The 240,111-nt window shown below is 45.5% G+C and overlaps 8 protein-coding genes, 2 long non-coding RNA genes and 1 other non-coding gene across 19 annotated transcripts; 5 read left to right on the forward strand and 6 right to left on the reverse strand.

The window, feature by feature from the left end:
* The first annotated feature begins 6,417 nt into the window (after positions 1 to 6,417).
* Positions 6,418 to 13,288, forward strand: LOC125428768 (putative nuclease HARBI1). The gene is made up of 4 exons (XM_048489396.1): positions 6,418 to 7,179; positions 8,618 to 9,329; positions 11,064 to 11,161; positions 12,674 to 13,288. Exons 1-2 carry the CDS (start codon positions 6,526 to 6,528, stop codon positions 9,320 to 9,322), a joined length of 1,359 nt encoding a protein of 452 aa, XP_048345353.1. The 5' UTR covers positions 6,418 to 6,525; the 3' UTR covers positions 9,323 to 9,329; positions 11,064 to 11,161; positions 12,674 to 13,288.
* On the reverse strand, positions 12,641 to 62,328 carry LOC125428545 (zinc finger protein 260-like). 5 transcript variants are annotated; one of them, XM_048488838.1, is made up of 6 exons: positions 62,212 to 62,328; positions 61,651 to 61,780; positions 61,206 to 61,387; positions 60,020 to 60,149; positions 48,237 to 50,206; positions 12,641 to 16,040 (listed from the first exon to the last, which is right to left on the reverse strand). In XM_048488838.1, exons 1-6 carry the CDS (start codon positions 62,248 to 62,250, stop codon positions 13,845 to 13,847), a joined length of 4,647 nt encoding a protein of 1,548 aa, XP_048344795.1. In that variant the 5' UTR covers positions 62,251 to 62,328; the 3' UTR covers positions 12,641 to 13,844. The 5 variants fall into 5 exon arrangements, with proteins under 5 accessions (XP_048344795.1, XP_048344793.1, XP_048344792.1 ...); XM_048488836.1 differs by lacking the exons at positions 48,237 to 50,206; positions 60,020 to 60,149; positions 61,206 to 61,387; positions 61,651 to 61,780; positions 62,212 to 62,328 and adding exons at positions 16,125 to 16,495; positions 25,322 to 25,451; positions 27,985 to 28,175; positions 28,442 to 28,571; positions 29,257 to 29,396 and having other exon boundaries at positions 12,641 to 15,872; XM_048488835.1 differs by lacking the exons at positions 48,237 to 50,206; positions 60,020 to 60,149; positions 61,206 to 61,387; positions 61,651 to 61,780; positions 62,212 to 62,328 and adding exons at positions 16,113 to 16,495; positions 25,322 to 25,451; positions 27,985 to 28,175; positions 28,442 to 28,571; positions 29,257 to 29,396 and having other exon boundaries at positions 12,641 to 16,028.
* An 8,923-nt stretch (positions 62,329 to 71,251) lies between these two features.
* LOC125428584 (zinc finger protein 345-like) lies at positions 71,252 to 85,406 on the reverse strand. Of its 2 annotated transcripts, XM_048488944.1 has the most exons (5): positions 85,276 to 85,406; positions 84,391 to 84,520; positions 82,869 to 83,017; positions 81,642 to 81,771; positions 71,252 to 75,227 (listed from the first exon to the last, which is right to left on the reverse strand). In XM_048488944.1, exons 1-5 carry the CDS (start codon positions 85,288 to 85,290, stop codon positions 73,153 to 73,155), a joined length of 2,499 nt encoding a protein of 832 aa, XP_048344901.1. In that variant the 5' UTR covers positions 85,291 to 85,406; the 3' UTR covers positions 71,252 to 73,152. The 2 variants fall into 2 exon arrangements, with proteins under 2 accessions (XP_048344901.1, XP_048344902.1); XM_048488945.1 differs by lacking the exons at positions 81,642 to 81,771; positions 82,869 to 83,017; positions 84,391 to 84,520; positions 85,276 to 85,406 and adding an exon at positions 76,014 to 76,613.
* Positions 85,407 to 90,740: 5,334 nt separating this feature from the next.
* LOC125428625 lies at positions 90,741 to 103,501 on the forward strand. Of its 2 annotated transcripts, XM_048489064.1 has the most exons (7): positions 90,741 to 91,012; positions 91,613 to 91,742; positions 92,013 to 92,161; positions 93,440 to 93,584; positions 99,007 to 99,189; positions 101,402 to 102,039; positions 102,641 to 103,501. In XM_048489064.1, the coding sequence occupies exons 1-7, from the start codon at positions 90,854 to 90,856 to the stop codon at positions 103,382 to 103,384; spliced, it is 2,148 nt and encodes a 715-aa protein (XP_048345021.1). In that variant the 5' UTR covers positions 90,741 to 90,853; the 3' UTR covers positions 103,385 to 103,501. The 2 variants fall into 2 exon arrangements, with proteins under 2 accessions (XP_048345021.1, XP_048345022.1); XM_048489065.1 differs by lacking the exon at positions 99,007 to 99,189 and having other exon boundaries at positions 90,742 to 91,012.
* A 7,358-nt stretch (positions 103,502 to 110,859) lies between these two features.
* LOC125428549 (zinc finger protein 420-like) lies at positions 110,860 to 145,649 on the forward strand. Of its 3 annotated transcripts, none has more exons than XM_048488847.1 (6): positions 110,860 to 111,037; positions 111,824 to 111,953; positions 112,142 to 112,290; positions 113,847 to 113,976; positions 120,226 to 121,881; positions 143,335 to 145,649. In XM_048488847.1, the coding sequence occupies exons 1-6, from the start codon at positions 110,999 to 111,001 to the stop codon at positions 145,026 to 145,028; spliced, it is 3,798 nt and encodes a 1,265-aa protein (XP_048344804.1). In that variant the 5' UTR covers positions 110,860 to 110,998; the 3' UTR covers positions 145,029 to 145,649. The 3 variants fall into 3 exon arrangements, with proteins under 3 accessions (XP_048344804.1, XP_048344802.1, XP_048344803.1); XM_048488845.1 differs by having other exon boundaries at positions 120,226 to 121,331; positions 143,541 to 145,649; XM_048488846.1 differs by lacking the exons at positions 110,860 to 111,037; positions 111,824 to 111,953; positions 112,142 to 112,290; positions 113,847 to 113,976; positions 120,226 to 121,881 and adding exons at positions 134,870 to 135,102; positions 136,416 to 136,545; positions 136,773 to 136,921; positions 139,009 to 139,138 and having other exon boundaries at positions 142,948 to 145,649.
* LOC125428935 lies at positions 125,027 to 134,651 on the reverse strand. The gene is made up of 2 exons (XR_007243904.1): positions 134,431 to 134,651; positions 125,027 to 125,382 (listed from the first exon to the last, which is right to left on the reverse strand). It is a non-coding gene; the product is annotated as an uncharacterized LOC125428935 (long non-coding RNA).
* An 11,691-nt stretch (positions 145,650 to 157,340) lies between the features above and the next one.
* Positions 157,341 to 172,521, reverse strand: SDHB (succinate dehydrogenase complex iron sulfur subunit B). Its single transcript, XM_048489492.1, has 8 exons — positions 172,431 to 172,521; positions 168,253 to 168,398; positions 167,729 to 167,814; positions 166,713 to 166,849; positions 165,936 to 166,052; positions 162,224 to 162,325; positions 161,012 to 161,134; positions 157,341 to 158,085 (listed from the first exon to the last, which is right to left on the reverse strand). The coding sequence occupies exons 1-8, from the start codon at positions 172,497 to 172,499 to the stop codon at positions 158,008 to 158,010; spliced, it is 858 nt and encodes a 285-aa protein (XP_048345449.1). The 5' UTR covers positions 172,500 to 172,521; the 3' UTR covers positions 157,341 to 158,007.
* Positions 172,522 to 177,248: 4,727 nt separating this feature from the next.
* On the forward strand, positions 177,249 to 190,807 carry LOC125429866 (zinc finger protein 394-like). Its single transcript, XM_048491401.1, is given in 7 exon segments — positions 177,249 to 177,492; positions 180,350 to 181,245; positions 181,247 to 181,469; positions 181,907 to 182,030; positions 184,357 to 184,797; positions 186,260 to 186,496; positions 190,184 to 190,807. Coding segments are annotated over 6 exon segments (1,956 nt in total). The 5' UTR covers positions 177,249 to 177,492; positions 180,350 to 180,721; the 3' UTR covers positions 190,591 to 190,807.
* Positions 190,808 to 194,845: 4,038 nt separating this feature from the next.
* Positions 194,846 to 230,002, reverse strand: LOC125429873 (zinc finger protein 84-like). The gene is made up of 11 exons (XM_048491414.1): positions 229,835 to 230,002; positions 227,871 to 228,478; positions 226,657 to 227,366; positions 218,375 to 218,480; positions 210,286 to 211,092; positions 207,821 to 207,953; positions 206,831 to 206,901; positions 204,674 to 204,800; positions 203,604 to 203,696; positions 202,066 to 202,230; positions 194,846 to 200,069 (listed from the first exon to the last, which is right to left on the reverse strand). Exons 1-11 carry the CDS (start codon positions 229,932 to 229,934, stop codon positions 198,973 to 198,975), a joined length of 4,017 nt encoding a protein of 1,338 aa, XP_048347371.1. The 5' UTR covers positions 229,935 to 230,002; the 3' UTR covers positions 194,846 to 198,972.
* Positions 217,605 to 217,715, forward strand: LOC125430373. The gene has a single exon (XR_007244156.1). It is a non-coding gene; the product is annotated as a U5 spliceosomal RNA (small nuclear RNA).
* Positions 230,003 to 231,988: 1,986 nt separating the features above from the next.
* LOC125428923 lies at positions 231,989 to 239,195 on the reverse strand. The gene is made up of 3 exons (XR_007243888.1): positions 239,101 to 239,195; positions 235,556 to 235,640; positions 231,989 to 232,246 (listed from the first exon to the last, which is right to left on the reverse strand). It is a non-coding gene; the product is annotated as an uncharacterized LOC125428923 (long non-coding RNA).
* Between the last annotated feature and the right edge of the window lie 916 nt (positions 239,196 to 240,111).

The following is a 240,111-nucleotide window of genomic DNA, read 5'->3' on the forward strand; positions in this document are numbered from 1 at the left end:
AAATACTAAGAAATACACACGTTGCGCTCTGGCTGTATCCAATCTTATATATTGATCTTACATATAATTAATCAACTTAACACTTCTATTTGTATTTACATTTCTTCCATACAAATACAAATAAATACAAATAGAAGTGTTAAGTTGATTAATTATATGTAAGATCAATATATAAGATTGGATACAGCCAGAGTGCAACGTGTGTATTTCTTAGTATTTAGGCGAGTGATGACATTGCACTCTTAGAGATAGTGGTGATTGTCAAGCAGGCTAACAACCAAGAACTTAGAAAGTAGGCTGGAAAAAAGTTTTAATATCGGATTGATAGAAAGGTCTTAGAGGAATGTTCTGTGCATGTACCAATACTACTCACTGCTTTGTGTAAAAGATCTGGTCCCCAGAGACTGGGTGAGCCCCTGCCCTTTTGCTTTCTGGATCTCTCTTTATTCGAATAAATACCTTTTTTTGACCTTCCTCCTGACTGGCGTCCTTTGTTTGGCTGAACACACACCACGAAACAGTCAAGTTTAGCTTTCAGGAGAGACGGTATCATTCCTAAAATGTTGCCTGTTGAGCCTCTGGAAAGACAATGGATAGCAATTATAAAATGGCAGCCAAGAGAAGTGGGACCAGTCACAAAATGGCTGCCCTGCCAAAGGAGGTGGGACTGATTAGAAAATGGCTGCCATGGGCAAGGTGATCAAGAGATCCTGGAAAGTCCCAAGTTCCTGGAAAGTCCCAAGTTCCTTCTATGATGGAGGCAGCAGTTTCTAAATAAGCCCTCATTTGGCGGTCCAAATCTCATACCTCCTAGAGACTATTGTGAAGCTCCAATGAGGTGGACGAAAACCACGATTATCTCTTCTCTTGAAGAAGGAGGTAAGTGCCAACAAACACAGCAAGCATCATGCCAGCCCTTGAAAAGTGTGCAAAGCAGCTTCCAAGTATTGCAACTAATAGAGCAGAAGGACTGGCTGAGCAAGTGGTAAGGAACTGGTACTGGAGGAGCTGTGTCCAAATGATAACTCTTCTGGGAACTCCTTAGTTGGGTGTATGGAAGTTGCTCTGTCAAGGCTTCACCCCTAGGGTTTCCAACCTCCAGGCAGGGCCTGAAGATCTCCAAGGATTACACTTGATCTCCAGACTGTAGAAATCAATTCCCCTGTAGAAAATGACTTATTTGGAGGGCAGAGGCATATCTAGGGAGGGCAGAGGCATATCTAGAGGCATATCTAGGGAGCCTGGGGTAAAATCTGAGTTTTCCGCCCACACCCCGTATGGACGGCTTTCCTCCCCCACCATGACTAAACAATGTTTCAGTGTTTTCAAAGCATGGTATCAGATGAGTGAAGACTTTTCTCTTAATGCACTGTCCTGAATCCAGGTCCCATGTGGTTGTAATGTGGTTTTGAAAAGTTTTGGGAAGATCAAAATAAAACAGATGTCCCAGGGGACCTTGAAGATTTACAAAAGTTATCCCAGTACCAGCTCTCAGGAGTCAGAGCTCACTTCATCACATACTCTGGAGTACCCATATCAATAGATCTGTACTAACAAAAACAGTCCACTCAACGGGACCATATCCAATTGTTGATTGACAGGCAATGCAGAACTAACAAAAAACATAGAAAAGTGCAGGGGTGGGGGAACAGATAAGCAGTTCAAGTTTAAAAAATTACAAAAAGTATAGATGAACTAATTAACATCTGTAAGGGGTGGTACTATATTAACAGCAGATTGAATGAGAAATCCTAAGTCCTTGCTCAGACCAGATGGGTGGAGGAGATAACATTGAATTTCTCAATGAATCCTAGTTCAGCAATTTCATGTTGGATTCTTCCTTGTGAAGTTTGCAAGAGGATCATGGGAAAATGCCGTGATGCATTTTGACAGTACTGTCCTAGTTTGATGAGAGCTCCTTTTAAATATCTTTGAAGCTGCCTTGTGATTTACACCTTGGCCAACCATTCATTCTCCTCAATGCTGTTTACACATGCACACACACAGATGAATCTGCCTTATCCAGAATCAGACATCTTGGTGCATCAAGGGCAGTACTGTCTATCTGATTGAAAGTGGCTCTTCAGGGCCTCAGGCTGAAGTCTTTCACATCATTAGTGCCTGGAGATGCTGGGAATTGAACCTGGGACCTTTTGCATGCCAAGCATGGTCGCACCTCTCCAGCCACAGCTCTTCAACATCTGAGGCCTTTCCCAATTCCTGCCAACTGAGAGCATTTTTCTGAATGGAGATGCCAGGGTTTGAATTTGGGACATTCCACACAGAGAGCAAGTTTGTCAGGTTGTGAAATGTGTAGAGATTTGGGAAGGGTAGAGTTTGGGCAGAGAAGGAGCTGAGCTCAGAGGGGACGAAATGCCCCAGAGTCTGTCCTCTATTATCATTTTCCTTCCGGCAATCAGCAGTGATTCCAGAATAGCTCCAGGTCCTACCCACCACTAAATCAGGGTCTCTGACCTCCTGGTGGTTCCTAGAGAACCCCTTCTTCTCCTTTCTGTTAAAAGACCATGAAAAGCAGCTATTTCCTCTTGACTTCATCAGGATGGGCTTATAGAAAATAAGGATGTTAGCCTCCAGATGGGGCCCGGGGATCTCCTGGAATTATAGTTTATCCCCACAATACAGAGATCAGTTCTCCTGGGAAAATTGATGTTTTGGAAGGTGAACTCTATGGCATTGTAGCTCACTGGGGTACCGGTTCTCTTCCCCCTCCCCCCCTTCTCAAATACTCCTTCTCAAAAAACCTGGTTCTCAAATACTCCTTCTCAAAAAACCTGGTTCTCAAATACCTTCTCAAAAAACCTGGTTCTTAATACTAACAAGACAAAGGAGCTTATAGTGGACTATAGAAGGAATAGCTCAGAAATTCAGCCCTTGACTATAAATGGAGATCAAGTAGAGCGGGTGGCTAGTTTTAAATTTCTGGGCATCATGATTAAAGAGGACCTGACCTGGGGTGTACAGACTGCCGCGGTGGTTAAGAAGGCCCAGCAAAGACTGTACTATCTTAGACTGTTAAGGAAACAACAACTGAATGGAAAACTCCTGGTGTCCTTTTACCACTGTGCTATAGAGAGTGTCTTAACCTACTGCATCTGTGTATGGTTCTCCAGTTGCACAGTGGCAGATAGGAAGGCGCTCCAAAGGGTGATCACTACTGCACAGAGGATTATCGGCTGCCCTCTCCCCTCCTTGGAAGAACTCTATAATTCCCGAAGCCTAAAGAAAGCCCAAAATATTCTGAGAGACCCCGCCTCATCCAGTTAACACTCTCTCTTTTGAACTGTTACCATCTGGCAGATGCCATGCTACAGGTCTATAAAAAACTACAGGGGACAAAGAGGCTTAGGAGACAGCTTCTCACTCTAGGAGCTTCGTGGGTGATGCTGAACTCCGTGGTTTCCGTGGTTGATGTGTTTGGGGCTGTGTAGGGATGGGTGGAGGAAGGGGAAAGTGAGGATGGGGTATGAGTCTGAAATTGTGTGCATCGGGGAATGCTGCTGTAAATTTTCATTGTGCGTGCACAATGACAATAAATGCTTATGCTTATGCTTAAATCTCCAGGGGTTTCCCAACACAGAGCTAGCAACCATATGTCTTTGCCCCCTAAGAACATAAGAACATAAGAACTAGCCTGCTGGATCAGACCAGAGTCCATCTAGTCCAGCATTCTGCTACTCGCAGTGGCCCACCAGGTGCCTTTGGGAGCTCACATGCAGGATGTGAAAGCAATGGCCTTCTGCTGCTAAGGCATTAGCAATCTGAGATCAAGGAGGATCAAGATTGGTAGCCATAGATTGACTTCTCCTCCATAAATTTGTCCAAGCCCTTTTTAAAGCTATCCAGGTTAGTGGCCATCACCACCTCCTGTGGCAGCATATTCCAAACACCAATCACACGTTGCGTGAAGAAGTGTTTCCTTTTATTAGTCCTAATTCTTCCCCCCTGATGGTGACCAGGCGACCCTACTATAACACAAACAAAACCATGGTGTATAACTTGCACTGTTTTATTCTAAAACTGAGCTTCTGAATTAAGAGTGTTTATAAAAATAAAAATTAAAAGCATCTAACTGGCAAGTTGAAGTTCATTTGATGGCTATTCCAAATCACACTGCACTGATTAACTAATAACCCATGAGACAGTGGCTTTGATTAAACTTTACAGCGCAGTTTGAGGATTTCTATCCAGCATAGAATCTCTTAAAGGCTGGGTGTCTGGTCAGGGAGAAAAATTATCCATCAATCCCAGGCATTTTATAACAGCCATCTTATTACAAGTTCCAGTGAATATACTGGGCTTACTTCTCAGTAAAAAGGCATAGGTGCAGGCTGAGAGAGCCAGCGTGGTGTAGTGGTTAAGAGCAGGTGCACTCTAATATGGAGAACCGGCTTTGATTCCCCGCTCTGCCACTTGAGCTGTGGAGGCTTATCTGGTGTACCAGATTAGTTTGTAACAGATGCCAGCTGGGTGACCTTGGGCTAGTCACAGTTCTTTGGAGCTCTCTCTGCCCCACATACTCACAGGGTGTTTGTTGTGAGGGGGGAAGGGAAAGGAGTTTGTAAGCCCCTTTGAGTCTCCTTAAAGGAGAGAAAGGGGGGATATAAATCCAACTCTTCTTCTTCTTCATCCCTTACTAGGGAATGAAATGCCAGATTTGGCCAAACATGCGGTGAAACTTATTTTTCTGGACAAGATCCATAAGGGCATCTCTGATATTCTGGCTGTGCAACTCTGAGCCTCTCTCTCTGTTTCTTAGCCTCGCTCACCTCGCAAGGTTGTTGTGAGACGAGAACCATCCTATGTCCTTTTCTGAGTCGCTTGAAGGAAAGACTAGAGGAAAAAACATTGGTCAGAAGTAATTCTACCCAAAGGAAGAAAACCGGGTTCTTCCTTTTTTTTTAAAGCAACGATTTCGCCGGTGCATTGCAGCAGCCGGGAGCTTCTTAGAGAGAAAAAGGATGAAAGGGGGGGGGGGGAGGGGGGGAACACAGGAAGTTCGTTCATTATTGGTTTCCCCATCTCCCACCCCTTATGTTATAGGCTCTCTAGGAACCCGATCTCTCTAGCCAGTGTAGGGTCGCGGATAGGAATTTGCACAGCTCCAAGGTTATCCGCTGCCCCATCTTTTCCTGTGCAGTTTCTTCTTTGCTCGCCCGCTTTTGCGCATTTGGGTTGGACGCATCTGCTGCTTTTCCGGATGTCTCTGCATGCAGAAGGGGATCAATGCACGGCTGCGTTTTTTAATAAGGATAAGTCAGAGAGCTGGGGGCTTGTTTTGAGAGAGGGGGAAAGGCGACTTTAAGAAATGGTAGGAGAAGAGGGGCGGGGTGGAGCAAGCTGCTGGAGAGAGTCCCTTTTCCACCTTTCCACCTATGGATCGCCCTGTCTACAGGAGTCAGAGATTTCCGTAGCGCAAACTACGGCAACGGCACTCACTGCCACAAGGTTTAGTCATTAGCAGACACGGGTCTCCGAGGCGACGAGGAAGATTAGTAGAGCGGCAGCTGGATAAGCTGGATGAAATGGAACCTCTGGGTTCAGGGGCAGTCTACCTGTGAACGCTAGTGGCGGCGTGGAGATAAAGTTAGCGGGGGAAAGGGTTGGTTTTTGGCCGTATGATGAGTTCATAGAGAATGCTCCGTGCTGCTTTCATTGCCACTGTGAATGCAAAGACGCACATCTCAGAAACAGAGGTTCTGCACAGAGGTATCTTGTGCACTTTTTCTAACACCCCCCGCCCCCCCGGCGATTCTGCCAACTCTTATTGGCCCTTGGAGGTGTGGCTCATGTGAAGGAATCAAACCTGGTTCTCCAGAGTCCACTTCTGTCAACCACTACACCACTCTGGCTTCCAAGTCCCAGGTCCAATCCCTAGCATTGCCAGTTGAAAGGATTGGTTAAGAGGTATTATGAAGAACCTCAGCTTAGACCAGTGGTGGCGAACCTTTTTGAGACCGAGTGCCCAAATTGCAACCCAAAACCCACTTATTTATCGCTAAGTGCCAACCCGGCAATTTAACCTGCGTTACTTGGGAGTAAGCTTGGTGGTAGTTGGTGGCTTGGCTTTGAAGCAACCGTGCAACTCTTCCAACGGTGAATCACGGCCCTAGGAGGGTTTACTCAGAAGCAAGCCCCATTGCCAGCAACTGAGCTTACTCCCAGGTAAAGGATTGCACGTTAGTTCTTTGCATGAAAATCAGTGGGGTTTAGCAGCGCTTAACAGGGTTACCTACACTGCTTCCCCAAAACTAGGTCTTAGGTTTAATGCTAATAATCGAGCCCAGCGGCCCAGGCCAGCCTAGATGTATGTGCGACAAACTGTTTGCACGTGCCCACAGAGAGGGCTCTGAGTGCCACCTCTGGCACCCGTGCCATAGGTTCGCCACCACTGGCTTAGACCATGGAAAGCAGCTGCCATTCAGAGTAGACAACACTGACCTTGATGAACTGGTGGACTGATTCAGTATAAAGCAGCTTCTTGTGTGTTCATGTGACCTTTAAAGCATGGTTGGGGAAAGTGCGTGGTCAGAGACCAGGGGCCAAACCAAGATGTCCCCTCTCCTCAGTTTCTACCACTTGTTGCTGGACATCATGCTCTGTGCTTTGAGGAGCAGTTTGGACCTTTGTCTAGTGCTTCTGAGACACCAACATGACAGAAGGAAAAGATCTCGGGAATGGATCGCATCTCGCCACAAGGTTCTCCGCTGTGAAGGGAAAAGACGCTCCCGTTACTCGGCCAGGTTTGGACGGAAATGCCTGATCAGGTCACATTGGTATGCCCTAGCTGAAGTGGGGTTTCCCCGTCGTTGGTGGGTGTACCCCTGCCGCGAGGACTGGTGGGAGAAGTTTGTGGCGGAAGTTTGGGATGCCGAAAGATGGATTGAGAACTTTTGCATGAGCCGAGGCACACTCTTTGGCATTGTGGAAGTCCTGAGGCCACGGATTGAGCGGCAACACACGGTCATGAGGGCACCGATAGCGACAGAGAAGAGGGTTGCTATCACAGTATGGTGGCTCGCCAACAGGGAATGCTATCGCCTTGTGGGCCAGCAGTTTGGGGTAGCCCGTTCCACTGTGGCAGAGATAGTCTTGGAGGTGTGCTTCGCTATGGAGCTAGACCTGCTTCGTGCAACAGTGTGCCTCAGGGAGGTGGATAAGGTAAGGCTGCCCTCACTTCCTGGGGTCTTTTTCTGAATTCTAAGTCCCTTCCTTCCTAGTTTTTTCTTCTATTAATTGCTGTAACAATACATCAAGCTAAAATGGCTGCACTGTATTACCTGTGGGCAGTGGTGGGATTCAAATAATTTAAAAACCGGTTCCGGTGGTGGGATTCAAATAATTTAACAACTGGTTGCACTCAAACACCATGTTAACAACCGGTTCTGCCGAAGTGGTGCGAACCTACTGAATCCCACCACTGCCTGTGGGTGGTGACTAAAGACAGGGCCTTTCAGTGGTAGCACCTTCTCTGGGGAGGTCCCACCCCCTTGCTGCTTCTTTGGCACCTACCCTGGTGTCTTTTTGGTGTCATGCCACAACGTAGACTTTTAACTTAGGGGGGTTAATCTTTTACATTGTTTTCAAAGTCTTCTCTATGTTGAAGACTGAAATGGAGAATCATTTTAGACTAGTACACGTTTTGCGCTCTGGGTTTTTAAATGTACGTTTATGTTCTTCAGTTTTACTGGCTGGGTTTCAATGGGTAGTTAATGTGAGTGATTTGTGACTTTTGTGTTTGATGATATTGAACGATAATTTGATCATCTGATGATACTGAACTATCCCTTTTTCAGCATAAAGATGATAGGAGATTTGAGAATTCAGTCGGCATTTCCTGGATCATCGTTGTTCTAAAATTCTCCGCTTGGGTTCTGTGCCTACCTAGTTCCGTCCCCAAGACACTAGGACCCAAGCAGAGCCTTCTTGAACAATGACGGTCCAGGAAATGGGGGATGTATCCTCAAATCTCCTGTCGTTTCCGTGCTGCAAAAGGTATAGTGTGGACCATCCAAGTCAGGGCAGCCTCCCATTCAAGTTCCACCCAGAGCCAACCCTGCGTAGCTTCTGAGATCTAACAGGGCTGTTATCTCTGTATTTTGTATAGAGGCACTGAGGCTTGAGAAAGATGTTCCTCTGCAAATTTTATTTTGGTTTCCTCATCTGTCCTATGTGCCCAACTTCATTGGTGATGTTCCTATGTTTGGAATATGCTGCCACAGGAGGTGGTGATGGCCACTAACCTGGATAGCTTTAAAAGGAGCTTGGACAGATTTATGAAGGAGAAGTCGATTTATGGCTACCAATCTTGATCCTTTTTTATCTGAGATTGCAAATGCCTTAACAGTCCAGGTGCTCGGGAGCAACAGCCGCAGAAGGCCATTGCTTTCACATCCTGCTTGTGAGCTCCCAAAGGCACCTGGTGGGCCACTGCGAGTAGCAGAGAGCTGGACTAGATGGACTCTGGTCTGATCCAGCTGGCTTGTTCTTATGTTCTTAACATCAAGGAAGTGGCATGCTCTTTCCCCTCTTCTGCAGGGATGTCCCCTTTGCCAGCTTCTTCTTCCTTTTCAGCCTGGCTTTTTCCCTTCTCCCACAGATTATGGATGGCTTTGGACACCTTGGTTTTCCACACTGCATTGGGGCGCTTGGTGAGACCCATATCCCCGTCCGAGCGCCAGTTCGACAGGTTGAGGAGTACAGGAAGCAGTTTTACTCCATACTCCTCCAGGGGATAACGGACCACACCGGTCGTTTCATCAGCATGGAGGTTGGATGGAGCAGCCATAATCGTAATGCCCACATCTTCAGGAGCTCTGCTGTTTGCGTGGCTATGGATGCTGGAGTTTTTGTGCCTGGGAATCCAACTATCACCATTGGGGATGTGCAAATTCCACCCTTGATTGTGGCCAGCGGAGGCTACCCAATACGGCGTTGGCTTATGAAGCCCTATGGGGGTCATGGCAACAGTAATCGGTCCCTCTTTGACCACAGACTCAGCAAGGCCCAGAGTGTGGTTGAGTGCGCTTTCTGGCGACTCAAGGCCCGCTGGCAGTGTCTGACAGTGCTCCCTGTGGCTGAGGAGAATGCCACAGCGGTGGTAACAGCCTGTGTGATTCTGCACAACATCTGCGAAGAGAGAGGACATGCTGTCCTGGGAGACTTGTGTAAGCCACAGACTGTATTTTGCCCAGCAAATGAAGAAACATATGAATGCAACGAAGATGCCTGTCATTCTTCAGCAGGGAACACTGTGCGAGATGTCATCTCCACATTTATGCAGACATCCCAGACCGGGCCGTGAACTCAAGGTTTGCATCAGCTTTAATTTCTCATATTTTTATTATGTATGTATGTATTTATTTATTTATACATACATACATACTTTAGGCTTTTATACCGCCCTATCCCCGAAGGGCTCCGGGCGGTGTACAACATATAACAAAATACAGTCATAAAACCATCATAAATTAGTTAAAACCTATAAAAGCAGCGGAAGACTAACTATAATACTGAAAATTATAAATGTAAGTATAAGTGGCGCCCGACTACCTATTATTAAATCCTTTCCCAAAGGGAGGAACGGCAAGTCCCATCAGATAGTATAAGGCCCAGATGTAAGAGCCAAGAAAAGATGTAAGAGCCAAAGAAAATTATGTTATTTTATTTAGATTATTTATAGTCTGCCTTTCTTGCTGAGATTTTGTACCTGCCTTTTTAAAGGTGATTCCCCCCCCCCGCCCCTGATACCTACTTATGGATCTCTAAATATAGGGAAGGGCAAGTAAGGAATGCCCCTCCCCCACCATCCTACTCCAAAGCTGGTTGGCTACTTGGTTCTTCTCTGCTTATGGAACAGGTTAGTAGCCTGGATTCAGTTAGACATTTCCATAAATGGAAGGATCTCCATGTGCAGAGTCCCTCCCTTCCCCTGGTCAGCAGCAGCCCAAGATGCCTCCCCCCCTCTCATGCTGGTCCTCCTTCCCCAGGAGCAACTTCAGGGGAGCATTTTGGGCAGCAGCACAATGTAGGAGGAGGTGAGAAAGTCACACTCCACAGGCAAGAGTCCTTCCACTCATGGAAACATTCAGCCGCATCTAAGTCAATATATGGTTGTCTTTTTTGTCAGGTTTCTTGAATCCAGGCCTGCATTAACTGGTGCCTGCATTAACTCTAAGGGCTGCATTAGCTGGTGAAGTGACTGAGTGTTCATTCATTGCCTCCTATCTTTTCCCCAATTCAAACAGGATGCTTTATATCAGTGGTTCTCAACCTGGGGGTGGGGACCCCCTTGGGGGTCGAACGACCCTTTCACAGGGGCCGCCTAAGACTCTCTGCATCAGTGTTCTCCACCTGTAAAATGGATAAATGTTAGGGTAGGGGGTCACCACAACATGAGGAACTGTATTAAAGGGTCACGGCATTAGGAAGGTTGAGAACCACTGCTTTATATATTGTGGTCCACATATGCTTTCCTGGGTTTGCATTTGGAGAGAGCCTGTCCTTATTTTGCACATCATACTCTGCAACACAATTGATGCAGGCTGTGGTTCCAGCCCTGTATAAGTTAGTTTCGGCCACACAAGGTGACCAGATATTATTGATAATATCTGTCTTTAATAGTTGGGTAGGACTTTGTTCGGTTGATGGCTTGTTTGATCCTCCATTAATTCTCTTGACACCAGTTATTTTTTCCTGGTAGGTTTCTGTGCCTTTTAACTCCTGGTAGTCAGGTAGAAATTAACTAGGTCAGATTTTTGTGGCATGAAGGTATAACAACAGGGGAGGGGGAGAAAGAAATGAATATATGCTGCCCTACCCTAGTTAAAATCCCATGGGACCTATCGTGAAAACAAATAAGTGGTAAACCTATAATAGTAGACCAGATGATAGTATTTATTCCAGTCTAAAACTTTCAGAGGGTGAGGCTGTTTGTTGGAAATTTTAAATATCTGAAGTGACTGGGAAAGATATATGTGCTTTCATACATGTTCTAAAAGCATTGTTCTTCAGAATCACCTATTTTCTTTCTTTTTCCTTATTAGATGTTCCTTTGTAGGATAACATAGCCTGAGTAAGCCAGCACTGGAGGCCAAGATGGAGAAGACCTGCACAGCTACTGTGTATTTCCCTTTGTCCTGAGGTAGGTGGGCACAAAGGACACCCAAACACTACAGAAGACTAGCATGCTGACGGTGATCAGCTTGGCTTCACTGAAGAATCTAGGCAAGGAAAGCCATCACGAAACATGTAGCAGCCCATGCATCCCAGGGCTGTATAAAACATGTCAACAGACCCTTTGTTGCAGTGCAGTGTGATCTGTCCAGGCTGGTTGGGGTCCAGGAAGGAGAGACAGATGGCTAGCCAGATTGCACAAACGGCAACGTGAAAACCAGAATAAGATGTGATGCTAGAGTTTGCTGAGCTCTTCTTCGTGTTCCCTGGCTTGGTGGTCATGAAGGCCATCATGACTGTCATGGTTTTGCCAACATGGAAGAGTTGGCAATGGAGGGATTGACTAATGGTCTTCAGGCACAAGAGTCTTGTGAAATATATGCTTGAGATCTATGAATCATATGTCTATCTCTGTAATGTTGAGGGAGTAGAAAATAACTTCAGAAGTTACTTTGCTTATGAAAATTCAGGATGTAAGAATAATTGGTCGTGATCCACAAAACCACTTCACTGCCCAGTTCTTCCCACCAACACGCTTAATAGTATGCATGTGATTCAGGGGCCAGGTGAGTCACACTAACCTTTTGAAAGAAGAACTGTTGGAGTACCTGGTTCCCCTTCACTGTATTTTATCCTGCCAACAACCTTGTGAAGTAGGTTAGGGCAGAACTAGATGTGACAGCATCCTTGGGTATCAGGGGATTTTTAAAAATGCCATGATGATCTGATCCGGCCTACAGCATGCCAGGATGGGGTACCCTTCTTCACAGTGACACTCCCTTCAAGTGCCAAAATGCCCCCACCTATGGGCAAGGGATGACCACAGCTGCAGGTACACTCTGCTTTAGGCTTCAAAATGGTGGTGGCATCCCTGAGTCAGACCCAGGAATATTATGATGTCCCTCTTGTGCCTTGAAAAGGAGTGACAGCCCCAAAGACACCCAGTAAACTTCAGAGCAGAGTAGGGATTTGAACCCAGATCTGCCAAGTCACAGAATCACAACAAAACAAAGCAAAACAAAAACCATAAAACAAAAAATCAAGCAGGGGGAATTTTTCCTAGCCCAGATGAACAACATGCAATGTACAGGTGCCCGCCACAATTCATTCTGGCACTGAAAGCCCAATAGAACATTGTTAAACTGCAAAATGCAAACGTTTAAAATATTTTTTCTTTTTTCACAATTGGGCAAAAAGCCTTTAATAGCAATCTTAAGCACGCACAGAGGGGGCACTTTTGCAAGCGTAGAAGAATCATAGAAGCACCTCAGAACCAAAGCCCACTCAGGCAGAAACTATGTCAAACCGGAGACTCTGGAGTGGTGACTAAAGGTGGGGGCACCTTACCTAACCCAGACAAATGAAATGCAACATGCAAGTGCCACCAAAACTCAGGCCCACCCTGAAAGCCCAAAAGAACCATTGTGAAACCACACAATGCTAGCAATTTTAACTTTTTTGTTGTTGTTTATTGTTTCAGAGCCCTTGGGAGGAAACTTAATTTAGAAGAAGCAGATAGATGAATTCCAGATGGATACTACTTTACAAGACTTCCCATCAGAATAATCAATTATCTCCACCAGAGTCTACACTGCAAGTTTTGAAAAGTGTATACTATCTTAGACTGAAGATTTTAAAAAGTTTTTTAAAATTATTTTAATAAATAGGGAAAGAATACATTCATGCAAAATTAACTAAAATGGATCTTAACTTTTATAATATTCTATATTTTAAGAGATCCTTTGAAGTTTTACCAATACTTTCCACAAAATCCTTAAATATTTGACTAATTCTATAATTTTAAAACACATTATACATGCAGCCCATGACTTAGTGCAAGATATGGATGGACTGATGGGTGACAGTGACCACAATGGTAACAAGCGTATTCTATATTTACATAGAAAACTTGCACCAAAAACATGCAAGTGCACCACTGGAGAAGCAAACCAAGGATTTTGAGGAATAAATTGCTAAAAGAATCAAGACCAACAAGAAAAATGTGTTTTAAAACATGTGTTTTAAAGCAGGAAACCAGCTAGAAAGCAATGGGACCAAGTGATGAATAGGGCATTAAAGAAATATTAAAGTTGGATTACTGAGACTCTGTATGAACTCTCACGTGCCACTACTGCTGGAGATAAGGGGCAGACACTGGTATCTGAACAGATATGTTGAGGAAAGTAGAAGAAGGAGCTGGGGTTGGTAAGGCAGCAAAGTCCCTCACTAATGTCTCCTGAGCAAATTTTAAACTCATGGGATAACAGTCCTCGTCTAGATTGGAAAATGGCTTTAAAAAACAGAAAGAAGAGAATGGAATGAATGGTCAGTTCTCACAATGGAGGGATATGAGCAGTGGTTTCCCTCAGGAATCCGTACGAGGGCCAATGTTTTTCAACTTGCTCATAATGACCTGAAGATAAGGGTGCTCAAGTCAGGCAGCCAAGTTTGCAGATGACATCACACTTTCTTCACCCATCAACATTGGCTTCTCCTGTGTAAACCTTTTCATGTTTACTTAGCTGGCCATTCTGACTCTTTCGATACTTGAAGCATTTATATAGCTTCTCCCATGTAAAAATCTTTTGATCTTTACTTAGGTAGCTTTCTCAGAGAACCGTTTTCCACATTCAAAGCATCTATATGACTTCTCATGTGTGAACCTTCTGATGTGCAGTTAGGTTGCCTTTCTGAGAGTAGAACTTTCCACACTGCAAGCATTTATATGGCTTCTCTCCTGTGTGAACCCTCTGATGTGCAGTCAGGGCTGCATTCCAGGAGAATCTCTTTCCACACTGCAAGCATTCATATGGCTTCTCCCCTGTGTGAACCTTTTGATGTGCAGTTAGGTAGCTTTTCTGAGAGAATCTCTTTCTACACACCAAGCATTCATATGGCCTCTCCCCTGTGTGAACCCTTTTATGAATGTTTAGGGAGCCCTTCCCAGAGAATCTCTTTCCACACTCCAGGCATTTATATAGACTCTCCCCTGTATGCATCCTTTCATGTTTTTTTAGGGAGCCGTAGTTAGAGAATCTCTTTTCACATTCCAAGCATTTATATGGCTTCTCCCCTAAGTGAAGCTTTTGATGCTCAGTTAGGAGGTTTTTACGAGAGAAGCACTTTCCACACTTCAAGCATTTATGTGGTTTCTCTCCTGTGTGAACCCTTTGATGTACAGTTAGGGCTACATTCCAGGAGAATCTCTTTCCACACTGCAAACATTCAAATGGTTTCTCCCCTGTGTGAACCTTTTGATGTGCAGTTAGGTAGCTATTCTGAGCAAAGCTCTTTCTACACACCAAGCATTCATATGGCCTCTCCCCTTTATGAACTCTTTCATGCTTTCTTAGGGAGCCAATGTCACAGAATCTCTTTCCACATTCCAAGCATTTATACGGCTTCTCCCCTGAGTGAACCCGCTGATGAATAGCTAGGGCATCATTCACAGAGAATCTCTTTCCACACTGCAGACATTTATATGGCTTCTCCCCTGTGTGAATCCTCTGATGTTTTGTTAGGTGGGAATTCCGAGAGAAGCTCTTTCCGCACTCCAAGCATTTATAAGGTTTCTCCCCTGTGTGAATCTTTTGATGTATAGTTAGGGAGCTATTTGTAGAGAAGCTCTTTCCACACTCCAAGCATTTATATGGCTTCTCCCCTGTGTGAATTTTTTGATGTCGATTTAGGTTGCCCATCTCAGAGAAGCTCTTTCCACACTCCAAGCATTTATACGGCTTCTCCTTTGTGTGAACCTTCTGATGTACAGTTAGTGCTGTACGCCAAGAGAATCTTTTTCCACACTCCAAGCATTTAAATGGTTTCTCCCCTGTGTGAACCCTTTGATGTACAGTTAGTGCTGTTCGCCAAGAGAATCTCTTTCCACACTCCCAGCATTTAAATGGCTTCTCCCCTGAGTGAACCCTCTGATGTGCGGTTAGGTAGACCTTTCGAGAGAAGCACTTTCCACACAGCAAACATTCATATGGTTTCTCCCCTGTGTGAAGATTCTGATGTGCAGTTAGGGCATCATTCCGAGAGAATCTCTTTCCACACTGCAAGCATTCATATGGCCTCTCCTGTGTGTGAACCTTCTGATGTACAGTCACAGCACTTTTTTGTGAGAAGCTCTTCCCACAATCCAAGCATTTATATGGCTTCTCCCCTGTGTGAATTTTTTGATGTCGATTTAGGTTGCCCATCTCAGAGAAGCTCTTTCCACACTCCAAGCATTTATACGGCTTCTCCTTTGTGTGAACCTTCTGATGTACAGTTAGTGCTGTACGCCAAGAGAATCTTTTTCCACACTCCAAGCATTTAAATGGTTTCTCCCCTGTGTGAACCCTTTGATGTACAGTTAGTGCTGTTCGCCAAGAGAATCTCTTTCCACACTCCCAGCATTTAAATGGCTTCTCCCCTGAGTGAACCCTCTGATGTGCGGTTAGGTAGACCTTTCGAGAGAAGCACTTTCCACACAGCAAACATTCATATGGTTTCTCCCCTGTGTGAAGATTCTGATGTGCAGTTAGGGCATCATTCCGAGAGAATCTCTTTCCACACTGCAAGCATTCATATGGCCTCTCCTGTGTGTGAACCTTTTGATGTACAGTCACAGCACTTTTTTGTGAGAAGCTCTTCCCACAATCCAAGCATTTATATGGCTTCTCCCCTGTGTGAACCTTCTGATGTGTAGTTAGGTTGCCTTTATGAGAGAAGATCTTTCCACATTGCAAGCATTCATATGGCTTCTCTCCTGTGTGAACCCTTTGATGTACAGTTAGGGCCCCTTTCTGTGAGAAGCTCTTCCCACAATCCAAGCATTTATATGGCTTCTCTCCTGAGTGAACCTTCTGATGAGTAGTTAGGGTTGCATTTGAACAGAATCTCTTTCCACACTCCAAGCATTTATACCGCTTCTCCCCTGTGTGAACCTTTTGATGTACAGTTAGTTGGCTATTCTTGGAGAAGCACTTTCCACAGTCCAAGCATTTAAACATTTTCCAATACATTGTAATACTCCAATATTTTTTAGTACTCAATTTGCAGCTGAACCCTTTTGCATAAAGAGGACGATCACATCTTCTTTTTCTTATCTCTAATTTATCTTGTGCTGGGACCTCGGGCATCTTCCTCCTCTGATGGGCAATCAATTCATTCCTCTCCTTCTGTTTTGCTTTCCTCTTCCTTCTCTGCTCTCCCTTTAGTGCTTCCTGATCCCCAGAGCTCGTTTTCACATTGAGATCTTGATTCCTGTGCACTCTTCTTGGTTCCATCTCATCCACTATTTCCCTCATGTCTGCAACTGGAAAACAGAGACAGAAATCAAAGAATGAAAAGGAACAAATACCGCTCAGCAGGTATAGCTGGTACTGACTGGAATTTTCTATCAGAGCTGGGGGGCATGGAAAAAAACAATGTAAAATGCAACAATATTACTGAATGGATATCTAACAAATTCTTTCTAAATAAAGGTATGAGACAAGGTTGTTCCCTATCCTCTTTGTTATTTATATTTAGAAATACTGAATAGAAACTAATAGAGAATTGTATTGTCGAAGGCTTTCAATGCTTCATCATTGAAGTGCTGTAGAGCTCGAAACAGGAAGTCGGGTATTGTTCTAGTAGCATGCTCTTCTGACGTTAAGCCAGCATCGGTTTATTCAGAGGATCTGATGTTGGAAAAGCAAGTGGAGTATATATCTGTTGGAGTATCCAGGGTGGGTGGGGAAACCTTGCCTGTGAGCAAAGGCAACCAGGTCAATAGTTGAGGGCATCTGAATAGAAGTATGAGTAACAATGAAGACTATAGCCTGGGAGTAACCCTGACCTTGTTTTCTATTCAGATGCCCTCAACTATTGACCTGGTTGCCGCCTTTGTTACTCACAGGCAAGGTTTCCCCACCCACCCTGGATACTCCAACAGATATATACTCCACTTGCTTTTCCAACATCAGATCCTCTGAAGATGCCAGCCACAGATGCAGGCGAAACGTCAGGAGAGAATGCTGCTAGAACACGGCCATACAGCCCGGAAACCACACAGCACCCAACTAATAGAGAATTGCCAGGTGTTGAAATAACAAATCATACTTTCAAGTATAAAGCTTCTGCAGATGATTTAGTTCTTTTTGTGGAAAACCCAATAGAGAATATTCAGATTATACAAAAGCAAATTAGAGAATTTAGGAATGTATCAGAATTGAAAATAAATAATAAGAAAACTAACATTTTAATAAAAAATATGTCAGAAAAAGAATCAATTTGACAAAGTTTTCAGGATATAAAGTGAAAAAGAGGGTCAATTGCCTGGGTATAATATTAGAACAAAAAATTAAATTATTTGAAAATAATTATTTAAAAATTTGGAAAAAAGTTAAGGGTGACCTGGATAGTTGGGAAAGGTCACATATTTCCTTCCTAGGAAGGATAGTGGTGATCAAAAACAATGTCTTACCTATGATGATACCGAAAAATATCTTTGATCAATGGAAAAAGGACATAACCAAATTTATTTGGAAAAATAACAAACCCAGAATAAATTATAATGATTGATGAGAAAATGAAGGAAGGATTAGGTCTGCCAGACCTACAAATTCACACACACTTTCTCCCCTGTAAAGAGACTCAACGGGACTTACAAACTCCTTTCCCTTTCTGTCCCCACAACAGAAACCTTGTGAGGCAGGTGGGGCTGAAACAGTTCTGAAGAACTGTGACTGGCCCAAGGTCACCCAGCAGGAATGTAAGAGTGCGGAAGTAAATCTGCTTCACCAGATAAGGCTCCGCCATTCATGTGGAAGAGTACAAATCAAACCTGGATCTCCAGATTAAAGTCCACCTGCTCCTAACTACAACATCATGCTGGCTCCTCAGCGCGGCTGTTGCTAGGCAGCCAGATACTATTACCAGTAAAAGGCAAGGGGGAGGGTTCTTTGAAAAGCTTTTTTTGTCTTTGAGGGTGGACCAATCACAGTCTGGTTAGGCAGCGAAAACCAAGCACCTTGTTACCTTGTAACTGGCTTCATTTACACAGCCCAAACTCTTGTTAATATTCAACATCAGTCACACTGCAAAAGCCAGTGTAGTTGGTAGCGTTTCAGATTAAGATCCGTTTCAGATTAAGATCTGTGAGATTTAGGTTCAAATCCACACTCCACCATGAAAGTTTGCTGTGTGACTTTGGGCCACTTGACAGTAAAAGAGAAAGAAGGAGGGAATGGTGACTTTCCTTGCCTGCAAACTCCTGTAGACGAAGGATTTCCTGGAAGGAACCTAGTAATGGCTGCTACCAGTCAGGGGACTGCTTCAGAACATCTAAATTGACCCACTAAGAAGGGTACCTTCTAGTTCAGTACTATATCAATGTGAATTAAAAGAATATAACCCCTGGAGAATGTCTCATGGGAAACTATGTAGCATCCCTGTTGTGTAATATGCCAAAAGTCCTTGAGACCCATATACTATAATAAAACAAACCCCTCCAAAAGTCATTAAAAAAAGAAAGGCAGAGGGTGGTTGAATTCAAACAAAAGTGTGAGGGAAAAGGCAAAACAAAATACAGGAAAATGCACACTGTAACACAGTAACACAGTTTCAAGTAAAAGCCATAAAAGTCAGTCTAATGCTGTGGCGGCGAACCTTTGGCACTCCAGATGTTATGGACTACAATTCCCATCAGCCCCTGCCAGCAATTGGCCATGCTGGCAGGGGCTGATGGGAATTGTAGTCCATAACATCTGGAGTGCCAAAGGTTCGCCGCCACTGGTCTAACGTGTGTATGCCCTCAAGTCACAGCTGACTCCTGGTGAACCCATAAGGTTTTCAAGGCAAGAGACTTTCAGAGGTGATTTACCATTTCCTGAGTCTGTGTGGGCTGAGAGAGGTCTGAGAGAACTATCAGTGTAATCCAAATGAGATGCTCCACAGCAGCCAGAGACAGCTAGCTGCCTTCAATGGAGCTCTGAGTGGCATAGCAAGCAGCAGGGCAAAAAAGCTCAGTTGCCACCCAAAACACTCAACAGGAAATAATGACTTACACCATATATTATTGTGGCATAAGTCATTGGCCTGCACTGGGGACATTCCTGGGCCCAAAGCTTGGTAGAAGCTCACTAAGGTTGGCTACCCACCCCCAGCTGCACTGGCAAAACTCTGTAGGTAGCAGGCTTGTCTGGTTTGGGGGCTGTGGAGCTCCACAGTGCCTTCCTGACTCCCTGTTCGCCCTCCCCACCAGCATGTCACTCCAGAGGTAGGATCCAACCAGTTCTCACCACTTCTCTAGAAGAGGTTACTAATTTTTTTCTGAGTGCCGAGAAGGGGTTACTAAAGGGACTGGAGGTGCGCCACTGTTTGAATCCCACCACCATCGGAACCTGTTATTAAAATTTTTGGATCCCACCACTGTGTCACTCACACTGGCAAGATGGGCAAACATGTAAGCCCAGCCTTGCGCCACTTCCAAGAGCCGCTCCCCCGCCCCAATCTGAATTGGATTGCCCAACTGGCCCAGCAGTCTTCATGTGAAGGAGTGGGAAACTGAACCACTCTTGATAATGGTCTCTGAAGACAAAAGAAAATCCCAGATACCCAAATATTTATGGTTAATGGAAATAGACCTAAACCAGTCTCTTCTCTAAGAGTAACTAGATCAGTGGTGGCGAACCTTTGGCACTCCAGATGTTATGGACTACAATTCCCATCAGGACTGATGGGAATTGTAGTCCATAACATCTGGAGTGCCAAAGGTTCGCCACCACGGAACTAGATGATTCAGCCTATACTATGCAAAGCCTCATCTTTGATGCCAGATGTTAAGATTGCCAATCAGCAAATCACTAAAACAATTGTCCCTCTAGCTCTAGCCAATCTAACTGTTTCAAAATGGGCAACATGTGTTTCCCGTTGCAAGCCCCTGACAATAGCTGGGCTACTGCATTCAGATCCAGTTGCAGTTGCTGAGCTGACTTCAAGGGCAGCCCAACGTAGAGCATATTGTAATAATACAACCTTGGAGTTACAAGAGCATAGGGCAGCATGGCCAGATTGGAGGCAGCTGACGAATCAGATGCATCTGATAGAAGGCTCTACTGCCCTCCAAGCTGATCTGCTTTTCAAAGAGGAAGGCCGGATCTATGAGCATCCCCAAGCTCTCCCCATGCAAATTGCTTGACTTACCCAAACCAAGCTGCTTGCTAGTGTTCAACAGCAGCCACACCACAAAAGCCAGTGTGGTGTAGTGGAGTAAGTTCCAGATTAGAATCGGGGAGACCCACATGGAAGTCTGTCATGGTAGCTCACTGGGTGACTTTGAGCCAGTCACACTGTGAGGGAAAGAAGGGGGTAATGGTATTGGGGTATTTGGTTAGTATAGCAGAATTTGCCAGTCATGGAAACCTGATATTGAATACAGAAAATCAAGCCTCCCAAGAAGTAACTTACAGACTGATTTTAAAATCCTTATTTGGCACTTGACCAGAAGTTGCAAGCTAGTCTGTTAAATTTAATATCATTTCTATGTGGGTTTTCTGTATTTCCATTTTCCTATAGCCTGACTGAGAACATTTCTCTAAACAATGAAGCTTGCTATCCTGGTTTCCCTCAGCAAAGATTTTCCTTAAGGCTTCTGTGACAGTAAAAGATAGCCTAAAAGTGCAGGTCTGTCTGGTGACATGATGTTTACATAGCAGAGTGGGAAATAAATTCCCCTATGAACAGGGAAGCACTTGGTTTAGGTATGCTAACGTGCACTCTGATTCATGTTGTAGCAACTGGATGACTCAGAGGAAAAAGGTTGTCAGATGGCTTTCCCCACTGACAGAGTTGAACTGGTTTCTACCTAGGTTCGCCTCAGTGAATCCCCACTGCCACCGAGCTCAACATTGTTTTGTCTCAGTTCCCCCCCCCCCTCAGAACTGCGACATCCTTGTCGCAGTTATGAACTACACTTTTCTGCCAGAACAAGGTTGATACCTCTTCGAAGCTTCGAAGTGGGGAAGCATCGAAACAACACCTCATCCATTCAACCAATCACAAGCCACTTTTGTGGCATGCGCAGAACGGGAGAGTTGTGGCGGGCAGAAAGCGCATGTAATGTAAACTGTAAAAACTCTAAAAAAAAAAAGAACGCTCCCGTTTCCCGCCATAACACAAGCACCAATCACGATCGAGGAGCGAAACAGGCACCAAGATGATCCCGCCCACTTAGCTCGGTTCCAGGGGCCAACTCAGTTGCTGTGGGGACAGCCTGGAATCGCCCTCCACTGAAGGGAACCGAGTCGACCTTAGCTCCCTTCTGTAGTGGGGAAAGCCCCAGAAAGAGTTTTAGTATGCTTTTGGATTTTCATTCATGGGAATGAACATCTACTGTCTTAAACTGAGTGTTAAAACATATCTCCTCTGAGCTGAGGAAGCAAAAAAATATTCCGAGAACAGGTTGTTTTATTTAGTAGTCAAGGCTGAGGTGGAAGAGCAGTCACTTTCCACAAGTGACCATAAATATAAACTGGGAAGGGAATAGATATTCTGGGGTAGAAGAAGAATTCCTGAACCAGTGTGGGATTATACATATTGTGTGGATCTTGTCTGATGTATTACGGTTTTGCTTTACCTCAGAAGTGAGATTTATATTTAAGTTGGGCAGCACAGCAACTACCAAAGTCAAGGCTGTGTGTATACTGTGAAAGGTACCTGTGTTAATTAATTAGACAGTACATCAGTAACATCGAGCTGTACCAACATCTAAGCAACAGAAACTTTCTTTCTTTTATTCTCTCAATGCCTAATAAAGGTTATTGTTATTATTATTAAATCCACCCCCTTTGGCATGGATTTAAAGGGAGAATCTGAGGTCCCCAGTTTTAACATTGCTGTTTCAGGGTGGGGGAGAATCCACCCCAAAATAGCATCACTTTCAATGTTGTTTAAACTGGGGACCCCATATTCTCCCTTTAAGGTGGATTTAAAAGGAGAATCTGGGCTCCCTAGTTTAAACACCATTGAAAATGATGCTGTTTGGAGTTGGATTCCAGCATCACTTGTTTAAACTAGGGAGCCCAGATTCTCCTTTTAAATCTACCTTAAAGGGAGAATCTGGGGTCCCCAGTTTAAATAACATTGAAAGTGATGCTGTTTTCCCCAATTGGGGGGACTGGATACAACACCATAAAATGTTTTCATAGCAGTAATAAAACGTTTTGAAAGCATTTTGAAAATGTTTTCAAAAAAAATATTTCTGCTGTGGCATGGCCTATTGCTATGTTCAGATTTGTGAGTTGGAGCACGTTCTATAATGTGATGGTGACTTTGAAACGACCTGGTGGAGAAAATCATTGTTTGGTCACGGTGGGGGAGGGTGGCTTCCCCTTCGGGGGGAATCAAACTCAGGTTTTGCACAGGGCTCCAGTTTGCCTAGGTACGCCTCTGGTTCTGAGAAAATCCAGAATCAGCAGTGTGAGTGAGCCGCTATGCTGTTGAAATCAGCCTCCCCCTTTTCTTTGCTTTTTCCCTCAGTCCTTTTTTCTTATCTTTTCCTTTTTTAATCTCTTTTCCTTTTAAATAATAAGTGGTTCTGCATTACATGAGGAAAAAGACTTTAGGGTACTGGATAAAAGAAAACTAAAGACTTCTAACTCAAAAAAACCAAGAAGAACAAAGGAAACAACAGATAGTTAAGAACAGTAATAAACAATGAGCTATCTATACATACTGACGAATAAAGGTATGTGGACGGTTGGCAACCCGGGTGAATATTGAGCTGGTGTGATTTGGGTTTCTGGAATAAACAAGTACCAGCTTGAACTGTTTGCTGGAATGGAGACAGAGGATGGAAACTGAAACTGAATAAAAACGGAAATGAATCTGTTCATGGCAGTTCTGCTGTGACCAGTTCCCCAGTTACAACTAACAGGTGTTATTAAAAGTTGTGATTTTCCATCGGGAGCCAGGTGTCCTGTGTGAGTGGAAATGAAGTTGCTTCATTTTGAAGTTTCAGAGTCTCTGCTGCATTCCAGTATCATTATATATGCCATTCTTGGACACTGAACTACTGAACAACAAAACTGTAGAACTAAATCAATACTTTGCTGCTATTCAATGGTGATTTTAAGCAACCGTGCTTTGAATTTTTGAAACTAATGCTGGTTTATGGTGAGTAACTTGATCATCTTCTCCTCACCCAATCTCCTCAGTGCTTCCAAAGCCTCATTTCTAACATTTGGTATATCAATAGAAGAGAAAGACAAATTAAAATGTATCCTCATAGACCTGCAAATAGGTTGTATGATATGCTTCATCTGATTCATTCCAAGTCTCCTATCAATGACGTCCCCACCCCTAGAAGACAGGGTATGCCCATGCTGTCCAACCCAAGTTGAAACATTAGAACACACTGTATGTTTTTGTCCGAAATATAATCTTTCGAGAGAAGCCTTGTTATCACAGATCACGGGTAACATTCCCCCCCCCCCCCGCAAGCTTGTATTAAAAAATTACTTAAGAGCAACGACTCTGAGATTCTAGGGCAGTGATAGCATGTAATCCTATGGTGCCTTAATGAGTGCCAGAGGTGGTGCACTCCCCAGAGCTCCTCCCACAAGACAGAGGCTTCATCATGTGGGGTGGAAAATCACCCCCACACACACACATATCTAGGCTGGCCTGGGCCGCTGGGCACAATGCCCTACGGCGAGCAGGGAGGACTCGGCTGGCAGGCCCTCGGGTGCCTGTGCGCTTGGGTGGCTGGATGTCCTGGGGGCAAAGGAGGAGGGTGGAGATGCTAGGGAGAGGCTTAGAGGTGCGTGGGACTTGCTGGAGGCTAGAGCAGGCTGGCCCCTGCTTGAGCGGGTGGGGTGGAGGCACTGGAGCAGCGCAGGACTAAAACCTCCATATTCAGGTTAAATTGCCATGTTGGCACTTTGCGATAAATAAGTGGGTTTTGGGTTGCAATTTGGGCACTCGGTTTCGAAAAGGTTCACCATCACTATTCTAGGGAATACAGCCCAATACCTGTTGCTGGGGCTGTCACTTAGAGAATCCTAATTTGTGTTCTTAATTGTGACTTTGTTATGTTATTACTTGATATTTATGCCTAATAAAGGTTGAACTTGAACTTTAGTTTACCATAGCTGGAGTTCTTGAGCCACTTCTGGGGACCATTACCGCCCCTAACACTGGGAAAATCTCCTGCCACGTCATCTGTAATGGAACAATCTTGTTCCCAAGTTCAATTTCCTCTGAAAAGGGCTTTTCCAGCAAAAACGATCTAATACAGCTGACCTTAGCTAGTTACAGTCCTCTCAGAACTTTCTCAATTCCACCTGCCTCACAAGGAGTCTGCTGTGGGGAGAGGAAGGAGCTTGTAAACCACTTTGAGACTCCTTACAGGAGAGAAAGGCAGTGTATAAATCTCTTCTTCTTTGGCCTCTATGCCTTGTTGGGGTTTTTTCCAGGGGAAGTAAGATAAGGGGTTTCCTTTCTGGGGGCAGGGCAAAAAAAGACCAACGTTCACCTCTTCATTCCCCAAAACTACCAGATAGATATTCCCTGAACTCTGCAATAAGATATCCCTGAACTCTGCAATAAGAGAGGAAACACTGTCCCCTTCACCAAGGCTTTGACTGAAAATTTCCATCAGGCCCAACAGATTCCACTCCAAGAGATGGTGCTTCCAGAGGGCCCCAGGAAGGGCTTCTCCCAGCCCTGCAACCAAGATCCTCCTGTCTAAACCCCCTTTCAATGGCCACAGACTGAACCAAGGACTTTCCACATGCAAAACAGGGCCTCTGCCTCTAAGCACAGGACCTTCCTCTGTTCTTATCTAATGAAAAGGCCATTTCTCCTCCCTCAGGTACATCAGCAAAGATCTGTAGGAGAATCACTCCCTGCCAACACAGAAAGGCTGAAGAAGAAAGCAGAGGCTCCAACAGATCTGGTAGCGGGAACCCAAAGGGAGGTTCTTCATCTCTCCCAATCAGAGCTATCTCTATCAACAAATCCCTTTTACAGTAGGAAAGAATTTAATGCTTTATTTTTCCCGGAACTGTTCTTTGTGGCATATGAAAGTGTGTTGAAGGAAGACAGCACCCCCCCCCCTTCTCTTCCATGGTCATGTTAAAAGGGAAAAGATCCTTACCAAGAGAGGCCACGGTCTCGTAATTTGCCTCAGTAACTTCCCAATAGAGTTGTCTTTGGCCTGTATCCAGCACAGCCCATTCCTCTGCAGTGAAGGACATGGCTACCTCCTCAAAGGACAGGGGGGATCCCTGAAAGAGAAAAATACTGCCTAGTTGATTCCTGTCCCTGAATATTCATAGAAGACAGAAGAATCCTATGGGCCAGACATTTGATTAGAATAAATCTAGATTGATTAGAATGCAATAAATCTAACCATTTACAAGGTAAATTGCTTTAGTTGTTTTAAGCCTGTGACAGGCATAATACATAAATACAGACTCAGAAAATTGCATACAACTGGGCTTCTGTTGGTCATATTCACTTCAAACAACATATCCCTCATCAACTGTACCAGATTCAAATATATTATCTTGCACATTCCAGAAATACATGGAAATTGTATCGCTACAGAAAATTTCTGCGGAAAACATTTCTGTCTGCTGACGCCTTCTGTATTATGTTAAAGCTTGCATCTAAAGCTGGTATGGTTAAGGTCACCATATCTTTGTTGTTGCATTTTTCCTTAAAAAAAAACCCCAAAGCCTATTTGCTCCTGGTTGCGATCCTTGGGAATGTGCTGGTCAGTGATGCAGATCACAGAATGCCCAGCACAAACCTTCTGCCTCAGAGACAGTTCCAGATATCTGGGCACCGCAGTTCGAACTAGAAGTAAATTACTGCATCAGTGGCTTCAACTTCAGGGCGATTGTGGAAATTGCTATACTACAGTGGTGGCGAACCTATGGCACGGGTGCCAGAGGTGGCACTCAGAGTCCTCTCCGTGGGCACGCGCAAACAGAGTGCCGCCGCCCCCCCCACATCTAGGCTGGCCTGGGCCGCTGGGCTCAATTATTAGCATTAAACCTAAGACCTAGTTTTGGGGAAGCAGTGTAGGCAACCTTGTTAAGCGCTGTTAAACCCCACTGATTTTCATGTGAAGAACGAAAGCGCGATCTTTACCTGGGAGTAAGTTCGCTTGCTGGCAATGGGGCTTGCTTCTGCGTAAACTCTTCTAGGGTCGTGATTCACCCGTTGGAAGAGTCGCACGGTTGCTTCAAAGCAAAGTCACCGACTACCCCCAAGCTTACTCCTGAGTAACGCACACCTCGGAGCCAACCATTTTTTCTAAACTGAAACCTCAGTGTTCAGGTTAAAGTGCCGTGTTGGCACTTTGCAACAAATAAGTGGGTTTGGGGTTGCAGTTTGGGCCCTCGGCCTCAAAAAGGTTCGCCATCGCTGCTATAGTAGAATGGAGGAAAATGAAACAATCTGGCACGAGTTGTGTTATCCCTAAACATCCATCTGCTAGTTTGCTATGAAAGACTGACACCCTAAAAGCCAGGGAGGTGGAAGCAGAACAGACAGGGAAGAGCAAAATATTATCTTTTCAAGGGTGGGGGGTTATTGCATAGAGTGTAGAGCTAGCAGTGGGGGTCAACTGTTAAGAGAACATGAAACAAAAAGAATTTCAACAGAGATAAATGTAAGATACTACATTTAGGCAGAAAAAAATGAAATGGATAGGTATAGGATGGGTGACACCTGGCTTGACAATAGTACATGTTAAAGGGATCTGGGAGTCTTAGTAGTCTACAAACTGAACATGAGTCAGCAGTGTGATGTGGTATCCAAGAAAGCCAATGCAATTCTGGATTGCATCAATAGAAGTAAAATGTCTAGAACAAGGGATGTAAGAGTACCTTTGTATTCTGCATTGGTCAGACCTCACCTGGAGTACTTCAGTACTATGTCTGGTTCTGGGTGCTGCAATTCAAGAAGGATATTGACGAGCCTAAACAGGTCCAGGGGAGGGTGACCAAAATGGTAAAAGGTTTGGATTCCATGCTGTAGGAGGAGCGGCTTAGGGAGCTAGGTATGTTTCGTCTGGAGAAAAGAAGTTTGCAGGGTGACATGATATCCATGTTTAAATATTTGAAGGGATGCTATGTTGAAGAAGGAACAAGCTTGTTTTCTTCTACTCCAGGGACTAAGACAAGGAGTAATGGGTTTAAGGTGCAGGAAACGAGTTTCCTCCTAAACATTGAGAAGAACTTTTTGACAGTAAGGGCTGTTCAGCAGTGAAATGCACTGCCTCAGAGGGTGGTGGAGTCCCCTTCTTGGAGGTTTTTAAACAGAGGCAGGATGGCTATCTGTCAAGGTGCTTTGATTATGTATTCCTGCATTGCCTCTTCCCTTGTGGTCTCTTCCAGCTCTATGATTCCATCCCTGCTGGATGACATCTAGGTGTTCAGAATAAAACGAACACAGGAAGGGAATACATTCAAGTGTGTGCGCTCCCCACCTTTTCTGTAGAGATCTTGCCTGAGAAGCTGCTCTCTTACTGCTCCCTCTAGCCCAGAGGTCTGCAACCTGTGGCTCTCCAGATGTTCATGGACTACAATTCCCATCAGCCCCTGCCACAATGGCCAATTGACCGTGGTGGCAGGGGCTGATGGGAATTGTAGTCCATGAACATCTGGAGAGCCACAGGTTGCAGACCCCTGCTCTAGCCCATTCCTTCCTTTCCCGCCATTCCTTTCTCTTCCTTTCATTCCATCCCATCATCACTTCTTTCCCCTCCCTTGTTCTTGCCCAAGGTCTGCTTATCAATCAAAAACTCACCTTTACTGCAGACAAGGAAAAGCCACATTCTCCCACCACCTGGGGGAAACAAGGAAGAAGAGATCCCCTTGTGAATTCCATGTTCTCCAAATTTTCTTCTCTGTCTCCAGCTGAAGCCACCCAATCAACGCTTAGGAAAGATAGGGTAGACCACTCTGCTGCTCTCAAGTCTTTCTGGGAATTGTAGGTCCCTGCAACAACAAGAATCAAGCAAAATAACAAAGGCAAAGTATTTGAGAAGGTGTGTTTGCTTTTCTGGTGCTGTGTAGGGCAGCTTCTATGATGGATCACAAATGAGCCATCAGATGCAGAAATCCTGGACTTTCTTCACCTCTATTTTCTCACTTGAGAAGAGGAGCCAATACTGTCATGGACAACTTGTGAAATCGAAGAACACTGAAGGAACACACCCCTCCCTTCTCTTCAATGCTCATGGCAAAAGGGAGAAGATCCTTACCAAGAGATGCTATGGTCTCGCAGTTTTCCCGCATCACCTCCCAGTAGAGTTTTCGATGGCCTGGATCCAGCAGAGCCCATTCTTCCATGCTGAAAGACACGGCTACTTCCATAAAGGAAACCGAGGAGGTCTGAAAGAGGAAAATATTGCCCAGTTCTTCATCTATTCCTGCCCTAAGGGAATAACCCTACAGGTCATAAACTTTAAGAATGCAGTATATGAAATCATTAGCAAGTAAAACTGCAGGAGTTTCTGACAGGTATGATATACTGCAAGTCACCAAACCATACAGACTGAGAAAACAGCACAGAACTGGGCTTCTCTTGGTCAAATCTACTTAAAATCTAGGACAGGGGTCTTCAAACGATGGCCCTCCAGATGTTCATAGACTACAATTCCCATGAGCCCTACCACTTGGCCATGCTGGCAGGGGCTGATGGGAATTGTAGTCAATGAAGATCTGGAGGGCCATAATTTGAAGACCCCTGATCTAGGATCTGTAGCAAAAGGAATGGTTTAAGAGAAACATAACCATAACCCCGTTGCAGAAGAATTCTTAACTGCAGATGTGTGGTTGGATTTCATGTTTAACGAGATAAAGAAGGAGGATAATATAAACTCGGGCTGGTTGCAGGAAAAACATTCAGGCGTGTGAAAACACAAGATGTATGTGAAGCAAGGAAAACAGCTCTCTCTTCCTCCTCCGAGTGCTGACTCCGGACAGCTCTTTGTCTCTCCACCTTTCATTCCACCTCTCCGCTGTGCGCATTTTCCGTCCCCCTCCCCGGTTATTTTTTTGGAAATCATAAACTCACCTTTCCTGCAGACATGCAACAGCCAGATCCTTCCTCCATCCCGGGAAAAGGACGAAGAGGCCAATTCCCGGGAAATTCCGTGTTTCCAAAATCTCCTTTTCTGTCTCTCTCTCTCTCTGGTCTGAAAAAGAGCAGCGCTGATTTGGGGCCGCCTACAAAAGGCGGTCTCGAGCAGTCTGGCTCTCGCAAGGCCTTCTGGGAATTGGAGTTCCCCCGCAAAAGCCGCCTCCCATCAGGCTGGTATGAAACTGAGGGATTTGGGAAGGGGCGTTTCTTCACTGCCCTGTCGATTGTGGGGGCAGCTTCCTACGAGGGGCCCTTGTATGAGAGACCTGCTGAAGCCATCCTGAATAGTATCAACATCTGTCCTGTGCGGCCCTTAGAAACAAAGTTACATCTATTGCCGCCATCTGGTCACGTGGGGGGCACAAAATCAGCCCCCCACGTGACCAGAGAGTCATCCTCCCCATGAAGGCACAGAACAAAGCAACTTTGTTGTAGGCATAGATTTATATTTTCAAGTCTCCTGGTGCCCCCGAGAGCTTTGCCCCGCCCCGCCTCACCTACACAGCAGGCAATGTGCAGAGCTCTTGTCCAATGTCCTTCACCCCCCTGGCCAGTCTGGAGATCCAGGACACAGCCTTATCTTGTTACTTTTTTTTAGAATAGAATTGACCCGATAATATGGATTGGACACACAGGAATCGACCCTTTGGGGGTCAGAGGTGGATGAACAGGACCGGTCTGGAGGAACCGAGATGAAACCACAACCGAAGAAAGAGCCGACCAACCCCGGACTGAACGGTAAACCGCCGAAACACGATAACTTAACCCAACCGGACCCAGCACGATCCTCCATGGACCGACCCAACGGGATGACCGGACCCAGGAACCCAGCCACGAACCGGAACCATACCATGAAGGAACGTGGTGAGCGGAGGCGGAGCGATGGCAGGTGCGGAATGGATCGAAATGGCATGGCATGGCATGGTGAGAATACGGACACGAAAATAACTGAATGCGGCGTGGTATGGAATATGGTAACGGAAGGCGGTGGTAAATATGCGGAAATATGGTATGGCACGAATATGGTATGGTGAGCGTGGAGGCATGGTGGAGTGGAAAGCGTGGCATGGTGGAAGGTGGCAGGAAGGAAGGAATTGAAAATGGTGGAAAATGGCGGAAAAGAGCGGAAGGTGAGCGGCGGCGGAAATGCGGCGGACGGCGGCGGAATGCGGCGGCGGAAAATAGCCATGGACGTGGGGCGGAAGGTGAAAAGGTGAGCGGCAGGCATGGTGAAATGGCAGGCACAGTGGAAATGGAAGGTGGTGGAAATAAGGCAGGTGGAATGGACGGGTGGTGGAAAGGGAAGGTGAAAAGGATGGTGGAAGGGGTGGAAAAGGTGGCATGGATGGTGGTGGAAGGAAAATGGGCAGTGGAAGGGTGGAAGGAAGGAATGGAATGGCTGGTGGAGATAAACAGTGGAAATGGAATGGAGCCCCAGGAAAGCCAGTTTGAGCAATCAATGGAGAGTAACACAGACAAGTGGGTGGATCATGGCCGGCCAATGGATGGGCGGTGGATCGTCGGCTGACCACCGGGCGCCCGCCTGGGCAGCGGGCTGGCAGGAGGTAAAGCTTCCACGCACGATTCGGCCGGGCCGCTGGCGATGCTCGGGCCTGCTTCCCCTGCAGGGCGGTGAAGATGGGACGCAGCGGCTCGCCTGGCCGCCGCCGGGAGAGCACCCGCCTCGGCAAGCACCAGGGATGGGCAGGAGGTAAGCCACGGGCACCGCCCGGCCGCCTTGGGCGAGGGCGCTCGGGCCCCTGCTTCCTGCAGTGGGCGGCTAAGATGGGACGGCGGCCCGAGCCCGGCCGGGCTCGGGACTGGCACCCACCCCGCAAGCAGTGGGCGGGTAAGGTAAGCTCACGGCCTGGCCGCCGCTGGCAGGATGCGCTCGCCTGGGATTCCTGCAGTATGGAAGGGCACATGCTGGCGGGTGGACGCCTGGCTGGCCGGGCTTCCTGCAGGGCGGGCAAGATTGGTCTGGCGGCTCGGCCCTGGCCGGGTTGCCAGCCCGCCTCGCAAGCAGCGGGCGGGTAGGGAGGTAAAGCTCACTGCACAGCCTCCGGCCATGATGCACCCGGCCTCTGCCTCTGCAGGGCGGGCGAGATGGGCCCGGGCGGCTCCCTGGGCCATGGACAAGGTCAGAACAGTGGCGGAAGAGCCGCAGCTGCTCTCGCGAGCCACGGGGTCTCCCCTACCCCTGCCTTGGACTCCTAGGGATGCAGGAACATTTCCACGAAATACCTCCAGCCTGTTCCTCCTGGCTATTAAAGTAAGTAACTCCTTTGTTAAACGCTCTTACCCTTGTGGCATGGGGATGGGGAGGGCAGAATTTGGCCAGTGTTTGGTTTCCTGTGGGCAAATCTTTCATCCTGGTGGCATGGGATGGGGAGGGCAGAATGCCCAGGTTTGCTTTCTCTGTGGGCAACTTTCTCCTGGTGGCATGGGGATGGGGGAGTGCAGAATTTGGCTAGTGCTGGGCAAATCTTTTCTACCCTGGTGGAATGGAGGCGTGAATTTAACAAGTGCTTGGTTTCTGTGGCAAATCTTTCTACCCTGGGTGGTATTGGGATGGGAGAGGAGTTTTGCTCAGTGCTTGGTCTGTTTGCAACCATTGTCTACCCAGGTGGCATTGGGGTGAGTGGGGAGATTTTGCCTAGTGCCCTGCTGCAGACCACTGCTCTGGGAAATCCCTTCCCCAGAACGCCCAGACCATGCCCTTGCCATGTTGTTCCCACCCCTGTCTGCTTTGGCACCACGCTGACTGTTTGAATCCCACCAATTCCATCGATAACCTGTTGTTAAACTATTTTTGATATCCCACCCACTGCTCTCAGTGTATACATAAAAGAAAATACATTTGTTTTCAAGAATCATATAATAAAGCTCCTCCCACTTAATGATTGTATGCCTATAGGTCAGTAAGCAATCAGGAAACAATCAACAGTAATAAAACATAAATGTGAAACCTATAAAATCAGAAATGTAAAATGTAAATGTAAAATCGTGAAATGTAAAATCATCTTTATTAGGAAGCCTACTGGATCCTGTTTCTGAATCCGGGTCATTTTTTACAAGACCTATATGGGTGAGCATCGTTCAAGTGCAATAACTTGAAAGGATAGTCTTGACAGCATGAAGTGGGTCTGGTTATGAAAGCAGGGAGATAATAATGCTGACTTATGATCAGTGTCTGACTATGTTTTTCCAAGACACTTTGGCCATAAACAACATACTGCAGCCTTTACAATGGTGCAAATCTAATACACTCCCTTTGAGTGTCAAGGACAAAATTGGTAAATAAATAACAAAGTACAAATAAATAATAAAGAAAACAGATAATGATGGGGTGACCACTGCTGTACTTATTTCCACCCCCCCACCCCCCTTGAACATTTTCTGGCTACTGGCCTGCTTCCACACTGGAGATGTAAAGAAGCATCCATGCTGGCCACCAGCTGCAAGTACTCCTGGAAAATCACTTCCGTGAAGAGCTCCAGGAAGGCAGCCACACCATGCTTCTGAGGGGCTCAGGGAAAAGGTGACCAAAAGCATGGGGTTGAAAGCCATTGCACCTCTAAATGTGTGCTGGACCAGTTCAGTCATCTCTTTCAGACTGATTTCAACAGGATCCTGATGGCTGTGAAGCCTACTACTTGTCCCTTAGACCCATGCCCATCTTGGCTTGTTAAAGTTAGTGAGAGACATAATCAATCAGTCCCAGTTCTTAGGAGTCTTTTTGGGGAGGCCTGAAGAGGCAGTGGTAGGGTCATCTTGTAGTCATCTTGTGAGTGAGTCATCTTGGGACCCTCTTGTGAGTGAGTCATCTTGGTCCAACACAGCTGAGTTAGTTTTTGTGATGGAATAGTACTGTAAAACTAGCAAAGTCACATATGACTGTGAAAAGCATCTTTGCCTTTGACTCTGGAGAGGACAGGAAACTATGCAGAGGTGCTAGGATGAAACTTCAAAGGCCTAAGTTACCTCATGGCCTGAACAGAGTTCCACAAAAGCTGCCACCATATCATGAAAGCAAGCCTGGGAGAGCCAATGCTTGTTTCATTAAAACCTGGGTTCTCCAATAACTCCAACCAGCTGAGGTCTCAATCCATTTTTATTGAAAACAGAAAACAAAGAAATAAACTAGATGCAGTTAAGGGATTGCTTAGGTGGTCACATCCCTGCCCTTTGTCCTCATTCTGGGAACCCATGGCCCAGAGATCCCTTCTCTGACCACGCCTCAAGATGGAATTCCAAAACCTTTTGTTTTCCCCTTCTAGGAAAACTCTGTTCAGGCCATGAGAGGTAACTTAGGCCTTTGAAGTTTCATCCTAGCACCTCTGCATAGTTTCCTGTCCCTCCCTCCAGGAGAGATCAAAAGGCAAGATGTTTTCACAGTCATATGACTTTTACAGTTTTAGCAGTAATGATTCCATCACAGTTTTTAAGAAAACCTAAAGTTAAAAAATGAAAGGCACAAGGCACTGAAATCATACACCACAGATAGTTTTACTTTGGCAGAATTTTGATAAAGACATAGTATGTAAACTCTCCCTAGGGAGAGAGCTCTCTAATTCAAAGACACATGGGAATTTAGAACTACAGAATACAGATAAGTTACAAAAGGCATCCTTCCCCAACCCCCCGTGGAAAGGGCACAAACTTTAGAACCAGGAGGTGACCTCTCCCTCAAGGAGAGGCACCTGGTGCTCTCAAGCTGAGACACTCTCGGGTGGCTCTCAAGAGTCACGCCCAGTATAGGAAGACCTGAGTTTTGTAGATGCAAAGATCGCCATCTAACCATCCCTTTACTTCTTACTGTGACATGGTTCACTCTTTGCTAATCTCATTGGTCAGATCTGTCTTTGTCACAATGAAATAAACTCCTTATTCTACGTCACACTTTCTGTAATTCAAACCAGAATGCCAGAGTTTATGGCCATCCTTTGTCCATACATGCATATACAAAGGACTACCATAAAAGCTAGCTCACTGTCTCAAGAAAACCCATATTCTTGGTTGGCCCCTGAGAAAGCCAATGTCCCTCAGGCCATGCAGCTATGCCTTGGCTATGCAAGCTTGACATTCTTCTGGATCATAAAACGTCTCCCAACAGTTTGAAATGATTCTAACAATTCCCCAGTTTGAAATGTTAAAACATAATTCTAATACAATGATTCTAACACAATAGAATTATAGTGAAATACAAATACATGTGAATATGAATCACTCTTATTATTTCTATGTTCATTTAACTATATAGAAAAAACTCTTATTTATCATTTGACTAATCACATTGATTTAGCTAGTTCTAACACAATGTCATAAAATGCACCTTTCTGCTGTCACGTAGACAAGATCCCAAAGATGTTATCTGTAGCCTGCCTGCATAGTGGTAACATTCCTTTGACCTTTGAAACATGCAGGCTTCTGCTGGTCACTATACAGAGACATTCCATTTTGATTCTTAAATCCTTGTTTCATTTGAATTAATCCTCCTTGATTAAATACATAAATTTATACACATTCTGATCCATCTCCACAGGACCCTCTTGATCCATTCAACTACTGCCCAGTCCCCCATCTTCCTTTCCTTGGTAAGGTAGTTGAGAGAGCAGCTACAGAACAGATCCAGGGTTTCCTGGAGGACACATCAGTAATAAACATATTTCAATCCAGCTTTCATGTTGGCCATGAGACAGAGACAGCTTTGGGGGCTCTCATGATCTTTGGAGGCAACTGGATCAAGGGGGGTTGGTACTGCTGTTACAGCTTGACTTGCAAGCAGTATTCAACCCAGTTGGTTATTATCTTCTAAATCACTGCCTTGTCTGGAGGGTGTGGTGATATGGTTGAAGCAGAGCCACCTGAAACTAGACCTATCCAAGATGCGAGGTCCTGTGTCTGAGCTGAAGGAATGTAGGGAAAGGTGGCCGCCTCCCAACTCTCGACAGGGTGCAGCTAACAGATGCAACCACCATCAGGGGTGTAGGTGTGACTTTTAACAACTCCTTATCTAGGGAGGATCAAGCTGGCTTTTTTCATCTTTGCCAGACCAAGTTTGCCCTCCTTGCCCAGTTCCGACCTTGATACAGTGATCCATACAATGGTCACCTCCAAACTGTAACTTGCTGTACACTGGGCTACCCTTGATCCGGAAACTCCCAACTAGTGCAAAATGTGGTTGAACAGACCTTCCAGGGACACCACGGTGTCAGTTCTCTATCAGCTGCATTGGCTTCCAGTGGAATACTGAATCAGATTCAAGGTTTTGGTTTTAACCTTTAAAGCCCCCAAATGGGCTCTGGTATCATTGGGACAACCTCTCCTCATACACTCCCCAGAGAGCACTGAGCTCTGCAAATAATAGTTTGTTGGTGCTCCCTGGCCCAAAGTTATCCAGCTGCGCTTAGTCAGGGCTAGAGCTTTTTCAGCTCTGGCCCCAGCCTTGTGGACCACACTGTTGAATGAGATCCAAGCCCTGAAGGATTTATCACGGTTCTGCAAGGCCTGTGAGGTGGAACTGATTAGCCAGGCCTTTGGTTGAGGGCAGAAAAGGCCTCCCATTCTTCTTCCCTTCTCTTTTTTTCTTGTTACTATTGAGATTTCCTGTTTATTTTAGAAATCCCATCTTCAATTGAGATAGGCATAGGGGGCCATAGTTATTGTCATTGAACTGATTGGGCATTACCATAAGGCACTCTAAGAACTGAAGGGGAAGGATGGACAAGAACTTTGGCACTACAAGCCAAAGTAGCACAGCCTAACAAAAGCAACGTCAAGCCACAGAATCACAGCACACTCTGGCACTGAAAGCGCAACACAATCATGACCAAACTTCCAAATGAAAGCAATTTTAACTTTTTTTGGGGGGGTGAGGGGTGGGTTAATGTTTCAGGGTTTTTTTGGGGGGGGGTTACTGTTTTTGGGAGGAAACATAATTTAGAAGAAGTAGAAAGATGAATTCCAGATGGATGATACAACTTTGGAGGACTTTCCATCAGAATAATCTATTAGCTCCCCCAGATTCTACATCGCCAGTTTTGAAGTGTATACTACCTTAAACCGAAGATCTTTCTGTAGGGATGAGCCGCTGACCCAGCAGAACCGTAGACAGAGCGCTAGCATGCTGGCCCAACTACGACCTTCTGGTCGCACCGCTCTCCCATCCTCCACCCCCTGATGAGTCACAGGTCATGAACTACCTGGCTCGCACCACCGGGTGTCCTAGACAAAGGGACAATAGAGCCCTTGCCCCCAGGTGAGGATTAGACCCAGACGCAGACACCTCTCCCCGCACGTAGCAGCCAGATGAGATCATACGTCACATGATGATCTCCCGGGGTCTTCCCCGGCCTCCCCCGCTCTCCTCCGTCTTCCTCACCGATCCACACCCCCCCCTTTGCACTTCCCCATTAGAACTTCTAATAAAAGGTGCCATGGAACTAGGCACGCCGGGTAGAGTCGCCAGGATCACGGACCCCCTCAGTGCGGCTCCCAGCTGCTGGCGCTCTCCACCAGATGATATCTCCTGCTCTCGCCTTCGCTCGTTTTACCGGGCTGACTCAAGGCACGACTCACAAGCTGGTGCCGAAAACCCAGGGAATCCTCGGGGAATCCTCCACCCTGCTTACCGCCGCCTGGGAAAGGGGTCAAAGGTACTTGATCGTCCGGCTGGATCGGCGAGATCCAGGGGACTCCACCTTTCGGGTACCGGTCAGTCGCACGGGATCAAGGCGATCCAGGGGACCTCGAAGTTCTAGGACACTCTCTCGTCCGGACGTTTTAAAAACACCGGTAGTATGGGAGCTTGCAAAAGCAGGGCTTATGACAAAGCACAAGCTATGGCGAATTGAAAGCCGCTTAGTGAAAAGCGGCAGGGTCTCCGTGTAGAAGAGAGGGGAGCTGCGCTAAATTGGTTGAGGAGATTGAAGCTCAATGTCCATGGTACCCAGAAAGGGGACATTGAATCTAAAGCAGATTGGGAAAACATCGGGCGCCGCCACACAGAGCCTCAAGGCCGATGTCACTGGGTTACTGACGTGTGGAGGCAATCGTTATGTCGCTGGCATCAGCCTGCAGGTCTATGGTGGTTGGCTCCCCTTGCCGTAGATCGCCTCCTTCAATCTCCTTCTTCAGCTTCAGTTTCACCCCTCGAACTTTCTCTATCCACTCAAATTGACGCCTGTCTCTCCTTCTGCCTCCTCGCCCCCCCGCCCCTCACTTGTTCAGTCTCTTTTCCTGCTCGGCCGCCCTCCCTCTCGCCTGCCTTCATTTTCTGAAGCCATCGCGAGACCTCCGCCAGCGCCATACCGCAATGTGGCGCTGGTTTTCAGAAACTCTCGAGAACGTGTAGATAACCACGATCTGCAAAGGAAAACCCTGACGGAAGACGCATGCCGATCTCCTTGCCGTGGTGGCCCCATCCACTACACCGGATCATGAGGGGGAAGATGGCATAGTCTTCGGAGAGTTGTCGAAGTACCGCCCCTAGGTTACAATATTTCCTCACCGAAGCTCCGCAAGGCGCACATGCGGACGAGGGAATCACTCAGCCCCCCTATGTGAGAGGCATGCTAGAAGCAGTCGCTGTAGGGAATCACCTAATGGTTCCCCGCGAGGGACTGCGAAGACCACACTTCGTGATGCTTTTAAACCCTCGCGACAGTATGTGGTTTGGGGAAAGCTGCAGTACCGCCAGCAGTGTGTGAACAGAGGGAGCAGCCTCTGGCGGAGTTCATACACCGCCGCTAAGCAGTTTTACCGGCTGGGCGCAGGCTTTTAAGCCAACCCTTCTAACGATCAGATCGTCCTGCCCGAGGCCACCCTTTGCAGTCAGCCTTCTGAGTGTGCTCTACTGCCAAGGCATGCCTTCGCGGAAGGTCCCCAGTGCCGGGCAGCTTCAATCTAAAGTTTCTCCCGCCAGGGCCATCCGCCAGAAAACCCCAAGAGCCTTTTATGCGTTGAGTTCAGAAACAGGTTCCTCGAGGCTCTCAAGAGACAGGTAGATAGCGTAGGGAGGCCCAAAACGAAGCTTCTTTGGCGCCTCTCGCCAAGGAGAACGCCTCCCACTGAGTGCCGCGAGGGCAATCACCGGGCGTTTAGGGAGTGAAACCCTGAGCTGGCCGACATGCTCTTCAAGGCTTGCCAGGACGCCGGGTCCCTCCCCACCCACCAAGCCAGCTCTCCTAGCCACGGGCGCTCTCCACTGCCACAGGGGACAGCCCTCAGGATGAGTGCTTCAACTGCGTGCAAACCAGGACACTTCCGGCGAGTGAGTAGGGCTGCACCCGGCGGGGGAGCCTACAATCCCGGATGCTGAGGAGGATCCTCCTCCCCCAGGAGGCTTAAGACCCCCAAGGCCGCCCAAAACCCGATGCCCCCAGTGCCAGAGAGAGAGAGGTTTCCATTGAGAAGCTTTAATGCCCGCCGGGAAACTTCCGCAAGCACGGGCTGCCTCCCCCAGCCCAAGCACTCAAGGAGGAGAGTACTTCGTGAACAGCCCAAACCACCACCCTCTCATGGCAGGCATTTTCTCGGGCCGGGCCTCGCACCTCCAGCCCATATCCTTAAGTTCCCCTTAACGTAGGTCCTTCGCGAAGCTCCCAACCCACATACATGCGACCCCATCCCAACGGGGACCATTGGGCTGGTGTTGCCAAAGGCTTCCGCCGCTGAGCAGGGATTGTTCATCATCCCGTGAGTCATCGACTCCATGCACCAGGGGTCCATCCACCTCCAGGTATGTGGACAAACATCCCGCAGGGAAATCCTCGCTCTAGCGGGACCTCAGCGGCAATGCGACAACTGGATCCCTCCTGCCCTACGCGATGCCCGGCCATTAGCTCAGTAGAGGTCAGGGCGAGCCCAAGCTAACCTTCAGGGATGCAGCGCCAGCACCACCATCGCGAGCGCGTGGAGACGCCTATCGGAAGCTCCTCAGCCCGTACTCTGGAGCCTCTCCATACCATAGAAGGGGTGTCTTCGTTCAAAGCGGACTGGTAGACACCGGCGCCGCACGTGAACCGGCTATCAGAGCAGGTTTCCGAAAGTGGCCTGGATCAGTGGCCTAATCCGAGGCTTTGCCTGCGGCATCTGGGGGGTGGGAGGAAACAAACCGCGAGACGAAGCGATCTGCCCGGCCACGGTCCACAGCCCAGAAGGCTCGAAAGGCAGCCTTCACAGATCCGCTTCCCCATCGCTTTCTTTGGACATCCATGTTAATCTCTGGGGAAGGGATCTCATGAGCCAGGTCAAAACGACCTTAGTCTGGGATGGATAAGTCCATCGCACAGATCATTCATCCTGAGTACGCTTCCCGAATCTATCTCCTGAAATCCTGCCCAAAAGCTGTCTCCCTCTTGTTCCCTTTCCCCTTCTGTTTTTCAACCAGCAAAGGCGGGAGGGCCAATTGGCTGACTGGCCCCCCCTGGATTAAAATCTGGGCCCATCCTGGTACCGCAGCACTGCCAGGACAGGCCCCAGGTTAAAAAGAGGCTACTGCCACTATGCCCATAACAAATCTGTTTGGCTTGTGGCTACCATCGCCAGGGCGTTTAGCTGAAACCGCCCCTTAAGGAGTGGTCTCGGCGGCCAGGGCAGGCCTCTAGTCAAGGGGATGCTGCCGCACCAAATTCACACATAAACCTGTGTGGGTTGTGGTTGCCCAGCGCCTGGCAGCTGTATGAATACAGTGTGCAAGGCCAGGCGCCTAACCGAAGCCGCCCCTTAAGGAGCGGTTTCGGCGGGCGGCAATTCCCCAAGATAAATTAATCACAACATTGCACCCTTCCAACCTTCTGCGCCAACCACCAAGGTCACGGTAAGTACATTCCCCGCTGCAAAGGAAAAACCCCTCCCCCTTTTGTGTTTAGATTTCTACCCCCAATCACCCGATTGCTTTGTCTCCCTGATACACCCATTACCTCCAAAGCGCCCTCCAAGCCCCCTTTTTGTATTGCAAATTAAGTATGCATACCCACAATTCCCTAATGGTCCGCTTGCCCCCCCTCCCCTGGGGCTCGGACCCTTGCCTTGACGCGCCCTGATGACGTTTTGAAGCCAGTTCTCCCTCAGGATCGCCTACCCTCTGCCCTTCCTGTCAAACAACTTAAAGAAAGAGGAGTAGGCGGCCCCCAGCAGGCTGCAAAATAAGCCTAATCATATCAACAAACCATTTAAACTCGAACTTGACCTCCCGCCACCGACTCTAGGACGGAGCCTGGTGGGACCTGACCCCTCCCATAACCTGGGGAAAGGGGTGTGTTTCAGTCCCTCTTCCTACAGGCCCCCTGCGGATTCCAACTCGCCACGACCGGCCAGCCCATGGAATGGCATCAGGAGGAAACCAACCCCATCCCGGAGATGGAGCGGATCTCTCTGGAAGACCCCGCCCCGCGGCCTCGACGAAACCGCCGCCAGCGCCCAGACGGTCTGAAGACCCGAATGACCTGGGGGGATGTCAAGGCGACCACCAGCCAGGCTCAGGAGCTATGGCTGCACAGGCAAGGCCTCCCCGAGACACCCGAGGATCTCTGTGCTGCCTGCCTGCGGATCATCACAGCCAACCTCGGCAGTCACTCATCCTCTGCCTGCTCTTGCTAAGCTTCCTGCCGGTGGCCGCCGGTCACCCCTTCCTGACAAGCCTTGGATCAAACCAACATCTGGGAACGGCTCGCCGCTCACGCCAACGCCTCTTCCAACCTCTTTCTGCCTGGGCCAGTACCTAGGAGTCGGGAGTTTGCTAAGCTCCTGCCTGCTCCCCGCTTGCAAAGCTCCCCCGGGACTTCTCCTAGCTGGAATCTGGCCTAAGCCCCTTTTATGAATGCCTCGTCCCATCAAATACTCTTATGAGCTGCGCATTGGGGACCCATCGCCCAAACTCCTCCCGGCCGGCGCTCTTTCCTCTTATCACTAAGACTGTCGCTAACCACAAGTCCAACACCTGCGCTCAAGCATTGCCGGGCGGGGCAGGACGAGACCAGCCCAGGCCCATTCCACCGCCCTCGGCAAACTGGAACTGCACGCACATTACGGAGGGACATTCCCCGTGTTCGGGAACATCCTGCTCCCCAAGGGCTGGTTCTGGACTTGCGGGGAAAGAACCTTTAACTACCTCCTGCCCGGCCAGCCGGGAACTCTTTGCTGTCTCAGTCGCCTCACCATCGCCTCTCTACCTCAGGCTCACTGGGAGTCTCGAGCGGGCCGCCGCCGCTCCACTGTACCCCACCGACCCTCTTCTTGCCGGAGAGCTGACGCTGTCAGCCGCCTCTCCTCGGGCAGAGTTCGCCTCCCTCAGCGACTTCCCTAGTGGGGAGAGTCCCCTCGACTTGCTTCTTACAAACGCTTAAGACAATTGGCCGGGCTGGCCTGTGCTCCGCCAAGTCCATCAATTTCTACCTCCATCGCCTGGGATGCCCTGGCACCCTCCGAAAGCAACAAGAACTTCACCAAGCTTTAATTCTTTAGATAACCGCGTAGTCAGCTATTGATTATTTGTTGTTACTGCATCACCAAGGTTGTGAGAATGTACATAATATGTGTTGTTTTAATCTCTCTGATAACTCTCATTTGATTCATATGAAAGTGCGTGAATTGCAAGATGTTGTGTCCAATCTGAAGTATGACGTATTGCCCCACTGGTGGTCAGCCCTCTGGAGCTGGCTGCCAGGGGGATGGTTAAGTTTTATTGTACAGCTCTGCATTGGTTTGATTGTATGCCTCCTCGTCGGATCTTGCCTTGTTCAATGTATCTCTAATATTGCCTGTAACGTGTGTAAAAGACCCCTTGACTTTCCCTTACATCGCAACCAAGTCCTTATGTTGCACAAGCAGCTCGACCAGCTTGGCAAACAGCCGGAGGAGTGTAAGCCGGCCCCCTTTAAATCTGCCCCACCATTTCGGCCCTCCTTCTAAAATGTAAAAAAGGAGGAGATGTAGGGATGAGCCGCTGACCCAGCAGAACCGTAGACAGAGCGCTAGCATGCTGGCCCAACTACGACCTTCTGGTCGCACTGCTCTCCCATCCTCCAGCCCCCCTGATGAGTCACAGGTCATGAACTACCTGGCTCGCACTTTCACCGGGTGTCCTAGACAAAGGGGACAATAGAGCCTCTTTGCCCCCCAGGTGTGAGTGATTTCTTCAGGACCCAGACACAGACACCTCTCCCCGCACGTAGCAGCCAGATGAGATCATACGTCACATGATGATCTCCTGGTCTCCCGCCCTCCCGGTCTCCTACCGATTCACCCCCTTTGCACGCCCCCATTAGAACTCTAATAAAAGGTGCCAGGAACTAGCACGCGGCAGAGTCGCCAGGATCACGGACCCCCGCGCTCCCGCTGCTGGCGCTCTCCACCAGATGATATTTCCGCGTCTCGTCTCGTTCTTACGCTGACTCCGCGGGCACAACTACATCTTTCTTTGACAAATTTTTATTATTTTTCTTAATTAACAAATAGAGAAAGAATACATTCATGCATTACTAACCAAAATGGATCTCAACTTCAGCAATTTCCCACAAACTCGTATAATATTTAATTAAACCTGTCATTTAAAAAGTCAATTATAACATATAAGACATTGTAATTAAAAGGAATATTGGTAGAACAATTTTGGTATTATTTCTAAACTTCAACATCCTGCATATAGATCCTGCTATCTATTAAAGTTATTTTTTAAAATAATAGTATCCTTTAAACTTCTATTTTTTTAACGTATTGGTCAGTCTCTATCAATATACAAAAATCTATTCTTGTTTTCAACGGAAGTATGCAAAACAAAACTTCAATTTCTCTTGGAACACTCAATTTGTTCACAAAATTCTTTAATTTTGCCATTGTAGCACATTGTCTCAATTTATGTTTCCAATTCTCTAGATAGGACCCACACCAAAGATCTTTATAGGGGGCCATACATTCCTCCTTGGGGGGCATTTTGGGATTTCAAGTTGCTCCTCCTCTGCAGTCACAAAGACTTCTGACCCCTTTGGAGATGTTTTATCCATTGCGTGGAGGATGAAATTAAGGATGGATAGAAATTGACCTCACAGGGAAGTCTCTTGGTTGGCTGCCAACTTTATGTCCATTGGCAACAGCTGCATTGGAAGGTTTTGTTTTGGTGCACTTCCTATCAATGCTTTCAACAATCTTCTCCAGGCTAATTATGAACAGTTCTGTTTAACAAAGTGATAAACTGGTTATCTCTTCCTCTAATTTAGCAAACTACCTTCCTGTTATGTTCTCCTATACCAATTACATTTACACACATCATGAAAACAATTTCAGGAGGGCAGCTTGGTTGGTCTGAACTAGAACAACAAAATTTCAGTCCAGAAGCACTACAAAAATTGGTTGGAGTCAGAATGCAGAGCTACAGTGCAAAACTGGACACGGAGAACGTCAACAGGAGATTTATTTTATTTATTTTTTATTTATTAATCAAGTTTAGTAATCACCTCGATCCTCGGCACTGTTCAAGGTGAACAGCAAGAATTCAGAGACAACAGGAGCAAAACACATATACAATATAAAGACATAAGCTCCATCTCATGTCAGCACTAAAATAACCTAAAACCAGCGAAAACAAATTAATACATAAAAGCATAAAAGCAGGCGTCCAACCTCAAATTTAAAACCTACCCCCAGAAAAAAGGGATGAGACACATCAGCTTCAGGCAGATTTGCCCAAAGGAATGAAGGGGAAATTGCTTCTAATTTGCCAAATGAGAATGGGACAGATACAGAAAGTGAAGATAAAGAATAGCAGGACAGTCAAAGAGACCAAAGGGACAGAGTGGGAAAAAAAATACATGCCAGAGATTTAAAGGGACAGATATCACATGGAGGTGTTTCTACCCAAATGCCAGAAGGCTCTGAGCTAAAATGAAAAAGCTTATGTGCTTGGTTTAAAGGGAAAACAGAAACAAAACAGAGTGGAAGGGAGAGAACCAATGGGATACGGTAATCAATGGATACACACCCTAAAAGAACAAGAGAAAGGCATACTACAGGGGCTTTCCTATATGTATCAAGCAGGACATAGTGGCTGATTATGTTCAGAGAGCTTCCTGCAACTTCAAAGAGAATTGGTCAGGAAGTCTTTGTTTCAGGGCATGTTTGTCATTATTACCCACCATCCTTTTTTGCAGCAAGGCAGGCATTACCCATCAGCTGGCTTTTTGCTTGCTGCATAGAGAGTGGAATGTGAAAGTGGGGTTGGAGGAAATACATCCATACAAGAAATCTTGCTGCAACAAACATTTGCCTCCACCATGCAGAAAACACATTGTGCTACATAAGAACAAGCCTGCTGGATCAGACCAGAGTCCATCTAGTCCAGCACCCTGCTACTCGCAGTGGCCCACCAGGTGCCTTTGGGAGCTCACATGCAGGATGTGAAAGCAATGGCCTGCTGCTGCTGCTGCTCCTGAGCACCTGGTCCGCTAAGGCATTTGCAATCTCAGATCAAAGAGGATCAAGATTGGTAGCCATAGATCGACTTCTCCTCCATAAATCTGTCCAAGCCCCTTTTAAAGCTATCCAGGTTAGTGGCCATCACCACCTCCTGTGGCAGCATATTCTAAACACCAATCACACGTTGCATGAAGAAATGTTTCCTTTTATTAGTCCTAATTCTTCCCCCCAGCATTTTCAATGCATGCCCCCTGGTTCTAGTATTGTGAGAAAGAGAGAAAAACATTTTCTACCCCATGCGTAATTTTATAGAATTTAATCATATCCCCCCTCAGACGTCTCCTCTCCAAACTAAGGAGTCCCAAACGCTGCAGCCTCTCCTCATAAGGAAGGTGCTCCAATCCTTCAATCATCCTCATTGCCCTTCTCTGCAATTTTTCTATCTCTTCGATATCCTTTTTGAGATGTGGCGACCAGAACTGAACACAGTACTCCCAAGTGCAGTTGTACCACTGCTTTATATAAGGGCATGACAATCTTTGCAGTTTTATTATCAATTTCTTTCGTAATTGGCCAGTGGCTAACAACACTATGCTTTTCAACATTAGTTGTATGCTTTTCAACATTTTTAGAGGTAATCTGGAGATCTGGGCTGAGTTGCCACTAATATGCAGATGATTCTCAGCTGTATCTCACACTATCAGCAGATGTCAGGGAGGCTGAGGAAACTATAAACAGGTACCTAGAGGTAGTTTTTGGAATGGATGAGGGCTGACCAATTAAGACTAAATCCTGACAAAAGAGAGGTACTACAAAACAGATCTCCCCCACAACATGGTTTATTCCAGTTAGGCTAAGTTCCTCCTAAAAGAAGTTAGCAGCTTAGGGGTGTTTCTGGACCTGAGCCTTCTGTTGGATGAACAGGTGAAAATGGTGGTCAGGGTGCCCTTCTCCAGCTTCCACTGCTGAGCCAACTGCACTACTTCTTGGGCAGAAAACATCTTGCCCTTTGGTGCATACCCTGGTAATGTCTACATTGGATTGCTGCAATTCACTTTCCGTGGGCCTGCCTTTGAAGGCTGTTCAGAAGCTTTATCAGCACACAGTACTGTGGTCAGAATGTTGACTACAGTGGGTCACAGGGGGTGGAGGGGGTGGGGATATCATTCCAGTTTTCTTCCATCTATACTTTGCTTCTGGCCTCAATTCAAGGTACGGTTACTGTTCATTAAAGCCCTGCATGGCCTGGTACCAACATACCTTAAGGATCACCAACATATGAACCTGCCCTCTCACTCTACTTATCTTCTGGGGTCCTGCTGTGGCTGCCCCAATACCTGAAGCTAAATAGGTGGCAACTTAAAGATAGTCTTTCTTGGTCATGGCACCAGAACTCTGAAACTTTCCTTAGGGACATTCAGCTGTCTCTCTTTATTGATGACTTCCACCAGTGGGTAACAGCTTTTTTGTTTTGTTTGGCATGCCCGCAATAACGGTTATTGAGCTTCCTCACTGATTCTGGTGCTATTTGTTAGGTGCTGTATTGAATTATTTTATAATTTTAACGCTTTTAATTATTCTAATGTTTAAAGGTTTCATATACCTCACTTTGCGGACACTGATCAGGTGAAAGGTGGCATAGAAATGTTTTAAATAAATAAATGAATAACCAAGCTAGAAACCTTTCAAAGGGTGGATCTTCTATAAAATTGCTCTGGTTGACAATAACAGTCTCCAAAGTTAATTCAGTACTGGGAATGTTCTATCAGCACCCTGACCTAAATACTCAGTGATGTTGACATGGAGAATAAAATCTCTCAGGCACCCAAGGGAGAGGGAGTTGAAACAATAGCAACCTTAACTATGATCCTGTCAACAGAAAAATTGCATGATCAAGTCATGCTAAGGAGGAAAATTTCTAGATACCCTAAATGACTGTGCTCTGGAAAAGTGGATTCCATGACCAACTCAAGGAGAGGCGATCCTGGACATAATCCTCAGTAATGCAGTCCAGTGTCGGGATGGGCCCCCTGGCTCATCCCCCCTCCCCCTTCCAGCCTTCCAGGAAAGAAAAGCTAAAATGCAGCCACAGCTCTCCAAGCTGTGGCCAGGCCCCTGTCTTTTGTAATGTTAACTCTGTATTTGAATGTTGGTATTCTTCCCTTTATTATCTTACTGTAACTGCAGCTCTTGGGCCCGGCAAGGGCAGGCCAAGGGCAGAAGGGATTTAAGGTTTGGTTCTTTCTATATTCCTCAGAAATCGTCTATCTCTCGCATGCTTCAGTTCTCAATAAAGTCTTACATTTTTTAAAGAAAAACTACAGTTCGCTTTATTTTGGGACTGTGGTCTCACATCCAGGACCTGGTGCAAGATATTGGAAGAACTGATGGGTGACAGTGACCACAATGGTAACAAATGTATTCTATATTTACGTAGAAAATTGCCAAGGAACTCTATCACGTTACATATGAGAAGAGGTAACTTTAGATGATCAATTAGAATGAATACTATAGGTCGGGAAAAGTACTGTAAAGTCCAAGAAGTCACCAGCATGGCTAACGAGCAGGGTGAACGAAGCTATTAGAGAGAAAAAGACTTCTTTTGGAAACTGGAAGCCTTGCCCAAACCAGGCAAATAAAACATAAACTTGCACAAAAGGCTGGTAAGTGCACCACTAGAGATGCAAACCAAGGATTTTGAGGAACAAATTCCTAAAAGAATAAAAACCAGCAATATGTATTTTAAAATGCCAGGAGCCAGGAACTAGGGAAGCAATGGGACCATTTGATGAACAGGGAGTTATAGAAATACTAGTGTTTGATTACTGAGATGCTGTATGAATTCTTCTCATCTGTCATCACTGCTGGAGACATGGTGCAAACACTGGTATCTGAACAGCTATGTTGAGTAAACTAGAATGAGAAACTGGGGTAAAGACAGGTGGAAAGCTGGCAAAGTCCCTCTCTAATGCCTCCTCAGCAAATTTTAAATTTATGAAATAAAAGTACAAGTTTTTGTCTAGATTGGAAAATGGCTAAAAAAAACAAAGAGTGGGAACAAATGGTCACAGCTCACAATAGATGGATATGAGCAGTGGGATCCCTCAGGAATCCATACCAGGGCTGGTGTTTTTCAATTTTTGCTCATAAATGACCTGGAGGTAGGAGTATTCAGTCAGATGGCCAAGTATGCACATGACACCACACTTTCTCCATCCTCCAACACTGAAATGGTTTCTCCTGTGTGAGCCTTTTCATTTTAAGTTAGGTGGCAATTCTGACAGAAGGTGACTGCACATTCCAAAAATTTATATAGCTTCTCCCATGTGAATCTTTTGATGTGCTATTAGGGTGTCATTCCGAGAGAAGCTCTTTCCACACTCCAAGCATTTGTATGGCTTCTCTCCTGTGTGAATCCTCTGATGTACAGTTAGGGCTACATTCCAGGAGAATCTCTTTCCACACTGCAAACATTCAAATGGCTTCTCCCCTGTGTGAACCTTTTGATGTGCAGTTAGGTAGCTATTCTGAGCAAAGCTCTTTCTACATACCAAGCATTCATATGGCCTTTCCCCTGTGTGAACTCTTTGATGCTTTCTTAGGGAGCCAATGTCGCAGAATCTCTTTCCACATTCCAAGCATTTATACGGCTTCTCTCCTGTGTGAACCCTCTGATGTATAGTTAATGCTCCATTCACAGAGAATCTCTTTCCACACTGCAGACATTTATATGGCTTCTCGCCTGTGTGAATCCTCTGATGCTCAGTTAGGTGGGTATTCCGAGAGAAGCTCTTTCCACAGGCCAAGCATTTATAAGGCTTCTCTCCTGTGTGAACCTTTTGATGTTTACTTAGGTGGCTATTTGTAGAAAAACTCTTTCCACACTCCAAGCATTTACATGGCTTCTCTCCTGTGTGAACCTTATGATGACCAGTTAGGTAGAATTTGCTAGAGAAGCTCTTTCCACACTCCAAGCATTGATACGGCTTCTCCCCTGTGTGAACCTTTTGATGTGCAGTTAGGTGGCTATTCGTAGAGAAGCACTTTCCACACACCAAACATTTATATGGCTTCTCCCCTGTGTGAACCTTATGATGTACCATTAGCGCTGCACTCCAAGAGAATCTCTTTCCACACTCCAAACATTGATATGGCTTTTCCCCTGTGTGAACTTTCTGATGTGCAGTTACATAGACCTTTCGGGAGAAGCACTTTCCACACTCCAAGCATTTATATGGTTTCTCTCCTGTGTGAACCTTTTGATGGGCAATTAGGGTGTCATTCCGAGAGAAGCTCTTTCCACACTCCAAGCATTTGTATGGCGTCTCTTGTGAGTGAACCTTTTGATGTATAGTTACTGCGCCTTTCTGAGAGAAGCTCCTCCCACAATCCAAGCATTTATACGGCTTCTCCCCTGTGTGAACCTTCTGATGTGTAGTTAGGTTGCCTTTATGAGAGAATCTCTTTCCACACTGCAGGCATTCATATGGCTTCTCTCCTGTGTGAACCCTACGATGTGCAGTTAGGGAGCCCTTCTGTGAGAAGCTCTTTCCACAATCCAAGCATTCATATGGCTTCTCCCCTGTGTGAACCTTCTGATGTGTAATTAGGGTTGCATTCCAAAAGAATCTCTTTCCACACTGCAAGCATTCATGTGGCGCCTGTCCTGTGTGAACCTTTTGATGTCCAGTTAGGTAGCCTTTCCGTGAGAAGCTCTTCCCACACTCCAAACATTTATATGGCTTCTCGCCTGTGTGAAGCTTCTGATGTGCAGTCAGGCTAGCACTCCAAGAGAATCTCTTCCCACACTGCAAGCATTCGTATGGCGTCTCCCGTGTGTGAACCTTTTGATGTGCTTTTAGGGTGCCTTTCAGTGAAAAGCTCTTTCCACAAACCAAGCATTCATATGGCTTCTCCCCTGTGTGAACCTTGTGATGTTTAGTTAGGGTTGCATTCCATAAGAATCTCTTCCCACATTGCAAGCATTCATATGCTGCTTCCCCTCTGTGAACCTTTTGATGCGCAGTTAGGTAACCTTTCCAAGAGAAGCTTTTCCCACACTCCAGGCATTTAAATGGCTTCTCCATTGTATGAACCTTTTGATGTTCAGTTAGTTGGCTATTCTTTGAGAAAGTCTTTCCACACTCCAAGCATTTAAACGGTTTCCAGTACATTTTAATACTCTGATATTTTTTACTACTGAATTTGCAGCGGAACCTTTTTGCATAGAGAAGATGCTTACGTCTTTTTCCCATCTGCAGTTTATCTTGGGCTGGGACCTCAGCCATCTTCCTCTTTTGATGGGCAATCAGTTCCTTCCTCTTTTTCTTTTTTGCTTCCTTCTTCCTTCCCTGCTCCCTCTTTAGGACATCCTGATCCGCAGTGTTTGCTTCCACATTGAGATCTTGATTCTTTTGCATGATGTCTCTTCCTGGTCCCTTCTCACCTATCATTTCACTAACATCTGCAACTGGAAAACAGAGACAGAAATCAAAGAACGAAAAGGAACAAATGCCACTTAGCAGGTACAGCCAATATTGAATGGGATTTTCTACAATGATTGCTGGGGACATGGAAAGAAAACAACAATGTAAAATCACCTGCCAGAAAGTTTAGGAAAGGGAGAAAGTGTTTTTTAAAATAATTTTTATCTACTCACACACAAAACCCCCCCACTGAGTTACAAAAAAGAAAGAAAAAGAAACACAATCCAAGCATAAAGTGACTTCCAGCTATCTCATCTTTGATAACAGTTAATTCTAGATTCATGCATATAATGAAATCATTAATTCAATCGATTTTTAAAAAATGACTTTTGGTAATTACACTACCATTTTTTAAAGTCTCAAACCCTGCTACTACTTCTCCAGCTGAATAGTTTTTCAAAAGGTATTCTATAAAGGATTTCCAGTTTTCTTTTTTTAAAAAGTTGAGACAATTGGTTAATGTGTCCAAAAATATACATTTCTGCATATTCCATAATTTTCAGAATCAGTCTTCTTTTGTAGGTGTCTTATTGTCTCTCAGTTTTCTGCATAAAGAGACCTTGCATATACATAAACAGTGTTCTAAATTGTTTAGGAAATTCCTTTTCCATAATTCTCAACAAAAAGGCCACAAGTATTTTCAATATTGTTATTTTCAAAATCTTTTGCATTTTAAGTATCATATCCCAAAACGTCTTGACCTCTTTACACATCTACCACATATGTAAAAGACCCCTCTTGCTGCTGACACTATCAGCATCTAATTGACACACCTTTATACATCTTTGCCCGTTTTTTTTGGTTTTAAATACCATCTATACATCATTTTAAAACAATTTTCTTTCAAATTATAACATGCTGTAAATTTTAAATCATTCTTTCACCATGGTTCCTATTGTTCCATCAGAATGTCGTGGCCAACGTTTCTAGACTATTTAATCATTACACCTCATTTAACCACCTCATCTTCTGTACCCCATTTTAATAACATTTTATACTTTTTGGTGATCAATTTGTCAACATTTGTACATGGATTGCATTCAAAATTTGTCATTTGTGGGCTAAAACCAGCACTTTTATAGTCATCTTTAAATGCTTCAAACAGCTGATAACGGAACCAATTTGTGGTTATATCTTTCAATAATTCATAGGATTAAGTTCACATTTATCATTTTGAAAATTTAAAAACTCTCCCTATGACAGCCAATTTTCTGGAATATTCAATTCTAACAAACACTTCAATTGGAGACACTTCAACTGGAGACAAATGCAACAAATCTCTTGCATTTCAACCATATCCATAATAGGATCCTTCTTACAGAGTAATTCAAAAATTCTTTGTGTATTTTCCCCTTCTGTTCACCAGAGCAGGAGGAAGGGAATGCCTTTCCTATTTAGCCCAAACACACTTGCTTCTTTTGCAGAGGAAGAACTGACACTTGGCTAAGCATTAAGGTCACACTGTTCTCTAATGTTATTTTAGGGCAGTGGTGGCAAACCTGTGGCACTCCAGACGTTCATGGACTACAATTCCCATCAGCCCCTGCCAGCATGGCCAGAAAAATTTGACACACACAAAAACACACACAGAAAAAAAAAAATATTGGGGAGTAATCTCAGTAATGGGGTCAGCTCACTCCTCAGGAGTAGATTACAGGACATGAGTCACTGAGACTGCAGCCACAGAAAGAAAAAAGTGCATCCCAGTGATGCGATTAACAGGGCAGGGGGCCCCTGCAAAGCACATGCCTGGGGCTTTGCAGGGCCCCCCTGCCCTGTTGGCGCTACGCCACTGGGATGCATTTCTTTCTGTGGCACAGTGTGGAGTGATTGTCTGGTGTGGTGTATATTTTGTCCACCTCACAGGGGTGAGGCACATTTGCATGAGTCTGAGTGGAGTTCATTTACAGTTGCATTTGCATGCACAACTGCATCTGCATTTGCAGTCACATTAACAACTGCACTAGCAATTGCATTTGCAATTGCACTAGCATGTGTCTGGATGAGGTTCATTTGCACTTTGAATGTCTCTGGATTTTGGTTTTGGTGTATTTTACTACTGGTAACCAGGTTATGTTAATTTTCAGACTCTTTACGTCAGGGGTGATTGCACTTGTGAGCAGGTCCATGACTTAAATCCTGGGAGCCAGGTTGAGAGCCGCTGGGTAAAAATTAAGGGTGAGAAAAACAAGTTATCTCATTTTGGGGGTCTATTACAAACCCCCAAGTCAGACTGAAGAGTTGGATGATTGCCTTCCTGGAGCAGATGAGCAAACTTTCACAAAGAAGAGAAATAACAGTAATTGGAGATTTGAATTATCCAGATATTTGCTGGGAGTCAAACTCTCCCAAGACAACCAGGTCCAACAATTTCCTCATTTGTCTTGCAGACAATTTCATGGTCCAGAAAGTGGACGAGGAAACAAGGGATTGGCTATTTTAGTTCTGCTCGTAACCAACAATGACAACCTGATTAATGGGGTGGACGTGGTAGGGGCCTTAGGTAGGAGTGACCATGTTCTCCTGGAATTCGTTATACAATGGAAAGGGGATGCCAAGTCCAGTCTGACACATGTTCTATACTTTAAGAAAGCTTATTTCAGTAAGAAACTGCTGTGTGTGATCCCATGGTTAAGAATACTAAAAGAGAAGGGAGTAAAAGATGGATGGGAATTTCTTAAAAGTGAGATCTTGAAGGCACAATTTCAAACAATTCCAATGAGGAGAAAAAATGGGAAGTGTCTAAAGAAACCAGGATGGATGTCTAAAGAACTCTCAAGTGAGCTAAAAGGAACATGTACAAGAAATGGAAAATGGGGGAAATTACTAAAGAGAAATTCAAACGAATAACCAAGACATATAGGGAGAAAGTCAGAAAAGCTCAGGGCAGCATAGCAAGCAGCAGGGCAAACACCCACCCACCCACTGCTGCCCAGAACACTCCATAGGAAATAATAACTTTCATCGAGTAGTATCATGCCGTAAGTCATCGGCCTGGAGCATTCCTAGGCCGAAATCCCAGTGAAAATCGACTAAGGTTGGTTCCCCCCTTGGGAATGCCCTTAGCCCACTCCCAGTTGTACCGGCGTCCAGTTTTAGACTGGCAAAGCTCTGCAAGCAGCAGGCTTCTCCAGTTCAGGTGCTGTGGAGCTCTGCGATGCCTGCCTGACTCCCTGTTTACCTTCCCACAAGTGTCACTTACACCAGTGTGGTGGGCAAAAGTGTCAGCCCAGCTGGAAAAGGAGAGACACTACGGAGGGTTTCAGGAAAGAGGAAGTAGCAGGGAAGAAGAAATGAATAAATCCCGGCAAGCCCTTCTCGGTTTTCTGCTGGTTATTAACATTATTATTAATTTATTAGGCTTGCTATCCTGCCCTTTTCCCAGTCAAATCATAAATCTGGCAGTTAATGAAACAGGAATGCTGCAAAGAAAGAGCCACTTTCATTTGAAAAGAACCTATGATGGTAAACATGCACCTCAATAAACCTCTACTCACCCACCCACAAGAGCATAGTTGGCAAATTATTTATCTACTAGCAGCAAAAGCCCTTTGGCTCTAGAAGCATCCCCTCAGCCCCACCCCGCAATGCTCTGAAGTGTTGGTGCCCTGTTGGGCAGCAGCAGCAGCAGCAGGGGCCTTGTGAGGCTGGAATTTTGGAGTGGGTTGGGCAGGAGGGGGTGCCAGGCGGTGGAGCAACTGGCGATGCTCAGCCTCAGATCTTTGGACAATTTCATTTGGCGGCTGTATATTAAAGAACATGGGTGAGAGAACAGAACCCTGTGGAGCCCCACAAAGTAAATTCCACTCCGTTCATTCTGTACCTCCAGTGCAGACTCTTTGTATCTGGTTAGACAGAAAACAGTTGAACCACCAAAGGGTCATGCCAACTCCATTGTCAAGCTAGCGGATAAGAATGAAGTGGTCCGCTGTGCCAAAACTGCTAACAAGTCCAATACTCTCCAAGGGAAGACTGTCCATCAGTGCAACTAACACTGTCTGAGTACCAAGCCCGGGCAAGAACGCCATTTGAAATGGTTCAAGGGCAGACATGTCAATCAGAAAATCCTGGAGCTGCTCTGCCACCACACCTTTCCCAGAATTAGTAAATGGGAGACTGTACTGTCATTGGCCATCTCATCCCTAGCCACTGAGGAATTTAGCGTCCGTAGGCAGGACTAATTTGAAACTACCCATTAACAGTGATAGGTGAGACTTTATATCTTCCAAGAGTGGATTGGACTATACTTTCATCATTGGTTCCCCTGCCAGCATGACCAATTGGCCATGCTGGCAGGGGCTGATGGGAATTGTAGTCCATAACATCTGGAGTGCCAAAGGTTCGCCACCACTGATCTACAACAAAATGACAAGCAGACACTTCTGAAACCTTCAGGTTGGACTGGGGGTGGGGAAAGAGATTTTATCAGCAAAGAGCTTTGTAAAAACATCACAACTGGGAGTCAATTTTCATCACCCGCAGAGTCAATCTTAGCTTCTATCAAGTAACAAACCATTTTGAACAATTGAGCAGGAGGAGAGTCTGCTGACAAAATGATAGAAGAAGACAGCCTTCTTCAGTGCCTTCAATGTCTCCTCATAGGTCTGCAAATAGGCTCCATGATGCGCTTTGGATGATTCATTCCTAGTCTCCTACCAATGTCTCCCTAGTCATTTTTATCTCCATTTCAAATCACCCAGCCCCTTGGTCAACCAAGGAGGTGGGGGCCTCCAGGAGCAAGAAAGAAGATGCCCAGGAGAAACACTAGCTTAAGTCCCACTAAGCTCATCCTTCCGTGCAGGCGTAAGGGCCTCCCTAAAAAAATACTGCAAGTGAAGCTACCTAAGAGGTTGACAAGTGCCGTAACTGGGTTGGGGTCTATATTGAGAGAGGGATATTCCTGTTTGATTTTTGGTGGGAGGCATACCTCATCAGGAAACAACGTTAGCGCTTGAGAATTGGCCACCAGCTTTAGGATGATCACGGCAGCAGTGGTACCAAAAACGAAGGGAATTGCATCATCCTGGCCTCAAAATCCCTGTGATTTTTCCAAAAAAAAGCAAAGGTTTAGTTGAGAGGCCAGGAGGCAACACACGGGAGCGGGGGGTGGGAAATGTTCAAAACAAAGGATGTGCCTAAGCTATCAGAGACACTCAGGCATAAGGGTGAAAGCAGGGGTGTTGCACTCATTTGTGGCTGCTGTGGCTTGTGAGCTTACAGAGGGGTTGCTGGACTAGGATGGCACTGGAGGAGGCGGATGGCACTGGGAATGGGCCCAGATTAGCACCGGGGGTTGGGGAGGGGATACATGGCTGCCTCAGCATGCTGAGTCTGCATTAAGAGTGCGGTGGCACCTTCATCTAGGCCAGTGGTGGCGAACCTATGGCACGGGTGCCAGAGGTGGCACTCAGAGCACTCTCTGTGGGCACGCGCAGAGTGCCCCCCCACCACACACATCTAGGCTGGCCTGGGTCGCTGGGCTTGATTATTAGCATTAAACCTACAACGTAGTTTTGGGGAAGCAGTGTAGGTAACCCTGTTAAGCGCTGCTAAACCCCACTGATTTTCATGCGAAGAACTAAACCATGATCCTTTACCTGGGAGTAAGCTCGGTTGCTGGCAATGGGGCTTGCTTCTGAGTAAACCCTCCTAGGGTCATGATTCACCCGTTGGAAGAGTTGCACGGTTGCTTCAAAGCCAAGCCACCGACTACCACCAAGCTTACTCCCGAGTAACACACGCCTCGGAGCCAACGGTTTTTCTAAACTAAAACCTCAGTATTCAGGTTAAAGTGCCGTGTCGGGACCTTGCGATAAATAAGTGGGTTTTGGGTTGCAGTTTGGGCACTCGGTCTCAAAAAGGTTCGCCATCACTGATCTAGGCAGTGGGCTCACAGCCCAGAACGGCACTGGGGTAGATGGTCAGTTCTGGGGAGGGGGGGTGGCTGCTTTAGCTGACTAGTTGGCAGCAGCCTCAATATTTGGGGAGGTGATCAGCTCGGGGATGTGGCTGCCTCACTTGGCGAGCTCACAGCCGTTTTGCCAGCCCGTATGGGGAGGTGGGGGTAAATGCCACATCTGCCAAGCCTGCAGCCGGCTTACCAGCCCAGATTTACACTGGGGAAATATCCAGAACTCTCCCATGGAAGCTTCCTCAGTGACTTTAGGGCAGCCTCTCAGCCTGACCCAGCTCCACAGGGCTGTTGTGAGGGTAAGGTACAGAAGAGAACAACACAAACCAGTTTGAATCCCCACTGGGGAGGAATATAGGCCATGAGGGCTTCTTGATTCTGAAACAGAGTGCCTGCCTGCCCCAAAGCACCGTGGCAAAACATATAAACAACCACCAAACTAACACTTAATCCAGGAAGATGTTTAACACAAGCCTGTGTAATTCTGAGCTGAAAATCATATGAACAGCAAAGGATAAAGGCAATATATTTATATTTAGCTATTACAAACGAATAAAAGTAACAGCTAAATACAAAAGGAAGGAAAGTTCCCGTTACTACTCTAACATAGGGGGAGAGTCTCTAGGGGTAGCCAATAGCTGTACAGTGACCTGAAAGTTTGGTAAGTGGTACAGCATTTACTCTAATATAGAAAAAAGTTGACAGAAAATTCAGAGTCAGAAAAGTAAAATACTTCAGCAAAACAGGAGAAAAGTTTCGAGAAGCCCCTTTCAAAGGGGGAACAACATCTCCTAGCATCTAACTTGATAACCTCCTGATGCAATTACTTCAGGTCTTCCAATGCCTACTTTCTAAAATTTGGTATATCACTAGAAGAGAAGGATAAATTAAACACTAAACCCAATAGCTGATTCTCCATTAACTTATCCCAAGATGATCTATGGGAGTCACACTGAGTCTCTCTTAGGAACTCTGATAGAGACTCACAAACTAACAAAAACGTTTACATTTCATTGCAGCTACCTGAGCCATAGTGCAATCTCCAAAGCCTCCATCCGAGCTTGGTAAGGAGATTGTGTAAATACAAATTTTAAAAATCTGGGGCCAAAATACAGCCCTGTCAAATTCCTGTCGTTACTGGAATTAGATTAGAATAGTTTCCAGTGATGGGCTATCTAACTTTAACAAAAGATGTAATGTACAAACACTGAATTCGAATAGTAGTCTTGGCCGTACGTATAGCTGTTCCAATTTGCCCCACGGACACAAACAAGAAATTGCAGCAAGCCTTTATTGGCATAGATAGACAAACAAGAAATTGAATGGAATGGAGCAAGTAAATCAATAAAAGCGTCATAACGCTTCCTTCTAATATGCTTACTGCCTCCCCGCAAAGTGTATATGCATGATGGAGCATAGAGCAACCTTCCTGAAAATTAATTTGTTCTGGGCCAATTATAGACATTTTCCCATCCACTGACGTAGCCTTAACTTGAGACACGCAGCATGTAACTACCCAGAAATTGAAAGTAAACCAATGGGATACTAATTAGACAGCAGGTTAAACGATTCCCTTTTATGGACAGAAATGATTATGGGTTGAAACAATGTATTTTTTCCTGAATTATTAATGGCAGAGAATATAGCTGGTTAAATAGCGGCCCACCAATTGGTACCTAACTTTAAAAATTCAGAAGGACCCTAGTTAGAGCCAGGGGCCTCCTTTACTGTCAATTCTGCCAGATGGGTAGAGATATCCTCAAAAGCAACAGAACCCCATATTTCCAAATGTTCTGAATTTAGAACCAGAGGAGAGGGACCATTGGGCCTTTTACCATTACAGATTGTATTAAAATATTTTGATTTGAATTGTTCCACTGTTCGGCTGTCTTCTCCCACTCTGTGAGTGTTGCTGAGTGTCATGAGCCAGTCTATGGATACTTAGGACTCTGATCCAGAGCCTGAAGACACTGTGGAACCAGAGCCGGCTCCTTGCGAGGAGAGGCAGGCAGCAGAGCCAGCTCCAAGCCCTTCCTTGAAAGCCAAGGGAGAGCCTGATGCCTTGCAGATGGGAGAGTCATCAGGAATCTCCAAAGAGTCAAGTAAACAGCCAGCTGCTCAAAAGGGGGCAAAGGCTATAGGAGCAGAAAAGTTGCATTGCTGCTACGTGTGGCAGAAGGCTCTGTGAGATGAAGGCATCTGTATCTGAGAAGAACCGAGCTCTTGCAGGATCCCAGCCACATTAGCCGGACTTCCTATATAACCCTTGCCTTGGGCTTGGCTCTGCCTGGGTGCAATGAGTGTACTTCCTGGAAAGCTCCATGTGCTTCGTCTCCCTCTGCCCTCCAGCTCTCAGCATGCCTGCCAGCCAGATCTCCTGCCTGTGCCTTGACTTTGGACTGCTTTGACCGTGCCTTTGATCGCCGCCTGCCCTGACTCTGGATTGTTTGACCGTGCCTCGCTTGTTGCCTGCCTTGACTCTGGTCGGCCTGGCCAGCACCTGCCAGCAGCACACTCAGCAAGTAGAAGAGAAGAAGAAGAGTTTGGATTTATATCCCCCCTTTCTCTCCTGCAGGAGACTCAAAGGGGCTTACAATCTCCTTGCCCTTCCCCCCCTCACAACAAACACCCTGTGAGGTAGGTGGGGCTGAGAGAGCTCCGAGAAGCTGTGACTAGCCCAAGGTCACCCAGCTGGCGTGTGTGGGAGTGCACAGGCTAATCTGAATTCCACAGATAAGCCTCCACAGCTCAGGCGGCAGAGCTGGGAATCAAACCCGGTTCCTCCAGACTAGATACACAAGCTCCTAACCTCCTACGCCACTGCTGCTCCAGTAGAGGGAATAACATGTCCTGTACTACCTAAACTTATCAAACACCAGAATTTACTGTGAGTCCCGCAGGATAAGAAGACTGGTGCAATTTCTATGAACAACATTTCTGATAAGCCCTTTTTCTTAAGCAGCTATATTAAGTTGACATTCAGCCTGTAAAAATCTCAAAAGCACAGAACGAGAATTCCTTCTCCAAAAGCTAGAGAATAGTTGAAATTTCATCCTCTGCAAAACATTACAAAACCTAACATACCAAGGTGGTCCACTATCCCTTTTTACAGATGATCTTGAAATTTGAATTAAAGGTTGTTAATCTCCCTTTAATAAAGAAATCCTGGAAAATACTGCTGCCATACAGTTTTGCATAGGCAAACCTTTTTAATTTGTTTACACAAAGTCCTCTAACTGGACATTAGAGGAATGTCTCATTACAGCCTGCCTTTACCCCCCCCCCATACCATCTTCCTCCTCCTCTTTTCAGATAGCAGAAAGCTATCCCACTGTCCTCTTTACCAGAACTTTGACTGAAAGTTTCTATTTGGCTCAACAGATTCCACTACAAGGGGTGGTGCCTCCAGGAGACCCCTGCAGGGTCTTTCCCAGCCACGTAACCTGTTGAAACCCCCATCCAATGGCCACAGATTGAACCAAGGACTTTCCACAGGCAAAACAGGAGTTCTGCTTCTCAGCCAAGACCTATCATCTGCTCTTGTCTAATGAAAAAGGCCACTACTTTTTCCTCAGGCACACAAGCAAAGTACTATGGGAGAATCGCTCCCTGTCAACACAGAAAGACCAAGAAGAAAACCAGGGCTGCAACAGATTCACTGGCAGGAACCTAATGGGAGATCATCTACCTCTTCTAATCAGAGCCCTCTACATCAACAGATTTCTCTTTACAGTATGAAAAAAAATAATTCTTTGTTTTTTTCTGGTAGTGTAAGATCTCTAGTGTAGGAGATTTGTTTTGTTTTGTCCTCTGAAGCACAGGAAGGTGTGTTGAGAGAAGCCCCCCCCCCCCCAGATGGTTATGATAAAAGGAAAAAGATCCTTACCAAGAGAGGCCACGGTCTCATAATTTGCCTCTGTAACTTCCCAGTAGAGTTTTCTTTGGCCTGGATCCATCACAGTCCATTCCTCTGCAGTGAAGGATACAACTACCTCCTCAAAGGACTGTGGGGCTCCCTGAAAAAAGAAAATATTTCCCAGTTGTTCATCTATTCCTGTTCCTGAGCACTGGCCACTCTTTTGATTAGGCAAATGCAATCTAGCCAATGACAAATCAAATTGCTTCAGTTGTTTTAAGCCTCTGAGAGGTATAATGTACTGAAAGTCTCCAAGAACACCAAGAACATAAGAAAAATAGAGTCAGAAAATAGCAGACAACTGGAATTCTGTTGGTCAAATTCACTTAAACCAACATACCTTTAATCAACTGAACCAGTTTCAAATACACTCTCTTGCACATTCCATCCCAGAAATACACGGACATTGTATCAGTGTAGAACATTTCTGCTTAAAACGCTTCTTTCTGCCAATGTGTTCTGTGTTATTTTAAAGATCGCATCTAAAGCTGGTAGGGTTAAGCTCACCAATTTTTTGTTATTACATTTTTTCTAACAATCCAAAAACCTATCCACTTCTGGCCATGATCCTTAGGGGTTTGCCAGTGAGTGATGCAGAACACAGAACATCCAGAACAAGCCTGCTGCCTCAGAAATAGTTCCAGATATTTGGGCACTGGGGTTGGAACTAGAATTAAATTACTGCATCATCTCCACGGCTTCAGCTTCAGGGTGTCTGTGAGAATTATTACAACAAAAAGAAGAGAATTGAAACAATCTGGCATGAGATAATATCTTTCTCCAGAATATCCCTCTGCTAGTTTGCAATGGAAGGTTGGCTCCCTAGAAGCCAGGAAGGTGGATGTAGGGAAGGGCGTTTGGAGGGAGGTGTTAGTAAGTGAAGTGTAGAGCAAGCAACAGGGTCCAACTAGGAAGAGAATATGAACCCTACAGGATCAGCAGTGGGTCATCAGAATAAAATGAACTCAGGCTGCCTGCATGAAATAGTCAAATGTGATGGAACTCCCCACTCCTTCTTGCCCAGGAAGCCACTCTCTCACTGCTCCCTCGAGCAAACCCATTCTTTCTTCTCCAGCTATTCTCTCATTCCATTCCCATATCTCTTCTTTCCCTCCCCTGTTCTTGTCCAAGGTCTGCTTATGAATCAAAAACTCACCTCTCCTGCAGACAAGGAAAAGTCACATTCTCCCACCGCCTGGGGAAAATGAGGAAGAAGACAGTCCCCAATGAATTCCAAATTTCCTTCTCTCTTTCCAGGAGAAACTATCCTGTCAAAGCCTAGGAAAGACAGGGTGGACCACTCTGCTGCGCTGAAGTACTTCTGGGAATTGTGGGTCCCTGCAACAATGAGAAACAATCAAAATAACAGACCCATTTGAGAAGGTTTCTTCACTCTTCTGGTGCTGTGTAAGGCAGTTTTCTATGCTGGTCAACTGAATGAGACATCAGGTATAGAAATTGTGGATTTCCTTCACCTCTACTTGTCATTTCAGAAGAGGAGCCAAAACTTTCAGACCACATCGGATATCAAAGAGGGTCGACAGAAGATGACACTGCTCCCTTCTCTTCCAAGATCACGATAAAAGAGAAAAGACCCTTACCAAGAGAGGCCACGGTCTCATAGTTTTCCTGCATCACCTCCCAGTAGAGTTTTCTTTGGCCTAGATCCAGCAGAGCCCATTCTTCCACCCTGAAAGACACGGCTACTTCCTCAAAGGACATCAGGCATCTCTGAAAGAGGAAAATATTGCCCAGTTCTTCATCTATTCCTGCCCTAAGGGAATAATCCTACAGGCCACAGACTTTATTAAAAGAAGGCAACACATGATATCATTAGCAAGAAAAACTGCAGGAGTTTCTGTCAGTTTCTGACAGGTATGATATACTGCAGGTCACCAAACCATACAGACTGAGAAAACAGCACAGAACTGGGTTTCTCTTAGTTAAATCTACTTAAAATCTAGGATCTGTAACAAAAGGAATGGTTTAAGAGAAACATAACCATAAACAAAATGCAGAAGAATTCTTGACTGCAAATAAGTGGTTGGATTTCATGTTTATCCTGCCCAAGTGCCAACTCCAGACAGCTCTTTGTCTCTCCGCCTTTCATTCCATTCACGTGCATTTTCCTTCCCCAGGATGTCTTTTGGAAATAAACTCACCTTTCCTGCAGACATGCAATAGCCAAATCCTTCCTCCATCCAAGGAAAACGGCGAAAGCGCCAATTCCAGAGAAATTCCGTGTTTCCAAAATCTCCTTTCTCTCTCTCTCTGGTCTGAAAAAGAGCAGCGCTGATTTGGGGCCGCCTACAAAAGGCGGTCTCGAGCATTCTGGCTCTCGCAAGGCCTTCTGGGAATTGGAGTTCCCCGCAAAAGCCGCCTCCCATCAGGCTGGTACGAAACTGAGGGATTTGGGAAGAGGCGTTTCTTCGCTGCTCTGTTGATTGTGGTGGCAGCTTCCTACGAGGGACCCCTGTATGAGAGACCAGCTGAAGCCATCCTGGAGAGAGAGAGAGAAGCACCGGGGGGGGGGGGGGGGTCGTTCTTGCCCAAATCTGCACCTGTTGTTCCCCTTTGTTCTCCATCTGGGAACTACACTTCCCAGTTGCCCTTGCGAGTCCCAAAGAGGTCCGATTGTCTCGGAAGGGGGGCTGAGTATTTTTCCTGGAGGGGCAAAACACTCAGATAGGTGGGTTGACCTGCACAGGCTTCAAACAAATCCAGCTCACCAGATAAGACTCTGCTGCTCATGTGTAGAAGCGGAGAAATTAATCCACTTTCCCAAGTCAGAGTCCTCCACTCATGTTGAGAAGTGGGGAATAAAACCCAGATCTCCAGAGTACAGTCCACCTGCTCTTAACCACTACACCATGCTGGCTCTCAGCTGCATTGCTGCCTAGCAGTTGAAGAGCACACGGCCCGGATTACAGTTGTTACAAAACTCAGAAATGTTTTGAAACATCTGGGAGGAAGCACGTTTGTGGTACCTGTTGGGATTTGGCAAGTGTCTGTCAAAACTCAGTTATAAAAGGGTTAACTGTTTGTATGTAAACAAGTTGCTGAAGTCACTGTTTATGACCTGATCTATTGATTAGGTATTGGCTAGTCAGATAGGCATTGCTTACATGCAGGGCCGGAGCGAGGGGGAACTGCGCCTGGGGCACGCTTGCACCCCGCGCCCCTGCCATGCCCTTGGCCGCCGCGGCCGCCCCTGGAAAGCTCTGCCACGCCCATTCCACGCCCCCACCACGCCCCCACACTGGCGCTTGCCTGGTGCATCGTGCCCCTTACGCCACTGCTTACACGTTAGTGAGCATGTTTCCTTGTTTGAGCAGACATGACATGAGCACCACCACAACCATGAGCATGAGACAACAGATACCCTGTTTCTCCGAAAATAAGACATCCCCTGAGAATAAGACATAGTAGAGCTTTTGCTGAAGTGCTAAATATAAAACATTCCCCGAAAGTAAGACATAGCAAAGTTTTTGTTTGGAAGCATGCCCGTCAAACAGAACACCAGAGCAGGCAGCTGTGGAGCGGAAAAATAAGACATCCCCTGAAAATAAGACATGGTGCATCTTTGGGAGCAAAAGTTAATATAAGATACTGTCTTATTTTCAGAGAAACACGGTAGGTACCTACAGACAGACAGACAGACAGACAGACAGACAGACAGACAGACAGACAGACAGACAGACAGACTTATAGTTGCTGAACAGCATTCAGGCTTCAGGACTGCACAGAACCCCTCTTCAGACAAAGACTTTTGAAGGATGCAGGATTATGTGAAAATACCACCTCTCTGTATTTCTAGAGTGAGCCTGAAAAAGGTCTGAATAAGTGTCCAATGTTTATTGGTCTTAGTGTAACCTCAGCTTGTGGGTTCTGTGGGGCAGTACTTGGAAGGAGTTGCAAAGAACCAATTTTTAAACAACAATATGGTTTACTTCTCTTTACAATTAACATTAAACATCAACATTTAACGTTACAATTCAAGGTCCTGTTCAGGTTGCATTTCAAGTCCCTCTATTTACAGTCCACTGACACTGCCAAGTCCAATTTCTTCTTGCAAGTTGGCTGGCTCCTGAAGACTCCAAGGGCTTGATGAACAGGTTGCAACATGATGAAGGTTTCCAGGAGAACTCTCACCCATTACAACCACAAAAGAAAACCCTGAAACAATAAACTCCAACATTTACAACACAGCAAAACAACAACTACCTTCCCAGTAGTTCCCAACAATATTGCAATTACCTTAACAAGGTGTTAAGGGCTTATAGAAATCAAGGTCCGAGTCTGGTAGCCTTGTCCTCTGCAAAAGAGCTCTTGCAACCTCTCTGCTGCTCCGAGTCTCCACCCCCTTACTGGGTCAACCCATTCTGGGCCAACCCATTCTGGGCATGGGGGTTACATTAGCATGTTCCATTTTTGTAAAATTTGTGGCTTGTTGTAGGATTTGAATCTTCTTCTTTTTAATGCTTAGAGATGTAAGGACATGATCAAAACGGAAATATTTTTCTTTTCAAGGGGCTGCCAATGTCTCTTTCCTCACAGACGAGGAAAGGGCACTGGGGGGTGCGGAATCTTTTCCTTTTTATCAGGAACTAGCGGGCCCGGCCACGCGTTGCTGTGGCAATTGTCCTTCTCATCACAGTTCGCAACCCACACAGATGTCCATGCAGGTCCAATGATCCCCAGCATAGCCTTTTGGGGTGGTCAAATGGAATCCCTCTTTCCCTTTTCAATGCACATCGTTATATGGTGGTGTCTTGGTTTTTTAGTATAAGGTAACCCTTTCCATTCCATAACGGAACTGTCCAGAGTACGAATCCTGCTGTCCATGAGGCTGGTTGACACGCACAGTCCTGGCTTGGGTAAGGCAGAACTGGGGCAAGCAGGCTATCCAGTCAGGCAGCAGAGGCAGGGTGGCGAGGCGCTCAGATCGAGGCCAGCTCCCTGGGCTCTTAAAGGGCCATGTGCAAAAGAAGCAGAGTCGGTAGTGTTGGTTCGCCCCCACCCCATGGACTTTCTTAGAAGAAAAAGGCAAACTCCAGCTCGCTTTTAGTAAAAGAGAGCTGTGGCGAATGTGGGTGAGGAAGTGGGTAAGTGGTGGCTGGATGTGAGGGAGGGAAGAGTGAGGTGTGTGAGGATGAGCTGGATGTGTATGAGAGTATGTGTGTTGTGTGGTAGCAGTGGGTGAGGCACAGAGAGTGAAAGTTACCTGCATATGAGGGAGGGGGGGAACCCGACCTGACGTCTCACACAGCAAAGTGTGTATGTGTTTCACTTCCACTTATATGACTTACCAGTATTACCTATTTACTGTTTTCACTGCTCATCTCTGGCCATCTGAGCAAACATTCTAAGGGCATCCCAAGCCCTCAGGCCACAGACATGCTGCACGAACATTCTAAGGGTGACAGTTAAACACAGCCAGCTTCGTGGCCTGATGCGCCAGGAAAAAGACGTTCTACCTGGCTCAGGTATGGACTTTCGGTGATGTGAAGGTCTGATTACCTGCCTGCAACAGGGAGGGACGTCCTGTGAAAATTTGGGGGTGATCCGTCCAGCAGCTTCTGAGGGAGACCATCAGGGACAAACACACGTTTAGATTTTTATATAGATAAAGAAGAGAAAGGAAGGGAATTGTCTTCCAGGGCTCCTCTTTGATTTCTTGTTCACCTTTCACCTGCTTCAAAGGAAGGCGTAATCCATCAATGGAGAAGGCTGTGATCAAAAGGGATGGATCTGGTCCTAACTGAATCCTTGCCAGCAGATTCTTGCAGCTGCTTTCTTGTTCTCTAGCCTACCCGCTTTGATACAGAACAGCTTTTCTATTATTCTTTGCTTGTACAACTAAGAGTGATGGGAGGACAGAAATGGCTCTGGAGTTTCCAGCCGCATGGGAAGAGGAACTCTTGTTCCGTGGCAGAGTACCTTGTGTTATCCGCCAGTGGTCCCTGACAATTGAAAAGAGTTTCCTTCAGGAGGATCTTTGGAATCCAGACTGGGCAAGTCCCCAAAGGTGACAGTACAAGCAAGCAGGAGGAAAGAAAAGTTGAACAGGAGAGACTGTACTGCAATCCCACGTGGCTGGGTGAGGATTTGCCACCTTTGTGGCCCAGATGGTTAAATGCAGGAAAGTATGGTATAAATGTTAATATCCCCCCCCCCCCGCCGCCATTGAAGGACTTTGGAATCCAAACCACAGTTCTGAACAGCATGAAAGGAAAATGCTCTTCCTCTGGAGTGCTGCAGAATGAGGAATGTGTAAAGATGTTCTCTTGTCAGGGGGAGAAAGTAAGGTGATAAATATAATGTTCTGTTGGATTTTCCAGGATTTTTTCTTTCAGATTTTGATCTGTTGTGTCATGGACATAGCCCATGTGAACTGTGCCCTGATTGCATAGTGGTCCTACTCATGGGACCTTCTCATGGCATCATCCTGCAAAAGACTGGCCATATCAAGGAGGTGGACGTGTCACTCCAGAATGAATTACCAAGAAATTCTGATGAATCTGGTATTACACAACAGGCAACTGATAATAATAGCAAGGCAAAAAGGAGTAGAAGAGTTTGGATTTATATTTGCATGGCCCAGGTTACAGTATGGGATCAGCATAAAAGGAAAATGAAACTAGAAAGGTTTCCATAAATGCCATTACTACATCAGAATGAGTTTGCAGATGTCCTTCAAACTAGTGGTTTCAGATTCTGGGAGAGATTAGGAATTACAAGGATATCCAATTAAATCAGAGGGTCATTCCACCCCCACCCCCCACCCCCTATGTTTGATGATATTTTGAAATATACATTTCCACACTCTGATTAGTGCCAACTATCTATAGTCTGTATGCAGAAGTGGAAGGTAGGAGTACAATTCAGAGGAATAGATGGGAAAGAGATCTGTAATATAATTTATCTCAGAAGATGTTTTCCAGGAATTACATGAGGATGTTGCAAAAGTAGCATCTAATAAGAGAAAATGTGCTATAAAATGTATAGATGGTGCCTCACTTTCAAAATGTATTCACAATGTAACAAAGAGGTGGGCATCTTCCCTCATGTTTGGTGGTATTGCTCATTAGCTCAAGAATTCTGAACCAACATATTTGAGGGGACAAACAATTTCCTAAATTGCAACTTATGCATACCCAAGATGGCTCTGCTAAGCATGTTTCCAAGAGATTTTCCAAATGAAAGAAAATATGCACTTAAAACATTGGGTGTAGCCAGAGGCGGAGCTTCAACAGGGCCCTCTGGGGGCAAATGCCCTGGGCGGCTGCCAGTTAAGTCATGTGGGCCCCCCCCCCAGAAAATCGCCCCCGTAGCCCTACTCCTTCCCCCCTTGGCCTGCCCTACCAGGCTGCTTCTTCAGCAGGGCCGAGGGGTGCCCTTGGAGGCTCTGCCGGCTGAAGGAGCAGCCTGGCGAGTCTGCCGCAGGCCTAGCCCATCCAGCCAGGCTGCCGAAGTAGCGTCCTGGCCAGGCAGCCGTCGGGTGCCCCTTGGCCCGCCCACCAAAGGAGTGGCCTGGGTGTGTAGCCAGAGCAGATGTTGCCCCAGGTGCCATTTCCCCCCACCCCATGCCTCTGGTTGTAGCATAACAATCGCTTGCACAGGCCTGCAATCAGCCATATTTGTTGGGCAGAGATGAATGGATAGGTGAAGTATAGCACGTGGTATTACTGGACAAAATTAACTATAAAATCAGCAAAGGTAAAGCCATTAGGAGTGATCAGTTGAGAGAAGGCTTCCATTTATTAGCAGCATCCCTGAATAATCTGGGACCGATGCTTTTCAACTTAATTACTTAGGATGCTTAAAGCAAACAAAAATGAAGAGCTCCAAAAGCATCTCTTCAAATGAGTTTTCTAATGGCAAACCACATTAAAATGGCTAATGAGATTCACTGTGAGCAAATGTAAAATGATGTTTATTGGTACAAAAAAATCACACTTCACATACATGCTGGTGGAATCTGATCTGGCAACAGCAGACCAAAAAGGGACATTGGGGTAGTACTGGACAGCTTAATGAAACTGTTGACCCAGAGAAGAGTTATGGAATACCTTTCCTCTTATCTTCAATTTTGACAGATTGGCCTCTTTTTTGAGTCTTTTCATTTTGGGGCAATGCTGGGCCTTGTAGGGGTGGTGTGGCTGATTGGGCTGTGGCTATTTTTGGAAGCTGCCCCAGTGTTTGAATGTGCCGCTGTTTGTGCATTGACACAAAAACCCAAGTTCTAAATAAAATAAAATGTAAAAAAAAAAAGGTTTTTTGTTTTTCCAGTCCTCTGGCTGGGGGAATGCATTGGTTTGAAGGAGGTGTCATTTGTGGTATGGCACAAATACAGTGTGGTCTTTCTCTGTGCCTCCCATATAACCAGAATTTGCGAGGATACAGGGTGTTTTGTGCTGTGGCCGTTATAGCTTCTTCCCCATGGAGAGTGTGCTTTCTGTCCCTGGGACCTGTTATGGAAGAAACTAAAATTACTGATGCTTAAATCTAAAATCTAAATCTAAAATTGGTACTGAAAGGTTTAATGAAAACTCAGCTGAAACAAAAAAACAGAGGGACCGGAAATTAAACAAAAAACCCCTTTTAGAGGACATTGCTTGTTTTGTCACAAGCATCGAATTAGATTTGCAAATGTTGGGATTTGCAAAGAATATGGATTGGGAAATTCCTGGACATTTTGTGTGAAGCCTGAGGAAGGCACGTTTTGGGGAGGAAAGACACCTCAGTGGATTATAATGCTATGTAGTTCGTCCTCTGAAGTGCCCAGGAGAACTAAATTCTGTAGTCTGGAGAACAGAGATAATTCCAATTTCCTAATTATAATTTCCTTCCCCTTATTCTTTGAATCCTCAGCTGTTTTCGTGTGAGAGTACTGTAATTCAGAGGCGTAGCTACAATGGGGACATCCGTGGACAAGTGCCCCGGGCGCCACCTTGTGGTGGGCGCAAAAATTGCAGGTTCGTTAGTGGCTTTTTCTATTTTTCAGGTTTTTTTTCCATTTTTGCCCTGCAGGGGGCGCAGTTTTTAGGCTAGCAGCACCAAAATTTCAGACTATTGTCAAGTGACTCTCACAGTGATGGAAGTACCAGCCAAGATTTGGGTGCAGTTTGGTTCAGGGGGTCCAAAGCTGCGACCCCCAAAATGGGTGACCCCATACTCCATTGTTTCCAATGGGAGCTAATAGTAAATGGGGCTACCTTTTTGCAGGGGTCCATGGCTTTGGGATCCCCTGAGATTGCAAACTTCCACTAAACCTAGGGTGGTATCATGGGATAGTCTCCTACTGATACCACCAGGTTTGGTGAAGAGTTGGTTCAGGGGGTCCCAAAGTTATGGACCCCTAGCTGGGTGCTCCCATCCCCCCATTATTTCCAATGGGAGTTAATGGTAGATGGGGCTACCAGCTTTGAGGGTCCATAACTTTGAACCCCCTAGAACCAAACTCCTGGAAACCTCAAACCTGGGTAATTAAATCAGAGAGGAAGTCTTACTGAAGATAGCCTAAAAAGTTTAGTACTGTTAGCTTAAACATTTGCTCCCCTGACAGGCACTCCCTACAAATTTTCCCCAGGTTCTCTCTTTAAATCCACCTCCTTTGGAATGGATTTGGTAAAGGGAGAATCCTTGGGCTCCCCTAGATTTAAAAAAAAAAAATTAGGAAAGTATTGTTGAAGGCTTTCAAAACCAAGATTCAACTGAGTAGTTGTGAGTTTTACAGGCTGTGTAGCCGTAGCTCCGAGTAGATCTTGTTCCTGATCAACGTTTTGCCTGCATCTGTGGCTTTCGGCATCTTCAGAGGTGCATCATCAGAGAGGAAGTCTGTTATAAGAGAAGGCTGGACCACAGTGTATAATTAGAGCTTCTCTCTGAGATACAACGCTGGAAATACCAGCCACAGGATGCAGGTGAAAAACATTAGGAACAAGGATACACGGCCACACAGCCCAGAAAACTCATTGGTCAATAGCAACATTGAGAAATGATGTTGTTTGGGGTGGGAGTCTACCTTTGAAACTGAAAAGCATCACTTTCAATGTTGTTTAAACTAGGGAGCCCAGAGTATCCCCTTTAAGGTTGGGATTTTAAAAGGAGAATCTGGGCTCTTGTAGTTTTAAAACAATATTAAAGTGATGCTGTTTCAGGGTGGATTTCCCAGCGTTCAAAAAATGGCATCACTTTCCAATGTTGTTTAAACTTAGGGAGCCCTGGGTGTGTTTCCAGATTTGGTGTGTTTGGGGGCATTATTCTCTATAATGCTGATTAGGTAACTTTGCAGGATGACCTGAATTTGCAAAAATATGCTTGTTTGGGTCGCATTGGGTGGGGGAGGGATGCTGCCCAAATGGGGGGGTGGGGGCGCAAAACTCAGATTTTGCCCTGGGCTCCATTTACTCTAGCTACACCCCTGCTGTAATTCACTGTGCTTTGTCAGAAAGAATATGGTGGGCACAACTTTACAAAAAGATGAGTTTTTCTAATAGCTGTCTGGATCGATATAAAGGCTATTTTTTCCAAGTCCTGTGTATCCAAGTGCAGGGCGTACTGCTTTTTTTTCACTTTTATACAAAAGTTTTATACAAGGGTCTCTGACAGCAATGGAGAATCTGCACCTATCCCCTCAACACTGCAGTATGGAACAGACTTCCCTCTGTGGTACACCTCTGAAGATGCCAGCCACACATGCAGGAGAAATGTTAGGAACAAGATCCACCAGACCACGGCCACACAGCCCGGAAAACCCACCAGAACCAATCTGCACTATTGTTAAAGATCTTCTTTGAAATAATGGTAGAATTTAACTGTGTTGTGTGCTCCTATTGTAGCAGAGCTCTGACCTTTTAAAACTGATAAGGAACCAGGTGCTGGGAGTAAAATATGGTCTCAAGGTTGACTCCCTAAGTTATCAAGGCCGCAGAACTGCAGTGTCACATTCCAGCTAAAAGCTGATGAAATTATTGTTGTGTCATTGTGGGAAGGGAAGGTTCATGGCTGCAGAATAAATCCTACCTTGTTGCCTCACCTTTAAGGTCACTGTATTATCTAAAATGGTTGGAGTCTGTCCCTTTTAGAGTGGGGAATTAGCGAGAGCAGACTCTTGGCTTAGCAAAAGGTCAAGCAAGCTCAGGGTCTTTATTGCCTATGTATGAGAAAGTCAGCTTTTGCAAGAAATCCACAGGGCAGTAAGTTTAACAATTTAATTATGGTAAATGTACTTAATAATAAATATACAAGCACACAATAATCAAAGCAGCAGAACACACATACAAACTTAGGATATATGCAGTGTTGAGGGGATAGGTTGGGAATAGTGAAGGGACTGAGAAAATTATTGGGGGCAAAGCTGTACTAGATCCTGAAGTGGCTTTGGGTCCATGAAGCAGAGTCCCATGACCTACACTGGGCTTCAAGGAAATAGGATGAAAAGCAGATGATACGCAGTAGCAACTGAACCCAAAGGCAGACTCAGAAGTATTGGGCTGTGAGCATTTGGGAAAGTGGCTATTTTATAGGGAAGGTTGGGCCCTCTGACCATGCTTAGAGAGTTTAATCTTCCTGGATAAAGGAGAGTTTTGCCCTTCCATGGAGAGACATAGAGAGAGACATAAAGCTTAAGTATGGGACATTAGTCTAATGGGTTGAGCACTTGATTTAAGTGGCTAAGAAGGAAGTGCCCAAAAGGGGGAAATTACAGCTGTAAAACAATTACAATGTAAATAAGGTAGTCTTTAGAGAGAAATTAGTCAGAGGAAGAAGTTTTAAGTTACTACATCACTGGCATGAAGACTTGGGGCAAATACATCAGCAAGTCTTAGCAGGGCAGGTTGTGCAGGGCTGGAGATGGGAACGCTCTGCAGGTCAGGGAGTTAGTTTAAAACCCTTTAGGAAGGGTGTGAGTTGGTTATTTGCAAGATTGGGAGAGGGAAAGTTCAGACAAGATTTTACTGTCCTTGTGGGTACACTAGCCAGTGCAGAGAACATCATTTTGGCATGGCACTGCTAGGCATCCCAAGGATTGAAAAAGGATGGGTAGAGACACCATTGTCTTAAAACAGAGCCCCACTACCACCACGGGCAGTCTAGTAACAACTAGGTCAGCAACAGAGTTGTGTGATTTTTTTTGATCCCCAAGCATGGATCTGATTGGTCATTGGGCTTTGATCACCTCAAATCTTTGGCCCGTAAAGTTGTCTATTCAGCCTAGCAAAAAGCACATTGAAGGTTGTGAGTTAGTCCCTGAACCATGGAAGGAGCTGTTTAAGGAGAAACCCAGCTCTGGCAGAAATCCAGCACAATGAATCTAAAGAGCAGGAGGATGTTTTGATGGAAGATCTCCAGCCTTAAAGGCCATTCCTTAATTCCAACCAGGCAGCAGTTGAGGGAAGCAGGCCCTTACTTCACCAGACTCAACTGAAGAAATGCTGGCATTGTCTGAGTGTTGAATTGCAGGTTAAAAAGATGCAGCACCTGTTTAATGTATAGATGCCATTTGCTTGAAAGCAAGGATGAAAGCTAAGATCTGCCCAGCCAGTTACAAAGAGGGGCTGGGTCAGCCAGCAATCACAAATGCAATCATGTGAATTCCTGACAACTGTGCTGACACCTCTCTGCTTCATCTCAGGACAAACTGAACTGAGTTCCTTCAGTAGCAATCATTTAGCACATTCATCTTCTTGGATTCAGTATCCTGGACTTCATGCCCATGGTTGAGCTACAATGGATTTTCCCTTATTTTTCAATGAGTGGAAACAATGAACACACTTAAATTGGTTGTGGTGGGTTTTCCGGGCTGTGTGGCCATGGTCTGGTGGATCTTGTTCCTGACGTTTTGCCTGCATCTGTGGCTGGCATCTTCAGAGCTGTATCACAGAGGGAAGTCTGTTACACACTGTGTCCAGTGAGAAGGGAATGTTTTAGTGGGGTATAAATTGTCATATTCCCCAGATGGGGAACACTTAAATTGGTTTCCCATTGGTTTCACACTTAAATTGGTTTCCCATGTAATGAGATTAGATGGCTATTTCCCTTGCATGGCTTTTGTGGTGTAAGCTAAAGCTTGTGCCCCGATTGAATCTTTTTCCATACTACCAACATTTATATGGCTTCTCCTCTGTGTGAACCCTTTGATGCTTAGTTAGGGTGCTCTTCGCAGAGAATCTCTTTCCACACTCCAAGCATTTATGTGGCTTTTCCCCTGTGTGAACCCTTTGATGCTTAGTTAGGGTGCTCTTCGCAGAGAATCTCTTTCCACACTCCAAGCATTTATGTGGCTTCTCCTCCATGTGAACCCTTTGATGCTTTCTTAAGTTGTCCTTCGCAAAGAATCTTTTTCTACACTCCAAGCATTCATATGGCTTCTCCCCTGTGTGAACCTTCTGATGTTCAGTTGCGCTGTCCTTTCTAAAGAAGCCCTTTCCACACTCCAAGCATTTATATGGTTTCTCACCTGTGTGAATCTTTTTATGTACATTTAGGCTTGCAATCAAAGAGAATCTCTTTCCACACTCCAAGCATTTATATGGCTTCTCCCCTGTGTGAACACTTTGATGCTTAGTTAGGGTGCCCTTCTCAGAGAATCTCTTTCCACACTCCAAGCATTCATATGGCTTCTCTCCTGTGTGAACCCTTTGATGCTTAGTTACGGTGCGCTTCTCAGTGAATCTCTTTCCACATACTAAGCATTTATATGGCTTCTCTCCTGTGTGAACTCTTTGATGATTACTTAGTTTGGCCTTTGTAAAGAATCTCTTTCCACACTCCAAGCATTCATATGGCTTCTCCTCTGTGTGAACCTTCTGATGTTCAGTTGCGCTGTTCTTCCTAAAGAAGCCCTTTCCACATTCCAAGCATTTATATGGTTTCTCACCTGTATGAATCCTTTGATGTTGAATTAGCTCACCACTCCAAGAGAAACTCTTTCCGCACTCCAAGCATTTATATGGTTTCTTCCCTGCATGAACCTGTTGGTGCCTTCTTAGATTGCCCTTCTCAGAGAATGTCTTTTCACACTCTAAGCATTTATATGCCTTTTCACCTGTGTGAATCTTTTTATGTCTAGTTAAGTGGTTATTTGTACAGAAGCTCTTTCCACACTCCAAGCATTTATATGGTTTTTCCCCTGTGTGAATCTTCTGATGTTGAGTTAGGTTTCCATTACAAGAGAAGCTTTTTCCACACTGCAAGCATTTATATGGCTTCTCCCCTATGTGAGCTGCTCGATGTGCACTTAGTGTGTTACTCCAAGAGAAGCACTTTCCACACTCCAAGCACTTATATGGCTTCTTCCCTGTGTGAACCACTTGATGTACAGTTAGGTGGACATACTGAGAGAAGAACTTTCCACACTCCAAGCATTTATATGGCTTCTCCCCTTTGTGAACCCTTTCATGCGCAGTTAGGGTTTCATTCCGAGAGAAACTCTTTCCACACCTCAAGCATGTATATGGCTTCTTCCCTGAGTGAACCTTTTGATGTGCAGTTAGGTTGCTATTCCCAGAGAAACACATTCCACACTTCAAGCATTTATATGGCTTCTCCCCTGAGTGAACCTTTTGGTGTGTAGTTAGGTTGCTATTCTGAGAGAAGCACTTTCCACAATCCTTGCATTCATATGGCTTCTCCCCTGTGTGAATCCTTCGATGTATAGTTAGTGTGCTATTCTGAGAGAAGCACTTCCCACAATCCTTGCATTTATGTGGCTTCTCCCCTGTGTGAATCCTTTGATGTTTAGCTAGGTTGCCATTCTCAGAGAAGCACTTCCCACACTCTAAGCAATTATATAGTTTCTCCCCTGAATGACGTGCTTGATGTTTAGATAGTTCGCTATTCCAGTAGACCCTCTTTTCATAATCCAACGATTTATACTTTTTCTGATGGTTTTCATGGGTTGATTTGCAACTGAATGCAGGTGCCTTGCTGGGACTGTGATGCTTTCTCCTTCTTAGCTGTGTTATATTCTGGACTGGGATCTCAGGCATCTTCCTGCTTTGATGGGCAATCAATTCCTTCCTCTGCTTTTGTCTTGCTTCTCTTTTTCTTCGCTGCTGCTGGTTTGGCACCACTTGATCTCCATATTTTGCCCTTTCTTCAAGATCTTTATGTCTTTCCATAATTCCTCTTCCTGCTTCCTTGTCACCCACCATGTCCTTGACATCTGCAACTGGAAAAGAGAGACAGAAATCAAAGAAGGAGGAAAAGTAAGAAATACGTATCAGGTACAGTTGGTACTGAATTGTATTTTCCACAGTAAGAACAGGGTCCAAGGTAAAAATGCCTCAGCAATGTATAACAGAGAGTGACCCCCTCCTGAGGGAAATACATAAGCTACGAACAACAGGTAAAACTGTAACAAATGAAATGTTTAACTCTTTATCTTAAAATAAGTAAGCTGTTCTACATTGCAAAATTTATGACCTAACAGAATATTTATGTACTAATGTTTATGACCTATTAGAATGTTTCATGTTCTTATGTTTATGTACTACACCACAGTAGGCTCAAGGTTAGCCAGAGGTACTAACATTGTTCCTTATAAATATTTTGTTCTGTACTTTGTAAGCACAGGGGTCAATTGCTGGCATCAGAGGGAATCAAGAATGACATAACGTATATTATGCCAGGACAAATTGAATATTTCTCCTGGGCAAACCAGAACCCTAGGCAGGAGATCTGGAGTAAGGGCCAGGAGAATCACCTGGGTCAAAGCAAGCAGACAGCTGGTCCCTGAAAAAATATATAAATGAATCCAACCCTGTGCAAATTGCACAAGGTTTGGAACAATCCCCTTGTGTCTATTTTGCTTTGCTGTGCAGAAAAAACCATCCGGTTTTCCACCACTTTGTGTGATTTTTGGTGGAGCACAACAGGTGAACACACCCCAGGGGCAGTGGTGGGATTCTAAAAATTTAGTAACCAGTTTGCCCGCCCCCTGCTGCGCCCCATTTACCTTAGCCAGCGAAGGAGGGTGGCAGCAGTCTCGGGCCGCTTCCTGCTCTTCCCAGGACCTGAATAAAGGCAGAGGGGATGGGGCTTGGGCAAGCACTGCGCTCCCCGGCCTTGGTTCAGGCTGCCTCCTGCCCTCCCCAGAGCCCAGGGAGCACAGGAGGTAGCCTGAATGAAGGCTGGGGGGACGGGGCACAAGCAAGTGCCACAGCGGCAGCCCCCCCGTCAGTGGTGGGATTACAACCATTTCTACTGAACCGGTGCAAATTGGCTGAATCCCACCACTGCCCAGGGGCCTGTGGAGCCAACATAACCCACCAAGTACTATGAAGTATCAATGAAGAACCATGACAAACACTTCGTCTTATCCAACCATGTCCTTTGTCAAAAAAGGATTAACTTTGCCAAGGTGGTCTAATGTAGATTGAGAATGGGTTATTGCAATGGAAAGCCTGGGGTCCATGATCCCACTCTCTCTAGGTAGCGCTGTTGAATGAAACAATTAAAAGATAGGTTGGTTGAAAAGGGGAGGACATTCTTTTGCATTTTGTTCTGATAACTTAGGCCCCTTCCGCACAGGCAAAATAATGCATTTTCAAACCACTTTCACAACTTTGCAAGTGGATTTTACTATTCTGCACTGCTTCAAAGAGCACTGAAAGCAGTTTGAAAGTGCATTATTCTGCATGTGCGGAATGAGCCTTAATTTGAGATTTCTTTTTTAAGTCTTGAGCTTCTTTTCTTGTATCTTGGATTTGTTTTTTTAATTCTTCATTGGTGCTCCTAACTTTGTTTAGTATTTCATTAAGAGTATCGGCTGAAACTAAAGTTTCTTCTTCTTCTTCTGGTGGTACTTTCTTGCCAACTTTTCTGGTCTGAGCCATTATTTATAGCTGTTTTCCTTGTGCTTTGCTGTAATATTACACAATTTTGCCATACATCAACATCAATATTACACTATTAGCTCAATTACATTTTAGATTTGAAACATTAAATTAGTTTTCCCCACCCCCCTCCAGCAATTAATATTTCTTAACAACTCAGACAAGTCTTAGTAATCATATAATATATAGTGATGTAATGATAAAATATAACTTGATATAATAAAAATTTATTACTTTAAATATATAATAAACCAAACCGGGAGAAAACACACCAAGAGTCGTTTGGGTAAAGGGAAATATAATCCAAGGGGGTATAAGGATAATCACCAGGTAAATATAGAAAAGGACTAAAATATAACCAAAAATATTAATATTTATTAATATTTATTAGTGCACTACGGTGACAAACTGAGTTAAAAATTATTTAAGGTTAACATCTACCAATTTGATGTTTAGTTGACTACTTATTTGGAAATAAAAGAGAGAGGGGGGAAAGGAAAAAGAAACACCCTTTTAAAATCCAGATATCACAAAAGGAAAAAAAATTCAGTCAGGAGCAAAAATTAAAAATCAGAAGCTCCTAAATCAAAAAAAGAAAAAAAAAGGTGGAATATATGATGCAACCCAATTACCTAACACAAATAGTCTGTTAAAAACCAAATTCAGGTCTGAATCGAGATCCACCGAAAATCCAAATATCAAAAAATAAGATCCAGATATCTGGAAACAAGATATTAGCAACACAAAACAGAAAAAAATCCACCAGAAAGGCAAAAAAGAAAAACAGAACAGCCAAATTAGCCCAAAATCTTAAATTTGCTGATGATCCTTGAACATTGTAATATTTCTGAAGCCACTATATAGTTTTTATCTTATCCACCAGATGGTGGCCTTCTGCTATATTTCAATTCAGTGTTTCGGTTCAGAGAGCAGACAGTGTAGTTCCCACCAGGCCGTTTTCATCTTGAAGGGAACAAGCCACTTCTCCAGCCTGCCCTGTTTCACAAAGGTAAGTGTGTGTGTGTGTGTGGGGGGGGTGCCGTGGGGCTATCCCCCCCAATCGGTGCCCAGTGCAACGCTCACATCCTGACCCCCTGGTAGCTCCACCTCTGGATACGAGACTACTTAAAAGGTAGTAAAGAACCCTCAGAGATTGAGCAAATATATTGAATCAATTCAAGATTTGCATATAAGTTCCAAGTGACATTCTGATGAAATTCACGCATAAACAAATGTGTGAGATAAGATTTTTGGAAACACTGAGAAGAGACTGTAGTAATAGACAACAGAGAAATATTTTTCAAGATCCACCAAATACATTACTGAGGAAAAGAAGTGAATTCAACTCTTTACAGCAGCTCTTAATAAAGAGAAAAATAAAAATATTATTAGAGAATACCTGTTGCCATAGAAATTATCTTAGCCACTTGAAAGAAAATAATTTCAATACTAAAGCAAGCACAAAATTTAACAGAACATCTTACAGGTGAGAAAGACCCACAAGGTTCATCAGAAAGTACCACCTTGGACAGCCGTTTATCACGGTTAAGAGATAAAGAAGAAGATAAACTGGATCAAACAGTAGCTTTAGGGCATAAAAAGTGAAATGAAGATCTTTTCAGTTAATTTAAATGGATCAAACTCCCCTTCAAAGAGAACAACATTTTTCAACTGAATTCAAAAACAGGATGTATACAAGAAATGATTGTAAAAGAGAAGCACCAACACTTATTAACAAAAAATTAGGAAATGCATATTCTGCTTCAACTCATACCAAAAAAAAGTAGTCATTTATTTAAGGAACAAACAGATAACAGTTCTTGACAAAATTAAAGATTCTGATTGCAGATTCATTCTATTGAAAATCAAACTGCCTGATGACACAACATACACCAATGGAAATGTCTACACACCTAATAATTCTAAACAACTTTTGTTTTTAAAAAAATCAACTAATATTGGACTTTCAGGAAGGTAAAGTAATCACCTAGGAGAAGTGAATGCAGTCATAGATTCAAAAAAGGACAGATAATCCCCGCCCCCAATAAAAGATCAATCCAGAGCTGAGGTGGACAGTGATGCTGCGGCTTGAGTGTTGCTCCACCAGCTCCACGAGGCTTTCCCGTGGCACAGGAAGCCTGATTTTTAAAAAAAAAAACCCAACAACCATATAGAGATACACTGTGAAAATCTCTGCCAGCACCTCTGCTGGCTTATAGGAGCCATGAAAGGTCTGGAGGCTGACCAGAGACGTAGCTGGGCCAAACTGCGTCTGGTGCATACTCTGTTTTTTCCACCCCCATGCCCCCCCCCCCCCCACACTTACCTTAGTTCAGCCTGAAAAAGTTCAGGCTGGAAAAGCAGCCTGTTTGCTTCTGGCTGAAAAACAGCCTGGGGGGAACTACACTTCCCAGGAGACCTTGAGAATAATCTGGCTCGCACATACAAAAAATTATCTAGCTCCAAAGCAAGACATCACCTACACGCATACAAGCATCTTAGAAAGTCAGTTACTAGATAACTAGATTTTTTTTGTATGTGTGAGCCAGATTATTTTGGTTCCTAAATATACAAATATATTTGTATATTTATATTTAATGATTGTGCCTAAAGTGGCTGAGGAAGACCTAACAGTCGAAAGTATTGTTTTTTCCCCACGTCAATACTCCCACCTTCTATTGACCACCAACCAAGGATTTCTCCATCAACATCCTGATGTTTTGTATGTTCATCTATAAGTACATGAAGCTCATCCACGGAAGTTGAGTATTTACAGGCATCAGACACTTGGTATCCTTCACATCTACACCATTGGTATCCTACACATCCTACACATCTACATGGATCTCTTTCAAAGTGATACCTTTATTATAAAGACTTGATATTATTGTATTTGGGATCCCCTGTGTGTGTATTATTCATTGTTTTGTTGTTGTTACTTATAATATGTATACTTTGTTGTTGATTTAGAGTTGTGGTTCTGTTATATAAATGTTTTAATTATCTTCATTAAAAATAGAGTTTTAAAGTTCGCGCTAGAGCCAGACGGGTTCTTTTCCCTTCTATAAATTGTATACTGTCTCTGGTTCATTACATATATTTTTCCTGATGAACTACATCCCAGGGAATTGAAAGAACTGGCAGAAGTAATCTCAGAACTGCTTGCTATAATCTTTGAGCACTCCTGGAGGACAAAAGACATCCCAGCGGACTGGAGGAGGGCTAATGTTGTCCCCATCTTCAAAAAGTGGAAAAAAGAGGACCCAAACAACTACAGCCCAGTCAGCCTGACACCAATACCAGGAAAGATTCTACAGCAGATCATTAAAGAGACAGTCTGTAAGCACTTGGAAGAGAATAATGTGGTCACTGAAAATCAACCTGGGTTTCTTAAAAACAAGTCATGCCAGACTAATCTTATATCTTTTTTTTTATAGTGACAAACTTGGTAGATGGAAGGAATGCTGTGGAAGTAGCATACTTTGATTTTAGTAAGGCCTTTGACAAGGTGCCCCATGATATTCTTGCAACTAAGCAGGAAATATGTGGACTAGACAATGCAACTGTTAGATGGGTTTGTAATTGGTTGACTGGTTGAACACAAAGAGTCCTCATCAGTGGCTCATTTTCATCCTGGAGAGAAGTGAGTAGTGGAGTACCACAAAGTTCTGTCCTGGGCTCAGTGCTATTCAATATTTTTATCAATGACTTGGATAATGAAACAGAAGGCATGTTAATCAAATTTGCAGATGACACCAAATTAGGAGGGGTAGTTAATACCTTGGAGGGCAGGGGCAGGATTCCAGAATGATCTGGACAGATTAGAGAGCTGGGCCAAAACTAACAAAATAGATTTCAACAGAGATGAATGTAAGATTCTATGCAATGCACAGATATAGGATAGGTGACACCAGGCTTGACAACAGTACATGTGAAAGGGATCTCGGAGTCTTAGTAGACTGCAAACTGAACATGAGTCAGCAGAGTGATATGACAGCCAAGAAAGCCAATGCAATTTTGGGATGCATCAATAAGAGTATATTGTCTAGATCAGGGGTAGGGAACCTGCGGCTCTCCAGATGTTCAGGAACTACAATTCCCATCAGCCCCTACCAGCATGGCCAATTGGCCATGCTGATAGAGGCTGATGGGAATTGTAGTTCCTGAACATCTGGAGAGCCGCAGGTTCCCTACCCCTGGTCTAGATCGAGGGAAGTAATTGTACCACTGTACTCTACATTGGTCAGACCTCACCTAGGGTGCTGTGTTCAGTTCTGGGCACTGCAATTTAAGATGAATATTGACAAGCTGGAATGCAGAGGCGTATGGGGGGGAATGGCACCCGGAGACAACTCCTTCTTCGGGCGCCCCCCCGCCCCGGCTCTCTGCAGCCCAGCTTCTGCCCTCCCTAGAGCCTGAGTCATAAAGGTCATAACCACCTGAAAACTCAGACACACACAGGTAACCAATGGCAACATATTTGCCAAAAGCTAGCCCGACAGCAGTTGGGCTGCCACATTCTGGGCCGCTGGTAGTTTCTGACTTATGTTCAGTGGCAGCCCCATAAAGAGCCCATTGCAATAATCCAACCATTAGGTCAAAGCATGGGTCAGCATGGCCAGATCAGTTCAGTCTAGGTAATAAGAAATTTGGAAAATCAGAAACAGCTGAAGGCACTTCAGGCCACCATGCCAATGTGCTTTTCAAACATCCACACAGAGTCCATTACAACCCCCCAAGAGCCTTACCAAGAGAAGCCACGGTCTCATAATTTGCCTCTGTAACTTCCCAGTAGAGTTTTCTTTTGCCTGGATCCAGCAGAGCCCATTCCTCTGCCATGAAAGACACGACTACCTCTTCAAAGGATAGTGGAGATCCCTGAAGGAGGAAAAGGTTACCCAGTCAATCTCCTATCCCTGAGCATTCAACAACAACAAAAAGAAGAATCCAGTCGGCCAATCACTTGATTAAAAGAATGCAATACATCAAAGCAATGGTATTTCAAATGATGATACTTATTTTAAGCCCATGACAGATAGACTCGCATAGAGTATGTTACGCTTGAGCTCAGCCAAAAGGCCGAGAAGAACTAGAAGTCTCCAGCAAACACAGACTCTAAATAATTGCACAGAATTGGGCTTCTCTTAATCAAATTTACTGAAAACAAGAATATGAAAATAATCCTAATCAACTGCACCAGAATCAAATATACTGTCTTGTACATTCCAACCCAGAAAACATTTGTCGCCACAGGTGTTCTATCTTATTTAAAAGCTGGAATTTAAAACTGGCATGGTTCAGGCCAAGGTGTTTGTTTTTATATTTTCTCTAACAAACGCAAGGCCTATCCACTCCCAGCTATGACCTTGGGGGTTCGCAGGAGATGGATGCAGGCTGCACAAACCTGCTTCCTCAGCAACTTTTCCAGACACTTGGGCACCGTGGGCTGACTTTGAACTAGAAGTAAACTACTGCATTTGAACTAGAACTAAACTACTGCATCATCTCAGTGGCTTCAACTTCAGGGGACTTTCAATATTAAAAAGAACAGAATTGAAACAATCTGGCCCGGGTTACTTTGCAATGAAAGGTTGACTCCCTAGAAGTCAGACAAGAAGGAGCAAAATATGATCTTTTGGAAGGGTGGCTACTGCATTGAGTGTGCAACAAGCAATGGGAGCCAACGTGGAGCGTGAATGTGAACCCTGCTGGAGGATGCCAATGGGTTGTTTAACCATGTACGATAAAATAAATCCACACTGGTTGCGTAGAATACAGTCAAGTGTGTGGAAAAACAAATGTTCCCCTTTGCAGAGATCTTGCCTGGGAAGACACTCTCCTGGTGTTCCATCCTGCCAAAGTTTTCATGCCTCTCCAGCTTTTCATCACACACACACCCCCACACACACACACTTTCATTCCATTCAAATGTCTCCTATTCTTGCCCAAGGCCTTCTTATGAATCAAAAACCCACCTTTTCTGCAGACAAGGCAAACTCCCCAATGAATTCCACGTTCCCCAAATTGCCCTCTCTGTCTCCAGGTAAAGCCACCCAGTCAATGCTTCCGAAAGACAGGCGGGACCATTCTGGTGCTCTCAAGTCCATCTGGAAATTGTGGGTCCCTGCAACATTGAGAATCAAACAAAACAAAAGGATCTCTGCCCGGAGACCTACTAAAGTACCTGAGAAGGTTTCTTCACTTTCTTCACTGTTTAAGCAGAGGCGTTCCTCCCATTGGGCAAAGTGGGCAATTGCCCAGGGCGCCACCTTGTGGTCGGCGACAGAAATGCAGGTTCGTGGGGTTCTTTTGTATTTTCAGTGTTTTTTCCATTTTTGGCCTGCAGGGGCGCAATTTTTAGGCTAGCAGCACTAGCATTTCAGGGATTTTTCGGGAGACTCTCCTGATGATATCACCCAGATTTGGTGAGGTTTGGTTTAGGGAGTCCAAAGTTATGGACTCCCAAAGGGAGTGCCCCCATCCCCCATTGTTTCCAATGGGAGCTAGTAGGAGATGGGGGCTACACCTTTGAGGGTGCATAACTTTGGACCCCCTGAAGCAAACTTCACCAAACCTAGTTGGTATCATCAGTAGGGTTTCACAAAGATACTCTGAAATTTTGGTGCTGCTATCTTAATAATTGCACTCCTGACAGCAGGCACCCTCTAAATTTCCCCAGATTCTCCATTTAAATCCACCCCCTTCCTGCCAATACTTGTTTTCTTTCTTTCTTTTATTCTCTCAATGCCTAATAAAGGTTGTTGTTGTTGTTTCCACCCCCTTTAGCATGGATTTAAACAGAGAATCTGAGGTCCCCAGTTTAAACATTGAAAGTGATGCTGTTTCAGGGTGGGGGAGAAATCACCCCAAAATAGCATCACTTTCAATGTTGTTTAAACTGGGGACCCCAGATTCTCCCTTTAAAGTGGATTTAAAAGCAGTATCTGGTCTCCCTAGTTTAAACACCATTGAAAATGATGCTCTTTGGGGGTGGATTCCAGCATCATTTGTTTAAACTAGGGAGCCCAATTGGGGGGACTGGATACAACACCATAAAATGTTTTCATAGCAGTAATAAAACATTTCGAAAGCATTTTGAAAATGTTTTCAAAAAAATTATCTCTGCTGTGTGGCATGGCCCATTGCTGAGTTCAGATTTGTGAGTTGGGGCATGTTCTATAATGTGATGGTGACTTTGAAAAGACCTGGAGAAAAAAATCATTGTTTGGTCACGGTGGGGGAGGGTGGCCGCCCATGGGGCGGGGGCATCAAACTCAGGTTTTGCCCAGGGCTCCAGTTTGCCTAGGTACGCCACTGTGTTTAAGGCAGATTCCTTTGATGGCCCACTGAATGAGACATCAGATGTCGAAATCCTGTACTTTCTTCATCTTAGGAGCCAAACCTTTCAGACGACTTCAAAAATCAAAGAGGACAAAAGGAAGATGCCACCCCCTCCCTTCTCTTACATGCTCATGATAAAAGGGAAAAGGTCCTTACCAAGAGAGGCCACCATCTCATAGTTTTCCTGCATCACCTCCCAGTAGATTTTTTTTTGGCTGGGATCCAGCAGAGGCCATTCCTCCACCCTGAAGGACACCGTTACTTCCTGAAAGGACACCGGGGATCTCTGAAAGAAGAAAATATTGCCCAGTTCTTCATCTATTCCAATGGTTCTCAACCTTCCTAATGCCGCGACCCTTCAATACAGTTCCTCATGTTGTGGTGACCCCCAACCCTATTATTTATCCATTTTACAGATGGAACAGAGAGTCTTAGGCGACCCCTGTGAAAGGGTTGTTCGACCCCCAAAGGGGTCCCGACCCACAGGTTGAGAACCACTGATCTATTCCTACCCTTAGCATTCACCAAAAAGAAAAAAAAAAGGAAAAATCCTATGGGACATCAACTTTATTAAAAGAATGCAATACATTTTTTGTCTGTATTGCATTCTTTTAATAAAGTTGATGTCCCATAGGTCTGATTACAGGGAAAACATTCAAGCATGTGAAACCACAAGGACTCTGTGAGGAAAGACCTGGCCAAGGAAAGCAGCTCTCTCTTCCTGCCCCAAGGGCTGCCTCCCGACTCGGGTTGCCAACTCTGGGCTGAGGGATGGAGATTTGGGGAAACGAGCCTGGAAAGGGGGGGACCTTAGCTGAGTATGACCCCCCCAGAGTGTGTGTGTCCCCCCCCCCCCAGCAGCCCTTTTCTCCAAGGGATCTGATCGGAATCGCTTGGAAATGAGCGGCACTAACGGGAGATCTCCAGGTGCCCCCGAGAAGTTGGCAAGCCCACCCCAGGCAGCGCTTTCCCTCCCGGCCTCTCGCTCCATCCACGCGCATTTCCCTTTCCCAGGATCTCTTTCGGAAACCTAAAACTCACCTGTCCTGCAGACATGCAAAAGCCAGATCTCTCCTCCGTCCAAGGAAAAAGGGCGAAGAGGCCAGTTCACCCGAAACTCCGAGTTTCCAAAATGTGTCTCTCCCTCCCTCGCTCGCATTCTCTGTCTGGAAAAAAAAAAGCGCACACTGATTTGGGCACGCCCACAAAGGCGATCTCGGCCACACTGACCGCTCCGCAACTGGGAACTACACTTCCCAGCTGCCCGTGCGAGCCAAAAGGGCTCCACCCACTGGCCATTCTCTAGGCAGGGGATCTTCCCCAGAGGGCCATAAAAAATAGGTGGGTTTCAAACTCACGGCGATAGGTGAGAAGTGGCGAAAGGGGAGTTTTATTTTCGGTGGCGGGAGGCGGAACCTGACTGTGGCGGGTCTGGTTTGCAAGTGGGGAAAGGAGAGCTAGAGGCCCCTAAGTTTTCACACATGCAGAATAATGCACTTTCAATCCACTTTCACAATGGTTTGCAGGTGGATTTTGCTATTCCGTACAGCTGCAAAGTGCATTGAAAGGGCATCACTCTGCATGTGTGGAAGGGGCCAGAGAAATGTTTCCAGTTGGCTTGTTCTTTGAACTTACCTGAAGAAGTTTATTCCTATTACTTACAATACTAGGAGCATTTTATCCCCTCTTTTTCTGTCTTCGCTTGAAAATCTGACCCCTCCTTATAGAGCAGCTTATCAGCCACGTGTTTCTGAGGTTCACTTTCCCATTTCTGAATTTCAGTTGAGATGCAGAAGCCTCCCTGTGGGCGAAGGACACGCAGTCCAGGCTGTAGCTCTTACAAAATTCAGAAATGTTTTGAAACATCTGGGAGGAAGCACGTTCATGATACTAAGTATGGGCACAGAATCGCCATCCCTACCTGCCAGGACCAATGTGTGGTCTGCAGGAGCCTTAAGGATAGATAGACAAAAAGCTATGATGGTGGTGATTAGGCCAACTTAAAAGTTGCCGGTTAGGATTAAGACTTCGAGGTAGCACAGATCTCCTCTTCAGACCCAGACATTTGAAGGATGCAGCATTACATGAAAATGCCATCTCTGTGCATTTCTAGAGTGAGGCACAGGTCATATTTTTGAGGTATTAAAAATGTTCATCCTTGATTGCTGTTGGTTGGTTTGTTCCATCTTTGTCAAATTAGCAGCCTGTAGGATTTGTGTCTTTTTAAAAAAGGCTTACGAATAGAAAGACATGATCAAATGGGGAAAATTTCCCCTTTCGGGAGCCACCAACATCCTTTCTTCCCAGAGGAGGAAAAGGCATTAGGGGATGTAAGATCTTTTCCCGCCTATCAGGGATAAAGATAAGAGAGAGGGATCATCTTCCAGGGCCCTTATTTGATTTCGTGACCCACCTTTCCTCAGCCCCAGAGGAAGGAGGAATCCATCAATGGCAAAGGCTGTGATCAAGAGGGGTGGATCTGGCCCTAATTGAATGCTTACTAGCAGATCCCTGTAGCTGCTTTCTTATTCTCTAGCCTTTCTGCTTTGGTATGGAGCAGCTTGCCTGTCATCCTTGGCTTGTATGACTAATGCGAGGAGGACTAAAATGGCAGTGAAATTTCCACCAGAGTGAGAGGACAAGTTATGGTTCAGTGGCAGAGTATTCTGTTGCCAGTAACAGTCCTTGGCAATTGAAAAGGGTTTCCTTTGGGAGGATGTTTGGTTCAGAAACTGGTGTCTGCCCCATATCTCCAGCAATGATGACAAATGAGAAGAATTCATGCAGCATCTCAGCAATCCAACTTCAGTGCTTCATTAATTCCATGTTCATCTAATGGTCCAACCTCTTTCCTAACTGGTTTCCTGCTACTGATGCTTTTAAATTAATCTTTCTTGTTAGTCTTGATGCTTTTAGCAATGTGATCCTCAAAACCCTTTATTTACATCCATAGTTGTCTATTTGTGTGTGTATGTGCAAGTTCATATTTGTTTGTTTCATTTGGTCGAGCCTTTGAGTTCCTAAAGGAACGCCTCTCCTTGTTACTACTGCTGCTCGGGTAACATTAAGTGATTTCAGCTCAGGCAACGTAGTGAGGCGCAGGAAGCCGGTGTTCTTAAAAAGCAAAGTATTTTATTCGGAAGTGTTTGCTACAGCTCGGGCAGGGGAATCACGACTTTGTAGGCAAGCGCTAGAACTTTTATACACACAGATAAAAAGGGGTAAGGGGGCAGGTCCCTTACCATACAACAGTACAGAAACATCAATACATAAAAGAAAAGATACAATTACAACTTTGTGAATGGGACCCAGAGGTGGGATCCAGCAGGTTCTCACTGGTTCCCGAGAGTAGGTTACTAATTATTTGTGTGTGCCGAGAGGGGATTACTAATTGGTGATTTTGCCACGTGATTTTTGCCTTAGTTACGCCACTCCTCTCAGCAGTAGCATGCAGAACTTGAAGCAGTCTAGCAGGAGGTGCACCGGCGTGCATGGCAGCCTGCACCTGCGTGCATTCGTTTCCCGCCCAAGGACCGGCGCAGCGGCTGCGTCCTTGCCACAGCCCGCCCAGGAATGCCCCACCCCTGGAATGCCCGGCCATGCCCCCATCCTGCCCTGCCCAGCCCCATTGGCACTATGCCACAGTTTGAATCCCACCACCATGGGAACCTGTTACTAAAATTTTTCGATCCCACCACCGATGGGACCATGAAATCTCGCTGTCTGGCGTCTTCCTGCGGGACTTTACACTAGTGCTGAAATGGATAGCAGAGAGAGTCCATTCATAAAACTGGGTGAGACTGTTTAACGCACCAGGAATCTGGTTATCAGATGGGCTGCTTCCTTGAGTTATGACCTGAGGCTCCCGCGCCTCAGTCCTGCAACAAAAGAAAGTTCAAATGGTCCAATGGTGATCTTGGCATGTTCTTCAACGGCCGGGGTATCCGGGGTGCCGTCATCAGATTCAATTTGTAAATCCAAAGGAGTCTTTGTTTCCGCTAAAGAGATCTACCCGGTGTTGGCCCAAGCTGAATTCCAAGGCTAGCTTCCTTGACTCTTAATATCAGCTGTTAAAAGCTATTGCTTCCCCCCCCCCCATAGATACAAATATTTAAAATAACATTTCTAAACTTAAACATTAGAGGAGACCTTAAAGAACCTTCAATACAGTACAAGCACATATACCGATAAGCAAGAGTACCCTAAATTAACAGTAACAAAACCTTAATTTAACTAAAGTATAATCTTAAATATTGGGCAGCTAATAAATTCAACATTGAGGGGGATTACATTAAACCTTAAAAGGGTCAAAGGCAAGAAAGAAACCATGTGAAATATCAGCACATTTATATATACACGTTCTTTCCAAGCCTTGTGGAGGCTTTTGGACAACACTGGTCTCTTTGTTCTGATCCTTAGCCAGTGTAGTTCAGGTAACTCGACTCAGGAAAATATTTTGGCTATTTTCCTGGCGGTAACATCCTCTCTAATAGCTTTCTTCGCCCTTCTTGCTGGCCATGATGGTGATTTCTTGAACCTTGTCCTACTTTTCCCAATCTATGGCATATATTCTAACTGAGCCTCTAATGTTAAGTTTTTTAGTAAGCTGCAAAACATTTTGAGAGATTGAACCCTCTTGACTATTCTTTTCAACTTTAATTTTTCCACATTCCTGATATTCAAGAAGTTACCTCTTTTGAAATAGACTATGACTGAATTCCCAAGCAGTTTCCTACTTTAAATATAAAATTGTCACTGTCTCCAATCAGGGCATTAAGCTTTCCCCTTTAAGTATTTGAAAAGCAGTCATTTAGAGGAGCGCAAAGCAGAAGTCAGGATGTAACCAGAGGGACAGATAATAATTATTTTGTTTTAATATAATTTTTGATAGGTATATAGTGTTAGTAGAATTTAGGTTTATTTTGATTTTTGTAAGGTTTTCTTTCCCGCTGTAAAATGCATTACTAAATCACAAGCTTACTGAAACAAAAGGACTAGATTATGCTAAAGGAGAAACAGGATGCAGCAAATGAATCAGGCAAACCCCTTCTGCATTTTTACATAGCCCCGAGTAATTGTCACACACACCCTGGACAACTATCCTGAGGTGTTTCCTCACCAAAGATACAACCTGGGTGTCTCAGAAGAATGGACCTTGATGGCCCTGTATTGTCATTGTATAATTCAATCTATGATGTATCCTCTACAATTTACCATAAGAACCGCCATCCAGGTCAGGGCAATACATGCATTGCCATTATACTGACAGACAACTAACGAAAGCTAAAACCCAGGAATAAAAGAATTCATTTTAAAAAAACTGTAACATGTAGTTTGGGCCTTGGTGGGTGACCCTACGTCTTCCTTACTTTACTTGGCCTTTCTTACCTCATAAATTACCTTGTCGTGAGGAGAATTATTCTCTTTTCATTGATACATTTTCAAGCTCCTTAGAGGAAAGAGATAGAGATAATGAGTGCTGCCTTCTGAGGGGTGATGAGACTTAAGTAGTGGAACATTATGGTTTGCCTGTACTCTTTGTGCAATAGAAGAGGGCTAACATAAAAAAAGAAAAATTTAAGAATAGCATCCATGCTTTTCTCATAGAATCATAGAAATACGTTTCCTGTTTAGCTGTTTTGCTTCACAGGGAAAAGTGAAGCAACAGGAAAAGCCATGTTTGCCAGCATTTGGAAACAGTACAGCCTCTCTTCAGATTAGCCTGTACACTCCCACACACGCCAGCTGGGTGACCTTGGGCTAGTCACAGCTTCTCCGAGCTCTCAGCCCCACCTACCTCACAGGGTGTTTGTTGTGGGGGGGGGGGGAAGGGCAAGGAGATTGTAAACCCCTTTGAGTCTCCTGTAGGAGAGAAAGGGGGGATATAAATCCAAACTCTTCTTCTTCTGCTCTACCCTATGGTAGCTTAAAAGAAATAATGCATAAAAGAAAGTCCACAGTGAAGGAAATGTAATCTCACTGTGAGGCAGAACACAAGTGTGTAAATGGCTTGAGTCTCTTCCCTTAACAACTGGACAGAGTCACTGTTAGCTGCAACTTGACAGCACTTTACATGCACATAACGCATGTGTCTATTTTACAGCGAAATCCTAAACAGGGTTACACTTTATTGGACTTTGAAGGGTATCAATCTCCTTAAATCTGCATGGCTATTGAAATCATCTCAACAGATTGTTTCCAGAAATGCTTACTAGGGAACCTACAGACAATCACAGGGCTGACAAACTGATTCTTGACAAATGTATTTTTCTTTTATGTACACTGAGAGCATATGCACCGGAGACAAATTCCTTGTGTGTCCAATCACACTTGGCCAATAAAGATTCTATTCTATTCTATTCTATTCTATTCTCTCTCTCCTTCCCCACTTGCTCGTCACAGGCAGCTCCTCTGTTCAGTTCAAGCATATTCCCCCCACCCCCAAATCCCGGAAATGCCTGAACTCCCCTTTCTCAATGCTGCAAAAAGGCCAAATCGTCCCCACCCCACCCCATCCCTTTCACGCGCATTTAGGTAAGCTGTTCAGTCCCCCCCGCCCCCCGTTCATGGACTCGCAAGGGCCGCTGGGAGGTGTAGTTCCCAGCTGGGGAAGACTGAGATGGGCGGAGGCCGCCTTTGGGGGTGCCCACAATTCAGTGCGACTTTTTTGCAAGACGAAGAGGAAGATTTTGGGCACTCGGAGTTCCAGGGGAACCTGCATCTTCGCCCTTTTCCTTGGATGGAGGAGAGATCTGGCTTTTGCATGTCTGCAGGAAAGGTGAGTTTTAGATCTCCAAAAGACCTCCCGAGGGAGGGAGATGCACGTGGATGGGAAGGAAGGACAAGAGGTAAAGCGCTGCCAACTTTTCGAGGGCACGTGGAAATGTCTCGCTGTGAGAATCCCGATCAGATCCCCTGGAGAAAAGGGCTGCTTTAGGGGGGAAACTCTGTGGGGTCATACCCGGCTTAGGTATATTTTATTGAGTTTATTTTTAATTGCTGATGATGGAAATAATGCTCCTCCCCCTTTAATTCTTTTCAGATGAAGTCCAATAACTCATCTGAAGTTAAGAATTCTAATACTACATGTTTGTGGCTAGCTTTCACTTAAACTGTTTATTTAGTTTCAAATTCCAGCTGAGTAAATTTGACCAAGAGAAGCCCATTTGTGTGCAGTTTTCTGAGTATATTGTGTGGTGACTTGCAGGATATTACACCTGTCCAAGACTGAGGAAAGCTAATACAATTTTTCTTGCTAATGGTTTGATGATGTATTGCATTCTTTTAATAAAGTTGGTGTCCTATAGGATTTTTCCTTCCTTTGTGAATGCTAAGGGCAGGACTAGATGAAGAACTGGGCAATATTTTCTTCTTTCAGAGATCCCCGGTGTCCTTTCAGGAAGTAGCCGTGTCCTTCACAGTGGAGGAATGGGCTCTGCTGGATCCCAACCAAAAAAAGCTCTACTGGGAGGTGATGCAGGAAAACTATGAGATGGCGGCCTCTCTTGGTAAGGATCTTTCCCCTTTTATCATGAGAATGGAAGAGAAGAGAGTAGGTGGCATTTTCCATTAGTTCTCTTTGATTTCCAAAGTGGCTGGAAAGTTTTGGCTCCTCATCTCAAGTGAGAAAACAGAGATGAACAAAGTCCAGGATCTCTACATCTGATGTCTCATTCAGTGGGCCATCATTGGAAGCCGCCCTACACAGCACTAGAAGAGTGAAGAAATATTCTCAAATATGTTGGCTTTGTTATTTTGCTTGGTTCTCTTTGTTGCAGGGCCTGACAGTTCCCAGCAGGACTTGAGAGCACCAGAGTGGTCCACCCTGTCGTTCCTGGGTGTTGACACTGTGGCTGCTACTGAAGAGAGAGAAGAACATTTGGAGAACTTGGAATTCATCAGGGAGGTTTGCTTGTCTCCAGAAACAGTGAGTTTTTCATTCATAAGCTGAACTTGTGCAAAGATAGGGGAGAAAATGGAAGAGGAAGAGCTGGAGAGGTAGGAAAGGGTTGGCTGGAGGGAGCACCAAGAGAATGCCTTCCTAGGCAAGATCTCCAGAGGGGGTGGAGAACACTTGGTTCCCACACACTTGACTGAATTTATGCAACCAGTGTGGATTTATTTAATTCTAAATGGCTAGGTGACCCACTGGTTCATGTTTTGCTCCTACTTGGCTCCCAATGCTTGTTGCACACTCCACGCACTAACCACCCATCCAAAAGGTCTTGTTTTGCTCCTCCCTATGTGTGCTGCTTCCATCTTCCTGGCTTCTAGGGAGTCAACCTTTAATTGCAGACTAGCAGAAGGATGTTCTAGAGCAGTGGTTCTCAACCTGAGGGTTGCGACCCTTTGGGGGGTCAAACGACCCTTTCACAGGGGTTGCCTAAGGCCATCAGAAAACAGTCTTTTTATATTTTATATATACCAATTTTATGGTTCTGGGTCACCACAACGTGAGGAACTGTATTAAAGGGTCGCGGCATTAGGAAGGTTGAGAACCACTGTTCTAGAAGTAATCCAGCCTGTGCCAGATTGTTTCAATTCCCTTCTTTCTGGTGTTGCAAGTCCCCCAGTCACACTGAAGTTGAAGCCACTGAGATAATGCAGTAGTTTACTTCTAGTTCAAACAGGAGTCAGTCCACGGTGTCCAAGTATCTGGAAATGTTGCTGAGACAGCAGGTTTGTGCTGAGGATTCTGCGGCCTGCATCCCTGTCCTGTACATTCCCAAGGATCACAGTCAGAAGTGGATAGGCCTTGTGTTTGTTAGAGAAAATACAAAAACAAACAAATACCTTAGCCTTAACCATGCCAACTTTAAATAAACATAGAACAGCTCTGGAGACAAATGTTTTAAGTAGAAATCTTCTGTACAGATAACTTTTTCCATGTATTTCTGGGATGGAATGTGCAAGACAGTATATTTTATTCTGGTACAGTCAATTAGGATTATTTTCATATTCTTGTTTTCAGTGAATTTGATCAACAGAAGCCCAGTTATGTGCAATTTTCTATGTCTTGGATACTTCCAGGAATTATATTTGTCATGGGCTGAAAATAAGTATCAAAATTTCACATTCCATTGCTTTGATGCGTTTGATTCTTTTAATCAAGTGACTGGCTGAAGGGATTCGTCTTTTTGTTGTTGTTGTTGAATGCTCAGGGACAGGAATAGGTTATCAACTGGGTAATCGTTTCCTCTTTCAGGGATCTCCACAGTCCTTTGAGGAGTCTGTCCTTGAGGAGACAGTCATGTCTTCCATGGCAGAGGAATCGGCTCTGCTAGATCCAGGCCAAAGAAAACTCTACCGGGAAGTTATGGAGGCAAATTATGAGAGAATGGCCTCTCTTGGTAAGGATCTTTTCCCTTTTATCACAAGGGGGACTGTCTGAAGCACACTTTCATTTGACATGGAAAACAGAACGAATCTCCCCCTCTAACGATCTGGAATGTTGGAAACTGAAAACAGAGAGCGTTAAATTCTTTCTTATTGTTAAGTGAAATCTGTTCATTTGGGAGATCTCTGACTGAGGGAGATGGATGATCTCCCCTGAGATTGGTGCTGCCAAATCTGTTGGGAGTCTCTGTTTCTTCTTCAGCCTTTCTGTGTCGATAAGGAGTGGTTGCGTCAGAGTCCTTTGCTTGTGTACATGAGGGATGAGAAATGGCCTTCTTCATTAGACCAGAGGAGAGGAGGAGTCTTTACTTAGAGGCGGGCTTCCTGTTTTGCCTGTGGAAAGTCCTTAGTTCAAACCATGGCCATTGAGAAGGTGTTTTGACAGGCGGCAGAACTGGGAAAGGCCCTGCCTGAGGCCCTCTGGCACCACTGCTTGATGTGGAATCTGCTGGGCCTGATTGAAATTTCCAGTCAAAGTCTTGGTAAGGGAGCAATCTGTGAGCCTTCTGGTATCTAAACAGATGAGGAGGTGCAAGCAGTTTCTCCAAACTGCAAGCAGTTTATCTAAACCGACGAGGAGATAAGAAGATGGCTTGCAAGGGAAGAGAAGCTGGGCATTAATGAGGAAAAGACAGAGCAGGGTTTCCACTCATTCAGCTTAAATGTGTGAGAAATTGATCCACACCCTGCTGTTTCTCTTTAAAAAAAACCTAAGAGGAGGCCTGTAACACTAATCCAGTAGTTTGCCTCTGTAGATGGAGATTCCCTTCAGTCACCATAGGTAGTAGCCGTTTATTTAATACAGGTCTGATCTGTCTATTCTCTTTTGGCAGTCTTATAGCTTGCTGGGCTTATATATCTTATGAGGATTTTTTTCTGCCACAAGCAGACAACTTTTGCTTCTGTTGCCAGTGGCAGAGTGATTACACCATTGATAGTCCAGTAATCTTGGGTGGGGATTTAAATGTTCATATTGAAGCATCTTTGGAGATCTTCCAAGACGTGGAATCCTGGCCATTGGATCAATTCTTCCTTGTTTCTTGGGCCTGCGACCTTCAAAAGATGCTGTGGGAAATTCTTGTGGGCCCTTTCTGATTTTATTAGCCACTTAATTGGGTTCGATTATTGCAAATGGATATGCTGGATACCAAAAGGCAGGGACTTATCTTTTGGGCAGAGGTTGTAGTCTGATTATTTTTAAAATTACATTCTGTCTCTCTCTTCCTGTATCAGTTCATTTTGGCTGGGAAAGCCCTTTGACAGCGGACTTGTTGCATTACAGATGATCTGGGAAGAGGTTTTCCCAATGTTAGTGGCAGGAAACGGTCCCCAAAATTGGCTCAAGAACTCCACCTTGTTTTAAATCTCCAGTCTTGATGGATATAAGGAATAGGATTCTTTCAGAACTTCTTTATAGCATTCTTCATTTTTTTGTCAATTAATGGAATTGTTACAATTTTTTTTCAATTTCAGAATCAGCTGTAAAAAGGGATAGTGCCCTCCTTTAGTATGGCAGGTTTTGTAACATTTTGAAAATTCCCATTCGACGTACCTTAGATATTTACAGGCCAAATCTCAATGCACTTAATATAGCTGCTTAAGAACATGAGTTTATCAGAAGTATTATTGTTTGAAATTACTTCAGGCCTTTTCTGAGTGGGACTGCAGTAAATTTGGGTGTTTGATAAATTTTAGTGGTAGAGGATGTGTTATTTTCTCTACTTGCTTAGTAACGCCTATGGATTGGAATAAATCTTTTAATACAGTCTTTAAAGATAACAGACCTGATAGTCCCTCAGCTCTAGTTATATACACTGTTTGGAAAGATGAGGTCCTGTTGAGCTTTTTCAGTTAGACACCCAACTGGTGGCCCCACGTTTTAGCAGCTACGTTCTTTGCCATTGCTAATTCAGGAAAAATTCCGATATATGATATCAAGCAATAATTGTTCCTGTGCCTGAAAAGGAACTGTTTAACCCGCCATCTAATTATTACCCAATCAGTTACTTTCAGTTTCTGGTAAATTCTATTCCATTAATATAAGCTAGACCCCAATCATCTCGCTCTGCTTGTCACCCTCATAGATGGTTTCATCTGCAATATTGTTTGTATGGGAGGCCCTCCTGCCTCCATGGAAGGATGGGCTGACTGGAGTTCTAACTTGAGTTTCTCCATGATGTCCTCTTCTGCACTCTGCAAGGCTTCATTTCCTTGTTTGACTAGGGAGCTGGCCGAGATGAAGTGGGCTGGATGATAACTAGAGGGACGCTAACAGGAAATTTGGGATGAATCGCATGAAGCCCATCATAGGGCCCATTTGTAGGCCTACGAGGGGGGAATAATGGCAGCAAAGAAGACTGTCTTCTATGGCACCATTGCATCAGCAAAATCTCAGCCAACTCAGTTGTTTAAAGTGACTCATGAGGACAGGGACAACTTCAAAATGATCCAAACAGATTAGACAGCTGGGCCACATGTAACAAAATGAATTTCAACAGAGATAAATGTTACATACCGGATATACTGACATATAAGACGACTTTTGAACCCTGGGAAATCATCTGTAAAGTCTGGGGTCATCTTATATGCTGGGTACTGAGCGGGTGGTACTGAGCGCCCAGGATCTGGAGCCGTAGCTTCTGCCGCCGCCCCGCACACTGGGTTCAGTTCCTCACTCCTGAACATGAAACATGCCCTACTCTGGCTTGGCCAGCTGCCTGCCTGCCTCCCTGCCTGTGCAACTGCAGCCCGTCACCGCCATCTGCCATGATCCTGGTGCATGCTTTACCTTTAGAGTCAGCCCCGTCGGCGATCGTGGGGCTGATTACTCCCAAGCCGACGGAGGCGTTGCTACTGGACAAGAGGAGACTCCTGTGCCTGAAGAGCCCCTTCCTTATTTCTGCAAAACCAGGAACCAATGCACCAGCTCTTTAAAGGCGCAGGAGGCTCCCCACCACCGCCTTCCCACACGCACTTGACGAACTTTCCTGCTCCCCAAAGATGGAGCTGCGGAGCCAACATGGGAGAGGGGCTCCTGGGTTCACTTTCCCTTCTGCCTGGTCGGCTGCTCCTTCCCCCCGGCTCAACCTACATCCCCCTCCGAAGTGGGTTTCTTGCACATCCTTCCAGCAGAACCACACGCGGGGCAGCCCGACTTTTTGTCCCCCTGTCCCCTGGGGACATGCGCACTCTTCACCCCGCCAGCACCACTGCAAGCGGAGTGGAGCTCAGGAGCTGTTTCCCGGGTAGGGCGGCCAAGTTCTCGCTTCCTTCCACACAAAGATCAGCCTGTCGGTCTCCTGAGGGCGAAGCAGGGCAAAAGACATGGCAGAACCAGCTGGAGTTCTCTCTCTACCTCTGGGTAACTTTGTCTTGAACATCTCCTGTCCACACACCCCAGGCATGGACGCAGCCGTCCGCTGGCTCCGGCCCCTCCGGACGGACCTCCCAGCAAGTCTCCCTCCTTCTCCTGCATTCTCTGGGGGTGCCTGGCGCCTCGCTCGTCCTCTCCCCTGGCGTTGGCGTGCGGTGCCTGCCCTCAGCACCGTGCTGGATCTCGGCGGGGGAGTGAAAGGCAGTGGTGGTGCTTGGAGTGGTTGACCGGGAGACTGTAAGTGCGCCCCCCCCCCCCCCGAGAGAGAAGGCATGGGTGGGGGACGGGCAGGCTGAGTGGCAAGCTTCAGCCGGTGGGGGGGGGGATTCCAACTGAAGGATTGCCCATCCCTCTGCGGATTGCGCACGGAGCGTGTGCGCTGGTGCAGCACCATGCCCTGCAAGCTTTTCTGGTGGGAAACTTTTTTGGCGGGACCGGGCGAAAAGTGCAGGGGCAGCCATCACAGGAGGAAGGGGCTGTGGTGCTGCTGGGTTCTTGCAGAGCTTACAAGAGGGACGTGTGCCAGTAGAAGAACGGGCTGTGTGTTGGATTTGGTGATACCGGTACTTTGCAGGCAGGGAAGGGGCGAGGGGCTGGTGCTCTCAGATGATCTACCTTTTAAGGTAGAAGAGAATTGTTTCTCGTTAGGTTTTCATGCTACCTTAGGTCTATTGAGGACAAGTACTGTACGGTAGTTTATTCAGTTGGGGACCTAAGAGGATTTCAGTAACTGTAACTGGGGTTATCCCAAACGATTCCAGATCTGTGATGTTTTTTTACTGAGGCTGGCATGGGACTTCGATTTAGGGGGCTGGGGCTTTGTTCAACATGTCTTCCATTGCCCCTCCAATTACACTTTTGTGCACATAGAATCATAGCATTTAAAGAGACCCCAAGGGTCATCCAGTCCAACCCCCTGCAGTGCAGGAACATGCAATCCAAGCACTCCTGACAGACAGATGGCCATCCAGCCTCTCTGTAAAAACTTCCAAAAAACGAGACTTCACCACACTCCAATGTAGTGCTTTCCACTGTCTTACCCCCCCCCCCCCGAGAGAGAGAGATGATCTGGAAACTTGGGGGGGGGGTCAAGTTTCTCCTCTTCCTCTGAGTGGGGAAATTTCCCCCAAGTTGTTTGGGGCACGATTCTTTGGAGTTCTCCTAGAAGCGTCCAGCACCTGCCATGCTCTGACCGGAAGTCCAAGATAGTTACTTGTTATGTGTTGTCTCCCTTCAGTCTTTACGATCCCCAGATATGGTATTTATTGTTTCAAACTGGGTGTCACTGGGCACTTCCGCACATGCAGAATAGTGCACCTGCAATGCACTTGGCAGCTGGATTTGACTGTGTGGAATAGTAAAATCCACTTGCAAACAATTGGGAAAGTGGACTGAAAGTGCATTACTCTTCATGTGCGAAAATGCCCATTAATATAACAGACTAAGAAGATCCCTTCTTCCTCTGGAATGCATATTCTAGTTACTGTATCTATGTTGAGGGTGCTCTACATGTGGCAAGGATTGATTTAGGTAACAAGGATTGATTTAGGTCATACTGCATAGTGATCCCATGTAAAAAAACCTGATTTTCTTCTTACACAGTACAGTCCCCATAATAGAGTCACAACAGAGTCCCCATCCTTTGGAAACACAAAGTGGCTTGAATTTTTGGTTGATCTGCCATTCTATAATACACATTTGATGGTCAAAATATCATACTCTGATCACATGCAAGGTGCACCTGGAATATTAAAGAATCCTGAAAGAACTGTATATTTGTATGTTCATGATTCCCCAAGAAGCTCTTGGCTAGGGTGATTTTTTCTTGGTGCCTGCCCATTTTGATTTTGCTTCTCCCTTATATGATTGAAACCCGCAATGCAGGTGACATTCATTTTTGCATCATTTCATGTTTCCTCACCCCAAAAGTGATTCTTTCGTCAATGCTGTTTGGTTGTCAATAATCCATGTGTATATTACGGTATATTACGATATACTTTCAGGTAAAAAACCCATCATGGCTGCACCAGCAAGAAGACAGAAATATGAAGCCAGCTTCAAACTTACAGTTGTAAAGTTTGCCATGGAACATAATAACTGTGCTGCTGCAAGACAGTATGGAGTAACAGAAAAGATGGTTCGGGACTGGAAAGCAAATGAGAAAACATTACAGAGTATGCCAAGGGGTAAGTGTGCACTGAGAAGAGGCACCCCTCATTGGCCAGAACTGGAAAAACATGTAGCAGAAATGGTGAATGAGCATCGCCAAAACCGTTATGTAGTGACACGAAACAAAGTACGTTTGTTTGCACTTCAGTGGGCCAAATCTAACCCAGATCACAGCAACAAATTTAAGGCCACTGCATCCTGGTGTGCTAGATTCATGGGAAGGCATGATATGGTACGGAGGCAAAAGACAAAAATTGCCCCAAAATTACCTTCAGATCTTGATAGCAAAGTAAATAGTTTCCATCAATACGTAATACGGCAGCGCACTAAACATGGCTATGCGTTAAATAGTATTGGAAATATGGATGAAACTCCAGTGAATTTTGATATGATTGGAAATAAAACTGTCCATCAAAAAGGTGAAAAAACAATTTTAATGAAAACAACAGGACATGAGAAGTCCAGTTTTACAGTGGTACTAGGATGCACAGCTGATGGCGCCAAACTGAGACCAATGATTATTTTTAAAAGAAAAACAATGCCGAAACTCAAGTTCCCTGTTGGTTGTTTTGTGCATGTGAATGAAAAAGGCTGGATGGATGAAGAAGGGGTAAAGCTATGGCTTGATAATGTATGGAGCAGGCGACCAGGTGGACTCATTCAAAAACGTAGTCTACTGGTGTGGGATATGTTCAGGGCTCATTTAACTCCCAGCACCAAGCAAAGGCTTGCAAGACTAAACACAGATGCGGCAGTTATTCCTGCAGGATTGACATCGTTGGTACAGCCACTGGTTGTGTGCCTAAACAAGCCATTTAAAGATCGCATTCGAGAACAGTGGAATGAATGGATGGCTAGTGGCGAAAAGTCATTCACAAAAGGAGGAAACATGCGTGCTCCACAGTTGGATGTTTTGTGCAAGTTTGTCATAAAAGCCTGGAATGATATTGATGCAGAAACAGTAATCAAGTCTTTCAAGAAGTGTGGCATATCAAATTCATTAGATGGTATGGAGGACGACTACTTGTGGCAAGATGAAGAGGAAGCCGAGGCTGAGACCACACCATCTGACTGCCTTACAAATGACTGCCTTACAAATCTACCACAAGATGTCATTTATGCACTTATGATATCAGATGACGAACAGGAGGATTTTGAAGGCTTTTAAAGGGAAACTGTCAAGCCAGCAAAACCTACAAAAATACCAAAGCTTTCAGTTAGGATGGGTGTTGCTAATTCGCCAGGGACTTGCCCGGCACTTGCACTGTTTTATGCTTACATGTTTGATGACAAGCCTTATGTTTATAAGTTACAGTTTTCCTTCTAAGTGCCTGCATGTCATAAGCATTTGAATTAAAATTACCATATTGAAATCAAATCTGATGATTTTTAATTTTTATTTGGTGTGTGTTGGAAGAGGGGTAGTCTTATACAGCGAGTATATCCCAAACTCTATATTTTAACTGGAAAAGTGACGGGTGGGGTCGTCTTATACGCCGGTATATATGGGTACTACACTATTCTCCCTCCCTCCCTCCCTCCCTCCCTCTCTCTCTGTATGTATATATGTATGTACGTATGTATACATGCATAATGTGTTTTTTAGAACAAGTTAAGACTTTGGGAGTTCTAATGGACCCTGCTTGGATGTTTGAAAAGTACATTGGCATGGTGGCCTGAAGCACCTTCTATCAGCTGTATCTGATTTTCCAACTATATCAGATCTGGCCATGCTGTAACTCACTGTTGGATTATTTCAATGGCTTCTTTGTGGGGCTGCCATCAGCTGGAAACTACCAGCAGTCCAGAATCTGGCATCCTAATTGCTGTTAGGAGCTAGTTTTTGGGAAACAGGTTGCCCATTGGCTGCCAGACTTGTCTGCGTTCAGTTCTAGATGGTAGTTATGACCTATAAAGCCCTTGGGAGTATTGGGAGACTGGTTAATATAGCAGAATTTGGCCAGACGTAGATGTGTGATCTTGAGTGCAGCAAATAAATCTTCCAATAAATATTTGTTTTAAAAAAAGTTAAAACTGATATTCATTCAAGTAGATTCTGATCACACTCCAGTAGCAGCCGAAAGGAAGAAAGAGAAGCCTAGTCTCTGTGTTTGAGCAGCTTTCTTCTGATTGGCTATTGAGTTGGTGCGGGAACGATACTCTGCCCTTTTTTTCATGTGCAGCTATGTAGATGTGCGGCTTCATCATTCTAACTCTTTATCTGCGCAGCTTCGTTGGCACAGAAGGCTAATCTGATATTGGATGAATCCTACAAGCAACCTCGTTTGCCAGTGCTTAACATGCCTCTTGATCCTGATGTGGCAGAGCTGCTGCTCCTGATCCTTGGGTTCGTCAGCCATCTGAGGAGCCTCATGGGGGCTGCCCTTGCTCTCCATGGAACACTCCTGCAACACTTGGCTCACTTAGCTCACTTGGCTTCCTCTTCTCTGAGCATGGAGCGCAGAAGACGACAATGGCTAGCCCTTGCGGCTGTTCCCACGCGCCATCGCTACTGGGTTTACCCACATAGGAGCAGGGACTGGTGGTACAACTGTGTGTGGTCCTCCTGGGATGATGATGAATGGTTGAGAAACTTCAGGATGACCAAGAAGACCTTCAGCAGGATCACAGAGAGCCTTGCGCCCCACCTGCAGCACCAGGAAACAAACATGCGGTCAGCCTTACCAGTAGAGATGAGAGTCGGGATGGCAATCTGGTACTTGGCCAATCAAAACAGTTTCCGTGACGTTAAGCAGCAATTTGGTGTAGGCCTCACTACAGTTGCGGATGCGGTCCACCATTTCTGCCGTGCGGTGAGGGACACGCTTTTCAAGAAGGTGGTCCGGTTTGTGGATCCTGTGGACCAGGTATGTGCACTTGTCCAAGGCCACCCCCCTTCTCCCTCAAATGATTCCTTTACATTTGTATCACAGTTCCCTGGAAAACTGGGCAGTAGTCTCCTCGCCAACACAACAGGCAGATAGTGAACATGGGGAAAACATGGGGAAGGTAAACTTGGGAGAATAGCCCTCCATTGGTCTTTTGGTAGGATTGCAAAGGCCGGCACATGCCAAACTGGGAAAGTGGCACCATCCACACCAATGGTCCTATCTGTCATGGGAATGAACATCTGGTGAGTGTGACCCCAGTAAGCCCACACGGGGGGTTTCTAAAACAGATGAAGCTTCACAAGCTGATGTTAGGCACATGTGATCTCATGGACATGGTGCCTTTCTGTCTATGGGAGGGGTTTGATTCCTTAGCATATGCAGATTTATAAGTGAAACTTAACTTGAGGCTGGAGACAGGAGCTTCTGTTGCCAATGCACAAAGTATTCTTACTCATAAAGCAGAATGGAATCACAAAAAAGTTACTTGGAATAAGTCTTGTGGCGCCTGCCCCCTGACAGCAAAAGTTTTCCTGGGAGAACATATTTTTCCTAACCTCTCTTTCCACTATCTTTGCAGGTCATGGCAGGATTTGCTAACCTGGGCTTCCCACAATGCATTGGTGCCATTGACGGATGCCACATCCAGATTCAAAATCGCTCAGATGTCCCCGGGGAGCACCTCAACAGGAAAAAATTCCACTCAGTTGTCCTGATGGCAGTGTGCGACCACAAGGGACACTTTTTCGAGGTGGACATAGGTCACCCAGAAAAGAGCCACGACGTACACATCTTCCATGGATGCCATTTCACACACGCCATGGACAGGGGTGCTTTTTTCCCAGACAATCCGACCCTGTCCATGGAGGGAGTTGCTGTTTCACCTCTTGTACTCGCGGATGGGGCGTTCCCGATGCGAAGGTGGCTAGTTAAGCCCTATGCTCCCGCGCACGATGCCAGGGAGCGGCATTTCAATCAGAGACTCTCCAGTGCGAGGTGTGTGGTGGAGCAGGCTTTCAGGCGGCTGAAGGCCAGGTGGCGTTGCCTTCTGACACGGCTGCCGGTCATGACAAGCAACGTCAACGCCATCGTGGCGGCATGTGTGGTGCTGCACAACATCTGTGAAAGCGAGGGACATGATGCACCAGAAAGTGAGGGGCTAGCTGGTCTGCTGCTGACGCAGATGGAAGAGCAGCAGCCGATCGTTCTGGAACAGGAGGGTGGGGACCAGAACCTTAGTGATGACACTCATCTTGCAGAGGGAATGGTAGTGCGAGAAGCTATGGCCACCTACCTCTACAGGTCTCATGAACAAGGGCAGTAGATGTACAGGCTACATCCTGCTGCTGCTTAAAATTGCAATTTTTATTTCTTTCAAATTTTCATGGGTCTTGTGTTGTTTTGTTTGGCTCCTTTATTAATAAAAGGATGTTTTCTGAAATGTTCACGCATCTGTTGTGCACTACTGCTAACCCATTCTGTTGCCAAAGTCTTTCATGGTGGAAATCAACTTCCGTTGTGGGTTTTCCATGGACTGGTACTTTTTGCTCCCATCATATCACCTGCATATATGGCTGGCATCTTTAGAAGTATGTCGCAGCTAGTGCTAGAGGCACATTGACCTTAACATACCTCTGCAGGTGCCAGTCTTAAATAGACGCAGGTGAAATGTTAGGAGCAAAAACTACAAGACACTGGCAGCACAGCCCAAAAAACCCACAGCAGCCATGTGTACTAGAGGTACATCAAGCATGTGTGATGTGAGTGCCAAAAAGTACATTATTATGATTCTGCTGCATACAGTTTTAACATACAAAAGAAAAACATCACATTTCCTGTACAAGTCACTTATCCTGACACAAAACACGTTTCCCAGATCATGTTGCTGGGTGTACCAGGAATAAAGAATGAAATGATGGCTGATTGATCAGCACATTGAAACCCCTTATAGTTTAAGACTTTTTTCTGTATTCATTTAGTTCTGTTCTAAGAAAGAATCAAGCAAATCCATAGTTTGTTGCAGACTCTGCACAGCAGTCAGAAGAGAGTGTGATTGCCTCTAACTGCACAGCTGAAGGTGGTGTCGTTATATGTCATCTAAATTCCTGAACTACTGCTCAGACTTAGGGGAAGTGCTTAAAGTGCTCCTCAATGTTTGGGTATTCCATTTATGTTTTTACATAGCCACGCATAAACAAATTAATCAGACTGGTGCCATTTTGTGCCATAATTTACATTTTAACGTAGCGACGCATAAACAAATTGATCAAACAGGTGTTTCTTTGTGCTGTTATTTACGTTTTAACATAGCCACGCAGGGAGATATGTGTGGTAACTGACCAATTACCCCTTCCTAGGTCCTAACATGGCCACACATGATAAACTGTGCTACAGGAGAAACTCCAGACGTCCCGTCGGCAGAAATGGCAGCACGTTGGCAAGGCGTTTATTGGCATCAAGAGGAGGTGGAGGTGCTGCTTAACGCAATAAGGGAGAGGAACTTTGCCAGGTTGCTGATGGGCAGGACCCACCTGCCGAACCGTAGGGCCTACCACCTCATCAACAGGGCGCTCCATGAGCGCGGTTTTGCCCGGACACCACGCCAGGTCCAAACAAAATGGAAATCCCTAAAGAAGACTGGCCTCAGCAGTTCTCCAGAGCAGGGCAGGGCTGACACAACTGAGGGCTAGCTGCAAGCAGCAGGCCTCAGAGCAGAGTCTTGTGGTCTTTGCTTTTTGACATCATGGTCACTATTTGTGAGGGGCTGAACCTACTCTGCAAGGATGGCAGTAAGGGGGTAGAGCTCACATTTCTTCCCCCTCTTGAAATCTCCCAAAGCAGTCCACCAAATGCCAAATAAATAGCTTCTTTGCTACCGTTCTGTTAGTTTTTCTTTTAAGCTGGAATGAAAGGAGAGGAAAGTTGTATCTGGTGATGACCTTGTATTTTCATTCCAGCGTCATCCTTTTCTGAGAAATGTCCACTTATATATGAACAACACGCATTTTATTGTTGAAGGCTTTCACGGCCGGATTCAGCCCAGAAAACCCACCAGAACCAACCTGCATTTTAATGAGCATGGGGAGTTAGTACCAATGTACTTTAAATGTTTTATTAGTTTAGATCAGGGGTCGGGAACCTTTTCCCCTCAAAGAGCCATTTGGCTCCCGCTCCCCCGCCCACTTGCTCGCTCGCGCCCCCACCGCCCGCTCACCCCCCCCCCCGCCTGCAGGGCAGGCGTAGATGGGCCCGGCGGCTCGGCCTGGCCGGCCGCCGGGCAAGTGAAGCGCCCACCCTGCTCCTTGCAGGGCGGGCAAAGAGGGTCCCGGCGGCTCGGCCTGGCCGGCCGCCGGGCAAGTGAAGCACCTGCCCTGCAAGGAGCAGGGCGGGCCAAGAGGGTTCTGGCGGCGCGGCCTGGCTGGCCGCTGGGCAAGTGAAGCGCCCGCCCTGCTCCTTGCAGGGCGGGCGAAGAGGGTCCCGGCGGCTCGGCCTGGCCGGCCACCGGGCAAGTGAAGGTGGGTGGGGCTGAGAGAGCCGCAGAACAGCGGCGGAAGAGCCACATGCGGCTCGCGAGCCGCGGGTTCCCGACCCCTGGTTTAGATAATCAATATGTTATCTTTTCCATGAACTACTTGAGGAAGCACACAAAAAAGATAAAATAAAGCTATTCCAATTCAATTTAAGGGAAAGAAATCAAAACAAAACTAATCAAAAACAGCAAAGGAAAGATGTACAGAAACTGAAATGCCTGGGCTCCGAGCTCTTTTGAGGAAGGGTGGTAAGAAATTGACATAGATAGGGCTGCCAAGAAGCCTGGACAAAAATATCCTCTCCTTTTAATAGATGCTTAATGTGTGGAAATGGGGAGCCAAAGATCTTCAGGGCTGGGAAGTTAACAGCCTCACCTGGGTAAATTACATCCCATTAAATTTCTATTAAAGAAAGAGGGTGATTTTCTCTGGTCCTGTTGGCAACTCTAGATATAGCTGGGCCTGCCAGAAACACTCCCATGGATATAGAGTGAATGAAGGATTTTCAGCCCAATACAGTTGCCAGGCTAGTGAGAGATGGGGCGGGGGATGAGGGGATGACATTGAGGGTTAGCCATAAGCAACCTTGTGATATCACTTCCAGGAATAAAACCAAAAGTGGCATCAGTTCTCTCTGGGTAAAAATACAGAGTTTCCAAGTAAGAATCTGCACTGTCTGGCTGCTGATCTCTCCCCTTTCCCAGACTCTGGTCCACACACACTCCCTGTCTGGGCAAACCTGCCATGTTTTACGAGGCTGTTGGCTACATGGGCTTCCTGACCGTCATCTGTTTCAAGGTGGCTTTTCCAGCCAGGAGGCTGCCTGAATTCATACCTATCAATGAAGCTTAAGCTGATTACCTTCAGCACGCTGGTCTTTTGTAGTGTTTGGATGCTCAGCCCAATACAGGGTATAAAAACCAACTCTTCTTCTTTTCCTCTAGTATTCTGAACGAAGTGTGACCTCAGTGAAATTTTTGCAAGCCTGTTTTTCTGCCAGCTGCACACCGGGGGGTGCAAAGGGAGTCCGGAACTTTGGGGATGAAATAATTCCTGCATCGGTTTCCAATAGGACCTTTCCCCCTGTCTGCTTCATGAAGCCCTCCCGGAGCTCGCTTCAGAAAGACTAAAGGAAATGGGCAGATTCCAGGGTCCAAGTTGTGGATGAACTGCATCATTTGAAAGGATTAAAAAAAAGTGTTACAAACATGTGTTCCAGGGGGCTGTTCTGGAATGAGGCTGTGTTCACATCTCCCCTGCAACAGAACCATAATCAGGCATGTAGTGAAGTTAGTCGAGGGCACTGCCCTCTGAGGGAAGGGAGCACCATACCTCGAGTCCATGGGGTCTTGAAACCACAAACCCAGTCACTATTTCCATACGCAGGTTTATTTACCAATCCAGGCATATGAGCCAGCATGGCGTAATGGTTACAAGCAGGTAGACCATGCACGTAGATAAGGGGGGGGGTTCTCGGGTTTGAACCCCCCCATTCATCTCCGAAGCTCCGCCCCTCGTTTGTGGGTTTTTAAAACATTTTAGTGCTTTTTTCGGTTTTTAGCCTGCCAGGGGCGCATTGTTTGGGCTCGCTGCACCAAACTTTCAGGGATTGTTTGGGGGACTCTCCTGATGATACCTGCCAGGTTTGGTGAGGTTTGGTCCAGGGGGTCCAAAGTTATGGACTCCCAAAGGGGGTGCCCCCATCCTCCATTGTTTCCAATGGGAGCTAATAGAAGATGGGGGCTACACTTGGAGGATCCATAACCTTATACCCCCTGAACCAAACTCCACCAAACCTGGGATATATTATTAGGAGAGTCTCTTATTGATACCACCCAGGTTTTGTGAAGTTTGGTCCAGGGGGTCCAAAGCTATGGACTCCCAAAGGGAGTGCCCCATCCTTTATTGTTTTCAATGGGAGCAAATAGAAGATGAAGGCTACATCTTTGAGGGTCCATAACTTTGGACATCCTGAACCAAACTTCACCAAACCTGGGATGTAATATTAGGAGAGTCTCTTATTGATACCACCCAGGTTTTGTGAAGTTTGGTCCAGGGAGTCCAAAGCTATGGACTCCCAAAGGGGGTGCCCCCATCCCCATTGTTTCCAATGGGAGCTAATAGGAGATGGGGGCTACACCTTTGAGGGTCCATAACTTTAGACCCCCTGAACCAAACTTCACCAAACCTGGGTGGTATCATTAGGAGAGACTCCTAAAGATACCCTGAAAGTTTGGTGCTTCTAGCTTAACAATTGCACCCCTGACAGCAGGCACCCCCCCCCCAAATTTTCCCAGATTCTCCTTTTAAATCCACCCCCTTTGGCATGGATTTAAAGGGAGAATCTGAGATTCTCAGTTTAGAAGAAGAAGAAGAGTTTGGATTTATATGCCCCCTTTCTCTCCTGCAGGAGACTCAAAGGGGCTAACAATCTCCTTGCCCTTCCCTCCTCACAACAAACACCCTGTGAGGTGGGTGGGGCTGAGAGAGCTCCAAAAAGCTGTGACTAGCCCAAGGTCACCCAGCTGGCATGTGTGGGAGTGCACAGGCTAATCTGAATTCCCCAGATAAGTCTCCACAGCTCAAGCGGCAGAGCAGGGAATCAAACCTGGTTCCTCCAGATTTTAGAATGCACCTGCTCTTACCCACTACGCCACATTGAAAGTGATGCTGTTTCAGGGTGGGGGATAATCCACCCTAAAACAGCATCACTTTCAATGTTGTTTAACTAGGGACACCAGATTCTCCTTTTAAGGTGGATTAAAAAGGAGAATTTGGGCTCTCTAGTTTAAACACCATTGAAAGTGATGCTGCTTGGGGTGGATTCCAGCATCACAGCGGCTGCCCGGGGGCCCCCCCGCAAAACTCAGATTTTGCACCAGGCTCCATTTTCCCTCTATGCCTCTTCCCAGAGGGGAGGGGCAGGGCAGGGCAGGGGAGTCTGCCATTCCCGACCTCGGACAGCTGCTTTTATAAGCGCTAGGCCAGAGGCGGGGCTTGGGGAGGCGTGGCCATGCCCTAGGGGCGGGTGGGGGTGTGCCCCCCGACCCGCCCTAAAAATCTATACCTACGTCCCTGAGGTAGACTCTAATCTGGAGAACTGGGTTTGATTTCCCACTCCTCCACATGAGTGGTGGGCTGTTATCTGATGAACCAGATTCATTTCCCCACTCCTACAGCAGTGGCGTAGGAGGTTAAGAGCTCATGTATCTAATCTGGAGGAACCGGGTTTGATTCCCCGCTCTGCCGCCTGAGCTGTGGAGGCTTATCTGGGGAATTCAGATTAGCCTGTGCACTCCCACACACGCCAGCTGGGTGACCTTGGGCTAGTCACAGCTTCTCAGAGCTCTCTCAGCCCCACCCACCCCGCAGGGTGTTTGTTGTGAGGGGGGAAGGGCAAGGAGATTGTAAACCCCTTTGAGTCTCCTGCAGGAGAGAAAGGGGGGATATAAATCCAAAACTCTTCTTCTTCTGTTTTTGCATTGTGGATTAGGGGAGCTGAGAGGGATGTTTTTTTGCTTTATTTTAATTGCCCCATCCTGGTTAGATCTTTTAAAATGTCGTTATACTGTAGATGTTTATATTGTATCTGTTTTTATTGAAATGTTGGAAGTTACTCTTGGCAGGGAGAGCAGATTATAAATCTAATAAATGAACGAGTAAATTATGTTGTAGGTACTTATGAAGCCATATGGAGGAAGGTTGTGCGTCAACTCAAGATGGCTACATTTCTACTGCTGCTCTTATTGCTGTTCTCACCTCATTTGATCTGTGAGAACATAAATGTGGATGATTTTTTTCACCCATCCAGATAATTATCACAGACCGAGGGACTATCTTCTTGTCGCAGTCATCCCTAGAAAGGCTAATTTCTATAGGAGCAGCAGTGGTGTAGGAGGTCAAGAGCTCGTGTATCTAATCTGGAGGAACCGGGTTTGATTCCCCGCTCTGCCGCCTGAGCTGTGGAGGCTTATCTGGGGAATTCAGATTAGCTTGTGAACTCCCACACACGCCAGCCGGGTGACCTTGGGCTAGTCACAGCTTCTCGGAGCTCTCTCAGCCCCACCCACCTCACAGGGTGTTTGTTGTGAGGGGGGAAGGGCAAGGAGATTGTCAGCCCCTTTGAGTCTCCTGCAGGACAGAAAGGGGGGATATAAATCCAAACTCTTCTTCGTCTTCTTCATGCCCTCAAACAAGAGCCCATCTATAAGTTCTACTCATTAATTGTTGTTCTGTAGTTTAATGAAGCCTGACTCAGCCCAGTTCCCCTTCATAGATAATGAACACACTTCATAGAACTGAACACACTTAAAACCGTGGAAATGGTGGTAGATTTCAGGAGAAACCCTCCCATCCTACCTCCTCTCACAATACTAGACAACACAGTATCAACAGTAGAGACCTTTAAATTTCTAGGCTCCATCATATCTCATGACCTAAAATGGTCACCTAATATCAAAAATGTCATCAAAAAAGCACAACAAAGAATGTTCTTTCTGCGCCAACTCAGGAAGCTCAAACTGCCCAAGGAGCTGCTGATACAGTTCTACAGAGGAATCATTGAGTCTGTCATCTGCACCTCTATAACTGTGTGGTTTGGTTCTGCAACCCAACAAGATCGACACAGACTTCAGAGAATAATCAGAACTGCAGAAAAAACAATTGCTGCTAACCTGCCTTCCATTGAGGACCTGTATACTGCACGGGTCAAAAAAAGGGCTGTGAAAATATTTACTGACCCCTCGCATCCTGGACATAAACTGTTTCAACTCTTACCCTCTAAACGTCGCTACAGAGCACTGCACACCAAGACAACTAGACATAAGAACAGTTTTTTCCCGAATGCCATCACTCTGTTAAACAAATAATTCCCTCGATAATGTTAAACTATTTATTATATACTTATTATATAATTACTGCACTACTTTTTTCATCATTCCTATTACCCATCTCCTCCCACTTATGACTGTATGACTATAGCCTGTGCTGACATTTTATTTTATTTTATTTTATGATTTTACATTTTATGTTTTCATTACTACTGATTGTTTCCTGATTGCTTACTAGACCTATATGACAATCATTAAGTGCTGTACCTTATGATTCTTGACAAATGTATTTTTCTTTTATGTACACTGAGAGCATATGCACCGGAGACAAATTCCTTGTGTGTCCAATCACACTTGGCCAATAAAGATTCTAATGCCCGATGGAGCCCTTTTGGCTCGCAGGGGCAGCTGGGAAGGTACTTCCCCCAGGTGGGAAACAATCAGCGTGGTCGAGATCGCCTTTGTGATGCAGGAAAACGAGTGTTTTCAAACAAAGAATGCAAGCGAGGGAGGGACGGAGGGAGACATTTGGGAAACTCGGAGATTCAGGGACATTGGCCTCTTCGCCCTTTTCCTTGGATGGAGGAGAGATCTGGCTTTTGCATGTCTGCAGGAAAGGTGAGTTTTAGATTTCCAAACGAGATCCCGGGGAAGGGAAATGCACGTGGATGGAGTGAGAGGCCGGGAGGGAAAGAACTGCCTGGGGTGGCCTTGCCAACTTCCAGGTGGCAACTGGAGATCTGTTGGAACTAATCCCCAGACGATCCCGATCAGATTCCCTGGAGAAAAGAGCTGCTGAGGGGGTGGGGGGGAACGACTCTGTGGGGTCATACCTGTCTTAGATACATTTCATTGAGTATTTTTAATTGCTGATGATGGAAATAATCCTCCCCCTTTTTACGGATGAAAATCAACTATTCATGTGAAGTTAAGAATTCTTATGCTACGTGTTTGTGGCTGTCTTTCTCTTCAACTGTTTCAAATCCCAGCTAAGTAATTTTGACCAAGAGAGGCCCATTTGTGTGCAGTTTTCTGTGTCTATATTATTTGTTTGTTTGTTTGTTTGTTTTATTCGATTTTATAGGCCGCCTCATCCCTGAAGGGCTCTAGGCGGCTCGCGAAAACCCCAAACAATCACATAATGGTCTAATTGATCCAATAAATACATAAACCATCTAAAACAATACATAAAGTTAAAATCCAAATGCAGCAAATAACTCCATCACAGCAGTACAGCTCATGATTGGAGACACCCAATCTAAAAGGCCAGGAGAGGCTGGCAGCGCTGAAAGATGGAACCAGCAGGCGCTGCCAGAGATGGCTGATATGATGGGATTTTTCCTTCTTTTGTGAATGCTAAAAGCAGGACTAGATGAAGAACTGGGCACTATTTTCTAATTTCAGAGATCTCCAGTGTCCTTTAAGGAAGTAGCCGTGTCCTTCAGGGTGGAGGAATGGACCCTGCTGGATCCCAGCCAAAGAAGACTCTACTGGGAGGTGATGCAGGAAAACTACGAGACTGTAGCCTCTCTTGGTAAGGATCTTTCCCCTTTTATCATGAGCATGGAAGAGAAGAGAGTAGGTGGCATTTTCCTTTGGTCCTCTTGTGCTGTCTCATTCAGTGGGCCATCATAGAAAACCGCCCTACACAGCACTAGAAGAGCAAAGAAACCTTCTCAACTACTTTGGCTTTGTTATTTTACTTGGTTCTCTTTGTTGCAGGGATTCACAATTCCCAGCAGAACTTGGGAGCCCCAGAGTGGTCCACCCTGTCTTTTCTAGGTGTTAACAGAGTGGTTGCTGCTGGAGAAAGAAAAGGAAATTTGAGGAACTTGGAATTCATCAGGGAGGTTTTCTTGTCTGCAGAAAAGGTGAGTCTTTCATTCATAAGCAGACCTTGTGCAAAGAGAGGGGAGGGGAGATGTGCAAATTTAAGAGAGATAAACAGGTGGAGAGGCAGGAAAGCATTGGCTGGAGGGAGCACCAAGAGAATCCCTTCCCAGGGGAGATCTCTGCAGAAGTGGTGGGGAGCACTTGGTTCCCACACACTTGACTGTATTTTATGCAACCAGTGTGTATTTAATTAATTCTGCATGGCTAGATGACCCACTGGTGCCTTCCAGCAGGGTTCATGTTCTGCTCCTAGTTGGCTCCCAATGCTTTAACCGCCCCTCCAAAAGATCATATTTTGCTCCTTTCTGTGTGTGCTACTTCCACCTTCCTGCCTTCTAGGGAGTCAACCTTTAATTGCGGGCTAGCAGAAGGATGTTCTCGGTAATCCAGCCCATACCAGATTGATTCAGTTCGCTTTTTTCTGGTATTGCAAATCCCCCAGACACCCTGAAATTGAAGCCACCGACATGATGCAGTAGTTTACTTGTAGTTCAAAGGGAGTCAGTCCACGGTGTGTAAGTATTTGGAAACGTTGCTGGGGCAGGAGGTTTGTGCTGAGGGATTCTGCAGCCTGCATCTCTCTCCTGTGAACGCCCAAGGATCACAGCTGGGAGTGGATAGGCCTTGCATTTGTTACAAAAAATACAAAAACAAACACCTTAGCCTTAACCATGTTAAAAGAGAAAAAATAAACACCTTAGCCTTAACTATGCCAGCTTTAAAATAACGTAGAACAGCTCTGGAGACAAATATTCTAAGTAGATAACTTTTTCCATGTAATTCTGGGATGGAATGTGGAAGACAGTATCTGATTCTGGTTCTGTCGATTAGGATTATTTTCATATTCTTGTTTTCAGTGAATTTGATTAAGAAAAGCCCAGTTCTGTGCAATTTTTGGAGTCTGTGTTTCTTAGACAATAATATGATCCCCCCCCCCCCCAATGAGCAGTGCAGTTTTTCTTGGCAGGAGATGCATTCATGGGGAAGTCTTCATCTGTTGAAATGCTACCCATCATGCAGATTTAAAGGCACAATAGCCTTGGCACAAAAGACAAGTGGTTACTCTTTGAAGTAGGTTCTACTTCAAGATTTACTCAATGGTCTTGGACCATTCATTCTCTCGTCATCTAACCCACCTCACAGGGTTGCTGTGTGAGGATGAAAAGGCAGAAGAAAGATCCATGATCACTAGCCTGAACCCCTTAAGCAACCCCCGATATTCTGAATTAGGTCATAGTTTCCCAATCAGATTCTTCCTGGCTGGATTATGAGAGTTTCCTTAGCCCTATCGACGATAGTGCATGTTCATTTTTTTTTACAGAAGCACTTCGTAATTCTCGTCGGCCAAGATCAAGTGTAGTACCTGTTCTTATCAATTTTATATCTGTCATGGGCTTAAAATAAGTATCACAGTTTGACATACCATTGCTTTGATGTATTACTTGATGTAATCAAGTGACTGACTGAAGGGATTCTTCTTTTTTTTGTTGAATGCTCGGGGGGCATTCAACTAGGTTATCTTTTCCTCTTTCAGGGATTTCCACAGTTCTTTGAAGAGGTAGTCGTGTTTTTCACAGAAGAGGAATGGGCTCTGCTGGATCCAGGCCAAAGAAAACTCTACTGGGAAGTTATGGAGACACATTACGAGACTGTGGCCTCTCTTGGTAAGGATCTTTTCTCTTTTATCACAATCATGGAAGAGAAGGGGAACTGCCTTAAGCACACTTTCATTTGACACGAAAGATGGAACAAATCTCCCCCTCTAGGAAGCTTCCCTCTAGGAAACAATCTTTCTGATTGTTAAGTGAAATCTGTTGATTGGGGAGATCTCTGATTGGGAGAGATGGAAACCATGAAAGTTGCTTCAGCTGCTCTCTCTGATTGGGAGGGATGGATGATCTCCCATGAGACTCGTGCTTCCAAATCTGTTGGAGGCCCCTGCTTTCAGCCTTTCTATATCGACAAGGAGTGGTCCTTCCAGTGTCCTTGTGTGCGGGAGGGATGAGAAATGGCCTTCTTCATTAGACCAGAGGAGAGAAGGAGCCTTTACTTAGAGGCCGACTTCCAGTTTTGCCTGTGGAAAGTCTTTGGTTCAAATCATGGCCATTGAAAGGGTGTTTTGACAGAAGGATCTTTGGCTGCAGGTCCAAGAAAGGCCCTGCTTGGGGCCCTCTGGAGGCACCACTGCTTGGTGTGGAATGTGCTGGGCCTGAGTGAAATTTCTAGTCAACATCTTGGTAAGGGAAAAATTGGAGTCTTCTGTGAGCCGTCTGGTATCTAGACTGATGAGGAAATAAGAAGATGGCTTGCAAGGGAAGAGAAGCTGGGCTTTCATGAGGTAAAAACAGAGCACGGCTTCCACGTACTCAGCTTAAGTGTGCGTGAAATTGATCCACATTCTGCTGTTTCTCTTTTAAAAAAACATAAGAGGAGACCTGTAAGACTACTAGTAGTAGAAGAATAAGAGTTGGATTTATATCCCCCCTTTCTCTCCTGCAAGGAGACTCAAAGGGGCTTACAAACTCCTTTCCCTTCCCCCCTCACAACAGACACCCTGAGAGGTAGGTAGGGCTGAGAGAGCTCAGAAGAACCGTGACTATTCCAAGGTCACCCAGCTGGTGTGTGTTGGAGTGTACAGGCTGGTCTGCCTCTGAAGATGGAGATTCCCTTCAGTCACCATGGCTAGTAGCCATTTATTTAATACAGGTCTGCTCTGTATTACCACAAGCAGACAGCAGTTGCTTCTATTGCAAATGGCAGAGTGATGACACCATTGATACTCCAATAATCTTGGGTGGAGATTTAAGTGTTCATATTGGGGCATCGTTGAAGATCTTCAAAGATGTAGAATCCTGGCCATTGGATCAATTCTTCCTCCTTTCTTGGGCCTGTGATCTTCAAAAAATGCTGCGCTAAATTCTTGTGGGTCTCAGAGGCATGGCCCCACTCCCTAGCTTATAAAAGCAAAGACCCCATCAGGGAGTCTTCAAGTTGCTTTTGTCCTCCCCAGAGGGGGGGGCAGAAGGGACTGCCAGCTGCCGGCTTTGAGCCAGCTGCCGAGATGGGGTGGGGCTCCCTGAGAACAGATGACTCTGGGCGCCATTTCCCCTCGGTACGCCTCTGCCTGGGTGACCTAAAGCTATTAGATACGGTGTGGTATGTTTATTATATTCTTTGGTTCACCCGTCCCCTTTGGGGCCATGGCCTATTTGGATATCAACAGTCCGAGTTAGGCTGGTGGCTTTGCGGGTTTCATTCTTGAGTACTTGTCTGTGAGTTCCTAAATGCATGTCGGATTCTAATTAATTGCTGGAAACAGGTTAAAGTCAAATTTCTCTTGTGGCTTGGGTAATTGCAATAAAAAGTAAACGTTTTTGTTTGTGAGTTTCTAGCAGAGTTCTTAAGGTAAACTCAGCTTGATTGTTGGGTTTAGGCGTGTTGGGCAGAGGCGAAGCTACAAGGGGGCCAGGGGGTGCGCGTTGCACTGGGCACGTGGCTGGGGGTGGGCTTGCAAAAATCAAGTTTGTGGGCTTTGTATTTTTTAGTGTTTTTACGTTTTTTGCCTGCAGAGAGTGCAGTTTTTTTGCTAGCAGCAGCAAAATTTCAGGGATCTTTTGGGGGACTCTCCTGATGATACTACCCAGGTTTGATGAGGTTTGGTTGAGGTGGCCCGAAGTTATGAACTCCCAAAGGGGGTGCCCCATCCCCCATTGTTTCCAATGGGAGCTAATAGGAGATGGAGCTATAGCTTTGTGGGTCCATAATTTGGACTCCCTGAACCAAATTTCACCAAACCTGGGTGGTATCATTAGGGGGGGTCTCCTAAAGATACCCTGAACTTTTGGTGCTGCTAGCCTAAAAACTGCACCCCCTGCAGGCCAAAAACAGAAAACACTAAAAAAATACAAAAACACAAATGAACACGGCGTTGGGGGGGTTGGGGTTAGGGGCGCAAAAATCAGATTTTACACCGGGCTCCATTTTCCCTAGCTATGCTTCTGGTGTTGGGTTGCTGGGCTTAGGGTTTAATTTGTTCATCTCTTCCCCTGATATTCTGAATGTTAGGAAGCTTTGAGGAAATTGGATCAGGAGTTTATCAATTTAGATGTGAGGAGACATTTTCCCCCTTTTGTGGGCAGGAGTGTGGCTTCTCTGCCCTTTTTTTCCTGTTTTACTGAATTATTTTACTTTTCTAACAGTCCTAATTTTTGTCAGCCTTTTTTCTTGGGTAAATGCTTCACTGTTTAGAGAACTATCCGGTCCCTGCAAATGTATAGGTTTCCCGCAGAGACTCTGCACCTTAGTAGAGCGGTGATGAAGACTTTACCTTATTTTATATTTAGCCATTTTTTGTATTCATTGTAGGAGGAAAATGTATTGTAGGAGGAAAATAAATATTGCCTTTATTGGGTAGGCTCCCTTACAGTTCACATGATTTTTACCTGTTATATGTCTTGGCTGTTAATGATAGGCATGTTAACTTGTCTGCAGTAAAGTTCATATTTTGTGCCCTCAGAATTAGACAGGCATATGTTAAAAATCTTCCTGGGATTAAGTGTTAGTTTGGCTGTTGTTTACCAGTTTCACCAAGGTGCTTTGGAGCAGGCAGGCCATGGCAATAGGAAACCTTGCCCTGTATTCCTCCCTCACGGGGATCCAAAGCAACTTGTTGTCTTGTGTACTTTATCCTCTCAACAGCCCTGTGAGATTGATCGGGCTGAAAGGGTGCCCCATAGTCAATGAGGAAGCTTCTGTGGTAGTGTTCTGGATAAATAAAATAATAAATAATGAATATTGACAAGCAGGCCTCTTGGATGCTAGTCAGGCACTCTAACCCTTATGCCGCAGCGGTTGTGACAGCTCAGGAACACACACTTTGGGAACACTTGCCACCCCCCCCCCCTGTGTGCTGTCTTCCAGCCTCTCAACTAAACCTTTGCTTTCACTGCAAACCCCACATGGATGTTGAGGAGGTAATCTAGGGAACAGAAACGATGCGAGTCCTTTTACCATTGTTGGCCAGTTCTCAAGTGTTTGTTTTCTGATGAGGTATTCCTCCCACCAAAAGACAGACAGACATACTCCTCCATTAATTTAAGCTAGACCCCAATCATCTTGCTCTGCTTGTCACCCTCCCAGATGATTTCATCAGCAATAACGTTTGTATGGGAGGCCCTCCTACCTCCATGGAAGGATGGGCTGACTGGAGTTCTAACTTGAGTTTCTCCATGATGTCCTCTTCTGCACTCTGCGAGGGCTCATCTCCTTGTTGGACTAAGGAGCTGGCTGAGATGAAGTGGGCTGGATGATAGCTAGAGAGACGTTAACAGGAAATATGGGATGAATCGCATGAAGCCCATCATAGGGCCCATTTGTAGGCCTATCAGGGAGCAGTAATGGCAGCAAAGAAGACTGTCTTCTCTGGCCCCATTGCATCAAAAAAATCTCTGCCAACTCAGTTGTTTAAAGTGGCTCATCAGGGCAGGGACGAAATTCAAAATGTCCTGGTGTATGAGCCTATGCCCTTGTTCTGACTTTCCTATGACTTTATGAGCCAGATAACAAGCATCCGGTAAACTCCTCCAGAAAGCTTTTTTCCAGCCTTCCCCAAAACAACCATCTCTGTCAGGGGTTCCTCTTTCAAGAGCGAAGTGAAACGTAAACAAAACATTCCAGTTGCAAGTGGTAATAAAGTCCAAAAGCTTTTTATTAAAAGTGGTTAAAACAAGAAAAGGCAATCCTTAAGATTATTCAATAATTCTTAACAAATCGAACCTTTCCGTATACTGAGGCCATCTGCTAAACAAAACTGCCAAATACCAAGCAAAAGCTAACTTGAATTTTCCTCTAGTTTTAACTTATCTGACTTTCATTAGCACAGAACCAGGTGTTTTCATTCTAAGCAGATAGTCTTTGTTTCTTACAGGCAGTATTTCGACTGGTGATGTTTTTTGGAGCTATAATGCAACCCTTGCATACACCTGGACAGATTAGATAGCTGGGCCACATGTAACAAAATGAATTTCAACAGAGATAAATATAACATACTACACTATTCTCTCTCTCTGTGCGCGCATGTGTTTATTTATTTATTTGTGTGTGTTGTGTGTGTATATGTATCTAGATATAAAATATATATATAACCTGCTCTGAAAAACACATTATACATGCACATTTTATATGGGAGTTCTAATGGACCCTGCTTGGATGATTGAAAAGCACATTGGCATGGTGGCCTGAAGCGCCTGTATCTGATATTCCAACTTCAGCTGATCTGGCCATGCCAACCCAGGCTTCTGTAATTCATGGTTAGATTACTGCCATGGGCTCTTTGTGAGGCTGCCATCAAAGATAAGCTGAAAACTACCAGCAGTCCAGAATGTGGTAGCCCGACTGCTGTTGGGACTAGTTTTGGGGAAATATTGTGCTCATTGGCTGCCGGTTCTAGTCTGAGTTCAGTTCAAGTTGGGCATTTCTGTCAAAAACCATATAATTTTACTATGGCTCAAGACTGCCACCTAGAGTGTGTTGGATCAGCTAGAGCAGGAGTGACCAACCTATGGTACTCCAGATGTTCATGGATTACAATTCCCATCAGCCCCTGCCAGCATGGTCAATTGTCCATGCTGGCAGGGGTCTAATGGGAACTGTAGTCCATGAACATCTGGAGCACCATAGGTTGGCCACCCCTAAGCTAGAGTGTGTAGTAGCACAGAATCCAGCCTTTCCATTACAATAACCCATTCATTCCCATTCTACATTGGACCATCTTGGCAAAGTTAATCCTTTTTTGAAAAAGACAGTGGCTGTTACTTGGATGAGACCAACTATTTTCATGGTATTTCACAGGTGCTTCATAGTACTTGGTAGGTGCCAGAAAAGGCGTTGGTCATGGTTCCCAAAGACACCACATTGAGGACTGCTGTTCTCAGATGTCCCCTGTGGCAGGATTTTCCACATCCTTTCAGGGAAGCCAGCAAAGAAAGGCACCATTACTCTCTTCTTTTCATCATAGTGAGACTGGGCCAAAGTCACCGAGTGAACTTCCATGGCAGAGAAGGGATTTCAACTTGAGTCTCCCAGGTGCTAATCTGAATCTGAAATCACTCTGCCACCCTGGCTTTTGTGGTATGGCTGCTGTTGAAAAGTAGCCAGTAGCAACCAGCTTGGCCTAGGTAAGTCAGGCAAGTGGCATAGTAGCATACTGCCTGGTTTTTGCTGCCAAGCCCTGTTGTAATCAGTCCTCCCTGAAGGACAAAAAAGCTCTCCCTCAAAGACCAAGAGAAACCCAGAGGAACCCCCCCCCCCCCCCCCCCCCCGTCTTTTAATGACCAAGACTTAAACTGGCAATAGATTCTGATGGCCTAGCAACAGTCATCTGGGACTTCTGTTTCTTCAAGCTGCAGTTGCTGTTTTTATTTTTCAGGGAGTGTTTAATCCTTCAGTGTGTTTTCTGTGTCAGTGTGTATATGTCAGATTTTTTCACCAAGTCCACCAATATTCTCACTAAGCAGTGGAAAAACAGATGGCTTTATTCTTCTGCACAGAAAAGCAAAACAGAAGAGACACAAGGGAATTTCTCCAAACCAGTAGCCCCTCTGCAACGTTGGCACTTCTGGTTACCCCCGAGTCTACTATGGCCTAGAATATCAGCATTAGTACATAAAGTTTCCGATGTAGAACAGCTTATTTATTTTCATATGAAGACAAGTATTTCATTTGTTACAATTTTGCCTGTCCTTCTGAGCTTATGTGTTTTCCTTGGGGAAGAGGGTCACTCCCTTTATTATATATTACTAAGGGTTTTTTTCCCTTGCACACAATTCTCATTGTTGAAAATACCATTTAATAGCAACTGTACCTGATAGTTGTTTTATTTTCATTCTACTTTGATTTCTGTCTCTTTTCTGCAGTTGGAGATATCAAAGAGATGGTGGGTGAGAAGGATCCAGAAATAAGGATTGTGGAAAGAGATCTTGAAGGAGAAGCAAAATCTGGGGATGAAGTGGTGCTAAAGAGGCAGCATGGAAGAAGTATACATCAAAAGGTTCACACAGGGGAGAAGCCGTATAAATGCTTGGCTTGTGGAAAGAGATTTTCTGTCAGCAGCAGCCTAAGAAGGCATCAAAGGGTTCACACAAGGGAGAAACCATATAAATGCTTAGTGTGTGAAAAGAGGTTTTCAGTAAAGTACAACCTAAGTATGCATCAAAGGGTTCACAAAGGGGAGAAGCCATATAAATGCTTGCAGTGTGGGAAGATATTCTCTGTGAAAGGCACCCTAAGTATACATCAAAGGGTTCACACAGGGGAAAAGCCATATAAATGCTTGCAGTGTGGAAAGAGCTTCTACTCAAATAGCAAACTATCTAGACATCACACGGTTCATACAGTGGAGAAGCCATATAAATGCTTCAAGTGTGGGAAGAGATTCTCTCAGAAGAGCACCCTAAATATACATCAAAGTGTTCACACAAGGGAAAAGCCATATAAATGCTTGGAGTGTGGAAAGTGCTTCTCTGCGAATAACAACCTAACTAGACATCGAAAGATTCACACAGGGGAGAAGCCATATAAATGCTTGGATTGTGGAAAGAGATTTTCTGTCAACAGCAGCCTAAGAAGGCATCAAAAGGTTCACACAAGGGAGAAACCATATGAATGCTTAGTGTGTGAAAAGAGGTTTTCAGAAAAGTGCACCCTAAGTATGCACCACAGGGTTCACACAGGGGAGAAGCCATATAAATGCTTGCAGTGTGGGAAGATATTTTCTGTGAAAAGCAGCCTAAGTATACATCAAAGGGTTCACACAGGAGAAAAGCCATATAAATGCTTGGAGTGTGGAAGGAGATTTTCTAAGAACAGCAACCTAAGAAGGCATCAAAGGTGTCACACAGGGGAGAAACCTTATAAATGCTTGGAGTGTGGAAAGAGCTTCTCTATGAATACCAACCTAATTGTACATGAAAAGGTTCACACAAGGGAGAAACCATATAAATGCTTTGAGTGCGGAAAGAAATTCTTTTGGATTACCCACCTAACTGAACATCAGAGGATTCACACAGGGGAGAAGCCATTTAAATGCTTGGAATGTGGAAAGAGCTTCTCTACGAATAGCAACCTAACTGGACATCAAAAGGTTCACACAGGGGAGAAGCCATATAAATGCTTGCTGTGTGGGAAGGTATTCTCTGTGAAAAGCAGCCTAAGTATACATCAAAGGGTTCACACAGGGGAAAAGCCATATAAATGCCTGGAGTGTGGAAGGAGATTTTCTAAGAACAGCAACCTAAGAAGGCATCAAATTGGTCACACAGGGGAGAAACCTTATGAATGCTTCGAGTGTGGAAAGAAATTCTCTCAGACTACCCGCCTAACTGAACATCAGAGGATTCACACAGGGGAGAAGCCATTTAAATGCTTGGAATGTGGAAAGAGCTTCTCTACGAATAGCAACCTAACTGGACATGAAAAGGTTCACACAGGGGAGAAGCCATACAAATGCTTGGAATGTGGAAAGAGCTTCTCTACAAATAGCTCCCTAACTAAACATCAAAAGGTTCACACAGGTGCCCCCTCTCCCCTCTACTATTTATCATATCACTGGAACCCCTATTACAGAATATATTAAAAGATACATCTGTAGAAGGAATAAAATATAAAGGAGTCAAGTATAAATTAAAAGCTTATGCTGATGATATTGGCTGCTTTCTGGAAGACCCAATACAAAAAATAAATTATTTACTGGAAGTAATTACTGACTATGGACAGAAAGCCGGTTTAAAAATAAATAATGCAAAAACTAAAATATTAATGAGCAGTATGAACAAAGAGGTGATAAAACAACTGGAAGAACGTACTAAATTTAAGGTAGTCAAAATAAAAGTATTTAGGTATAGAGCTTGAGAACAGTAATAAGAATTTAATAAAAAACAACTATGATGAAACATGGCAAGAAATAAGAAAAGTTAAATAAGTGGGAGAAACTGAACTGTTCATTGTATGGGAAAATATCCATTATCAAAATGTCTATCCTTCTGAAATGGATTTTCTTGTTTCAAAATCTCCCTTTAATAACAAAAAAAGCAATATTCCAAGACTGGGAGAAAGAAATCAGCAAATATATTGTCGAAGGCTTTCACAGTCAGAATCACTGGGGTGCTGTGTGGTTTCCGGGCTGTATGGCCGTGTTCTAGCAGCATTCTCTCCTGATGTTTCACCTGCATCTGTGGCTGGCATTCAGATCCTCTGAAGATGCCAGCCACAGATGCAGGCGAAACATCAGGAGAGAATGCTGTTAGAACACGGCCATATAGCCTGGAAACCCCCAGCACCCCAAATCAGCAAATTTCGGGCGGGGGGAGGGAGAAGAAACCCAGAGTAAAATTCAAATACCTGATAGAGCACAAAAATAGAGGAGGATACGGTCTGCCAGATCTCTCTCTCTACCATGACACAGCTACGCTATCCTGGGTAAGATGCTGGATTAGTTTACAGGATTATAATCTATTAAATATTGAAAGCTTCAGTAATAGAATGGGCTGGCATAATTATCTATGGCCGACACACAAAGAGGAAGAACCAGGGGATAGAGCCTTCAAAGCGCACACAGTGAAGAATGGTCTCCTTAAGATCTGGACTAGATATAGAAGAATTGTCTACAAAAATACCACATTGGTTGTCAAGGATGAGGGCCCTCCAGATTAGAGATAGGAACGACAAGAGAAATTGGCTAACATATAACGATTGGACATACAAAACGGGAGATAGATTAACAATAAAACCCAGAAGTTTGACCACCATTCAAGGACATAAGTGTCAGTGGTTCACTTATCTGCAATTACAAAACAGCTGGACCTATGTTGAAGGAAATTGGGGCATTGATCCTAATTATAATGAATTAGACAAAATACTTATGGGAGAAAACCGTAAAGTGATCAGCAAATTATACCAACTTCTACTCCAACAGAAGTTGGAAATGGAAATAATCAAACCAACCATAATTAAATGGCTGAGGATATCAACAAACCCATATTACTAAGCCAATGGCAACACTACTGGTCAGAAATCTATAAATATTCCCCGGATACAGATCATTGGGAACACTGCCTGAAACTCTTCTATAGGAACTACTTCACACCATTAACCTTATCAAAAATCAAGATAAGGGTAATTCATTTCCTGAATTTTCCTAAGCGCGTTTTCTCATCTAGCACCACAGCTGTCCACCATTTCCTTCATCAGTGCACAGTAATAAATTAATTATCGGCTGCCCATTAAAGAAATGTGCCTTTCCCCCTTGTTTTTCATTTGTCTGTTGTGGATTCGGTGCTTTATAGATTCAAATGACTGAGTACATGAGGGGACAGGGCAATGATTCTGGGAGTTATTAATATATTGTTATTGTTAATAACACTAATGTTATTTTGCATATGAGATGGGGAATTCTTTGTATTTTGAAAGTACTGTAGTGGAGAAAAGAAGGAAGGGTGGTGTTTGTTAATAATTCTTGCTTAGTGTGTGGGTGGAAATAGTTTTCCTTCTCAGAGATAAAAAATGTCAGGGTCTGTTCCCCCGCTGGGTCTGACAGTGAGGATGATAGCCTGTCATGCCGGTCTTTTGACACAGCAACACCTGGCCGCAGTACCTCATTGGAGGATGAGGACCTAGCTGCGGCCACACCAGCCTCTGATGACCTTCAGCCAGCTCAGCCAGCACCCCCAGAACAGGCCCAGAGCTCACCTCCACACACACACACCCCCAGCTTGCGGTCCTTCTATTTCCCCTACCCCACTAGAACAGAGCCGGCAACGGCTGCAACAGGACCTGGCAGAGTGCCGGCGATCAGCTAGACTGGCTGCTCGCAAGATTTGAGTGCTCACAGACTCGCCTCCCTAAGCAAGCTGTGAGTGCTCACAGACTTGGCTCCCTGAAGCTTGGCGATTAGTCCCACCTGGATAAAGAGGGATGGTTGCTGCTTCATGCTTTTGCAGACGACAACAGCTCACATTGCTGGCTGCCCTGCTCTGACCCTTGTGGTAAACCTGACCTTGTGGACCTTGCTGAACCTTGTGTTCAACCTGACTTTGTGGACTTTGTTAAACCTTGTGTTACACCTGTATGGACTTTGCTGAACTGGTTCTGGGGAACTTGGTGTGACCTTTGCTGCACCAACGGAGCGGTGAGCTTCTTTGTATCAGTTGTGAGTGTTCCCTACACCTTGCCTCGTGTCTCTTTTGTGTCCAGCCTGTGACAAAAAATGTGGAATGGTTTGACAAGATAACTCCATTTTAAGAAAAAAATCCAATCCAATCCAAAAACCTTTATTAGGCGTAAACCAGAAGTACCATACATTCCAAGTACAAAAACAGGATCATTGTTATATATCATGTAGAACATGGATTAAAAATGTAGCAACTGCTTCAGAAATTTCTACATCAGGGCTGTTCAATAGCTTAGACATTTTTAGTTTGTCTGAGAGAAACATAAATTCTAGAGGTAGTAAAGCTCCCAGATCGGTTCTAATATCATTATACCTCGAACAGTAAAGCAGGATATGAGGGATTGAGTCCATAGCGTTGGGACAGTACCGACAACAGCGCTCACTTTGTGGGATGTTAAGGAAACGACCTTGAAGATAGACAGAGGGGAATGAGTTGCACCTTGCTCTTGTCATGACCCATCTGCAAAGAAAATATATAACTTAACATGATCTTTTTTACAACATTGAACTATTTACTGAGAAACTTTGAAAAAATGTCATTAATCAAGTCCCAGGTGCTCCTTAATTTGATGTACGTCCTTCTCCAATGCTTCCAATCTTCTCTCTGTGACTCCTCTGCAATCTTTCAATCAACTGGTAATCAACTCCTCTGCAATCTTTTAATCAACGGAGATTGGTAGAAGTTACAGGTTAACTTTTCAGCCGCAATTTAACTTACTGGTGCTTAGACATTCCCATGGAATGCCAGTTGCTCGACTGGCTCCTCATTTTCGTCAGTTCCCTCCAATGTGTCCTGTTGTGGGACCACCTGTTTGAGGGACTCTGTGTGGGGCAACATCGGAGGGTCCTGGAAGGTTTAACAAAAAAGTATTTTATAGATCATCAGACACTACATGTATTCAGACCACAAAGATGGCAAAGCAGACAGATGCAATAGGAAACACGGCAAACTATTCCTTGCCACCAGCTAAATCATGATGAGCATCCACTTAAGCCAACAAAGTTTTTCCTCCAGATAGCTGGCAACAATATTCACAGGCTACCTCATGAGTAGCAGCTTTTACAGCACTAGAATCCATGGACTTAAAAGAAATCTACTAGGTCACTTGATTTGGGTTTCAATTCAGTCAGAAGACATTAAGGACAGAGATAATTAAAATAATACACCGCATTACCTAGTCATCCAACAGATGTTTCTGGGAATCCCCCAACTGACCCCAGCAGATATTTCTGAGGGGGCCCAAGTCTGCAGAAAAATCTAAAAAGGTTTTTTTTAATTACCTCAGGTTGTTGGTAGGGGCACTATCTGGGAGCCACCTGGCAGCAGCTCTTGCCAGGAGAGAGAAAAGGAGAAGGAAAGGTGGCTGATAGCAGGGGCCTTGGCATGCCTACCTGGAGCAGTCTGGGTAAGCCACCAGGTAAGAGAGAAAGGCAGCAACAGAGCCCAGGATTTCCCCCTTTCCCATGCATTTTGCAACCCCCTTGTTTATATATACATTAATAATAATAATAATAATAATAATAATAATAATAATAATAATAATAATACCTTTATACCGCCCACCCCCACAGGGCTCAGGGCGGTGTATAGCATAAACAACATAACTTAACAAATAAAGCACCCTCATAAATCTAAATCAAAATACAATATAACTAGGGTTCTAAATATTAAATAATTAAAACCATTTAAAACACAGCGTACAAAATATAGCATCCAGACGATATAAAAATCCCCTCTCAGGAGGGAGACAGGAAGACCCAGCCAAGGCAGGTCTCCAAGGTCAGCCAGTGTGTTCTATAGTGGATTTATCCAAGATCCTAACTCTCTTAACAGCTATATCACAATGATATTAAGGGACGTTGCTCTTACTTAAATCAGTGGATTTGTGCCTTCAGCTGTGGTAAACTAGTATGCAAGCCAGGAGCTGAAACCAGCATGTTACATAGGATTCAAAATTCCTTGAGGGGGAAATGGTACGGTATGTGGTAATTTTGAAAAGTTGAAGTGACTGGAGGGAGGGCAGAGAATGCTGTCATGTTATCTAATTATTGTTCTTCAGAATGACCTGATTTCTTTTTCACCATGAGATGCTCCTTTGTGTTCAGATCAGGTCTGAGCACAATGATGTAGCATTTGGGAAGGAAGATGCAACCCAGTAAGCCAGCACTGAAGGCCAGGATGGAGAAGATCTGCATGGCTACCATGTATTTCTCCTTTGTCCTGAGGTTGGCTGGTACAGAGGACACCCAAGCACTACAACAGACCAACATGCTGAAGATGATTGGTTTGGCTTAGTTGAATGAACCAGGCAGTTTCCTAGCTAGAAAAGCTACCATGAATCAGACAGCAGTCAGGAAACCTATGTACTCAAGGGCTGTGTAAAACATGTCAATAGACCCTTTGTTGCACTGAAGTATGATCTATTCAGGCTGGGAGTGTGGGTCAGAGTCTTGGAAGGGAGGACAGATGGCTAGTCAGATCGTGCAAATGGCAACTTGAAGGCCAGAACAGTAAATGGCAATACTAGTTCTTCCCCACTCAGTTCTTCATTGTGTTCCCTGATTTGGTGGCCATAAAGGCCACCACGACCGTAATGGTTTTGGCCAACATGGAAGAGATCGCAATGGAGAAAATGATGCTGAACATAGTTTGACGGAGGAAGCAGGTCACCTTCCTAGGCTGGCCGATGAACAGGAAGGAGAGAGGAAAGCAGATGAGAAGAATGCAAGTGAGATCTTGGTTGTCAGCCTTGACAGTTGGTGTTTCCAGAAATGTAAGAAAGATTCCTAAAACAATAGCTGTGTAAGGAATTCCATAGAAGCAGAAGTAAAAGGCTTTTTGGGTGTAAAAGTCCGTTTATTAAGACATCTTAGAAAGCTCACGTACACGTAGTGGCAGGAATGACACTTCCCGCCAGAAGCACAGGTTATAACACCATTCACCCCATCCCCCCTCCTGCTTCCCATGGGAACGGAGTCTTCATCTCCCGCGCAAAGATAAAGTCTCCGCCGATGAAGCTGGCCCATCGCCCGGGCTGTGGAATGCACTCAAGGTTACTTCACCATCAACACTATTGAATCCTTTACACTCTGCCTCCCTTAAAGAAGACCCCTCCCCCCCAGGTTTATGCGGAAAGGCGCGGTGGAAAGCAGAAATAAGGGTGGGGGCGTCAATATTTTCGGAATAAATCCATTGATTATACCCAGAGGAATATCCCACCCAAGAGACTAAATATTGCAGCGTTTGCGATTAAAGCGAGAGTCCAGGATAGCGTCAATTTCGTAGTGCTTGTGACCATCAATAATAGTCGGTGGGGGCCTCTCCGGCGGGTCGTGCCAGGCATCGGAAGCGGGAGCCTCCTTGAGCAAGCTGGAATGGAAGACAGGATGAATGTTACTAAGAGAGTTAGAGCAAAATCTAAGCGGGCAGTGACATCATTAATCACTTTAGTAATCTGAAAAGGTCCCACGAATCTTTTGCCAAGTTTGGAAAATTTATGCACGTCTCTAAGATTTTTTTGTAGATAAATACACCCAAGAGCCCACACGCGGAAATCCGGCGGTGTTTATCCGCTTGCAGCTTTTGGGAGCCCTAAGCTTGTTGTAAGGCGGTCTGGACCGTTTTCCATCCCTCGACTAGGGATGAAATCCATTGTTGAAACTCTGGAGGGTCCAAAGCTGCAGCGGGTGGTTGTGGTAACTTGGCGGGAAGGAGGCGACCAGACACAATTTCAAAGGGGTTTTCTTTGTACTGCTATGAACCGCATTGTTATAGAAGTACTCCTTAAGCGGAATAAGCTTCGCACCAATTGTCTTGGTGGTAGTTGGTGTAACAACGTAAATACTGCTCTAGGGTTCTGTTCGTTCTCTCCGTCTCGCCGTCACTTTGAACGTGGTAGGGGGCGGCGACGGCAGGCTGCCCCCAACAACCCTAAAAACGCCTTCCAGAACTTTGGGAAATGAATTGGGGGCAGCGGTCGGAGACCACCTTAACGGGGGCGGAATGGAGGCGGTAAACATGTTGAATGAACAGTGCGTTACCAACTTAGGAGCGGAGGGATGGAAGCACATGGAATAAAATGGGCTTGTTTAGAAAATAAGTCTACCACCACCCACAAAACAGTGTTCCCATGACTTTCGGGCAAATCCGTAATAAAATCCATGGAGATGACTTCCCAAGGGCGGGAGGCCACCGGGAGAGGTTTCAACAGTCCATGGGGCTTTCCCGGGATGGTTTTGGCTTCTGCACAAACCGAGCAGCCCTTAATGTATGCCTCAATATCCTTGCGCATTGCGCGCCACCAGAACTGTCGGCGGGCCAAATGCAGAGTTTTCAGAAAGCCAAAATGTCCAGCCGAGCGGGCATCGTGGCAAGCTTCAAGAACCTGCTTGCGGAGGGGGGGAGCCACCTACCAACATTCCCCTCCGCCAAACTCCATTCTCCAAGCGCCAGTGGGAGTCACCTTCTTCCGCTGGAGGCTCGTGCAGCCCGCCTCCTCGAGTTCCCGCAGGAAAGGAGAGCGAGACTAGGAATGGGGGGGTGAAGGAGGAGTGGACGTTTGAGATCGGGTGACAGCCAGCCCCAACTGGGAGGGGGGGAGAGAACAGCGCGTGGAATGTCTCGTAAGGCAGCTCCACCCCTCGGGTAGGCGCGGTAGCCCCGGCGTCAGCCAGTTTATTGGTTTTTCCGGGGGAAAAACTGGACTGTAAAAGAGAAACGAGAAAAGAAATCGGCCCAACGAAGTTGTTTTGCGGACATCTTGAGGGGGGTGGAAAGAGCTGCCAGGTTTTTGTGATCCGACCAAACCTGAAAGGGGTGTTTAGCCCCCTCCAGCCAGTGGCGCCAAGTGGAGAGTGCTACTTTAATGGCCGCAGTCTCTTTATCCCCTACAGTCCAGTTGAGTTCAGCACCAGAGAATTTCTTAGACAAATAAGCACACGGAACCAGCCTACCATCTTTATTTTTCTGCAACAGGGCTGCGCCAAGTGCTTTGTCCGAGGCATCCACGTGAACCACAAACGGGAGATCTGGGTCAGGGTGCTTTAGGATAGGTTCGGTGGTAAACGCAGACTTTAAGAGTTGAAAGGCTGTTTGACACTCCTCGGACCAGGAAAGGGGCCCGGGCTTGGCGGACAGTGGATCTTTACCCTTAGTGCGTAAGAGGTCTGTGAGAGGAGAGTCAGTTCAGCGAATTGGGGTATAAAGTCACGATAGAAATTAGCAAAACCAAGAAAAGATTGGAGCTCTTTGCGGTTGGTGGGGGCAGGCCATTGGAGGACTGCGTCAATCTTAGCAGGATCCATTTTCAAGCCCTCGGGCGAGGATCCGGTAACCCAAATAGTCAATGGAGGTCTGGTGAAAACAGCATTTGGAGAGTTTGGCAAAGAGAGAATTGTCGAGCAAGCGTTTCAATACCTCTCGAACCAATGTTTCATGCTCTTCTATGGTTTGTGAGTAAATCAAAGCGTCATCTAAGTATACCACAACTCCCTTGTACAATAAATCATGGAGAACGTCGTTGATAAGGGCCATAAAAGCCCGGGGGCCCCATAACCCGAATGGCATTATCAAGTATTCAAACTGTCCAAACTTTGTGTTAAACGCAGATCAAGTGTTCATAGCCTTCAGCAATTCTGACCCTGTAGTAAGCTTCTCTTAAGTCCAATTTAGTAAAAATCGCCCTTTGCCGAGTGCATCTAAAGGTCCTTGATCAAAGGCAAAGGATATTTATTGGACAGAGAGACCGCGTTGAGACCTCGATAATCTGTGCAAAGCCGTAAAGACCCATCTTTCTTTTACAAACAAAGCGGGAGCAGCGTGTGTGTGTTTGGTAGCCCGCCGTATGAACCAGCGGCCCGAGGTTCTTGTCCAAGAAGGCACGGAGTTCCTTCTCCTCATTGGGACTCATGCGGTAGATTCTACCTTTGGGCAGTTAAGCGCTGGTTGTATCTTGATTTTGCAGTCAGTGTCTCTGTGGGGTGGCAACTGATCGCATTCTTGCTCCTGAAAAACTCTGGCTAGATCATGATATGCAGGTGGGATGCCAATAGAATCGGGAGCAATCACTGAAGAAGCCAGGGAGGGGGGTGTGTCAGGAGAAGTTGGGTTTTCCCCCCAATTCATGTGTTCACCGCAGGGAGGGTCAGTGAATTCTAAGATCCGTTCTTTCCAAATGAACTTTGGTTCATGTAACAATAACCATGGCATGCCCAAAACTATGGAGTGTTTGGCCACTGGCGCCAAAATAAAACTAATTTTCTCCCAACGGTCGGCGCAGCGGAGGAGAACCGACTGTGTTTTGAACTGGGCCGGTCCTTCGTTCCCGAGGGGGCTGCCGTCCATTTGGGTGAATGGTATGGGCTTAGCCAGGCGAATTTGGTCCAGACCTAGCTCCTCTGCCACCTGGGGCGCATTAAGCAGTGGGGCAGCCAGAATCCACAAGGGCCGAGGCTATAATGCGAGTGTGTTTAGCGGGGTTGGCCAGAAACGCTTGGACAGTAATGGGAGCGCTGCCTTCACTCACCGGCGTCAGGGGTGGGCCCATGTCCATGGGGGCTGAAGAAAGGCAAACAGCTGCTTCCCCTCCTCTGGGTCGCCGATGACCGCTTTAGATGAGCCCGTCGGAGGCGGCCCCGATCTGCGTGGTGGCTTGGCAGATGGAGTGCGCGTAGCTGGAGCGGTTGGTTTTTGTTTCTTGGGACAGTTGGCGGCTAGATGACCTGGCCCTCCGCTTGGTAAAGACACAACCCCAGTCGGCGACGGCGTTCCAGAGGTGGTTTCCCGGTAGGCGGCTGGGCTTGGCGGGTGGGCACAGTGGGGCGGGTTTTGGGCGTGGGCGGCCTCCGGCACGAGCATATTCCAAACGAGGCGCCACCTGGGACCCCAACTGGCTCCAATCTGCAATAGCACGAGGAACCCGAATTAAAAACACCGTCTCCCGCAGCTTGCCGTCCACCGCATCCGAGAAGTCTGCGCATTTCATGCGTTCAGGCCACTCAGGAGGAAGTCGAGGCAGCCGCCGCGACGAAATTCACGGGCAAATTCTGCAAGCGGGCGGTTGCCTTGCTGGATAGTTTTGATGGTGCGGATAGCCGTTCTACGGCGCCTGGATCTTGGAAGCGCGCTCTTAAGGCTTGGAGGCATGCGGGCACCGTGCGAGAGTCTTCGTCTTGCAAATCCAAAAGAGTCCGCGAACCAATCGGCTGCTGCCCCATCCAGGACTGAGCCGATGTCCCGTATTTTTTCGCGCTCAGACCGGTATAAATCATCATAGTCTTCCAAGTGGGCATTGAGTTGCAAAATGAAGTAGGGAAGTTTGAAGCGGTCCCATCAAAAGCGGGCTGGTATCGGGGGCCGATAGTAGCCCGTTCCACGGCTCTTGGCCTGCTGGGCGGTGGTTGCGCGGGTTGAGCAGGTTGGGCAGGCAGCTGTTGTACGGGGGGGGCGAATCGGTGGCGCTGGCAGTGCCGCTGGCGTTTGGGTGGCAGGACCCAGGTACGTGGCCCCCCTGGCGCCGGCGTGGTCAGTAACAGCATAAACTCCAACTTGGGGCTTCCTGATCTGCTGCCTCCTTAGCTCCCTCTCCAACGCAGCCAGCTCCCTTTCCTTGCGGGTCAATGCATCCTGGCGCGCATGCAGAGCAGCTTTTTCTCGTTCCAATTTAGCCAGTTCGTCCCGTTTAAGAGCTTCAGTGAGCTCGCTTTGCGTCTGCGCCAGAGCCTGAACGCTTTCGCGTTGCCGTTGTAAATCCAGTCTGGAGTGTTCCAGGACTTTATCATGGACCGACAGATTCTGGAGCATATTGTCGTTGGAGCGCATCTTTGGCGCGGTCCAACTCGAGTTGGACTTCTTTGCGTTGCCGTTCCCGGTCCCTCTGCAGGTTTTCGCGCTCTTGCTGCAACTGTGCCCGTTCCTCCTCCCATAGCTGGCGTTCACGGGTCCATGCTTCTTGGGCATCTCGCAGTCGCCCCACTTCTTCATCCCAGGTCTCCTTCGATGGGAGAGGAACAGATCCGGCTGGGAGTGCAGGCTTTCTTAGGACTCTTCGTCGGCGGGAAGCGAGACATCGGGGGCAGCGTAGGGACCGGGGGCTGCCCGGGGGACCGGAGGTGGGGCCGCTGGCTCGGGATCAGGGGGGTCCGATTGGAAGGCGGGACGGGTACGCCTCCCAATCCCAGGTTTAGTCCCAGTATCCGCCGAGACGGGCCCCAGTGCTGTGCCACGGTGGTTCTTTGGGAGCATCACCAAAATACGAGTCCAGGAATCGTTCAATGGATTCCTGGGTTTCCGCATGAAAGGTGGTCAGTCCCGTCGCCTCCATGGCAGGTTGCATCTGAGGTTTGTAATCCACACGGAAACGGGTAGAGATCCGATCCACAGGCGCTCGATCCATAGACAGCGCCCCAAACGGCTCACGGAAGTCCCCATGGTGATGCCGTCACGTCCCTCGTTCCAGCGGAGTAAAGGAAGACTTCGTGCTGATACGAGGGCGGAAAGAAACCACCAGCGAGGCCCGTTCTCCTGCCGGTTCCTCCAGATCCAGAAGGGAAAGGTCGGAGCCCTCTTTGGGGGCTACCGCACCTTCCGCAGTAACATTCAACCTCTCCATGTCAAGACACCAGAGGTCCACTGCACTAGGAATATAGATGAATTAAGGATTCCTGCCACAATGTAAGGAATTCCATAGAAGCAGAAATAAAAGGCTTTTTGGGTGTAAAAGTCCGTTTATTAAGACATCTTAGAAAGCTCACGTACACGTAGTGGCAGGAATGACACTTCCCGCCAGAAGCACAGGTTATAACACCATTCACCCCATCCCCCCTCCTGCTTCCCATGGGAACGGAGTCTTCATCTCCCGCGCAAAGATAAAGTCTCCGCCGATGAAGCTGGCCCATCGCCCGGGCTGTGGAATGCACTCAAGGTTACTTCACCATCAACACTATTGAATCCTTTACAAGCTGTCATTTCAGAAAAGATAAGGGCAAAGGAAGGGAAAATGATCCCTAAGTTTCTCCATAAGTCAGGAATCTTGGGGAAACAGTGATCATTGTCCTCATTTGGATACTCATCTTCTGGGCACTCATCACAATGACTGAATCTGAAAAAAATACTTAACTGGTTCCAAAAGTTTCTTTAAATTTTTGCTCTGTATAATGAGATTTTTTTGCTATCTTCTTATCCTGAGAGTTACACCCTTCTAAACCCATTGAAGTCAATGGGCATAGGGCTGCCAAACCCCTAGTAGCAGAGGGAGATCCCTTATCCTCAAAGAGAAAAATAAACAACAAAAAAGCCATTATCCCAACATCAGTCCTTTGAGGAATCCTGGAAATTCTTTGTGTTTACCATAGAGTTTTCAGCAATTCCTAGGAAGGACTGATATCATTTCTAGGATATTTCCTGGAAGGGCATCATAAGATCACTCCCTATTGCCAACTGGGGAAAAATGTCCCCCCCCCCCTTTAACTAATACTTAATGGGATGTGATTTACCAGGTGATATTGTTTATCTCCATGCCCTGAACATCTTCAACTACACATTTGCATATATTAAGCATCTATCAAAAAGACAGAACATTCTTTCCTCTAGGTCTTTCGGCCAGCCTATCTATATCAATTTCTTCTTGCCCTTCTTCTGAGATGCTCCGAGCAACTGTCTGAGTAAGTGTTTTTTTGGAAGGGGAAGGATTATTTCACTGGTTGATGTGTAACATCTGGTGCTACAGACCTAAACTATAATTGGGTATAGGGGTTTAAAGTGAGCTGTCTTTCTCTCCTGTTTTCTCTTCACCTACCTACTTGATATCTGTCTCTGATGCTCAAGCTGGTATGCTGTGACGTGCCACAGTCTGAATTATTCTGCTGATTATTGTCAGGTTGCTCACAGAAGACTGACTGTAATGTCTCTTAGTTGCTGCAAACACAATAATCCCCAGACATGCTCATAGGACAGAAGCAGAGTTTAATAGAGAGAAGCCTGGATCTGGAAGTGGAAACGTATCTTTCCTTCCTTCCTCATCTGCTTGATAAAGGCAACTCCTCCTTGGTCATTCACGCAATTCAAGCATGTTTCTCCCCAGCACATAGAGCTCCTTCAGAAATGCCTCCATGAAAGAAGCGCTCATGAGTTTTATGCCCCCCTCTAAAAGACACTGCGGCCCCTTGGGCTCGCAAGGGCACCTGGGAAGTGTAGTTCCCAGCTGGAGAACAAAGGGGACTAACAGTCGCGGAAGATTTGGACAAAAAAAGGTTTCTTTCCTCCCCCCTCCAGGGTGGCTTCAGCTGGTCTCTCATGCGGGGAGCCCTCGTAGGAAGCTGCCCCCACAATCGACAGAGCAGTGAAGAACGTCCCCTCCCAAACCCCTCAGTTCTCCATTAGTCACATAGGATGCGGCTGTTGCAGGGGACTCCAATTCCCAGAAGGACTTGCGAGCGCCAGGGTGGTCGCGAAAGCCATAGGAGGAGAAAGATTTTTTTTTTTGGAAACACGGAATTTCTCTGGAATTGGCCTCTTCGTCGCTTTCCTTGGATGGAGGAAGGATTTGGCTCTTGCATGTTTGCGGGAAAGGTGAGCTTATGATTTCCAAAAGGCATCTTGGGGAAGGGGGATGCACTCGAATGGAAGCAGTGCAAGGTCGAGAGACAAAGAGCTGTCTGCAGAAGGCTTGCCAACTTCCAGGTGGCAGCTGGAGATCTCCCGCGATTGCAGCTAATCTCCAAGCGATCCCGAGCAGCTCCCCTGGATAAAACGGCTGCTTTAGCGAGAGACAATGGCTCATTCCGCACACGCAGAATAATGCATTTTCAAGCTGCTTTCAGGGCTCTTTGAAGCTGTGCGGAATGGCAAAAACAGTTGTGAAAGCAGCTTGAAAGTGCATTATTTTGCGTGTGCGGAATGAGCCTCTGTGGGGTGGTTATACCCGGTTTAGGTTCCTCCCCAAACCCCGCCCTCCCAGGCCCCTTCGTCAAAATCTCCAGGGATATCCCAAACCAGAGCTGGCAACCCTAGTCCGGAGGCCGCACTTGGGGGAGAAAGAGAGATCTGCCTTGCTTCATGGACCAGATCTTTGCTCACAGAGGGCGTGGGCTTTCACCCGCCTGAATGTTTTTCCTGCAACCAGTCGGCGTTTGTTGATATTACTAAGGATGGGAATAATCCTGCTCCTGCTTTATCCAGCCACTGATCTGAATTTAGGAATTCTTATGCAATATGTTTATGCTCATCTTTCTCTTCAACCGTTTATTTCACGTCAAATCCATTATTTTAAGGCAATTTCACAAGGGGGGGAAGCCCACCTCTGTGCAGGTTTTCCAGTCTGTATTGCTTGGTGACTTGCAATACATCGTACCTGTCAGAAAATGAAGGAAATAAATTGATTTTTTCCTGATAGTGGTTCAATGCAGAGGTGGGATCCAGCAAGTTCTCACAGGTTCCCGAGAGCAGGTTACTAATTATTTGTGTGCCGAGAGGGGGTTACTAATTGGTGATTTTGCCATGTAATTTTTGCCTTAGTTACACCCCTCCTCTCAGCAGTAGTGCACAGAACTTGAAGCAGTCTAGCAGGAGGTGCACCGGCGTGCGTGGCAGCCTGTGCCTGCATGCATTTGTTTCCCACCCAAGGACCGGCGCAGCGGCTGCGTCCTTGCCACAGCCCCGCCCAGGAATGCCATGCCCCGGAATGCCCGGCCACACCTCCGTCATGCCCCGCCCAGCCCCATTGGTGCTACGCCACAGTTTGAATCCCACCACCATGGGAACCTGTTACTAAAATTTTTGGATCCCACCACTGGTTTGATGTATTGCATTCTTTTAATAAAGATGATGGGATTTTTTTTCTTCTTTCATGAATGCTAAGGGCAGGCAATATTTTTCTCTTTCAGACATCCCCGGTGTCTTTTGAGGAAGTAGCCATGTCCTTCAGGATGGAGGAATGGGCTCTGCTGGGCCAAGGTCAAAGAAAACTCTACTGGGAGGTGATGCAAGAAAACTACGAGACCGTGGCCTCTCTTGGTAAGGATCTTTTCCCTTTTATCATGAACAAGGAAGTGACGGGAGGAGGTAACTGAAAGTTTTGACTCCTCAAGTATGAAAATAGAGGTGAAGAAAGTTCAGGATCTCTACATCTGATGTCTTATTCAGTGGGCCGTCATAGGAAGCTGCCCTGCACAGCACCAGAACGAAGAAACCCTTCTCAAATACTTTGGCTTTGTTATTTTGCCTGGCTCTCTTTGTTGCAGGGACCCACAATTCCCAGAAGAGCTTGGGAGCACCAGAGTGGTCCACCCTGTCTTTCCTAGGTGTTGACTGGGCGATTTCTGTTGGAGAGAGAGAAGGACATTTGGGGATCTTGGAGTTCATCAGGGACTTTTGCATGTCTGCAGAAAAGGTGAGTTTTTGATCCAAAAGCAGATCTTGTGCAAAGATAGGGGAGGGGAACAATAGACGTACAAATGGAAGAGAGATAAAGAGCTGGAGAGGCAGGAAAGTGTTGGCTGGAGGCAAGAGAGTGGGAAGCGCTTGTGTTCCCACACGCTTGACTGTGTTCTGTGCCACCAGCCTGGGTTCATTTTGTTCTGAACAACAAGACAACCCACTACTGTGATTCCCCCTCCAAAAGATCTTGTTTTATTTCTTCCTGTCTGTGCTGCATCAGCCTTCCTGGCTTCTAGGAGTCGACCTTCCATTGCAAACTAGCAGGCAGATGTTCTAGAAGCAACCCATCCCATGCCAGATTGTTTCAATTCCCTTCTTTCTAATATTGCAGCTCTCACAGTCACCCTGAAGCTGCCGAGATGATGCAATAGTTTACCTTCACCACATCAGCTTCAAATGCAATGCAAATAACACAGAACACCTCTGTACACGGAAATGTTTAAAGTGGACATCTTCTGTACAGATACTATTTCCATGTATTATTTTTATATTCTTGTTTTCAGTGATTTTGACCAACAGAAGCCCAGTTCTTTGCAATTTTCTGAGTCCATTTTTTTAGACTTCCAATACGTTATACCTGTCCAAGGTTTAAAACAACTAATGCAATTTGACATGTCATTGGTTTGATGTATTGCATTCTTTTAATCAAGTGACTAGCCGATGGGATTCTTGATCCCATCGGCTTGATTTTTTTGACAAAGTTCCTCACCAGAGACTGTTGAGAAAACTCAGCAATGAAGGAATAAGAGGGGAAGTCCTCCTATGGATTAAAAACTGGTTGAGAAACAGGAAACAAAGAGTGGGTGTAAATGGGAAGTTCTCACAATGGAGAGATGTCGGGAGTGGTGTCCCCCAAGGATCCGTTTTGGGACCAGTGCTCTTTAACCTATTCATAAATGACTGGAAGTAGGGGTGGGTAGCGTGGTGGCCAAGTTTGCAGATGATACCAAATTATGTAGGGTGGTGAGAACCACAAAGGATTGCGAAGAGCTCCAAGCGGACCTTGATAAATTAGATGAGTGGGCTCAGAAATGGCCAATGCAGTTCAATGTGTGGCTAAATGTAAAGAGTGATGCACATAGAGGGGCAAAAAAATCCAAACTTCACATACACGCTACAGGGGTCAGTGCTATCCAGTCACAGACCAGGAAAGGGATTTAGGCGTCTTAGTTGATAGTTCCATGGGAATGTCAACTCAATGCATGGCAGCTGTGAAAAAAAGGCAAACTCTATGCTGGGGATAATTAGAAAAGGAATTGGGATAATAAAACTGCAAAGATTGTCATGCCCACATATATAAAGCAGTGAGATGCGACCGCACTTGGAGTACTGTGTCCAGTTCTGGTCGCCCGCATCTCAAAAAAAGGATATTGGAGGAGATAGAAAAAAGTGCGAGAGAAGGGCAACCTTTAAAAGGATGATTGAGGGACTGGAGCACCCTTCCCTATGAGGAGAGGCTGCAGCGTTTGGGACTCTTTAGTTTGGAGAGGAGGCTGACTGAGGGGATACATGATATGAAGTCTACAAAATTATGCATGGGGTAGAAAATGTTGACAGAGAGACATTTTTCTCTCTTTCTCACAATACTAGAACCAGGGGACATTCATTGAAAATGCTGGGGGGAAGAATTAGGACTAATAAAAGGAAACACTTCTTCACGCAACGTGTGATTGGTGTTTGGAATATGCTGCCACAGGAGGTGGTGATGGCCACTAACCTGGATAGCTTTAAAAGGGGCTTGGACAGATTTATGGAGGAGAAGTTGATTTATGGCTACCAATCTTGATCCTCTTTGATCTGAGATTGCAAATGCCTTAACAGACCAGGTGATCGGGAGCAACAGCTGCAGAAGGCCATTGTGTTCACATCCTACATGTCAGCTCCCAAAGGCACCTGGTGGGCCACTGCGAGTAGCAGAGTGCTGGACTAGATGGACTTTGGTCTGATCCAGCTGGCTTGTTCTTATGTTCTTATGTTCTTCTTATCCTTTTTGAATGCTCAGGAATAGATGATCAACTGGGCAATATTTTCCTCTTTCAGGGATCCCCACCATCCTTTGAGGAGGTAGTCATGTCCTTCACAGCAGAGGAATGGGCTCTGCTGGATCCACGGCAAAGGAAACTCTACTGGGAAGTTACAGAGGCAAATTATGAGACTGTGGCCTCTCTTGGTAAGGGCCTTTTCCCTTTTATCATGAGGAGGTGGCATCTTCCTTTGGCACACTTTCATTTGCTGCAGAGGAAAGAACAAATCTTGCACAGTAGAGCTCTTGCAGTGTCTGAAGAAGGAGGCATTAAATTCTTTTATATTGTAAAGAGCAATTTGTTGATGGAGAGGACTGTGATTAGGAGAGATGGAGGAACTGGTTGCAGCCCGTTTTCTTCTTCAGCCTTTCCATTTTGATCTGGAGTGGTTTTCCCACAAGCCTTCACTTTTGTTCCCGAGGGAGAAGAAAGGGCCTTCTTCCTGAGACAAGAGCAGAGGGGCCTTTGCTCAGAGACAGAGTTCTTGTTTTGCCTGTGTCCAACCCACTGCTATTGACTGGGGGTTAGACAAGAGGATCTTTGGCTCGAGGACTGAGAAAGGCCCTGTCTGGGGTTCTCTGGAAGCACCACTCCTTGGAGTGGAATCTGCTGGACCTGACAGAAACTTCCAGTCAAAGTCCTGGCTAGGGAGGACATGGGAGCCAGTGGTGAACCTTCTGCTATTTAAGCAGATGAGGAGAAAGGAAGATGACATGCAGGGGAAAAGAAACCGGCCTGTAATGAGAGATTCCTTCCTGCATCCAATTGGAAGACCTGCAGTAAACATTTTAAAGGGGGTGCCGGTGCAGTGTTCTGCAAAATTTCTCTATTAAAGGGTGATTAACAACCTTTAGTTCTTTGCAAGTACTTTGGAGGGGTGGAGTCAGCGGCATTATACCTTCTGAAGGTCCTCTTCAAGCCCCACACCCCCCAGGCTCCATTCCTCTAACCTCCAGAAATCTCCAAAGATGGCAATCCCATCTTCTTCCCAACCAGCATCCAATCTACCTTTTTCTGTCCCTTGGTCTTAAGCTTTCCATTCCCTCCCACCTGTAGCCTCTGTCTTAGAAAAATACAGTCCTTCTCCACAGTGGGGGCCATAACAACTTTCCTGAGCCTTCTCTCCTTTTTTTTATCCACACAACAGCCCTGTGAGGTAAGTTAGGCTGAAAGTATGTTCTGGTCCATAGTGACCCAGTGGGATTCCACAGCCGGGGCTCGGGGGGGGGGTGGGGTTTAAACCTGGGTTTCCTGGATGCTGCTCTGAAGCTCTAACTTCTACACCACACTGACTTTCATAGGGAGGCTCCTGTTTAACAGTAGCAAGCAGGGAGGCCTAATTGAGTCATGAAAGGGGGATGGTATTAAGTCAGTCAGAGGTTGTTGCCAAGCTTAGGGTTTCCAGTGTCCTACTGGAATCCATTACTTAAAGCTGCAGGCACTCCTTTTATCATTTTCAGCTTTTTAAACTTCCCTAGGGTGTTTTTTTTTTAGATTTTAGATTTTTCTGGTAATATGCCCTTTTTAGGTTTGTAGAAAGATCCATCTTGCCCATTCACAGCTCCACTCACAGGATTTTAGTATCTAATGGTTTTCTGACTTCACTATTAGAATATAAGGTACTCCAATTATTTTGGCTGGGCGGGGGCGGTGCCCAGGGGCCATTTCTCCACACACACCCCCACATCACTGAGGACAGGGGCAGGATTCAAAATGATCTGGAGAGATTAGAGAGCCAATGAATTTCAACAGAGATAAATGTAAGATTCTACACTTAGGCAGAAAAAAATGAAATGCACAGATTTAGAATGGGTGACACCTGGCTTGACAACACTACCTGTGAAAGAGATCTGTGAGTTTTAGTAGATCACAAACTGAACATGGGTCAGCAGTGTGATATAGCAGCCAAGAAAGCCAATGCAATTCTGGGATGCATCAATAAGAGTATAGTGTCTAGATGGAAGGAAGTAATTCTCCACTCTACATTGATCAGACCTCACCTAGAGTGCTATGTTCAGTTTTGGACAGCACAATTCAAGAAGATATTGACAAGCTAGAACGTGTCCAGAGGAGGGCAACCAAAATGGTAAAAGGTTTGGAATCCATGCCCTACAAAGAGAGACTTAGGGAGCTGGGGATGTTTAGTCTGGAGAAGTGAAGGTTAATGGCGGACATGATAGCCATGTTTAAATATTTGAAGGGATGTCATGTCGAAAGGGGAGCAAGCTTGTTTTCTGCTGCCTCAGAGACTAGGACACGGAATAATGGATTCAAGGTGCAGGAAAAGAGATTCTACCTAAACATTAGGAAGAACTTTCTGACTGTCAGGGCTGTTCGACAGTAGAATTCACTGCCTCAGAGAATGGTGGAGTCTCCTTCTTTGGCAGTTTTTAAACAGAGGCTGGATGAACATATGTCGGGAGTGCTTTGATTGTGTGTTCCTGAATGGCTGGGGGTTGGACTTGATGGCCCTTGTGGTCTCTTCCAACTCTACGATTCTATTATTTAGTCTGCTTAATTAATTGGAATGTGGTTGAACATAGTGCCATAGTTCTGTAACCTTGGAGACTTCTGGACTCAGGACTGAAATTGGTTTTCCTCTTAACCCCCGGGTCCCTTATCTCAAGCCAACAGAGTGTAGATGCCGAGGCTTTCCCTGATACTACCATCAATCACCAGTATTCAGGAGTTTGCTGCCTCTGAGTATGAAGATTCCCTTCAGTCACCACTGCTAGTAGCTATTTATTTATTTACTACTGGTCTGACCTGCTTCATTTGCTAGCTCTGTAGCTTGCTGTGTTCATGTACAGGGGAGTAGACAAAACTTCTTTATTTTGTACAGGAGATGACATTTTCCACTCTCCTTGTCTGTGCCAACTCCTGCCTTCTCAGAAGTAAACTTTTGCTTCCATCACATACAGTCCAGGGGTCTTGAGAAGATAATCTTGGCCATGGTTGTGCCATTCCTTCCTTTTTTGACACCCCCTTCATTACCCTGAAGCTGGTGGCCAATTCTCAAGTGCCTAGCCTTCTCTAACCCATTTGCTCCACTTGTCAACCTCATAGCTGGCTTCATTTGCAGTATTGCTTTTTAGAGAGGCCCTTCTAGTTGTATGGAAGGATGGGCAGACTGAGACCCTCTTTCCTTGGCCTTCTCTTCCATGCTCTGTGAGGCCCATGTCTCCTTGTTTGACCAGGTTTCTGGGCGACATGAAGCAAACTGAAAGACAGCTAGAGGGATGCTGGCAAAGGAGTTGTGAGCAGGACCAGAGGGGACTTAAGTGCTAGGCGCAACTTCCCTGTGTCACATGCAGGGTGCATTAAGCTACCAGCCCCCCTCCTCCTCCCCCCCAGGACTGCTCCTCTTGAACCCTGCAGGCCGGGGGGGGGGGGGGCAGGCATGCTCACTGGCCTTTTAATGGCTAAGATTTAACTCATCAATATTGTGTAGTTGCCTAGCAAGAGCCACTGAAATCATTTGTTTGTTTAAAACTACAGAAGCTACTTCTGTGATTTTTTTCTGTTTGCGTGTGTCAGATTTTTCTGCAAACCCAGGGCATTTTTTAAATTTGTCAATCTTGTCTGTCCATGTCTCCAATGACCAAATTTCAGTCTTTTCAATTTTTTTTGTTTTCTATAAACCAAAACAATTTCAATAGAATTCAGGATTTTAAAAAAATATTTTCCCCATTCCTCTGCCTTTGTAACCTTATTGTAACCTTAATATTTTGCCAAGTACTTGTTCTTCCTCTGCAGCAGAACTGAGCAACTTTGGGCAACACAGACAATGAATTCCCTTCCTCTTGCTCTGGTCAAACTGACCCACTTTCTAAGAATTCCTGGCTTGCTGAATTTTTTCCCCCGCCCCCAGTTCTCTTTGTAGAAAATGCCATTCAATGGCAACTGTACAAGCTAATTTGTTCCTTCTCATTTTTTATTTCTGTCTCTTTTCCAGTTGCAGATGTGAGGGAAATGTTGACTAAGAAGGAACAAGGAACAAGGGTTGTGGAAAGAGATGAAGGTCTTTGTGTGGAAGCAAAATCTAGAAATCAATTGGAGCCAAGGAAACCGCAGAGAAGGAAGAGGGAAGCAAAACAAAAGCAGAGGAAGGAACTCATTGCCCATCAAAGCAGGAAGATGCCTGAAGTCCCAGCCCAAGAAAAAACACAGATGATAAAAAGAAGGCATAATCATCTCCTGCATGCAAAAGGATTAAACTGGAAACCCAGTAGTAAAAAATATCAGAGTATTAGAACATACTGGAAAACTTTTAAAGGCACCAAGCGGGGAAAGAGCTTCCAGTGTAATAGTGAGCTACCTAGACATCAAAAGGTTCACAGAGGGGAGAAGCCATATAAATGTTTAGAGTGTGGAAAGAGTTTCTCTTACAATAGCAAGCTAACTAGACATGAAAGAGTTCACACAGGAGAGAAGCCGTATAAATGCCTGCAATGCGGGAAAAGCTTTTCTCAAAATAGATATCTAACTGCACATCAAAAGGTTCACACAGGGAAGAAGCCATATAAATGCTTGGAGTGTGGAAAGAACTTTTCTTACAATTGCAACCTAACTAGACATCAAAGGGTTCACATAGGGGAGAAACCATATAAATGCTTGCAGTGCGGAAAGAGCTTCTCTCAGAATAGTTATCTAACTGCACATCAAAAGGTTCACACAGGGGAGAAGCCATATAAATGCTTGGAGTGTAGAAAGAGCTTCTCTTGGAAGAGCCAACTAAATGCACATCAAAGGGATCACACAGGGGAGAAGCTGTATAAATGTTTGCAGTGTGGAAAGAGCTTTTCTCAGAATAGTTATCTAACTGTACATCAAAAAGTTCACACAGAGTCAAAACCATATAAATGCTCAGAGTGTGGGAAGAGCTTCTCTTGGAAGAGCCAACTAAATGTACATCAAAGGGTTCACACAGGGGAGAAGCTGTATAAATGCTTGGAGTGTGGAAAGAGTTTCTCTTACAACTGTAACCTAACTAAACATCAAAGGGTTCACTCAGGGGAGAAGCCGTATAAATGCTTGCAGTGTGGTAAGAGCTTCTCTCAGAATAGTTATTTAACTGCACATAAAAAGGTTCACACAGGAGAGAAGCCATATAGATGTTCGGAGTGTGGAAAAAGCTTTTCTTGGCATAGCACCCTAGCTGAACATCAGAAGCTTCACACTGGGGAGAAGCCATATAAATGCATGGAGTGTGGAAAGAGCTTCTATTCAAATAGTTATCTAACTTTACATCAAAAGGTTCACACAGGGAGGAAGCCATATAAATGCTTGGAGTGTGGAAAGAGCTTCTCTTGGCATAGAAGCCTAACTGTACATCAACAGGTTCACGTAGAGGAGAAGCCATATAAATGCTTGGTGTGTGGAAAGGGCTTCTTTAGGAAGAGCAGTATAACTGAACATCAGATGAGTCACACAGGAGAAAAACCACATAAATGCTTTGAGTGTGGAAAGAGCTTTACAAGGAATAGGTACCTAACTCTACATCAAAGGGTTCACACAGGTGAGAAGCCATATAAATGTTTGGCGTGTGGAGCAAGCTTCTCTTGGAATAAACAACTAATTGCACATAACAGGGTTCACACAGGGGAGAAGCCATATAAATGCTTGAAGTGTGGAAAGAGCTTCTCCCAAAATGGCAGCCTAACTATACATCAAAGGGATCACACAGGGGAGAAGCCGTATAAATGTTTGGAGTGTGAAAAGAGCTTCTCTTGGAAGAGCCAACTAAATGCACATCAAAGAGTTCACACAGGAGAGAAGCCATATAAATGCTTGAAATGTGGAAAGAGTTTTTCTCAAAATGGCAACCTAACTATACATCAAAGGGATCACACTGGGGAGAAGACATATAAATGCTTGGTTTGTGGAAAAAGCTTCTCTTGGAAGAGCCAATTGATTGCACATCAAGTGGATCACACAGGGGAGAAGCCATATAAGTGCTTGGAGTGTGGAAAGAGCTTCTCTTGGAAGAGCCAACTAAATGCACATCAAAGATTTCACATGGGAAAAGCTGTATAAATTCTTAAGAGTGTGGAAAGAGATTCTCTCAGAATAGCCATCTGATGGATTCCAGGACTTTGCTGAGTTGGAACCAGAGCAAAGGCTTCTGAAGAAAATGTGTTTACCACAGCAGCCTCTCATTGGCTGGCAGGCGGAGTACCTGTTCTTCAGTTAGTGCTGTTGGAACAGAAAGTCAGTTGGTGGAGAGAAACCATGAGAGGCAAATGTAGAGCTGCTCTGTCCTCTTGTTGAAAGCTTTTCTCTTTGTGTGTCAGGGGAAAAATCAGACAGACAAGGTTGATCTGATCTAAGTCTCCTGAATAATAGTCTAACACTGAGAACATACTTGTTACTGATATTCTCTGGGGAATATACACCGAAGGGAATAAGCTAGGGGACTTCTGTTTCAGTTAGTATCTGCTGCAGAGACTGGGAGTATTTCTTCTGAGAAGGATCAGGAGGGAAAATCCTGGTCAGATTCAGAGTGTGTAGACTCGAGGGATAGATCTGGTTAAAGATTTCCCTGTTTGTGTGACTAGTAAAGTCTACTGGACCTTTTTATCTGAGGGTAAAAACAAATATCTCACAAGATAGGGTGAGAAAGAAGCTCTGAGAACTACAGCATAAATATTTTCAAAGGCTCATTCCGCACATGCAGAATAATGCACTTTCAAACTGCTTTCAGTGCTCTTTGAAGCTGTGCAGAATAGCAAAATCCACTTGCAAACAGTTGTGAAAGTGGTTTGAAAACGCATTATTTTGCGTGTGCGGAAGGGGCCTAAGTGTAATTAAAGGATAATATAAAGAAAACTGACATCTTTTGGAAAGTACTGAGTTAATGTAAGATACTTGTAGTATCTTGCCAGTGCTTGAGAGACTGGACTATAACAGAAAACAGCTGTTAACTAAATCAGCAACATCTTGATGTAAACACTGCTTGTTTATAAATTTGCCTGTTTTATAGTTATTACTTTGCTAAACCCCTTTCTAATTTTAAATAAATTATTCTAGTTCAACTTTTTAAACTGTTAAAAAGCCTCTGGTGCCTCACTTATTTTCTGATAAGGAAAAGTGTGGGGAAAGAAAGTGACAATCTTCTGCTTTCTGGGTAGTGCCTTGGATCTGAGAACAAGAAGCCCATTTTACTACTTATTTGTTCAAGTTAAAAGTTGGGGAAACAGTTATATTTTTAAATAAAATTGCTCACACACTACTTTTTCAAGAAAACTATTCTGAAAGGGCTGATCGGTTCCTAAAGGGGCAGACTGTCAACGCTTAGGACAACGCTTAGGACAAGCTCCCATGACAAAGGGGAATCCTGCCTTTCCAGGGAAAGACTAGAGGCAGACATCAACTTTAAGTATTATTAATCTAATAGTTTTGGTATTTAGCATGATGAGCTACGCTGGGAGTGCCCAGAAGTGGGCAGACAGCTGAGTCAATCACAACCATGGCCCCGGTACTGCTGATACAGCTTTAGAGCCATGTAGCCACAGCAGATAAAGTCAGTGGTGGGATCCAAAATTTTTAGTAACGTGGTGGGATTCAAACTGTGGCGTAGCGCCAATGGGGCTGGGCGGAGCATTCAGGGGCGTGGGCGGGCATTCAGGGGGCGGGGCATCCCTGGGCGGGGCTGTGGTAAGGACGCAGCCGCTGCGCCGGTCCTTGATCAGGAAATGAATGCACGCAGGCGCAGACTGCCACGCACGCTGGTGCACCTCCTGCTAGACTGCTTCAAGTTCTGCGCGCTACTGCTGAGAGGAGGGGCATAACTAAGGCAAAAATCATGTGGCAAAATCACCAACTAGTAACCCCCTCTCGTCACACACAAATAATACTCTCGGGAACCTGTGAGAACCTGCTGGATCCCACCTCTGGATAAAGTACTGGAGCAGATTAGTAGAATGAACCCACCTCTGCTAATTCAAACTTGTAAAGCCTCACAGGAAGGACAAGAGGGCGCAGGATTGGCTGGGTCACGTGTGCTTTGTCCCCACCCCCTTCAGCTCTCTTCCTTTCTTGCTCCCCCTCTCAGTATGAATGGTGAGGGGGGAGGAGCCAGGCAAGCCAGCAGATCGCACAGTTATGACTTCTGCTGCTGTGTGAGTTTTCAGGTGGGGGCTGGGCACAGCTGCAGGGAGGGAGGCCCTGTGGTTAACTGCCCGGCTACTCTGTCGCCCACGTGTGTCACCCTTTCTCGCACCAGCTTGCCCGCCCAAGGCTGTATTCTGGCTGTCTTCCTGGCTGGGGGTGGGAAAGGATGGTCAAAATGTTCCCCCATGTGACCAAAGCAAATGGTGCCTGGGGAAAATGCCCCCTCCCACCCCTCCCCCAGAATACATCCCTGACTGTCTGCCACTCCCTGCACAAACATACAGTTTCTCAGGAAACAATTATAACTGAGACTGTTGCTTTATCTGATATTAGTTGCAACATATATGTCCAGAGGCAAATGCAGGGGTTGTTGAACTTGTGTTGGGAAATTCCAGTGGACAGGGAGTGTTGTCTAGGACGAGTGATGTTTGGGAGAGCAAGGGGACCTCAGTAGAAATTAATGCAGTAGAGTATACCCTCCAGACTGGCCATTGTCACCAGGAGTTTTACCTATGCACTATGGCAGTGGTGGCGAACCTGTGGCACGGGTGCCAGAGGTGGCACTCAGAGCCCTCTCTGTGGGCACGCGCAAACAGAGTGCCCCCTCCACACATCTAGGCTGGCCTGGGCTGCTGGGCTCGATTATTAGCATTAAACCTAAGACCTAGTTTTGAGGAAGCAGTGTAGGTAACCCTGTTAAAGCACTGTTAAACTAAAGCGCAATCCTTTACCTGGAAGTAAGCTTGGTTGCTGGCAATGGGGCTTGCTTCTGAGTAAACCCTCCTAGGGTCGTGATTCACCCGTTGGAAGAGTTGCATGGTTGCTTCAAAGCAAAGCCACCGACTACCACCAAGCTTACTCCTGAGTAATGCATGCCTTGGAGCCAACCGTTTTTTCTAAACCAAAACCTCAGTATTAGGTTAAATTACCATGTTGGCACTTTGCGATAAATAAGTGGGTTTTGCGTTGCAATTTGGGCATTCGGTCTCGAAAAGGTTCGCCATCACTGCACTATGGACATCAGTTGTAATTAAGGGAATTCTCCAGGCCCTACCGGGAAAATGGCAAGCCAAAGTACAGTTGCTCATTTACTATTCAAACTAGTATTAAAAACTGCAAGCAGAGCAAAAGGGCACACCTATAGTAAAATACAAAAAAAAGTATCCTTATGTGTTTTCTGCCCTCCCCAACACTTTTCCCACTAGACTAGAAGGAGCCCCCTCCCTCACTACAGAACTCTGGACCTATCAATTCTGTACTCTTTTCGTTTCAAATTTTTCTGGCGAGTGCTGCATTGTTCCTCTTAAAAGAACAGCAACCCCCAAGTGGAATTATGGCTAGAATTCAGTCTCTAGGGTATATAGACTATCGATTTTGACGGTCACTGTCATTACTAGTTCCAATGAACAAGAATAAAAGAAAATCCAAAGCATGATCAATATTATGATGCAAGCAAAGTTGGTTTTAATGGAGATATATAATTACAGGGGTGGAAAGTTGTATTCTGCTCAGTCTCCAAGAGAAGAAAAGAGTCAATGAATAAAATAATGCATTTAGCACTGAAGCAAAGTTAAAATGTGTAAAGAAGAAAAGAAAGAAGATCGGGAGAAGCCTCTCTCTCCTTTAGAGGTCTTTGGCCCCTTCCGCACACGCAAAATAATGCGTTTTCAAACCACTTTCACAACTGTTTGCAAGTGGATTTTGCCATTCCGCACAGCTTCAAAGAGCACTGAAAGCAGTTTGAAAGTGCGTTATTCTGCGTGTGCGGAATGAGCCCTAGATTCAGGGTCATAGAGGGTTCCGGTTAAACAAATGACAGGGAAAAGAAGGTCCATGGTTTAGAGATGTTAAGGAAAGCTTAAGAAAAAGACAGCTGAGAAAAGCAGATATGCAGACTGCTACAGATGACCAAATATTCCGTATCCTGTCATATCGGTCAACAGCTCTGACACGCAGGAACATGAGATCATCAGTTTGGCCATCCAGATTATTCTTTGGTGGCTCCATCTTCCCAACTGCTGAGTTAAGGCAAACGCCCTCAGGAAACCTCTCTGGAAGCAGAACCAAAGAGCTTGTCACAGGTCACTGCTGGGTGGCAGGATCTGCATCCAAGGCAGGTGTTTCTGTGGGTGGACTTGGAACTTCCGCCAAGGCAGGTGTTTCTGTGGGTGGACTTGGAACTTCTGCCAAGGCAGATGTTGCTGCAGGTTTGCATGGTTTTGATTTTGGATTTCCCATTGAGATTACTAGGTCGATTGAAAGTGCAGGTGGAGTTGGTTGAGACATCTTAGAAAGGTGGTGAAGAGTCTGCAATGAGAATTTAAGGAAGAGAGAGGGTTTTTTGTACGATTCTGTGGAATGAACCATTAGAAAGACTGACATTTTTGTCTGCCACCTATTGTTGTTGGAATTTTCAGCCTTGTTTGCCTGCAGCAGCAGCACAAGCAGGCGCAGCAGGGAATTCTGGGAATCTGCGTGAACATTCTAAAGGTGACAGTTAAAACAGTTGGTAGTGTTCTTCTGCTCACTGACTGACTGACTGATTGACTGACTGAGAGAAAAGATATTCTCTGTGTACTGCTAACCAATGCTATGCAAAATTGCCTCTGACTAAGATACTGTATAAGCTTACTATCACAGCCAAATTGTAACAAACTATGAGCCCTGCATGAAGCAATGTATATGTGATACTTTGTTATTTTTCTCTCTCAGTTAAAGTGAAGTTCTCTTTATGTTTATGTACTTCTGAGGTAAAACTGCTGATCTTTTGAAAGATAACTATTCTTATTTAACATGCCACACAATTCACATTTCTGCTCGTTACTCTGTTTGACAGGATTATACCTGTTGCCCTTCAATTGTTACCCTTGAAAACAACTCAAAAACTCCAATTGATACAGAATGCCTCAGCCCAGCAATTCAAGGAAGCTGGTCATGCTCTGAAGTCTCAGGGGGAGGGCATTACTAACACAGGAAACCATCAGGGTGGATTTTCCCAACCACCCTATTTCCCCAATTCTCGGGTGTTTCCTTGCCTTGGATTTTATAATTTGATTTCGAGACCACCCTTCCTGTAGCAGCCTCAGGGTGGCATACAGCAGTAGACGAAACATTTAAAATTTGCAATCAATTCACTGTAAAAGGTGCCATAAAAACCAATCCATAACCAACTGTGAAATGAATTAGAAGGAAAAGAAGGAAAGGAAAAGGGGGAAAGGAAAGGGAAAAGAGAGGGGTAGGGGAAAGGAAGAGGGAAAGGGAAGGAGGAGATGGGAAAAGGGAGGCCAGCTATGTTGGAAATACCATTTCTGTCATCAACTCTAGGCCTGGAAGAACAACATTGGCTCACAGCCCTGTAGAACTGTGATAGGTGCTGCAGGGCCTAGGGGTCCCATTCAACAGTGTTCTGCCAGGCTGGAGCTAGGCAGTGGTGGGATTCAGCAAGTTCGCACCACTTCAGCAGAACCGGTTGTTAAAATGGTGCTTTTAAACAAACAGTTGTTAAACTATTTGAATCTCACCACGGTAGCTAGGGCTGAAATGGCCCTGGCCTTGGCCCTGGTCAGGGACAGCTGGATATTTTTGAGGGACCACCAGCATTTTAAGGGACCACCAGCATTAGCATTATGCCCACAATGCTGGGTAGCCAGATGAGGATATGGGCAATGCCCTTGGATATAACTATAATGTTCGGTATCCCAGGAAGACCAATACTCAGGAAGACAAAAGACAAAAAGGAAGAGCAAATACAACGAGAAAGAACACACACCAATACTCAGGAAGACAAAAGACAAAAAGGGAGAGCAAATACAATGAGAAAGAACACACAGCACTGGATAAAAATGGTGGCCTTAAGCTGGACTTACCTAGCCTTCTGAAATATGGAAGTCAAGAGATGAAGGCAGAAGCTGCTGAATGAGTCCTGTCTGGTTAGTGCTTTTATACCATTTTATGCAGGAAGGACTGAGAACCAGAAGTCAGTGGGGTTAGTTCTGCCAGCAGTTCATGTGATTTCCATTTGGGCAAAGCATCAAAGGAATCCAAAGAGTGAGTAACGTGCCTCCAAGGAATACTCAGGATTAATAATAATAATTTATTTTTTATTTGTATTTATTTATTATTAAACTTATATACCGCCCTCCCCCGAAGGGCTCAGGGCGATTCACAACAAGCAAACAAAACAAACAGGTAAATAAACAGACAAACACCGTACATTTAGTACTGGTCCACATTAAAATACAGCGCTCAAATCATAATATACTATTTCAAAAACAACAGATGGCGTCTAACAGCTAAAACTCCTCCGGCGGGGACAGCAGGGCCCCAGCTGTTAAAGGGGGGATACCGAACATTATAGTTATAATAATAATAACAATAATAATAAGCACTTGAAGCATCAACAAAATTAACATCTGTCAGATTCAGAAGACAGCCCTGCTGGGATCCGTACGAATACTGCGCCGATCCATTACAACTTCCTAGGCCTCTGGGTGAGATTTGAATTGTAATTAAAGGCCAACAACCAGCTAAAGAACTGGCAGCTGTGGAATCAATCAAAATAATAATAATAATACGTCATATTATGTTATATTTTATAATAATAAAAGTATCCATTGTCTCTCTGTTTGTGGCCAGACATGAAATTAGGAGTCTGAAAACTAGCCTGTAGCTTCAAGATGGTGATAGAAATGGCTGTGCATAAAACTCAGGATGTCAAGAACATCCTGGTCCATGATATTTGGAATGGGAACAGCCATTAACTGTGGTAGCCCTAACTCTTCTGTAGTTACAGCTAGGACTCTCAAAATTGGTCTCTAGCTTCGTGACGATTGTGAAAATTGCAGTGCCTAACCTAAAAGGTATCAGAAAATCCTTGCATGTGCAATCCACCCACCCACCCACCCACCTATTTTGCTTTAGAAGGTATGGTTTTAACTCCGTTTGAAATTACAGGTAGCTGCTTCAAAATCAGCCTCTACCTAAAGCATAATACTGGGAGTTGCAGTGTGAAATAGGAAGACCTTCAGAACATCATGACCAGCATCCCTTGATGCTATTTGCGGTAGAAAAGTAGTTGGTCTATGAAATTCATAACTCATCCGAAAATGAAGCTAGGAGGGTGAAAATTGGTCTAGGATTTCAGGATAATGATGGGAACAGCAGACTGTTGTCCTGGTGGTTGATTTGACGTCTGCAGTTGTATGATATTACTCAACAGTCTCAGATGGTGCATTTGAAGATGTAGGTCAATGTCCATCACCAGGGTTAGACACCAGGGTTATAGATGAGTGGGCAATGACCACTTTGTTCAAACACAAGGAGCCCCAAAGCAGCCTACAAACTCCTTCCCTTTCTCTCCCCATAAAAGATACCTTGTGGAATAGTGTCAAGACTCCCTTGACCAGACAATGAAACACTTGTAGAAAGTTCAAAGGTTTCTTTATTGCTGGAATCAAAGTGAAGCATGAAGTAGCAAAGAGTGTTCTGAGGCAAAACCCAACTCCTAGAGATAATAAAGTATAGAGCACTCCCCCCTGCACTGTGAGAAGAGAAACAGGCCAGGATTCACACACTATCATAGTTGTTGATAAGGCACATGGGAAAGCGAAACACAGAAGCATTTGCTAAGCATACCACAGTCTACTAAAACTCCCAACCCCCTACAAAGCATGGCTTGACAGGTAGGTGGGACTGAGAGAGTCCTAAGAGAATTGTGACTGGCCCAAGGTAATCTGTGTGGTGGAATCCAGAGGCGGAACGAGGGGGGACTGTGCTAGGGGCATACGTGTGCCCTGCGCCCCTGCCATGCCCCGATCCACCCCCACCACGCCACGCCCATGGAACATCCTTGCCATGCTCACACAGGGGTGAGCGCCCAGTGTGTCACGTGCACCCCGTGCCTCCTTGGCGCTACTCCACTGGTGAAGTCTCTGTCTTTGCAGGTTTTTAAACAGAGACTGGATGGCCATCTGTCAGGAGTGCTTTAATTATGTGTTCCTGTATTGCAGGGGGTTGGACTTGATAGCCCTTGGAGTCTCTTCCAACTCTATAATTCTATGATTCTATGAACAGGCTTCATGTGGAAGAGCGGGATATCAAACCGGGTTCTCTAGATTAGAGTCCACCGCTCCTAACCACTACACCACACTGTTTGTTTGTTTAACTGGGGAAGGAATCCATAGAAAAGACTGATTCTGCTTTCCTCCACATATCTATTACCCTTAAACACAATGCAGAAACTCCAGAACGCCTCAGCCTGGCTACTCTGTGATCGGAGTGAGATTTGCACATTATTCCCATGCTGCAGATTCTCCGCTTTCCTTTCATTCCCCTAGAAGCTAATCAAATTATACATCTTGAGCAGCAGAAAATTCAATTCATGATCTTTTTGATGCAAGGAATAAAAGGACTGGAACAAATTGTGCTACCACCAAAGTGATCTTAGGATAATTTTCTCTAAGCAAATCAAACAAATTTCTCCAGGTATGGGGGAGGGGGGCAGATGCCCTACTGGTTACCAATCAGTTATCGCATTAAATTTAAGGTTTTGGTTATCACCTTCAAAATCACCTTAATGGACCTGGACTGCCATATCTCCAGGAACACCAGGGTGTTTGTATAAAGCAGGGGTAGGGAACCTGCGGCTCTCCAGATGTTCAGGAACTACAATTCCCATCAGCCTCTGTCAGCATGGCCAATTGGCCATGCTGGTAGGGGCTGATGGGAATTGTAGTTTCTGAACATCTGGAGAGCCGCAGGTTCCCTACCCCTGGAAAGGGATCAAGACTACAGTATCAGTTCAGGAGACTGCTTTATAAGGCATGATACAATTGCAATAAATTGTAATAAATAATTTTTGTGTGTATCAGCCCCCTTTTGTTGTGACACAATGTCTGCTGCCTTTATAACCTTCAATCCTAGCCCCAGTGCATGGTTTTATTTATTGGAGAACTTTATAAGGCATATACAATTGCAATAAATTGTGATTGAATTATTTTTCATAGTATGTAATCTGCCCTGAGTCTCAGCCAGAAAGCTGGGCTACAAATGATGAGGATGATAAAAATGTGGTGGAAAGTGCCATCAAGTCACAGCTGACTTATGGTGACCCCCACTGGGTTTCCTAGGCAAGAGACTTCAGAGGTATTTTGCCACTGCCTGTCTCTGCCTGGGCTGACAGCAGAGGCGTAGCAAGGGAGGGAAGCGCTCCGTGCACTGGTGCATTCTCCGCCCCTGCCATGCCAACGTCTGCCCCCATCCCACCCTGGAACGCCCCCGGAACGCCCTCAACCCACCCCCACAGGGGTGCGTCCCCGGTGCGTCGCACCCCTATCCCTCGGAGCTACGCCTCTGACTGAGAGAGCTTGGAGAGAAATGTGACCCAGCACGTTAAATCAGCTATCATGTGGAGGAATAAAACTGCTTCTCCAGACTAGAGTCAACGATGCCATGCTGCTGCCTCTTAATGTTAACAACAATAATAATAATTATTATTAAGTCAATTAAATAGACACATCCTATGTTTCCAGGTGTCCTACATATTTGTTTCTGTACAGAATGTGCTGTTAGGAAGTATCAGAGGGAGAACAGCCTGTGAATCATCCCTACAATAACAGATTTTGTCCACAATCCAGACTGCCCTCTGCATTTGCACCCTACATGTAAGTACCCTTTACTAGAACGTGCATGTCGTAAACATCTTGCCTCTTTCATAAGGCTTCACAGAATATCTAATGTTATCATTTTTTAAATTTAATCCTTTAGCCACAGCTATAGAAATGGTGTTTAGGCAAAGGAGGTGAAAAAAAACAGACGAATCCGAACTAACCCAATCAGAAAGAGTGAGAGCCTCAACACTTACCACCAGCTTAAGGGTGATAGCGGGAGTTGTAGTGCCAAACATGAAATACATTGAAACATCCAGACCAATGCAGTCACCCCCAAACCCCACCCACCCCGGATTTTGGCTTTAGAAGCTATGGTTGCCTGTGGCTGGCATATCAGGAAACGAAGCAAGGGGTCATAAAACTGCCGACTCGCTCCTGAGTGATAGAGCTATTTGTAGGGTGAAAAAAGGGGTACCAATACACAGTGAAAACAGAGAACGGTGAGTTTTGCAGTGGGGAGGTGGTATTTGTTGTGTTCTGTTCAGAAATAGCTGCTTCTTCAGGAGATCTATAAAAAACAGTCTTCCAGAACGTTCCCACCATAATAAGGAGATGGGGGTGTAAATTCCCAGCCTACCACAGAAGGTTGCTGTCTGACCGTGGCCCAATCTCACACTCTCCAACACATCTGCCTCATGAGGTTGTTGTGAGGATAAAATGGAGGGTAGGAGAACAACACAAGCTGCTTTGTGTTGCCAATTGAGAGAAAGGCAGCAGAGAAAGGGACGGTGAAAAATAGCCACTCCTTTACAAAAATCAAGGGGTTTAAGAGCTTTCCTAAGCTATTGGTCCCTGTGTGGTTCATTGGGTAGCATGTAGGAACAAGGAGGTTCATATGAATCCCCACACTGCCAAAAATAGTTGCTGGCTGACCTTGTCTTGTTTTATAAATCTGTACAGAATCAACAGTATAATCTGTAAATTTGAACTCAGATGTGCTTCCCTGATTCCACTGGGCAGTGCATGAGACAGGGAGTGTGTGGTGGGGAAGGATCACAACAGATAGATGGTCAGCAAGAAAGGTGAGCTGCTGGGGGTGATGGTTGTGGGGTCCACCACATGGCCTGAACCATGGCATTTGCCTAACCTCAGGATGTACTGACACCAACCTTGGACCATGCAAACATTGTGGCATGCATCCTTTCTCTGCATGGGATGTCATGTCTTAGACAGTGCATTGTTTTGTGTTTCAGTCCCACTGGATATCTGGTTGAATTACCCCACCCATCCACATTTCACAGTTTATGTCAGCACTGAGTGAAAAAGGCAGGCTAGGAATCTTAGTAGACCACAAACAGAACATGAGTCAGCAGTGTGATGCAGCAGCTAAGAAAGCCAATGTCGTTCTGGGCTGCATCAACAGGAGTACAGTGTTTGGATCAAGAGACATAACAGTACCACCCTATTCTGCATTGGTCAGATCTCACCTTGAATACTGTGTCCAATTCTGGGCACCACAATTCAAGGATATGGACAAACTGGAACGGGTCCAGAGGAGGGCAACCAAACTGGTAAAAGGTCTAGGTTCCATGCCCTATGAGTGGTTTAGGGAGCTAGGTATGTTTAGTCAGAAAAAGATAAGGTTAAGGGGCAATATGATAGTCATGTTTAAATAGTTGAAGGATGTCATGTTGAAGAGGGAGCAAGCTTGCTTTCTGCTGCTCCAGAGACAAGGGCAAGGAGTAATGAATTCAAAGTACAGGATAAGAGCCCAGGTTGTTCCAATTTCTTTCCCGTTTGTTCTTGAAACTGCCATGGTCATCTTGAAGTCAGTGGCCAATATTGAGGCAACCAAGGAAAGGAATGGAAGGACACAAGAAATATCAAGGTATTACCATTAGGGAGCCCCAAGGCACAGAGCAGTGAGCACGCGACAGTAAACCACCTCTAAACATGTGTCTTGAAAATCTATCCAGATGCCTGGGCCCTTGCAGAAATTCCACCCCCAACAAAATACAAGAATTTACAGTTGGGATTTATAACACAAGAAAAACATAAAAGGGAAGGGACGATAGAAGGAGAAGAAATACATTTGTTTACAGCTCATCTGGCCCAGAGGCAACTCTGAGGTCCACTCCATTCTCTTCTAGGACTCAGAGGAATTTGGCTGAATTCTTCTCTGGCAACGTGAAGAAAGCTGAGGAAACGCTCTTGAGGACCACTGAAGCAACCATTCGGTCACCTCAGAAAAAATGCTCAGGAAATGGGTTGAAAGCTGCCGTAACTAACCCCCATATCATGTGGCACGTAAGGCTCTTTGTATAAGTGGCTTCTATTGCACCACACTGGCTATATAATAATTACTCTTTGCATGGGGGATTTGACCAACCAAACCCTGCCACTTGTCTCAATATCAATAGCAGTCTTTTGTGTTTTATTTATCAACCCCCATTCTCTCCAAACAGATTAAAGGCAGTAAAAAAAAAATACAGACAAGGATTACATGTTAAAAGCTACCTTCCAACAGAAACACACACTGGATGGGCATCTCTGACAATCAGAGAAGCCGTTGTTGTTAGAATTAAATCCACTATCTGTTAACATCTGTTAAAAACCACAACACTCAAAAAACAGTGGGAGAACATTTTAATCTTCCAGGTCATTTCGCTGCTGACCTAAGAGTAGCAGTCCTCAACAGAGAAGCTTCAAGGGGAGATTGCAATGTGAGATTGCTGAACTTGAGCTCATTCACAAATTCAGAACAATGGAATCCCTACCCCCAGGCTGAATAGGGATATAGGATTCTAACCTCACTACTGATGTTAATTTTCTGCCCCAAAGAATTTCTCTTCTGCTCTAATCTAGTGCACTGTACCTTTGCATCCAGAGTCCCTCCTGTACAACACCTCTCCCAACTTCTTACTGGAGTATAAGGACTCAGGGAACTCCATTCTGATTCATATCTGACGAAGGGAGCTTTGAGTCTCAAAAGTCAATATCACCAAAACTTGGGGGTCTTTAGCTGCACTCAAAACTAACTGTTGGTTAATGTATCAGATGCAGAGCAGAAAGGGGGGGGGGATGAGTGTGACAGTGCGATCTTGGTCCAACTCCGCTAATCAAAGTAGCACTTTTATTTCAACATCCAACATGCAAATCTGTCTATGGAGAGAGAGAAAAATCACTTCAGAACAGCAAGGTCTGCTCATCCTCCAGCCAAAATAGAATATCGGACATAAGTTATTCCCAGCAAGAGGTTTTATGTAAGTGTGATGGAGCAGAGGTCCACTGCAGATTTAAGCGATGGCTGCCTTCTCCTTGTAGGTGGCCATCATCTTCTTGATTTCAGCAATGGCTTTTCCGGGGTTCAATCCCTGGAAGAGAGAAGATGATTTAGGAGATGCCAGTGGGACAGTCACAGCAGCACTGCTTGGCTGGTGAGATAGATCCACGTAAATTCTGCAGAATGGATGATTAGGAAAAAGACTGGAAAGCAAAAGTTGTATTTGTTTCTGGCTGTTGTGGGTTTTCCAGGATGTGTGGCCATAGTCTGGCACTTTCTGCTTCTAATGTTTCACTCGCATCTGTGGCTGGTATCTTCAGAGACATGTCCCAATACCCACGGCAAGCCTCTGAAGATGCCAGCCACAGATGCGGGCGAAACTTGGGAGGAAAAACTACCAGGCCATGGCCATGCAGCCCAAAAAACCCACAACAGCCAGTTGATTCTGGCCAGGAAAGTCTTGAAAACACACTGTATTCGCTTCATTTATACCCACCTTTCTTTCCAGTGGGGACCCAAAGAAGTTTACATTGTTCCCCTCCATTTTATCCTCACAACAGCTCTGTGAGGTAGGCCAGGCTGAAAGAGGATGACTGGCCCAAGATCACCCAGCAAGCTTCCATGGCACGAATGAGAATTCAGACCTGGGCCTCCCACATTCTATCTAGTGTGATGCTCTATTACACCACACTGGCTATATAATAATGCCTTGCTATAGACCTCCAGTGTGGCCACCTCTTGAAGCCTGCGGAAGGTTCTGGTCACTCATCTTAAAAAGGATACTGGAGAGATTCACAGATTTGGAGCACTGTTCCTAGGAGGAAAGGCTGAAGAGTGAGGGACTTTTTGCTTTAGAGGAAAGATGTCAACCCTGGGGGCACAAGGCAAAAGAAGAGGTTCACAAAATTATGCATGGGGTGGAGAAAGTGGAGAAAGAACTTTTTCTCCCTCTCAACATATCTGAACCCATAAACCAAATGTCCACTCCAATAGCAATTGAATTGCGGAACTTGCTGCTGCTTGGGTGGTTTCACCGCAGTTAGCTTAGATAGCTTCATAGGCCACACTACGGAGCATCCCTTGTACACTGTACAATAGATAAGACAAATAAGATCTCCCCCTCACAAATACACATGAGGCCGCCTTCCAAATTTCCCTCTTTCCTGCAAACTTCCTATAGGATTTTATCCTGTGTGTGTGTGTCCAACACAACAGCACAACACATACCACGGAATGGATTCAGTAATTTAGCCATACTTGCCCAGAACTGCAGGCCAGAGTATTGCAATATATGGTAATGGGGGGGGGGGGGGGGGAGAGACAGAGGGAGGGAGGAAGAAAGTAAGAAAGAGAAAAAAAAGAGAGAAAGTACAAAAATAGACCTGCTACAAAATATAAATATGGTAAGTACATATAGGGCTTTCCCACAATTTTCATGTCCTTGGTAGAGTCAACCCATGCTGGGTCTTCCTCTTTTCCTGCCACTTTCTACTTTTCCTAGCATTATTGTCCTTTCCAGAAACTCCTGCCTTCTCGCGATGTGTCCAAAGTACAATATATTCTTTTCTACTGAAAGAACTAAGTGCAGCCGGTCGTGGTTGGGCGGAAGTGACATTAGCGCGTTCCCACCATTGAAAATAGTCCCAACTGTTTATGAGCATGAAAAAATCATTTTTAAGCGCAGCCTTCGTCAAACCATCATTCTGTGCGCTATTAAACATGGTAGTTTGATCAAAGAGCATTGATATCGATCAACTATTGGCGAAACCTGCCTCCCTCCCCGCAACACCTTAGAGCTTTTACTTTCCTTTTACTAGAGGCCACCATTTTGTGTCAGCTTCAGGAGCCTCTGTGCAGAACGCTCCCAGGAGTTTCCTCTGCTCTGTCCACAGGGGACAGGTTTATCCATTGTTTCTTATCCACTGCAGAGCATTTGTCAGGATGAGGTTTCCTGACATCAAAGTTGGCCCCTAATATGTTAATGGACTTTTGTTTTTCCTTTTTTCATTTTCCCTTGATCTCAGCAATGATACAACCAAGCGGCACACCTGAGGTGGGAAAGGAGTTGTTCCTGTCTTGTTTCACACTGTCTTCTACACTGTTTAGATATGGGGTGAGAAAGCGGGTGGAGGGAGGAGGCAAGTAGGTTTGGGGCAGGGGTCGGCAACCTGCGGCTCTCCAGATGTTCATGGACGACAAATCCCAAATGGCCATGCTAGCAGGGGCTGATGGGAATTGTACTCTATGAACACCTGGAGAGTCGCAGGTTGCAGACCCCTGGTTTGGGAGATATAGGGGTTGATACTGGGGCCAGTTCACCAGAACTGGCTATGTCTATTCATGCTGCCTGCTGTCTGACAACAAACGCTTGTGATCTGAAGATCCAAGAGCCTGATTATTGTGTACAAATCCAGGGGCTGACAGCAATCCACTACAGAGAAGGTCCAGGAAATAGTGGTGGATGAATTTACAATTCTACTTAGATATTTTGGTGGAAAAGGAGTCTCAGTTAAATAATTTAAGCTTCCTGGTCAAAAATCTCCCTGAGTAACCTTAGGTCAGAATAGCTAGTCTATCTTAGTAACTTTAGGTCTACCTGAGTAACCTAGCCTACCTGAGTAACCTTAGGTCAGAATCGCTAGTCTATCTTAGTAACTTTAGATCTACCTGAGTAACCTAGCCTACCTGAGTAACCTTAGGTCAGAATCGCTAGTCTACCTCACAAGGTTACTGTGAGGCCAAAAGAGAATCACATAAGCTCCCCTGGGATCCCAAGAGGAAAGGCAAGATTTAAAAAAACTGAACCGACTAAAGCAGATTTCTTTTGAACTGACATGGCAAATACAAATCCCATCTGGTACATTTTCTGACCCCTGGGAACCGGGGAAGGAATGTCACTTGCAGTTGAATTAAACTGCTGGAGGCTGCAATCTGACCCAGCTTGGCATGTGAAGAGGAAACAGAGGTCACAGGAACAACACTCCAGATGCCAGAGGGCAGAGAAACGGCACACCCACCTTGGGGCACGTCTTGGTGCAGTTCATGATGGTGTGGCAGCGGTAGAGGGAGAAGGGGTCTTCCAGCTGCGCCAGCCGCTCTGCTGTGTAGTCGTCCCGGGAGTCGATCATCCAGCGGTAGGCCTGGGAAAACAGGACACAGATGAGCTTGAGGAAGGGGTCTAAACAGGGTCAGCCTTGTGTTTTTCCCCTCTCCCCAAATACCAGAACTCAGGGGGATCTAATGAAGGCGATGGGAAGAAGATTCAGATCAGACAAAAGGAAATACTTCTTTACTCAGATTAAAATGTAGAATTTGCTGCCACAGGATGTACTAATGGTCACAGGCACAGACAACTTTAAAAGGGGATTAGACAGATTCATGAAGCAGAAGTCTGTTAGTGGCTACTAGCCATGGTGATCACGAGAGCCAGTGTGGTGTAGTGGTTAGGACCCGTGGACTTTTAATCTGGAGAACCAGGCTTGATTTCCCACTCCTCCACATGTGTGGCAGACTCTTACTTGGTAAACTGGATTTGTTTCCACACCCCTACATTCCTGCTGGGTGACCTTGGGTTAGTCACAGTTCTCTCAGAACTCTCTCAGCCCCACCTACCTCACAAGGTGGCTGCTGTGGGTAGAGGAAGGGAAAGGAATTTGTAAGCTGCCTTGAGTCTCCTTACAAGAGAGAAAGGTGGGGTATAAATCCAAACTCTTCTTCACATTCAGTGGCAGTCAGCCTCTAATTCCCAGTGCCAGGAGGCAACATCAGGGGAAGCCCTTGGCCTCTATGTCCTGTTGCTGGACCTCCAGAGGAAGTGGTTGGCCACTGTGCGAGCCAGGATGTTGAACAACATGAACCCCTAGCATGATCCAGCAGGGGTGTGCCTATACCCACTTTCTAGGCAGCTTTTGATGAATCCCCACTTTAAGAAGCAAACAGAGTGATTTCTATGGGCCCTCCCGGTATGTGGTCAGAAGGCACCCAATGCAACCGCCTTCCTGGCCAGGCTTGGTCACGTTTCCCGACAAGGGACTCCTCCTGGGATGCCAAAGCCACTGCCCAGAATTCCATAACAGAAGGAAGTGACATTATCAGTGAGATTAAAGAAGATCAAAATAAGATTTGGCCAATCGTGTTTCTGGAGGCTGCTGGCAGCAAAGCACCACCAGGAACCACAGCAATGGAGTAGAAGAGGCAGCTCTTCCTCCCCGCACCCCATTTTTTCTTACCTGCATGAGAACGGCAGGGCCCAGGTACTTGTCTCCATTCCACCAGTAACTGGGACAGCTGGTGCTGCAGCAGGCGCAGAGGATGCATTCGTACAGTCCGTCCTGGCAGGGGACGGAAGAGAAAGGGACGGTCGGTAAAAAGGAACCAGGAGGCCAGATGAGATTGCTTTGGTGCCCATGAGAGGAAAGTGAGATGCCCTCTCCCCTCTGTGTGGAACTGGCAGTTAGCCATCACTACAGGCCAAGTTGCAAAGCTCAAGGAGACCACTGTGGCAGCAGAACGAGGAAGTTGATTGAGATTTGGGCAATAGAGTCTCTGCTTTCACATCACATCGTATCACTGTCTGGTTCTGGAGATGCTGGGGACTGAACCTGCGACCTTCTCCATGCCAAGCAGAGGCTCTTCCACTGAGCTACGGTCCCTCCCTAGAAAACAGCAAGCCCAGAAACACTGAACACTTGAAGCTGCCTTATAATGAATCAGAAACATGGTCCATCAACTGGTTGTTGTGGTGGGTTTTCTGGGCTGTGTGGCTGTGATCTGGTAGATCTTGTCCCTAACATTTCGCCTGCATCTGTGACTGGCATCTTCAGAGGTGTATCCAGTAATGGGATTCAACAGATTCGCACCACTTCGGCAGAACCAGTTGTTAAAATGATGCTTGTAAACAACCAGTTGTTAAATTATTTGAATCCCACCACTGGGTGTATCACAGAGAGGAATCTGTTACAGACTGTGTCCAGTGAGAAGGGGATGTTTTAGTGGGGTATAAATTGTCCATATTCCAGGGTGGGGAACCAATCAGTAAGTGTTTGGGTGGAGCTTGCTATGCAAAGGTGTGGTTGACTGCATTGTATTGCGGGTGGGGGTTTTCAGTCCAGGGAGTGATTCACATTTGCATTCCCTGGTCCATCAAAGTCAGTACTGTCTACTCAGACTGGTAGCAGCTCCACAAGGACTCAGGTGGAGGCCTTTCACAGGCTATCTACTGCCAGATACCTTTAACTGGAGTTACTGGAGACTCAACCTGGGACCTTCTACATGACCAACAGGTGTTCTACCACTGAGCAACTAAGCTCTGCACACGGAAGGTCCAAGGTCCCAGCAGTTCTAGTGAGAAGGATCTCAGGGCCCTGAGAAAGATCTTCCTCTGCTTGGGCAACAGCTTCCAGTCATACAATTCTGGCCCACAGAAACCAATGGTTCAACAGCTTCAGGGGTCAATAGGTTACAGTTGAGAAGTAGCAGAACTCTGCGCTGCATCCCTGGTTCAAGTCCCAGCATGTTCAGCTAAGAGAGTTCAGGCTGCATCTGTCAAAAAAAGTGTTCTTCAGAGAGCAGCTGCCAGCCAGAGCAGGCAATTCTAAGCTACCAATGGATTGGCTCTGCTATGTCATAGCTTCACAGACAATGCGTGACAGAGGTCAGCTTTGCATGCACAAATTCCCTGGCATCTCTTGTAAGGTGACATATCGGGAAAGACCCTTTTCTGCCCATAGCAGCTGCCAGAGAGAGTGTACAAGCTAGCTAGACCAAGCCTGTGACTCCATGCCAGGCTGCAACTGGGCAGCAGAGACCTGGCCTTGCATGCAGAAGATCCCAAGTCCAGCTCTCAGCATCTCCAGGGTCAAATATCTCACGTGTTTCTCTGTCTGAGATGCTGAACAGCCATGACTAATCAGAGCAAATGAAAATGTGTAGGCAGCTAGTCAGCAAAAGGGGGTTTGCAGCTCTTATTGAATTGTGATATATATAGATTACGAGCAGGGCCCGGCCACGCATTGCTGTGGCAATTGTCCTTCTCATCACAGTCCGCAACCCACACAGATGTCCATGCAGGTCCAATGATCCCCAGCTTAGCCTTTTGGGAACAGCAGTGGCGTAGTGGCTAAGAGCAGGTGCACTCTGATCCGGAGGAACCGAGTTTGATCCCCAGCTCTGCAGCTTGAGTTGTGGAGGCTTATCTGGGGAATTCAGATTAGCCTGTGCACTCCCACATACACCAGCTGTGTGACCTTGGGCTAGTAACAGCTTTTCAGAGCTCTCTCAGCCCAACCCACCTCACAGGGTGTTTGTTGTGAGGGGTGATTGTAAGCCCCTTTGAGTCTCCTACAGGAGAGAAAGGGGGGATATAAATCCATACTACTACTACTACTACTACTTCTTCTTCTTCTTCTTCTTCTTCTTCTTCTTCTTCTTCTTCTTCTTCTTCTTCTTCTTCTTCTTCTTCTTCTTCTTCTTCTTGTTGGGTGGTCAAATGGAATCCCTCTTTCCCTTTTCAATTCACATTATTATATGGTGCAGTTATTATATGGTACAGTTCCACAACGGAACTGTCCAGAGTGCGAATCCCGCTTTCCATGAGGCTGGTTGACACGCACAGTCCTGACTTGGGTAAGGCAGAACTGGGGCAAGGAGGCTATCTAGTCAGGCAGCAGAGGCAGGGTGGTGAGGCACTCAGATCGAGGCCAGCTCCCTGGGTTTTTTAAGGGCCACGTGCAAAAGAAGCGGAGCCAGTAGTGTTGGTTCGCCCCCACCCTGCGGATTTTCTTAGAAGAAAAAGGCAAACTCCAGCTTGCTTTTAGTAAAAGAGAGCTGTGGCGAATATGGGTGAGGAAGTGGATAAGTGGTGGTTGGATGTGAGGGAGGGCAGAGTGAGGTGTGTGAAGATGAAGTGGATGTGTATGAGAGTATGTGTGTTGTGTGATAGTATTGGGTGAGGCACAGAGAGTGAAAGTTACCTGCATGTGTGTGTAGGGGGGAACCCCACCTGACGTCTCACACGGCAAAGTGTGTATGTGTTTCACTGCCACTTGTATTACCTACCAGTATTACCTATTTACTGTTTCCACTGCTCATCTCTGCCCATCTGCATGAACATTCTAAGCCCTCATACCCTCAGGCCACAGACAGGCTGCACGAACATTCTAAGGGTGACAGTTAAACACAAACAGCTTCATGGTCTGGTGCGCCAGGAAAAAGATGTTTTACCTGGCTCAGGTATGGACTTTTGGCGATTTGAAGGTCTGATTACCTGCCTGCAACAGGGAGGGATGTCATGTCAAAATTTGGGGGCGATCCGTTCAGCCGTTTCGGCAAGACCAACAAATGAATGGTTAGCTTTTTATATATATAGATAATGTGGTTAAGGCTAGAATGTTTCTCTTTTTGGGTTTTGATACATGTAAACCTAGCTGGAAGTTCCTCTCCCTCTTTTTTCTTCTTCCTCTTCTTTTTTTCTTTTCTCTTTCTTTTCTTTCTGACTCTTTTTCCTTTCTTCTCTCTTTCCTTTCTCTGGTTTCTTTCTATATTTTCCTCTTTCCCCTCAGGGTTTCTTTTGCTTAATGGTTTAAACATGATTTTACTATGAATTGTATGAGGAAATGAACTATTAATAAACTTTAAAATTAAAAAAAAGGGGGGGCGCTTGCAGCAGAGCTGAGAAAGGGTGCAGACCCATCAACAGGAGGAGGAGATGCAGTACAGGGTGTAGAAAGAGGACTAGAAACTTGAGAGGTGCTGTGGAGCACGCTAGCCAGGCAGGCCTTTGGGAGGTGATTGTAGTGATCACGGCAGTGAAAGAAGCTTAGCAAGAGGAGACAGGAAGCAACAGCAGAGAAGGGAACAGGTAATCCAACCCACAGACAAGGGCTGAGCCGGAGGACAAATAATCGAGAACAAATGGAATTGGATGAAACAAGGAAGAGTTACCAACTTATCCCGTTCTTCTATGGACTGGAAGTATTGCTCTTTGCCCTGTTGGGATTCATCCTTCTTTTTCAAGTAAGGCTGGATAGCTTTGTACTGGGCGTAGAAGTTGCTCAAATCCTTTTTTAAAAATGAGACCATATGAGATTAGACAAGAGGAAACACATCTCCACTCCAAAAGTAATTGACTTGCAAGAGTTAGACATGCAGGATTAGGGAAACAGAGACTTCCAGGTCAGTGATGGAACTGGATGTTGTGGGTTTTCCAGGCTGCGGTCTGGTAGTTTTCACCCACATCTATGGCTGGTATCTTCAGAGGTACATGTCACCATAAGATGTGCATCTCATGGTAAGACACATGTCAGGCAGAGAAACACATCTTACCGTGACATGCCTCTGAAGATGCCAGCCTAGAAAACCCACAATAGTCAGTTGATTCTGGCTGTGAAGGTCGACAATATGTCAGCGGGGGACCTTAGCCAGAGATTCACTGCTGCCATGTGAGACAAAATTCTCTGACATCAGGAACATTTCCGCTCCCACATTTCACTCCCAGTGACAACCCAAATGTTTCTAAGGAGCCCAATGTAGCAAGTTTGCATGTAGGGTAGCTCTAGGAATCCCAGAAAACTCTATGGTGAAGCCCAACCATATTAATCTCTCCTCACTTGCAAGGATGAAGACATTGTGTAACAACAGTTCAAAATCTGCATCACCTTTCTCACAGTCTTGAGAGCACCCCATTTGCCAAAGCCATGACAGCGAAAGCCAGGAGCTTACCGGGACCAAATCTTTCACCACATACATGTGAGGGAGTGGGTAGATCTTGGAGACCTTGCTGATGTCGGTGTTGATCTTCGTGGTGCAGGCCAAAGTGTTCCCCCCATTGATATTCATTGCACACGAGCCGCAGATGCCTGCAGGAGGGAGGAGAGGTTTTCCAGAACAGGAGGTTGGACAGGCTCTCAGATCCTTGGAGAGGTCTCCATCTTCTTCTGACATCCAAAGGAAGTCTAATCTATTCTATTTATATTCCTCCAAGGTGCTCAGGGGTGGCAGCCTCCACTTTACCCTCACAACAGTCCTGTAAGGTAGGCCAAGCTGAACAAAAGGGTGGCAAGCCGAAAGCCATCCAGTGAGCTTCTGCAACTACCATGGAGATTGGAACTCAGCTACTCCAGTTCTATTTCTCATATCAAAGCTTTGCAAAAAAAAAAAACCCAAGAGACACCACTTCTTTTCTGGGAAGGCTGCTTAAAACATAGCTAAGTTCACTTAAATTTGAGAGGAGAGTACAAACCATTTCACCTGCTGGTGTGGTGTAGTAGCCAAAAGGAAGAGCTGGGATTCCCAACCTGAATCTTGCCTACATCCCAAAAGTGTCAGAGGGCCTCACACTGAACGTGCTTTCAATCTCAATCCCTCCCCAGAAACAGATACTACGGACCACCCAAAAGACAAATCAGAGGGCTCTAGATCAAATCAAGTCAGAACCTTCCCTAGAAGATAAAATGACTAAACTGAGGCTATTGGGCTTTGGTCACATAGTGGGAAGGCAAGAGTCACAAGAAAAGACAATAATGCTAGGAAAAGTTTAAGCCAGCAGGAAAAGGGGAAGACCCAACACAAAACGGATTGACTTTACAAAGGAAGCCACGGCCTTCAGTTTGCAAGACCTGAGCAAGGATGTTAACCATTTTGGAGGATATTATTTCATAGAGTTGACACGTCAGAAGCACTTGACAGCTCCTAACACACACGCACACAAAGAAACAGAGGGCAACAACCAAACGGACCTTCTCGGCAGGACCTGCGGAAAGTCAACGTGGAGTCCATTTCATTTTTGATTTTGATTAAGGCATCAAGAACCATAGGTCCGCATCTGAAAAGAGAAAACATCCAACCAATCAGTGCTTGCTATGCTCCTTAGGACTTCTCTCTTTCCTGTGTTTTCCCCATTTTATAAAAAAGGAGGACTGGTGAAGCCAATGTGGATTTTGTACGATTAAAAAAAAAGGTCAGCTTGGTTGTCACAGCAAAAAAAGGCGTGTCCCACTGTTTGCAGATCTCTCTCCACCCCGAGGGTCGCTGGAGCACCGCGCCAGGGTTTTCAATGAAACCACAACTTTGCGTAGGAAAACAGCCACAGAGAAGCCAAGGCCCTGTCGTCTAATTTCTGGTTGCGGGAGAAATCACAGGCTTCTGAAGACAAGGATGGGGAACACTGTGAAAACATGGCCCTAGAGCGAATGCCCCACCCACCCACCCCAGAGCCACACACAAAGCCTTTCCCAGAGAGAAGAGATGAGAGCTGACTCACTTGTTGAGGTCTACCTCGTAGGTCTGCATGTGAGGCTTCTCTCCAGGATTGTCTGGGTTCCACCGGTATATGGCAAACTTTTTGATACATGCCGATGCCTGCAAGCTGGGGGCAGCTGCGGCTGCTGCATGCGCTCTGCGACAGATCTGAAAACCAACCAATGGAAGGATCATTCACAAACTTATCCCAGACAGAGAGACCAGGATTCACAGAGGAAAGGCCGTTTACGATATTGCTCATTCCTATTCCATAGAAGGAAAGCCTAATTTCTATCTCTAACAATTGGCAATGGGAAAATTGCCTCTAATGTGATGGTGTTGGTGGCAGCATCAGCAGGGTTTCCTGAAAGTTACAGCTCCCAACTTGAGCCTCCTCATCCCATACAGTCACCTGGGGTTCAAGGAGTGTGGGGCAGGTAGCAATCAGAGTGACAGATTAGGATTCTGGACAACCCGGCTTCCAACCCCCACTTCTACCCCCAAAGCTCACCTGGACCTATCACAGAGCCACAGAATGGCCTCGCTCACGAGGCTGTAGCTGTGAAAAATGCAGGAGCTGCTTTGAGTCCCGACTGTGGGGGGGAAAGCAGGATACAAATAAATAACTGCCACCATTACAGAAGTGGGCACTGGTCGTCTGTTCTGGGGTAAACTTGGACCCTTGGGCTACAATCATAGGTATCAAACTCGCAGCCCTCCTAATGTTATGGACTACAGTTCCCATCATCCCCTGCCGGCATCATGCTGGCAGGGGATGATGGGAACTGTAGTCCATAACATCTGGAGGGCCGCGAGTTTGACACCTGTGGGCTACATTATCCAGAAAGGAAGATAGTCCAGGGGACCTACTTTGTGTCTGTCAGCTGCTGGCCCTCTTGGAGAAAAAAAGATAGATGAGGGGGATGCCTTGGTTGGATCTTATGAGACACTTTCAAGATTTCCTAAAGCAGAGGAATTACACCTTCCTTGCAGACATCCCAGAGCCTATATTTTTGCTTCCAAAGTGTCAGTGGACAGTCAGTCCCTAAGAGTGAAATTAGCCCACAACCTTGACATGACCACAGCCATCACGGGGATCTTCCTGCCCCATGTGTCACAAATGCCTGCAGCCGGTGTGTCTATGATGTAGGTTGGGCCCCAGTTCTTTCCCTGCCATTTCCTGAAAAAAAGCCTACCCACTGGTTGACCTGGAGAGCGGCAGTTAGGAAGGAAGGTGGGGGAGTGCAGAAGGAATGGAGCAAAGGATTCGATTGAGGAGAATCCTGTAGTGAAGTGAACCCCAAAGTCCCTACTAGTCCCTGAACGCAGAGGCCAATTTGCTGGTGGTTCCCGGCCCCTCAATGATGCGGCTGGCCTCCACTTGGGCCAGGGCTTTTACAGCCCTGGCCCCTGCCTGGTGGAACACTCTTCCTCCAGCTGTCCGGGCCCTGCGGGATCTTGGTGAGTTCCGCAGGGCCTGTAAGATGGAGTTGTTCCACCGGACTTTTGGAGTGTCCGGCCGCTGATGTGCCCCCCTCCACCTTAGTCTCCTGTGTTTGGGGTCCCTTTACCATCTATGGGACCCTTCCCCCTCCTTTGGGAGGGTTTTAATAAGGATTTTATTGCTGACGCTGTTTTATTATGCTGACCACTGTGTTTATTTTAATGGGTTTTAATTGTATGTTGTATAATTATGTTGTTCACCGCCCAGAGCCCTTCAGGGGTTGGGCGGTATAAAAAAACTCAATAATAAATAAATAAAATAAGAAAGAGGAGGTGATCTCTATCAAGTGTTAGAGGAGCAAAACTGGAACCTGCGTGAATGTTCCTGCCTCCACAGACTTGAAATTTTGTGCCAAGCAAGCTAGTATCTGTTTAACTTAGGAGTGACAGCCAAGTGATCTCTCTCAACAGTTATCGACACCCGCTGGTAGAACAACATTGCTACATTTTTGCATTAAACTAGCTACTGTTTATAATTATATGAAGTTTCCCTCACTCCTATTGCCTTTTCGTCTAACCCTGAAACCTCCCTGACAATCTGATTTGACCATTTCCCACTATAAAAGTGAAAGAAAACAATTTATGTGCTTCAAAGTAATATCAGCCCCTCATGCACCATTTTCAGCTATATGGGTTTTTTTCTCAGTTCCTCAGCTCCCTACACTGGATCAGAATATATCAAAATACATTTTAATAACGTCGGAGAAACAAAGTAAAAAGGGAAAAGGGAAATCTCCCAAGCCCAGACACATTCAGCCCCTTCTCCCCTAGCATTGTCTCAGGCAAAGTCTGGATGGGTATAACGCTATCATATGATACACTTTCCACGTGCCAGAAAGATAAATGCAAAGAACACCACCACAGAGCTCCCACCCATCTTCCACCCCAATTATTCAGCCCCTACACATCCCCGATTATTTTTATCCCATATTTGGTTGAAGGAGCGGAAGGCAGTATAAGTCCCTTCCACAAGCAGAAATTATCCTCACAACAACAGGCTGAGCTTTTGGGGAGGGGGCCATAGCTCAGTGTGGCAGAGCATCTGCTCAGCATGCAGAAGGTCCCAAGTTCAAATCCCGGAACCTCTAGCTGAAAAGATGAGGTCGTCCCAAGGGCCTAACTCAGTAAGTGAGATTCATTTAGGGAGGCTTAGTGGTAGAGTATCTGCTTGGCCTGCCAAAGGTCCCAGTTTCAATCACTGGCATCTTCACTAAAATGATCAGGTATCTGGTGATGTGAGAGAGACTCTTGACAGCTGCTGCCAGTCAGAGGAGGCCGTACAGACCTTGATGAACTGAGGATCTGATTCCGTATAAGGCACTGCCATGCTCGCAAGCTAGAACAGCTGGCCCAAGATCACCCAGATCAAGTGAGGATTTTGAGCCCAAGTTTCTCCAGGATTGTCTGCTAGTTATTGCTGGACTAGGGCCCGAAGCAGGACTGCCAACTGCCAGCCGTTCCCTCTCACATACCGCTTATTTAGCATCCCACCTGCTAGTTTATAGTTTGTTGGATGCTTTACATGTATATCATGTTGCAAACAGCTCCGTGCCCAAGAAGGGAAAAGCGGTATAGAAATTTAATAAAATAAAATGAATAAATAGTTCAATACACCTTAACTTTTCTTTAAAGAGCCATATTTGCCATGTGACACCAAGTGGATGTTAAGGTGTTCCAGAAATAGTCATTGAACAATATCCAGTGGTAAATATGCCACTGAAGTCATTTCTGAAGATTTGGTATAGTTATCAGAAAAAAAGTCACCTGATGTCTCTCCACTGGTATCTGCAGTGAGAGATCTAGACAACATTTCAAATTTAACTTGTTAGCAAACTGGGAATTTTACAGTATCAATACTTGAATACTTACAGTATCAATACTCTGGGGGAGGGCGGTATAAAAGCGAAATAAATAAATATAAATAAATAAATAAATAAATGTTATTAATCAAAGGAAGTACTACCTTGGACTTTCAGGAAATTAACCAAGTAGGTAATGATGTAAGAAATCAAGCCATTTTATATCATCATTACCTACTTGGTTAATTTCCTGAGTAAGAGCATATATAGAGATTTAGGCAAACAGAAAGTTAACTACATTTTAAGAAACTATAAGAAACCACAGCAATTCTTCTCTAAAATCTTTGCAATTCTATACAAAGGGGTTAGCAACTCAAAACTACCATTTCTATTTAAACGGAGAAAATATTTTAAATATGAAATCCAATAGGATAAATGTAAATTCACTTTTACACAGTTTCATCTTTCTCTACTTCTCTTTAGTTTAGAGAAAAGATAATAAAGATGCTGCACCAATAGCATTTAACACTACACAAAATAGCAAAAAAAACCTCTCTAAAAAGTATGGTATATGTTCGTATTGCAATAAACATGACAATTCCCTCCATATAGGGTTATAACCAGCACTCCCAAACTGGTTGGGGTCAATTCGGTAGTGGTCGAACTAGCCCTAAGGAGATCCGGGTTCAAATCCCCACTCTGCCATGAAGTTTCTTAAGTGACTTTTGGACTCTCAGCCTGGCCTACCTCAAAGGATTGTTGTAAGGAGTACTTGGAGGAGAAAGTCATATACATCGCACTACCCTCCTTGAAAGATACAACTGTCATTAGTACGTAAATACGAATCAATAATCCCATATAAGGTATTTTCCCGTTTTTTTCCCTCCCGCCCCCTCACCTGCACTCTTAGAGAGCCGCTTCTGAAGGACATGAATCCCACCCTCCCCACGGTCACGGCCGCCGCCATCTTGAATCCTGTGACACCCGGCTTCCGGAGGCGGAGACGAGAACTGTTGAAGGGGCTATTTTGAATCCCGGGATTGGACAAGGATCCGCAATGACGTCCTCGAAAAGGGAGGGACTTGGGTGGTCGCCATATTGGGAGTCCATTCCGAAGAGAAGGGCAAGGGGCTCGCCATGTTGGCAGTGGCGACTTCTGCAGCCAGATAAACTAGGAAGGCCTCCAAAGACGGAAGGGAATAAATTAAGCCGGCGGCCATGTTGAGAGTGGCAGACGAAGCGCTGATTGTCCCCTACGAGCCGCCTTTTTTGCCACCCTGTCGAAGAGATCCTAGCGCCGACGCTTCAAAAATAACCTGAAGTTAATATGGCTGTCGAAAGAGCTGTCCCTCTACGGGGCTCCTTAACGTCCGAGAGGACTAGCTAGTTTGTCTGCAAGCCGATCTTCCGAGTCGGCTTTGAAGCATCTAGGCTAGTCTATATTTTTTAGAGTGGCAAAAACAGCGACTACAGGAGACAAAAGACGAAATCTGGGATTGTACCTTAAGCACGATTAGACAGCTACAGGACTCCCCCACCCCGCCCCCGGGAAATATAACTAGAAGCAAAAACGAGTTGATAGTTTTCCAAGTTCGGGGCATCTTATATACAAAATATATCATGTTGAGGAGGTTTTTGAACTATTACATTGCCCTGCCCATACTTCCTGGACATAAACTATCTGATATTATTTCTATTTAGTTCATTTATATTCTTTATCTTTCCCCCATGGGGATCCAAAACAGCTTTCATCAGTCTCCTCTCATTAATTTTATCCTCACAACAACCCTATGAGGTAGGTTAGGCTTGTCAGAAATATTAGACGGGAAGGCGAAATTGCCAGGGCATAACGTAAGCGTCAGTGTCTAGAAGGAAAAGAGACAAGACTCAAGTGAGAGCTGTCACGTTCATATGGTTGATATGATCATGTTTGAACGACGAGTGTATTATCGGGGAAAACATGGAGTACATGACATGGCTCTGATGATCTGCCCTGTTACAAGCTCTGCTGAATCATACCTAGGTCCACTGATAACTAGCTGCAAACAGACCCTTTGCTCTACAGGAGATAGGGGGGTTCCACCCTGCAGTTGGCCTGGGTGGTGGTTAATGCTGACACCAAATCAATCTCCAGTAGACAGTTGGGTGTTGGCAAAATGTAACCAATTAAGTATTTGCAAAGTTAACTGCTTGTGTAACCTCAGCTTGTGGGTTCTGTGGGGCAGTACTTGGAATGAGTTGCAACAACAATTTTTAAACAAAATGGTTTACTTTTCTTTACAATTAACACTTTTAAAACATCAACATTTAACGTTACAATTCAAGGTCCTGTTCAGGTTGCATTTCAAGTCCTTCTATTTACAGTCTACTGATATTGCCAAGTCCAAATCTTCTTTGCAAGTTGGCTGGCTCCTGAAGACCTCAAAGGCTTCTTGATGAACAGGTTGCAACATGATGAAGCGGAGTCTCAGGAGGAGAACTCTCACCCATTACAAGCAACCACAAAAGAAATCCTGAATCAATAAACTCCAACATTTACAACACAGCAAAACAAACAAACAACGTACCTTCCCAGTAGTTCCCAACAATATTGAAATTACCTTTAACAAGGTGTTAAGGCTTGCTTATAGAAAATCAAAGGTCCGAGTCCTGGTAGCCTTGTTCTTCTGCAAAGAGAGCTCTTTCAGCCTCTCTGCTTGTTCGAAGGATCTCCACCCCTTTACTGGAGTCAACTCCATTTCCTGGGCATGGGGGGTTACCTTGCCCTTTGCAAAATTGTATACAAATTGCACTTTGAAATGCATTCTTTGGACGTTTTTGGCTGATTTGATTACATTGTACCGCTATTATTGCAATAAAAAGCTTATCAGCTTCATTGAACTTGTATACATTGTCTTGTATTACTGAGAGAAATTTTTCCAACAGGTTAAAAAGTACGTGCAACAGGCCCAGGGTCGCCCAGCAAGTGTCCATCCTTGTCAGAGTAGGGATTTGAAGCTGGGACTTTACGACGAATTGTAGTTCCATACCCTTAACCACTACATCACACTGATGCATGCTGAGATTGGGGGAACGGTGGTGAGGCTGGAACTGGTTTGCCACAGTCCTGAAGTGTAGTTGAGTTTTATTGCAGCCCAGAAGGGCTGAAAAAGTGGTTTATAGCATGGTTGTAGTAAATCCTGCCTCATTGTGGGGAGCATGGAGTGTTTAATAATAGGGAAAGAGGAAAGTGCTTTTTGTTAGGTTGTGGAGAAGGGCAGAACGAGAATTCAGGAGGCATAATTCTCCTTTCCCTACTGCTTTTAAGTACTAGTAAAAGTTTCTTGTTTGTGGACACAGGTCATTACAACCTAAAGTGTGGTCAGTAATGGTGCAACAGAAGTGTGTGCTTCCATAGTAGAAAATACTTCCAAAGGACTATGAGCAGGCAAGCAAGCGAGCAATGAGTTGGAGCGGAGGCAGGGTGGGCCTGGCTTGGTGATTCGGGCAGTGGGATGGTGGAGTGGGGAACAGGGAGTGGGGAGGTTACTGCCTGGCCCAGCAGGAGAACGGCAGCTTGCCGCCACTGTCCCGCCAGGCCCAGCTTGGTGTTTGGGCCGGGGGGAACTAGGCACTACTAGTATCCAATCATGAGAACATTCTACAAGAAAAGAGGTGCAGGAGTTGCGGTGAATAAATTCACAATTCCACTGAGATCTTTTGGTGGGAAAGAGAAAGAGGTTTTACCCTTCTGGAATCCCAAGGCTAGAGGAATTAATATCAACTGAAAAATGCTATATTGAGACTCAGTTCCAGCAAAAGCTGGCTTATATCTGTTCACAGTGTTCCAGTTCAATAGACAGATTTCTGTATCCAAAAGTCTGGTTATCGCAGGGAGGTTGACAGAACCTGATAGATATTAGGTTTTACACAGTATGTGGCTCAGGAAAACATTCTCTCAGGCAAGTTTCTAACATAAATACAGCACTGTGCTGCAATAGAGTTGCATAGAAAAATGTCAGGAGGCTCAAGGGTCATGTGATCGGAATGAGCACGAGGTTGTGTGTATACATTCCCAGTACATCAGGGATGCACTGTTGTCCATTGATGACAAACACTAGACACCAAGGAAAATCATCTAATGACCCAGCCTTCATAAATTCATTCATCTCTGTCACAAACCTCTGTAAACTGGTTTTCTCAGCCAGCTTCTTTTGCCCTTCCTTATAGGAAATGTTAGACCAGAAGAGCAGGCACACTGGCCCAACCTGAGCATGGATCAGTCCACACAAGATGTCTTGTTTTTGAGCTCCATTGTGCAACTCTGTGACAGACAAAGCGCCACCTTAAATTGAAATCTGACAGATGGTATGTTATCCGCACATATTCCTGAGCATTCTGTACCTCCTACACAATCCACCAGCTCAGGTCCGCTGGATTTGTTCTGCTGTTGGTGCCACCTTCTTCTGGCACTTGGTGCATCCCCTCACTTTTCTGCGGAGGAAGGTGCTGAAAAAGCCACACACTTGTTTTGCAATCCAGTTCCTTGAACACTGTGTATCACTTGGATTTACACTGGATCCCAGGCTCAGCCCCTTTAAAGTTCAAAATCATTCCTATTAGTCTTCAAGGGCGTCGCCCCCATATGCATATGTAACCCCCATGCCCAGAATGGGTTGACCCAGTAAGGGGTGGAGACTCGGAGCAGCAGAGAGGCTGAAAGAGCTCTTTTGCAGAAGAACAAGGCTACCAGACTCGGACCTTGATTTCTATAAGCACTTAACACCTTGTTAAGGTAATTTCAATATTGTTGGGAACTACTGGGAAGGTAGTTGTTGTTTTTGCTATGTTGTAAATGTTGGAGTTTATTGTTTCAGGGTTTCTTTTGTGGTTGTAATGGGTGAGAGTTCTCCTGGAGACCTTCATCATGTTGCAACCTGTTCATCAAGCCTTTGGAGTCTTTAGGAGCCAGCCAACTTGCAAAGAAGAATTTGGACTTGGCAATATCAGTAGACTGTAAATAGAAGGACTTGAAATTGCAACCTGAACAGGACCTTGAATTGTAACGTTAAATGTTGATGTTTTAAAAGTGTTAATTGTAAAGAGAAGTAAACCATTTTGTTGTTTAAATTTGGTTCTTTGCAACTCCTTCCAAGTACTGCCCCACAGAACCCACAAGCTGAGGTTACACATACACGGATTTGCATTTTTGCAAAATCCCCGTTCTCTTTGCGTCCTTCCTCCAGGCTTTCCCTGAGCTTTTCCCCCTCTCCGTTCTACGAGAAGGCAATCTGAGCACTCAAGGATCCCAGTACTGATCTCTTGTGTGTGGGTCTGCTGTCAAGTCCCAGCTGTCTTCAGGCGATCCCTCACGTTGTCTTCAAGGCAAGAGATGTTCAGATGGTTTGAATTGCCGGTCTCCGCGTCACGACCCTGCCGTTCCTTTATTCTAACCGGGGTCGACCCTCCTTAAGCTTCCGAGATGATCTCACGCGGCCACGCCAGCCTGGGGCTATCCAGGTCTGGACACCTTCCAAAAAGTCATCCTCGTTACCGTTTCTACCTCCAGCAGAGAAGTCTGTTACTGGAGGATTTTGCAGAGAGGCGCGCCTGACAGGCACTTTAAAGGGTAGGTTTATGGCTTATGTGGGTGCTGTCGGGGGTGGGGAATCAGATGCAAATACGGCATGGCCCCTTCCTGTTTTGGTCCCGCCTCCCTTCCTTGTAGGAAGCGGCGGCCAAGAACGAGAAGCGGGTTTTTGCGCGTCCGTCTGCGGCACGGAGAGTCCGGTGCGCAATGAGTGCGTAAAGTGCCACGGGGCGCCCGCAGGAGGATTAGGAGGTCCGAGGGGAAACCGGCGCAGACGCAGGGAGAGAGGCGAGGCTTTTTGGGAAACCGGCTGCTGCTTCCAGGTTGATACCCCCAGGTCAACTCGGTCCTGACCCAGATCTGTCAAAGGGCTGATCCCGGTGCGCTTCCTGTATGTACGTCTGCACTTGTCATGCGCACGCGTGCCTTCCAGCTCGGGTTGGCATGCACACGCTGGTTGGACAAGAAATTCTGGCGAAGTTGCAGCGTTTGCAATAACCCAGCCCCCACCCTACCCCTTAATAAACAGGCAAACTCGCAGTACGTTCCCTGTAAAAACCAAAGATGTTCACTCCCCACCGATTTTGAACCCACGGGAGGAGGATCCCCAGTTTTCCCTGAAAATTTTTTTTTTAAAATGGGAGAAGTTGAAATATATGTAATACTTTCCTACCAAGCCTAACTTATGTTACTGATTTAACAACATAGAACGCATCATGTAGAACTTAATGGACATGTAAAATTGGAGTATTGAGGATATTGATGGAATGTAAAGGGAGAAGGAAGTAGCAAATTGCTCCACCCTATGCCTCTATAGCAGTGGTGGCGAACCTATGGCACGGGTGCCAGAGGTGGCACTCAGAGCCCTTTCGGGCACGCGCGGCACAAGCTCATCATGCAATGAAAAATCAATTCCAATAATAATAATAATAATACACACATCTAGGGCTACCCTGAACATGATCCTTTACCTGGGAGTAAGCTCGGTTGCTGGCAATGGGGCTTGCTTCTGAGTAAACCCTCCTAGAGTCATGATTCACCCATTCAAAGAGTTGTATGGTTGCTTCCACCAAGTTTCATTCCTGAGTAACGCATTGAATCCTTGGAGCCAAATCCATTTTTCCTAAACCAAAACCTCCTAGTATTCGGAAGCTGAATGGCCGTGGTTAAGGCACTTCTATGACAAATAAGTGGGTTTTGGGGTTGCAATTCTCAAGCACTCTGTCCTCGGGGTAAAAGGTTTGCCATCACTGCTCTATAGGATGTACATGTTTAATTTTTGACAGTTGGAGGTAAAAAAAAATAGAAGTTGAAGGGAAAAATAACAAATTGTGTAGTAAACAAAATAAAAGGTACTGTTTTGATCGCTATAAGTAGGATGGCCAGCATGTCTGGATAAGTTAAACTATTATAGTGCAGAAAATACTGAGGTCTTTGATCATGACTTATCACCAAATGCATTATAGCATAATAATTGTTGCCAAAATTACTTTAATAGAAATAAATCTCGAAAATGACACATGTTTACAGTATGAGTCCCCTCTCCCAATTCCCCAGATTTTGCCATTGCAAAAGTTAAGAAAATCCTGAGACGTTTTCATACTACATCTTTGGAGGGTGAGAAGCCTTGCCTCAAGAAAAAAATTGTCATTCTAACAGAAAATATTTCATAGGAATATATTATTCAGTGCTCCCCAAAAATTTTCCAATGTTTTCTAAAAGGCCTTGAAAAAAATGGGAGAGGGGATCTTTGTTTTCTTGAATTTTTCTCTCCCATCATTTTCCAAGGCTTTACATTAGGTATAATTTACCTGAGATGTTATAGATTATTAATTCCCATCAGCCCCTGCCAGCATGGCCAATCGTAGGGGCTGATGGGAATTGTAGTCCATAACATCTGGAGTGCCAAAGGTTCGCCACCACTGTTCTAGGTGCATTTGCTGAGATGGGCCAGGCTTGATTCTTCAGGTGGGAATTTTTAGAAAAAAATCTGACAGCAGGAACATTTAGCTGGTAAAATTAACAACAGGTGAATAGGCACAGCGAGACCTCTGATTGCGCATCCCACATGGTATCAAAATTCCAAATGTGCCCACAGGCTCACTAACAGTTGGGGATCCTTGCCTTAAAGATTAAAAAAAAAATTCTAACATAAATTTTTGGAAGATGGAGTTCACTTCATCAGATACATGTGGTGTACATACATAGCGGATATAAAGCTAAAAAGTTGAAAGAAAGGCAGATCTTACAATCTTACAAACATTTTTACACAATAACCAAAAATATGTTAGTCCGTTCAGAGCAGGTGAGGACCAGTTTTTAGGTAAAGGAACAGATCAGGGTAAACATAAAATCAGATCCAATCAAGAAGGTTCAGGTAAGACAACACAGAGACTTCATGAAGGTATAGTTTAACTCAGACATTCCCAGTGTTTAGCCTTCATTAGTATTAGTGTGGAATTAGCATTTCATACTTAATAGAGGTACTTATGGATAGAGCTTCTGAGCAAATTCCGCCTCAAACTCATATGTACTATGGCGCTTTATAGAGGTCTCTACCCCTGAAGAGATTACATCAATGGTAGACTACCTGCTTCACACTCAGAAGGTCTCCCCAGCATCTTTATTTGAATGGTTTTGATAGTTAGTGATGTGGAAGAGCCTGCGGAGCAGCTGCCAGTCAAAGTAGATAAGACTTGGTCTTCATAGACCAGGAATCAGTGGAAGGCAGCTAGGAATGGGCCATGGCTGAGTGACAGACCATCTGCTTGGGAGCCCAGATTCAACCCCTGGCATCTCCAGGTAAACAGAACAATTGTAGAAAGTGAGAAAGATCTCTGACTGAAATGCAAGGCTGTGGCTGTCAATCAGAGTAGACCAGATTAACCAAAATAGACCAGTCAGGTAGAAGGCAGTTTCATGTATGCTGAAAGGCTCCACTGTACAAAAAAATACTCTCTGCTTATAGAAAACGAGAATGGTAGAGTCAGGATCTGAGCCTCTGTCCTGACATGCTATTTTTTTTTCACGTGTAATTGTTTTTATGTAAAAGGAATTTTTAAGAAAAGGTTTAAATCCATTTCTCCTTGAATACGATAGTTTTGGGAGGGTAGCCATGTTGATCTGCAGTAGGAGAGCGGGATTTGAGTCCAGTAGCCCATTAAGAGACAAACAAGGTTTCCAGGGTGTGAGCTTTCAAGCGTCAAACCTCTTTTCATCAAGTATCTGCTGTCTTGTGTTTCTTTCAGGGAAAAGAAGCCCCCTTCCCAGATATTTATTCCATTTCTGCAGAAACCACTTCTTTGCTGAAAACTTCAGAACCTGCTGTGTCTCTCAAACAAACTGGGCTTGTCAGTGTGAGGAGGTGTGACTTGTTGTCAGAAGAAGCACGTGTTCCTTCCTTATGCCTTCCAATGGTACCCTGCTAAAGATGCTAGTCTTCTCACCTTGAATAAGAAAGTTCCAAAGTTTATCTCTGTTTAGCCGTTTTTTGTTAATATTGAGGGATTTGCTGCAGTAACATCTAAGAATCCTTTCTCTCATGGACTTGCAAGCTTAAAAAGAAGGGCCTCTCCTGCTCCCTGAGTGACGTTGCCCACCATTAAGCATTGGCAGACAAAATGGCTGCCTTTAATTGGCCTTTCCAGTTCATTCTACAACAAGGAGAAAACCCAAACGTAATAGAGGGACCACCCCAAGTGAGGCCTGCAGGAGAGGAAACCACAGTCCCTCGTGTCATCCAGGTGGGAACTATAGGGGAGTTTCTAGGCTCAGTAGGCCCCCAAAAGAAGACTCAGGGACAAGAGGAAGGGTTGGCCCAGTGCTGGGAAGACCAATGGCAGGAGGTTTTGAAGGCTGTGCAGCCCAATACTTTTGGGCAGGAAGCCCTGCTGCAATCAAAAACTTTGTCATGCGATGATATAAAGGCCTCATCTAAGACCCTCTCTGATTCTGGCCAGTGGCCTAGAAGTGAAGGGTATACTCAGCCTGCGCAGGGACTCGGCGGAGGTGGCCCGGCTTTGGATCCGGTCATTTACCCAATGGAGAACATGGCAGAGAAGAAAGCACCCAATGAGGAAAGGAGAGCCCTTGGATGCGAGATGCGCAGCGCAGCAAGCCTAAACTGGAATTACCGGCAGCTCGAGGCCCCGCAAGGTTTGTAGGCAACTCCAGGAGCTTTGCCACCGGTGGCTGAGGCCAGAGAGGCACACCAAGGAACAGATCTTGGAGCTGGTGATCCTGGAACAGTTCCTGGCCATCCTACCTCAGGAAGTCCAAAGCTGGCTCAGGAACTGTTGCCCTCAGGCTTGCTCTCATGCAGTAGTCCTAGTGGAGGATTTTCTGAGGAGCCAGCAACAAGAAACCAAGGTGAGCGAGGGCTGGATGATGAATTTAGTTTCACCAATTTTCTACTTGACCCCTTTGGGCCTAACTATAAAATAATGCGAGAATGCAGATGCTCCAGTGCTGGGTCCTACCTTTCTTACTGTGGGGATCCCACTTTCCAAAGGACCCACTAGGCCTCAGAATAGGGGAGGAGGGGTGTTCCACCTTATTGTTCCCCCTCCCTGTTAGTTATCTGTATGGTTTAAGGTCAAGAAATCATTCACAATGTTGTGAATGTTGTGGTTGGCTCAACTCTTGTGGACAATGTTGTGGTTGTGGTTGCCATGTTGTGGTTGGCTATTCAGCTCTCTGTGGACAGCGAACATCCTACGCGAGCCGTTAACGCCTTTTGGCCAAGTTAATCACTGATCTTTACCCAGAGCTGTCCACCTTTTCTGGAATTGTTCTTGCTCTTACAGATGGTGATGCCATGTAAGGATGAGATTGTGGTCTCTGACACAGAGGAGTATCCGTTGGGCTCTGGACCTGGGCATTTCAGTTGGGAAACTAAGCAGGAGAACAGATGGAATTCCAGCTTACCAGGTATATATTTGCTGTATTCATGCAGAATGTGATTTGCAGAAAGATTTTATATTCAGTACTTGATGTTGTCACCGAAGTGAACATCAGAAGCTGGGAGAGATCCCTCTCTGCCACCAATCAGTGCAGATAGTGCTAAGATAAACGTAATCACCATATAAATCTTTGCAGACTTGTAGAAGGTGATTAGGATGCGTCAATAGCGGCCTGGTGAAGAGCTCCCTACCTTCTCTGGCAAAAGTTGTCTCAAATTCAACTGGCAAGTATCTTTAAAAAACTCCAATCGGACATTTTTTGGCTGTGGATCTTCGTAGGTTTGCTGTCACATGCAAAACAATACTCAGATAGGTAGGTTGGTGGCTTCCACTCGGCTATCAGGCAGCTTTGTGCGTATTTAAAGAAGAAGCAGTTAAAATAGGCTTCGATTTATCCCCCTTCTCCTCCTCTGTAGGAGACTCAAAGGGGTTTACAATCTTCTGTCTCTTCCCTCACAACAAACACCCTGTGAGGTGGGTGGGCCTGAGAGAGGCTCCGAGAAGCCGGTGACTAGCCCAAGGTCACCCAGAAGCTGGCGCAGGTGTGTGGGAGTGCACAGGCTAACTTTGAACTCCCAGATAAGTTTCCACAGGCTCGAAGCTGGGCAGAGCTGGGAATCAAAACCCCACCTTCCAGATTAGATACACGAGCTCTTAACCTCCTATGCCACTGCTGCTCTTTTTTTTAATACTGCTTTTGCTTATGACTCAAAGCAGTTTCCAAATCACAGCAATTGTCTAGGGAAGGTGGTGCAAAGTGGTCCATTTATTTTTCCCCTTCAGCAGGAACCTCAGTGGCCTTGTTTACTATGATGAAAGATTAGCAAAAAAAATTAGTGGATCAGTAGAACAAAATATACATACAATGGTAGGGAGACAGAAAGTTGTTAAACAAGTAATTTCCATCCAGATGGAAACCAGTATGTGTCCTCCTCAGCTGGCTCCCTTCCAAAATACTGGTCCACCACAAAAAAGGCTCTAACCTGCACAGCTGAAGTCAAAACTTGCCTGTAACTTGGGACCAAATTTGACCAATGAGCTGTGTGGCAGCTGGGAAGATTTAAACCTGGGTCTCCCAGATTTTAGGTAGAGGCTCCAACCCCTATGCCAAACTAGCTGTCAGTGATATGTCTTATGTAAGATACTCCCAACTTCACATGAAATGCAAAATAATATGAAACCCAGTGACAACACACTCACTGTAGAAGTGAACACCAACTTTCTTTGAAGAACTTGGGTAAACAGAACATTCTGCTTACACATAGAAGAGCCTCAAAATGCTTTAAGAAGAGATCGGATATACTTATGGAGAAGTCCACCATTAAATTGTCACTGCGCATGAAATCTAAGTGGAATCTCCATGTTCAGGGCCCCCCAACATGGTGTCCACCTACACCTTTCCTGGCAACACCAAATAATTTTGGAAAGGGGGTGGGGCTAAGTACACAGGTTTTCTGATTGACTATCCTGTTAAAAAGAGTTACTATTAGAACCATAATAAAACCTCGCCCCGGACATCTTCTGCATCGGTTCTCGCCCTCTTAGGTCAGCCATTTTGTGGTTGCACCCCTCCCCCTTTCTCTGCCTTCCAAAGGTGCTCACAGACTCAGAAAGGTATGGGCCCCTGTAGCAGCAGACCAGCCACCATACAGTAATGCAACCAAGTGTTTCTGGGTGTGGTCAACAAAATCAAACCAAACCAGGTTGCTCTTGCTTAAAAGTTTTATTAAAGAATTCTGTGAAAGCGATATTTTAAATCAAAAGAAATTACTGCTCTCAAAGGCAAAGATGCAAAGAAAATAAATAACAAAAGCTAACTACTTACCGAAGTCCTGTGGTAACATAATTGTTACCTGGAGCAATGGAGCTCCATGGAGCTTTGGCATAAATTTCTCTAGCACCAAGCTGCATGGGGCCTGTGGGATTGTTCTTGTAATAGCACTGTTACGGAAAACACTGGCCAAAACCTGGTGTCCTGTCATAACCAATCATGGGGCTGTCTTCATGGAATCTTCCAGAAGATGAGTGAGGAACCCCTCCTAACCAGAACTCTCAGCTGAAATTCATGGGAGTGGTCCATCTGTAGAAGGCTGGATATTTTCTTGACACTCCTGCACTATCCTAACTGTTGCCTTCGTTCTCTGCTTGGGGCTTTCCAAAATCTTCTGGCTTACCACTCTGTGGAATAGGATACAGGACTAGATGGACTCTTGAGCTAAACCTGGAGGACTCTTCTGATGTTCTTATCTTGGCCACTAGAAGCCAACCTGAGTCTCTCTCTTCTTTCTGTCCAGGGAAAGACAGAAGCCTGCATGTTTATCCAGTTTCACCAGGCGAGGGAATTCTGAACGGACATGATTTAGATCCTTCTCAGCAGCGAGGTTCTGGATCTCTTGAAAGCCATTGTGGGCCTCAGCAGGAATGTAAGACAGAGCCGCCCCCGACTTGGGAGGAAATCACTCACTGCGATGAAGGTGTTTACGAAACAGTGGTTGACTTGGAAGATCACAAACACTGGTGCCTTGAATGTGGTGAAAGCTTTCCAGATGCATCACAGCTCCTTGAGCACCAGAAGACTCATCCCCAACACAAGCGTCCGGAGTGCCCAAAATGTGGGAAGAATTTCCGAAGCACTATCACAGATGTCAGTTCTCGCACCAAACGGGTTCAATACAGGAGAGAAACCAGACAGCTGTTTTTGATTGTCAGGGCTAAAGTTTCACTCCAGAAGCCAGGCTCCTGAGGAAACACCAGCAGAAACATCAGGAGGTGGAGTCATATGGGTATAGGCTGTCACGTAAGCGCATCATCTATGGTACAAATTCCTGCACTATGTACAAATCAGTTCATTTCCTTGTTGGTGATAAGGAAATAACTTAAAGTTCTTTGTGAAGCCAAACTCTTGGTCCACAGATGAAGAAGAAGAAGAGTTTGGATTTATATCCCCCCTTTCTCTCCTTCCATCTTCCTTGCCCTTCCCCCCTCACAACAAACACTTTGTGAGGTAGGTGGGGCTGAGAGAGCTCCGAGAAGCTGTGACTAGCCCAAGGTCACCCAGCTGGTGTGTGTGGGGGTGCACAGGTTAATCTGAATTCCCCAGATAATCCTCCACAGCTCAGGCGGCAGAGCTGGGAATCAAACCCGGTTCCTCCAGATCAGAGTGCACCTGCTCTTAGCCACTACGCCACTGCTGCTCTGATGTAAGTCAGCATAACTCCCCACTCTAAGCCCTGCTAATATATGATTGGGTTGTTTCGTCATTGTGGTGTGGCCGAACTTTCCAGCTCTTAGGCGAGGCTGCTTGTTGTATCTCTGTAGAAGTCATTGATCTGGTCTTGTCTTTTCCCACTTAGCACAATATAAGACTCAAGTTTCGTACAATTTTGGTAGCCTTGATGCAGTGCTGCATCAGAACAGAGGGCACTCAAAAGAGACATTCCTATTTATGTGAGAGAGAATGCTTCTTGGAGAGATATTCCCACCTATGTGAGGGAGAAAAGCAACATTTCACTGTAGAAGAGGCACACTGCTATATGTGAGAGAGAAGCCTCTTGGAAGAGGTTTCCTCACCTGTGTGAAATAGAATGCGGAATTTCTTTGTAGAAGAAACATTCCCTATTATTTGAGAGGGAGAAGTCCTGTAGAAGGAGTATTCTCGTGGGTGGAATTTCAGAATATGGGAGTTTTCTATGAGAAGAGGCAAATTCTTACCATTTACTGAGTTGCATCCCATGAACCACCAACAGACAGTGTCGATTTCCACGCTCTTCCTGACCTTCTCTGAGCCTCCTGACCTCTCTGAGCCCAGGAAAACTTATTCCTGGGCTCAAGGGACTTTCATGGACCCTCAGCCATGTGTTTTGGGTAACTGGAGGAATGCAGGAGAAGAGAACAAGATCACCCTTCCTGCCTCTTGCATGAGTTAGTAGTCCACCCTGGGAATAAATTTTCTGGGGGGAATTGGGGAAGAATCTGCAACCCTCGAATCTACAGATTGTGGGATCCAACTTACGATCTGAAACGTTTCTGCACTGAAACACTTGAAACTACTTTTTTTAAAAAAAAAATCCAGTTCCTGATGAATGAGTAGCAACTTTTTAGTCAACTGAACTGATTCATCACACCGATTCAATGTTGCAGTCCTAATGTTCTCCCCTTTCCCCGAGTGGTGTGAACATTCACCCTTTTTCCCCTCAGTTCAAACAGGTTTTCAAAGCAATGTTCAGCACCAGAGGAATCGCCTCCACCAAAGTCAAGCTTCCCAGTGCCAGGAGTGTGGGAAGAGCTTCCGAGACATTTCGCACGTCATCCGGCACCAGACAGTCCACACAGGCGAAAAACCATACAGGTGCTCCGAGTGTGGACAGTGCTTTACCCAGAAGCCAGCCCTCACCAGGCACCAGCAGAAACATCTGGAATCCCAGCCCTACACAGGTATGAATGGAGCAGGGTGAAATTTGGTGTGAAAAATACCTCTCTCTCTCTCTCTCTCTCTCTCTCTCTCTCTCTCTCTATATATATATATATATATATATATATATATATATATATATATATATATATATATATATATATCTATCATCCATCCATCCATCCATCCATCCATCCATCCATCCATCCATCCATCCATCCATCATCCATCCATCATCTATCTATCATCTCTCTCTCTCTCTCTCTCTCTCTCTCTCTCTCTCTATCTATCTATCTCTCATCTCTATCTCTCTATCTCTCATCTCTCATCTCTCATCTCTCATCTCTCATCCATCCATCTATCCATCATCCATCATCCATCCATCATCCATCCATCATCCATCCATCATCCATCCATCATCCATCCATCATCCATCCATCCATCCATCCATCCATCCATCCATCCATCCATCCATCCATCCATCCATCCATCCATCCATCCATCCATCCATCCATCCATCCATCCATCCATCCATCCATCCATCCATCCATCCATCCATCATCCATCCATCCATCCATCCATCTATCCATCCATCCATCCATCCATCCATCCATCCATCCATCCATCCATCCATCCATCCATCCATCCATCCATCCATCCATCCATCCATCCATCCATCCATCCATCCATCCATCCATCCATCCATCCATCCATCTATCCATCCATCCATCCATCCATCCATCCATCCATCCATCCATCCATCCATCCATCCATCTATCTCCATCCATCCATCCATCCATCTATCTACTCCATTCATTCATCTATCTATCTATCTATCTATCTATCTATCTATCTATCTATCTATCTATCTATCTATCTATCTATCTATCTATCTATCTATCTATATCTATCTATCTATCTATCTATCTATCTATCTATCTATCTATCTATCTATCTATCTATCTATCTATCTATCTATCTATCTATCTATCTATCTATCTATCTATCTATCTATCTATCTATCTATCTATACCACCCTCCCCCGGAGGGCTCAGGGCGGTGAACAGCATAGACATAAATAGAGCACACACGATTAAAAACTAGAATCCATTAAATTAGTTTCCTGGCTCTATATAAGATAAAACCCCATCTCATTAAAACGCATGACATACCTAAAAATCAAACATAATAGGAGCAGGCCCCTTTACTATCAGAATCCCCTAAGAGAGAAAGGGGTGAGGGGGCGGCAGGTATATCCACTGATGTGTTATAGGAAGGGGGGAGCCATCAGCGGCATTCAGCCTCCTCAAAGGCCCGGGTTGGAACAGCTTCAGTCTTGCAGGCCCTGGGCCCAAGGAGACTTCGGCTAAGATCCCCGGTGAGAGCTCTCTGACAGCTGGAGGAAGAGCGTTCCACCAGGCCGGGGCCAGAGCTGTAAAGGCTCTGGCTCGGGTGGAGGCAAGCCGCATCATTAAGGGGCCAGGGATCACCAGTAGGTTGGTGAGGACAGAGACCGATTCGGGAAATATGGGGTAAGACGGTCCCGCAAGTACGGAGGTCCCAGGCCGCGCAAGGCCTTAAAGGTTAACACCATCACCTTGAAGATGATTTGGAATTCGATCGGTAACCAGTGCAGACGGCGTAGTACAGGTGTGATGTGATCTCTAGTGGCACCCCCTGTAAGCATACGAGCCGCTGCATTCTGGACCAATTTCAGTCTCCGAATCAGACGCAAGGGAAGGCCCGCGTAGAGCGAGTTGCAATAGTCTAGCCTGGAGGTGACCATTGTATGGATCACAGTGGCCAGGTCAGCTTGGGAAAGGAAGGGGGCCAGCCGCCGGGCTTGACGAAGATGGAAAAACGCGACCCGGGTTACACGGGCCACCTGAGTCTCCATTGAGAGAGACGAATCCAGGTGGACCCCCAGGTCACGAATGCAGGGTACCTGTCATGGTACCTGTCATTTTGAGGAAGTGGGTGGAGCCATGTGGGGCTCTTGTCCAGAAGCAGGGCTTCTGATTGGCCACTGGAGATCTCAGCGATGGTGGAAAGTGCTGTCAAGTCACAGCTGACTTGGCAATTCCATGGGTTTTTGGAGCAAAAGCCACTCAGAGGCCGTGTGCCATTGCCCTGGACTTATAGTAGCCCTGGACCTTCTTGGTGGTCTCCCATCCAAATGATATGCTAAGATGTATTTCTCTCCACGGCCGTGAAAGCCTTCAACAGTACTTACCACTATACTTTACAAGGCATCCTAGCAGCATTTTACCCATCCAAGTTTAGTAAAATCAGTGAGCTTAAAAGGGTAGTACGCTGCTTAGGATCACATTGATAGTGATTTTTATCTGCATTTTTAATTATAAACTGCCTCAGAAGGTAGATACAGCTATAAAATGGCTGCCATAGAAAATGGTGCCACATGCAGAAGAAGTGCTGGGAAGAAGAATAATTTTAAAAATACATTAGGAGAAAAGAGTGAGAGAGAATAATGCCAGTACTGAACACCTTTCATGGCACCCATCATCTGTTTTGAGAAAGTGGATAGGGGTTATCTTTGTAATCCTCGGCAGAGTTACACCTTTGTAAGCCCATTGATTTCACTAAACTTAGAAGGGTAAAACACTGTTAGGACTTCCTTTTAAAGTGTAGTGGTAAGTATTGTTGAAGGTTTTCATGCCATGGAGAGAAACGCATCTTACTGTGACAATTAAACGACCCTGTTTAGCTTCTAAGACATGACTAGATCAGGCTTGATTGGGCCCTGCTGGTCAAAGCATTGTTTGTGCAGATAACAATAATGTTGCCATCATAGTATTGACTTTATTCTCTTTCACTCTCCCCCCCCCCCCAATGTATTTTTAAAATGTTCCTTCTTTCCGGCAATTAGGCTTCCTCTGTGTGTGGTGCCATCTACTGTGGCAGCCATTTTATAGCTGTGCCTCAAGGGACTCACGAAGGCAGATAAAGGGCTCGATCCCATCCCTTGTAAAAACCCAATTAAAAACCCAGTAAATATTACTGTACCACTAAAGCTGATTGGCTTGGAAACTATTTGCTGGCTTCTAAAGGTACTGTTATTACTATCCCAGTTCTTTCTATGGCGGCAGAAAGTATCATCAAGTCACAACCAACTGTCATGTCAAGGGGTGCCATGATAGCCATGTTTAAATGTTTGAAGGGATGTCATGTTAAAGAGGGAGCAAGCTTGTTTTCTGCTGCTGCAGAGACTAGGACCAGGAGTATTGGATTCAAAGTATGGAAAAAAGATTCTGCCTAAACATTAGGAAGAACTTCCTTATGGTAAGGGCTGTTCGGCAGAGGGACGTGCTGCCTTGGAGGATGGTGGCAGGGGATGATGGGAACTGTAGTCCATAACATCTGGAGGGGGCCCGAGTTTGAAACCTATGGATCAGCCTATCCTGGGACATCCAGGTCAGGGCAGTTCTTTCTATAGCTCCCAACATAAAATAAAACAAGTCATATATTGTTTTGATAACTTCTTATGTGCTATTCGCAGAGTTGCCCAAAGACTCCTCTGGGGTCTGCCCTACACTGCCAGACATCGCCTAAAGACAAAGACAACACATGAGGTTGCCAGCTCCCCACCCCCACTCCAGAATGTCAATTCTCCCCCTTGGCCGGCTTGTTTCTGCTGATAGCCCTGCCCATAATACACAGTGTGATTTCTACTGGGATTTCCTTTCTTTCAGCAGGCAATGGGGAACTGTGTGTGTATCAAGAGAACTCATGCTTTAACCCACTGGAAACACTACGCAGGTCGTCTGGAGCATCGCAAGAGAACACCTCCAGTGTCTTTACAAATGGGTGCAAAGTAGAACATCAGCCTACGAAGAAGCCTCACAGGGATCCCATGCCAAAGGGGGGAAGCAAGAGGCCCTTGAAAAAAAATTCAGACCGCCGGGGGCAAAAGAACTACTGGTGCACCATATGTGGGAAGGGTTTTCGGGACAAAGCGGATGTCGTTCGGCACCAGCGAATCCACACAGGCGAGAAACCTTACAACTGCCTGGACTGTGGAAGGCGATTCACCACCACCTCGAGTTTATACAAACATCAAGTAATCCACAATCGGCCAGATCTGAAAGCAGACACTTAATCCATGGGTGAAGCCACCTTACAAAAGATCCAGAAAGAAATGGGCCAGAGGGCTTGAAAAAGTATTTTTTGAGCGAATGGGAAAAATCACTGGGGATAACTGAGGGATAAGTGGGTTTTTTGATACTTGAACACAGCAATTCAAAATAAGCAGCCAAATTCTTGACTCTGATTTAGTCCTCTGTAACTTATACACATAAACTATTCCTAGCTATTAACAGTACTTGATATAAATTTATTATTACCGTTGTTATTGCTACAAGCCAGTGGTCCTCAACCTTTTTGAGCCTGTGGGAATTCTGACAAAGTATGGTGGGCGTAGCCCCAAAATGGCTGCCATAAAATGGCTGCTGCAGGAATAGGGTTGCCAGCTTCAGACTGGGAAATTCCTGGAGATTTGTGGGTGGAATCTGAGGAGGGTGGGGTTGGGGGAGGGAAGAGACTTCAATGAGACATGATGCAATAGAGTACACCTCCCAAAGCAGCCATTTTTACCCAGTGAAATGATCTCTATCGCCTGACGATTTAGTTGCAATCCCAGGAGGTTTCCAGCCACCATCTGGAAGCTGGCAATCCTATGCAGGAGGTAGAGCCAGCTACAAAATGGTTGCCTCCACTTACCTTCAGTCACACAGTGAAGACGTTTATGCTGTGATGGCAGCTGCTTCCATATGAAGCCTTGCTGGGCAAATGCTGTACCTGGCCCCACCCACTTCCTAAACGCACTTGGCAAGTGCCAGAAAAGGCTTCTGTGAGTGTTATGGCACCCTTGGAGCAGCAGTGGTGTAGGAGGTTAAGAGCTCGTGTATCTAATCGGGAGGAACCGGGTTTGATTCCCAGCTCTGCCGCCTGAGCTGTGGAGGCTTATCTGGGGAATTCAGATTAGCCTGTGCACTCCCACACACGCCAGCTGGGTGACCTTGGGCTAGTCACAGCTTCTCAGAGCTCTCTCAGCCCCACCCACCTCACAGGGTGTTTGTTGTGAGGGGGGAAGGGCAAGGAGATTGTCAGCCCCTTTGAGTCTCCTGCAGGAGAGAAAGGGGGGATATAAATCCAAACTCTTCTTCTTCTTCTTCTTGGGCACCACAGATAATAGCCGTGGACAGGGAATACTTTAACTTGGTTCCCCCTCCTACACATTCCTTTCTTAAATAAACCAACTACAGTCACAAATGGCGTTTTGCATACGTGTGCTTGGGCATGAATTGTAGCTTTGAGGGAGACTTTGAAGTTTGTCCCTCCTGATCACAAGCCTGACAGAATGCTTCAACGTTCTTCCACTTCGCTGAAGCAAAAAGGCTGTGCAGTTCAGGTTTGTGGCTACAGCATTGTGTGGTAACTTGCAGGATGGGGATGGGCGGGGGGGAGCCAAAGGCAGAAATTGGACATCAGTAGATTGAGTTGTTGAGAAGTTGTCTGTTTAGACAATCCTTTTGCTTGAATGTATGAAACCACCTTCGACATAGTCACACTTTTGGTTTATCAAGGTGAATATGGCCATCAGCCAGAGCAGGGATCTCTCCAGATCCCAGGCCAAAGTCTTTCACATCACTTCCTACCTGATCCTTTGAACTGGAGATGCTAGAACTCAACAGGTGACCTTCTGAAGGCAAATCAGAGGTTCTACCAGAGGGTCATGGTCCCACCCTAACCAGCACTGGTGCTCTGGATGCCCTGACCTGGATGGCCCAGGCTAGCCCAGTCTCTTCAGATCTAGGAAGCTAAATGTGGTTAGCCCCGGTTAGTACTTTGCTGGGGGACAGCTAAGGAAGTCCAAGGCTGCTGCACAGAGTCAGGCAAACCACCTGCTTCTTGTCTTGAATATCCTGTGGGGTCAGTATAAGTCAATTGCAGAGTGATTTTTATAAATTCAGGATAAATTCAAGACTCTGTCTCTGGGCATATGCAGAGTGCTTTTTCGAAATGCAGAATAAAGTAGGGTTTGAGCATGAATAGAATGAAAAGGACCTTGCCTCTGGGCATAGGCAAGCTGCCCTTTTCTCTGTTCAGAAACAAATAGGACACACAAGTGGAAGGCTGTTTTGAACATTTGCAGTATGTTACTTCTGAACTGACAATTAAAAAGGGCCTTTTCACTGTTTAAATATGGTTTTTCAGAATTCTCTGCCTTTGCTGGCTTGCTATTTCAGAATTCCTACAGGATGTAGGATCCTTAGCAGACCAGGTGCTCGGGAGCAGCAGCAGCAGCAGCAGCAGGCCATTGCTTACACAACCTGCATGTGAGCTCCCAAAGGCATCTGGTGGGCCACTGCAAGTAGCAGAGTGCTGGACTAGATGGACTCTGGTCTGATCCAGCAGGCTCTTTCGTATGTTCTTATGCAACTTTATGGCTGTCTGTACCACAACTGTTCTTGATATTGGCTTCTGAAAGGGAAACAATGATTCGGAAGGGGAAAAGAGAACACGCGTCACACTGCCTTCTACAGAGTCAGGGAACTGTGGTAGCTAACCATGGTCTCTTCTGATTGGCTGTGGCTCTCTGGGGTCTCCTGCCTCACTGACTACCCAACCCTATTTAATTGGAGATGTTGGGAATTCTGCCCCTGAGCTACAGCCCCTCTTTGAACAACACGTGGTTTCTCTTCACTCACTTACTGCACCATTAGGGGAAGTTCCCATGAGAACTTTCTCAATCAAATGATGGTACATCTGAACAAACAGGTCCTCATTACTCTGTAGCATTTAGGACAAAGTCTACATTCAGTCATACCATCAGTTCTTTCTGCATTCAGGTATGGACATGACTCAGTGGCTCTGGAGGAGCACAGATCCAACATGCCTGCCCTGAAAAGTATCCCAAAGAAAATTAATATGAGACTTTCCTTTGTTTCTAGCTCAAAAGTTCGATCCTTCTCCAGCCAGACAATGAGGAAAAGTATCCGCTCTGTATTTCAACCCTGGACCACTTTTAAAGCTCAGATCATTTATTGAAGAAAATAATACCAAAAGCATTGAATGCCATCATGGCATTGGGTCACTCAACAAATATCATATACAAACACTGGTCAAGCAAAATAACATTTTACTTCATTACAATGCACATATCTGATATGCTCATCTAGGGCTTCCCACAGTGAGATGGGGAGAAACACATTGAGTAGCTTTATATTTTTTTTCTACATATGTGTTTGAGTGAGGGTAATCTATCCTTAGCTAAAATCAGAGTAGGAAGAGATCACAAGAGTTACCCAGTCCAACTCCCTACCATGCAGGGATACACAATCAAAGCACTCCTGACAGAAGGAGACTTCACCACACTCTGAGGCAGCAGATCCTACTGTCAAACAGTCCTAAATGTCAGGAAGTTGATGTTTAGGTGGAATCTCTTTTCCTTTACCTTGAATCCATTACTCCTTGTCCTAGTCTCTGGAACAGCAGAAAACAAGCTCTCTCTCTCTTCAGCATGACATACCTTCAAATATTTAAACATGGCTAGCATGTCAACCCTTAATCTTATCTCCTCAAGACTAAATATACCCAGTTGCCTAAGGGCATGGAATCCAGACCTTTTGCCATTTTGGTTGCCTTCCTCCGGACCCATTCCAGTTTGTCAATATTCTTTCTTGAATTGCAATGCCCAGAACTGAGCACAGTATTCAGGTGAGGTCTGATCAATGCAGAATAGGGTATTATTATGTCCCTCAATCTAAACCCTATACTCCTACTGATGCACTCCAGAATTGAATTGGCTTCCTTGGCTGCTGCATCACACTGCTGACTTATGTTGTTTGTGGTCTATTAAGACTCCCAGATCCCTTTCACATGTACTGTTGTCAAGCCAGGTGCTACCCATCCTGTATCTTTGCATTTCATTTTTTCTAAGTGTAGAATCTTACATTTATCTCTGTTGAAATTCATTTGTTTAGTTTTGGCTGAGCTCTCTAATCCGACCCTATCCTCTGGGGTATTAGCTATCCCTCCTAATTTGGTGTCATCTGCAAATTTGACTAGCATGCCCTCTATTCAATCATCAAAGTCATTGATAACAATATTGAATAGCAGTGAGCCCAGGACAGAATCCTGTGGCACTCCACTAGTCACTTCTCTCCAAGATGAAGATGAGCCATTGGTGGGCAGTGAGCACCCTTTGGGTTTGGTCAGTCAATCCATAACAGTAGCATTGTCTAGCCCACATTTAACTAGCTTGCTTGCAAGAATATCATGGGTCACCTTGTCAAAGGCCTTTCTAAAATTAAGGTATGCTATGTCCACAGAATTCCCTTCATTTACCAAGCTTGTCACTCTTAAAAAAGAGAGAGATAAGATTAGTCTGGCATGACTTGTTTTTGAGAAACCCAGGATGACTTTTAGTGATCACAATATTCCCTTCTAAGTGCTTACAGACTGTCTGTTTAATGAATGCACACTGATTAAGAGCAAGGCACGTTACTAATCAATCTATTTAAAAAATCTAGTGACAAACTAGAAGCCATTAACATAGATCAGGACATATCATTCCCTTCATGAAAATGGACAGCAGTGGCCAGAGTAGAGATGGCTGTACCCTGAGACAGGGGGAAATAATCACCTCAGGCATTGAACAATGGGTGCTTTTAGGTTCTGGGGAGCAGAGACAAAAAGATCTAACATATGAGGCACAACTGGGATGAACACCTTGTGTAAGACTCACGGAAAAAGAACTGAATATTCATTTCAGTGGAGTTGGCACAGAGGGATTGTATCCCCTGCTTATTAGAGCGAAAGAGGAGTGTCATTTGGTTTCTCCACTTCAGGCAACAAATAGGTCCAGCCATATTTATGATTTCTTTGTCTCTTTCCCCACTTTAAAGATTTATCAAACTTGTACTGACTCTGTGCCCACCTGCTGGAACCTTAGATTTGTAGGCAAGGATCTAAAATTACTCAAAATGGGCACTCACAGGCCCAGTTTTATCAAGGAACCAACAGTCAGAGTGTCAGATGTGGATCTGGGACGCCCACATTTGAATCCCTACTCTGCTGGGCGACCTTGAACAAGTCACACATTGACACCTTAATTTACCTCACAGGATGTTGGGAATTTAAAACGGAGGACAGGAGATGGATGTAACTTGTTACAGGTCCCTGCTGAGAAAAGGGCTGGTACCAATAAAGTCAGTAACAAATTTCAAGTCTCCTTTTGAGAAGGAGCACATAATTATGCCTCGATTTTGACATGGAAGGGGATGGTAATTACAGGACGAAACAACAGCAAGAAATCAGTAACAACAGGCCTAACCTGACAAGCCAGGAGGCGGTAATTTTGACAAGTTTCCTTGGAGCTGTGATCCCACCTCAGACTCAAAACAATCTTTCGACAATCACAGTGGAAGGTTTAAACTTTTTTTTGCTTCAGTAGGAAAAAAAACTTTGCCGCGGTGTTGCAATAGCAACCATCCTTTCCCCTTGAAACTCAGTTCCTCAGAGGCGGAACGCTGTCCCTTCATCCGATTCAGTTCATCGGTCAGTTTCCACCAACCACTTTGGGCTGATTTGCCAGGCAAGGTCAGTAGATTGTAGCAAGTCCATGGCGGTTGCAAAGTAGCACAAAAAGCAGCAGCCCGATCTCACCACTGGAAATACCAAGACCATTAATACAAGCAGCAGTGGGGAGTACACACTTCACAGCTCACGGTGAAGGGATACAGATCCTTACATCATAAGTACAGGAATCTGTACCCTGGGCCAAAAATCCAAATCAACCTTGTTCTTGGATTGGCTTTACTAACCAAATGAAGCAGGCAGGTTCAGACAATTGGTTTTTGCTCAATGAGCGATTGTTTCTTCACTGTAACTCCCTGGAGCAATGTCGGTGGAGCAAACATGTACGAAAGGGGATCAATTTGGCAATAAATGTTAGAGCTCATACTGTAAAGAAATCATGAAACCATTCCCCACTTAAGCCAGATGCTGAACTTTTGACTGGGGAATGGAAGAGGTTAAAGATTGGGGCTGTCTAAAAGGTGTTTTTGCTATGGCATGATTTGATAAGCCCTGTTTGGCATGGGCCTGGATCCCAGCAATTCTTGAGCTGCGCTTCTTGACTACCAGCCCTAGACACCGCACAGCAAAGGGGTTTTTTTTTAATCTAAGGGCCTTTCAGAAGTAGTAAATGGTGTGAGAAAGATAAAGAGTCAGCAACATTTTCAGTGCACCAGACCTCTTGGAACTATCTGAAAGAGCTATTCTGCTCTCAGGCAAACTTTTTTATGATCTGTGGAATATCTTCTTTCTTTTTTTTTTCCAGACTGACCTGCAGCCTGAGCAGGTGATGGCACAGAGTATCTTTAAGTATTCTACTTCTATCCTGGGCTATGATATTGGCAATAACCTATGGCATGAGGCTAACCAAAGGGATACTTTTATGGCTTGTCTAAAGTACTGCTTGACATCTGGAACCTTTTGGCCAACCTGATGCAACTCAGTTTGTGGTACAGGAAAAAAAGAGAGCCAGCGTGGTGTGTTGATTCCAGTAGCTGAGTAGGATTGTGAGCAAATTCCCCACAAATTCCCACTTTTACCATGGACGCTCACTAGGTGACCCTGGAACCATCGCCACCTCTCAACCTGGCCTACCATATAGGGTTGTTATTGAGAGAGAACAAAGGAAGAGTGAACAATGTTCTAAGCTGCTTTGAGTCCAAACTGGGGAGAAAAGCAAGACAGAAATAAGTGTCTTGGGTGACATTTTTGACTTGTTGTCTGTAGAGTGCTGCAGTATGAGGAAATGGCAGGACGCAATCTTACAGACCTATCTTCTGTGCGTTCTGTAACACAGGCAGAGTTTGAAAAGGGTGTGTGTGTGTGTGTGTGGCAGGGTCAGCCACATGCTCTCCACGGGATTCAAAAGGGTCTTTACATCCAGACATCGGGAGGAGGAGCTCATGGGAGGACCATCGTTCAGTGGTAGAGCATCTCCTTGGCACACAGAAGATCTCAGGGTCAATCATTTCCAACAGAAAGGGTCAGGCAGTAGGTGGTAGGACAGACCTCAACCTGAAGAACTGCTGTCATTCTGATTGGCAAGTTCATGCATGATAGTTGTGATACCAGCTGTGTGTGGTCAGGATTCCAGGTGAGGCATTGAGGGGACACAGTGATGGGGAATCTTACAATTCTCTGCTATTTCCAGTGTCCAGAAATTATGGTAAACATTACGGAAAAATGTAGGTAAGGATCCCAAGCTGATTTTTCTGCAATCCTCATGGCAGGCTGCCATTACAACTGGTTACAGTTTTCTCAATACCCTTGTGTTAAGCAGGCAATCACCACCCAGTCCTCTTGCTCGACTTTAGGCCTAAAAGGACAGTTGTACCTGAAATGAGTGAGCATTCCAGACAGACCCTTTTCCTCCACCAATTGAATGCTGAGTCAAAAGCTGCAACTTTAAACTGATTTGAATTATTTGCCAAAATTATTTGCCCTGGATCTGTCCGACTCCTGAGTTTATTCTCCAAACTGCCAAGTGGTTCTGAAAGCACTGGGGCCGTCACTGTTTGGAGGCGCAGCCACAAAAGAATGGGGTTGATGATGACAGCAGAAGAAGAGGAGATGGTGGCAGAAGTGGAATTGGCACCAGAAGTAGAAGAGGAGGTGGGGCTAGCAACCACGAGACCACCAAATGGCACATTCTAAATGTCAGTTAACAAACCTTTTCCTTGTAAAGTCTTATCCATTTACATCTTTCTGACCAAATGAAGTTTCGTTACAGCACTGATTACCACTTAGAGAGACACAGTGGCCACCTAGGGAGTCATTCCCATGTCTGAAAGCTGGCACAAATATTGCACTGGAATGGGTTAATATATACAGGAGTGGTGCTGATAGAGACCCACAAACTCAAGACTGAAAAGAGATCTCTAGTTTATATATCCAACTTGAAATGGGTTTCCTGCATTAAAATCTTTGAATATCACGTTCACCACTATTTGAGCTGTTTCAAGAATGTTTTGTGAGATGCTTCTGTACGTTGATTTAGACAATAAAGATCTCCTCATCCATGTAGATTATCAAACAGGTGAAATCTGAGATGTAGAAGAATAATTCTCCAAACAATCAACAGTGATAGCTGTTGCCTTTCTGTCCTGTTTATGAATGTCTGGAGGCACCTGTCCATTATATTATGGCAAGAAAACAGAGGGACAGCTACTTTACAGATTCCCCTGATATAGCAGAGTGACAAACATACAGGGATAAATAACTATAAATAAAATGTATTTTCCCACAGCACCTTTTTTCCTTCCCTTCCTAGACTTTGTAATCCAATTCGTAAACTGCATTAATGTATCATTTTCTTATATTTGGAAAGGGCTGCAGCCACAGCAAGGATTTTCTACCTAAAATAAGACCCATTTTGCCACACTTGCAAGATTAAAAAAAAAACTTATAATGTTTCGAATTCCATATGAGTTTTCTGATGATTGAAGAGTTTATCTTGCCTTATGAAGGTTTTTTGACACAAAGAGCATTCATATGGCTTTGATTCCACATGGGTCCTCAGATGCCTTACCAGCTTTTCTTTCTGGAAGAAGCTTTTCCCACACTCAGAGCACTCGAAAGGCTTTTCCCCTGTGTGGATTCTTTGATGCCGGATCAATTGGGCACTCTGGCAGAAATTTTTCCCACACTCCAGGCACCCATATGGCTTCTCCCCTGTGTGCATACGGAGATGAATGTCAAGGTATGACTTCCTGCTGAAGTTCTTCCCGCACTGGAGGCATTCATAAGGTTTCTCCCCTGTGTGCATTCTCTGGTGCCTGATCAGCTGTCCTCTCTGGCAGAAACTTTTCCCACACTGTGGGCAGGCATAGGGCTTCTCCCCTGTGTGGATTCTTTGGTGCCTGATCAGCTGGCCACTCTGACAAAAACTTTTCCCACACTCAGGGCATTCGTAAGGCTTCTCTCCTGTATGGATTCTCTGGTGGGTGACAAGGGATGACTTGTTGCTGAAGGTTTTTGCACAGTGAAGGCATGAATAGGGCTTCTCACCTGTGTGGATTCTTTGGTGGGTAATGAGATGGGACCTAGTGCTGAAGTGTTTCCCGCACTGGAGGCATTCATAGGGCCTTACCCCCAGGTGGATTCTCTGGTGTGCAAGCAGGTTCTCCCTCTGGCAGAAGCTCTTCCCGCACTCAAGACACTCGTAGGGCCTCTCTGCCGTATGTATCATTTGGTGTACGATAAGTCCCGACTGGTGTTCAAACGTCTGCCCGCATTTGCGGCACATGTGGCTTTCCTCCCCAGAGGGAACGATGGTCAGGTGATCCGCTGTGATGTTTTCCACTTTCTGGATAGATATGCCCCACATCTTTGCAGCTTGGTGCCACTGCTGCCTGTCGGACTCATATCTGTGATCACAAGGCTCTGCCTTCACCGAAACTTCCCCTTGGGATCCTCCCAAGAACATCCCCAGTGATCCTGCTGACTCAGAACAGTCCTGGTGAGTCATCCCCTCCTCATTCTCACTGGCTGTCCCATCACCTGTTGAGATGAGAGGGAAAAAAATGGACCAGGGTCATGTCATGTGACTGTGAGAAAGAGGAGAAGCAGCAGAACGAATTGTCGAGACACTGGAAGGCCTTCTCCTTTCAATCTGGACATTTTCTGCAGTTAGGTGCAGTCCAGGAGGGAGGAAAATGGACCCTAGAAAAGGGTCCTGTCCATAGCCTGTCCCAGTACCACCCTCTCAGAGGAGAAGAAAAAAAATCAGCTCATGGTCCACCCCTGCAGAGCTCCCCTGCACAACAGCGCTAACCTGGCTTGGGAGGGGACAGACCCCAGACCACCGGGACTTTTCTCAGAGACTATAATGTCTAATCCACCCATTTCCTGTGTTGTAATACTCATGTCTGTTTCTTTTGAACCTCTGTATCTCTCATAGTTCATAGATCAGTGACTGAGTGTCAGATTGGTATGCAGAAGGTCCCTGAAAAGAACCTTAGCCTAGGACTTTGGAGTGGCTGCTGGTCTCAGTAGGTTGTACTGACTTGGATGGGCCAAGGGTTTGGTTTGGCATAAGGCAACTTCTTGTGTGTTCAGCAGGCCTCAGCCTTTGTTTTAAAAGTTTTCCAAAGACAATGACCAATGTCACTACATTGTCCAGTCATCAGTGCCTTAGCCCTAGAGGCAGACCAGTTACCAAACTATTTTGAAAGGGAACAGAGGTGTTCCTTGGATCTCAGGGCATGAAGCTCTTCGTGCAATTTGAAATACTAGGCACCTATGTTGGTCTGCAATAGAAGAGCTAGACACAAGTCCAGTGGCACATTTGAGCCCAACAGGATTTTGGGGATATAAGCTTTCGAGAGTCAAAGCTTTTACGTGCTCTGATGAGCATGCCCTCAATTCCATCATCCAAGTCATTTATAAAAATATTGAATAGCACTGCGACCAGGACAGAACCCTGTGATACCCCAGACACTGTATCCAGGACCTTTCGCACAGACAGATTTGTGGAGGTTTATCAGTGGCCATGATGTCTAAAGGATCTTCCATATACACAGGCAGTCAACCCCTGAATCCCTGTGCCGAGAGACAATATCAGAAGAACACTTTGGGCCTCTGTACCCTCTTGTTGGCCTTGCAGAGTAACTGACTGACTACGCACAAAACATCAGCTGCACAATGGGGACAAATGTATGTTGCAGCAATATTTCTTGTAAAGACATATTTCCTCAAGCCCCACTTTCACTTTCTAGACTTCCCGCAGCAAGTGAGATCACACGAATTTAATTTTGCTTTGCTGTCAGAGTGGGGAGATTTTCTTGTAAGCACAGCTTTACCCTGGACTTCTTCCCTCCGACCATGGTCAGCCTGCCTAGCTTTACCCTTCCCACTCCTGGCATTGCCATCCATGCCTTCCCATTCACCCCCCTCCCCTTCCATGTTGCTGGCTCTTTCCTTCTTCTCTAAACATTCATATCAATGTATCAATATAACAGAGTTGGCTTTTGCAAGGAACAGCACAAGCAGGGTCTGCTTCTGGCTCCAGTCTACCTCCCCAGCTCTGCTTCTGCCCTCCCTGATGATTGAGAGGGCTTAAAAAAATTTTTTTTAGACAAGTCTCTTTTTAAAAAACAAGCCTCTCTTCCGCAGCAGCAGTGAGAGAGAGGCTGGGGGAGGGAAAGAGAGAGAGAGAGAAAGTGCTTGTGAAGAGGAAGGGGATAGGAATATCAGCTCTACAGTATTGGGACTACTGAGTGTTATGAGATCTGTGCCTTTAAGAGGGGCAGAGTTAAAAGAACCAGGAAACAGAGGCCTGCTGAGACAACCTGTGAGGAGTATGGGCTGCCTCCTCGCATGTAAACAGAGAAATGCTAGCCATCCACACTTCAGGCCCACCGCGCAGCTAAAAGGCCTAAGGTAAGTGTTCAATGAGTGATGGGCCGCTGGCTGGCTACTGTGTTGAGACAAGATGCTGGAGGAGATGGACTACTGGTTTGATCCAGCAGGGCTCTTATTAAAGAAGGATTTTTACCACTGAGGTCCCTCTGCAGAATGGGCCACTCACTCTCACAGTGCTGCAGAGCTGGCAAGGAAACATCTTCTTGAAATCTTCCAGGGAAAATCACCGATGATTCTTCTGACCTAAATATTTCTAGTTTCAGATCCTCCTCTTTGATATCACTCATAGTTGTATCATCTGTCAAAAGATAGAGAAAAAACCAGGACAACTGAAGGTTTCTCCTCTCCCACGAGTGGACAGTTCATGACTGTTATTAAATTGTATCATTGGAGAATGTGATATCATGTCTTGAAAGCAACAACACTCTGAATTTTCTCTCTCTAAAAAGTAATACAGATGTTTCTAATCTTCGTAGCCACAGAAAAAAGATTGAAAAAACAGCAGGGACAAATGGTTGGAAGAGAAGTGGGTATACTGTATATACTCGAGTATAAGCCGACCCGAATATAAGCCGAGGCACCTAATTTTACCATAAAAAACTGGGAAACTTATTGACTCGAGTACAAGCCTTCGAACTTGACTCAGTAGCAGCTAAAACCAGAAGATTTGGGAGCAAGATGAGATAGAGTTGCTTAACAGAGTTTGCATAAGGGATGAGCAGCTTTCCAGCACTCTAGGAACACAAATGAACCACTGGTTTCCTCCAAATGTAGAATAATTCTGGGATTCATAGCCATGCCAGCCTAACACACACACACACACACACACACACACACACACACACACACACACACAAACACACACACACACACACACACACTAGTTGTAATGCTATGCAGGCTGTCCTTACAGCTTGTTTTTACGGCTCTATGGTTAGAAAAAAAGCAGCAACATGCTTACCAGATCCCCACAGCAGCCCCAGCTCCGACCGCATCTTGGAATTACTGTATATACTCGAGTATAAGCCGAGGATGGTTTTTTCAGCATAAAAATGTGCTGAAAAAGTCGGCTCATACTCAAGTATATACAGGATATTGTAAGGGTACATAGCTTTATAATAGTAGCAAGACCATGTTGCATTGACTGCTGGGACATCTCAGGAGCCAACAGAGGAGATGAGCTCCTGGCCTCCCCCATGTAGGATGTCAAGGAACACCTTTCTTTGTAGATTTGCCTAGCCAATCAGATAGACATAATCTAGTAGCTGTGATATCAGTCAAGATGCTACATAAGCAAATTAAGCCAACTGAGAGTGAGGACAGAGCTTCCTGGATCACTCACATGGCTGATCCTGAGCTCATAGAATGACAATGGATGATGGTCCAATATTGCACAGTCAATCAGATTTGACTTTGTGTTTATGTCTCTGGGAATAAACAATGTTGCTCAATAAAAGCAATACTTCAGGAACAAACACTTTTGAAAACATCTGAAATAAATCACTGACAAATTGCCAAGATGCTGCACATACATGTGGGCATTTTGACAGATAAAATAGTTGTAGAAACGTTTTTCTTAAAAACAAATAGGTCGATTTATCATGGGCATGAAACCAAAACCCACCAGCCCTCAGAGAAGATTCCAGATGTCTCAAACTTGAATTAACCCACCTGCAATTTTTTCTGTTTCCTTGTAATCATGGATAAAGGCATCTTCTCCTCCTTCCAGCCAAGAGACAAGATCTGGTTTGGGAATCCAAAGTCCTTTATAGGAGGAAATGGAACACAACTAGATAATCCTGGCACTTTCAAATACAAAAGCAGGATAAAAATTGAAATCCAAATGCATGGGTCCATCTCGAATCCTGTCATCAGACATACACTGGGAGTTCACTGCTCAAAAATTTGATTCCTGGGCATACCAGGGCCAATTCAGCCCTGGAAAACACATGGGGAGGGAGTTTTAAGCTCCCTCTCCATATAGGACAGTGGTGATGAACCTATGGCACGGGTGCCAGAGGTGGCACTCAGAGCTCTCTCTGTGGGCACACACAAACAGAGTGCCCCCCCAACACATCTAGGCTGGCCTGGGCCGCTGGGCTCGATTATAAGCATTAAACCCAAGACCTAGTTTTGGGGAAGCAGTGTAGGTAACCTTATTAAGTGCTGTTAAACCCCACTGATTTTCATGTGAAGAACTAAAGCATGATCCTTTACCTGGAAGTAAGCTTGGTTGCTGGCAATGGGGCTTGCTTCTGAGTAAACCTTCCTAGGGTCGTGATTCACCCGTTGGAAGAGTTGCATGGTTGCTTCAAAGCAAAGCCACCGACTACCACCAAGCTTACTCCCGAGTAACACATGCCTCGGAGCCAACCGTTTTTCTAAACTAAAACCTTAGTATTCAGGTTAAATTGCCGTGTTGGCACTTTGCAATAAATAAGTGGGTTTTGGGTTGCAATTTGGGCACTCGGGCTCGAAAAGGTTCGCCATCACTGATATAGGATGAGGTGCAGATCCAAATCCGGCCCACATATGCCAAAGAATAAAATTTCAAGCATGGAATTTTAAAATCATGCCTGATCAGCAGGATTCTGGGCATACTGGGAAATGAGGTTGCCAGCCTGCAGGTGGTAGCGGGAGATCTACTATTACAACTGATTTGCAAGTGGCAGAGATCAGTTCCCTCGGAGAAAATGTCCTTTCCCTTCAACATCTACCAAGAAGGGAAGAGAGATCCTTACCCAGAGCAGCCACATCTTTGTAGTTCTCCATCATGACTTCCCTGTACAGAGCTCTCTGGCTCTGATCCAGCAGGGCCCATTCCTCCTCAAAGAAACAAACGGCCACCTCTTCAAAACTCACCTGGCCCTGAAAACAGAGAAAGTGTTACCTTCTCCTGGCTTGTCCAGGAATGACAGGAGAGCCCACCTTCTTCGCTAGTAATGCACTTGTTACTCAGGGTGTGATAGTGGTACAGCCATGTCATGAAGAATACAAGCAAGGAGGATTCCCTCCCCAACTGCCCTACTTTTACCCAGGTACAAATACACTGACGGAGAGGCCCTCAGGCAATGCTGCTGGAGCAGGCCAACAGCATCTGTAGCCCAGCACCCTGTTTCCAATGAAGACAGCCACGGGGAAACACAAAAGCAAGGCCAATGAGACGCTGGTTTGAATTTGTGATCAGAATCTAGCCAGGAGTTCTGCTTGCCATCATTTTTAAAAAAAATCTGATTCAGATCAGGAGTGCAGAGTGAGAGGACAGTTAAGATCCTACTCCAGCCCCTGGTCCATTTTCCTGATTGAAGGATTAAGTAAGGATTGCTGAAATGGGCGGAAACACTTTGAAGACCTTGTGCATTCAATGCCATCAAGCAGCTTCCGATTTACAGGCCCCTTCTGAACACGCAGAATAATGCACGTTCAATCCACTTTCACAATTGTTTGAAAGTGGATTTTGCTATTCCGAACAAATAAAATCCAGCTTCAAAGTGCATTGAAAGTGGATTGAAAGTGCATTATTCTGCATGTGCAGAAGGGGCCGTAGTGACCCTATTAATTAATGACCTACAGAACATCCTCTCATTAGCAGGCTTGCTCAGGTCTCACAAACTTAGGGCTTCTTTGTCTGACTCAGTCCATCTCGGGTCCTCAATCCATTTCATGTTCCTCTTTTCCAGCGTTCCCCCCATATCCCATACACTCACAAGTTTGTAATTTATAATTTACTAGCAGGGCCCAGCCACACGTTGCTGTGGCTTATTGTGGTGAAATGGAAAAGGAACAGTAGCAGCAAATCAATTGCAGAGGCCAGCAGTACGTGCTCATGCAAAAACGCAGCCTGACACTGTGCAATGTCATTGATGTGTGTGCCTGCATTCCTTGGGGGGGAATGGACAGGCACCCCTCCCACACATCTAGGCTGGCTGGGAGTAAGTTTGGTTGGTGGCAATGGGTGTCGCTTCTGAGGAAATCCTCTGAGGGGCGCGACGCAGCCATTCAAAGTATGTCACAGTTGCTGTACCGAGCTTACTCCTGAACATTCCCATAGAACTATGTGAACATCTAAAAACACTCTCGCCTGGCTGACTATAGTGGCTGGGAATTTTCAGAGGAATTGGCCCAGCAGTTACTGAGGTATATGGTCATCAACAAAAACACTGTTAGCTTTATATATATATAGATATATATTGGAATGTTCTAGTTATTATTTGTTAACAACAAACTTTAAGGCTGTGTTTTAAAATGTGTGTTGGCTTCCCTGAGCCCAGCTTTGGCCGGGGAGGGCAGGGCATTAAATTGAATAAAATAAATACATGAAGTTCAGTAAGCAGGAAGAAAGAGGAGGGGAGAATAATTTCATCTCCTTGGCCAATGGTCTTCAGACCTTTCCAGGCCCAGACTTCCACCTTTAATCCCAGGTAGATGTATAAGACCTACTGAGTTGCAAGCATGTGCCAAGAAGTCACGTGACACCATCTTCACACGACAAGAAGTCAGGGGAGACAGAATAGGAATTCACTGGTGTCAAGGCCAGGATTAGGGGGCAGCAGACCCGGGGAATTGGGGATCAGGAACCATTGTAAAGAACAAGCCAAAGGGGAAATGCTCACCATAACATAAATGCTCAACCTACTGTCCTGCCACTCCTTTAAGCATGCATGTCAGGAGAAGCAGGGGGTATAGGGTTACAAAAGCAGCAAAATCAAAAAGGCAGCCCTACAGTGCCGTATAATCCAACAGGTGGTGTACCATGGCCCACAGAATGGAGACCTCCGCCCTAGAACACTAAGGAAGCAGCACCGCCCCCCACAATCATCTAGTGACTTCCAAGTTCATCACAAGCCATTCTATGTCCCCTTAGCAGCCTCCCCTCTCTGCCTCTGCCCCATCCTTACCTGAGCTGGATCCAGAGCAGTGCAGAGAGGAGATGAAACAGAATCTAGTCTCAGGGGTGTTGTTCCACTGACTAACCAGGAGAGAAAGATGATAGAAACAGTTATGATAAAGTTAGTCCTTCTCTGAAAAGCGCCCCACCCCACCCCGCCCCGCAAATATATCACTAAGTCGATACAGAGATCAAGCTGACCCCAATGCAAGACACAGAAATAACACTCTTAATTTTTTCCCCAGACACCATGAAAAAACACACACAACTTTTTAGTAAACATTTACTTTGGGCTGCAAAAGAAGAGAGCAGCAGCAAGGACAGTGGGAAAATACAATGTTGGCAAAGTCGCTGTACAGTGGTTCCCAACCTTTTTCACTTGTGTATCCCTTGGCAACCTAGTTCCCTAAAATTGTATCCTCATATTAGCAAACCCATGACATAATTCTTTTTGCATACCACCAAACGCTCTGGCGCATACCCCAGGTTGGAAACCACTGGTGTAGTGGATAAAATGTTGAGTGAGAATCTGGGAGACTCTGATCATATCTCATTGAGCCTTAGAAACTTTCCGGGTGAACTTGTGCCAGCCACATGCTGTTTTGGGTCCCCACTGGGGAGAAAGGCTGGGGTGTAAATAAAATAAATAAAATTATAATAAAGCACAGAACTGTATGAAAAAGGAAACAAGTTTTATCCACCCACTCCCATTTCATTCGATAAATCTGACCTAGCCAAGAATATAGTGTGAAATGAAGCATGTGTGAAAAAGTGAAGACGGGAATCAAGGAAGATATTGCACAGAAAACACACACACAATCTAACAGAAGTTTGTAGAATCGCGTCCCTCGGGGGTTTTTTGCAAGGAAAAGGTAGATAAAACTGGAATGTGGATAAGATGGTCTGTCTAATGGATCCATCCCCTGATAATGGACGGAAACCTGGAAGAAAATTCAATTAAGGCGTAGCAGGGAATGTCCAACCCAACAGAGATTCTTACTGGACAGGCTGGAATCCTCCTCATTCCCTTCCTCTTTCACTCCTCGACAGAGCTGACCTGGTTCAATGACTGAAGAGGACGGTGGATCCATGGCAGTTTCCCACTGCTCCTTCTCAGGTAACCCAAGAAGTACCTGAAAAACCAGAGACGATCCAATGACTCAAGACAGATTGCCAGAACAATCAATGGGCAGGCAAAAAGGAAGAAGTCTCATTCCGTCTGCTCTTCCTGACATGGCATTTTCTGCCTTGACCTGGGTGGCTAGCCTGGTCTCACTAGATCTCAGAAGCTAAGAAGGGTCAACCCAGTTTAGTACTTAGATGGGAGACCATGAAGGAAATCCAATACTGCTATGCAGAGATAGGCAATGACAAACCACCTCTGAGGGTCTCTTGCCTTGAAAGCCCTACAGGGTTGCTGTAAGTTGGTTGCAATTTTACATGACTTTAAACCTGCTGGGAATTCCATGCTTGGGACAGAATTCTTAGGCATGTAGGGTCTGACTTGTATCAGGAACAGGGCCTAGGAGAGAGAAAGACTTAAGAGTCTCTACTATAAGATTTCCCTGAGCTGAAATGGTCTCAAGAAAAAGAACTGATTGTCAAGTCGCAACCAATTCATGGTGACACCATCCAGACAGGAGAAGATCAGAGGTGGTTTGCCATTGCCTGTCTCCATGTAGCAGCCCTTGTCTTCCTTGGTGGTCTCCCATCCAAGCACTAACCAAGGCCAATTCTGCTTGGGGAAGTGGTTAAGACCAGCGGACTCTAGAGAACTAGGTTTGATTCCCACTCCTCCACATGAGCAGTGGACTCTAATCTAGTGAACTGGATTTGTTTCCCTACACATGAAGTCTGTTGGGTGACCTTGGGCTCGTCACAGTCCTCTGAGAACCCTCTCAGCCCCACCTACCTCAGAAGGTGTCTGTGGTGGGGAGAGGAAGGGAAGGGCTTGTAAGCCACTTTGATACACCTTCATAGTAGAGAAAAGTGGGATATAAGAACCAACTCTTCTTCTTCTTCTTCACTCCCAAGTCCAGCTAAGTTGTGCTATTGAACAGAGGAAGCTGCCTCATCTTGAAACAGACGGTTCATCAAAGTCAGTATCATTTCCCCAGACTGGCAGGGTCTCAAGGAACAAAAGAGAAAGGCAAAAATACAAGAAAGTACAATATATTGTGTTTTGTGTGAAACACGTGTGTATACCACGCACACCTGGGACCGTCTGCGTGCCAAGTAGATGCGCTACCACTCAGCCACGTCCCCTCCCCAAGGCTATTCAAGCTGCTACGGCCCCAAGCAAACATTAGAAGCTCCTCCAATAGTACCAAATAGCAGCTCTGCCCGAGGAGCTGTTACTAGGTTCAGAAAAAAAAATGGATTGCTGGGAGTGGGAGTCCAAGGCAGCAGTGGTGGGTTAGGATCCAAAATGTTAGTAACAGGTTCCCATGGTGGTGGGATTCAAACTGTGGCGTAGCGCCAATGGGGCTGGGCGGGGCACAACGGGAACGTGGCCGGGCATTCCAGGGCAGAGGCATTCCTAGGCAGAGCTGTGGCTTGGAAGGCGCAGCCACTGCGCCGGTCAGCTTGGAAGGAAAGCGAAGTGCACGCAGGCACGGAGGCTGCCACACACGCCAGTGCACCTCCTGCTAGACTTCTTCAAGTTCTGCGCGCTACTGCTGAGAGGAGGGGCGTAACTAAGGCAAAAATCACGTGGCAAAATCACCAAATAGTAACCCCCTCTCGGCACACACAAATAATTAGTAACCTACTGTCGGGAACCTGTGAGAACCCGCTGGATCCCACCGCTGGGTCAAGGCCCTCTTTCCTGAATGCCACAATTCTGATCCAAATTGGGCCCATGTGAGTAGTCGACAGGACACGGAGTGGACACATATACAACTTATTGTTAGGCCCTCATCGTCATTGTAGGTAGAATGCCCCAGCTTCAGCCCCCCAATATTAAGAGAGCTCAGGTGTTGGGAAAGGTATGTCTTCATGTGAGAACAGGGAGAGGGGCTGCCAATCAGAGGAGGCAATACTGAGCGAGATTGATCAATTGCTTGACACAGGGAGGCAGCTTCTGGCCATACACCTAAACCCTGGGCTATCATCTATCTAGGATGGATAATAATTCTGACTGCTTGGTTTGAAGCACCAGAAATGTCTCAAGTGAATACATGACAAGCATTTAATGGCACCGTTATAACTTGGTGTCGCCTAGGATTGCCAAATGTAGTTGGCAGGCCGGCAGGAACATGTAGGGGACAGGAACAATTTCTTCAGCACCATGCTAGTGTGTGATGTCACTTCCAGAGCAAAACTGGAAGTGACAACATCGACCGAGACAATGTTCTAGGATTCAACAAGAACTCTATAGTAAATCACAAAGTTTTGGGTGTATAGTGGAGCATCTCATGCAATGAAGGCCTGCCCCTGCCCCTCCCCCCTTGACAGTGTCCTCACCTGTTCTTCCCAATCCTTCTCCCGACTCAGTAGGAAATCTTCTGCCAAGGCCACCGCCTGACCACATGTCTCTGGCCCACCTTCCCTGACCCAGCTCTGAATTTCCTGAGGCAAGATGGTCAGGAACTGCTCCAGGATCAGCAACTCCAAGATCTGCTCCTTGGTGCATCTTTCAGGCCTCAGCCAGCAGTGACAGAGCTCCCGGAGTCGGCTGCAGACCTCTCGAGGCCCCTCAGTCTCTCGGTAGCAGAAATGCCTGAACCGCTTGCGCTGGATCTCTACGCTGACATTCTCGTCACCCTGCAGGCCACCCTTCAATTTCTTGCCATGTTCAGCATCCAAGATGCTCTCATGGACTGGAGAGATCTGGGTTGCCCCCTCCACTTGATGAGGCAGGCCAGTGTCACTGTCTTTCTTCAAGGCGACGAAGGATAACTCGTCGGAAATCTTATTATCCCATGGCACCCGTGGGTCATCTCTTTCTGCATGATGGGGCTGTAGAGTCTTCAGAAATTCCTGCCATTGGGTTTCCCAGAGCTGAGCCAACCTTTCCTCTGGTTCCTGTTTAATTAGTGGCGGCGCTCTCTCTTCAGCAGTCCCAGCCTGGTCAAAACTTGTGGCCTCCTCCCATCTTTCCATTTCTTCCTCACTCACGAGACCCACCTCTTCCATTTTAATCCCCTCAGGCAACTCACAAGCAAGCATATTGTGAAATGAGCGGTCCACAGTTGCCATCCCACCTCCTTCTTTTGTCACGACTTCCCCCTTGAAGCAGGTGGGTCCGTTTCCTGCCTCTTTCTGCAGGGGAAAGTTTTAGCTTTTTGCTTCAGACTCCAAAGTTCAGCTCGTTCACAAAAAGGCCTGGGTTCGAAAGATCATGCCGGAAGTCATAAGAAAGGATCTGATTGCTTTCAAGGCCCACAGGAAGGACTTCACCCTGAAGAAAAGGAAACACAACCATTCATTTTCTGATACCATTTGATTGTCAAATTCTCTTTTAAAAATGCCCACAGCAATCACTAGAACTACAGCTGCCAACTTCCAAGTGGGGACTGGAGATCTGGAATTATAACTGATTTCTAGACTACAAAGATCAGTTGTCCTAGAGAAAGCAGTTCGTTTGGAGGATGGACTTCATAGCATAATACCTCACTAAGGTTATGCTCCTTTCCAAACTCCATTCTCCCTCCCTATTGTTCTATCTCCAGATCGCGAGGAATTTCCCAGTCGGGATCAGGCCACCCTAACTAATATCAATAGCTACTGAAACTTTTAAAAATCTCATTATAAACTTATTTAAATATTTCATTATCTTAATTACCTGTTGGTTTTTAAATAGCTTGTGGAATCCACCATGAGGTGGCCTATAAATAAGATAACACCTAAACAGGGTTTGGGAAGGGGAAGATTATAAATCACTTCATAAACACAATTTAACAGTTAAAATAAGAAAAATCTTATTTACCAGCTTAGAGGGGACAACTTGCTACAGATACCTATAGTTACACTGTCCCTCAACAGACAGGGAAGCAATTGCTTACTAACAGATGCATGGCAGCGGATCACTTCCCAGTGGAAACAGGCGCCTCCTAAAAATGACTGGATTTTGAGAATGTGGAAAATATACAGTAATTCCTTTCTAAATGAATGAACCAACATAGAAGTCTTGAAGAAGACTTCCCATCATGCCCCAGTCCCACAATAGCCTTTAATGAAAACAAAAAACCTTAACCTTATAAAGCAATCATCATTCATACTGTTTTGGTAGCACTTCTTGTGTGCTCTTAACACTTCACAAATATTATGTTCTTGTTGTAAGACCCAGTATTGGCAGCAAACAGAGGAATCTTGTTTTTAAAGTACTGTACTTTTCTGGAATTCTCTTTCTCATGCAATCTTTTTTAAAAAAAAACAAACACACCCTATTTTTCCAAGTAAGAAATAGGATAAAATAAAACTTAAAACTGTGATACGTGGAGAGAGAGAGAGGCCCCTTCCGCACATGAAGAATAATGCACTTTCAATCCACTTTCAATGCACTTTGAAGCTGGATTTTACTGTGTGGAATAGCAAAATCCACTTTCAAACAGTAGTAAAAGAGGATTGAGCGTGCATTATTCTGCTTTTGTGGAAGGGGCCAGAGAGAGACAGATAAAGACAGATAGGAAAAAAACCTCCTCTAACATCAGAGGATCCCTGTCCACCTGACTAACCTGAACCGGAGCCCTTCGGGGATCGGGCGGTATAGAAATTGAAACAATAAATAAATAAATTCTGGCTACCTGGACTGGGAGTACAACATGGGGTTACCACATGCTTCCTCCCTGCCCTGCTCCTTTGCCTTTTACAGCAGCCTATGTACTGAGATTTTTATTCTGCCCCTCCTAAAAGCACACAACAAGAGAGCAAGCAACTGGCCCAAGGTCACCCCGCAACCTTCTCCGGATCTTTATTCCCCCATCCCATCACTTTCTCTCACCACTAGAAAAAACTTTACCTGCTTAATTCCTACGTCTCACCCCACTAATGACTGCGGCTGATACAACTGTAAATTTAATCATGTAAAAACCACACTGGATCAGGCAATCTATCTAATCCAACACTGCATTTCCCCCGGTGGAAAAACAGGGCCTCAGAGAAAAGCGCAGAAACCAGAGCTTCACATGGCTGCCCAACCACTGGTATTTGCAGGCAGACTGCCTCTGAACATGGAGGGTTTATTTTCACTAGAATGGCTGGTAGCTGCAGAGGGACCACAAATTTATCCTGTTCCCAAAGCGCTCTCTTTAGTAAGAAAGAAAAGCCTTTTTAAAGGCAAGTGAGTTTTGATTCGTGCTGTTCAGATTTTATTTTTGTTATGCCAGGCTGTACTATCTTGCCCATTTTTAAATACTGCTTTGGTTTCTAACAAGATTTCCAGGGCATAAGCTTTCAAAAAAACAAAGCTCCCTTTGTTGGAGGTTGGACTTGTCTACCTTGTTCTATCAACCATCTGAAACCTGGGTCAGTCTTGTGATTTTTAAAATGATGTTTAATGAACTCATTGCTGCCGCAGCTATTGCAAAGCGCAGCTGTAGAGTAATCGATCAAACATTATAGACCAGTGGTGGCGAACCTACGCCACGGGTGCCAGAGGTGGCACTCCGAGCCCTCTCTGTGGGCACGTGCAAACAGAGTGCCCCTCCCATACACATCTAGGCTGGCCTGGGCCACTGGGCTCGATTATTAGCATTAAACCTAAGACCTAGTTTTGTGGAAGCAGTGTAGGTAACCCTATTAAGCGCTGTTAAACCCCACTGATTTTCATGGGAAGAACTAAAGCGTGATCCTTTACTTGGGAGTAAGCTTGGTTGCTGGCAATGGGGCTTGCTTCTGAGTAAACCCTCCCAGGGTTGTGATTCACCTGTTGGAAGAGTTGCCCGGTTGCTTCAAAGCAAAGCAACTGATGACCACTGACTACTCCTGAGTAACTCACGCCTTGGAGACAACTCTTTTTTTCTAAACTAAAACCTCAGTATTCAGGTTAAATTGCCGGGTTGGCACTTTGCAATAAATAAGTGGGTTTTGGGTTGCAATTTGGGCACTCGGTCTCAAAAAGGTTCGCCATCACTGTTATAGACTAAAAATCCAAAATGCAATATCATATATGCCCCAAAACTGGAACAATGCATCCAGGCGAGGCGGGATGACCCAGAGAAATAAGCAGGCGGGGGAACTGCTTTGCCTACTGACTTAACGCTGCAAACACCGGAGTAAGAACTTCCCGGATCGCACAACGTTTAGCCTAAATGGAGCGCGTTTGGAACAACATCCTTGCAAAAGGAGGCGGGAGGTGGACTGGAGGGATCGAGGGCAGAAGGATGCCTGTCCGGTTTCTTCTTTCTCCCGCCTTCCTTTTTGCAGGATCCCGTCCCCCCGCTTTGCAAACCCCAGCCGGATCCTCGCCGTTCACCTTGCAAGCCACGCCTCGACGTCTCGTGGGGATCCAAATAAACCCGGGGAAGGGAACGATCTGCAAGCCCGGGTTCCCCTCCAGCGGGGGGGGATGAGAGAGGGAAAGGGAGCGATACAGGAAGGCCCTTCCCTCGCATGCCTCCCCTCCTGCGCAAATCTCCGTGGGCTTTTCTAGGCTTTTCCGTGCGAGGAGCACAGTCGGTTTTAACCCTTTCGGGGAGGAGAGTTTGCTGCGTCAAAATCGAAGGGGGTTTCTTGTGGACCCTGGAAAACTAGTAGTGGGAGAGTTTCTTTCCTTTTCTTTCCCCCGTTTTATTTCTTGTGTGCAATTTTTTTATTTGTGCTTCAAAATCAAAGTCAGAAGCATTCACAAAAAATCAGAAATTCACCAAATTATTTCATGCAGTCTTCCAGATTCTTCTGCACTGAATGTTAACCCTCAAACCCTGGCCATCAAGCATCGAAATGAAATTTAATCTTTAATCTAATCTTTAATTAAAATTTAATTTAGTCGTTAGCATTATTATTAATTATTGTTAATTAAAAGTCTCTTTTCTCTATTGGGGAAGAGGTTGTTTTAGACAAAAGGCTTCAGCAGTTCTGTCTTCTTTGTACGTGTTTATTTATTTAAGGAAATGGTCATCCCACCTTGCTTTGCCTTCAAAGAGGTGAAAGCTGAGTAGGTGGCAGCTCATGAAAAAGAAGGAATGGCTGATCTTGGCAAGCGATTTGTTGCAAGAGAAAATTGGGGAATAGTTAAGAATATAACTGTCTGGTAAGAAGAGAAATAAAATGTGTTGTCACAGAGGGGCTTGTAGGGCTGCCAACTTCTAGGTACATCCTAGAGATCTCCAGAAAGACAACTGATTTTATAGCCTACAGAGAAATTTCCCCGTGAAGAGTGGCTGCTTTCAAGGGTGGACTCTATAACATTAAGCCCCATGATCCGTCTTCCCAGGCTTCGCTCTGAAATCTCCAGGAATTTTCCTTCTTGATGTTACATTACCCTAAGAAGGGTAATGTTACTTGCCAGGTCAGATTGCCAACCTGCAGAAGGAGCTAGATGGTCTTCTAGAAAGGACATGGCTTCAACTCCTTGATCATGCTACAATACCTCTGTTTGTGTGTTAAGGGCCATCAAGCCCCTTCCGACTTATGGTGACCATATAAATTAACATCCTCCAAAATATCCTATCATAAATAGCCTTGCTCGGGTCCTGCAAACCGAGGGCCATGGCATCGTTTATAGAACCAATCCATCTCATGTTGGGTCTTCCTCTTTTCCTGCTGCCTCAAAGTTTTCCTAACATTGTTATCTTTTCCAGTGACTCTTCTATTCCTATAATGTAGTCAAAGTATGATAGCCTCAGTTTAGTCAGTTTAGCTTCTAAGGAGAATTCAGGCTTCATTTGATCTAAAACTCACTTATTTTTTTACTTTTGTCTGTCTATGGTATCCATACAACTCTCCTTCAATATCATGTATCAAATGAATCTTACTTTCTTCCTAGCAGCTTTCTTCGTTGCCCAACTTTCACACCCGTGCATAGTAACGGGGAATATTATGACACGAATTATGTTGATCTTGATATGTTCTGCATAGGGATTGCAACTAACAAATTCTCTAGTTGTTCCTAGGATACCACACCCAAAAGAAGAATGCTAACATGTGCAGCATTTGAGAAAGACAAAAAGTTCTGTGGGAAATTTAGACACAAGTGGACTTAAAATTTACACGCAAGTAGACTATAATCGCTGTCCAGTAAGTGATAATTTGAAGAGTCAGTTTTGACTGTTTCCTGCTTATTTCATAGACTTGCAGGTCTGTTCTGCCGTGCTGTGTTGTGCATTTATTGTATAAACTAGCATTAAAGCCCATTTTGAATTAAAATAAAATGGGTTCAAGAAGGGGGGAGGGATGGGGACCCCTTCCTCCTCCTCTTTCCCTCCAGGAGAACAGCCCAGATTGTTTAGGGGGGGGGGAGCTCAGAGTTGGGGGAAGGTGGGCGGGAATGGGATGGAATGTTGTGAGTCCTGCACACCCATTGGCTGGGGGTTTGTCGCTGGACATTCTATCCCTTAGGCAATTATGTATAAGGATGACAAAAGGCTCTCATAGTTTCCCCCTTTTCTGTTACAGCTTCCACAGCTGCCCGACAAGCATAAATTCATACAGAGCCTCTGCCATCCCTGTCTTTCCATGCTAGCCAAAGCAGCACCTTTTAAGTTTCTGCCTATTGGGCATCTATGAAAATCACAGAGATATAGCAGATTGAAAAACTGGGCTTTTGTGTATCTTTAGCAACCTTCAGGCCACTGGGAAAGGCGCCTTTCAGGAGCCCCATTTTTATTATTATTTATTTCATGGAGTTTACTCTGTTTTAACTGTTCTGATTTGAAATTCATATTTGACTTGTTAGCCACCCCAAGACCTCCTACAGTGGGGGGAGGGGGGAGAATATAAATCTAGAATATAAATAAATTAAATATAAATAAATAATAAATAATTCTTTAAGGAAGTTTCACATAAACATCTATAGAGAATTTATTCCATCCATAAGCTCTGAGTCGCCACAGTTTATGCTGGAATCCATTTTTGTTAGTCCTTAAGCTGCTGGTGGATGTCTGTTTTATTTCACTGCTACAAATACCATAACTACCCGTCTGGAATTATTCCTTCAGGAGAACCCCCCCCCCCCCTCACATGATTATATGAGTAATCACAGATTCCAGTCACTAGATGTCACTGCAGTCCACCAAGCAAAAGTTAAAAGAGTTTCCCTAATCCCTACCCCACTCCCTGGAAAATTTAACTCAACCCAAAGGAAATTTTTTAATAAGCACTGATCATTAGTGCTATCCCTGACAGAGGTTGTTAGTGGGATCTTAAAAATAAAGAAAAGAAATGAAAGCTAGAGGTTCTATTTTTTGTACTGAAATAATTTGTACATCACAGGAAACAGCAGCTGATAAACCAATGGCTGCTGTTAGGTCTCAGTCCTTAAGCCAATAAACAGACTTTTTATTGTTGATCAGTAGCATTTACTGAAGGCAGTAAGTCAATAGTCCCTATTTTGAGAAAGCTAGTTCTGGAGATCTGGTTTTCCCCTGCCGGAGATAATGCACGGCTATGATAATGGGAGCATCTCCCCCTCCACAAAAGTGGACTGGCCCCCCCTCCCTCATGCCACCCCCCCCTCCAATTTCTTTTTATCTTTAAACCTGGGGGTGGCGAACTGTTTCAGTGCAGCCTGCCTTATATGAGGTTTATCGTTTGGATTTTATGATTTTATATCAATCAATCAGTCAATCACTAAGCCTTTATTGGCATATAATACGGATTAAAACAGATAAGGATAAAATAAAATACTCTGATTTCTCTTCAAATCGCATAAATCTTTCACCTTTCACTAAAGATTTCCGTGGAGAGGATTTTATATCAATTGTATTTTATTGGTTCTGGTGGATTTTCCAGGCTGTGTGGCCGTGGTCTGGTGGATTTTGTTCCTAACGTTTCGCCATGGCCACGCAGGCCGGAAAACCCACCAGAACCAGTTGAATCCGGCCGTGAAAGCCTTAGACAATAAATTGTATTTTATCTTTGTTATTAGCTGCTCTGAGCCTGCTCCAGCAGGAAGAGTGGGATAGTAAATATAACAACAGCAATAACATTTCCAATCTCCACCAGCAAGTCCCCCCCCCCTCTTTCTCCTGGTTCGCCCCACTCTGTCCAACCCTGGTGGGGTGGGGGGGGGCTGCTCTTTCCCCTCCCTGAAGAAATTGCAAAGGCCATTTTGCATTGGTAGGTAGGGAGAAAACAGTGGGAGGGGGTGTGTTTTCCCCCCAACTTAGGGGCAAAGGTCCCCCCCACTGTCTCTGCCCCACAGAAACTGATGCCAGCCAGTTGTGCACCTGGGGCCTCCTTCCCTCTAAAGCAGGCATGCACAGCACAATAGCCTTGAAAGCAAAAAGCAAAGGAAGAAAAGCAGGGTGGGAACAATATGCATTGCAGGGGTTACAGATGCCATATCCAGTCCTGGAGACATGTCAAGAATTGGCATGAAGAGGCCAAACTTTGACAGGGAGCGAGGGCCATCCCGAAGAAAAGGCTCTGGGGCTGCCCCCTGGCTCCTCACCCTTATCCCTGAGAGGCACGTGGGCGGGGGCAAGTATCCAGGGCCTTCCCTGCATTTCAAGGGACTGAGATTTGCAGGGTGGGTTGAAGGAATGTCTGGATGGACACTAGGGGGCAGGGGACTTGTGCATCAAGGAGAAGGAAAGAGGAAGGTAGTTGGAGGACGGGGAGTTTTTAGGGAAATATTCTCCCCTGCACCCACAGCAGGGTCTCTCAGAGGTCAGTGGCTGACTCGAGAGCAGACATGGGGAGCAGATATAACACCCCACTCTCAATACAGGGGGGCTAAGCCAGTGGGGATCCCCTCACACTTCTGCGATCTGCACTGGGCCACCTGGAATCTCATGCCTTTGGAAATGATGTGCTGAGTCTGCAGTCTTCTTCCGCCTCCTCTGGGCCTTCCCTCCTCTGGATCTCTCCTCAAAGTTTGCAGCAGGACAGGGAGTCCTGACCTAACTCTGAAGTGGGAAGGGGGAGTGCCCTGGCTTCCAGCAGAGTCAGGGACTCAGCACCCAAGAATGGATTGGGCACGGTTAGGAGGAAATACAGCCAGTAGGGCTGGGGGCGGGGGGCGGATGGATTAATAAGGCAGGATCTTCCCCCGTAAAGAGTGGCTAAGTGGAGGAGAGAAATGTCCAGCCAGCAATTCCACAGCCTTCCTTGATCAACCCCAGGATCCTGAGCATTGTCCCAACACAAATCCAGATCATTTTTAAAGCTATCCAGGTTATTGGCCATCACCACCTCCTATGGCAGCATATTCCAAATAACAATCACGCGTTGCATGAAGAAATGTTTCCTTTTATTAGTCCTAATTCTTCCCCCCAGCATTTTCAATGTATGCCCCCTGGTTTTAGTATTGTGAGAAAGAGAGGAAAAAATGTATCTGTCAACATTTTCTATATGCATAATTTTATAGACTTCAATCATATCCCCACTCAGATGTCTCCTCTCCAAACTAGAGTCCCAACGCTGCAGCCTCTCCTCATAAGGAAGGTGCTCCAATCCCTCAATCATCCTCATTGCCCTTCTCTGCACTTTTCCCATCTCTTCGATAATCTCTTTCCATTTTTCAGGATGGTTAAGCCAACAGTGTCTTTCGTGCTCCTTAATACGAGTCTGGATGCTGCGTTTTGTAGTTCCAATATAGACCTTTCCACAACTGTAGGGTATGCAATAGACTCCTGCAGAAGTGAGGGGGCCTCTCTTGTCCTTTGCTGAACATAGCACAAAATACACTGTCCACTAAACCATCCTGAAAAATCTGCAGTAGCAGAACATGCTCTAAACAAAACTGGACATAACATTTTATTTGGAAATACTGAAATTCTGGAAAACTCGTAAGGAGATTGCAAATGCCTTAGCAGACCAGGTGCTTGGGAGAAGCAGCAGCAGCAGAATAGGTTAGAGCACTGGTCCCAAAATGGATCCTTGGGGGACACCACTCCCTACATCTCTCCATTGTGGGAATTTCCCATTTACACCCACTCTTTGCTTCCTGTTTCTCGACCAGTTTTTAATCCATAGGAGGACTTCCCCTCTTATTCCTTGATTGCTGAGTTAATACAATTAAATGTGTACTTTAAATCCCAATTTGACCAAAACATGCTCCCTCATCCAGATGTGTAAAGTCTGGCTGTGGTTGCTCAGTGGTGATCAAAAGACATTCTGTTAATGCTCAGACACATTGTCAGCCAGTGGATAGCTAGGTAGAAAACAAAAAAGTATTTAAAAATTAGCCCAGTAACATAAAGGAACATTCACCAAATGTTCAGAAAATACTTTATGCAAACAAATGCACACAGGCGATGGCAATCACACTAATGCACCAATATATTGAGTAATGATGTAAAACACAATGGTAATGTCACCAATGACAATTCTCATTTACTCATAACCAATAAATTCAGTACCATAATAATACAACGTGATTTTCGAAATTTAGTCTTGTTTAAGAAATTATAGATGTCCATACTAAGATTTGTCTGAGAAATTATAAATATCCAAAAGTTCTTCTCCTTGAACACTTCGTGCGTACTGAGGCGTTTTTGTAATCTTTTTTCGTAATCTTTTTCAAGAGAAGTAGGCTGTTGAAATAATCTTTAGTAGAAATTTCTTTTGTCACAGTAGTCTTCTATGTAGATAATTATTCTCAAATTAATTATGAGCCTTATTGGAGGATTCTAGAAAATATAAATGTACCAACCAAACATTCAGTACAAATATCCATGTATAATAATCCAAGTATTATTTCATAATTATCACAGTTAGGTACAGCTTCTACATAAACTAGATTTTATATATACAAAAATAATGACCCCCTGAACCAAACCTTATCTAAATTGGGTGGTATCATCAGGAGAGTCTCCTAAAAAATTCCTGAAATTTTGGTGCTGCTAGCCTAAAAACTGAAAAACACTAAAAAATACAAAACACACACAAACGAACCTGACATTTTTGCGCCCTCCACTGGGGAGGGGGGTGCCCAGGGACATGGGGTACCCCATGTCGCTAGGCAAACACGCCACAGGTGCATCCCTACCAGAGGCGTTCCTCCCATTGGGCAAAGTGGGCAGTTGCCCTGGAAACACGGCCAATGGGGGGGTGCAAAAACTGCAGGTTGGATTTGTGGGGCGCGACAGTGTTTTTCTGGTTTTTTAACAACTTCAGGGAGTGCAGTTTAGGCTAGCGCAATTTCAGGGATTGTTTGGGAGAATCTCCTGGGAATATCCTGCAAAAGGTTTGGTGGTTGGTTCTGAGAGATCAAAGTTATGGACTCCCAAAGGGGGTGCCCCATTCCCCATTGTTTCCAATGGGAGCTAATAGAAGATGGGGCTACACCTTTGAGGGGTTGATGGCACTGGACCCTGAACAAACTTCACCAAACCTGGGAATTGTCATCAGGAGAATCTTTTTGCACAGTACCACCCAGTTTTGTGAGTTTAGTTGAGGAATCCAAACTATGGACTCCCAAAGGGGTGCCCATCATCCATTATTTCCAATGGGAGACTAACAGAAGATGGGGAGCTACACATTAGAGGGTCCATGGCATGGACCCCTGGACAAACTTCCTGGAAACTGGAGTGGTATCATTGAAGTCTCTAAAGATACCCTGAAAGTTTAGTGCTGCTAGCTTAACAATTGCACCTCTGCCAGCGGGCACCTCCCAAATTCCCCAGATTTTCCTTTTAAATCCCCCCACCTTTGACATGGATTTAAAGGGAGAATCTAGAGGTTCTGAACTAAATACATTGCAAAATGATGCTGTTTCCAGGTGGGGAGAATCAACCCAAAATAGCATCTCACTTTCAATGTTGTTAAACTAGGAACTAGATTCTCCCTTTAAGATTAGTTAAAAGGAGGAGAATCTGAACTCCTAGTTAAATACCATTGAAAATGATGCTTGACTTTGGGGGACGGATTCCAGCGTCCTTGTTTTAAACTAGAATAGATTCTCCTTTAAGAGCATTGAAAGTGATGCTGTTTCCCCAATTGGAGGACTGGATACAACACCATAAAATATTTTCATGGCAGTATCAGAAACATTTTGAAAGCTTATTTTGAAAATGTTTTCAAAATTATTTCTGCTGTGTGGCATGGCTTATTGCTGTGCTCCAGATTTGTGGTTAGGGCATGTTCTATAATGTGATGGGTGACTTTGAAACAACCTGGTGTGAAATCGTGCCTGCTTGGTCACAGTGGGGGAAATTTGGCTTGCCTTACATGGGGGCCAAATTCCAGTTGCCTAGATCGGGGGTGGGAGCCTGCGGCTCTCAGATGTTCAGAAACTACGAAAGTTCCATCCAGCCCCTGCCAGCGCAGCCCAGTGGTATTTGGGCTGATGGTGTAGCGGATTCTGGAGGAAACGCAAGGATTCTAACCTAGGTATCCTCCATTTAGCTACAAGGGGGGGGGGTGCACGTTGCATTGGGCATGCGCCTGGGGGGGGATCAAACTCAGGTTTTGCCCAGGGCTCCAGTTTGCCTAGTTACGCCACTGATCCCTACATTTTTGGCTTTACCTGCTAAAGCAGTCATTTGGTGGCTGCTTCACCTGATCTAGCAGCCATTTTGGAGTCACACTCAGCATATTATATCAGGGGTCCCAGGCTCAAAAGGAGGGGGTGCTTGCTGTTAGCTGCCAGACAATAGCAGTAACACTTTAACTAAGGCATGAAACTCTCAGCATTGTTTCCTGTGGTTGTTCTAAAGCCCCCAAATGGCAACCAAGTTATTATCAGTACAACATTTATTACAATTTAAAAATGCTCAGTAAACTTAATATTTCATTGGCAATAGAACCCATTTAGTATTAACTAGCGGGGCCTGGCCACGCGTTGCTGTGGCTTATTGTGGTGAAATGGAAAAGGAACAGTAGCAGCAAATCAATTGCAGAGGCCAGCAGTACGTGCTCATGCAAACACGCAGCCTGATACTGTGCGATGTCATTGATGTGTGTGCCCGCATTCCTGGTGGGGGGTGGGGAATGGAAAGGCACCCCTCCCACACATCTAGGCTGGCTGGTCATGATCCTTTACCTGGGAGTAAGTTTGGTTGGTGAGTAGCAGGTTGTAGCTTCTGAGGAAACCCAACAACCACTCTGAAGAAGCATGATGCAGCCATTCAAAGTATGTCACAGTTGCTGTACCAAGCTTACACCTGAGTAATGCATGCCTGGTTTTCTTAACTGTAAGTGCAGTATTCAGGGAATCTAGGGTGCCTGGCCCCTCCCTCCCGTCCCTTGCATGTCGCCCCTCACTCTCTTCCCTTCCTCACTTCTCTTCCCTTGCATGCCACCCCTCCCCCTCCCTCCCTCCCCTTTCCCTCCGCTAGGGTGGGTGGGTCATACCAAGATGCTGGGCCCCTGCCTCCCCTCCCTTGCATGCCACCCCTCACTCTCTCCCCTCTCTCACTTCTCTTCCCTTGCATGCCTCCCCCTCCGTCCCTTTCCTCTCCCTCCCTCTCTTCCCTTGCATGCCACCCTTCCCTCTCCCTCGTATGTATGTGTATGTGATTCACTTCCACTCAAGTTACTGCCTATGTACTGTTTCACTGCTCATATCTGGCCATCTGAGTGAACATTCTAAGCTGCACTAACATTCTAAGGGTGACAGTTACACACAGGCAGCTGCATGTCCTTCACCATGGAGCGTCAGGAAAAAGGCGTTTTACCTGGACCAGGTGTGAAATTTCAGGTATGAGAACATCTAAAAACACTCTCACCTGGCTGACTATAGTGGCTGGGAATTTTCAGAGGAATTGGCCCAGCAGTTACTACCACTAACAAAAACACTGTTAGCTTTTTATATATAGAGATTATAGGAAACAAGAACGACTTAGACGTTGGATGTTTTAGCATAAAATTTACTGGAAAGTTTCCTCTATTCCCACCACTGTCAACCTTCTTCAACCGTGCAGTTAAGAGGAATTCTTGATAATTCTTCCAGCTCTGGGGTAAACATTGGAACCAGCCTCCTGTCTGAAGGAAGGAGAGGGCACTGGAAAGAGATCCCGTCCAATGCTTCCAAAGAGTCCCTCACATTTGAGGCCTGAACAAAGACACCAGCAGAGATGCTGCCTGGACTCTCAAACTCCAACAGAACATTCCAGACCACAAAGTATGGAGTACAAGAGCTCTTGGGTGCCTTGTGGCAGGTGTCATGCAGGGGTCCTCTAGCTCTACTTCAGGAGCCCATCGGCCAAATAGGACTGGAACCACCAGAGGATGATGCCTCCAATCACTGTCTTGGTACAGAAGTATACCACCATCTAGGGTATGAACGGAGAATTAGAAGAGAAACTCTCCCCCTTTCCCGTCTGTGCCACAACATGTCTTCCCTCACAGCCACTGAAGCAGCTGCAGCTCCAAACCCCCGCCTGAAACTTTCATGGAGAAGGAACCCACATCCAGTTGTTTTTAAACCTAGGGACTGATGTCACTTGTCTGAGATGTTTAGACCGGAAGATTGCACTGGTAGGTTTCTGAACCTCTCATCCGCAACAGGAGAACTTGAAAGCATTCTGACAATTTCAAATATGAGGTATCCTTTTTTCATATGTGGTGGTTGTGTACAGAGTCTAACTCCTTTTGGGGCATAATACTCAAAGAAATACAAAAAATATTAAAGATAAGAATGGTGAAAAAACCCCAAGTTTTTCTTTTGGGACTACTGGGAGGTGTCATCCCAAATTAATACAGATTGCACTTCATGTATCTGTCTACAGCTGCATGGATGTTGTATGCACAGAAATAGAGACATGAAAAAATTTCAACAAAGGAAGACCAGATACAGAAAGTCACAAAATATTCAGAAAAAGCAAACAACTTCATTAAGGGACAGTATAAAACTGGAAACATTTAACGGACTATCTATTGAAAACAATAGGGTAGAAGAGAAATAATTGCAGGATTTGAGATCTATTGTTTTTATGGGGCTCTTCTCTTTTTTAAAAATATTTTTATTGTATCATTTGAATTTTACAGTTTATAGTAATTTCCTTCTTCATACATTTTCAAATGATACTTCCCCCCTTTTCTCCCTCCCCCCATTACTTCTTCTTCATAGTTTTATCACACAAACAGCAGTAAGTTCATTGTCTGTTGCCTCTTCTCCCATATTTCTTCATTGACTCGAGCTTCTTTCATCCAGTCCATGTATAGTATCCATATCTTCAAAATTTCATTGTGTTTATCTTGCCACGTCTTATTTTTGGTTAATGCTCCGAAAATATCAAGTGTCACTTGTTCCCAGATATATTTCTAAACATTTCTGAAGTGTCCATTTTTTCTTTTCTTTTCAACCAAAGGCTATTGTTGCATGTGCTTGCTTTAAGTCATTTATTTTATACATATAACTATATTGTTTATCCCACCCTTCTGTCTTCCATTACACCCATGAACATTAAGGTCATTATTTAAATCAATATTTATCCTCACCAGTTTCTCGATATGTAACAATACAATTGTCCAAAATTTTTTTACTTCTGCACATTCTATCCACATATGAAGCTTATTATAATATGCCTCTTGGTCACCACAGTGCCAGCATTTAGAACTAAGTCCTTTTATCATGTATGCTAGTTGTTCTGGTGTTCTATACCATTTTAATATCACTTTTCTTTCTAACTCCATATATTTCTCAATCTTTATATTTTTCCAACTGTCTATTAATTTTTCAGTATTACCAATGTCTGGAAATCCTTCCTTCTCCCATTTTTGTTTCAATGTTCTTATAATGAATTCCTTATTATCTACCATATATTTGTAAACATGCCCTAGAATTTTCCCTTTGCATTTTCCATATATTTTATTATTTATTTATTTATTAGTTTTATATACCGCCCTCCCCCTGAGGGCTCAGGGTGGTTCACAACAGGTTAAAACATACCTTAAAACATAATTTAAATACTAATTACATAAAAACAGAACCCATTTTAAAATGTGGATGGCGTCTGGCTCCCCCCTCCCCCCCTTGTGCCCACGGGAGGCCAGATGACATGGTAGATGTATCTTTACCCTGGCTGGCAAAACGCCTGGTGGAACAGGTCTGTCTTGCAGGCCCTGCGGAAACTCTGTAAGTCCCGCAGGGCCCTGATCTCCCTAGGGAGCCTGTTCCACCAGGTAGGGGCCAGGGCTGAAAAGGCCAGCCTGATCATTTTTGGGCCAGGGCCAGGGATCACGAGTAGGTCCTCCTCCGAGTTCCAGACATTTCGACATTATACATTCTTCTTTTATCCGTGAAACCTTTATCCTTTCCCAAATGCCTCTCAAAACCAACCAGTTCTCATTTCCTTCTATCTCTATAAAATTTTGTAATGTCATAATTTCTCCTCCTTCCCTAATCAAATTTGCCACAGTTTGAATTCATTTTCTTTTCAATATTTTTATCACTTTTTTTTGCCAACCACACTTCTTAAAGGTGCCACATCCAGGATGCCAGGCATCCATTTACCTCTCCATTTTTCCAATATATCTAGCAAGACCTTTCTTGGTCCTATTGCTTTTTTATTTCCTTTCTTTAACTCTTTATTGTTATTATTTCCATTTCCCTCCATGACTCTGGAACCCTCTGCCCTCTTAAAATATGGTTAAACAATATCTGCTAGCCATGCAGAGTGAACTTCTTTCCACACACTGAGCATACAAAAGTACTTTCCATTATCCAGGGAGTACCCTCCAAACTATTAAGAGAAGAAGGGGATCAATTTTGGGTGCCTCATCTGAGAGTGGACAGGGGAAGGTCTCTCCCCGTATGGGTTCTCTGATGCTTTTGAAAAGTGTTACTATGACTGAATCTCTTTCCACACTGAGTATTCAAAAGGTCTCCCCGTGTGAATTCTTTGATGATTTTGAAGAGAGCTACTATGACTGAATCTCTTTCCACACTCTAAGCATTCAAAAGGTCTCTCCTTTGTGTGAGTTCTTTGATGTGTTTGAAGATGGGCACTCTGACTGAATCTCTTTCCACACTCTGAGCATTCATAAGGTTTCTCCTTTGTGTGTGTTCTTAGATGCCTTTGAAGAGTGCAATTCAGATTGAATCTCTTTCCACACACTGAGCATTCAAAAGGTCTCTCCTTTGTGTGAGTTCTTTGATGCTTTTGAAGACTGCTAATGTCAATGAATCTCTTTCCACACTCTGTGCATTCAAAAGGTCTCTCGGTGTGAGTCCTTTGATGCCTTTGAAGATGGCCACTCTGACTGAATCTTTTTCCACACTCTGAGCATTCAACATGTCTCTCATTTGAATGAGTTCTTTGATGTGTGTGAAGATGGCCACTCTGACTGAATCTCTTTCCACACTCTATACATTCAAAAGGTCTCTCCTTTGTGTGTGTTCTTTGATGCCTTTGAAGAGTGTTATTCAGACTGAATCTCTTTCCACACTCTGAGCATTCAAAAAGTCTCTCCTTTGTGTGTGTTCTTTGATGTCGTTGAAGATGGCCACTCTGACTGAATCTCTTTCCACACTCTGAGCATTCAAAAGGTCTCTCCTTTGTGTGTGTGCTTTGATGCATTTGAAAACTGCTGCTCCAGCGGAATCTTTTTCCACACTCTGCGCATTGAAAAGGTCTCTCCTTTGTGTGAGTTCTTTGATGCCTTTGAAGACTGCTTCTTTGACTGAATCTCTTTCCACACTCTGAGCACTCAAAAGGTCTCTCCTTTGTGTGAATTCTTTGATGTATGTGAAGATAGGCTCTCTGACTGAATCTCTTTCCACAATCTGAGCATTCAAAAGGTCTCTCATTTGTGTGACTCCTTTGATGCCTTTGAAGATGGCCACTCTGACTGAATCTCTTTCCACACTCTGAGCATTCAAAAGGTCTCTCCTTTGTGTGAGTTCTTTGATGCTTTTGAAGATTGCTAATGTCAATGAATCTCTTTCCACACTCTGTGCATTCAAAAGGTCTCTCATTTGTGTGAGTTTTGTGATGCCGTTGAAGACTGGTATTCCGAATGAATCTCTTTCCACATTCTGAGCATTCAAAAGGTCTATCCTTTGTGTGAGTTCTTTGGTGCAACAGGAGCTTTGATCTGCAGCTTAAGAACTTTCCACACCAAAAACATTTATGTGCCCTTATTATACTGTGCTTTGGAAGATGTACATTACCCTTTCTTATATCAAAGAAGGCCTTTCCACTCTCTATGCGGATTAATGGATTCTCTCCTGATTGAATCTGACAATGGTTTTGAAAAAGATCTGATTTTTGTGAGAAGCTCCTGTCACAGTCTGTGCAGCTATAAGGTTTCTCGCCTTTATATGTTCTTTGATGGCGAGGTATCTCTGTTCTGTGGACAAAATTCTTTCCAAACTCCAAGCACTGATGGGTCTTCTTTCCAGTGTGCATTTGCAGATAAATCTCATATCGGCTTTGATCTGAGAAGGTCATCCCACATTCCAAGCACTTACATGCTTCCTCTGCTATTTGGATTAGTTCATTGAAATCCTGCCCTTGGCATGAAATAGGTTTATCCCTATTTTCAGCCATGTGACTTCCTTTCCACTTATTAGGCCCATCTCGATTCCTGAAGATTCCTTCCAAATCTTTGTTCTGTACTTTATTTAGCACTGTCTCATCACCCTCATTCCACTGTTCATCCCCTGCTGGAATAAAAAGGAAATCCTGTTACAATCTGCACAAGGAAGTCTGATCTTCCCTAGAAGTTCCATCCACACACAAATGTTTCACTACATTATCATACACTTTGAAAGAACATTGAAGCCTGCTGCCCCAGAAAAGCTTGGTTTGCAATCTAACTGCCAGGACTACAACTCCCAGCAAGCACCAGCTCCCGCCTTTTCACAACAGAGCAGGAAAACGAGTTGGGAAGCCACATCCCACCAGAGCTTCCTAGCCAATGAGAGGCCAGAGACCAGGAGGGGGAGAGGGAGTTGATTGGTTGCTATTGCGTTTAGGAATAAATAAGAATCCTCAGTTCCAGCACCCTGTAGTTAGGGCAACACAAATCAATAAAGTTTCTTTTTTAAAGTTAGCTTTGTCTGAGTGTGTTCAGCCTTACACTAACGATTGTACACGCCCTCACCTGACTGAGCTTGATGGGATGAAACGGCTGGTTTCCTATTGAAGGTCTTTCTGCACTTCAGGCAGTCATACAATTTCTCTCCTAAAGGAATTTGCCTCTCAGAAATTATTCTTACTGAAAGTCTTTCCAAAGGCCAGATTTTCATTTTTGAGAACCCACCACTCATGTGGAGTAGGGGGGAATCAAATCTTTCACTCCAGATCAGAGTCCATCGCTCTCACATATTACACCATGATGCCTCTTCAGATCACAGTTAGAGGGGATCACTGTAATCCCATCTGGAGAGCATGTTCTAATTGAGAAATTAGGATGTGGCTCCTTCCAGAGTCTTCTTGAAGAAGCAGTGATGTCGTGGTTAAGAGTAGCAAAGCGGTGAAAGGTGTGTTAACGAGCAGGTTCAATATAATCTGGAGAGGAACCTTGGGTTTGGATTCCCCGCTTCCTGCCACTCTGAGCCGAGGTGAGGCTTATCGTCTAGAATTCAGATTAGCCTGTGCACTCCAACACATGCCAGCTGGGTGACCTTGGGCTAGTCACAGTTCTTCTGAGTTCTCTCAGACCCACCTACCGCACAGGGAGTTTGTTGGGGCGGGGGGTGGGGGGGAGGAAGGGAAACAAGATTGTCAGTTCCTTTGAGTCTCCCTACAGGAGAGAAAGGGAGGGGGGTATAAATCCAAACTCTTCTTCTTCTTCTCCTCTCAGTCCTGCATTGGCCTCAGGCTGGAACACTTCTCTGTGGTTTGGGTAATGGCCACAACACTGGAATCAGCTGACATGGACAAACACTTGAGTCAGCTGACAAGGGAGCAAATAGTGGAACAGACCTCAATGCAACGTATTAGTGTTCAAGATTTTGATTAGTTAATAATCCCAAAGGCAGAAATGTGTGATTCTGGCACCTGTGAAAGTTCCTTACCCAGAGAAGCTACGCTCTTATAGTTCTCCAGCATGACGTCTTCATAAAGAGATCTTTGGTCTGGAACTAGCAGGGCCCATTCTTCCTCTGTGAAAGACATGGCCACCTCTTCAAAAGAAACCAGAGACTGAAAGAAAAGGCAGAGACTTCAGTCTTCAGAGGTCATGCCAGGCAGAGATGGTGTGTTGGAAGGGGACATTTTGGGAGGGTTCAGGGGGTAAAAGGAGTGCCGTTCAGAGCCTTTTGCCTGGGCCCCCTCAGCACCAGCTGTAACAGAAAAAGTCCCCTGAGAAAGGAGAGAGGAGACTCCCTGCTGTCCTTGCCTCACCCTCACATACCCTGGACTGGAGGAACTGTAGCAGCTGTTTTCACCCTGCTGCAAAACAAGAACCCTGAACACTGCTTCTTCACTGCTCATGCGAGGGAGGGAAAAGGGAAGAAGGAGAATTAGCCTCCCGCCTCCTATTCTATCTGGCCAGCTTGTGTAGAACCCATGCTTCCTGCATCCCGGTTCCCAGGGCTGTGAAACCTTGCCCTATGTACACCCAGCAAGAAGACTCAGCCTTTCTAGAAAGTAGAGGGAGAGGTGGAAGAGAAACACAAGATACTCATGAGCCTTGAGGGACTATAGATGCCACTGACACTAGCTGGGCCCTTGAATCCAGGCTGCTGGAAGAAAAACAGGGAGGCAGAAAGGAAATCATCTGGCACGTCACTAGCACACCAGGGTAAAAAAAACCCCGGATGTGAATTAAGTATCTGCAGAAACGGAGAGTAATCTCAATGGGTGTCCATAGCATCTGCTGATCCACTGATGTCACATCTGGGTTTTTGGCCACAGGCAACATCAACATGGCATCACACCCACCTCAAGCCCTGCCCGCCCCCAGTCCGGCATCCCTCATCCAGGGCTCTATTTCCTACAGTGCCGAGTCAAATGGCCCAATAAGCTGAGCAGAAAACACTTAGAGCTGTGCTGACCAGAACATGCAGACTTTGTTTGTTCAAAAGACTGAAGAAGTTGGTTGAGATTTGTCTACCTTTTGTTTTGAGCAACTTTTAGTCGCTCCAATGGAGAAAGGAGGGATATGAATATTGTAATCAATGTGAGGAGCTGCCTCCATGAATTTTCTAATCCACTTTTATGATATTGAACATTGAACACCATAATTTGGATGAAGAAGTGTTTCTTTTTTCCCCTGACCAGAATTCTTTACCCGTCGAATTAACTGGGTGCCCCAATCTGACCGAGTCAGATTGAGTCCTTACCACATGAGAGGGCATCTTGGGGACATTCCAGGGCCTGGCCCAGCTGCCCTTCCTCCAACGGAGCTCTTTCCAACTTAACTTCCATCTTCACGGATAGACCCAATCTCTGAAACAGCAGCAACAGCAACAAGTAAGAGAAGGAGTAGAAGGAGAAGAGTTTTGATTTATACCCCACTTTTCTTGACCTAAAAGAGTGTCAAAGTGGCTGACAAACTCCTTCCCTTCTTCTCCCCACAACAGACACCTGAGGTGGGTGGGGCTCAGAGAATTTTGGAGAGAACTTTGACTAACCAAAGGAATTTGGAGAGAAATGTGACTACCACAGGCTCCATGAGGGGGAGCTGGCAAACAAACCTGGTTCACCAGACTGGAGTCCTCCACTCATGTGGAGGAGTGCAGAATTAAATCCAGTTCTCCGGTGTAGAATCCGCCGCTCTTAACCACTACACCAAGGAACAGATCCTGCCCCGCTCCCAGACTCTGAATATTTCTTTAAGTAGGCCTGGTGGGGTTTTCTTTCAACACTGGTGAACTATCTGGAGGAATAAGAAATTCCCCAAAAGAAGGGGCTGCTGATCTTTAATCTTCCATTCAGATGATTGAAACATATCTGGAAAGAGAAGCCCTCACCTGTTCTGCCTGCCTGTTCTCCTCTGCCTGACTCAGGAGGAAACCCTCGGCCAGGAGGCCACTGCTTAGGGAACTTGGTCTCCGCCCACATCCCTCTGACCCAGCGCTTGCATTTCCTGGGGCAGGATGGTCAGAAATGCTCCAGGATCCACCAGGTCCAGGATCTGCTTCTTGGAGTGCCTCTCCGGCTTCAGCCAGCGACTTCTACAAAAGAGAATCCATGGAGCTGGCTGCAAACCTCTAAAAGAACCCATCAGCATCATGGTAGCAGAACTGCCGGAAGAGTTGGCAAAGTTCTTCTGAGTTCACGGGCTCCTGATCCCAGACCTCTGGCACAGCTCTCTCCCAGAATGCAACACCACTCCCAGCTTGGATGAGATGGGGGTCTTTCCTTGCCCTCTTGTCAAGTCCAGGTCCTCCTAGGTGCTGCTCTTCCATCTTCTTCTTCTACTGGGTCGCCTCTGAGTGTGAAAAGATTCCTTTACTCGCTTGGGTATGAAGGCAGGCTTCTTTCTGTGGGTGGGTGGGTGGGTGAGTAGGAGGAAGATATCAACATGTCAGAAAGAAAACAAAAGTGAATGATGACACCTGGTGGATAAGAACAAAAGTGTGGTTTGTCATATTTCGCAGTGCTACATACCAAGCTTTTTGAAATATCATTTGGGCTATTAATTGGTCTCTGGTTCTTCAGTTATTTTGGGTCAGGCTGTTCCAGGGGCTTCGGATGGCTACTAGGTGGGTCAGGAGATATGCCCATCCACAGGCACTGGGGTTTCCTGCTACTGTAGCTCAAGTGTAAATCTTGTGCTGGTGCAGAGTGGGAATCAGGAGTATGGTCTGTGCTTGGATCGAGGCACATGGGTCACTGGGATAAATGGAAATTGGGAGCGGGGCAACAAACCCTGGGGATTTCCAGGCCTTACCTGGATATTGGCAACTCTGCATCTGGGAGATGAGGGGGAGCATCAGACAAAGTCATTAGTGGGACCTGAACTCAGGGCTCCTGTGACTGAGCCCTTGCATTTCTCCTGTTGTGTTGCCTGGGGGGCCTGGAACTCTCTTGCCTGGCAAAAAGAATTGCTCCTCTCACTCAAACCCCAGCGCAGGAAGGACAATCTGACTTTCCATCATGTCTGCCTCCGCCAAGGGTGCTGGGGAGGGATGGGCAGGTGTGGCATGACTCTCACAGTAATGCATGCCCATGTGCCATGTGCCCGTCTGTACATGGTGGGCAGCAGGCTGGTGCCAGGGGGCGTGGGTTCACAAGCATGCTCTGCCCCTCTCTGCCTGTCCCAGGGCAGTCACCTTGTGTGATGATTGGTGGTGTTTCCATGGCTACGGGTGATGGTGCTAGAGACTGTCTGGACCATGGCAGCTTGTTTCTAAAATGTCTCTCCACTGTGCTAGGCAGGTCTTTGACACCAGCTCACAGGCCTGGCTCCCCAAGCACTGGGGTGTTAGGTTATGGTTGTGGATGATCCTAATGCAGGAAGAAGTTCCCTTCCCTCCTGCCCATTTTTACTAATTTATTTATTTTCATTTACTTCACTCAGTTGGGAAACTTCAAAATACCCCACCCTCAGGCAGAGCCAATATAAATGTAACCAAAACACAAGAGAAACTACTGGTACCGCATCTTATTCACTTATTCATTCTGCTATCCTAAACGGCCTGATCTTTTCCCAACCTGCCAGAGGCTCTCCTACGCTACAGTGATTGCTATCTGAATATCAAAATCAGAGGAGGAAAGGGATTTGGGGTGTTTTAAATCCACCACAGAAACTCCTGGGGGTTTGGGGACAGATCCTTGGACTAGTTTTTCCTAGACTGTAGTGTATATCGTAATGTCCCACTTCTAAAGCTACGGCTTTCTCAGGGGAACAGATCTCTGGAGTCTGGAAATCAACTGCAATTCCAGGAGAACTCCAGGCCCCACCTGGAACTCAGCAACCCTCTTAGTAGACTTTCTTGGGGTCACTTTCCCCCCAGAGTGGCAGGCTCAGCATCTAGGCTTGGCTGTCTTCTCTGCTAAGAGGCTTTTGCAGATATTACAATGACTATTTCAGGTTAGGGGAGGGGGTTCTAAGAAAGGGTGCCTCTTGCCTCACTGATTATATCAAATGGTGCCAACCACTAAGTGCGTCCCTGTCTAGCCCTCAAACTCTTAAGGTCCGCCCCAGCCAAGTATAACTTCATTTTAAAAAGAAATGTTTTGAGGAATGGGATAAACGATTAAAAGCATGGGTATTCAACCAAAAAATCGGTAAGAGTAATGAATAAAGTTATACATATGACAAAGAAACTTCTAGGCTGGGGCATTCCAAAGATGCAAGAATATTACGAAGTATTTCAGATTAAGAGTCTGATGGAAATTAAGGAAAATAAAATAGATACATGGATTAAATTTGAGAATGGAATAAATGAAGGGATGGGTAGGTATGGAATATTCACAGATGATATGAATAAAGAAAAACAAAGAGTAATTGGGCCAAGAAAGGTGACGTTGGAAATATGGGAGAAATGAAGGAAAAAATGGATGCCTGGCATCCTGAATTTGACACCACTGGCAAGCATGGGAGGAAAAGAAGGCGTAAAGGTGATAAGGAAACTGACAGAACAGGGAATACACACAGTAGCAAATTTAATAGGGGAAGGAGGCGAATTGATGACGTTACAGAATTTCATAGAGGCGCAGAGAATTGGTTAGTGGTAAGAGGGATTTGGGAAAGAATAAAGGTTTCAAGAATAAAAGGAGAATGTATAATGGCACAATGCCTGAAAGGCTATGAGAAAGATAAAACAAAGATCCTAGGTTTCATATACAATTGTATGGTAGAGGATAAAGAATTAATGAAAAGAGTTTTAAAACAAAAATGGGAGAAGGAAGAAGTGTTAGACGATGAAAAAATAGAACGCATACTGGAAAGTATAAATAATATAAAAATAGAAAAGTATGCAGAGTTGGAAAGAAAAATAATACTTAAATGGTATAGAACTCCAATACAACTAGCTCATATGATTAAAGGACTTAGTCCAAAATGTTGGCACTGTGGAAAACTGGGGGCATATTACACTCATATGTGGATTGAATGTAAAGAGGTAAAAAAAAATTGGTAAAAAATATTGTTGTATATAGAGAAACTTGTGAAGATTAAAATAGCTTTAAACAAAGGTTTGCTGTTTACAGGAATAATTGAGGAGAATAAAATAGATTAAAAATATGGTTTAATGTATAAAAGGATGATAAGAGCTGCACAGGCAGTAATAGCATGGGGATGGAAAGATAAGAAGAAATTGACTATTTTGAAATAGCTTGAGTATATATGGGAACAAATACAACTGGACATTTTTGAAATAATGGCAAGAAATAATTGATGGCAAGAGAAACAGAGAGACGTTTTGAAGCTCTGGACACAATTTATGGACTGGATGAAAGACATTGGAGTCAAAGAAAAAATATGGGAGAAGAGTGCACAAAGAATGAACTTATTGCTGCTTACTTAAATAAATGAGAAAGAAAACTGAGGGGGGGGGGGAGGGAAAAGCGGGGGAAAGTATGGTTTGGAATATGTCAACAAGAATGCATATATTGTATAAATGTACTGAAATTTCAAACTACACAATAAAGTGGGATATCAAATACATATTTTTTCTAATAAAAGAACTGGGAGACTTCCTGTCTTCAACTGTGTGATTCCACCTTTTGACACTTAAATTTATGAAAATAAAAATCAACAAACTTCAAATGTATTTGTTGCTTTTTTATAAGACACAGTATATAGAAAAGCAGTGAAGTATGTGAAACAATGAATGAATATCTACCAGTTCTGGTGGGTTTCTGAATTCTGTCTATCCAGTTTTACGAAGATGAATAGATTTGCAGCTCTTCTCCGCCTTGATGTGTCGTCTGTTTTTTAAACAAAGTTCAAAATTTTTCTTTATTGAAAAAATAAGACACAGGGTATATGTTTTAGTGTCCCCCTTCCTCATCCCAATAATTATTAAGAGTTTGATGTAACTCTGGGATGGGGGATCTTGGGCTATGATGTTTGACAAGTCACCATCTTAATTTATTGTGGTTTATTATAATTAATAGCTAATCAATATTTTATGCTAAATTATTATAATTGTATATGCGATGTTTAATTTTAATGTCTGTGAGCTGCCCTGAGCCTGCCATCATTCAGGAAAGAGCAGGGTACCAAACTGAATAAAATAACATAAAACAAATAGAACAGCAATGAAGCAAGTGAAACCATTATCGTACCAGTATACATAACACTTTCGGCCTGTTTTCTGACTTCTGTCAAACCAGTTCTTTTAAGATGAACAGACCTGCAGCTCGGCTCCGCCTTGGTATGTCATCTGTTCTATCTTTTCAGGTGTTTCCTTGAATGTACAGCCTTCTGAGGGAAGCAACCAGCAGTTCAGGCCCTCCAATCATTCTGGGAAGACGGTGCCTTGTTTTCCTTCTGTGTACCCCAACACTTTAACACCCTCCCCACCACCCTGATAGACTCAGGCCATCACAAGGGCAGTAGGGGTCTCTGCGACCAAGCATCCTTGTGTGTTTGGGGGAAGGGGGGAGAATCTTTAAAAACAGATCCTTAAAAACTCACCTGCAGAGTTATTAATTATAATAAAAGCTATAATTATAATATATTAAGTATAGTAAAATACAATTAATTAAGATGGTGACTTGTCAAATATCATAGCCTAAGATCCTTTAACCCAGTGTTACATCAAACTCTTGGGAGACCAAGGGGAACAGCCCTCAAAATCTCATAATATCCTGGAGGGGGGGGGGGGGGGGGGGTTCCAAATAATGAATCTTCACTTTTTTTTCCTGTGGATCGTTCCAGATTTACAATCAAATTACGTATCATGCCCACAGTTACAGGGACTATCCTTTTTTCAGGGATTATCTGGCCCTTGGTGACAAGGGGAGATTGCAGCCCAGAATGTGACAACTATCAATGTTTCTCTGCATAATGGAAAACTCCTCACCCATAGAACGCTAGTACTGCGAGGAAAAGACCTGTGCCCACTGTCTTGGCTTGTATGAATCAAGTCTGAGATTGTCTCCTAGGCGTGCCTGATGGGGGCCTTTGCTCTGTTCTTCCATCCAGCACCCAGCACTGATGGCCCTGAGGGGATCCTGCAACTCTGGTGCATCTTCTCAAGGAGCCTGGGGGAGACCCCCCACTTTGTACACATGCGGCATAGGAGGAAAGCAGCTCATAATGCAAGCAGCCAGTAATTCAACAGGGAGAATGAGAGGGGGATTGGAAGGGGGGGCTCTCCCTCATCAATTTCCCCCAAAAGCAAAGGTGACAGCTGCATTTTTATATTCTGAGGTGGATGCAAGGAAAGGCCAGCTGGGGCCAGGCTGCCAAGAAGCAGAGGTAGAAGGGGGGCTCCCCCCAAATCTGCAGCCCCTCCTCAGCCTTCATCAATCAGCCCCCCCCCCCCCCCCGTCTAAAGCGGGTAGAAAAGCCATTTCTTGTGGGTCTTAATTCTTGCCTCTCCTATTTTTTAGGGGATTCTTTGTTTTGCACAAAGTGGCTCCTAGCTCCTTCTGGCCTAGGAACCATGTGCGTGTGAACAAGGGAGGATAAGGAAGCTCTTCTCCCAATTCACTGCTCCCCCCTTCCTTTCGCTTTGGGGCCTGCCTAGCAGATCCTGGCCCTACATTTCACCCCATCCTCAAGCCCTCAATGTGAGGGTTTTGGCCCCAGAGGTATCGTTTCCCTCCCCTAGAGAGCCTCTTTTGACCCCTTGGAGCACTTTGCTCAGGGGTCTGCCCTCCCCAATGGAGGATCATCCTCTGCAGACTCAGCCCCTTCTTGAATGAGCCTCATTTGCACAGGCCTTGAATTCCCCGGAGAACATACAGGGGCTGGGGGTCCCCATGCTCACTCCTCTCTCTATGATGCTATATACTCCCCTTGCCCACCCAGATGCCTCCTCTGCAGCCAGCCTCTCACCCCTGGGAGCAGCTGCCAGGAGGTCTGTCCCTAAGCAATCCCCCCCTCCCCAATCCAGCCCCCTCTTCCCCCGCTTTGAAAGCCCGCTTTTGTGTAGCGGTTAAGAAGAGGAGTTTGGATTTATACACACGCACCCTTCTTTCAGGTAAGGAGACTCAAAGGGGCTGAGAATCTCCTTTCCCTCCCCCCCCCCAACAACAAACACCCTGTGAGGTAGGTGGGGCTGAGAGTGCTCAGAAGAACTGTGACTAGCCCAAGGTCACCCAGCTGGCGTGTGTTGTTCACAGGCTAATCTGAATTCCCCAGAAGAGCCTCCACAGCTCAAGCGGCAGAGTGGGGAACCCAACCCGGTTCCTCCAGATGAGAGCACGCCTGCTCTCTACCGCCACTGCTCAGGAGAACCGGATTTGATTCCCAGCTGCGTCACTTGAGCTGCGGAGGCTTATCTGGCGAGCCAAGATTAGCCTGTTCACTCCCACACACGCCAGCTGGGTGACTTTGGGCGAGTCACAGCATTTCAGAGCTCTCTCAGCCCCACCCGCCTCCCAGGGTGTTTGTTGTGAGGGGGGAAGGGCAAGGAGATTGTCAGCCCCTTTGAGTCTCCTGCAGGAGAGAAAGGGGGGGGGGGAATATGAATGCAAACTCTTTCTCTTCTTTCCCACAACCCCCTCCCCGCCAAGAGGACTGGTCCAGACCCTCCGTTGCTTTCTCCCTCCCCCGCACCCTGCTAATCTAAATCACTCGCCAGACCTCCGCAATGCAGGGAAGGGCTTCATCTGACACACACACACAGCCTTGTGCAGAGGGGTGGGGGGAGAGCGGCGCCAGACAGAGCAGCCCCCCGCCCCCCGGCTTTGTTGTGGGGCAGCTCTCCCGGATCGGGGCCCCTGATCCCTCTTCTACCCATCCCACATTTCCCAGCTTTGCACCCCCACCCCCATCCCCATCCCCACCCCACCCCCATCCCCATCCCCACCCCATCCCATCCCATCCCATCCCATCCCACCCCATCCCATCCCATCCCATCCCATCCCATCCCATCCCCTCCCATCCCCATCCCCACCCCCACCCCCCTCCACCCACCCACCCACCCCCATCCCCATCCCCATCCCCATCCATCCATCCCCATCCCCATCCCCATCCCCATCCCCATCCCCATCCCCATCCCCCCCCCCATCCCCATCCCCATCCCCATCCCCATCCCCATCCCCATCCCCATCCCCATCCCCATCCCCATCCCCATCCCCATCCCCATCCCCATCCCCATCCCCATCCCCATCCCCATCCCCATCCCCATCCCCATCCCCATCCCACCCCCATCCCCATCCCCACCCCACCCCCATCCCCACCCCCATCCCCATCCCCATCCCTCTGACTCACCGGGAAGAGGCTGCTGCTGGAGCTGCCAGGACAAGAGTGGAGGCAACAAAAGCCACCCCGGGAAGAAAGGAAGCGGCCTCCCCGCCCCCTTCCTTGCTGGCCTCTCTAGGAGTTCATTTCTTTGGTGCGGAGACAGCCAATGTTGGGGGGGGGGGGGACTCAAATCCTAGAAGCCCACCCCTCCGCTTTGCAAAGGGGCTTTGGGAGAGGAAGGGGTCCCATTCCTCCTTGTGGAGGGATCCTGAGGAGAGATCAAGGAGAATCTGCCCCGGGGATCAGGGGGCTGGATCTGGCTGCAGTGAGAGGCTGGCGGGGGCGGGCAGCACAGCAGCAGGCAAGGCAGCCTTTCCCCTGCCGGAGATAATGCACGGCTGTGATAACGGGCGCATCTCCCCCTCCCCAAAAGCCTGCTGCCCCCCCCCCTCGTGCTCCCCCTCCCTCGTGCCCCCTCCCCATTTATTTTTATCTTTACCTGGGGGAGGCAAACTGTTTCAGCGCTGTCTTATATGACATGAGGTTTATCATTTCGATGTAATGGTTTTTAATAGGCCGTTTAATCCCTGATTCAGTCTCTCTCCTATTTTTCCAGCGAAAGTGTGAAAAGGATTGTTTAGGGAGCCTAAACGTCTCAAGGGCGCAGAAGGGAGAAAGTTATGCAACCTGCGAAACCTCCCTCCTGCGGTGCAAGGGACGCATCCTGTTGCCTGAGGCTTGTGATCGAGATCCTTCCTCGGGAAAGAAGTGTGTGTGGGGGGGGGGGGGGGGGGGGATCAGAAGAAATTTTGGCACATTTTTCACTGAAGAGATAATCCCATGTTTGGGCTATATCACTTCAGACTGCAGGTGGAGGAAATCATTTGATCAAGAAATTCCCCTCACACAGAAAACTAGCATGTCAAGGAGCAAGACTCTATCTTCTGTTTTCTACATGCAGGGATATTTATTTGTTTATAAAATAGTAGACTATTCAGTCACGGTTAAAGTATTTTCGTAAAAAGCAAAGTCTAAAAC

Source organism: Sphaerodactylus townsendi, linkage group LG03 (genome assembly GCF_021028975.2).
Source record: "Sphaerodactylus townsendi isolate TG3544 linkage group LG03, MPM_Stown_v2.3, whole genome shotgun sequence".
Lineage (NCBI taxonomy): Eukaryota > Metazoa > Chordata > Lepidosauria > Squamata > Sphaerodactylidae > Sphaerodactylus > Sphaerodactylus townsendi.

Coding starts and splice junctions, on each gene's coding strand:
- LOC125428768 (XM_048489396.1), top strand. CDS start 6,526: ATGGTTGGGGAAAGTGCGTGGTCAGAGACCAGGGGCCAAACCAAGATG. Junction 7,180..8,617: donor GCCTCAGGGAGGTGGATAAG/GTAAGGCTGCCC, acceptor CTTCTCCCACAG/ATTATGGATGGCTTTGGACA.
- LOC125428545 (XM_048488838.1), bottom strand. CDS start 62,250: ATGGAGGAAGGATTTGGCTATTGCATGTCTGCAGGAAAG. Junction 61,388..61,650: donor TGAGACCGTGGCCTCTCTTG/GTAAGGGTCTTT, acceptor TCATTGTTGCAG/GGACCCACAATTCCCAGAAG. Junction 16,041..48,236: donor ACCTAACTGCACATCAAAAG/GTTCACACAGGG, acceptor ACTCATCAGAAG/GTTCACTCAGGAGAGAAGCC.
- LOC125428584 (XM_048488944.1), bottom strand. Junction 81,772..82,868: donor TTGCCTTGTCTGCAGAAAAG/GTGGGTTTTTGA, acceptor TTCCTCCTTCAG/GGATCTCCACTATCCTTTGA. Junction 75,228..81,641: donor TGAGACCGTGGCTTCTCTTG/GTAAGGCTCTTG, acceptor TCTCTTTTCCAG/TTGCAGATGTCAAGGACATG.
- LOC125428625 (XM_048489064.1), top strand. CDS start 90,854: ATGGGCGGAGGCCGCCTTTGGGGGTGCCCACAATTCAGTGCGACTTTT. Junction 93,585..99,006: donor TGAGAGAATGGCCTCTCTTG/GTAAGGATCTTT, acceptor ATATACTTTCAG/GTAAAAAACCCATCATGGCT. Junction 102,040..102,640: donor TTGTGGATCCTGTGGACCAG/GTATGTGCACTT, acceptor CTATCTTTGCAG/GTCATGGCAGGATTTGCTAA.
- LOC125428549 (XM_048488847.1), top strand. CDS start 110,999: ATGGAGGAGAGATCTGGCTTTTGCATGTCTGCAGGAAAG. Junction 112,291..113,846: donor TTTTCTTGTCTGCAGAAAAG/GTGAGTCTTTCA, acceptor TTCCTCTTTCAG/GGATTTCCACAGTTCTTTGA. Junction 121,882..143,334: donor ACATCAAAAGGTTCACACAG/GTGCCCCCTCTC, acceptor AGGTTCACAGAG/GGGAGAAGCCATATAAATGT.
- SDHB (XM_048489492.1), bottom strand. CDS start 172,499: ATGGCGGCGGCCGTGACCGTGGGGAGGGTGGGATTCATGTCCTTCAGA. Junction 162,326..165,935: donor TAGAAGAACGGGATAAGTTG/GTAACTCTTCCT, acceptor GTCCCCTGCCAG/GACGGACTGTACGAATGCAT. Junction 158,086..161,011: donor GCACCAAGACGTGCCCCAAG/GTGGGTGTGCCG, acceptor TCTCTCTTCCAG/GGATTGAACCCCGGAAAAGC.
- LOC125429873 (XM_048491414.1), bottom strand. CDS start 229,934: ATGTCTTTCACAGAGGAAGAATGGGCCCTGCTAGTTCCAGACCAAAGA. Junction 218,481..226,656: donor TGGAAAGAGATTCAGTCATA/GTAACACTTTTC, acceptor CCTGCCCCCTAG/TGTCCATCCAGACATTCCTT. Junction 206,902..207,820: donor GGAGGATTCCAGCCTGTCCA/GTAAGAATCTCT, acceptor TCTCCTGGTTAG/TCAGTGGAACAACACCCCTG.